Below are 274,337 nucleotides of genomic sequence, written 5' to 3' on the forward strand. Positions count from 1 at the left end.
TTTCCTCAAAATCAGCAAGAAAGGCAAATTGGCGCTGTCAGTATTTTTTTTCGTAGGGTAAGCATAGATTATATTCACAGCACGAATTTAGAGATTTCTCTTTATTTTATACTTAAAAGCTGCCTCAAATTCCTTACAATAACAAATTATAACTAAAACATCATATTTAGCTAAAATTCTGTGTCAAAACTGATAAAATTAAAAACTGATTAATCTCGGTTGACATTTTGTCGAGTGGGGAAGTCACTAGCACAGCATTGGTCGATGTCGAGCTCACTTCACTTCGCAAGTGATTAGGTGATGTTTACAGAATGCAAAATCAAGGTCGTTCTGAATCGAATGCGAAGTGAGAGTGAATAGCGAAGTGAAATGCGAGTTGTTGTTCGAATTTTATAGAATCGACGTGCAGGCAGGCCTTGGCCCTGTTGGGCCCCGCTGGGGTTGCTGACAGTATTCTACTTGTGTAGCCCTTTCATTTGATACCCATATTGAGGGGGCTGTGCCATTTTGTGCCGGCGGCCATATTGGATTTAATTAAAGGTGTATACAAAATTTCAGACCAATCGGTTGACAGGAAGAGGGTGAAATTTGAATTACTAAATTTGATCCAAGAATAAATAATAAAACAAACGGGGTGAGCTAAATAAAACCGTTTAAATATCTCGTAATGTTGAAACTGAGTGTAATTTTTAGGAAAGCTCTTTCATTATATCTAGCCGAATATAAGAAATGGCAATAAAAGTTGATAATGATCTGTAAAATCTGATTTTTTATGCAATAAATTGTGAAAAAGTGCCCATCCCTCCCCTACCTCCCCTAAAGTGTGAAATGACATTACGAATCGAAGTGAAATGCGAGTTGTTGATCGAGTTTTATAGAATCGCAGTACTGGGCTGAGGAGGTCAATGAGCAGTCCCTATATGTAAAACACTACGAATTAGCTGTACTGTATCCAGTTAGACCAAAAAATTTTATGTCCAAACAAATTAAGTATGTTTATATAGTTTTCATCTATTCAGCAATCCATTATCAGAACCACATTCGAACTTATTACCTACCATCATTTTTAAAATTGGTGTAAAGAATATGTTATAAGCAACAATCCCGTAGAATAGCTAACCATATCCGCTTATAGAATCCATAGTCGATACTAAAATAGAATTCTAGTAGTTTCGTAGTAAACTTAGACATACTTGATTTAATTTCTGGGTCGGGAGATAGGAGTTATTTTGAAATCGATGAGCTTGCTACTCTTGTAGGGAGTGTAACTTTAGAGGTATATAACTTTATTTAAGTTATACTCACTTTACTGTCTTGTACGTCTTGTCTTGTCTTGTAAACTGATATGTTTGTTTTATCACGTATTCATCACGTATTGCATTCGTTTTAGTGGGAAATATATTATACAAGAGTTTTGTTATAAATGTGTTAGAGTTTTTTGAGTATTATTGATTCGTGTTTTTTTGGTCATGTCATTAGTAATGTAGAGATTTTTATGCATGTATTAACTAAGTGGTATTAGCTTATTAATAACAAGGTATAATTTGAGCCATTTAGATTTCTTTTTTGCAGGACTTAACTAACAGAGTTCATGCAAAAACAACAAAATTGAAATGTAGATAGTTTCCACTTTTCTTACACAAATGTCAATATCCAAGCCAGGTATACTTCAAAGTTTATACCAAAATAACATGCAATGTTTATCCCTTTATCCGTCGATTTCTTAGACCCCCATCAATAAATAACTAAGCAGAAATCGGCCTCGCTTACTGAAGATAAACCCCACTATTTATAAGGAGCCCAGTGACCCAATCACTCACTCTTTTGCATAATACACGATGCTATTTTTAGGTGTCCCTAATAAAATCGGTTTTTTCGCTTGGATATTTAAGAGGAAAGGTAATGTCTGTCCGTCTGTCAGTTTGTGTTCCGACGCTTTCGGGTTTTGAGATCGGATATAGGTATTTTAGTGAGAATTCTAGATTTTTTGTTACACTTAGTTTAGGCTTCGTAAATTCTGAAAGTTGGACCTGAAGACAATGGATTGTCTTTCATGAAACACATTGCAAAATATGCTAGTTTCAGGCTTAGATAATTTTTGACAAAATACGTCACAGAAAAGATAAAATACAGTCAGACTTTTACTGTCTGAAACTCACCTATGTTCCTTCTGGAGTACTTTGTGTACTGACTAAATAGGCCTATCAAACTCTTTTCACTTTTCAATAACTCTAAGTACCTATTTATATTTTACCTTGCAGAGAAAATTGCACCTGATGTATCCACATTAACTTAAACATTTATTATTATTTCTAATTTACAAAATAATCTTCATAAACTGTTCTTTGACCTCTAAAGTTCACCTTAAATTGTAGCTCTTAGCTAGAGAACCGGCTCGATTATTTTCGATTAAATATTTTATGCCACGTCGCAAAAGTTCCTCAGAACAAATTTTCTGAATCACTGGACAAAATAATGCTTAAAGATCGGGTCCATAGATATGACATAAAAGTCCAAATTCGTAAGGTCGTGAGTTCATGTTATTGAATGGTTTTTCAATGTTAGGACCTCGTTTATTAGGACTAAAAGCGCTATTACACTAGCGGGGATCATCACCCGTACCTACACAAACCGCACGAAACGAGGGATACCGCGCGGAAAATCCGCTAGTCTAAAAGCGCTGTAAAGGAGAACAAATTAACTGTTAATCATAACACGTACCTCTCGGTAAATATACAAAAAAAAAAAAAAATAGATCACGACGAATTGAAAACCTCCGCCTTTTTGGGAAGTCAGTTAAAGTCACTTTTAAAGTTATCGGCACGAATCTTGAGCTCTGACCTTCACCTGCGCAGAAGTAATTTATTGGGTCCCTTTTGTGGTATAAAGTGAGGCGCGGGGGCGGGCTAAAGCGGTGATTGGCCCGCAGTGCATCGCGTCATAGCCGTCACTCGTGATTGGTTCTTTGCTTATAAATCACTTCTGCGCAGATGTAGGTCAGAGCTCAAGATTCTTGCCGATAACTATACATGTCAATTTATATTGAGAACATTGGTTCTGACACGACCGAAGGAGTCCAAATCAATCTCTTAATTGTCCAACCCAAGTTCGGTTTCTCTCAAACTTCCCTTGTAGCCTAGCGTGATTTATTTAATGCGTCTAAAAAGCTAAGAAACTATACATCTTTCTTCTATAAACGACTGGCCATTAAACTTAGTACTAAGGAGTTTTTGATGGGTTTGAAACCTTTTTTTTAGGTACTCTAATGTTAGGATATTTGTCAGTTTGTGATAACGGAGAACGCGGTAGTTGACGTAATCCACAGCTTTTAGAAATGAAGAAATAAAGCTTTTGATTTGATAACTTGGATGGTAATACTCTTTTTTGACGATTTCAATTGTTGTAAAATGTATGCAGCATAATTAAAATATGGCAATCTTAAGCCCAAATGTCAAAGTATCCTAATGATAAACATAGACATAATTGATAAATTGCTCAGTCTGCAGTCAGTTGTCAGTTGTATCTGAAATAAGGTTTACTGTAAACGATAAAGCTTCTCCACAATCTACTGTATTTATCGGTCGATGAACTCAAAGGCCAAACTTATCATCTTGTAAAATACTGATAAACAGTTTGTAAATATCAGATGACAAAACGAAACATCCAAATCCTACCCTTAAACATCTTTAACCACACTCAAATCAACAAAAATATATCCAATACTTATCTAATCCCTAACTCGAAAAACTCCAATTTTTATACCAGACATTCTATTAAGCATATCATGGCAATTTTCGGGAACATTGACACTGAGTGAAAATGTTACAAGCAACCTTCACTTAAACGCGATAAGGGTCGTCCATGGAGAACAAAATGACTAGCGGAGGTGCCATAACGGAAAATCTCCTAAGAAAGTAGCGCGCCAAATGCGGGTGTGCGGGGGACGAGGGACGTTACTGTTTTCACCCTTATACGCCTTCTTTGGCCCCGATAATTCTTTGTAACATCAAACAATGTTGAAAGATGTCTGAAGAACCCGAATGCCTCGTTAGTTCACTCGTAACTGATCGCTTTAGTCATGCCCACTGAACGAATTTGACCTAGAAGAAGGCGGCTGACCTACATGTATTATGGCATCTCCGGTCATCTTTCCTTACTCCATGGTGTCGTCTCACACGACATTATTAGGTATGATAAGAATAGAGGTTAGGCTGTTTAACGCGTCCCTTAAAAGTAATCGTGTTTGAGTTATATAATTTTTTTTTTTTCCCATGTGGGTAGGAGTGACAGTTAGACGTGTTTTTTGCTGCTTATATTTATTATTTATTTAAAATTAGAAATTCCAGTATTCTGATAATTACATGTATTGATTTGGCTCTTTAACTCACCTTTCATCACTTTTCTATTATAAACACTCCGTTTAACAACACTACAACTTCAATATGGACAACAAACTTGCACAGAGCATGGCTGACTTGGAGAAACTCTTTGGTTCCCGTATGCAAGACTATGAAGACAAGCTGCTGAAGATTGCTGCTGGCAGTGCTCCAAAGCACCCTGACTTGGCTTCACTTTCTCTTGAATTCATTGAATTTAAAAGTTTTGTGTGTCAATCTCTGACTCTCCTGAAAGCACAGATTGAGCTTGTTTCCCGTGCTCTTGACAAACACGAAACCGCCATGCGAAGGAAGATCCTGCTGTTCCATGGTATTCCGGAGAAGGCCAATGAAAAGCTCAACGAGACTGTTCTGGACATTGTTGTTAAGCGCATGAAGTTGGACGATGCCTGCCTGGACATGTTTGAGGTGTGCCATAGACTTGGAGCCTCGCAGGGTAAAACCAGGCCTGTGCTCGTGCGCTTTAAGGACATGGAGCATCGTCGAGTTCTTTGGGACAACAAAACTTCACTCAAAGGCTCGGGTATTACTATATCCGAGTTTCTGACTAAGACCCGTCATCAGGTTTTTGTTGCTGCTCGGAAACACTTCGGGATCAGTAGCTGCTGGTCTGCGGAGGGAAAGATCATCGTTCAAGCGGCAGATAAATCTCGTCGCAAGATCTCCAGTATGGGTGAGCTAGACGATCTCATTGCATTGTTTCCCGCTAGTGTTGGTGCAGTGACTGCTGGAGGTAGTGCGTTGCCTTCAGTGGCTAGCATTTCTCCAAAACCTGATGCAAAGAAGGCGAAGGTGCTGAGGAAGACGCGTCGCTAAATGTTGTTTTAATTATCACTTTCTACTTTCCGCTTTAACCTTTTAATTTTATAGCTCCTTTTTGTGTGTCATACTTTTTGTGCGTGTAACGTCGGTACTAAGTAGTTTCTTGTTTTCATTTAATGTCGGTAGCTAGTTTTTCTTTATTTTTTTTTTCTATATTGTGTTAATTTTGTTTCCATTGTATGACAACAATGACAAGTGGTTCTGTTTGACAATGACAGTTCCATTTGACATTATTTTATTGCTATTCTCGCTTAGCTTACCGACGTCTGTCCTTTTATTTGTGTTGCCACTTTTCTTTATTTATTTTTCTACTGTTATTCTCGTCTTGTTTGTTTTTTTTTTTTTCTATTATTATTTGTATATTCTTAGTCAATGTAGCGTGTATTGTACTGTTTGTTTAAGTCTCTTGCTTTTTGTGACTGTTGTGTGGTGAGTTAAAATAGCCGAGAGTTATTGATACTTTATTTTTTATTTTATTTTTTATTATTATTGTTTTTTTTTTTTTTTAATATTATCTTTATTGTATATCTATGGATGATTTCAGCTTGGATGATAGTTTTTTCTCTTGCTCTTCTACTTCCGACAGTTTTGTCAGTGTGGATAGCGACTCGTCTGCCCCTCTGACATTGGGTGATCAGATCTCCTCACTTCTAGCTCCTTATCCCAACAATTTCAACATAGCCCACATAAATGCTCAAAGTGTTCCTGGTCACTACTCCGACCTTCTGGCATCTATTGACAGTGCGCACCTCGATGCTTTGTTGATTTCCGAGTCTTTTTTAAAACCTTCACTTCTATCTACTCACTATGCCCTCCCTGGTTTCGTTCTGGTTCGAAATGACAGAACTGGAAGGGGAGGTGGGGGCGTCGCCATGTACTTGCGGGCCGATGTCCCGTTTAAGATCGTCAGTGCTTCGCCTTCATTGTACTCGGAATCAGCAGAGCATCTATTTCTTGAAATTCTCCTCAATCACACCAAGATACTTCTTGGAGTATTATATAGTCCTAATCTTAATGTAAATTACTTTGACATGTTAGACTCTCTGTTATATGATTATTGTCCCTTGTACGAGCATGTAGTTATCATGGGTGACTTTAACACTTGTTTGCTTAAGGATGACAGTCGAGCGTATAAACTTAAATCTCTCCTTTCTTCTTTCAATCTTAGTATTTTACCTCTCTCTGCTACTCACCACTTTCCCAATTGTACTCCTTCCTTGTTAGATCTTATGATTGTATCTAAGATCAGCAATGTTTCTTTTCACGGACAGCTTACTGCTTGTTTTTCCTACCACGATTTCATCTTTCTGTCTTACAGGATTCGTCCTCCTAAGCGAAAGCCACAGTACCTTTTCCTTCGGAATTACAAGGGCATTGACTTGGAGGCGTTGAAGCGTGATGCAGATCTCATTGACTGGTCCTGTATTTTTGAGAACGACAGCATCAACGATATGGTTAACTGCTTCAACGCTAAATTGCTAAATTTGTTCGACAGCCACGCCCCTATTCGTCGAGTTAAAGTAAGGAATATTCCGGCTCCTTGGCTCACGCCTGCTATCAAGGAATTGATGGCCAGTCGTGATAGGGCGAAGAGGAGGCTGAAGCGTAGTCCGTCTGAGCGCAACCTCACAGCGTACAAAACTTTACGTAACCGCTGCAGTCGAATGTGCAGAGATGCTAAGAGACGCTACTTCCACAATTCTCTTGATAACCGTAATCCTTCTGAGGTTTGGAAATTTTTAAAAACTATCGGTATCGGTAAAACTGCGGCTGCTCCCAGTGGTGACACTGACGTGTGTGCTCTTAACAATCACTTCTCCTCTCCTCCTGTTCGTTTGGGTGCGCACGTCAGGGCCAATACTCTGAGCAGGCTGGCTAGTGTGCCGTTGCCTGATTGCCCTCCTTTCGAATGGTGTGCTGTGACTTTAGATGATGTGAAAAAGTCTATTCTTTCGATTTCGTCTAATGCAGTTGGCAACGACGACATATGCTCAAGAATGATTTCCCTCACTCTTTCCTCTGTCCTTCCTGTTTTGACTCACATTTTTAATTTTTCATTGTCCTCCGGCTCCTTTCCCGATCTATGGAAAGCAGCTATTGTTCTTCCTTTGCCCAAAATTTCAAATCCTATAGCTTTGACAGATTTTAGACCCATCTCCATACTCCCATTCCTTTCTAAAGTTCTTGAGCATCTAGTTCACCGTCAACTGACTGCGTATATAGACAGAATGGATCTGCTAAGTCCGTTTCAATCTGGCTTTCGGCCTGGTCACAGTACATCAACGGCATTGTTGAAGGTCACTGATGACATTCGCCTCGCGATGGAGAACAAATCTCTCACTTTACTCATCCTTCTTGATTTTAGCAGTGCCTTTAACTCTGTTGACTTTGATATTCTACTTGGTATTCTTAAATCTATAAATATTTCCCCTTCCACCCTAAGTTGGTTTGATTCTTATTTAAAAGGCCGTTCACAATGTGTTCGCCTCGATAACTTGACCTCTAGCTGGTGCAATCTCACTGCGGGTGTACCTCAAGGTGGCGTTCTCTCTCCTCTCCTGTTTTCTATTTTCATTGACTCTGTCACAAAGGTCATTTCTTCCCACTTCCATCTCTATGCAGACGACTTGCAGCTCTACAGACATTTTCCTTGTGCAGATGCAGCAGCTGCTGTTACTGCCATGAATCATGACCTGGATGCGATTGGTGATTGGGCGCAGTCCTTTGGGCTGCAAATTAATCCCAGGAAGTCTCAGGCTATGATCATTGGCAGCAGATACATGCGTAGCAGGTTAGATGTTGCATCACTACCACCTCTAAGTTTGAATGGGGTTCAGATTGACTACGCTAATACAGCAAAAAACCTGGGTATTTCACTTGATATAAACTTATCGTGGACAGCTCAAGTCAATGAAGTTAGTCGTAAAGTTTACTGCACTTTCCATGCGCTGAAATGCCTTCAATACTTTTTGCCCTTGAAAACCAAAATATCTCTTGCTCAGACTCTCATCCAACCCATCATAGATTACGCCGATGCCTGTTATCTGGATGCCACTGAGGAGCTTTTAAATAAACTTGAGCGCTTGCAAAATCTTTGTATACGTTTTGTTTTCAATCTTAAAAAGTATGATCATGTCTCACACTTTCGCAAGGAACTCAAGTGGCTCCCAATTCGTCTTCGCAGGAACACTCGCATTTTGTGTCTTCTTTTTAATATCCTCTTTAATCCTAAATCTCCTTCGTACCTGCGGGAACGTTTCTCCTTTCTCCGCTCACCTGATGCGTCCTGCAGGACACATCTCAAATCCCTTCTTAAATTCCCTTCCCACTCCACTGACTTCTACTCCTACTCCTTCACCGTGCACGCTGTACGGCTGTGGAATAAGTTGCCGCCTGAGGTGAGGAGCTGCCAGACTGTTGCTGTGTTTAAACGCAAGTTGAAAGAACACTATCTTTCCTCTCTGTCATAGATGTATATAGTATTTATTTTATATTTATATATATATATATATGTATTTAAGTAGTTTATGTTAGTGATTATATATTGGTTATATCTTCTTTCTTTTTACACTGTCTATCTGTACCTATCTCTTCTATTTCTAACTCTCCCATAACGGGCCTGCTGGAAGAAATTTCATTAGAGATAAGCTGTGCCCTTGTACAATTTTTTCCTATTATTTATTATTGTTTGTGTTCTATGTGTACAAAAGTGTTAAATAAATAAATAATACACCCTTATTGCTAAATGTTCCACCTTCTTACCGGCTTCAGCTGAGTACCTGTGTTTTATAAGGAGCGACTGCCTATCTGACCTCAACCCTGTTACCCGATACTTCTTGGTTAGACTGGCGTCAAACTTTTTGTTAATACCTATGCCAATTATGGTACCTATCGGTTTTGGTTTAAACAACATACTCAGGTTATCAGGTATTGTGTTCATTTCACATGATATGAAACTTTCGTGTTGTTGTTTCATATGTTACTAAATTTCGTCCCGCATATACGGATCAAATCTATCGCCTCTATTCAGCAGTGTTAGAGTGAAAACGTAACAAACTTTGGAATGTATCATATCAAGAATAAGGATTAAGCCATCTATTTCGAAAGCATTTAATTTTAGAAAACTCCAACGTTCCGACCTACATAAAAAATGCGATCAAAGACTACTCACATAAAAACTAACACCTGTATCAAAAAATTACTTTTTAAAACACAAAAAGGCGTGACAAAATTTTCTTTAGTCTATTGCCATCAAGGAAAATATTGGAAAAATATTTACCGTAACTTTACCGTGTTAGAATGTTCCAGAATGAATCTCATTTACTCGCGAACGCTTGTCTCAAGTTATTCGATTCCTGTTGCGGTGGCAAAGTCAATTTTAAGACGGTGCCTTTTGATGATAGGCAGTATATTGAGTTATGGCGGCATTCGAGAGCGGAACTCACAACGGCAGTTGGGTTGAAAGAGTTGGGAATGGTAAGAGTTTTTTAAGGGATGCGTTATAATGAGTAAAAATTCGACAGTTTTTATCAACACTAAAGTTAAAAAAATTATGAGTTTGTTTGTTGGCTTAATCTTGGGAACTCTGATTTGATGAATTATGTATCTAACTTTATGTAAATAAAATTATGTATCTAACTTTGCTCTAAATGTTTCCTTTAATTACATTTCATTGTTAATTTTCTTTTATTGTAAAATTAATTGGTTCTTAAAATGTATTTTCTATCATTACTGTTTATTTTGTAACTATGTATGTTGCTGTGTCCTAACAGGGTCCATAAATGTACCGAAGCTTTAAGCCTTGTATACCACCTGTCACACACATTATGGAATGCAAATAAATGAATATGAATTCTTTCAGTGTAGGATAGCCCATATCGGCAACCACTAAAGTGGATTTTTTATTTGGGCAAGTGAAGTTCGCGTTAAGACGCACATGAAGTCACAATGCTAGTTTAATGACTGTCTCCTTTGAAAAATCAAGTAGTGGTCTGTTTATTGTAATAACAAAATCAGGCACATTCAATATCATCATCCTCCGAGCCTTTTTTCCAAACTATGTTGGGGTCGGCCTCCAGTCTAACCGGACGTAGCTGAGTACCAGTGCTTTACAAGGAGCGACTGCCCTATGACTGCCCTGACCTGCTCAACCCAGTTACCCACATTCAATAATTTAACTTAATATTTTTTTATATTATTATAATAATTGTATGTTTGACGATGTTTGGTAGTGTGTGATCCATCTTAGTGGCTTTTATTGCATCGTGTTTCTGCAAATTTTATATTGTTCGATGACAATATAACTTGATTTGATTCTCCGTAGTTTGTTATGACTTGTTTTTAAATACATTAGCAAGTTGATATCTAAAAGTACCGTACCGCATTAAATTTAAGCAAAACTAACCATTTCTTCTTCATAGAAATCGGACGTGATTGAGTCGTAATTTCATGCCAACCTACCTAGGTATACCTCTTCATGCAATGATATGATTGAAAGCTCGTGCATCAATCTATTGTATTATTTATAAAAGTTTTTGATTGAGGCTGATCGCACAATACTTAAACAGCGCTGGTGTCGCTCCCTTGCTGGGGGAAAAGTTGCCTATAAGCTATTCTGATGCTTAAGCTGTATTATTGCTAAATTTTATCAAAATTTGCGCGTGAATAAGTAACAAACATACACACACATGCTCACAAACTATCGCTTTTATAATATTAGTGTAATTAGTATGAAGTGATCATCATCCATCCATCATCGTCCTCCGAACCATTTTCCCAACAATTTTGGGGTCGGCTTCCAGTGATGTGACCTCATAAAAAAATAGATGCGAACGAAGTACTGTCAGTAGCTGGACTTTATTAAAAATCTAGTTTTTGTACTGCGACTCAAATTCAAATGTTGTAAACTGAGTTTAGCTTTAAACTTAGGTAGGCACTCTATTTATTTTCTCAGTGCAATCAGCCCTAAATATCTGTAGGTATATTTCAATCCATGACCTCGATAATATCTTCATAAATGCCGTCATGCTATCCAACTATTCTTCGCAATAACATTGGATCGAATGACCCGTGTTCACGCTTCACAAACCGCATTTTCTAATTAAATCAAGATTACTACCTTTTAATTTGTTACGAAAATATTTTACTTTGTGTTTAGCTGTTTTTATCGGTGGGACATTAAGGCTGTTAGTATGTTGGCGTTTAGAAAGCTTTTTTACTTCACGTTACAATTATAAGATTTTGTAAGAAAGAAGATTAAAGAGAGAGAAAGAAAATAGACGAAGATGAAGTATTATCGCGGCAAAAATTCCGCAAAAAGTTGTCAAATACCTGTGCAAAAAAGATTGACATCATAAAAACTGTTTGTTTTGTTAACCTTTAAAAACATCATATGTTTTTTGTATGTTATACTTTAAATCTAGTTTCACACTCCGTATTAGTAATCGAATATTAAAAATGACTAGGTATATGGACAGAAAGATTCGGAAGCCGACCTCAACATAGTCCGGAAAACGCTCGGAGGATGATGATGGACAGAATGATCCATTATTCGAAGGAAGCCCAATACTTCATAAACAACAAACCCCAAAATTTTACTGTCACACTGTATATCCAAACCTACCAACAGAGAAATTCAAACGCGTTATGTATTTACAAAGCACTCGGCGTACGCTAGCTCAGCGAACCTTTTGTTTCGACTCGAAAATGAATTGTTGCTTCGTAGTGGACACTCTCATTCACGGTGAACAATAACTGTCCGTTGAGAGCTCCGAGCGTGTCGTTTTCGACACGGTTTCGACACGGTACCGAATGTAGTGTAATCGTTACAGGTTATGATATAGGGATGAGTTTTAAAATTGGACTAGTGTTTAATAGACCGGGCACTAGAGGTATGTAAGTGAGTATGAAAAATATGAGTAAGTACCGAATTTCGTCAACGGATTTAAGTGAAGAAAAGGAAAAAATAATAATGTGGATCTTGCCGGTAAATTTTTCAAAATAGAAGAAACAATGTGAGGAAAAAAACGATGTTTTGTATTATGTAAGTTAGGGCATTCATACATTGGATTGGATCTTCTATAGAGATGCACTCACCTTCGTCTCGCATATTCCCATCAAATGTAGGTAGTTTATTTGAAAAACGCTGCCGCTTGGCGTAGTGTGTAAACGTCTTTTACTACGATGATATTATAGATTTTATATCTGATCATTGTAATGTGCGTACTACTATGCATCTATTTATTCACTGTTTAAGATGAAACCTGGATATTTGAAAAATATTCAAAACTAAAGGGAAGAATAGTCTTTTCTGACACTTTCTCCAACAGTTTTTCAGCGTTTCAGCCGCCACGTACAACAAAAGCCTGTCCCGTTTCACACGCGAACTTATCGGGCCGAAACAGCACGCGAACTTTCATAATCAATACCTTTGACTTTCACGTAATAAAGTAGCTACAACATAAGGTAGTAACACACTACCTTTACAAGGTTTTTTCTTTTTTTTAATACGTCAAAAATTATCAAATGACCCCTCCCGCTGTGGGTTAGCAGCGGTGAGGGAGTGTCAGACTCTTACTGACTAAAGACCGTCGTGTTCCGTCGTAGGCCTTTTATGTACCAGGGCCGCGGTAACTCTTTCAAACAATCCCGCTGCACCGGCAGCCCTTGGCCCTACTTGGCTGATTTACTATCGCTGTGGGTACAGTGGAAGTAGTCTTAGGTGAAATCGCTGGCGGAAGTTCTAAAATATAAATTGTTACTTGAGTTACTAAATAAAAAATATGTAGTGTATAAAGTATGTATTTATATCTACTCTTCACGGAAACCACGCGTCAACCGCATATCACCGTCAATGAAGGATTCCTTAAGTTGAAATAATTGATACTTTCACTTAAGGATGTCGTAAACAGTAGGTTTTACAACGACTTGACAAGTATGGTTACAAATGCTTCATTCGCTTTCAACCTTAGCGTGTGGTAGTGTGTGATCCGCCTAAATATAAACACAAGAAAACTAATTACTACCAAATAAGATGGTAATGAGGTTTTATTAGGTGGCACCTGAGTATAAAATTAATGAGTAATATTTGTTCTATCGTGAAGTAGAGATATAATTTTAATATGTTATAATTAGTTAAGTAATATAAAGGTTTCATACAGACAAGGTCTTTGAAATCTTTGACGATCTCTTATGTTTTGTAGAACAATTTTTTTACATATTTTTATTACCCTAGCTGTTCTTGGGTTTTCCACCCGAGTCTCAAGGGGCCTACTTCCCGCATCCAAATAAAAACTAAGCTTATAGCTTTCGTCACTAAATAAACATTTACAGCCTTACTTATGAACGTGAATTAAATAATAAGTAATAATTAAGGGCCGTTGAAGAAAATTCTTACTTATAAACGTTGCTTAGGCATGTCTTAACTAACTTTCAATCACTTAAGGCTTTAAGTAGTAATAAGTTAAAATGACGATTAGAGATTTTTAAAAGTAAGGCTATAACAGGTTTTTTCAAATCGGTGTCATATTTTCTGAGATTAGGGCATTCAGCAACTTTTTAGGTCTATAGCATTAGATTACTCGATCTTCAAGATATAGGACACATTATTAGCCCCTTAAAAATCCAACATCAAAATCACCCCTCATACAAATAAATTCCAAAATACGAACACAACAATAAGAGCAGATAATAACATAGCAACGGTTGTAACCAGATCATTAGAATTGAGTTCAATGAGCCATATTATACGATACCGAGTTAGATATAACTAGATATAACCAGATATAACCGCCCGTATTTAATTATTTACATATGTACTGGCTCTGTGAAATGGTGTGTATTACCCCGAATACGAGTAAATAGGGAATAGTTGGTGTTGGGACAGTTCGGGGAAATCAAGTATGAAGGTGAAGAATAAAATGTGTTGGAGTATTCTAGATTTTTTAATTAGCTCCCTTGCGGCGAAGGTCACCGTGATGAAAATAAAATTTGCAAAATCTTTTTTTTTTGAATAAAAACTGAATTGTCAAAAACCTACTTATTCGAAAATCCTCGGTTGGCCAACCTCCCAGCTACCTTTTGTCTGAAACTTCATCAACAGGATACTTCGTGGAATTAAACCTTAGAGATATATCTATGAGGTGACTCAAGTGTTTATTTGTTTGCCTAAACATTAATTTCAGGGGATATGAACCGATTTGATAGCCCATTTATCGAGTAAGGTGAGTGTGTAGACTGGATTTCACATAACACAACAAACAAATTAAGCCAGCTACATATACCTACATTGCTTTTATCAATCTTTCTCTTACCAATAACAAAACACAAAATCTTAAACACTCCTCGAAGGCATGAGAAATGAGAAAAGCTACACAATATCGTAGCCTATGACGCGGATTGCGAACAAAACACTTTAACATTCCACTAATGAGTTCGGATGAATGATGCCTGACAAACAAAAGACTGTGATAAAATACAAAATGGCGGACGCTCGCTGTTCGGTAGTTTTGTATTGTGGAATAGATGGTGATCGTGTCAACTGTGGGCATTGTCAATCAATATTTTGGTTACTTTTTTCGTAGTTTTCCCCTTTATTTAGTTTAGATGCTGAAGAATTTTTTGTTTTAGAGTCTTTGAGGCTACTTAACCCTAGAAGCCTAATCTATTTCGAACGTACACAAAGCCTTAACATACGTCTCAGAGGCGTACACATATAAAAGCCCCGATTTTAGGTAAATTATTTAATTATTATTTTTATTATTGAGCAGAAATTTTAATTTGGAATATAAACTAAAAATAAAACAACACTGTTATTAATTATAACTATAATTACAGTTATTTATTACAACAAAAAAACAATATGCATAAATTGGAACAAAAAAAATTAACTTCTTCAAAATCAGCTAAAAAATATATTTTTTTTTGAATACCAAATATTTTTTTTTACGCTAATACCTATTCTTAGAGCAAACATTACAACTAATCAGATTTGAGCTTTAACAGTTGACCAAATATGTCCATTCTGAGTACGATTACGAACACGATAAATCCGCTCCGAGTTGGTAGGTGGTAAAACACGGTCTGCACCAGATGATGGACCAGCTTCTGCAACAAGGGTAGGGTCGGTTTCTTCAGAGGCCCAGATTCTTGTAAAGACGAAACGTACTCAGATACTTCATTATTTTCGTCCTCGCTTTGAACGTTTTCGATAATCTGGTTATCCTCAACTTCGGAATCTGAATCTTCCTGAAAAGGATTGTCTTCCTCGTTCAAAATTGCAAAAATATCGTCTTCATCTAATACATTAGACCGTGACATATTTATACCTGAAACAACGCCGAAAAAAGATATAAAATATACGAAAAACAAGCAATAGTAAAATCACTCAATCTCAGTTAAAAGTTACACAAAGCCTAAATATACGTCTCACAGGCGTGCAACACTTCGATAAATCAAAAATGGCGGGACTTACCTCAACGATAGGGGCACCATCCTCTAGCTCCCGTCGGCCACGAAGATAACAGAAGAGCACCACGCGCTAGCTTCAACCGTTAGAAAAAAACAAACGATATTCGAATGCGTGTACGTCTCGTAGGCGTAGATTAGGCTTCTAGGGTTAAAAAGAAAATTTTATTTAAAGATTTGCCGTTTTCTCGCCGTTTCCCCCGCGTCTCGTGGGCATTACCGTACTGGGAAAAACACATAGTTTAGCCTTCCAATGTTTGTCCCGTAGCCGGATGGTGACAAAAACTATCCTAAAACCTTCTCTCGGGTCTAAGTTACCCCCCCCCCCCTCTAATTTTCAAGCCGTTTTCATGTTATGTCGTGACAACGGAAAGCGGGTTTCATATTTATAAGTATGACGGCGCCACCGTCGATGTGTCAACCGTCGATGTGTCAACCATCGATCTGTCAACCATCGATCTGTCAACCATCGATCTGTCAACGGTGGACTTTATAAAGCGGCGCGCGCGCACGACTCGGGTCATTCGTTCGCCGACCGTTGCCGAGTGCACACCTCCCACAAATTCGTGATAAATAATTGTAGTGACTGATACTGTGTTAATTGGAATAAACCAAGTGATTGTGTGAGAACCCCTTTGTTTTATTTAACGATGTCGGATCCTGACGCCGACATCAGAAGTGGGATACAATCCAAATGCCCACATCTGTTAAGGATTGCCCTGCATCGCCCACGTGTTCAAAAAGTGAAGATTCTAGTGGCAAAAGTTGATACGCCTGATGCAACACTGCTATCGCATTGAATCAAGCCAGGCAAGCATAAGCAAGAATCCTGGGTGGTGAATCTCGTACTGCAACATGATGTTGGTTGGTTGGTGAATGACCAGACTGATTTCGGGAGAACTCGCCACGTGAAGATAAATTGCCTACCCACTAAAAATAAAAAAATGGAAGTCGATAATTTAAAATGGAGTTTGTAGTAGAAGATTTATTAAGAATTTCAGCGAAGGTGCAATATGGTAACCACGGTTATGGTAATGGTATCGGTTTCCATTGTTACATGTCAAGCTATTTATTGAAGGTATGCTAGAAAATTAACCGAATTTGTCTTTTTTTTTTTCTTCATGTTTCAACAATGACGGTGATCATTGTGCAATATGGCGAGAAAATTACGACGTTGAATGGAGCATCCCAGCTGAATGCCAGGAGCCCAACGTGTCATTGTGAGGTCGGAGTGTTGGTGCTCGTGCATCTCCGTGGCTTCACGTCCGCGAAAGCTTTGCTATACTGCGCGCCATAGCGATGTGCGATCGTCACGCACGTTGAGTGGAAAACCCGGTGAGACCAATCCATTGTTCAATCCATAGTTTTATGTTGAGGTTATTTTTTACACGAGGTTATTAAACGTGGAACTGCCTCGTTGACTAGGGGTATTGGTAGATATGAACTGCGTCGTTGGTTTACTTGTGCGACTATTGTGCGCGGGGTCTCGGGTCGGGACGAGCTCGCTTTGCTGGTTTTGGAAATTTTCACAAGGCAGCCCGGAGCCTGGAAGATGCTGATTGACGCACCCTTCATTGATGTCGGTCCTCCTTGTGGTTTCACTCTGGTTGTGTTAGGCTGTCGCTATGAGATTGAAGGAATACGGTACATCTGTATCTGCGCAGGTGCCTGCGCACTATAATATGTGCGCGGCTGGCTGATCTCGTAATAAGGGCTAATTATACGACCGCCGTGGTCAACAATCAGCTGGCACACAATTATTGTCAGTGGTAGTTAACTAGTGGAATCACCGATGCTGAGAACTAGGTCCACGGGTTCCGATTAATATCTTTCAGTTACATAGAATAATTCAATATACGTCAGACTATAGATTTGTTGGCAAGGTGTTGTTACTTCTTACGCCTACTTAGTGATTTTTTTGTGTTATGCTGTACCTATGATGGGTATCGGGGTGACTTGAAAAAGACCCGTTGGCCTGTGCGATAGCAGCGTGGTGATCAGGAAGAGACTCGTGTAAATCTTTGTGAGTACAGTTAGTGTCATGTTACTGTGGTTCCTAGAAAACCAGGATGGGCTGATAAGTCGGCTAAGGGACACAAAGGTCGTGTAAAGCCTGTCGAGTGGAAGGCGTTCGTGTGAGTGACAATCGTAGTTGTAATTAACAATTTGAAAGTCGGACTAACTGTTGGATCTTTCTTTTATTTCATGCTTGGCAGCTGATGTGACCGGTTTCTTCGTTTGAAAGGTGTTGCTGTTCATGAAATCCGTAACTGGTGGTAGTGCAGCTCGTGATTGCGTAGGAAGGATGTGTCAGGGGAGTAGGTCTATTTGCGCTTGTAGAGAATGATTCGAACGTTGCGCGACGAGCTCATAGAAGTTCATAACAATCATCATCATACCGGTCTATGGCCGTGCCCTGTTGAACGTAGGTCTCTTCCAGTGAACGTCATCCATCCAGGACTTGGGCAGCCCGCATCTATCCACTACCTGTCTCTCTCTTCAGATCGTTGTTGTTGATGTTGATTGAGTAGCAAATAGTACCAGGTTCAGTGCAACGTACCGCATACCAATCTTATTTTATTTCTACGAGAACGATGTCTTCAGATCTAATCACTCTGCTTAGTCGTAGGTAGAAATTCGAGATACAGCAAACGGAATGATTTAGGAGGAAAATAGCTTTAACAAAACAGCGTTTTAATCTTGGAGTGACAGCAGTGAGATTCTTCTAGAAGAAGATTTTGTGCGTCTAATTTGAGCGGAAGGAACCGAAACTGAATTGTGTAGCAATTTCTAAGGCTTTTGCTTTCATTGTAATAGACGTAGATAATGATGAGTACGAATAATATGATAGGTATCTTCTATGGGGTTTCTTGCCGATTATTCTCCATGGGAACAACAGTATGGTCCCGTGCAACTAGTGTCGTGAAATTTTATAGGAAATCGCTAAAGTTCATTTGAAACCATCTTATAATGAATTCGAGTAGTAGTAAGAGCACTCGAAAAGTGCTGTAGTAACATACCAGCAGTGTGATTCCATAAGACTTCACTCTAAACTTCGCATCTGAATCCGCCGGGAGTCTCAAACTACACTAGCGCTACTCTTGCGAGCGTGTGAGTTGAACTAAATTAACCTCGAGATTTTGACAGATCAAGTATGAGATGATTGTTAGAACGTTTTGAACCGAATGCGAAGTGAGACTGAATAGCGAAGTGAAATGCGAGTTGTTGTCTGAATTTTATAGAATCGACGTACTGGTGCCCGTGTAAGCTTACTTGAAGTGGCTTGTATTCCAACTAAGGACTCAGGAGGCCGAGACGGCGGCTCACGATCATGGAAGGTATAAGGTGTCATCTGATAATGACGGTGACAGTAACGAATCTCAATAATGTTCTTTGACCTGTACTTATATGACACGACTTCAGAAATGATCATGATGTTCGACTGACATGATTTCAGAAAGTGATGATTGGTGGACTTAACGTAACTGACTTAACTGAACTGGCTCGCAGGGCCGTATTCCATGACACACACAAGTGTGACAAACCTTGGGGACTGCCCTGACACGTGACTGGTGTGACTGATTTTAGGAACTGGCTCTCTGGGTCAATGTTCCACGACGTGTGACATAATGAGTCATGTTAAGAGCTGGCCTTAACGGGTCGTAGGTTCTGGTGACTAACTGACTATTTTGTGTAGACTATGCGAGATTTTGTGAAAAAAAAGTAAGATAAAAAAAGAAAATAAAAAGGGGAAAAAAAGTAATAAAAAAAAAGGTTTAACAGTCTCCGGTTGTAAAACTGATGAGAAGGGTTTAACAGTCTCCGGTTGTAAAACTGATGAGAATGGTTTAACAGTCTCCGGTTGTAAAACTGATGAGAAGGGTTTAACAGTCTCCGGTTGTAAAACTGATGAGAAGGGTTTAACAGTCTCCGGTTGTAAAACTGATGAGAAGGGTTTAACAGTCTCCGGTTGTAAAACTGATGAGAAGGGTTTAACAGTCTCCGGTTGTAAAACTGATGAGAATGGTTTAACAGTCTCCGGTTGTAAAACTGATGAGAAGGGTTTAACAGTCTCCGGTTGTAAAACTGATGAGAAGGGTTTAACAGTCTCCGGTTGTAAAACTGATGAGAAGGGTTTAACAGTCTCCGGTTGTAAAACTGATGAGAAGGGTTTAACAGTCTCCGGTTGTAAAACTGATGAGAAGGGTTTAACAGTCTCTGGTTGTAAAAAAAAAAGGGCTTGCCGGACCAGCACATTTAAGTCTGTTGTGATTGACCTCACAACTTAAAGATTTGACTGACTTGATTTGATGTGACTGAGTATGTCAGGATGAGCGAACAGTTCGTTGTCTTGTTCTCAGATGCTTAGAAATCGCTCGAGGACGAGCGTATGTCAGCATGGCCGTGACGGCGCCACCGTCGATGTGTCAACCGTCGATGTGTCAACCATCGATCTGTCAACCATCGATCTGTCAACCATCGATCTGTCAACGGTGGACTTTATAAAGCGGCGCGCGCGCACGACTCGGGTCATTCGTTCGCCGACCGTTGCCGAGTGCACACCTCCCACAAATTCGTGATAAATAATTGTAGTGACTGATACTGTGTTAATTGGAATAAACCAAGTGATTGTGTGAGAACCCCTTTGTTTTATTTAACGATGTCGGATCCTGACGCCGACAAGTATATATACATAGATATGAAAAAATCCTGACACATGCACAAAACTTAAGAACGTTAACAGCACACGTAGAAAGTATGTGACAGATATACCCTACAGAACAGCCAGTGACGATACATAATATAAACATTAGGTAGTATTTAATCAGGAAGAAGCCTCTTTGCAAAAAGTCCACATTTCTAGTGGCAGTCCCGGAGTCCTACTCTGGGAAACGCTCTACTGTTCAGAATCACAACTTGGTATGTAACTCAAATTATTGACAGAATGACTACGAATAGTTCAAATGAATGAAAGTTGTTTTGGGTCAGCATTTTTTCATTCTAATAATTCAGAAGACATTATTGTATTTTTTTGCTATGTTAGGTGCCTATGGTGGTGTTTATTCTAAATATCAGTAATACTTAAGATTTCCCTAGACAAATTACAAACAGTTTCTCACAAATATTTTTAAGTTCATTCTCAGTGATAATAAAAAAAATACAGTACAAATATCTTTCACTTTAATTTAGATACCCTATCCTAACCGACAACAGCCCGTTTCATTTCATACCCGCGTTGTGGATTTAATTCATTGCTTGCAACAACTCGAGCATTATTTCTCTTGTTGCTTGCTTGTTGCTCACCGATCTCGTTGCTCGTTGCTTAAGCATTGAATTCTTATTGCGCAGTAGTAAAGTAATTGCTGAATATTTATTTAACGTCTTGAAGTACATAGAAATGTTTGGTGAAAGTATTATGTTCGTCGTTTAGATAATGCTTTGGATCTTGTAATAAAACTAGCCTTTTCTTGAAATACGTGGCGGGAATGTTAAGAGGAGCTATTATTTTTACAGCTGTTTTTCATGAGAGCTTTTAGTTTTAATGTTTGGTTTTGATATTGAGAGTGAAGATGATAGTGCTAAATATTATAAAAGAAATTTATTTGGCTAGTTTGTGCTTACTATTTTTTTACTCCATACCGTCAGTTGCCAAAGCTCCATTAAAGGTAGAGCTTCATTAAATCTATTGCTGACTCTTTTTATCTTGTTGACAGAGAAAGAGTCAGCAGTAGATTTAAAGAAGCTTTAACTTTAATGGAGCTTTGTGCAGCTGACGGTTTATAATATAAATTAAACTCACTTGTTTAAGTTGGTAAGTAGTGTTCAAAAATCTAACTTTTCGGCTGATGCTCTCTAATAGACCGGTTTTGAATTTCGCATACCTTTTTTTGAGGTAGGTATCCATTTTTCGCCGAACAGGCCGCTATGAAAAATGGATACCTACCTCAAAAAAAGTGTTTTAATAAAACATAGTGCGTTTCATACTTTTGTGTATTTATGGGGTTGAAATGAAAATGGAGTGGCTTTCAAATAATTCTGGTTTGCCGCTAGATGGGAACGTTCATCATTGAGAGAGAAAAGGCTCGAGGGTGAAGGACTTTTGGTGTTGGTCAAAATTGATGATATATTCTGACTGCCAAGGCCAGTCCTTGGCATGCATATAGTCCTGTATATTGCGTAATCTATTTCTTTACAGATCGACTCCATCCAAAGGTTGTCTAGAAGAGATCGCTTTTAGTGATAAGACCGCCTATTGTACTCGTCTACTACTTGTTTGTTATGTCCTTCTATGTTTGTTATTAGTGTACAATAAAGAATATTCTATCTATCTATCTATTTATCTATGTATCTATGGTGGTCATATAACCATCAGCGACGGTGACCTTAACAACCCTTAGAACATTGTACTAAAATAAGTTTTTCTTAGAAAGATTCGTTGTTCCATGCGGTTTCCATAATAACTATTTAAACAATTAATAAAACTTTGAACTCTCATACCGTAAAATGACTTACGTAGGTATTACGACATTTAACATAGGGGTTTTTCTACTGATGAATAAGAAACTTACTTTCTTGCCAAAATTTCAATATCTATTCCGCTTCACATCTCAAAACCCCTGGGACTGGTACAGCAATGTTCTATCAATCCTCAGTCATGTAGGAGTGTCAATATGTCTAGCGTTTCAACCTGAAAACGTTTGAAGGAGAACATTTCCCCAATGGATGTGATGTAGGAATAGTCCTTTATGTATCGTCAATGCGGCATTTGAACTCAATCCCAAAATCATTTATACAAACTTGGGTGCAAATTACTTTGAAAGTTTTTTTTTTTGTAAATAAAAGACCTTGATGTGCCCACAATTCACCAATTCCTAGCTTATTCTAAAGTCTATTTAATTTTCTGACGTGATTTTAAAGTAAAATTCCATATCATATCGTCTTTCGTCTAATCCATCCATCGCTTCTTTAGTCGCCCCTTCATCTATTCAAATACCATGTTTGGCCCCGAAAAAACTCATTTGCAAATTCAAAATGAGAATTCCACAAAATAAAAGCCCAAAACACACTGACATAAATGAAAACACGTTGGTACAATAAAAAGCCTTCTCATTTCACACAAAACTATATTTTTTAATTTACTCCACAGTCCTATTATACGGCGGTTTCTCTTTAAACGTAAAGAAACTAATTTCCTGAAAGCCAACGCCGGATATTATCTGTTTTTCTTTCATTTCGAGAACAGGTATAATACAAATGCATCACTGAATAAAAACTTATTGGAAATGAACTATAGCTTTTGTTTTTTTTTAATTCGATATTTAAATTAAATTATGGAAACTAGTCTAAAACGAGTTCCTATTACAAATTGCATTAACAATTATACTTAAAAAGGTTTGATTGAAATCACCATTAAATAAAAGGAATTTGAGGTTCATTTGTTTCATTTCATACGTGGTATTTCTTCCTTGAAAATAATTGAAGTTATGCAAACCAGAATTCAGTTAATTAAAACAATGAAATATGCGGAAAGCATATTCTATCAATCATTATTTAATTTAAACAGATATACATACAATATTTGGATTGAACAAAAAAACGAATAGTAAACAAAAAACAGGCGAAAAAATAAGGAAATGAAAGAAGCAATTTTTCCAACATAAAATATTCTTGGAACATGTTGCCTAGAAGCAACAAGCGTTATTAGATTGTTGGGCCCGAGCCAACAATTCGATGGCCGGGACGAAACACTTCGGCCAAGTGTGAACCTTAACATACAGACACTTGAAGTTGAAACATTGCAGAACTTTGGTTTGATTTTATTTAAGTTTCTACTCAATTGTTAAACAAAACGACTGGCTGAGTGATATTTTTTTTTTAATTAACTACTCAAGTAACTACGTTTCCAAAACCAATATTATTATCAAGCGGTCAAAAAGGAAGCTATATGATTTTAAACATAGCATAATATTTCTCAGGTCTCAGACATCAGTATAACAGTGTCGGTATTTCTCTATCGGTTTTATAATTTTGGTGTTAAAGCGCGAGAGACACACTGAGCTACTTTCGCATTTATAATATCAGTAAGACTTTATTGTAGTCTAGATACAGCCCAATCTTTGCTCTTAACTAACTTCCATCTTACCACCTCATATTTATTCAGTACTAACAAAAATGAATTTCTAAAACTTTCTGCAAGCCAATCTCAGCAAACAAACTAAGCGATTGTCATCGCCATCAGGGGCGAAAGTTATAAATTGAGCACGTAGAATATTTGCAACTTAATGGTGGTATTACCATAATCGATGTCCGGTTGCAAGGCGGCAACGGCTCCCCGTCTGTAGCTGTGCTAGTATAAGATTGGTGGTCTGTCTGTCTTAGTACAGGAGGGGATAAAACATACTTTTGAAGATGAAGAAACTTGAGTTTTTCTTAGGTATGAAAGTAGCTTAAACCTTGAATATGATAAGAAAGGGTGGTTGGGTGCATAAAACAGTTCTTCATCTGCTTAGCCTCTCCCAACTATGTTGAGTCGGTGTCCAGACAACCGCATACAATTACGAACCAGTGGTTTACAAGAACCCACTGCATATCTGGCCTTCTCAACCTGAGCAAGACTTGCTTAAACTGGTTGTGATCACTAGAAATTTTCCTATGTACTAGATGTACATATCTATATGATATAAATCATAATTATGAGATCTATATGTATGAAAGAGAAGAAGTAATAGCATTTATTCGAGAGGCCAAAGCTTAAATAAGGGGGTTATTCAACACCCTCGAAAGGTAAACAAAAAAACGTTTAAAAAGATCGATATTAAATCAGTCGAAAAAGACCCAAAAGACGACTAAAACCAGGAAATATGACTAGTGTAGTTATATGCTTGCAGAGTTTCGTGCGGTCGTGAAAACCGTTCACATGTTGATCACGCGATTATGTGCGGTTCCGTGGCTTTTACTACATTTTGATTTAATTGATGTTTTAGTATCCTGCGGTAATAACCCTTTAGTGTTCATTTAATGTTTGTATAGAGTTCGGTTGGTGAGGTTTCATTGGTGGCCTATTGCAATAACTTTATAAGTGTTGATATTTTATTATTTCATAAAGGTCGGAGTTTTATTTGGAGTTGATTTTTTATAAATAATTCATGGTTGAATGTTTAATCGCAACGGTACATATACCGGTACCTCTGTAGTAGGACAGGTAATGATTAGTAGAAACCTGCTAATTTATATTTTGAGTTAACAGTCGTTTTAAGACAACTGAAGTTCAAATTTTTGGTACACTTGGGGCTAAATAGCTAGTCTAACTTTTGTAGCTTTTTATCAATTGAGGCAGAACAATTTGATCACTGAGTCACAAAAACAAACTGGAAGAAAACAAACGAATGTCTGTGTCTTGGGATTCGTCAAAAATGTGTATGTTTGTGAAAGTGAAGATAATCGGAAGCCACGACCACGACTTTTCTTTCGTCAATCAACTAGTGTGACTGTAGGATATCAATCATTATGGAATCCCGTGAGATTTCTGGTTATGATTGATTGTAGAATCATAGTGACGTATTTATACTACGGACTATATGGGAGAAATATACTATCGCGTTTTGTGGAGTAAGTATAGGGGAAAAATTAAAAGTTCCTAGTTCAGAAATAAGTATACTTAGTTTAAAAAACACGCTTATCATATTGTCATCAGAACTCATAGCGTGTGCAAAATTTCATCCTACTCGAAGACCGGGAAGTGGGTCAAATTAAGATTCCAAGATTTTCTTACATTCGTAGTTAGTTACAAGTGAAGCTTATAATAAGCGTGTTAATAAAAAAGCCCGGTCGATAGATCAGTATTTTACTAAGCGCTTGTCATGATCAGTTTTTGGATGGGGATAATTTGGGGATATTTTTAACAGGGAATCCAACTTTTTTGTGGGATATCAAATGACCTCTATGCTGTGGGTGCAGCGTGAGGGAGTGTCAGACTCCTACTTACTAAAACCCACCATGTTCTTTCTGGAGCCCTTTGTGTACCAGGGCCACGGTAACTCTTTAGAACAACTGGGAGGTTACGAGGGAGGGACTCAAAGCTTAAATCATAAGAAGAAACAAATCAATAAATTGACAGACGTATTAAAAATAGTATTATGTCATTATGTTACTTACTATGAAGTGGTAATATGAAAAAAATAGAAGAGTTTAGCACTTCGCTCAACTGATATTAATGAACCACAATATCCCAAAACTAATTAGTACGGACATCAAATTAATACGTCAGAGTATAATTAAATTTTATGAGCCATTTAACTGAAAATTTAATAATATATGACAGGCTATTAGATATGAGGTTGTTTAATAAGTTATAATTGCTCAATAAATTATTTTATGCACGATTTTGAAAATGTTTTTGATTTATTTTTTAAAACATGTATGAATAGAATTTTTTTCTTTAGAAGTAGTAAGTAAACATTTGAAAATCTTTGACTGTCGTTGAGAGTAGTCAGAATCCAGAAAGTTGGGCGAATAACTGGCTTGAGGAGGTCAGTTTGATCAAAAGCTGACCCCAACATATTTTGAGAAAGCTTGGCAGTTGACGACTGCCCTAATTCTTGATTAAGGGCTCCCTTTTTTTTTTTGGCAGGGGGAAAATCCTCATGGACTTCCCTCCACCTGGCGTCAGTGGAGGGGGTGTGCCGGACTCTTACCGGCTAAAAACCCACCCAGTGCTGCCTTCTATTACCTATTGTCGAGGGCACGGGTATCGCCAAAGCATTCTTGGCCCGATCGAGACGTGTAGAGAAGACACCAGAGGTTGACGCCTCTGGTGTCTTCTCTACACGTCTCGATCTTTCTCGTGATCGCACCATAACCAAATACCTTAAACGGTTTATATTATATTTCAAAAGCAAAAAGACCCTTTCAAAGTCTAATCGGTGTCACAACCACGCAATGAATTTCTAATCACCCGCATTCTGCAGGCGGTATTATAATTGATATCGAAATGAAAAGCCTATACGAGCCTGCATAAATTATAAGGATGCCATGATGCTGAAGCGTCCACTTACAATAACAGAATGGGGACGACGATGCACTAATTGCAACGACGGCACATGATATCACGCCATCATATTGCGGGGATATACAACCGTATCTCAAACTCATTAGGTTTGAAATCCCGTGGCAAAACTGCAGCTGTAAGTTTGTTGACTTATATCGGGCAAAGTTATTGGAGAATGTTTTGCGTTTAAATAAGACTTTATGCTTGTGAGTTTAAGGTTTAGTTTGGTGTGTATGGTTGGTATAAGAAAATGGTAGTTGTATCGAACGAGCCTCGATTACCGTGGTGCAGTCTAGCTCCCGACATTAGTTGTATAAAAACAGCTGCTAATATTATAGGTGTGCTGCAAAAATGTTACTGCTTTTAATTTGGAATTGGCCATGCAGTAAAAAGTACATAAACTTATAATTTACACGAACAAAACTTTTCTTACATTTTGCGAAAATTACACTCAGGGCTCAACCAAAAAATATAAAATTTTCTCGAAAGATAAAAAGAAGATCGGTTTGGTCGTGTTTGGGCCCCTTTTAAAGTTCATGAATCGTTAAACAACATTTTCATATATTATATTGTAATTTTGAAGTACAATACTTATACTTGCATCTCATTAGCAAAGAGTCATGCTGAGTTGGACTCCCATTCTACCATATAAGTTTAATTAACTTTTCAACACAAGAAAGTGTATCTTGAACTATGGTGGCAAGTTCATAACTTAGTATAGAGCCACATGTTTCACAGTAAAGAAACAGAAGTCTGATTGGAAATGGGAAGTGCTCATAAAAGTACATACTAGCATTTGCTTGCGGTTCCACCTATCTTTTGGGAGCATTTCCGAAGACACCTGGATAAAGACTAGCCTTTCTATTAGGCAATATCATACACTATTCTAACACTGAAAGAGTATTCAAATAGGTACAGAATTTCCAAACAAACTTCAGATTTAAAATATTCCTTACCTAGAGTTTCTCGCCGGTTCTTCTCCATGAGACCACTGCTTGAAACCGTGCAACTAGTGTGACATTTCATAAAAGCCTGCAAAGGCGTATTTAAAAGAGGCTTTGACTTCGAATATTAGTATACCTTCATGATGGCACACATATTTTCGGTCTACCTTGACCTTAAAACCAAATAGTTCCAACTTACCCTACTACCCATTCATCTATATAACACAGTCACATGTTCATTTCACGAACAATACTGCGTGCCATATAATTTACTCCGCTCTGTTCACTGGCCACAATAGTATACGTTTGGGACCAAGGTGTCCCCTTATCGTAACAATTGCAAAACATACATCAGCTGTGACAATGTCGCATTGTTTGGGCGGTGCCATCTTAGAATCTGTGCTATGATGGGTTGGATTCATAGGTCCGTTGTTTCGGAGATATGGGGAATTTGTGTTATGCTGAATATTCAAAAAATTGAAGGGGCATTTTGAATGCTAGCTGCCGTTGCAGTTGGTAGTAAGCAGTCAAAACGTACCTATGAGGTCCTTATTTTTATCACATTTTTTTAAGACTATTATTAGAAAGTCCATTATGGGCGCCTACAGTTTAATTCCAAGGATTGTCCAAAACGATGATTGGCGCTCCTTGGAAGAATCCTACGAGATTTCTACGAGTATGCGACAAAAATGTTGAAGCATTTGCAATTTTACTTATTTGATTCTATTTCTAACAGTCCTCATACTCACTTTTACTGACCGACACAGCCTTATGGAATAAAGTACTCTGGTTGTAGCGAGAATTTTTTTCATAACATTTTTGACGCCCGCTTGCCCCCGTAATAGGGTCCCATTACGTTTCTTTCACTTTCCTGATGTCTTTCGTAATTGCACGCATCAAGACGTTGGTTTACCTTGAATGTACCGTATAAGTAATACGCAGTAAAAACCCTATTTACCTACTTATTCTGCAATAGGAATATCAGAGTATTGAAAAATTAAAATATAAGCTTAGGTACAATGTCAATCGGCGAAGATTGATTGACCAAGTGAAATCCTTTTAAATTTAAATTTTTTCTCTCCTTTCAGAATCAGAATCAGAAATATTTATTTGTCAAACATAGGTATTAAATGAGGATCTTATCATAAAAAAGTGCGCTATGTTTTGCCGTTTACCTTTTTAAAGTCGGTTTAAATAAGTAAATGAACTTCCAGTTGTACCGGTGATCTTATTCAATTAATTGTAAGTACTTACAGCACTATTCTGCAGCGCTTTATCGCTTAAATCACTGCAGCGGTATTTGCCCTGATATCGCGTAATTGAGCAAATTGGTCAGCGTGATTTGATGGTTAAGTGGCATTGACGCTAATTTAGCTGAACGGTAACATAGTACCTACAGGTTTACCACTGAACTATTCAGGAAGATCGATATCCTTATTAACAGAGTAAAAAAGCTTTACCTAAATTCTTTTCGAGTCTCAACGTTACACACCTTTAGAAGTTTTATTGATAGTAAGCTTTTTCTGCGTCTTCAATTCATCGTGATTATATTAAATTCCTTTAACGTAAACAGACCAAGAACCTATTGTTTTTCTTGAACATAGATGCATGATGGATGGTATGAGATAGCAACTCCTCAAACATGTCCCATATATCCCATTGCTTTTCCTGATGCTTTAACAAGTAGAATAAAATAATACCCAAACAAAGTTCAATTCATACCAATACAATACACTATCACAACTACAGTTGAGCCGTTTATACATGTGTGCGTTTTATAATCTTGTATGTATCTATGCATGTATCTGTATGTAGTGGTGTATGTATCTCACCTCAGTTAAGCTGGTCTTACGCGAAGCTTTGTCCAATAGCTATAGAGTGTGGCCCTAGGTTTAGGTAGATGGAACGTTCTAGAATTGTGTGGTCGGAAATTTTAAGCGTTTGTTTATTCTGTAGGATCTTTGTAGGATTCTAAAGCCCTGTGATATCCTAGAAGATTCGGTTTGAGTAACATAGGCCCCTATTTCACTGCCAGCTGACTTAATGGAAAGCAAATATTATTAACAGTGTAGAGACAATAAGTTAAGCATTACTCGTTCTGGCTGCATGTAGGTTGAAAATCTTTGGCAGTTGTTACGGATTGGCCGAGTTTTAATAATGCTGGCGACCGACTCAAATATAGTTTAGGAAATGATCGAGTAGGCAATTGATGAGTCTGACTACAATATATTCATTGAATTCAAACGTTCTAAGCACTAAACGCAAAGCTTTCGATTCTTTGAAAACTTTTTACGATGCGACAGTGAAAAAAATAAGTTCCCGACGAAAAGATACCTCCGGAATAAAACTGCAAAACAGTTTCAAAGAAGATTTAAGAATCCGTCGAGAAAAGAATAAAAGATTTTAGTTCTGAATGAAAAAATCTTTAAGCTGAAAAAAATACTTCACAATAGCTACAAGCATACTTATTTTGCCATCCCTAGTGAAGATATTAGGGACGGCAAAATAGGTCGTTAATATTTTCAAACTAGGTCAACGATAGACAAAAGAGTTTACTCTCTCTGTTTACTCATAACGAGGTGTTAAAATATAAATTAAATACATAGAATATTGCTTAACTGTGGCGTTGACAATACAATACCTCAGAACAAATTGAAGCAAGCCAGTCATTTATAATACCTTCTTCTTGTATTGTTCGAGTTGACAGCTATTACTGGTTAAGTTATAAGCGGATAGCGGGATTCTGTTATATTCGTACAAAGCTCCTTACAGAGAGACTGTAGGGTATATTTTTAGCAAACTACTCCATATTAATAAAGAAGTTTACTATTCAGTTAAGGTGTACCTTCAATAACATAGAAACAGTATTTACTTAGATGAAAACACATATTTAATGATATTTTTTTTTATCTCGTACGTAAAGGATGTTAAGCTTACTTTAACATGTTGCGATTATGTTTCGAATAGGAGGTCTGATAGGTAGTCGCTTGATACAAAACACTGATGTCTATTAGACAGGAAGCCGATCCAAACATATATGAAAAAAATGCTTTTCGTCTTGCTAAACACACACAATCATCAATCAGAAGGTAGATAAATTTTCCTTTTTTTTTCTTCTTCATTCGCTCTGTCAATGGTAAGGTGAAATGTTAATAAAATATATCTTTATGATATTAATTTTTTTATTTAAGTAACACGTCGCTCCTAACTTGTCCCACACACGTTACCGTCAACACTATTGTGGCAGCGTTATGACGCCTATCTCGGCCTGTTTTATATGGGCTTCTAAACGATCCACAGACTAACGATGTAGGTCTGTTCTCATTTTCCCGCAAACCTTTACAAAATATTTTCAACAAAATCTTAATGATTTTTACCTGGACAAATCTGGAATTTTATCTCAACAAAATTCTAATGATTTTTACCTGGACAAATCTGGAATTTTATTCGGAATTTATGTGTGCGTTTTTGAAAGTAGAAAACAGCGTTTATGCAGCGTCGAATTTGATTCAATTGTTTTGTACGCATTTCTATTCAGTTAGGTATTTAGTTTTTGTATTGTTTTGTGGAATGTCTGCTTTATTCGTGACTGGTTCCGTTGTTATATTTGAAAAGCTTTCACATTTTTTAGATGCAATACCTAAAATGTATGCGTGAAAAAATTTCGTTGTGGTATCGACTGCTAATTTCAATTGTTGACTAGAATCTTGATTATAACGGGTTGAAGTTTAGAGAAGACTCAACGTAGACTACTTTTTCATGGCATGGAAATTATAAATGAGGCGATAGAATTGAAAATGTCTAACGCTTACTAATGCTAAAGATATTAATAGCAATAGATTGCAGCTGTAAATCAGTATAATGCAATTCAATTGAAATATAAGCTAGTTGGAGGAGCTGGATGCGAGCAGCCGAAAATCGAGTCCAGCAGTGGACTGCGATAGGCTGATGATGATGATGATGATAAGCTAGTTAAGATGATAATCGTCAATCAAACTCTAACTATATTTAACAACTCACCAATGAGCATTTCATCCACCATTCGAACTGAAACTTAGACTCCATTTATTTTTGTCTTCAGTGGAAAAGTAGTCACGACAATACACCTCTAGAGACAAATTATACTAATTTAATTTGTTTTTTCTTTCATTTGTTTTCACTGATTACTTACTCAGTTGTTTTGTAATTGGATCGAGGCCAGTCATTATCTGATGAGCCTTGATTTCTTTTTTGGTATTTCTTAGGCTATTGTGCCGGTTTTTCAAGGACATATCTTTTTGAGTGTTAATTATTATTATTTTTGCTTGTTTTTTTGTTGATCTTTGCAATCTTTTTATAGGTACTTATGTACATTTTTATATAGGTTTACGCAGGTACATTATACAATTGTCCTACTGCCCTTATCCCAATTCTGATTGGTGATTTCAGACCTAATAGTCCAGGTTTCCTCAAGATGTTTTCCTTTACCTTTTTTCTAGACATTGCTGACCAAGATATAAGCTTAAAACTAACTTACTTAAAAGTAGAAAAGCTGCATTGGTACATGCCTGACCTGGAATTGAACCCACACCCTCATACCCGAGAGGTTGGTTCTTTAAACCACCTTCACTTTAAAATTTATCTAAACTTCATACTATACGGAACAAATTTTCCCAGGCTTCCCAAATACCAAATTCCTAATCCTATAGGGGATAGTCTGCAATTTCGATCACATCGATGCTCTGATGCTGAGAGTGCGTTGTACACGTTTAAAGCGATAAAAGGGGATTTTCGACTGAGCTGCCGACAATAGAGTTTCATTTTATTCGCCTACTTAACTTTTGTGTTGGAACTGTGTCTATGGATTAAGTTATTTGTTACTGCATTTTTGGGTTTAGGTTGTTGCTTTATTGTTGGGGTTGTAATTTGCAGTTTTTAGGGTTCCGTACCTCAAAAGGAAAAAACGGAACCCTTATAGGATCACTTTGTTGTCCGTCTGTCTGTCTGTCTGTCTGTCTGTCAAGACCCTTTATCTCAAGAACGCGTGAACGTATCAAGCTGAAATTCACATGAAATACTCAGGTCTATTGTCCCTTTAAGCTGTGAAAATATCAAACTTCTAAGCCAAGCCAATCAAAAGATACAGCCGATTATGTCGATATTTTCAACAAATTTTCGACACTCGCAAAGGAATCAAAACCTACAGGATACTTCCCGTAAACTCAGAGTCTTGAAATTTGACATGAAGCATTGTCATATAATGCAAATATAGGAAAAATTACGAAAATCTCATTTTTTTAGTTATATAATGTAAAAAAAAATATTTTAATAAAATGAAACTTACTACCTTATTTCTCACAAACGAACAAAGGTATCAAATTGGAATTTATTGGCTATGTGCAAAGCGAGTAGCGGCGGACAATAACGACCGCAGCGCACAACACGGCAGAAATTGGAAACAAATGCGGATGTTTCAAACCCGGTTTTTATCATTATATTCATTTTACAGTAAAACTATTGAATAAATTGCACTTAAATAATGTCAACAACACTATTTTAATCTTTGGTTTTATTTATATTCGCAAAGAAAATTATAATGTTTACATGGTTATTATTTGACAGCTTCCGCAAATGTTGTAAACGCTACGCGTCGCCACCGTCGCGCACATAGCCAATACCAAATACCTAGGTCTATTGTCCCTTTAGGCAGTGAAAAAATCAAACTTCTAAGTTAACGCAATCAAAAGATACAGTAGTTATACCGACACCTTAGACGAATTTCCGTCACACGCTAGGGAATCAAAACCTACAAGGTACTTCCCGTGAACTCAGAATCTTGAAATTCGGCAAGAAGCACCGTTATATAGTACAGATAAAGGAAAAATTGCGAAAATGATAAATTTGAAGTAACATAAAATATTAAAATATTATCAAATCAAATCAAATATTTTCCTCATTTCAATGGGGAATTTAAACGACCAAGTTTGACGGATTTGAGAAAACATTTCTTTGTAGTAATAGAGTATACTCGCCGTTTATTTCCATTGTCATCAGGTCAGGATCTGATGATGGAAATCCTGAGAAATCGAGGGCAACTATCAGAAATTGTAGGCATGCATAGGATTAACAGATGTATGTCTGGTGATACTATCAAACAGTGAAGGTTTAGAGCTTACCTGATGATGGAGACGTGAGAAAGTCGAGAGAACTCCTCAACGGTATGTTTTAGTAACGTCGTGTAAAGTTTTTATTTTTAACTTTTGTGAAAAGTTCTCGTCAATACGAATAAAATAAGCCCAAACACGTGGTAGTTGCAACATACCGTTCAGGAGTTCCCTCGACTCTCTGTAGTCTCCATTATCAAATCAGTTAAAAACCTTCACTGTTTACCAGTACCCTCAAAATTACACTCACATGTCTGGTTTTGACTCGATGCGTGCCTACAATATTCAAGAGTTGCCCTCGATTTCTCAGGGTTTCCAGATCCTCATCAGATCCTGGTCATCCGAATTGACATCCTCCTTCTTTATGAAAAGTCTTTAACAATAAAAACTAGCATTGCAACCTGTACAATCCTCTGAAACTGCTTGTCTTTTATATTTTTCAAACGATCCTGGACATTCGTCTCCATGGAATTTTGATAAAATATTTATATTCAAAGAAACGTCATACCATTCTCCACGATTTAAAACTACTTTGATTCATGTCCGCCAGTTTTTACAAAATGGGTCAGATATGCCCAATGACCTTAATTAGCTATTTTCAATCAGATTTCTGAATGATGACTACAAAATGTTGTATATAAATAACTTTAATAAAATAACTTTTACAAGGTACTGGCCTACTATTTTAGTTATATTATAAAATAAAAAATATTAACTATTTTGGTCTCACAAAATAATCATAACTATGATTGTTCTAAACTGAACGGTTGGAGCGAGACTCACTTTTTATCTATACAGGATTTGTACGGAACCCTCGGTGCGCGAGTCCGACTCGCACTTGGCCGGTTTATTTAATAGCTTATGTAAATCGTTGTGTGAATTCATGTTTAAAATTTTCAGTTGCTCTGGCATTGAACAAGATTGGGATTTTTTCAGTCTGTTTCCGAAAGTCACATACATAAAAAATTACATCATACAGGTTAACTTTTTTGCACATTTTTATTCTGTAAGATTATTTGATTTTAAAGTGGTTTAACTAAAGGCAATAAAATCAAAGATTCCCATGAAATTACTATTTTTATTCATTATAATTTTCATTTTTCGACATAAAATGAACAGACAGTATACAAAGCATATGTACAATTTTATATAGTAGTTATTGACACTGTTCTAAGGCAAAAACACTATTTATTATTATTATAATATTACGAAACATATGCCCATGATCATTTTAAATAGAACTTCATTATTATTTACATATTTTGACTAGAATATATCATTGGCTAAAAGTGATTTTTTTAAGTTTTTAAGAAGAGGACAATTTTAAATCATAACCATAAATTTTAAAAATAAAAATTATTTAATTTGAAAATTAGTAATAATAAAGTTTTTTTTAAATAAAATAAACAAGAATTTAAAAAAAAATTAAAAACAATAATAATTTACTGGCCTAAAATAAAACTTATTTTACGATCATAGGCAAAAATGAGGTAAATAATACTTTTTCTGACACGAGCAGTAAAAAAATGGATTATTGTTTTTTTTCTACAATTAAATACATTCGCTAGGATTATAATTATTATTGGGTCATGATTTTACACGTTTACAATTTTATTTATTTTATTTCTATAAATGCATTTGATAACGGATTGCTTGTACTGGCTATAATAATGCTATTTTTCTTTTTTTTATAATTATATCAACTAATTTATTTCACTTTTGTCTTTCATTTTATTTTGCAATAACTTATGAAATACTAAACGATGTAATAAATTACAGATTATTTAAAGCGACTATACATTCATAATAATACGGGTAACTGTAAAATAATCTATTTCAAAATGCTTCAGTTTCGATTGGTAGTTTTTGTTTGAAACTCTGATATGTATGTACAGTGAGTATTAAAAATTATCAGTCGAAAATAATCGGAACACTTACCTATGCAGGAGTAACAATTTTTACTATCTTACCTATGTTTACTATACTTATTATTATTATTATAAGACAAAAAAAACTTAAGCATTTTCTTTAAAAAAAAAGAAAAAAAAACTGCATTTAACCGCTTTATACCAGATTTTTTTACGGAATATTACGGTAACTTGGAAAACTAGTTAATACCTAAACGGTTTAGGCCCGCATTTGTGATATTTCTATACAAATATTATTTTAATTGACTATTTCAAACGCTAGAAAACTTTAGCTGGGCTCAAGGCTGAAAGCTTTGCAGCGTAATCATTAAGTATGTGACCATGAGTGAGTTTCATCATAAAATAAACTTATTATTTGACTCGCTAATTTTATTTCCCAGTGTCACTAAATTATTTTCCCAGATAATCCTATTTAATCATAATAATACAATTTATTAAAAATCTAACATTAACCTAAAATTACCAACTCATTGTCACACACAATACTATCGTGGTTTTTAATTTAAACTTATAATTATACAATTATTATTACTTTATAATATAAATCTACAAACATTTAATTTACCACAATGTCTTCGACATTACTTGAAGCGATCTCTATTTAACTATACTAACATATTATCGTCTTTAAATATAACATTAATTATTATTAATATGAAGAGACTTTAATTCACCTTTATATACACGATCTAACAATTTATTGTCAGTTCTGAACGATCAAAGAAATTCAATTAAAAATACACCTAACACTATTTACATATTAAAGATTTGCTTTTATAAAGCTGAAATCGCTATACATTAAATACAAGTATTCTACACGATTTCTTGTCTATACATTGAAAGCTTTCAACAAAGTCATTAATATTGGTATTGTCTTATCATGTTTTCAATGAAAATTGTGCGTAGAACATTATGTCATGAGACACTCGGTCGGCTGTCGTGTTTACGCATTACGATGACCGATATACATGGACTAGGTGATATGGAAGTCCCCCCGGAGGAGTCTCGTGAAAGTCTTCTTGAACTGCTGGTTAGCCAACGCGTAGCAAAACGGATTGATCGGACTGTTCGCATAGCACAGAAAGTACGAGAACATGTACAAATGCTTATTGATACACGGCGGGTCCGTACAGAAACCCTCCACTAAAGCCAATATGTGGTACGGAGTCCAACAAACAACGAACGCACCCAATATAAATGAAATAGTTCTAAAAGCTTTCCTAGCTCTGTTCTCTGATTTGGATTTCTGCCGGCCGATGCTCGGAAACAGGCCGTCCCGCTTTGAACGTTTAACTTTTAATTTTTTTCCTATGTTTTTTACGAACTCTTTCTTAGAGTCGCCGCGGCCTGACCCAGTTACAACAGTACTTGATACATCACTATTCTCGACCGCTGGACTTATTGCGGGATTTAGTTTCAATGGCGACGTTTTCGCCTCAGCCGGCTTGGGAGGCTGGGGCTCATTGTTATTGGAAGACGACGATACTAGAGTAATAACAGGCTTGGAGCGCTCCCCTGTACTTAAACTCACCTCGGTATTCACTTTAATTGGAGGTGGTGGGGAGAAATTCGTTTTCGGCTGTGTTACTTGAGCCTCGGCGGTCGCTCGTATTAAAGCTGCCTGCAATAAAGACTTGTTAGTTTCGTTACCTGAATTTAATGTTGGTGGTGATGATGGTTCAGTCGCAGTTGGGAATGTTACGGAAGAAGGAGGACTCTCGTATGTAGGTGACGGTACGTTGACGGAGCTCTCATCCATGTACCTCAAGTCAGCACCATCCATACCCACGAGCATATCGTACGACGTACCGTCACCTTTGACAAGCCTAACTGTCCTAGTGCGTGATGATTCTGAATGAGATGGCGGACTTTCGGAAACTGGAGGACTACATCTAAATTCAGATGGGGGTGGAATAATTCTTTGAGCAATTGTTGTTGATACCTCTCTTTGTTCGGACGGTGTTGTTATACCCGATGATAGGGGAGACATAAGGCTAGCGGTAGACAGTGGCACATTTGGTACAGGTATATTGTCAGTACTCTGGGATGTATCAGGGTTATCGGTGTCCAGCAAACTCTTCTCTGATATTTGTGATAATGATGTCTTTGGCTTATCAGTTTCATGCTTCAATACTGGTGACTGTTTTAAATCAGTTTTGATCATCATTCCGCCATTTAAACGCATATTATTTAACAGTTGTATAGCACCTGTTTGCATCACTAAGTTTGCTACTGACGGCCGTTTCTTAACATTTGTTTGTGTAGTGCTTTCTTCATCCGAGTCAAAAGCTGGACTGCTTGACCTTTCTGCTTCTACCTGATCCTCCTTCTTATCATCAGATTCTGCTGTAGTGGAAGTACCAGTAGCAGTAGCACTACTTTTGTGCGCTGAAGATTTTTGACTAGAATTCGAGTCACTTGACCCACCAAGATTTAGCAATGGAGCAGCTAGCGATCCTTTTGAAGTGGAATCTTTTCGCATAGACTCTGACACTTTCATTTGATCTTCACTGGAAATAGTCGCTTTTGACAAAGCTGCCATTCCGGCTGCCCGCCCAGCCATTCCCGTCATCACACCGGCACTCAAAGCAACCATCGACTGCATTTTCCTTTGTTTAGCTTCACTTTTCTTCTGCATATCATACGCTGTCTTAAAAATCCCAGCATAAAGTACAATCAAAACAAACAGCGTCGTCCAATAATAGCCTATTATTAAAGCTGTATTAAATATCGGGTCCTTCAGAAACTGTACGGCACATTCGCCCTCTTGTAAGTCTCGGTACCCGACAAAATGTTCCCATCCAAATATTGTCGTAAAGAATAGTAAAGCTGGTATGATCCATGTTACGGTTACCATCCATATGACTCTATTTTTCGTTCGCCAGGCTCTATACCTCGCCGCAATTTTCACGCTGCAGAATCTATCTACAGTTATTAGGAGGACTGTGTATTGTGAGACGAGACACACTGTGTAGTCGACTGACAGCCAAAGGTCACACAGAAGGGGCCCTAAATGCCAGTAGCCTTTCAAAACGTAGTCCGTGTAGAATGGAAGCGACAGAGTACCTGAAGACAAAGGAAAATCATTTTCTACTTAATACTTTCGTCATTTATCAGAACACACTAAAATGTCGAAGGTCAAGCATCTCAGGTTCGGAATTACCCCTTTTAGTCAGAATTAATTTACCAAAAGCTGAAAACAATGTTTCAGTTAGAAGTTTCTGAGCGTAAACAGAAAATAATAAATCAAATAAATGTTTCATTTAAATTAGTTTCAAAACGGACAGCGTTTCCTTATTATGAGTTAGTCTATTTTCGAGGCCGGTCTATTTAGCGGGTTTTCAAACTTTTCCTTTTAATTTGGTATCTCTGTTGCGGCTATATTTATTTCATTTCATGTTTGAATGTTTTAGTTTCAAAAAGTTTACCTGACTAAATGGTAAGAAGAATATTTATAGCTGCCGCACATTGTAAACTTTTCGGTCGGCCTATAGTTTGATCGGGCTCATAAATCAGTAATAATCAGTATGGAGATGAAAGATAGTGAGCATGTTACAACAATCAGGTACTCGGAAGGTATCGAACCGACAAAAATAAACTGTCAGTCAGAATCCGGTTTCTTAATCAGTTTGTATCCTCACAAAATAATTTTCCATTCTCCATTTTTATATTTTGAGCTACCAGCATCTTCTCCAAACAAATAACGACTTATTCCTATGTAAATACAATTCCAAATGCAAATTCAATACTAGAGAATTGCATTCAAAGCACCATAACTTCAAGATAAACTTGAAGCTCTTATGAATAACTGAAAAGTACTCGAAGAAGAAACTTGATATGCGGATCTAATTCTTTCCTTAAAACCCGCATACTGCAGACTAAATAGTCGGCCGACAGTTGGCAGATTATCTTCTACAGATAATCTTGATTCCAATGAAAGTTTTCTAGCTTGGTCTGATACCGGTTGGCGGTTAAATACTTGATCTTTGCAATGTGCGTAAAACCTTACCATACTGATTTATGAGCCCAAAGTATCGGCCGACTAAAAGTTAGCAGTCTGCGGATACTCTTATCCTGACTTTTATGAATAGGCGGATAATGCAGTCTTCTCAGACCTATAATATTGTAAGGCTTTGAGAAATAAGGTTGTAGTAAATGTGTCGCAGTAGTTAGCTTAATAATGGCTTTGCCACTTCAGGCATAATGGGTTAAAAAGCAATTTATAAGTAGCAAAATATAGTAGTACATAAAGCAAGTAGGAGGTAGTGTATTAAGGCATGTTTTTTTATATGTTTAGGTCATTAGACAAATAATTTATCGAATATTTTAAAGCAGCTTAGCACACTAATTCTGGATTACTCATTATTTAAGTATTAAATATTTTCACATTGACCAACATAATTTTTGTTACACATTTTTATATATTTTTCTTATTTTGCACATACATAAAAATTCAATGAGCTGTGGAGATTGCCTCTACACTAAAATAAAATATTATGTTTACAAAAAAATTATTACCCAACACTGGGTTAAGCTTGCGGTCGTGCATAATCACTCTGTTTTCAGTGTGTCAAAATGTCTGCAATAAAAAGAAGAATAATAAAAAATCTTACCAATCAACAGATCAGTGGCCGCCAGAGACGCGATGAAGTAGTTGCTAGGCTGTCGTATAGTCCTATCGACCAAGAAGGCTAGTAGCACCAGAACGTTGCCGCTGACAGTCAGTAGGATGACAAGCACGAGGCACGTGGCAAAGATGGCCGCCAACCATAGAGGGAATGGCGGGAGAACGGGTTGCTGTACAGAAAAAAGGTTGGATAAAACTTTGTAAAATATTTTTGGTTTATTTGATGATGTGTTAGGAATGTTTTGAAAATAGAATGATTAACCTTTTGTATGTCGCTAATTATAAAACAATAGAAGTGCTATTATGTCTCGCGTATATCTGCGTTCCGACCTACAACCGGTTAAAACCGCTTTTTCGCACTGGCGACTTTTTATGTTATGCTCGGTTATTCCGAGCAATATGGGCAGTGACCAAATGCGAAAATACTCTAGTCTGTCTTTCATGCTTTTATACTTAACCTACAGAATTGTTTTCATGTTTGGTACCTATGCAAATGGTTTAGAGCTTGAGAAAGGACATTTTTTACTCGATTACGAGAAAAGCTGCTAATCTAATAGAGCTACTTTCTATAAATGATTTTGACATTGACTTTATTCTCCCGGGACGCTGGTAAAACCGCGGAAAACAGTCAGCAGTAATACCGTAATAAACACATAAGAAGCTTGCAACTTCGTCTGCGTCTGAAATTGGATCCATACACCGGGATAAAAATCATCCACCTTGATCCATAGCCGTGTTACCCAAAATCCGTGTGTTGTGATTGAGTAACAAACATACAAACTATGACGTTTATAGTACTAGTTGAATGATGGATGGATTGTGTAAATATCTTGATATGTATGTGAAGGTGAATGACGACGGTAGATTGATGTATGTAAGAAAAAAATATATGTTGCATACGAGAATTATAGTAATTTTTTAAGAGACATCTAAAAAAGGAAGAAGTTCTCAGTTTTGCATGTCTGGGTGTATGTTTATTCTTAAGTACCTATGTCCGAGGTGACTGCTTCAATTTTTGAAAATTTCATGCTGGAAGTCGGCAGCAAAATAAACTTTAAAACATCGACTTTTTGAGCGAATGTTAAAGTTTTACTTTTCAGTGTTTTTAGAAGACGAATTTTTTTTGTAAAAAATATACATAATTACAGATTTAATTAAATGTGCTTATCAACGGATAGTATTACCATTTAATTTATTTAATTAGTATTGAGCTCCTTATTACAAACGACTACTTGTTCGTAGAATTTCATCTCGTCTTATTGTTTATAAATACTTGTAACTTTGCGTTTAGCAATGTCTGAGCTCATAATGATTTTAATCAATGTAGTTTTCTGAATAATATATTTGAAGTCGATGGCACGATGACGTTTGGAATTAAAATATGTATAAAATATTTTAAACATGGTAACTTTTTATGCTTTTTAAACTCTGTATATTCTTTCGATTCAAATACTGTATAATAAAGTATTGTTGTTCTCATATTTCAAAAGTTTTGAAAGAAAGAATACATAACCATCGCCTACGATACCTCGCAAAAAACTTACACACAGACAATCTACAAATAGACCATCTACACAACACACACAGTATTAACAACACAAAATACACACAACACACGCAAACATTCCTACGGCCGTGACACAATACCGATGTCGATAAAATACAATAATTAAGTGTCTGCACCGTTAAACACAGTCGCACCTCTATTACCCCTCCTATTTTAAAAGGGGTAAGCAGAAATAGAAGACCTCTCTTTCAAGGTTCTTTTTAACTCCGTTGGATTGTTGAATGATTATGCGGTTTTGTAACGCATGTATTCACATGTGATAATGTAATGTGGGAATTATAATATGTAGGTACTAATATTACAAGGCTGAATAGTTTGTTTGATTTAACAAGTAAATCTTACTCTAGTCTTTCAGTGTTATTTACCCCATTTCTTGTAGAGGGAGGCTACATTCCACTTTTTATCCGGGTGCGCGTACAAGTTTTCACGGGACACGAGCGAAGCATAAGCATAACACGGGTAAAATAAACATAGTGGTGATTTTTTCATGATAAACTTACGTCACATGGCTTACATAGATTCAAGGACACATAGCAATAATTGCACAAAAATTTAGCAAGGTCTCTATCAAATAGAACTATTGAATTCAAGTACATTGTTAAGACTTACGCACAGACAACGTTATTCATTACCCCAAAGCCACAAACAGACTTTATCGGCAAAACTTTCCCAAAAAAAAAGATCAACTAAAATCAGTAATCCGCCATCACAATCCAGAAAGTTCTATCCCATGGTACGAAAGTCCATTGTTTGTCCCATTCAATAAAACACAATAAAGAACCCCATTCATTAACAGTTCTTATCTAGAAGCGCCAATATTGGTGCAATTAAAGTTACTGAATAGGCCAGAAGATTGGTAGCAGCTAATCCTTCTTTATCTAAAGGAGGCAGCGATATGGAAGAGTCGTCAAACTTACTCGTATATCTTTGGTTACTTAGCAAAGTTTAAATTAATTTTGCGGAGAACAGATTTGGTAGTGGTGTTTTGATTGTGTTTGTAGCTAAATAGTATTAGAATCCCAACTAATATTATAAATGTGAAAGTAACTCTGTCTGTCTGTCTGTCTGTTACGCTTTCACGTCTAAACCACGGAGCTAATTTCAATAAAATTTGGTACAGAGATAGAGTTGACCTTGAGGAAGAACATAGGATAGTTTTCATCCCGGACTTTTGAAGAATTCTCTTGGAAACGCGATATAACCGAACTCTACGCGAAGCCGCGGGCGGAAACTAGTTAAGTTTAACTAGTTTCCGCCCGCGGCTTCGCCCGCGTATATAGTTATATATGCAGCGATTGATCATTGAAAAGCTATCCTTTAGCTTCAGCTATCCTACAGACCAAACAGTCGGCTAACAGTTGGCGATATAGTTGTTTTTTTTTTTTCAAGAAAATCGTGAGTTCAATATTAGTTTGCTAGCAAGAACGCGCAATAAAATCCACTAGTGTGAAGTTTTCTTGTAATTTACGTGCTATTAATGCACTTTAGTTGGGGTAAAAAGGTCATTCATAAATGAAATTCAGTCTTTCCTATTTAAAGGCCAAATCTCTCCAGAATCTGTGTAGGTTTAAAAAGCTAGGTCAAACTTTGATTCAGCAAACAAAATAATATCCCTACTACTAGCAAGGCATGCTAATAAAAAAATGTGCTTTAAAAATGTTCTGCGAAAGAATTTTGCAGCGGTGTTTCATTTAGGTCCATTAGAATAATTTCAGCAATTTCCAACCTTGTTACTTGCGTACTAAAGTGCAAATTACAAAGACACGGTGTTTCAGTCTACCTGCAATAGAGGCGTGATTGAATGCAGGCTAATTGATATTAAATTGTCACTCAGTTGTTTGAGTGTTCCGTATAACATCGTTTAAGTGTTTGCTATTGTTAAATTAGAGTTTTAGAGGTCAACGTTGAATGGAAATCGATTTGGTTATATTGATTGGTTGGTTCTTGGAGTGCATTTGAATACTTCTTAGAATTGAGCTTGGACGAATAAAGCGTTTGATAAAATTAGATTGAAATAAAAAACAATACTTATGATAATAAATGTGCGTGGGCTGAATAATTGTTTTGTCTTAGTTTATATTTAAAAATATTAGCCGTTTTCCCGCGGTGGGAACTATGCCAGTGTCGGAATAAAATTTAGCCTTTGTTATTTAAGAAGACTGGTGCTTTCTAAAAGTTAAAGAATTTCTCAAATCAATTCAGTGATTTCGGAGCCTTTAGGGTACTAACAAACAAACAAAAAAATGTTTCCTTTTTACTAATATTAGTATATGTCAACGCCATCAATATATTCTTAGCTTTTGGTAGAAACATAATTTTTTGACCTAATTTCGATACGGTACCCTAAAAATCTCAGGTAAGTGCTATACACATTTACTAGTCTGAAGTTGGTAACGAAACAACAAACTTCGATCATTAGTGGCTTGCACTAGTTTCATATCGCTAAAATACTTGTACAACCCACTTCGGTACCTGTAATATTCCTTCAGTTTTATAGAAGAACGGTTTATAATAATTATTATTAAAATAGCTTTATTAGAAACTAGCTTCTGCCCACGGTTTCACACGCGTCCCATAGCCGGATAGTGACAAAAACTATCCTATGTCCTTCTCCCGGATCTAAGCTACTTACACTGTAGTTGTCAGCTTAAACGGTTAAGCAATTTTTGAATTCTGACCTGAACCTAAAGATAAAGTCAGGCAAATCGCTCTAGAACGCAGTGTATAGAGGAATACGTTATCTATAATAATATATATAAAAATGAAACCCGCTTTCCGTTGTCTCGACATAACATGAAAACGGTTTGACCGATTTGGCTTAAAAAATTACCGATTTCTAGTTTATTTTTGAGGGACGAGGAGCACTGTCTCGAGGAGGTATTACGTAAAAATAACCTCTACATAGTATGTAAAATTAAATAGAATGAGATAATAAAGGTGAGAGGACTTAAAAAAATATTATGCACATAGAAATAAAATACGATGTACCCCAAATAAAAATAGCAGAAGATACTCACCAAACCACCATTAACAGTGAGAAGGTTTTCAAAGGTGTTGTTAAAGTAGTATATATCTGTGTAGTTCGTGCCGTTGGCTATCAGGTACTCTCCGTGGCACTCCTGATACCCCCCACTGGGGGTGAGGCAAGTCCTCTGTCTCATCTTCTGTAGTTTCCTGTGGACAAAGTTGGATTTAAGTACTTTTGCTGAAGAATTTGAGGGAATGTATCGGGAGACCTGTTACGTAGAGTCGGTTTGACCCATCGTAAGCTATTGATTAGCTTGTGCTATGGGTACCCACCCAGATTACCTAAACATGCTCATCACACAAATGTGGCCCGTACTGGGAATCGAACCCGGGATAATTAGTTCGGCAGTCCAGCATAATGAAAATTGCACCAGTATTAAATATATGGGAAAATCAGTCCTTTTACTAAATAAAATACCATAAAAATACACAATTATATTTCCAAAAGAACAAAATTCAATGAAACAGTGTTCAATCAATTCACGTGTTTTTGTAAAAAACTTTTCTGTCTCTACTGTTGAATGTTTTTATCAATCAGCGCGTAAACCAATTTCGCGAAAATGTGAATAAATAAACGTGAAAACTGTTTTTTGGTGAGCAATTGAATACACAATGGGAGGCTGGGAAGTTTCGTGTCTTATTGATATTCTACGAGGTAGATCCTTACAGAATTTTGAGGAAGCAATAGTCTATGTATATTAGACTAAACAAATGATTTTAAAAATGTATTTGCTTAAATGTAGGATAGAATATACAAGCCCTGTGATGATTTTCTCTAATAACTAATGACACTTCTCAAATCGAAACTCGTTACAAATCAGAACATAAAGAAAAAATAACAAAGGCCCCAGAACACGCCCTTGAGAGATCCCATAGCAAACATTTCCAAAAATAGAAGCAATGAAGTACTGCAATCAAGAAAACGCAATCTCCACAAATCGAGTAATATCGTCGCCCGGATAAATGTCTTACGTTCTATAAAATTGTAGACTCATCAGCTTTTGGCAACAAACCTCGGTAATAAAGCTGAGAAACCTCTTCAAAGGGTCTATAATTTACCCACAAGACATTGTTACCCTAGTCATTTTTATGCGCGTTAGGGTGCCCATAAAAATGTGGTTCTGAGGATAATAAAGATGTCTTTTTAAGGACTTGTGGAAGTGTGGCACATATATTGGTGGGTCACAGGAAAGGATCTAGTCATAATATGTGTATAAAAGTGGCAAGAAATATAGTAGATATTCTAGCTTTTCCCGGATCTACCGACATGCTGAGGGAAGTATTTCCTGCGCCAGCATAAAAAGTAGCCTATTTCGTTTCTTAGGTCATAGTATATCTGTATGCACATTCAAATCGGTTCAGTAGATAGACGGAATTACCTTCTTTATCATTTATAAATAATAAATATTAGATAGGATAACCCTTCTCATACTGAGATAAAATATTTCTGCCTGATGCTTAGTTCCAAAGAAGCAAAAAGCATTCCATTTGTCTACCACAAAATTCAAAGTCTCACAAACGTGCATATTATTTGCGCAAATCTTTTCAGTACCTAGTTCTTTTTCAGTTTTTCAGTAAAAGTCCATTAAGCTCTAGAGATTATACCGTGATTTCAAAACGAAAAACAAAAGTACTGTCTGTCTGGTTTTATCTATGAAGTAAAGAAATTCTTTATTTTTATTTTCATTAATTTCAACTTTCAGATGTTCCTAAATCAACTGGAAAAGTGCTCAAAAATAATTGCGTTGTGTTTCTTTTTCCTTTATTATTTTTCCGCGTTCCTGTTACTAAAATAAACTCGGGTTTTTTATCTGAATCTGTATAATTTTTGGGTCAAAAGCTGTCGACCTTCGTAAAGAGTTGCCTGAGGGTTTCTTTCACCTGCCTCGTGGATGGTTGCGTGATGCCCAGCACGTTGAGCGACAACGTGAACGATTAGAGTATTTTAAGTGCCGGTATTAGTAAACAAATCTGATTTTATTTGGATAAACATATGTATAATGAGCTGTTTTGTACAGCGAATTATTTGTTTTAGACGTTATGGAACGTGGTTTAACAAAAACAATTCATTATGTAATTTTACCTAATAACATCGATTAGGAGCGAAATAATTAGGGAGCTCAGATAGATTTAGAAATTCCTCAAACAAATCCAGTTATAATCCTCCTCACAGGAGTTTTTTTACAAAAGTATTTCTTCAATACATATATGGACATCATAATATATGAACACCACTATTTTGAGATCCTTTAATTATATGTGAAAGTGAATAAAAAGACATTTAGTACATAATAGAAACAAATCCAACTGAACTTATCCAACTGAACTTAAGACCATTGCACCAAACAATGTAACTTCCTAATTTACATGAATATAAAATGGTGACGTGTAAGAAGTATCTACTTCTTCAAGACCCACTATACTACTATTTAATTCATATTAAGCAGAATTTAGTGCAACACGCCCGCTGGAGGTCGTAAAATCAAGTATTCTGAGACTCTCTAACGGGCTATAGAAGGAATGCTTACTAGTTTTTATGGGAGTAAGCAAGTTTTATTTTTATGGCTAGTTGCTTCAATATTTATGTTAAGTAAATTATGTACCTTAAAAGTTTTCTTCTTCGCATATTTTGATATTATTTTTTGCTAAATAAATAAACGTAGTTATTAGAATCAGATAACAAATTGGAATTATTTTGTTCATAATCCTCCTGCCTCAACATTTTCCTTTCCCTATCCCAATACTTTTATTTGGGTCAGCGCAGCATGTTTTCTTCTTCTATACATTTTCATCTGCCGTCTTTAAATATTTGGTATAGGAATTTTTTTCTTTCAATACAATGCGAAGTTATCGTCAGGCACCAAAGAAATTGAACTATAGAAATTACAAGAGTATCTTAATAACATTCCTCATAGAATTTAATTTACATTCTTTTGTTTTCTTCGTAAAGAAATAAAATTGCTTATTACAGTGTACAATTTGGCACGTGTACTGCCAGCCGCGTGAAGATTGCATGAGCACGCTTCGATCAGAACCCGGGCCTTTCGGCTATCCTGAATGTTGCACGTGACTAAACAGAACACAATTGCTCTGTTGTTATCCAAATTGAAACTTTATTGTGTAGTCTTTAAATTACATTTTCGATTGATGGGTAGAGGTCGGTTTTTTATCGAGGATTGGTCGAGTATATTGTAATAAGCGTTTTTTTGCGAGATCTGAGTTAAAGATGGGTATCATAAAGATCGTGTAAGCAAAAATGTATTTATGAATTAATCTACTTATAAAGTAGGCTACAAATGAATGATCCCTATAAATCCAATACCACTCTATTAGAATCAATACATTCAGGAGTCACTCACACTTACGCCTAGGGGCACATGAAGCTACCTCATTTAAAGTCAGAAATCTTTGAACATCACAATAAAAGCCAATAACTGGAGATCCAAAACACACGGAAAATACATAGAATATTTGGGAACAAGGAACCTAGATTCTGTGGTTTGAATTCATCTTTTGGACCACCCGATATAGGTCACAAATCATCAAGACATATGTACATACCATTGCGTTATGAAACTGGTACCGATGGTATAAATAGGCGTGGACCGGTTCACATCGAGGCTGGTCTCCAATTCATCCTGGTTGAAGGCTGCCGAACTATAGTGCTATATTACTCGTTATTAGGGCCCAGATATACATACCATGGGACTGCGGGATTGTTCGAAAGAGTTACCGCGGCCCTGGTACATAAAAGACCTACAACGGAACACGACGGTTTTTAGTCAGTAAAAGTCTGACACTCCCTCACCGCTGCTAACCTATAGCGGGAGGGTTCATTTAATGATTTTTGCTACCAATAAAAAAAAAGATATACATACCATTGCGTTATGAAACTGGTACCGATGGTGTAAATAGGCGTGGACCGGTTCACATCGAGGCTGGTCTCCGTAGAATTCATCCTGGTTGAAGGCTGGTATTATTGTCTCTGTTGTGGATCCGCTACCGGACCTCAGCGCGTCTGCAACAAAACTGTACGTGAAATTTGAGATGATGAGGTGCTGTGAATTCATTTTTGTTAGAGTATTTTAGGATTATGGTTTTTCACATAAATATGTAGGTATTTAGTGTATAGTTAAAATGCTACAAAATGCCAAAAACTTATTACCTACTTAATTAAAATTACTTAAATGTGTAACGAGTCGTACATATCCTTAAAACGCGGCCTAATAATTTGCGAGACTGATTTTATTGTACGATTATTTTGTTTTCGAAAGTTCTCAGGTTCGTTTGACTAGGGAAAATTTATAAAAGAAGAACTTTATTTCCGACTACTGAATAATTATATTAATTTAACGTAAATATTTACGTTATCTTCTCTTTCAAAGATTACAAAACAAGTTCACCTATTCGCACCCTTGACATGCAAAATAAAGGCGCGAACACAACATAGTCTGCATGTATTGAAAAGCTATTATGTACCTCGCTCACTGTCGTTCTATACAAATCTCACCGTTTTAGATAAGGAAAGTGCCAAACGGGGAACGGTTGTCGTCCGGCCGCCGTGACGGCCCGGAACGGCGGCGTCGTCCATGCGATCACGGCTTTATTTCATCTGTGAAGGAAACGCTTGAGGTTGATCATTCGAGTGTAAATGTAGGTAGAAATGTTTGCGATATCTGGACGTTTTATTTTGAATTTTATGGGTGGATGCTCGGTATTTTGCTTGGGAGTATTACCTGCAAAAATGTTTGCAGTGAAATTTTTTTGTAGACGCTGAATTTTATGTAAGTTTACCATAGTTTTCCACTTGTCTATGCCGTCAAAAACAAAATATAAAAAGTACCTATATAACAAAACAGTTTTCCCTACATAAACAAAAACCAATATTTTACTTCTTTCATGTGGTAAATTGACTGGCCTAAAATATTCGCGTCATACGTTCTAAAAGTGGTAACTTGTATAAACATGTTTAACCTTCTTTTGTTATCGCTATTTGTATTGCGCGCCCTTCCTTGTGAAGTAAATAGGTATCGATATAGCGTCAATGTTTCGCAATGTAGGTATCGATTTAATGTTTGTTCGAATATGAATAATCGTGTTGTTTGTTGCATGGCTATATAACCGACTATTATGTACCTATACAATTATACAACAATACAGCACGTATCATACATATCAAGGACTAACTGTTCCCTGCGGCTAGGGCTGCTATCCGTCCGGGTTTCCCCGGATTTGTCCTCGTTTGGAGGCCGTCCGGGGGACGTCCGGGCGGGGTTTCAAGAAGTGTCCGGGGAAAACCCGGACATTTTTCTTACGAGCTGTATTACAATCGATACACAGACTGCAGCAGTCGAAGTGTCCCAAAACTCAAAAATTTTCGCGCTCGCTTCGCTCGCGGCTTCCTTTCTTGACACTATCTTTCTTTACGTTTAGCTACTTTAATATCCCAATATTCAAAAAATGTTGCGCTCGCTTCGCTGGCGGCTTCTTCACTTTGCGGGTTTTTTTTATTATACAAGTTTAGGTGCTTTAGTGACCAAAAACTCAAAAATTTTCGGCGACTTCACTTTACGGTTGTTTGTATTTTTCAACATTTTTTTGTCTAACCTATCAAAAAGGTAGCGCCGTTTTAAGTCCTATTACTAACAAGAAGCTAACTCCTAGTCTCCATATGAGCTTTCTTATTTATGACCTTCGAAATATTAAGTCATAATCTTGCAATACTAGGTACCTACTACTTGAGCTAGATATGGCCCTGACGTTCCATGTAAGGAAGCACCTCATTGAATTTAAGTATATAATAGTAGTAATAGTAATATTAAAAACTAGGTCTTGTTTTGTTAAAAAAAATCGGACTTGTCCGGGGTAAAAATGCGATTTACGCCTTTCCGGGTTTTTTTAATATTGGTCCGGGTTTGGCGAAATTCGAAATGGCAGCCCTACCTGCGGCTTACTCGCTTACTGTGAAAATTATTTTATAGAGTACCACTCGGAGATAGTGTTGCTCCCCAACACTGAAAGAATTTTTCTCTGTTTGCAAACAAAGAAAAAGCTTTGCTCTTCATTACCTATATTAGTAAAGAGTAAAGAATAGTTATCACTAGGTAGCAGTTTCACTAGCATCTCCAGCAGCGACATACTTTCATCATCTGGGTGGAAAGACGGACCAACAGGGTTACTTTGGCTTTGGTAATATTATATGGCTCGCGGAGTAGTTCACTCGCGACGCGGGTGGACCCGCAAGAATAGCTAGTCTACCACAATATCGGACGATTAAACAAAACATAATGTACCCCACGACCTACATAACAATATATCTAGCGATAGTTCTTGAGATAGTCTATTTCCATTCGAGTAGGCTACCCAGTGAACCAGACGGCAGCCTCAGATATTTATGTACGCATCGCTTCTAATATATTTACGTTAAGCTGTAGATAAGCCGTGTAAATCCGATACAGTTTGTACTTAGGTACTTGAATTATTGGTGGAATATTCTAGAATTATATTTCAATTGATTGAGCTCCTTATCTCTTAATCAGTCAGTTAAACTATTACCTGTTATTTATATATTACCTAACTACGTTTGAAACTATCTTGCTAAGGTTTTATTTTATACCTATATCAAAAAATCACCTTCACAAAGTTTAGCATGAAGTATGTGAAGCCGACAATCGGTCTCGACGCCATCGTCTTAATAGAATTTCAGGTCAACACTATAGCAGACATAAGAGACCATATTCCTGACAATTCTGTGCTAACAAATACAGCAAAGCCATCTTCAATACATACACACAAAATTTAATAGAACATTATCTCAAATCCGATGTAAAATTTACACACCGTTGTTACCTGACCTAAAAATACCGCCTAATAATGCTACACCCCATATATTGTTTTACCCTACGCAGTAAAATGTGTACCCGAGCGAAGCATGTCGAAATAAAAGGGTTCTGAAGGTCATCTGGTAGCTCTGCATTAACTATTATATGCGCCCCGATGGATTTTATGAGAATATTTTAGGTAATTGACCTTTATGGAGGTAAATATTTTGAAAATCTAGATCGTAAGCTGTGTTTTGTAAAACAGTTATGAGCAATAAATAATTGTGGCATTTTGGGAATGCCCTGATTTTACCTGAAACCTTTAGCTGTCGATACTATACACAGTATACATACATACATAGCTTTATTTCTTGTATGTAAAACAGATCGAGAAATCGATCCAGAACTGCATCTGGCTACAATTAGACACTAACCATAAGGTAACGGTTAAAAGGAAGATAAATATGAGGTAAATAAAAATCAATGATACCAGGAGCTGTACAAAGATAAACAGCGAATAGAGACTGCAATAAAAACGCCTGTAGTTATCACAAAAATGCAAAAGCGTAAAAGGCAACTAATTATTTACTTATTTGTAATACTTTGTTTTATATCAAGCTTACAGCTTTCTTTGTATACAAGAAATAAAAACAACGCAACAGAGTGATTAATAAAATTAAAAAGACTATAAAATCACATTGAATTTTATATTGCAAGTGAATAAAAAGCAAGAAGATACACAAGTACTAATTAACTGTAATAAAAATACAGCACAAGAATAAGGTGAAATAAAACAAAGTAAAAGCTAGAATACCTGACATGCCATTACAATAGAAAATCAAAGTATTCACAACTATCTACGCGAACAGGAGTCTAGATAGCGAAGAATAGTCTTATTCAACTGCTCGAGTGTCTGACAGCTTGGCCTCATTAGCAAATCCTTACTAATATTATAAACTAGCTTCCGAGAGCGACTTCACTTGCGTCACTGAACATGAAAAAAAAATACTTGTAACCTTCCTAAATAAATGGGCTATCTAACACTGAAAGATTTTTCAAATAGAACCAGAATCTCGCGTTAAAACGTGTTGAAGCAAAGCACATTTCCGATTTATACAATTTTGTATATATGTATTTGCGAAAGTAGCTATATGTCTGTCTGTCGCGCTTTCACGCCAAAAGTTATACACCGACATAATTGATGTTACCTACACAGAAAATCTTTAACATAAGAAAATACATAGCCTACTTTCTTTAGAATGTAGACAACCATACCCTCGAAACGCGAGTCTAACCGCGAGAAACATTAAGTTAAAACAAATCATTAAAACCCAGCTTCATTAAACTTAATGAAGCTACCTGAACGAAAAATCTGTGAAATGGCAATGATTCTGAAATATTAATTATCCCTTAGAGATTCTTTGATAAATTATTGACAATAGGAGAGGACAGTAGAGCTGTGAATTCCGTAAAACGGAATTTAATATTGAAGTCCCAATTACGGCCTCACAATTTTTGTTGGTGATTAATGGTTGAGAGTTTAGAGAAGTTGTGGTTTAGCCTTTGAATGTTTATAGCTTTGTTTGAAAATGTTGATGTTATTTATTGTCCAGTTGGTAAAAATATATAAAAAAGTACGGCTTTTTGGTATATTTCAAAATAATGGACCGCCACTTTTAATTATTTTTTTTAATTCGCCACCACTAAAACGTACGTGGAAAGGACCTCAAAGATAGTTAAAGAATACTGTCAGTCACAGTGTGCTATTTTACATCAGGATACACCTTAACGTAAGTAACAGCCACCTAACAAAATAAAATTAAAGACTATGTAAATCGAAATGCAAAAATCGCACCTCATTCCAAACTTTTCAATTCCAAATTCCATTCTTTCAATTGTATTCTCTCAGTCACGTTTGGCTTTCGTAGCACTTGCAAAATCAATTGCCTGAAATTGCATTTTGTAAACCTCTAAAGATTAGAGTAAGCGCACACTACAAACTTTTAGTCGACCGATCGTTGTTTTGGGCTCAGACATCAGTATGAAGATGAATGGAAGTACACACGTAATAACGATGCGGTATTTGTCCGGTATCAGATCGACTAAAAATATATGATTCAATTCAGGAATTTCTACAATAAGACAATTTTCCTATCACTGGGCCAACAGTCGGACGATTGTTTAGTTTGCAATATGCGCGTAAGCTTAATCTAATACCTAGAATGTTGTGGAATATAAGCCGATGTCAGTAAGTGCATCGTTTGGGATAACTTAGACATTTGCAAGCGTTCAGCGCAGTATCAATGTGGCTGACCTACATCGGCTAAAATTGATTTTAATATGACGATTTGGGTATGAAGATTCTTGGATAAACTCTGTATGTTCAATAAAAGTAGATATATTTATTTGTATGAAGGGATTTTGAGAGTAATGTATAATCCCTGAAATGAATCTGGTTTTTGTTTTGATAGATCCCCTGTTGCTTCAGTTTATTAACGTTCTAAAATAAGGAGATTCTTGATTCGGGTACTTTTACTTTTTATGCAATGCGACTGCGTTAATATGCGGATTTTCTTTTTTGGAAGAAAGATGTTCCAAAATTACGGGTCACTCATAGTTTTACATCATCTCACAAATTAAATTATTTCAAGTTACATCGTCTGTCATACAACCTATTCACCTTCGGTCGTCCAAATTCATACGTACAGCAGCTTACCAAAATTCTAATTCTCTCTGTATTTAGTATGCAGCAACACCTACTTATAATAAGATAACTATCATCATCACAACAGCAGCCTACGCCGTAAATAGGTCATATTAATTTCCCATACACCTAATTAATATAAGATTAATCCCGATACATATCGAGTGGATTTCGGCGCGGTTTTCATCATCGTTGCGAACGTGATCCAAGGAGGTCCGATTGCATTAATGTAGCATATGGCTGGTTAAAATATAGTTATTGTTTGAGTATTCGAATATAATTATCGAAATTATTTAATTAAAAGCACCATCATCATCTGCCTAGCCTTTTGCCAATAATGATGGGGCCGGCTTTCTATCTAAACAGATGCAGCTGAGTACCTACCAGACTGCCTATCTGACTTCCCTAACCCAATTACCCAGGCAAACCAATACCCCTAGGTAAGACTCGTTGTCAGACTTACTGGCTTCTGACTACCCGTAACGACCGACGAAGATGTTCAAATGACAGCCGCGATCTACCAATTTTTCGTACCTTCCGAAACACAGTCATCAAAAGTCATCGACTCATCATGACAGCTGGTCACCCATTCATGTACCGATCACGCGAAGTGTTGCTTAACCTTTAAATAATGGATCGATCAGTGCAGCTGTTAATTAGCCACGAGCCCCTCAATTTCAATTACTTATTAAAGGATGATGGGTAAAATTGGCCGGTATATTCAATAAAAACCATTCGCATATCAAATGATAGCTCATACCCTAAGCTTCATTTTTTGTTATGGGCACAACCTTGTAAACCACCGGAGAACGAAGATATGACACTTGATAGCATAGGACAGCCCATGGACTTGAACCACTTCATTTTGTATGGGGGGGCTGTTAAGTGCATTATATTATTGTCAATATCAGCCAGGACGTGTCACAGAAGGTGTCTGTGCCCATATTTTCCAAGTTTATTGAAAAAAAAAAAGATTATTTAGCAAGTAGTATTTACAACGTATGGTGTACGTATTTCGCCGTTCTGGTGAGTCTAACCGACATAACCAATGAAAATCAATTGCATATCAAATGATAGCTTATACCCTAAGCTTCATTTTTTGTTATGGGCACAACCTTGTAAACCACCGGAGAACGAAGATATGACACTTGATAGCATAGGACAGCCTAAGGACTTCAACCACTTCATTCTGTATGGGAGCGATGTTTAAGTGCATTATATTATTGTCCATATTAGTCAGAACATATCACACAAGGTGTCTGTGCCCATATTTTCCAAGCTTATAAAAAAAAAAATATTTAACAGGTAGTATTTACATCGTATGGTGTACGTATTCCGCCATTCCGGTGAGTCTAACCGGTATATCCAATAAAAACCATTCGCATATCAAATGATAGCTTATACCCTAAGCTTCATTTTTTGTTATGGGCACAACCTTGTAAACCACCGGAGAACGAAGATATGACACTTGATAGGATAGGATAGCCCATGGACTTGAACCATTTCATTTTGTATGGGGGGGCTGTTAAGTGCATTATTATTGTCAATAACTGTCAGAACAGGTCACAGAAGGTGTCTGTGCCCATATTTTCCGAGTTTATTTAAAAAAAAAATATTTAGCAGGTAGTATTTACAACGTATGGTTTACGTATTCCGCCGTTCCGGTGAGTCTAACCCTTATATCCAATAAAAACCATTTGCACATTAAATGATAGCTTATGTCATAAGCTTCATTTTTTATTATGGGCAAAATATTGTAAACCACCGGAGAACGAAGATATGACACTTGATAGGATAGGACAGCCCATGGACTTGAACCACTTCATTTTGTATGGGGGGGCTGTTAAGTGCATTATATTATTGTCAATATCAGCCAGGACGTGTCACAGAAGGTGCATGTGCCATATAAAAAAAAAACAGTTGGTGTAACTATTCCGCTGTTCCAGTGACTTTAACCGGCATAGCCAATAATATCCATTTGCACATGAAATGATAGCTTATACCCTAAACTTCAATTTTTGTTATGGGTGGAACATTGTTAACCACTGGGGAAAAAAGATATCAGTCCTGTAAGCCTACGACTGCCTAGTGAATTAAACTACTTTGGCACGTATGGTATATAAGGAAAACCTATCTTTTTATTATAAATAACGTAGCTTTTCCACCACTGAATGATTTTTCAAATCAGTTCAGTCAAGTTCAGAGCCCATTTAATGCAAATACTTGTCGTGAGTACTTGCACAGACATCATCTAATGGCCAGGATAATACATCTTGCTTTGAAATATAATCCTGTGGAATTAGAGATGTGCTGGCATCAATCTATCATCACCAATGAGGCCGCTGCCTCGAATTTTGCGGGCAGCGGGGCGGCAGCGGCGGCGGCGCGGGCGGTCCGTTTGACTGGAGCTCACCGCTCGTTGCCCGCTCCCCGCGCCGCTGTATTCGAGGGCCGGTCCATTTGATTATACGCGTTTGATCCTGCCGCTCCCGCGCCGCCGCCCCGCTGCCCGCAAAATTCGAGGCAGCGGCCTGACTGTCGACTGTCCTGGCTAACAAGCCTGATGTGCCATATGATGTGAAATCTGACAAACAACTTAAATAACTTTATTCTACTGATTAAACCGGACTTGACCACCCGTTTGGAAACTATTTGTGCATCACTACATAGTATAAGACTAAGTCGCTTTTTCAGTCCTTATATCCTTACGTCCCTATGAAAGCTTAACTCTTCCAAACTACGCAACAGATTTTGATGCAGTTTTTTAATATATTATTATATTCAAAGATAGAGTGATTGAAGAGGAAGGTTTGTATGTGTAATAACATTCGTTAAATAGTGAATAAATACTGTTTTCCCGTGCGAAGCTGGGGTGGGTCGCTACTTTTGTAATAATTCGACTACCCAGGGCCGACTATCCTGGTGCCGCAGAACGAGGATATATTATCTCCAACAATGGAAATAATATACGGTGGTAGAAGTAAAAGTTTTTATGTTATGTTTTGCTATTAAAACAATTATGCCTAGTTAAGACCGATTTTAATTGATAGTCTACCCTAGGCTTATTTAAATAAGTGATGAGTTGACGAAAATACATCATACAATGATTTTTCCTACTATGGATTTTATTTTAACAAAAAAAAAATGGTGCAAAAAGTATAAAACTTTTGTACCCGACTGTACTTATTTCCGGTAGATTCTTGACATGAACTGTTTTATTTCAGTAACTTTAGGGTTTAAGCAATAATCTAATATACATTAGAACTTTATTGGTTATCAGGCCAGGGTTCATACAAAATTGCCCATCATCCTTTGTATTTGTACTTAGGTACTTATATTATGCCTTAATAGAATATTATGAAGAGGGGAGCTCAATTTGTAAACGAAGCCAAGTTTGTAGAGGAAATTATATGTAAGATTCAGTCTGAGACAACGCAGTAATTAGTGTACAAACATTAATAACAACAAAAAGAAATACTCAGGTAAGTAAATCAAATATGAACGCGCGTAGAAATACAAATACAAAAAAAAACTGATACTAAAGATTTTTTACTTTTAACCAAATGGAAGGCAGCACTCACAAAAATTACATTAAGTACATTGATTTAAAAAAGAACCGCCGAAGTGAGTTGAAATGTTAAACCTTAATGTGAAATGTTAATTCGGAAACTTTACGAATTTTGGGCGAAGAATCATTTTAATTTAATTAAGTAATTACGGTTCTCGGTAGAATTTACCTGAAATACTAGAAGGTAGGAAATCTTTGGTTGATTTTATAAGACCCAAGGTCACCAACAACATAAACGTCATTTTCTCAAAACCACTTTATACTGTAACTTTCACGTATAAGTTACAAAATAAACAATAGTTTGTTACAAGAAAAACAGACGTTCTTGTTGTCGGTGAAATATGTCAACAAATGATGTTCTAATTATAAACTTGGTTGGCCATCATTAGCCTTATAATTTAGTTTTAGTTTTCAGCTTGTTGATTTAGTAACTGAAACAGATTTTTTTTATTTGTATACTAGCTTCCGCCCGCGGCTTCGCCCGCGTGGAATTCGGTTATATCGCGTTTTGGAAATACATTGTCGGATACATAGGATAGTTTTTATCCACTCAAGGTCAACTCAATCTCTGTACCAAATTTTCTTAAAATCAGTTCAATGAGTTAGTTAGACGTGAAAGCATATCAGACACAGACAGAGTTACTTTCGCATTTATAATATTAGTAGGGATATAGACCCTAAATAATAACTTAAAACACTTCCTTGTGCCTACATAATTATGTCTTTTTTATTCTGCTACTTAGTTACCTTTTGTTTTATAAAAGAAGTTCTTCCAACCTGTTATGAATAGAGACGATTTGGTATTGTTAAAAAGTTTTCTATTGTTTCACCTTTCTGCTGAAAAGGCTGCAGGATAATAAAAGATTAAGACTTAATTTGCTTAAAGATTTAACAATTAACTGATGATAATGGATAGAGGTGAAGTAAATTTAAAAAATCTGGTACATTTGATAAGAAATCGCGGCTTGATCTAGATAAATGAATGTGAGCTGAAATTAATTGGTTTTTGGATTTAAGTAGATATTTTTAAAGAAATTATGATTAATAATGATGATGGATGTTTCTCTAAATGCAGATAATACAACTGTAGATTAATTGGAAGGTACAGTAAAGTTCACTTGAAAATATGTAATGATAAAGTATGAATTTCTTTGTAAAACAGATGAGTATGATACGTTTTCATCACAAATTCAAAATCGTAGTTAGTACTATAGAAAGACGCGTATGAAATTACACACATACAACGAAATTTTGTTGCGTGTAAAAAAAAATTACTATTAATATCTATTATTTTTTAAAAATTATTATTTCTAACAACCGCTCCATCATCTTCAAGCCGTCTTCTTCTATTCTCGTTTGACCAACGTACGTCTCTAAAAGACTACAGAAACCTATGCAGAAGAGATCAATTCATAACGAAGAATGAACTGCAAAGTGCACCTTTTGATCAGACAGCGTGCTTTGTTACTAAAATTGGCTATTGTGCGCAAGACCGATGAGTCAGTTATACATAAATTAAAAATTCTCATTGGCTCATGCATGCATTTAAATAATAACGTGAGATCAGGAGTGAAATATTCAGCCTTTGTCATAGAAGCTGTTTTCATAAATATTTAGTCATAAAGAGTGTAGTGCATCACTTTGATGCTGAAAAACATAAGTTTGTGTGTTAAAAATATTTAACTACTGTGAAAATGTTTAACAAGCTTTTGCCAGCGGTTTTACCCGAGTCCCGTGACAACGAAAAGCGCTTATACATTTTTTTTTTCAAATCATCTTAATAAGCATTCAAAGAGACAGCAGCTGTAGGTTTCAATCAAGAAAGAAAATAAACCAAAGAATAACATATTCACCAAAAAAACAAACTGAACCAACCCCACAAAATTCAATACCAAACATTACCAGTTTATAGCATACCAAATAAAAAACGGATGGCTTACTGGAAAACAAAGATACGTAGGAGAGTCCAATTTATGTTTGACGTAAAACGCAAAACTTGTTGGTGACAGGTGCAGGCTTGTAATGAAACTGTATTGAGCACTGTACAGTCTGCCACGCAGATTTGAAAGTAACTGCTTTTGTGGTTTAAACTGAGTTACTGTGGGAAACAATGAGATAGTGGAATTTGAATTGGTCGTAGTATGGCTAAGTCCTTTGGTTTTGTACAAATGGATTATGAAAATGAATTCCAAGGTACGGCTAATTTTATTTTGAATCCTTTTATGAAATCAAGTTATGTTATATTCATGATTTTTTTTAACTAAATGTGCTCAAGATTTCTTGGGATTTGTCGTCAAATTGCAATATGATACGCCGAAAGCTACCTATTCTTATGCCATATATAATATATCTACGTATTATTATACAAGGTGTTGATTTGACTTGCCTTGTATATTATTATGTAGTTTTAACATGTACACTCAATCAATTCTAATTCGCCAAATGGCGTGTGTGATAGAATTGAACAGTCATTTGTTTCTTAGTATACGGTAGTATGTGATGATTGACATAACCATTTTTAAACCAACAAATTCCATTCTGCCTCCTAATCGACCTTCACCAAAGCCTTTTAAAAAACATCAAACTTCCATTCTGCTGTTCATCGATACAACGCAAAACACACATAAAATCTACAGGAAGATAGGGGTTGTCTATATTTAGCTCAAAACCATGACTGGGGTTCGCATACCCGTTTGAGCATGAAATCATATTTAACACACGTGGCAACACTGTCTAATTAATTCGTATTTCGAACTAAATCATTGACTTCGCTGGCAACACAGTGGAATTGGTTTTGGCGTTATTAATGGCGGTAATTTGAGATTGTCTATGTTTGCTGTTTTCATTTTGCTTTGGTTGAAATGTTTATGGAATTATTTTGTGTAGGTGTAAAAAATTTCACACATGTAGGTACCTACACTGAAATAATTTAAATTGGTAAAAATAAATTGGTAAACAAGTGAGAGAATATTTTTAATCTTATCTTTAATAATGCTGATTTTAACCTATTATATATCTGTCGTTTTGCTTTATAGCGATAGAACTTTGATATTAGACCCTTAAATATGGTATAAAAAGAGAATAATACTACTCAAATGCACATTAAGGCATTATTAGTTTTATTGCAAAACGCCCAACTAATTCTCCAACTATGCACCCATATAATCAAGAAACTACAAAAAGAAAATACACCACATACAATTGCTTACAAGAACAATTAGTTGAACGATCAGCAAGGAAAGCGATCCCAGTAATAAGATCCGAACACGAACGAAGCGTAAACAAACGTAGTAGATACATTTCTTTACTTCTTAAACAAAAGAATAACGTTTACACTAATTTCTTTAGAATTGAATTAGCAATAATGGCACAAACAAGCTATGCATTCGAATGTTATTTTAAAATCCTTGCTAATATTATATTAGTCTGTCTTCCGAGCCAAAACTACTGAACTGTTTTCAATTTTAGTAAACTGTAGTACATGAGTGATTAACTGGTTGTAATTCAAGAGACACCACTCTTTTTTTCAGCATCGGATGAGCATCAAGAAACCATATTGTAATCCAATACACACAGTCACATTTTGATACCAAAACCAAAAGTTAGTTAATGTTTTTTTTACCATTACAAAATACTAATATCAAAAAGCACAGGTACTTAGGTAAAATCACGAGAACATTCGTGCTTTTGTGCTTTCTTTTAAACCTGATGAAAAATTCGAGCCTTCGATCTTGCACTACCTTGAAAAGACTCTAAGAAATCTAGTCTATTACCGCAAATATAACCTCATTTATCTAGATTATGTTTCATTCAGTGAATCGAGTCCGTTAAGTTGCAACTTAGATGCTAACTTCAAGTTATCGGTGTTTCAGGATACGGTATTGACATCGAGATGGCTATATCCTATATTACCTATATTCTAATTTTAATAAACATTAGAGTTCTAGAGTGAAGACCACGCCTCGGCAAACGTATGTAGTGTGGGACGTCCTCAGGCACGATGGAGTGATGACTTGCGCAAGACGGCTGGCAGGAGCTGGATGCGAGAAGCCGAAAATCGATCTCAGTGGCGTGCACGTGGAGAGGCCTATGTCCAGCAGTGGACTGCGATAGGCTGATGATGATGATGATGAATGAACATTAAATTAATCTAATAGAGAACTTATTATCATAGTTTTTAAACAAAAGTGCAAGCTCCACTGAATACCAGAGCATTTAATCTGTTTGTGGAATGGCTCATAAAAATTTAAAACTACTGAAAAGCCACTTTAAAAATGTTTAAAATTCAGATTTCAGAAAGTGTTCGAGTTTGCATTATACAGCAGCTATGTGCATTTTTTTATTATTTTGCATAATTTTTGAGCAGATTGTCACCACATTTTTCTTTTTCAGAATCATGCTTATTTTGACTCTTTTTCTTTTAAGCTATTATTAGGAAAAGCTGAGTTGAAACTGTGTGTATCGGTCGATCGTAAAATTAAGCAACGCTTGACGCGGTCGATTCGTCGATGGGTCATGGACCATCTTGTCATGAAGAGTTCTTCCGTGTTACGGAAAGCACGCTAAACTGGTGGGTCCCGGCTGTCATTTGAACATCGCTTTCAATGGTTGCGGAGTAGTCAGAAGCCAATAAGTTTGACACCCAGTCTTAATAATGGGTATCAGGTTCCCCGGGTAGCTCGGTTGTGAAGGTCAGAAACAGATGATGATTTTTTAAGCTTAAACATTAAACATCCTTAAAACACCCAAAACACAAATCTCAATAAACTCATCCAATAAACACTCACCTGATTGGCTATTCATTCAATAGCTACGTAGCTACACCTCCCACGACTTGGGCCCAGTAACTTCTGCTATACGGCAGTTACAAGCTTAATGGAATAAGTTGGTAGTTAGCTTCACGTGCACGTAGGTCCGTGCGAATGTTGCTCGTGGTAATTATATTTTACAGCCCACTTGGAGAGAGAAACTGTATCTATGAATATGTAGGTGGATCTTTATTTATATAGAAGTTAGGATTGTAGAAGATCGGTTTTCTAATGAATGGTCGGTTTTTCGTTTACAGGCTCATGATTTTTTGTTGTTTTATCTTAATTTTCGTGATATATGAACCCTTTAATACTGGCTGCTATATAAACAAAGTATTTTTCCCTCGTTTTTCTTATAGACAAAAGTTTTAAAAATGCCTTCGTTGGCGAAACGAATAGCTAACTCTTTTCCTTATGGAACTTTAGTGACATTAAATTCTAAGTTCAGTGTAGCAGTGCTTTCAAGCTTTTAACTTTTAACTATGGCTGTCATTTAAATGTGTTTTATTGTGTACTGTTCTCTATGTGCTACTCATTATCTGCTTTGCCTTTTCTAACTACTTTTAGTTAGAGTCGGCTTCCAGTCTTTATCTGAGTATCATTATATTTATATGGAGCGACTGCCTATCTGACCTCCTCAAGCTAATCACTGGATTATGGAGTTTACTGTAGGTACCGGTCAACCCTTCACCCTATAGAAGACTGGTTGTCAGGTCTTCTGGCTTCTGAATACCCGTAACAACTGCCAACATTTTTATATAGGTATTACTATAAAGGATGTCCCTTATAAATCACAAAGTCCCAGTTAATAAGATACTTTTTATTCCATCAGAACTATTTAAAAAGCTTCTGAAACAAAATCGAGAAGGAAAATCTTCACCAAAGCATAAGTTCATTAATGTCGGAAATACTGATAATTATTTCAGGTTAGCAAGTTTCAGAACTGAAAAACTACTTGAAACTAAGTAGGGTACTTCAGAACTGAGCGCTAACTGTAACTATGAAGTTCAACTCTTGGTTTATTTTATTCAGTTAAGTTATTTTACAGTTATGTAGAGACATGAGTGGTGAAAATGTATGATATTACTTTTATTAATCGTTTTTTTTAAGATTAAGCTGTTGCAGAAGATAACTTACAATAATAGCAAAGTTTATATTTTAGTCCGTGACTTGTCGTCCATATCTCAATATAAAAATTGCCTACCTAATTGAGAAACCACCTACCTCCTTGTCAATTTTAATCTAAATCGGTTCAGCCATGTGAGCGTGAAAACGTGGCGAAAATTTTATTGATTTATTTATTGGGAAGCCAATGCAGAAGCGGTCATTTGTGGCGATGCTTGGTCTCAGTCCAAATACAGACATTGCCAATTTATAATGCCCAATTTAATTTTGGCAATTTTAAAAATAGGAATTGTTCTCTGAAATTGAAAAAGTACACTAAGATACACTGCAGACTAAAAAGTCGGCTGTCGGTTAACATTTTTTTTTCAAAGAAAGTCTTAATTCGAATTGAAGTTTTCAGGCTCTGTATCAAGAACTAAAGACCATTGTAATGTGACATTCATCCTCAATCTGATTTATGAGCCCAAACAAATTATCGGCCGATTCAAAGTTTTTAGTGTAACAGTACATTAGATTTTTTTTTTTGTAAAAAATCGTATTTAAAATATTCTTCTGATATTTTCAGGTTATAGGCTAATTGACACGACGATATGACAAGGCAAGAACAATCAAGGATGAAAAATTTGCGAGAGATGTGATGCAGTTGTTCCCTATTCCAAGTTACAGCTGTAACCAAAATCATAAGGCTTAGCAGAGTTTACTATAAAATATCGATAAAAAATACAAATACAATAGCGAAAGGCATTGATAAATAAGGGTTCGTGTAAACAGCTGAGCGTTCACTAAATCTGGAACATGTCCCACTATGTCATGTTCGGCCCTTCGGCTGGCAGTTTCACAAAATATTTTATGAGCTATCCTTTATAAACGCTCATATAGTGTCAATATTAATATTGTGATTTTGGTTGTTTCAGATTTTAGTCAGATATTTTGGTGGTGGTGACTGAAAAATATGTATGCGAGCAGTTGGTTTTACTTTTGAAAATTGTTAAAAAAAATCATAACATTTTATTCATAGAATATGCTGCAATAGTTTATTTACTTATTTAACAATTTATGTACACAAAATACATACATGAAGAATAAAAAGGTGGGAAAGAGTATTATACAAAGGTACATACATGTATTAATTTTCTCGATTCGAAAACAGCATAATTTTTAGTAATCTTCTATGTCGGGTCTTTTAAAGCATTTATGCCTACGAGGAGCTCTTAAGAAACAACAAGAATTTTCGTCTTCTAGTCTTCATTTTTGACTTAACCTAAAACCCGACCCACCATTTTGTCCACAGACTTGCAACAGCCAAGCGAGATAGACGCGGCACACGACCCATCTGCGAGTGACGTCACTATCAGACGAACTGCACGACAATCTGATGAGTACCACTGAACGGATAATATATTGTAGGAGAAATAAACTTTTGGATTTATTACTTTATATTAACTGTACACGTCTGTAAACTTTAACTAAAACAAACAATAACTACGCTTATCTCCTACTACGAACGAGAACCGACTGGTTTGATAAGCCTTGCCTTCTAGAACGTAACTGTCAAACCAGGCCGATACCAATGAGTATTCATGTTTATGCAAAAAGGTAGATATACAATATAAATCACAAAGGGTCCATTCATGTCTTAGCAGTACAGAAGGTAGATACATTATGGGGTGGAGGTTGGCTGAGAAATAATCAATTTAACTGTCATAACTCAAATTCATCATATTTAGCTTAACCTAAAACCCGATTCGCCAGACTTGCAACAGGCAAGCGAGATAGACGCGGCATTACGACCTATTTGCGCGTGACGTCAGTGTCGCTGACGGTACTATCAGACGAACTGCACGACAATTTGATGAGATATCACTGAACGGATATTACATCAAGTTGTGCTCGTGTGTACGTCCCTTTATTTACGGTGGACTACGTTGGGTGTGTATGGGTAATTTTGTTGCAATATTGAGTGGGGTTGTGGTTTACTCGAAAATAATATGTAATAAATGGTGACAAACCGTCTTACCACAAAAACGTTTAAACGTCAGTTTAGCACTTATCTAAAAAAATTACAAATTATGACGTTGAAATAAGGTCCATTTTGCAGCCACACTTTTTTTAGACAAGTGTTTGACACATGTTTAAGTTTTTGTAGTAAGATCAAAACCGTCTTACCACAAAAACTTTTAAACGTCAGTTTAAGACTTGTTTAAAAAATGACAGGTTATGACGTTGACATATGGTTCATTTTGCAGCCACAATCTTTTTAGACAAGTGTAAAACAGATGTTTAAGTTTTTGTAGTAAGGCCAAAAGTGTTTAAAGTTTGTTTTAATTTTGGTTTTCATTTTACAGGAAATCCACGAAATTGGTCATTCTATACCTTATCTACTTAATTCCTAGATTTCATAACCTCGATGGCTAAATGAAATAGTTAAATAAAATAATTAATAAAAAATTCTATTTGATAAGATAATAAGTGGTTTTTGAACTGACAAGTCTAAAAAAGTACATGCTCAATGAAAATTTGACTCTTTCACTAACTAGCTTTTTTTTTCAAAAATTAAAAAACTACGAAAACTGCTGTTTTGTTTTAAGTAATTATGAGAACCCCATTTCGTACTGCAAAGCCTACATACTGAAATTAAAAAGGCTAAGAGTCAATTACGTACTTTCAGTAATGAGACCAGAAACTCTTCACTACTTACGTACTCTTAAACCTCACTAGTCTGGCTCACATGTTTTAAGTTGGTGTACTTGAAAACTTAGGAAATTTTTATGTTCTTATTTTAATACTAGCTTCTGCCCGCGACTTCGTACGCGGATAAAGTCCCTTATGCCAGCGACTACGGGGTCAGCAAAATCAAAGATCTGAACCGTCTGATATTGAATTTTAAGGGCCCGTTGGCTTGAAAACAACGGAATACGCATAGCCATTAGAATACGTTCCATATATTATTTAATTTTTGTACTTCAACGGCAAAAGCACAGCAGACTAAACAAAACGCTGAGAACTGAACCGCAAAAGACGTGACCATAGGGATAAAAGTAGTGATTCTAATTAGTAAGCATTTAAGTTGTGTGTGGCAAAAATATTACACGTATTAATACGTTAAAAAACATTAAATGTTACTGAGATAACAAAGTCGTGATGACTTAGTGGAAGTCGTGGTGGTGTAGTGGGTAGAGAACCAATCTCTCAAGTATGAGCGTACGTCTTTGATTCCAGGTCTGGCAAGTACCTGCCAATGCAACTTTTCTAAGTTCGTATGTACTTTCTACGTATATTTTGGATACCAATGACCGTTATTTGGAGGGGATGCCTCTGGATGAAATAACGGTCATTGGTATCCTTAAACTGTAGGTTCCGGCTGTCATTGAACATTCTTGGCAGTCGTATTGGGTTGAGCGGGTAACTGGGTTGTGGAGCTCAGATAGGCAGTCGCTCCTTGTAAAACACTGGTACTCAGTTGCATCGTGACTGGAAGTCGACTCTAACATAATTGGGACAAAGGCTCTTGAGATAATAACGACAATAATAATGAGATATAAGCAACGCAGGATATCTGAGGCTGATGACGGGGAGTAGCGACCCCGGTGATACTGAGTTCTCCAGGGAGAGTATACTGTCCCCCATCTCCGGCCGGTCGGAGTGAACCATGACGGGGGTAGGTCTCACGCCTCTGGCTTGGCTTGGCCGTCTAGAGTGGAGTCGCTAGAGCAGGGTTAGTAGCCCTGCTCGGAGGATAGGTGGTAAGTGACCCACAGGGAGCGCGTAATCTGCGTTTAAAATCCGCCGAGGTATCCTCACACTTCAGCCGCTCATATCCCAAGTAGTTTTCATCAACAGTTAGCAATGGTATAGCACAGAACCGGGGATTGTCTTTTTTTTAACGACGTCCACCGGGGATTGTCCTCGGGTTCATTTCTATAGTGTATAAAGGAATAATCGTCGGTTTTGTTTCACCATTTCATTAAAGTTGTCTCAAAAGGGCTTCAGAGTGTTGGCTTCGGCCCCACGTTTGCCTCCCAAACTCGAACTCGAACTCTGTAGTCCCGAGGTCTGGAAGAGACATACAAAATAATAATGAGATATAACGCAACAAATTCGGAGAGTGGGGGCTCGTGACGCCACGTCTAGGTATGTAAAATTTGTACTAAGCAGTGACTTAACACAAAATTCAAGTTATATCTTCGTTATTATTTGTTTGTCGTGAGAAGGAGAAAAGAAAAAATACGTGTCGATTATTTTAGGATTATCTAAAAGACGGACTAATTACTTTTTTTGATTCACCATACCACCTATTTCATAACATTCATTTCTATACATTTCAAGTGTAGTATTGCTCTTGAAGTTCCACATCAGGTGTTCCAGATCTTCGATGTATATACGTCAATAGAGAGTGCTTATCAGGTTGAACCACTTTTGTTAAAACGTCATATCTTTATATGCTATTGTCTAGCTGGGTTCCTGGAGTTCCACATCAGGTGTTTTAGATCTTCAATTTGTATAAGTCAATAGAAAGTGCTTATCAAATTGAACAACTTTTGCTAAAACGTCATACCTGTATATGGTACAGAGAAGCTGGGCTCTTGGGGTTCCACATCACGTGTTCCAGATCTTAAAATTTATTATCTCAGCTGAAAATGCTCATCATATGAAACAATTTTTGCTATGGCACCATTTTTGTATCTCTTATAGTTTTGTTGGTCTGTTGGTGTTCTGCATCAGGTCTTCAAGTTTCGAAGATAAATTATAGCCTATATGATGACCATTCTTAATACTGATACAACACAGAAAAAATCATTGAAATCCGTTCAGTAGTTCCGAAGATTAGCGTGTACAAACAAACAGACATACAGACATACAGACAGAATTTTTTTTTTGGATTTGTGCTCCATTACTGTTTCTAAACCAAACCCATTTATTATTTTTTAAATATATTCAATGTACAGACACAGTTTTTTTACAGATTTATTATATGTATAGATATAGATGAAGTAAGTTTAAAATTTAAAAAATGAAAATAAAAGTTTTTTTTTTTTTTCAAAAAATGTGTATATCTTTTAGGTATGTAAAAATGCGTGTAAATAAAATTATTATTTCTGTTTTATTTTTTGCTATTTCTATGTTTAGTATATGTTAATTGAAAAAATACTACTTCAGAGTTTATCAGACATTTTTGTTTTGAGTGTTATAGATTACAATAACGATCTATTATGTTTTGATATTTAAATAACCGTGCTAAAACTCGCTGATGTTGTTAAATTCATCATCCATAGCTTTAATAAAACTGTAATTAGTCGAATAAACAAAACAATTTCAATTAAAATGTAATACAAAGCATTCTTTTTAAACGGCCAGCGAATTCGAAACGATGCTTTAAAAAAACAGTTGAAACTGCCGGTCACGTTTTAAAAATCGAACACCAGAAGAACGTGATTTATCGTCTAAGAGTACCCGCATACTGCAAACTTTTAGTCGGCCGATAGTTTGTTTGGAGTCATAAATAAGTATGACGATGAATGGTAGTACGCGCACATTACTAAGATCAAGTATTTAGCTGTATCAGACCGACTGAAAACATTGATTTTAATCAAGATTATCTTTGAATATATTGTTTGCCAACCATCGATTCAATTGTCGGCCGACTGTTTAGTTGCAGTGTGCGGCTACTCTAATACCGTTGAAACTACGTTCGGTACAACACTAGTGGCTAAAGTTGCCGCGTAAATAAACATTTTTTTAATCTATCTTTTTTATTGTAAGCGCATAAAAATCGTTCGTGCGTTCGGATATCTGGAAATGCTTTTAATGGTAAAATGGTCGTTGGGCAAAAAAAAAGTGTTGATTTTGTTTGGGTTTTATGCAAAACTAGCAGTTTTCGCTGTATATCAAAGGATGTTTAGAATTTTAACATTATTTATCCGACAACTGATTTTCAATGAGGATGATCTGCGTAGTAAATTAATCAAAAGTCTCTAATCAAATAATGCAGAGGTGAAATCAAAGCTTTCCCTTCAAAAAAATCTGTCAATCGTCAACAAAGATATCATGCCAATGATTATTTTGTAAAGTGATGACTAAAAACATCACCACGCAGTATATATGGTAAAAATTGAGTTTTAAAATTCCACACGAACACACAAACATACGTATATAATATACATACATTGCAAGTTAAATAAAAGCTTGCAAAAAGAGGTCCTTCCTCTGTTTGGTTTACCTTTAACACCACGCATACCAGATTTTGATACGGTTTTTTTTTTATTTTAGTTTTAGTGTTACCTCTTTTATTTTTATTTTTTATAAAGTTTTATTTTTGCTGTAAATAATAAAGTGATTCATTACCTTTTATATTTTATACTCGTTAACTTCTTGTTTAAATAATTATAATTAATTACTGAAATCAGCTGAAACAGGCTTATTTACATAAATTAGTGTAACAGGTTGCAGGCTCATTGTTTTGTATATTCTGATTGGTCATGTTTACTTCATTTGTTATGCATTTGCAATCAAACTAGCGTTTATAATGGAATCCATTTAAATGTAGCAATGCCTATTTTAATAGAAATTGTTAAAATATGAATTCACTCGAAATCTTCGTGGATCGATTCATTAAAATAGTTTTTTTAGAGCAAGACATGTTTAATTTCATATTATTAAGAAGTTACTTACTTTGCCGCAGTCTACTTAGAAGCCATTATTTTCTGAGATTGAAAAGCCTGTGTATGAAACTTTGTAGGTATACCAAAATATTTTTTTATTGCTTTAATCATAACACATAAGTAATTCATTAAGAGGGCTATCACAAATTTTCGAGTTTTATACGAGTTTTGATGCGTCATTATGCTTTGGATATAGTCACAAAAAAAAAACAAAAATAAGATTAAGAAAGTTTGATCATTTATCTTGGGGCTGTTTTCAATAAATATTTTAATTTGTCCACGTACATCAGTAAAATCTTTGTCTCTGCAAAGGATGTTTCATAAAATGTTGCTTTTGGGAATCTTTTGATGCTTCAGTACTACGAGGATATAGCAATTTAACCATTTATAAAAATGTTCAAGATACAACTATATCTTGTACTTGTGCTTGCTTACACCAATTTATTACAATTCATACAGTAATACACCAAAAATAATTCTATAAAACTGAGAGTTACTGACAATTTTCCGTACAAAACTATATTTTTTATCTATGAAAGTATAATCCAAATTCAAATAAAACATATTTAATAATTAAGGTGGTATTGTTATAAAGCTTGAAAAAAAAAATTGGTCTTTTTAAAAGTAAAACAATATTTTAAAATAATTTTTGTTTGCAATGCAAAAATCAATATAAATCTTGTGACGCGCGGTGTTCAACTTTAGTCAGCGCCAAGCGCTTATCGAGGGAGGACGTATCGCTCGCTGTTGCGCCGCGCAAACTCGCCGGAGCTCGAAAAATATAGCGCAACCTGCGCAACGAACTGGTTTTGATACTAGTGAGTTTTTATTTTATTTATTAGTTATAATGATCTAATTGAAATGTAATATACACAAGTATTAACCCATGATATTCTAATGCGAAAATGTTATAGATTGGGTTCTCTTTTTTTGATGTTGGTTATATAGAAATATGTACGTAAATGTCATCGTCGTTAGTTTCGCTGTTGCATAATAATATTATTGGATATCTTTGATTCTTGCAGGATAATGAAAGCATATTTAATTCAGATTATCAGACTCAATCGGATACCAGTACAAATAATATGGTAAGTATTTTTTGTCACTCGCAACAGACATATTTGTTTTAATAAACTATTTACATTCCTAGTTTTTATTGTTGCAGGAAAATGAAGATACAATACATGGAAGACGAATTATAGATTTTAGTTTTTTTATAAATCAATTACTTATACCTAATTGATAAACATGGTGAAAAGTTTGGTTGTCGATTAAATAATTTAGAAATTGTAAACGATTATTTGTTTATTGTAACTCAATCGAGCTATTCTAGGTTATAAAATTCATCGGTACAAATAATATTTCATAAACTATAAAACCAATAAACTATTTCGAAAATAAAAGTGGCAAAGTCTCAAGTTTGTTTGTGCCGCGTGGCGGTCCGCAGGTGTGCGTTGCGTATTTCACTAGACGCACACGCGCGCAAGTGCTGCCGGCTATCGTCTAATTTACCTAAACCTGAGCGATTCGATTTTGTAATAGCGCTCTTAATGAAATCTCCAAAGTTCAATACTGATAGTATTGCCAGGTACTTTGAACCCCAGATATCCAATGTAAAAAAAACATCACTATCATGAAAAGTCACCACTGAACACACATACACAAACACACACACAAACAAACAAGTAAGGATGCTATTCATCATGTGAGTGTAGACATATTCCCCATGTCGCGTAGACAGACTATCATCATCATCATCATCAGCCTATCGCAGTCCACTGCTGGACATAGGCCTCTCCAAGTGCACGCCACTGAGATCGATTTTCGGCTTCTCGCATCCAGCTCCTGCCAGCCGCCTGACAGACTATGTACCAGTTTAATTATATCTACATTTTGTTTGATAACTTTGTTCTGGTGTTATAATGGTAAAAAAGGTAAGAAAAACTATAATATGATTGTAACAGGTTTCTTCCAGTTTCTTATTACTTGGACTATGCAAAGTATTTTTTGATACTACGACAGTTGGCTAAAGTACTGATCGTAGAACAAAATTATTATACAAATTAGACTAAACTTCTGAAACTCAAAATTATCTGCTCATCATCAAAACATCACAACCTAGTTTGAGGAGCACCACAAAGGTCACGATCACCAAACAGGTTCACCAGTTTCCGATGAAACGCATACAGCCTCCATTGTTTCGAACATAATGACATAAAGCCTTTTCTTTGAGAACTTAAGCTTATTGAAGTGTCTTCAAACTCATATCCGGATTTTGTAGAGTATGTGTTAAGTCTACCTCTATTGTATGCGGGCGACTTCAAAGTAAGACGTGCTGAGTTCAGTTTGTAGAATATGAATACTGGATTTTGAATATTATATTTTGTTAGTTGTTAGTTTAGGTATGATATTGTGTACCTAGTAATTGTGTATTGGTTATCAGTCAGTTACTTTCTGAGAGTTGATATATCTTAGGTACCTATTTCCACAGGGCTCGCATTTTTAGAAAACTTTTACCAAAAAATGTGTCTTAATTGCCGGTGTGTATTTATTTAAGGGATATGGATTATAGTGGCAACATTTTAAATTATTTTTTAAAGTGCCTATGTATGTATATATTTATTGCACATGTATATTTTTTGACATAAACTGAAGAAACAAAGGGTATTTTTAGTCCATTTTTACCCAACTGCGCCTTGAGGTTGACTTTTATTTCAATTATTTAAAAATAGTCTCTCCATAGAAAAAAAACACAGAATCTTTGGCATTCCCAAACATCGTTCTAAAACAATACTACCATACTGATCGACCTTGACTCCCGCGATCAAACGTTCAAGGCGAGCCACAAAATGCAATTTATTTCATCAACAACTCCACAAAGAATGTTAAAGAGAATCATTTGTGAGGAAACCGATGTGGTCATCAATTGTACTAGAAGAAATATAGAACTGTGTATCACGAAGACGAGGGCTGATATTTAGGGATATGGAAAATTAGATAGCATCTAGGTCTTGAAAGCACTATGACCTGTGTCTGGATAAAAAAATACCATTCTCCAGCTCCAGAGTAGGTACTACATCTATACCATGGCTTTCATTTCAATCGGTTCAGCTATTTTTGCTTGGAAACTGAATGCTTCTTTATACTATTAGAAAGGTCGTAACTATGGACTTGCGCCACTAAAAAGCAGTATAAAAGTAATGTGACCTAACCATTCCTGATTACGTTCCGACTTACAGTTGATCTACTATAGGTTTGAACTTATTACGAATTACGAATTTTCCAACTGCAGGGTAAACACATAACTTAGAAAAACTATATTGATTCTTGCCTAATCTGGAATCAAACGCGCACACTCGTACCTGAGAGACTGATGCTTTTAACTACTAGGAAGACGACTGCCAAGACTGGCATTGATGAATACTAACTTTTTCCAGATGATTTACAACTGAACTTAACAGACAGTATATTGTAGGTACATAGATATCTCTAGCCGATAAAATATAGCGACACGAAGAAAACAAATGCATTCCAATGTCGCTTAGATATTCTGTCAACGTAACCCGAAAATGATGGAGCGGTTTTACACGAGAAAAAGAAAGCTTAGCTTTAAGTCCACTCGATGCCGTGATGAATATAAAAATGTTACTAAATAACAATACTATGTCATACTGTTTTTTTGAGGGGATAGGTAGCAGTGTGACTTATGTCGAATTTTTAAAAGATAATTAGGTCTAATTTAATACTAAACATTCAGCCTTACTTATATATTTTTTTTTAAGATTATTTTTTATGTATTTATAGTATGTTTAAGTTTTTATAGATATAGTATTGTATATATATATTGATTAGGTGATTTTTTATGTATTAGTTTATAAGTATTGTAATGTACTATATATGTTTATTTGTATTTTTATGGGCCCTAGTTGCCTGAAATAAAGGAATAAATAAATTAAAAAAAAATAAAACATATCTCCATAACGATTGCGGGCTTGATCAAACTATCGGCCGACTAAAAGTTTGCAGTCGGCGGTAAGTCAAAAAAATTATGATCTACAAATTGCAACCGACGTCCAGTCAGTAATTAATGTACTTTCTTATGTATAAGTGGTAGTATTTATTCAATTAGGTTTTAAAAAAGTTGTGCTCTTAGAACGGCTGCGTTCGACGATTCCTTTGTATGTTATTAATTAAAATGTACAATAAAAACTCATTTGTACTCGAAGGCAAAGACAAAGGCATGAATTTCAGCCTCTTTGTGAATACTTATAATAGTGCTATGCGTTTGTGTAGAATATTTTGATTTAAAAATATGTTTTTTTCAAATTCTGATTTGTTTTTTTGCTAAAGTTTTTGTTTTACAATTTATTCAGTTTTGAAATGAGTGGCAATAATTTGATATAGAATTGAAATGTAAGGTTAATTGAAGAGAAAATCTTAAGCATTAATTATGAGGTAATTTAGTAACTAAATACAAGCTACAAATAAAAATGTGTTTCTTTACGAGAAAATGTTTTTTTTGCGAGTAGGTAAATACTCGTTACATAATACTGTAGACAAAGTACTAAAGTAAAACAATGTACATAAAAACAGAATATCTTAAATCATAAGCGGCCAAAAACGACGTAACAAAGTTTCAAAAGTTTAGATATTATCATCTCGTTTGTTACGACAATTGTAGTTCTCACCGAGACTTTGTTCGTATACTTTCCCCCAAGAGACCAAAAACCCATTTGGTTGCTGCTTCAAGCAGCTCCGTGAAAGTTTAACTTAAAACTTCAGGGATATCCCTAATGACTCTTTTGTGGTTTCAGCAATCAAAACTTAAAAAATAAAAAATAATATTAACAGTTATTTTTCTTAATCGCAAGAAACTCCAATTAATAATTCAGAACACTCCATAGATTAAAAACAGAACTCATTTATCAATGGCCTGATCAAACAAATGTACTTTTAATATTTCAAAATTAGAACTTACCGATAAAAACTAACTCCAAGAACATTCATAATTGAACACTGGCCACTGCGTAAAAAAACAAAAACTCTATATCCATTTGAAAATGGAATGTGAAGTTTGAAATTATTCACTGTTGAAACTGACGAATAGAAAGTGGGTTAGTTGAGTGAGCGACGCGGAGTGATACGCGAGCGGAAAGGCTGAGGCGCGCAAGATAACTGGCTACGAAGCGTAGCGGTGCTACGGTGCTACGGTGCTACGACGCAACAGGCAACGTTGATTGTCCGTATAAACGACACGGTCGAGATTTTAATAGATACTTTGGACATTATAATGTATAGTTTAAATATTAATATTGGAACCTAGAATGACATTCAGTAAAACAACTTCATATTTTTTACGAACTGATTTCAATGGTACTGAGGTATTTTCATGTTTTGATTTTTAATAAATTATAATCATAACATTTTATACATTTTAATACAGTATGTTTTTAAAGTATATGTCAAACTTTAAATCCTGCACTAATTATTATTAGAATAAACGTAATCACATAAATACATTCCCTTCGTCATATTTATCTACCAAACTGAAATAAATAAAATTAAAAGTCTTTGATTCAAGTACCTTAAATTACATATATGTATGAATCTGACCTATTATTTACAACTACTATAGTACTATTTATGTGTATGTGTTTGTGTAGTTCTAATCTATTCAGAGTGTGAGACTTAATCCTAGCGTCGTATGGTGGATTTTGGGATTATAGAGTTTGTGAATTGATTAATATCGTATGGTCTGGTTGTGTAATGTTTTAGACGTTTTCCTATTTTGAATTATGTGAACTGTTGAATAAATGGGAGTTAAAATAATTGTGTTAAGAAAACCTTTATACTGAGTAACATTATAATCAAAAATGTGTGTTTGTTTCTCACATTTTTTATAGACGTAAGTAGTACGTTTAAGATGGTCTTAAGGACTCTTTACTTAGTTTTAGTTAGTTATTTCGGGACTTCAGTGAGAATGCAGGAAATAGTTCGTGATAAACACGATTAGCCTTCTACCGCGGTTTCACCTGTACCCCGTCGGAGATACATCTCACAGTGTATGAAGAAATCTGAAACATGAATATAATTTGAATTATTTAAATTGCAACTTAATTCAAAATTATAACGTCAAATATTCCTTCAAATATAAATTTATCTAACAAAATTATGGTCTTCATAAATATAACTGAACCCAATGGCCATAAAAAGTAATTATCTTACTCTGAATTTACATAATAGGTAATAGGAACCCCAATAATTTGTGATCGTACCTTCATAAAGAACAGTTATCGTGATCTTCACATTATGGAGTTAATTAATGACAGATGATAGATAAGTATAGCTTCGTGGTTACATAGGTGTAAGGAAATTAATCTGAAGTTCTGAATATTGGTAAGTATATAGAGTGTCTGCTTTTCAAAAGTTAGGCTTTTATACGTAGACGATTTCACTTATGCAAACGTTGGGTTAGGTCTAGATTTGTTAAACAAATCCTTACTAAAATTTTGTTCCAGTGTAATGCAAAAGTAACTCAGTACCTGTCTTGATATCAATAATACTGAGCCTATTGGCTACTGTTTATTACGGGAAGTAGCTCTTCCCTCGAAAAACAGGTAAAACAGCAGGTATGTCATATTAATCAATAACAACCTGAAAGTCTTCAAGCCAAGAGTGAATAGGATACTTCTAGGCGAGTATACTCCATCTTCGACCACATCGTCGCTTACCATCAAGTGAGAACAGTGGTGAAAAACGAGCCTGTTGAGTATTAAAAAATATTTTTATAATGATGATACTAGATTGTTTTATTTATTTTGAGGAGAGTTTCCTTACTATATAGGTACTACTATATTTGTACTATACAAAACAGATTGAACCCTGCAACAGCTACCTAGTATATTAATAGAACCGTGTACCTGCACTAAGCTCAGCTTGCTTCCTAGCTTCTTAATATTTGAGCACCGGTCTACCGAGCGTATTGAAGTCCAAATTCACCGACAACATAAACGCCCGTTTTTCATAAAACAACTGTTATTTTGATAATCATCACCTGAGCCTATTCCCAACTATGTTGGGGTCGGCTTCCAATGTAATTGGATGCAGCTGACTTCTAGTGTTTTACAAGCAGCGACTGCCTATCTGACCTCATCAACCCAGTTATCCGGGCAACCCAATACTAATAGGTAAGAATGGTTGTCAAACTTACTGGCTTCTGACTACCTGTATCGACTGCCAAAGGTGTTGAATGACAGTCGAATGTCTACTTTGATAAATGAACGTGAAGATTCATAGTAAACGGTTGTTTTAAGAAAACTGCCGTTTACGTTGCTAGTGAACTCGGACCTGAGTTGGTTACAACTTGAATGGCGGCGCGGTTCAATTCCAAAATGTCTTGGGAAGGTTACTTGTTAATGTTAGTTCCTAAGTTACGTCGTTTATTTTAATACGCAATAGGTTCAGGAATCATGTTGTAATGATATGGAAAGTAGAAATAGGGAAAATTATGTAAGTATATGGTTTTTGGATTCATATTGTTTTCGATTTGTAGCTCAATAAATTGACTGAACGAAATGCACTTCTGAAATGTAATCGAATCTCTTTCAGGTAATCGAGTAAAAATGATTGAGCCATGCAAAAAGCGAATGACGTTCTACTTTGAAATGTCAAAAAAACAAGAATCCAAAAAAAACTTTCAATTGGAGAGTCTGTGGTCACCAGTATTACGATGTGTGTAAATAGGTCTAGGATGATACATAATTTCATCCATATCGCTTCAGGTAAATACATATATTTATGACTTTAGGTAAATAATATTCAGGTAATACAATAACTGTTTGCAACATAATTTCTGCGAAATAAATAATATCATTTAACATTTCTGTTCAAATATACACAATGTGGTTGCAAATTGATATTACAGATATATTGTTATTACCAGTTTATTACGCATCAATATAATTCGTTGTTATATAGGTACAAGTTTTTAAACACAATTTCACCTGTATCCTAGACTATTCATTATCATTGACTATAATTATTCAAAGGTGAGCAAAAGGATCATCCACATAATTCTGTTAGTGCCTTTTTTTTTCGTCCCACTTCTGGGCACAGGCCTCCTCTCACACGGAGAAAAATGGAGCATTAATCCACATAATTATGATTGTACAATACAGATATAGTTTCTTTACAGTAATTACTACAGGATCTCATCTACAACTACTTACTAGAGCACTAGTATAAACAGATCATTCAAAAATTTATCTGCTTAAGTAAAACAGTAAAAAAATACCACAACATTACAACGTTAATATCGCAATACCGCCACAACGACACTTTACTTTCCACTGACATCAAAGCGAAATCGCCGCGCACTCGCTTTGAAATCTGCGCATAATATTACTATTATTTTTCTGACCCACATACACGGGAAATTTTCTTCAAGGACCATTGTGGAAGCCAACGATTTGAAATTAAAGGCAGCTTTCGACAGTGACCACTAAATATATTTGCCCATGGAGAATAAAATGATCAGTGGAGATGTCATAACGAAAAATCGACTAAGAAAGTCATCATCTTCCAAGCCTTTTCCTGACTATGTTGGGATCGGCTTCCGGTCTCATCGGATGCAGCTAAGTACCAGTGTTTTACGAGGAGCGACTGCGTTTCTGACCTCCTCAACCCAATTACCCAGGCAACAAATCAAAACCTCCTAAAAAAGAGTGTCGCCAAAATGCAGGTGTTTGGAGGACGAGGAAAGTTACTAGCCACGCCTTCTTTGAAACCCGCCCGTTTTCTATAAAATGAAGAGTAGTCGACAGATGCATCTGTCAAGGCCTCGTAACTAATTGTTTTAGTCACCGTATATATTTGACCTAGCGGGTGGCACCTGACCTACCTGTGTTTTGGCAACTCCGTTCATATTTCTTTCCTCCATGTATTTACCGCTAAATGTTTTGTTATTTAAACAATACTGTTGTGACAGATACAGAATGAGGTTTTAATTGTATGTAGTGGTGAATGCTTTCGTGTAGGTATGGCAGTCCAAGCTGATCTAATTAATTTATTGAAATTATCCTCTAAGATATAATTATAAGCAAAATAAATGGAATGACAACAGCGGTCCAGTCGTAGGCTTTAAAAAGGTCGCTTTCTAAGAGATAGCAAGTTCAAGACATAGTAAGTGTTGTGTACAGGATATATTATGCTACGGTAGGTACCTACCTTGTACCCATAGTGTCCAGAGTGCCACGAAAAACGCCTGACGAAGAAAAATGGCCATCGTATATCGTAAGAAAAATATCTGAAATAAAAAAAACTGCCTTGTGTAACTTTTTATGTACACTTGTCTCTTTTTGTGTAATAGTCTACTATATAGAGGCCTACTCACAGCAGTAGTTTTAAAATCCTATCCTTAGATTCTTGAATTAATGAATATGTACTTACATTAAAATTACCTGAATATAGGTAAGTGAACACTTGTACATTATTGTTACTATCGCTCTCTGAGTAGCAAAAAAATCCAATTGAATATGACAAAAATTGCATGGAAGCACAATTATTTTTGTATGAAGTCATTCGAGCCTATTGAATCAATATAATTGGGTTGGAAACGAATAAATTGGCATGCATTGGATTTTTATCAATTACTTCTCGATGTTGACTTTTCAGTGATTTTTTTTCTGCTATTGGAAGCACTAATGAAAAACTGATACTTAAGTGTGTTGATACTTTATTTTTAGCAGCAATGCCTTTAGAAATACTACATCCTTAACATTGCCGGTTGGTTATTCTTTTATGCAAGCTATATTATTGACAAGCTTTATCAAAACTCATCCAGTACTATCCAGTACTTTTCTTTTGCGAAAGAGTAAAAAACATACTTACCTATATGCATACATGCTTACAAACTTTAACATTTCATAATAGAATTATCTCTTTCACAGAGTACTATGAATTCCTTTGCATACCCAAGCATACGAGGCATTCCATATACAAAACAAGGGTACCACAAAATATCTCACAAAAACAAAAGACTCTCAAAACAGATGATGCTATTTCTCACCACACCTTAGACATTGAGTGAGCAATAAAAGCCAATAAAATAGAAGTGCTCATGGAGAATGTAATGACTAGCGGAGGTGCCAGAGCAAAAAATCGCCTAAGAAAGTAGCGCGACAAAATGCTGGTAAGCGGGGGACGAGGAACGTTACTGTTTTCGACCTTGCAGGTACGCTTTCTTTGGACCCGACCATTTTTTGTAATAGTTGAAATATGCCCCAAAGAATAAAAACGCCTCGTTTCACTCGTAACTGATCGTTTTGTCATTCCTTCCATACGAATTTGACCTAGAAGAATTCGCCTGACCTACCTGCATTATGGCATCTCCGCTATCTTTTCTTACTCCGTGGAAGTGGTACCTCCCTTGTTTCTAAGCGTGTCAAATCTTGCTGAGGTGTCGACCCTCGTCTCAGCAATGGTTGCAATACAAATAACATGAGGATCGTGCTTCGAATGCTAAATACATATAATCCTATGGGAAGTGCTCGTTAGGGACAGGAATTCAAAATGGTGGGCAATTTTCCAATTATGTAAGTTTCAACGGTTTAATGTTGTGATTTTACTCGAAAGTATATTGGAAAATACATTTTACGTATCGCGAAAGACATCAAGTTTCATTTGTCATTGTCATCATGTAGCGATGGATGGATTGTGTAAAAGTCGACGTGACTGGAAACTGCTAGGTATAAAGAATGTTACTTGTGAGATGAGGGCAGATATTGAAGGAGTGTATGGAAGAAGAAATGCGCTGACCACCAAATGAAATTGGGATACGTTCACCATTTGATTGGGTAGGTAACAGTTTATAAACTATTCTTTAATTTTGAAAATAGCTAAGTATCTTTCGTACTGCAGACTTAAGAGTCGGCCGACATTTGCCCTCATGGATGGTTGTTTTTTTTTAAAGAAAATTGTGAATTCAATCATACATAGTTTTTAGTCCGTCTGTTCGTTTTTATGTGCGTCCTAACATTCATTTTCATACTGATTTAAAAGCACGAACAAACTGTCGGCCAAATAAAAATTTGCAGTGTGCAGGTACTCTTAAAAGCGACAGTTTTTTTTCATGTAAGGTTTTTTTTTCTTTCTCAGGAATAAGGTAAAAATTATATGATGATGAATGTCCTTCTAGCCGATTATCGGCTACGGCGGCTGTTCTCATGTTAAGAGATTAGCCAACTGGTTAGGACATATTATAGTGCACAAGCATTTGCGCAGACACAGGTGCACTCCCTATTCCTTCACTCTCATAGCCCGATGGGACGGCAATTCGACACCACCGGAGAGAGATCAGGCGCAAACAATGGATATAATTGATACTTATAATAATGATTAATGAATCATAATAAACTGCACTAAGAGCCACGTTTACTTTGTAACTTATGTTTATAGACTGATACTAAATTACTTTGTACAACAGTCGGTAGAAACACACTTAAGATACATTATTTATCACACTATTGTTTTAAAACGTGCCACTTAGTAATGATTTTGTTAAACATACCTTCGGAGTTTTGCTCATTCTTACGAATAAGATGTAAGTCAATATACATGTGTATCTAGATAATTAAGTGGTCGAAAATGCATCTCTGGAAAGAAGCAAGTTAATACAAGAATTTGTGGTAAGTAATGTAAAGCCAGTAGATTTTTGGTTTTTAAAAAAAATCATATGGAAAGTCTCAAAAGCAGGGGTATTTGTCTTATAAGAAAGATCTTGAATTCATTCAAATAATCTACATGCGTGTTTGACATGACAACATGAATATTAAATAATTTAGGAAGGTCCTCTTTCCCAAAGAAAAAGTATTGTCTCATTTGCTTAGATTTATATGAGACCAGAGTTGATAACTACTAACGATCCTAGTAGCGACATCTACCAACGTATACTATGACTAAGCAGAGGTCAGTCTAAGCCTAAGTGACCTTTAGATGGAGCCACTAGTGTATTCACATCCTTCACATCTTACTATTGGGAAGACAGAAAACTACATATTCGTATTCTTCTAATGTAATAAGTGTTATTGAAGGAATATTATAATGTACCAGTATAATCAAACACTTAATATTCACCTACTTATAATAAAGAAATAAACCAACATTAATCAAAATCATTTAGATAAAGATAATCCTTATTATGCCGCCGATAATACATTCATAGATAGTTTTGTAATATTCTGCGGTATATTTTGTTATGAAAAATTCTGAATCTTGGGAAAATAGAAGATTTTGCTGATATTCGTGTATCTATCCAGATTAAAATCTAGATAATTATGTCTGACACCTGTTGTCATGGTTTTTACAAAATGGGAAATCTTTTAAATAATATTTTTAGGATGTTTCTATTTAATTTTCATAAAATAATATAAATTTACATACCTACCTGTATGTTTTTACGTTGAGAATGTCCATATATAAAATGAAATTGAACTGATCCATTAACATTAACAGTGTTATCCCATTTTTATGTTAAAAGTTAGTTAGTATTTTTAAAATAATTTTATTGATTTAAAAAAAACTCGTGCGTATGTCATAAAATTGCACAAATGAGTTTTGAAAAAATGTTTTTTTTTCTTAATAGCAGAAAAAAAAGGTTTTTATGATATTTTCATTATTTTTCAATAATAGAAGTCTTGACCACTAAATCTCTTACTTTAATTACATAAGTATCAAAATGTAGAAGCACCGCCATAGTATAAATTAGTATGAAAATATGTGACTTTACTAATCATGTAAGATAATAATTTTTATTAATTGATTGTTTTGATAAAGAGCCACGTTCCACAGTATATGTAGGCGATTTATTTAGTTTTACCTAAGTAGTGTACATGTAAATACATAGGTGAGTTTGCATTTTTTTTATTTATATATATGGTATGAGATAAGGTCCTTAATTTTATGACCTACGGAAGAATACTAGTTATTAGATTTTAGCGATTAAATTTACAGTTTCAGGTGTAAAGATTTTTCAAAAGCACAGGCCCTTAGAATATACATATAGAGGTCCATAAATGAACTAGTTAAAAAATTACACTATCTGTCTGTCTAAAAAGTGGTAAAGCTTATATTATATTGTGATTAGCCCTGTAACAGAGTCTTATTGCCGTTTTTAATGGTAATCGGTATATCCAATGCTTCGGTTTGCATAGTGTAATAAGAACAGAAAAAAACAGCAAACATTTTGGATTGGTATCACGAGCAAGTAATGTTGAGGAATGAGGATCATGTTGTAAGCATGAATGTGAATGGATAAAGTGGAAGGAGATGACCAAAGAAACGATGGATGCATTGTGTGAAATTCGATATGGCAAGAATAAATGTTATGTACCTACTTGTGAGATGACGGCGGATAGAGTTTGGAAGAACAAAACATGCTGCGCTGACCCCAAATAAAATTGGGATAAGCTCAGGAGGATGATGATGATGACCATTTGAATTGTAGCAATATTTTTAAAAGAAACACGGTCAACTTTTGCAGAGTTATAGGGAGTAATTTTATGGATTCCCACATTTCCCCGACCTTAATTTATGTTAGAGTGGTAAAAGGCAAATGATGACTAGCCATACAGTCAAATTACCTATTCCGCCATTTGCACTTACGTATTTGCATAAAACATCCATTATTTAGATACGTTATCAATAATTTTTATGAAGATAATAACGATAGTCCGCAGACAATTTTTGTAATCATTATCGTAAATTAGGATAACATGAATGAAGATAAACACTAAATATTCACGAGTTTGGGTGACGATGTATAATTTACATCAATATTGATATATATATATATATTAGGCTCAAGTTACCGACAGCTTAAACGTCAGTTTTCTTTAAACAATTGTTTATTTTCACAGTAAGTATTGTTTTAAGAAAAACGGACGTTACTGTTATCGGTGTACTTGTACTTTATTGGTATATCTGATGCTACTCATCATCATCCTCCGAGCCTTTTTCCCAACCTTGTTGGGGTCGGCTTCCAGTCTAACCGGATTCAGCTGAGTACCAGTGCTTTACAAGGAGCGACTGCCTATGTGACCTCCTCAACCACGTTACCCGGGCAACCCAATACCCCTGATGCTACTCATATCTTAATTTTAAAATACCTATTCTTGTAACTTTAGTCGATTGCTTGGCATCCCTATTATTACAGGGACATAATAATAACTTAAAATATTGCAAAACATAATACTGGTTTTCTCTTTGTAATCATCAAGTAAAAACCCTTTCACAAGCAGTATATAATAGTAAAATATTTCATAAAGTATTTCTTTATCCCTTGGAAAAACAGACTCTGGTACAAAGAGTTGTTTCCCTAAATTCGCACAGATGGCGTTATTCTCACTTTATCAGCAGTTTCCTTATCTTCAAGCATGATAACAGATCAAAAGCTAAGAAGAACGTTATCTGAACATTGATGTTATCGACTTTATGTTTATTTAGTTAACATAGATGCAGATACCTATACATTTGCGAATCGTCTCATTTTTTTCAAACCTTATGGTATGGTACTGGACATAATAATTTAAGGACTTAAGCTGCTGTAAAACTAAAAATAATAAGGTCACAGTCATTTTTACAGTTTTTAAAATGATGACGAGAATGATTTATAAAAGCGCGATGGATAAATATTTTCGCATAAATACATAGCTACTTTATTCCTAGTGGATAGATAGGCATTTACGTCTACGTGACAGCGAGAATTTCTGTGTCTAGCATCTTAAGCCATCACGGTTGTCATTTAATACTAAGCTGCTGTGACGAGCATCTATGTAGTCTAAATAATTATGTACCTTGTCGTTTTAATTGAATGACAGCAATTTTAACAATTTTAGCTACTAACTGGATTGACGCGATCAGATAGTCAGCCGTTTCTTGTTAAACAGTGCTAACCAAATTTTTTGCTAGTGCTTTTTAGATTGCAAGGCATGCATAATATGCGTTAACTTTGGGTAAATAAAGTGATCATAAAAAATAAAGATCCCGACGAATTGCGAATTTCGTCCTTTTTGGGAAGTCGGTTAAAAAGTCAACATGTAATAGGTGTATTTTGGGTATGAATGTTGATAAAAGATTACATACCTAGCTCGAAATATTTTACGTAGCTAATATATTTTGTTTGCGAAAATACTCGTGAAAAAAAACTCGTTACCTTGTGCCAAAAATAGGCACAGACAATGCCATACTTTCCCAGACGATCGTTATCATAAAGACTAATAAAAATTAATCTTTACCAATTTTCCTCAAATCATCAGGTTTTACAACTTTTAATTGGCTCGCATTTTCCCAAATTATTCAGGTATTTAGACTGAATTCCCAAATCGATTGTGTAACTGTATTGAGCGGCTTCAAGTGGATAGTTTGTATCTTATCGATGTATTTCGATATTCGATATCGATGTAGGTATGCGCCGTCTTGTAGCTTATCGCGATAATCTATGTCAAACTGTACAATGCTAGATTAGTGTACCTACGAAATATCGATATGGGATATTTTCTTAGAGTAAGATGTGGAATCAAACTTTATACTTCAGTATCGGTATTACTTCTGTATTTGAGTATTGTGTAGGTTTTACCTTCCCGACTAACTTTTTATTTTAGCATCAAAATACCAACAAAAAAAATTGGAGTTGCAATTTTGAAACGAACTTTGCTTATTACAACAATTTTAGTCGAATTGGAAGCATAAAAATATCTTTCAAATGTTGTATTCTTATTATTTTCGATATATTAAAAACAAAAGGGATAAATACATATTTTAATTTGGCTAGGCATGGTAGGAATATTCTAATTAATTCAAATTATTCCCATGATTATAGATTTAGATTGAGGTAATCACATTACAAGATAAACAATCTTTAATACGTAGGTACACAATTGATTACAAATTAAGCAGAATCAGCATTAATAGGTCAAGTTAAGCAGCGATTTTATGTAAAAATCATGTTTCCATCACTCTACTTTTCGATTTGACTTGCATTTTGATAAACTATTTAACGCTACTGATGTCTTATGCATCGTCGCGCAATTGATCTATGGAGAAGGCCATAGTTCAATCCAATTCTGATCCATCATGTGTCATCGTAAAAACGCAAGAGACTACAAACATGAGTTCTCACGTCCATTTTTCTATTAATTAAACGTTTAATTCTGATTATTATGATAGAAAATGTGTTATGTTTGTAAGATGAACACACACATAAACTCCATCTCTATACGAGATATACCACGGATAACCCCTAGTACATTACATGCAAGCAGTAGGTACGGTAGACTGCACATCAGTGGTAACTGTCATGCACCTTAACTCAATAGTAATAAGTACGATTTTTCTATAAAACTGTTACCACTGACCTGAAGTTGACTGTACCTACTAGTGGTTGCACAAAGAACAATATCTAAGTCCCTAAGAAAATTCTGCAAAAAGTATTTGAATTTGCCATGTTTGTAAAATAGTTTATATACAGGGGAATGAGTTTAGCCTATCCTCATACGAAGAAAACTCTTAGTAAAACCTACTACATATTAGAGGGTACACAAATTTCAAGTCACGTGACTGCTTCCACATTCACCAAGAGCTAACTACTTGAAGACATCATCAATGCAAATTCGGAGGTGCACTCTCTTGGGACGTGACTGTGTTACTAACAAACACTTTGAAATAATAATATATGCAGCTGGATTGAGCCGGTTTTGAGATAGGTGCAGTAGAATGGTTGAATTTCAGTTACGTATGTGGAAAGGCATATTTTATATTTGGGAGATTGTTATTGTTTTGGTGAATATGATGCTGGTATTCTTAAGAGTTGTAAGTAATATTAGATACCAATGGCTGATAAAAAAGGTGAAGGAAAACATCTTGAGGAAACCTGGACTATAAATCTGAAATCACCAACCCGCATTGAGCAAGCGTGGTGATTTTCGCTCAATCCTTCTCAGTGTGAGAGGAGGCCTGTGCCCAGCAGTGGGACGATAAAAAGGCTGTAACAGTAATAGTATTCTTAAGAGTTGTAGTATGCCTCTAAGTTTGTTTGTTATCTTTATGAAACAGTTTTGAGGTAGACAGCGATTTCCGGCTTGAATGATTCATTCTGGATTTTCCTACGTCTCTTTTATACAAACCATGATGACACCTACTAATATACATACATATTGTTGGTAAATTGTTGAGTCTTCAAACGACCTTTCATTCAATTTGCATTCCTTCTATTAAAAAGTCTAAGCAGTTATATATACTGGCTATTAGAATTTAAAATGAAAACATCATGTAGGTACTCAGCAGCATTTGGTTAGCCTGGACGCCGACCCCGACTCAGTTGGGAAAAGGCTAGAGAGATAGATGAAAGTTAATATTAAAGAGATCTTAGATACGTATTAATAGACAGTCTAACTTACATATTTATTAACAGTTTTTTCTCCTTTCCAGAAATGTATTTACTGGCACTACTCACCCTTATCGGGTCGGCTTTCGCCGGACCCCTCACAGCCCCAGTAGTGGACAACAGAAACTTAGCGGCCACCTACGTCTTACCTTCTGACACCGTCCCAACCTTCTACGACGTCCGCCTCTTCCTCAACCCTGACAATGAGGAGAACTTCAGAGGAATCGTCTCCATCCGTATCCTGCCTAAAACAACCACCAATCAAATTGTTCTTCATGCCATGGCTATGAATGTAAACGCCGATACCATTCGAGTTTACAGTGACAGGGTTCCAAATATCAATATATACGCTTCCTCCACATTGGCCACTGATGACACTCATTTATTGAGGATTAATTTAAACCAAACTATGACAATCCTCCAACCGCACACTATAGAGATTGAATACGTTGGCCATTACGCTGAAAATATGTTCGGTATTTACTTATCGAAATATGAAAACAACGGTCAAGAGCAGTAAGTATTTTTTGATGATTAATGCTTTTGGTTGAGGTTTAAGCATTTTTGTTTGTACTCATTAAAATAACTAAATGTGGTAATAGTTTTTATCAATACCATACTTTCGGCAGTTTTATATGCAGACTTAACTTATGGTTTGGACTCTTAGATCTGACGTATAATCTTTTATACCTACTATTTAATACGGCTAGACTCTTTTAGTTGTTGTTTACAATATTTTGCATCAATCAGTATAGGACTAGGTAATTTATGTCAATTATAATCTAGGTCACTTGTGCACTGAACAATAACAAACAAAGCAGTTTTTTCTTAATTTTGGAACCTGTAAAAACCCAAATAGAAGTCTACGTAAGATTTCATCAAAAATGAAGTGCACAAAGAAAATATAATAAAAGTTGTGTGCCACCTCTCATACATAATGCATTATTCACATTGTGCAGTCTCTGTTTCTAAATAACGCTGAGCTTTACAATATTTTAAGAAAACAAAATTGGGTTTTCAACTATGTATAAGTATCACGTATTTTCTGTGTTACAATTCTGTTAATAATACATTCTGCTAGTCCTATGTTTTATTTAGTTTGTGCAACTTGTTATTTCATAACTATATTTAACTTTTGGTTTCAAAATGTATTTTTTTTTTGTTCTTTTTTTAGGTAATTTTTTTGCCCCTTTAGTTTCATGCATCTTTTACTTAACCTCGTCGTCAAACATGTCTAAATAAAGTATATCTTCACTTGTTTCAAAAACATACACTAGCCTAAAAATATAGCATCATACTTTTGGTACAGAAATAAAACATTTTTGTATTTTACACTAGTTCATCAATTACCATTTTCCGCAAAGCAACAAAACTTTTAGCGTTAAACCATGCTTTGATTACTTCTATACCAGATAATGATAACTTACTAACTCACACATACAAAACCTCTAAATACCATATTTTAATGATATATGCAAGTACAATCGAAACCAAAAAACACCCCAAAACTCATTCAATTTTGATCCTTATACCAACACCCCTAAAGCACATATTTCCAGAAGATTCTAATCCCATTTCAAAATTACAGGAGACTGATCACATCACAACTGCAGCCTACGTTCGCTCGTCGCGCGTTCCCCTGCTATGATGAACCGGCTCTCAAGGCCGTCTTCAGAACTACCATATATGCCCCAGCATCTTATACCGTCGTCAGAAGTAACATGCCTTTGAGGACTGATCTGCTCAAGTAAGTTTGAATAGAATAGAATAGAATCGAATAATGACCACACTCAGATGGGATAAATTAAAAATAAGATCTAAAATGTTATAGTAAAAAGTTGATTTCAAAGTTTAGTTCAAAGATAAGCTATGAGCAGTGTGTCAATAGAACCGTCATGTGGGTTCCCACTTTTGAAAAAAATATAGAAGAATAAAAAATAATTTATTGATACAATACAAGACATACATCACATAGAATAAAAAGTACAAAAATAACAATAGGTCAAAAACATCCAGTTCAGTATTATGCCTTATTATTAGCTAGTGCCTGACGCTGGTTTTCACTGGACCTATGAGGAGCTGAGGTGATGATATTTCAATTTTTGTTACAGAGAAGACGTAGCCGGATACGTGAAGCACGAGTTCCAAGACACCCTCATCATGTCCACATATCTCATCGCGTACCTGGTCTCCAACTTCGTTGCCATCGAGAACAACGTGAACCCTCTCTACCGCGTCCCCTTCAGGGTCTACTCCAGACCTGGTACTCAGAATACTGCTGAGTTCGCCCTGACCTTTGGACAGCAGAACATGGCGGCTTTGGAGAGATACACTGAGTTCAACTATGAGTTCCCGAAGATGGATAAGGTGGCCGTACCTGATTTCGCTGCTGGTGCTATGGAGAATTGGGGTCTGGTTATCTACAGGTTTGTAGTTACTTACTTTGGAAGAATAAGTAGAGAATGCTGATAGATACAGCAAGCTTGACGATTCAAAAAGGGTTCTATAGTCCTGTTTGAAATAAAAAAGTCGTTTTAGAATATCGGATTCTCCCAAAGGCAACAACCGAAGGTGCAACTGAGTTTCAATACGAAACATCGTAGTTACAATTTTGCTGAAATAGGTATGAAATAAAAACTTATGAGTAGCGGGACCTATTGCGATAATAAGAGTTAACGGCAAAACTTCACGTAACAAAAATAAGGACAACATATGACTGAAACTAAATGAATTAACTTTGAAAGAATAGAAAAGCATTAGAATTTTTTATTTCATTAATTTTAAATGACATGCCATTCGAAAATTCTTCAGCAAAAGCTCTTAATATCAGGATATTAAAGATCTGATATTGCTTATTTATTGTTCTTATACTTTCATTACTTTGTACAAAATTAATAAGAATGAAAATTGATCTTTGCAAAAGCCCTATTTTGAACTTTATTGCACAGAAGATGTGGTGCATATTTCAATGGCGTGTAATTACAGAGATCCGTAAAAACGGCAATAAAATAAGTGTTAATGTACTTACGAAGCAGAGGAGAAAATATTTTATTATAGGCCATAAATACTACAGTTTATGGCATCTTATCGTCTGTCAATAGTCATCATAAAACGTCATAAGCGAGCAGTTGGTACAAGTATCGTGGACTTGAAAACTGACGCTTATCTCCAACAAATAAATTCAAGGATTTATTTTATTCGGTCATTATTTTATCTTTATGATATTTAGCTGTGTTTGATCAGCATAACCGTGTATAAAAAATCCATTTCTATAAATTAGAAGCTGCATTTTTGAAACCAGATAATTAGGAACATGAAAGTTTTATATTTGATCATGACGGGCAAACAAAAAACTCTTACGTGGAAATAACCCCCTGGAAAATTAACAAAATATTAACGTACTATAAGTGCATTGTGATCTGTTTCATTAAGCGCAAGATAAATATAAATTCTCTGAGCTAACAGCCATTTGAATATGTGCATCTCTTTACTGTAAAATTGACAAAAAAAATCCTAAGCTACACAAATTTCCTGGATTTTCCCAAACATTTCAAAGAAATCCTTTCTAATCTCACAACATTGTTGACATCAAGAGCAGTTAATGCTCCCAAAGTGCCACTAACTTGAGAAGGAACAGCAATAAACTTATTTATTCCATAAATACTGAGTAGAAATCCAGTTGAGTGTTTCATAAGCCGCTCGTAAAACCTATCTGCAAGTCAGGATAGGAAATATAGCTGTCTGTCTGTTTACTGTAGATCAATGTTTGCTTTTCATATTATGCTCCGACACTTTATAATCGCTCGGGTCTAAGTGAGAGATAGAGCCTAAAATTCTCACTTAATTTTAGGCACAGTATTAAAATAAAAAATAGAATTCACGGCACATTAATGACATCTCATCCAGATCTCGTCGAAAATTAACTGGTGGCGTCTCGCACATTTGTACTGACTTGTTGAAATTCCTAACCAAGTCATCGACGTATTAAGCATTGCGCGATTTTAGGAAATGGATCTTTTGGAGAAAATAAGCAATCTTAGAACATAGTTTCAAATTATGCGCGCCTGTGTCTAGAATCAAAATAACAGTACTGATAGTCGACCTCCTGCAGGAGATGGCACCATAACAAGAAGTAGGAACCTCCATGGACAAACTTTCTTCTTTACTGTTATGTGGTTAATAATAAGTTTCTTTGTTCTACAGAGAAGTAGCACTTCTAGTAACAGACGGAGTGACAACAACAGCAGTCAGACAGAATGTAGGCAGGATCATTTGCCACGAGAACGTTCACCAGTGGTTCGGTAACGAAGTGGGGCCCCTGTCCTGGACATACACGTGGCTCAACGAAGGTTTTGCTAACTTCTTCGAGAATTTTGCTACTGATTTGGTTAGTATACCTGATGTATTTATGTATTTTTTAAGTGAGATAAAGATATATAATTTAGTTATTGGTATAATTTAAAATTATCTTAATTGAGGTAATTTTTTAACATCTTAGTTAAACCATTAACTAGTAGTAGTTTTGTAAACACTTTTTTTAATTCAGTTCCCATAGACTACTATATTTTACAGCTACGCGTATGTGTATGAACTCCAAAAGACCTATTAAACATAAGGATGTAATCGTTTTTTAGAACTACCAAAGAATATTTTCTGTCAGAAAGTATCTACATATATAATATAATGTACGTTAATATAATGTACGTTCGTAAAAACATTTCTAACTTTGTTCAAATGTCTGATGTTCATAGCATAAATACTAGGAATAAACATAATCTCGCTGTACATGCTACTCGCCTCCACAGAGTAAGCAACTCGTTCATGGGTCAATGTATACGCTTTTACAATAAACTTCCCAAAGCGGTTCGTGACTTACCTATCAGGAAATTTAAAAATCATATAAAATCCAAACTCTTGAAAAAAGGATATTACAAAATATCTGATTATTTAAATGATAAAGAAGCTTGGGAATGAGCTGCTCGCTTAGTGAGTGATATCTTTTTAAATGCCTGTGTATTGTTACTTTTGACATTTAAATATTATTATCATCAGATAACTTTTATTAATGACATTCTTTTTATTGACATTTATATGTTATAATTGTATTTTTTTTTTTTTTTTTAATTTATTTTTTTAATTTATTATTATTATTGTGAATGTGAGTATCGTGTATGCGAGCAACATTATATATTCTTATAACATAAATACTGTCTGGCGGGTTTGAGTATTTTTAAATGGCCTACGCAAATGTTCTGCAGATCTGGTATCGTCGTGTGACAGGTCGTTGAGCTCCCTAAGATATGGTTGAGCTACACGACGACTGATGCATGCGTGCCGTCTGTTGGGACTGGTCAGCTCCAGCCTGATGTGGCTCTTTCCTCAAAAGGCCATTCCAGACCGCGTACATGGTGACACTCACACATAATTATTTCATTTATAACATGTTTGGACTTTAAAAGAGACTATGACCCTTGAGTTTGTTTCGGCGTTTCTTCTCAGGGATCAGTCAGTTAGGAAATGCCGGCCTCAGCGTTCTTAAAATGACGTGTAAAAGTGATGTAATGTCCAACTTGCAAAATAAACAATTTCATTTCATTTCATTTCATTTCATTTCATTTCATTTCATTTCATTTCATTTCATTTCATTTCATTTCATTTCATTTCATAATTTTATTTAACAATCTAACTTCGTCTTCTACAAAATCTTCTTGGAAGACCAGTGAAGTCATTCCCAATATTCCAGGTGAGACCAGAATGGCGTATGATGGACCAGTTTGTGCTGGCTCTGCAGAACGTGTTCCAATCTGATGCTGTTGCCAGCGTCAACCCCATGACGCATGAGGTGTACACGCCTTCCCAGATCCTCGGGACTTTCAACGCTGTTGCTTATCAGAAATGTGAGTAGTGTGGTCGAAGAATGGAACCTTAAATTAATATAGAGGCCTGTGTATGAATAGGACGTTGGCAAATGGATAAGGACCTTCTCATATTACAAAGGAATAAACAGTGAATTGTTTCCAATTGTTCCAATCAAACCTTTACCATTTTAACTTCTGACTTATTCTCAGTTTGAAATAGTTTGAAGTAGATTTTTCTGGAAAATGTATATTTTGTTTTACAATCGAAACTATTCATAGGTACTAAGGTAATAACTTTATCAGTCTTTGATCAAGTACCGACACGTTTGTATAATATACTCGTAGATGATAAATTACTAAGTCTCTCTAACGGCAGATTTCTATAATCGATCTATCCATTTACTTGTGATTAGAAATTTTTGACATAAGCTATTGAGCTAGTATCAAAATTTAATAGTGATAAATTATATCAAATTTCAACCTCCACTCGCAAGTTAATGGATTACAGAAACTCACCGTAAATAATCTGCTAAGATAAATAGTATTCCTTTTTCCTCAATACACCATGATGATGAATGGTCGATAGTTTCTTCGTTTTATAGTTTTTGTCGTACATACGATTCTCTTTTGTTTCATTGCGCATCTGTCAGCTATGTAGTTCCGTTTCTAGTTAGAACTCGTATTTTACGTGCGAGATAAATCATGCGTCTAATCTCGAGTGACGAAGAATTCACGTCAATTCGCATTGGAATCGATTAGGCCATAAAATCAGAGAGCAGGATCTCGATTTATTTCTTAGATATAGATATGGGTACATGGGTTTTTCAGTAATAAATTAAAATCTTAACGAATAGTTTTATCTCGCGAGGGATTTTTCTTATCGTTTTTTTTTTATTACGGAAGTCGGTAGGTACTTAACAAGATTGTGTAGGCATTTTGAAAAAAGAACAGCAAGAACTGTTTTGATCTGATATTCCCATTCATCATCATCTCCCGAGCCTTTTAGGTAAAAAAAATATTTAAAAGTTTACATGTATACCTCGTATCATTCAACTACCGCTGACTCTATGGCCCCAACACGATATATTTCGCGAAACACACTCGTTATCAGAATTGAGAAACTATGATACAGAACTTTATCATAACAATATCGAATGTGAGTTATCTGAACAACTGACATGTGAAACTCATTTTGAAACTGTTCGTTATAATGGTACAATAATCTTGTATTGTTTTATGGAATAGAAAATGTTTTAGGAATCTTTTTGTATTTTTTGTTGTGACGTCATGACGACTGTAGGATATTTTATTCTTATTAACTAAGGCCCATATTGTACTTGGTTAAACTCTATTTAAAATAGTCGCTTGGTAGAGTAAATAAAATACATATTCCTGTTATTAAATTGAGAGAAAGTATGCTTGATCTTTTGCCTTTAACTAAGTGACTTTTCAAAATCAGTATTATTTCATTCCTCTTTTGTGTCAAAAATCTTTACGAACCCTTAATTGACAAACTTGACACAGTTTCATTATATCTAGATTATTTACTGCAGATTGCAAATATGACAAATAATAATCCATATTCTATTATTTGATACCAAAAGAACAAATAATGAAAGAACATATGTATAAAGATTTTATATGTTTCATAGCGAGCTTTCAAAGCCTCATTGGTTTATCATCTTGCAGTTTTACATCTAAATATTGGCGTTCTTGATATTGGATACGTCAATATGATATGTAGAGAAATGAGATGCCAATACGACTCGATTAAGTTAAAATACATGGCTGCATAAATGGAAATAGTCTACTCAAATTCAGACTATTCAAAGATTTTTAAATGACATGTCTTATAAAGGTCTGGGTCGCTTGAGATACTACAGAAGCGCCTCAAAGGTTTTTAAATTACCTGTTTATACGAGTCTGGACCGCTTTAGAAGCTACAAGTGACGGTTCTTAACATGGGTCATGTGTTATTTTATTTACCTCTATATCAATAAAAATTGTGTGAATAAGTTATTTTGTTGTCCAACATGATTGCTGGCGCACTGCCTGAAGTTCACTTTGATTCACTTTGCAAACATAAAGGGTGTTGCGCACAATAGTTTCAGTTCTTAGGTGAAATAGAAACCTTAGCACTGCACTTCTGTGCCACATAGGAGTCACTATAGTGAAATTTCACCATAACATCACAAACCTTTACGTTTCTAACTAGGCATGATGATTTGGCTGTACCTAATGGGCATTTTTTCCCCACAGCTGGTTCCGTGATTCGCATGATGCAACACTTCCTCACTCCTGAAGTATTCAGACAAGGTCTTGTCATCTACATACGCAACAAGTAAGTTACTAAAGCAGACCAAATTCTAGGTATTGTGTAGACTATATAACAAACTGACTAATAATATAAAAAAAATACTAATGTGATTTAATAATATGGGACTGCCTTTCCTAATGGATAACTATTTACAATCACACAAAAAAATTGGGAACAAGCATGTTCCGCATTCTTAGGCTACCATCTCAACTCAACTCATTTTGCTAATAAATAGAATAATAGAGTAAAAATAAAACCAATACAGAAGAACTAAACTTAACATTCAATGCAGGAACTACTGAAAACACCTGACTCATTTCTAATGTCCTCTCAGCACCCGTGACGCAGCCTCACCTTTGAACCTCTACGCTGCTCTCCAGCAGGCTCTAGACCAGTCTTCCCATAGCATTGGCTTCCCAGTCAACACCATCATGCAGCGCTGGGTCAACCAGGGTGGCTTCCCAGTCCTGACGGTCACTAGGAGCGCACCCACTGCCCAGTCTATTGTTGTTGAACAGGTAAATATTTACTGTACATTGTTTACAATTTTAAAGTAACCTTTCTTTTAAAGCAAAATATGAACGGTTATAAGTTACAACATAAGGTAAATTGGACTTTATTTCTTCTGGCTACACTATACTTTGACTTTTCTCTCTCAAATTATGAATAGGTAGATACATATACAAAATCATACGTATCAAGTTTTGATTAAATATTTTTTCGATATTCAGTATTGAAACTGTGGTACCAGCTGTTTGAATAACCAGTTTGAATAACCTTCTAACTAAAAACATAATATGTACCTTGGATGTCTCTCTGCCAACTTTATTTTTTACGTTAGTTCTAGTAATAAGTCCCAGGTATGCAGCCCACGTAATAAAGCATAACTAACAATGAATCCAGAGCAGGTTGGATCTGTCTCAAGCTTATTACGCAGGCATTGTTTTATTCTACTTTATTATAGTAGTCTAGGTAGCCTATATTATTTCAAAACATACTTCTGTATATAAATATAAGTATTTGCAAAAAATAGAATGACTTTTTCAATACTTATTATACTTTTAATTACAAGTTCATCTGGTTGATAGTCATGTCTAAAATATGTTTCGTCAAGCCACCAAAAAATTAAATCGCAATTATATTGTTAATGGTAAAATGCAAAAAAAATGCGTTTGATAAGATTAAAATAAGTAAAGTTGGTTACGTCCGATTACAAATTCTTGATTAGTTTTCGTTGTCTACTGCAACCACGCAAGTAATTTTGATTTAGATCCACGACTACATGAAGACGAACCAACATAACAGAACAAAGTACCTATAGATATAGTCTTGGTTGAATCTAAAAAGCCTCTTTGTAACTTCTAGAGACAATGCATACCTAGTAATAAAACAATTTGTTCCCAGGAACGTTTCCTGACAGACAGAAGCCAGAGGCTCACAGACCGTTGGCACGTGCCTATCAACTGGGTCCTATCTACCAACCCTGACTTCAGTGACACCAGTCCCCAAGATTGGGTTCCTCCTACCTTCCCCGCGAGGTCTTTTGATATTCCTGGACTGTCGAACGCTGAGTGGTTCATCATTAATAAGCAGCAGACAGGTAAATGTGATATAATAATAAAATGTGTGTATGTTTAGTAGGTACTACTAGTAGTCTCTACCTTGACTTTTATTTACTTACCATTAGTTAGTGGAACAAAACTTTTATCGGAAAGTTTTAAGTTATGAGAAGAAATCAGAACTTAGGACTTGCCATTAGCTTCACATGGGACAACTGACAGTGTCCTAAATTTTTTATCACTTTTAGCAAAGTGTAAGGTAAAAAATTGCCAAGAATTAACCTTATTGGCGTTAGATAGACCTGAAGGACAATACTTGATTTTTTCCTAATTGGTTATTCTTTTTCAGGTTACTACAGAGTAAACTACGAGCCATCGAACTGGGCGGCATTAGCCAGAGTCCTCAACAGTTCCCACGAGACAATCCACGTGTTGAACCGTGCTCAGATCTTAGACGACTCCTTCAATCTAGCCAGGAATGGTCGCTTGGTAAGAAAAACATTTATTTATATTCGTAGTTAGCTGAAGGTTTGTCAGGCAATAACTTGATTGGAAAATAGCAAACCAACTCTCAAGACACACATTTAAAACGTCGTAAATCCCGTAGAGCTTGCTGGATATCTAAAGATGTCTTTTAGAAAAACGTTTAAGCACAACATTTTTAGGTAAGATGTTTTTACCTATAGAATCAAACCACAGACTTATTTCTGGCACTACTATTGAAAAAAAATGACCCAATTCCTACGACCCACTGCACAAAAGTTCTTTATAATATTGCATTCTCTTTTTTCATTTACTGCGAGCGCACAAAGGTATTTCAATTCGTGGCGATAATTGGAGTGGAATAAAACAGGATTGTGGCTTGCAATATTAACTGCTGGCTCCAACGGAATAGTAACAAGATTCTGTTTCAGCCGACTCGGTGCAACTTGTTCTATACAAATTGCACGAGGCTGAGAGCATTGGCCAAGTTTTTATGAAACTCCGTGTACATTGACGACTTTGTTCTTGTGGCCAAGAGGGTCTTACATATTCTGGACCCACTTCCCTGGGGGTGAAATATTAAGTCATATACGAAAACGCGACAGATTATGCTTTACACTTTGAATGGTAGAGTTTCAGATTTGTTCTAATTGGCTGTAGTATTTTAGAAACATTGTAGGCTTTTGTGTAGTTCGTATTTATGTCATAGTTAGTTTTATTGTGTTAGTGATTCTTATCCTGTTTTTATTTGTTTTGTATGCCTTCGGTGGGATAGATCTCAAGTAAGTAACTTCAAAGTAGATACAAAAGGTAAGAACGGGTTTTTTTGTCCAGTTTGCTTTTTATTATTTTAACAATATTTTTTTTTCAATGACCTAAGACGTAAAATATAAGGATACCAAAAGAAGTCTCAATGAATCGATGCATATTCCCAATAGTTGCAATGCAAATTCTATCAAGACGCACCGACACATTCAATCTACGTAGCTTTGAGGATCCCGAGTATATGTACTATATAAGTAAAGGTAGTACTTATAGGCAAACGAGAACATTTTGCTAATACATGTGAATGGAAGATCTTTTACTATTCCTTCTGAGAATATTAGATGGCATCGCAATGGGAGTACAGGCTTTTCAGGTTGTGTAAGCTTACGTAGGCCTTTGTCCTTTTAGAAGAGATAGTGTTGTAAGATTCATACTCACAGGTGTAGGGTCTGTAAGGAATTTGTAGTAGCTAATGAAAAAGTAAACCTCTTAATTTTTAACTGCCTCGACAAAAGGTTGCCATTAGGTTGCAATTGATGCCTTTAAGATTCGAAATTGAAATAAAATTTAAATAGCTCTTTTTGATGACGCGACGACGTGACATAGCAAAATCTCTTTCTCTCACAAACAACAAACTGTTTTCTTTATTAATAAAACTTAATTTCTTGACAGAACTACGAGTACCCCTTCACCATCTCTAGCTACCTGGTGAAGGAGAGTGACTACATACCGTGGGGAGCTGCCAACCCTGCCTTTACTTACCTCGACACCGTGCTCAGTTCTTCTCCTGCTTACGGCCTCTTCCAGGTAAATATACCTTTCTTCACGAATTTTAGCAACATTAACTTGTTTGAGACGTCACCTTTATCTCTGAAACAGTTAATATATTTTTATATGTAAACTTTATAATATATTGTTCAACAAATAATATTGTATTTATTCAGATTTATTTATGTTACTGAAAAATATCTTATGCGAGCTTAACCACCTTTAATGAAAGGTGTGAGTAAAATAGTCACATGAATCGTAAAATCTACTAACATAACATGAATTCTACCGGCTTATTTAATAAACCATTTCTTGTTTCAAATAGAGATATCTCCTGGACCTATCAGCTCCTCTTTACCAACAACTTGGCTTCGAGGCATCACAAGACGAAGAATTCGTGACTCCTTACCACAGGAATATTATTTTGGATCTGAACTGCCGTCATGGCAATCCTGCTTGCATTAGCACTGCCCAGACGCTGCTTGAAAGATTCAGAACTGACGAAAGTAAGTCTTCTTAAACGATTGATAAATGCATCTGTTTTTCTTCAATGTTGATGTTTGCATTGTGACATTTTTGGGTACTCTTTTGTGAATGATATTACCATGTTCTGATAGATTTACTTATAGGCCTTACGACTACCAAGTTACATTTATTTATAACTGTGTCTAAAAAGGCCTCAGAACCTTCTCTTGACCTTAAAATTCCCAAAAATCCAAGTTTCAATTTCTAAAATCTTTCATAGGCCAGCCCTTGAATGCTGACATCCAAACCCTGGTCTTCTGCTCCGGTCTTCGCGGAGGCAGTGTGGAGAACTTCAACTTCCTATGGGACAGATACTTGGCAACCTCTGACTCCAGTGAACAGTCTATCTTGCTGAACGCTCTTGGGTGCACTTCTAATGAAGAAAGACGTGCTTTGTAAGTTATTGTTTACTTCATTAAAAGTTCTTTGGGAAGTCATTGTTTAAAATACTTTATTCTTTCTGTTAAATAGATTCATTAAATATTTTTTTTTAATAAAACTGTTGAGAGATACTTATTGCAACAGAATTCCTATTTGTCTTAATTATGACAGGAAATAAGCTTGGAAGCCGAACAACCTAGCACGCTCGTAAAAGTCAATAACTTCTCCAATAAATATAATATTGGTGCTCATGTTAGATTAACAGTCTCAAATATAATTACTGTTTCTATCCACCAGCTACATGAACCAGGTGATCAGTGACGACTCTGCAGTGAGGGATCAAGATAGACACACCATCTTGGTGTCAGTCATCAATGCCAGCCCCAACAGTACTCAGGCAGCTTTCGAGTTCATTATTGAGAACTTCGCTGCCATCCAGCCTAGGTAAGAAATATTGGACACCAAAGTGTATTTACCATAGTACTTTGCATAGACAGTCGCTCCTTGCTCGACGCCAACATAGTTGGGAAAAGGCTCGGGAGATGATGATAAGCACTTTGTAATAGAATAATCAAATAAAGAAGTACAGTTTAGCGAGTAATTTTATTGTTATTTACAGAGTACAAGGCTTGACTGGAACCACCAACATCTTGAACGCTCTCTCCAGAAGACTGACGAGCCAGGCTGATTATGATCAGGTATGCACCATTTATTTATCATGACTAAAAAGAAAACAGTAATACTCATCGAAAGTATTTTTTATAATTTTGTAAGCCATAACTATCGCAACTTAGCGTACCTCTTTCCCACATAACATACTTCTTCTCTGTCCACAGGTCCTGGCATTCGAACAACGTTACCAGAACATCTTCACAGCCGGTGAGCTGGCTTCCATTGCCGGTATCAAGGAGAATATTGCCGCCTCCATAACTTGGAGCACCCAAAACGCACCTATCGTTGAAGCTTGGCTTAGGACGAACTATGGTGAAAGTGGCGCATCCGCGCTCGTTTCTGGTTTCCTAGTACTTATTTCTATCGTTGTGACGATATACAATCATTAAATTATCTTTTATATTAATTTTATCTTTTTTTTTGTTAAGTTTTAATTTTTCTTGATATTTTGACATTATTCACTTGACGCACAAGAGTTAAATATTAACTTATCGATGTTTAAAGTATAAAAAAATTTAGTATTGTAAAAACTGTAATGAAGGAATTAAAGAAGATTTTTCATTAATATGAAAATCGATATACATAAATAATAGCCAAGAGCTGAAACCTAGGGTGAATAAAACATGAGTGTAATATAGACAACCAAATACATATTTATGTAAGATATTTTTATACGAACTTATATTTTGTCACTTTTGTAAAACTGAAGGACAAGTTATTGAAATAAAATAAAAATAAACTTGTACTACGTATTTTCATTATCCCTTTCTATGTGCACAAGACCGGAGAATTAATGAAATACTAGTCGTTTTCCCGCGGTTTCACCCGCATCTATTGGGAACCGTTGCCCAGGATGCTTACCTACTAGGATAAAATGTAGCCCATGTTACCCGGGAAGAGTGTAGCTTTCTAACAGGGAAAGAATGTTTAAGTTAGTTCAGTAGTTTCGGAAGTACAAACAAATGAACTTTTTCTCTTTATTATATTAGTACAGATTATTCTAGTAAATCCGCTGTTTTAAGCTGGTATAAAAATGCATCATAGATTTTTCGGTTTTACCCAAACATTCAAGAACAACCGATGTGAGTCATCATATTATGTACGGATATTACCTAATACATATTTTGCGGTCCAGTTTAATCATTCAACTCGGCATTGCTCATGAGATATTATCTCATGTAGATTGTCAATATGATACAAGACGTTTGTACACGTAAAGTAAAGAGTAGAGTAGCTTTAGCGGAAAGAGTAGCTTTCTTTTTTAATTTTAATGCAAATAATGACCCTGTTCCGTTCCATTTTTAAATAGATAACTGTTACTGTTACAGCCTTTTTATCGTCCCACTGCTGGGCACAGGCCTCCTCTCACATGGAGAAGGATTGAGCATTAATCACCACGCTTGCTCAATGCGGGTTGATGATTTCAGACTATATGGTCCAGGTTTCCTCAAGATGTTTTCCTTCACCTTTTTATCAGCCATTGATGTCCAAGATATACTTAAAAATACATACAAACTTGTAAAAGTTGCATTGGTACTTGCCTGAACTGGAATCGAACCCACACCCTCATACTCGAGAGGTTGGTTCTTTACCCACTAGGCCACCACGACTGATAGATAACAACAGCGAGTATTTAGTTCAATATAGGTTTTCTCAGTCTTTAGTGAAAATCAGTCTTACCGAAAGGTAAAGTTATATTTAATTTCATATGTAAATATTCCCATATTAGGTTCCTTAGTTGACAAAGTCAGAGAGTTAAACTCCATTCTATGGTAAAAAAAAATGAAAATATAATGAAAGCCAACCCTAATAAAATTGGAATAAGGATAGGCAGATGCTATTTACCAACTTTACGTGTGATAAAAAAAGAAAGTTTCAAATACTGCAATGAAATTTTTTTATGGTGATATGAGTAGTTTATATTCATTGTCATTTTTATACTCAAACTTTAAGTCTACCAAATTATACATCAAACCTACAGATGGCAAAATGCTGTTGTCAGAAAGATATTTTATCTTATTTAAGATTAGGTGCACTATCTCGCAACGAACTGTTGAAATTATCTCAGAGTTTTCAATGCCCTTACAACGTATGAATCAATACTTCACGAAAAAACACCGTATCAAAAATCTGATCAGTTATCCGCAGATCATCGACGTATACGCATTTGCGTAAATTCGATGAACAATTACCATCTAAAGTGTCATCGAAATGGGTCTATTAAGATTCGTGTTTCTAATTACAATAGTGTCAGTTTCATGTAAACCTGTGGACTTTAAAAATGTGAGAATAGAAGAACCACCGCCTCTTGTGATAGCCACCGTAGAAGATACTGTGAAAGTGGTTAATTCAACTGGACTTGTCAAAGAAGATAATACAGTGGTTAATTCGACTGATCTATTGAGGAATGAAATGATTGCTGGGAGAAATAAGGTCCGCCCTGGCATGAATGCAAATGAATATCATATAACATTAACTCCAAATGTAAATGCGGGGACTTTTACTGGACTTGCAAGAATAAACGTCACTATAGTAGACCTCACTACAAGAGAAGATGCCATTAGGTTCTACGCTCCCGGCTTGACTATAAACTCTGTGCAATTTACAATATTTGGAGGTACCACTGTTCATAATGCTAATTTTGGTTGGGACGATGATGACATTTTGGAGATCGAAACCAATTTTGAGGAATCACAATATAACTTTATCATCGATTACTGGGGCAACCTGCAAGCCCCAGGCACAGGATTGTACGCAGGACAATATGGTGACAAGTAAGTTTTAATGATTAATTTAAGAGCGAGTTCTACCTAAAACGATACGGCGATTTTTTGTAGGGTTTTTCCAGATTTGTTTAAGTTATTTAATAATGAATTAAGTATTAACTATTCTTTCAAAATATTTAAAACACATAAAATTCCAGTTACTTAAATACATATATGCCTCTCAACCTCTGTTGCTTTCTCAAGGGAGATAATATATATAACATCCTAATTCGTATTGTCAAAAGTGATGGGATAATCAGAATTATCACGAGGATAAATATTTTATAGATTCCACTGTTTATCTTCGTCACATCATTTCATGATAAAGTCTGTCAGATTTAATGGATTCACTCCTATTTTGAGGTCTCTGCTTCGGACCTTAATATTTTTGAAAAATGCTCCAAACCCTTAACGTACTCTTATGATCATTGTCATACCTTTGACAAAGATTTATCTCAAAAAGCTGTCATGCTGCGCATTAACAGTGCTTAGTATCTCAGTATCTTAAATAAACGCGGCACCTATACGATAAATTGAAAACTCGAGCAGTGCTAAATTCCTTCTTAAACTTTATCTTGTTTGGACACTATCGGCGATCATCTCGTATCTCGAGAAGTTTCACGATTGTAACACGTGTCTTTCTCAACGTTCCATTTCTCTTGAGATTGTACAGTGATACGACGCATGGGAATGTAGATAGTGAAGTGACAGTAACTACACCCATCAACAATGGTTCGAAGTAGGATCAAGTGGAAGTGCGTCATAATATCATACATACTACTATTCAACGTGTTCACGAAATCTCTGCCCCTGGATTTGCAAATATTTTCGCTTCCTGCAACTGATCCCGTTTTAAGAACTTCGGTAGTTCCTAGTGTACATACAGCTGTAGAAGAGTTAGTTGAAACATTTAGTGAAGCAACAGTTCAAAGTAAAAATGTAACTAATCAGAGAGTGTCTGCGAATGAGAATAAAAAAGGCGTATCCAGACATGCCAGACCTGATCAAAGAACAAAACAATATGCTGTTGAAATAACAATTGATGGGAATGCCTTCAAGGGGCGTGTTGCACTTGTAGTGAACTTTAATTACTCGATCTATGATGATTCTATCGTCTTATATGCTGAAGATCTGATTATCGATACTGTAAAAGTAGGAATTCATGGCGCTGCGCAAGCCGTTGAAGTCGATTTCGTTCATGATAATGGTAAACTGGAATTTAAACCAAAGGATGAGGCTTCAAGCTTTGAAGTGATTATTGTTTATCGCGGAAAATTGATGACTGGTGCACGAGGACTTTTCAAGGGTCGTTACGATGAACAGTAATTATTTTTAATAAGTATTTTTTATTTTAATTTGCACGACCTAACTTTGTCATTATTAATATACTTGTGAAGCACTGATGATGTCTAGTACAGGAGCGTTTTGTGTTCAACTTAAATATTTTATACACTGTCATCATTTTATAGTCCGTCAGAAAAAACCTGATGACTCATTGTTACTTTGTTACTTTCGATTGTTGTCAGCCATTTTAGTTTGTTATCGCATTGATTTTCATAACTGTTCAGATCTGCCTTGATCAAGCTTCTTGTTTTACCTTTTCTGTTTAAAAAAAGTCTTTACCAAGAGATACTGACGATGAACGGTTTATTGATATTTATACAGTCGAGAAAAATTTTATCATTGTTATTCATACTAAACATGTTTTTTCTTATAGCACTTACGTGGGAATGAATTTGCATCCAACATATGCAAGGCATGTGTTCCCATGCGTGGATGAACCAGATGTACCTGCAGCAGCCACTTTCATGTTTAACAACATGCAATACAGCAACATACTGGCCAACTCTATGCTAATGGAAAACAGTCAGTAAGTACAAACACATAAGGCATATAATCGTGTACCACTTTTTTACATTGTTTTTATTTTGTCGTTCAAATAATAAATATTACATAACAAAGTGAAAAGTAGAATTGATATTATATAAAAAATAACTATGATACTCTTTATATCTGGAAAACATAGAAAACAAATAAATGAGCTGAACTGAATATGAAGAAACACTTCAAATATTTTTATCATGATGATGATTTACTTGCTTGAATCTTACTATCTATCTCAACAGCACATTTCATTTTACAGGAACGAATTCCGCACACTAACAGGACCGCTCCACGTTTGGGGTATGATAGCCCATGACTTCGTTAACATCAACATTCCGACTACCAACGTCATGCTGATCGGCAGACCAGGACTTTCCAACCAGGACAGTCAGGCTTCCATAGCCATCAACACTTATTTCAACAACTTGAATGAGTGGACTGGGAAGTCTTATCAAGAGATAATAGTGGATCAAGATGGGAGAATGAATATCATAGCGTTGCCAGATGTTTCTACAGATTGGAATTCTCTTTCTATTGTTGGTATTTGGTAAGTTTCCTTTATTCTTACGATCTTGTTTATATTTCACTACGTATGTGTAGGTTTTTATGTTTAGATTAGATTGACACTTGAACCCTGGACAATTTTGCAACCATTTATTGATATAACAGGCAGCTAACATGAAATATGACATAGCAATATTTAAATTTCTAATTTTTATCATACTATTATATATTTTCAGGGAACCCTACGTGTTCATGGAGGCAACTCATTCAATAAAGCAGAGGAAAACAGCACTAATCAAGATAGCTGAAGGAATGTGTAGCCAATACTTTGGTTACGTGATCTTCCCAGAGAACTGGAGGTTCCAATGGGTGGTGTCAGGCCTGTCTACGTATATGGCCTATGAGATGATGAGAATGGTAATCTACTGAATATATAACATTGTAGTTAAAATAGATGCATATTGCATATAGATAGTGATACAGGTGCATTCATCTTTGGAAAAAAATATCAGGCTTCAAAATATTTGTGAACTAGATAATGTAGAACTTTTTTTAACCTATCTTTTGATGCCAAAAGTCAAGTTTTCATTGTTTGTTTGTTTGCGTTGATATATGGTAAGCAATGTTTTATGGGACGCGGTTTTAAACCCAAAATACAGCTATTAAAATATTTATAATCCAATTAAAGTGAAGGTTTTTTACTATTAACCATAAGTTAGGAGTCAATTATTTTCAACAGTATTTTTTATATTCTTTAACAGTTCCAAGGAGACGTAAGCACAGACGTGAATCAAATAGACGTGAACGCTATATTCGTGACTGAAGTGATTCAAGAGGCGTTACTGCAAGATGCCTATTCATCGGCTGCAGTACTCCAACCTGGAGAAAATATAGATGACCAAGATGCTATCAGAGGTCACATTAATGGAGTCCTCAAATACAAAGCTCCAGCACTGATGAGAATGATGAGATTGGTCCTTGGAGATGAAGATACTGATTTCATTCAAATAGCTGCGAGTGCGTTACTTAACCGAGCGTAAGTAAGACTAGTACTCTTGTAAATAAGTTCCTGCACACCCGTTAAAACGCGCTACAAGCGATTTCAAAGTAGAAAAAACCTGCGTTTAGGATTAATGAGTACACCTTATCTTAATCAGGAAATTATGTGCATATCCTGAGACTACTATATTGTTGGAAGAGTATTATTACCTGTTATTTTTCTTTAAACTTTGATGTATGTAAGATCAGCGATGATATTTTTTCATGCCTAGAGCATCTTATTCATGAAATTTTAAACCCCCAGGCCTCTACAAGCAGTCAACTCGGTGAGCTTCATAAGCGCTCTGAACAGTGAGTTCCTCGGCAACAATAACGGGAATGTAGAAAATATAGAGGAATACTTAGAACCTTGGCTATTTAACAATGGATACCCTCTTATACGCGTCGATCTGCGACCAGGAATTGGTGTCTTCCTTTCTCAGGTACCACACACTTCAGTATATCTTACTATCTTTTTACTACATTCTGAGGGAACAACTTCATGCTCTCCTTTAAAGAGTATCTTTTATTCTAATGCCTCGCTGAATATTTTGTTTGGCCTGGTCAACAATGCCTCTGTTTCACCTTTGTCAACCAAATGACATGTTATGAGTCTGTTAAACCTAAAGTATATTGAATCCTAATGCTTCAAAAGCCACCACAATTCGGCTTGTATTTTCATACATCATATTTTATAGGAGCGGTTTGGTTTCGCCAATCAGCAACATATCAACTATAATATTCCAATCACGTACACCACCAGCCGGGAATTCAACTTTGATGCTTCTAGAACATACCCTGTAGAAATGATGGACAATAGTTTAAGTGTTCCCATGACACTGGATGAGGAAGACTTTGTACTCTTCAATATTCAAGGACAAGGTGAGTTTTGCTAGTCATTTGTCGTAGGTAGGTATTTAAATACTACACTTTGTTTACTAACTCTCTAATCATTAAATCGCTCCTCCCACCGAATAATATCGTAATGTGACATAACGATGCTTTTCGTTTTATTGCATATTCGTCATGTACATACTCTTTTACACCTTGTAAATTTTTTTCACATTTTTCCGATAAGTATATTACAAACTAGATTTTTTGTAATAACCATAGCATTATTATTCTGTTACAGATTTATTGTGCTTATTTACTTGAATAACATCACTAGTAGTGATTACGGGTAGCGCTGCAAATAAGATTTTCAATATGTTACAATAACGATATTATTCGAGTAAGAACAAACAGACAGCGTGCACAATAATAGTATACTACAATGGTATTCATTAAACAAAGACAACCATAATAATGTCCAGCAGTGGACTGCGATAGGCTGATATGATGATGAATAATATCGTAATGTTGTTTTGCGAAATAATGTTTTTCTAGCGTTTCCAGTAAAAATTATTTTCTTAAATAACTTCGTTCTAATAAAATAAACAGTAAATAAATTTGTTTAGAATGATTCTATAAATAAATAGCTTTTATTTGATATATAAATCATTCTATTAGGTTGCACATTTTTCCAATAATCTTAAAAAAGCACTGTTTTATTTTTCCTGTAAAATTTGAATTTATTGATAACGATATTATTCGGTGGGAGGAGCGAAATGTTCTTCCATGGTAATATTTTTCAACATCATTATTATCATTCTTGAAAATGTCTCTGAAACTCTTGCCAAAAATTTTTCTATACCTACTATTTAAAATATTGTTATACCATTACCTATAGGTAAGAACATCTATTATAAAATGTCAAATGAATGAGGTCGATAGTCGATTATATGCTTTGTTATGTCCGTCCAGGTTACTATCGCGTCAATTATGACGATGCACTTTGGGAAAGAATTATTGAGGCTCTAGAAGAACCGGAGATCAGGGATAGAATTCATCCACTCAACCGTGCTACGGTAAGTAATAGAATACCAATACAAGATATTATAAAACATTATTTACCTTACATGATTGTGCTAGCTTTAAATAATAATATGTTTGATATATCCCTAACAGTTTTATACTGTAGTCCTTCTAATTCGAAGTTGGCTTAACTACTTGTGCGTAACATCCAAATTTATATGAGCAAATTTGTATAACAAACACTTTCCTAACTATGCAAAGAAGTTCTCAATAATGTAAATAATAAAAATACTTTGTTTAACAGCTAGTAGACGATGCTCTCAATGTAGCGAGGAAGGGCATCCTGGACTATGAAATCGCGTTCCACGTTGTTCTAACCATGGAACATGAGACCGAGTATGCAGTATGGAAAGCTTTCGTCAGAAACATGGAGTTCTTGAGGAAGCGTCTAGTGGCTCTCGTTGATGATGATGAAGATTTAGATCCTGACATTTATTTGGTAAGATTTCTTATATGTATTGTAGTTTATCTTTAAGCGTGATTCCTGGACTACTAATTTTTGATATAAGATGAATTGGTCATACCAATGGGTATGTGAATTTACCACCTAGATAAAGTTATACTATTTGGTCCCCCTTTAAATGATAAACTATAGACCCAGAATAAAATGGCATATAAACTGGACTCGTTTAACAAAAACAGTCTTGGTCTCCTATCCGGCAGTGACCACTGTCTTATAAATCAGAAAATGTTTGGTAGCCAACGCTCAAATATTAATCCACAATATTTTCCTTCAGAGAATGGTCCGTCGAACCGTGGGTGGTGTAGAAAGAGAACTTTCATTTAATCCTGATGTAACTCTGACGGAGCCAGTAATGTCGTCACTCACTAGAGGCCTGGTAATGGACCATGCATGCAGAGCGAGGTACCAGCCTTGCATAGCTGCTGCTGTTGACTGGTTCTATGATCCGAACAACAATGATGTCGTGTAAGTACATAGTGTTTAACCGTAGTGTAAAATCGGCAGAATAGAACCGAGAAATGGTTTCAGTATGGTTTCAAAGCTGGAATGTTACGATCTGAGCTGAATGTTAGAGCAATCAATATACAGGTTCTAATTGTTAATGCCTAAACATAGACATTTAAGCGATATGGATAGAATTTGGTATCAGATAAGACCGAAGAAGTCTGAAATGACATTCTAGACTTCTTGAAATCTATGTCTTTTGATACAGGATCATTTTCTTCTTCCAGAAATCCGAACATTCCTCACGATATCAGACCTGCAGTATACTGTACTATGGTTAGGGAGGGAGGTGAAGAAGTCAGAGATGCTCTCTTTGATCGACTCGAGATTGAACCAACCCATTACGAGAGAGTCGTAATCTTGGAATCTCTGGGTTGCTCGCAAGACTCCGGCTTCATTCAAGGGTGCGTACGAGATGTTTGAAGTAATATCTTACATCGTAGAAACATTATAATTTGAACTTCAAGTACTATAAGTATTAAGGTTTTTCTTAGATAACCACAAAGGGAGATGGAGTAAGCAAAAGATTTAAAAAATGAACACAAATTAATGTTTTGGTTTTATATGCTTTAATATTCTTGCTGCAACTGTACCTACAATTTTTTTTTTTATAGAACTTGAAAGCATACAAAACCAACACTTATATTAATGTCCTCACAATCATATACAACATCTTCAAATAGATGAACAAACTCAACCCATCGTCTATGGCAGTCTTTTGATAAAGGCTTATTTCTTCCAGGTACCTGGCAGATACCGTAAACGCAAACAGTCCGTACCTTGCTGAGGAACGAGTCAAGATCTTCCGTGCTGTGGCAGAGAGCAGTCAAAGCAATGCCCTGTTGGCTTACCAACTCATTTCCACAAGGACCGCTGATGTTAGAAGAATGTAAGTCAATTTCATACTCTCTTCAAGATGTTTTTAGTTTGCATCTACTGCCTTGAAAAGGTCGTTGAGCTGTTAATCCTGACCGCGGATGTTATATTTGTTATTCTTATAAATGTTAAATCGTGTCGTTGAATAATTGTTGAAAGGATTTCTTAGCCCAGTTAGGTCTTAAAATGGTTAGTAAAAAGCATCCAGTGAGCAGACTGGTGAGACCTACTTAGGAACTGGTCGGTGATAATGCATTTATCTGCACTGCACTGTAATGAAGGTTTCTGTAATTTTCCTGCATATTTTTCTCAGGTATGGTGGTCCCGAAAAACTTGAAGAAGTGATATTCGCCCTCGCTGACAACGTCGTTGGAGAAGATTTTATTAGATTCGTGAGTATCAAATGTTTGGAGGATTTAATTCAGCCACACATGTTTTTATTTTTTTTAGATTTCGTACCACTACACAATAACTTATAACTGAAAATACTTTATTAAATGAATGTCATTTCCACAGTTCCGAGAATGGGTGAATTCAAACTCGAATCAGTTGGATGATTCTGAAGGAGCAGCTCTAAGGGCTTTCGAACAAGTATTGCAAAACGAGCAATGGGAAAACAACCAAATGATGGACGTATATGAATGGATCGATGAAAACCACGCCCCTACCCTAATGCTGTCCTTTACTGCACTCCTAGTGTCCGTAGTTGTAGCTTTTCTAAATAATTAATTAGTTTAAAAATATAATTTTAAGTCGATTTGAAAAATTACTAGGATTAAGTTGTAATTATTATTTAGATTCTAGAAAAAAAAACTCTACAATACAAGCTATAATAGGTTAAGAGCACAAATTAATCAAAGTTTAACATTTAATATATTTAGATAGATAGGTAGATAAGAATGCCTGTATGAATCGATTATTCGGAAACGTAAACTCGATAGTATCTCGATAGATATTATTCGTAGTTTTGGCTTTTTGTTCGAATACAAATCGATACAGATACACTAAAGCGTATTCGATAAATTATATCGATTATGTATTCGAATAAGCCACAATGATCACATCTTACTACATCTATTGTAATGAGAATGTTTGACAAATGTGTGAATTTTATTCAATAATTTATATTTTATTATCTTAATAAATATTTTATTTTAGGTAGACCAAAATTGCACAAAGTGAATTATTTTAAACTATTACTTTTAGAAAAAATGTAATCGACTAGAATATAGAATTTAAATTTTAAATTAATTTATTTAACCAGAATTATACAAAAATATTAATTTACTTAGAATTATTGGTGAGAATTATATATCTTTATTTGATAAGCTGTTGAAAGTAATTATTAAGTTTTTATCTAAGTTTTTTACTGCATTTTCACTCATATTTTTATAGTTAAGTAATTTCTATTTTATTATTTATCGAAAAAAAACTAAATTCGGTGCAAAGCGTCCTCTTGTATCAAATTTAGTGTTCGAAATTAATTATAATTAAATAAAACAACGTATATTAAACATATAAAACATTTAATCAATGTATTATTTAATTTATATTATAAATATAGTTAATAAATTAAATACTTAGTCTTAAGGCACATATAATTTTGTATTTATAATCTAAAACCTTATTATTGTAATATGTACATATTGCAAAATAGATATAGATAGATAATTAAATAAATCGGTTAAGAATCATAAAAATGTTTATTTATTATATCCTTATTAAATAAATTATTATGACTAGAATTAAAAATGTTATAATAAATAAACCTTCTCGGATATCCGACGTATCCAGAAATTATGAAGATATTATATATTTTTTTTAGATTTGACCAGTAACTCTGAAAACCTCCTTGCAAGGAAAATTTTAACTTTTTACACATTACTGTATTATGTAACTGTTTCCAAAAAATACTGTCTAAATTTTCTATAATTTAAAAAGGTAATTTTGAAAGAAAATAGGGAATGTCCTATGAATACATGTTGAGAAGATCATACTTAGCTAAATCATAAAACAACTATTGAATTAATGTTTCAACTTATGTTATAGAACTAAAATATATTATTTGGAAAAATAATTAAATCATACAATTTTAGCTGAAAAATAAGCGTTAAAAATAAAATAGAATATAGCTTTTCAGGCGGGAACAGTCTTAATATAAAAACAACATCTTAAATGAGACACGTATTAATTCAATTATTAATACAAATTATTTTTCCCAGCGCCAAATACAACATATTTAAGTTAATCAAGTTTCTTAACTAAAAATATTTTATCTCAAAGAAAGATAATTAATTATTATTGTTATGAGAAGCACCATTGAAGAATATTTTAGTGACAACGCTCCATCGGTTTGCTGCTCTTCTGTGACCTCTTCAGTACTTGTCTGTGGTATTAAAAAAAATAGGATAGATAGATACATAATAGATAGATTATTATTTATTACACCAAGAACATTAACAACTCTGGAAATCACAACACACAAAAAATTTACAATAGGCGGTTTTATCGCTGATTAGCGATTTCTTCCAGACAACCTTTGGATGGAGTTTATCTATAGAATATATTGAAAAGGGTCAGCTTGGAGAGAAGTACAGTCAACTTAATGTCAGTGGTACTAGTTTTATAGGAAAATCGTACTTATTACTATTGAGTTAAGGTGCATGACAGTTACCACTAATGTGCAGTTTACTGTACCTACTTCTAGACTATATAATACGAAAGACTAGACTAGACTATAAATAACACAGATACAAAAAATACATAGACAATTTTAAAATTTTAAAATAAAGATAAAAAAATAGCAATACAGCGATAGTCAATTAGCCAAGTAGTGATCCTTCACCTTTTTAAAATAAACTGCAAGTGACTGTGCTACTGGTAGTGCATTCCTTCTTCCCATTCCAGTGAAAGATTTGTGCTATAGTAACGTACAGTGCACTGGCATCTAAAGTATTAGGTTTTCTGATGACCTGACATAAATCAATATGAAGGTGAATGACAGTATGTGCATTACAAAGATCGTGTATTGAGCTGTACCTATCAGACCGACGCTACTAACTTTGATTGGAATCAAGATTTACTTTTTTTAAATTCCAACTATCGGAACAACTGTCGGCGGACTGTTTTGTTTGCTGTTTGCAGTCAAAAAACTTCTATCAAGACTCAAATAGATCATAGATGTTGTGTCTATGAGTGAAAGGTATAATTACCTGTTCAGTTGTAGAAGACATCACAATGGGTAACGGTCTCGGTTCTCCCATGGGAATCCTGCTGATAAACCTCAATCTCTCTCGACTGAAAGAAATTAAAAAGATTAAAATATCATCTCTATAGAAGACCAACCCAGTAACCCGAGCAATCCAATGCCCCTTGGTAAGACTGGTTGTCGAATATACTGGCTTTTGACTGCCCGTAACTATTTCTGCTTGTGCTTTACCCATGATTCTACTTTAAAAGTCTCACAAAAATCATCAAGAACTGAGAATTAAAAATTAAGTACATTTTCATACTAACTGGTAACTGGGTTGAGGAGGTCATATGGGCAGTCGCTTCTTGTAAAACACTGGTACTCCTGGTACACTGGACCCCAACATAGTTGGGATAAGGCGAGGCAGATGATGATGATGGATTCTTTTGCAAAATATACTTACATTTTCTTATCAGCTATCATCTTGTCATACTCTTCAATGGGGTTCAGTTCCCTCGAGTAGGTGTTGCTGAATGTCTCGTTGCCCAAAACAAAGAAGTATGACATACGACAGTCGGGGAACAAACTAGAAAACAAATAAATTATATTAAATGGGCAAATAGGGGAATTGAAACAGAGAATTGAGATGATGGGAATGGTGGAGAAAGAGATGACAAAAAAGACAATAGCTGAATTTAATGGAATGAATGTAAATTCAAATTAAAATATAATAGTTTAGCAGAAGAAGAAGGTAATAAGATGCTTTCATAGCTACTTGTAGTTTCATAGCAGTTTAAATACAATATACCAAAAAACCTGTCGTTATGGTGTATTTGTGGTATAAGCACATTTAAAACATACTAAAACAGCTACGACAAAGATTAAAATAGTCGCTATTATATCAGTAACCTATTTAATTTTGTAAAGTTCATGCTCAAGAGAACATCAGATTGATTTTTCATTTTCAAAAAATCATATTCTACGAAAATAGACCCTTCTTCTTATGTAACGATTTAAAGAAACGTACTTATGCTTCCCTCTCCTATCCTCGACGTAGATCCTCCTAACATGCGAGTGGCAGTGTTCGTAGTTGAGGGAACATGCCAGGTCTAGTACATTCTTGCGGAACAGCCGCGTGAGCCACTGGTTGTCCTTGCTCTTTATCAGCTGCGAGTACATCGGGATTACCTTCTTTCTCATGAAGCTCTGCAATTTTATTAATAGGAATTAGTTTAGTTGCTAAACTTTATGCGAATTTGCTTTGGGCAAGATTGCATTTTTGTGAAATGTTCGAAACATTTGTTTTTATCACAATGCGTCACAATGTGTACACCGTTGAAATATCTCCTCTAGGGTTAACAAATTATTAATCAATGTCTTTGCAGCACTTTTTTAATTCTTGTTACAAAATCAAATCAACGTTGCATAGCAAAATAAAAATAAGATTGATTTTTACTTCAACCGAATGTATTTTTTTTTTGTTTTTAACTGGCTTTAACCTACCCCTCGGTTTCTCAATACGACCATACAAACAATTTTTCAAGTAAACAAAGTATATTTATCCAGTATATTTTTTTGGCTTTCAATTCAGTACTCCGTACTTCAGCTATGTTAGAATATGCAAGTTCTTACCTCCCATTCCCAGTAGACTTGTTTGGACATGTTACAGTTAGCTCCTTCAGTGCTGAGCAGCTCGTACCCGGCGGCGGCGGCGGCCCACACGGCAGGACTGCGTTCCTTCTCCAAGTACTCTAATACATCCATCGCTAGATCCATATTCATGTCTCCAGCTACGTATAGAGCGAATACGTCGTTTACTATCTGCAAATTAAGTTTTAAATTGAAATTAAGATCATTGTTACTGTCATATTGTCTCAAGACTCCACTAATGCAGAGCAGGATTTATAAACAACGTATAGTATTTCGTTATTCAATCATTTATTCTCCACGTATTCAGTAGAATCTTAGAAGTGTAGGTTATTTAGAAAGTTCTCTCTTTAGTCTGGGCTTTACTGAAGACATGACTAGTCAAAATGTTTTTTTTTCATGGTTATTCTTATATTGAAATTTAATTTCCAGTCATCTATAATTTTATTTTCTGCTTGAATATCATAAATGTTTATGTCTTTACACTTACTTGAGCTCTATTTAGTTCGTCTATTATAGCATTATTCTCGATCAGAGACTTTGCTATTAGGGTCCAAGTGACTGCATCATAGTTGACCCGATAGTATCCTGAAAAAATAATATTGTGACGTTTCATAACAAATCATTAAGGCGCGCGGCTTTGTGTATTTTTGTGTGTATCTGTGAATCGTTCATTTTTAATGCCACAATTATAATTATTCATATTATCGTCCCAAATTATTAAAACTCATCATCTGCCTAGCCTTTTCCCAACTATGTTGGGGTCGGCTTCCAGTCTAACCGGATTCAGCTGAGTACCAATGTTTTACAAGGAGCGACTATCTGACCTCCTCAACCCAGTTACCTGGGCAACCCGATACCCCTTGGTAAGACTGGTTGTCAGACTTTCTGGCTTCTGACTACCCGTAACGACTACCAAAGATGTTTAAATGGCAGCCGGGACCTACAGTTTATCGTGCCATCCGAAACACGGAAGAACTCATTATGACAAGATGGTCACCCATCCACGGACCGACCGCGCCAAGCGTTGCTTAACCTTATGATCGATCGATCCGCGCGGCTTTGACTTAGCCACGAGCTCTCCCCCAAATTATTAAAACTATAGATAGATAGATAGATAGATAGATTATTCTTTATTGTACACCAAGAAAATTAACAACACAGGACATCACAACATACAAAAAACAGTACAATCGGCGGTCTTATCGCTAAATAGCGATTTCTTCCAGACAACCTTTGGATGGAGTTTATCTGTAAAACTATGAACAAATTATAAGAATAATCCAGAACAAACCATCAAAATCTTCTTTTCCAAATTCAAATAAGGATATGAATCAGAAGGTAGTGGATGTTAGTATGACGTCTGGCCGAGATAAATGGAAGAAAAATACATATTGCGCCGTCACTAAATGACTTAGGAACAGGGCAGCTTGTTTAGCTTGTTATTTCTCAGAAATACGCGATTATTTACTAGATACGTATACTTTACGAGAATCATAAAAACGCATTACCCAGTCAACATGCAGTATCGAGAATAAATCAGCATAGTTTCACGAGCGTGGGCTTACAGAAATAGATTCATTACTAAAGCCAAGGACTTGTCAAGTTCAACCTCTTTTATATCTAGTATTAACGACTGTAGTTCTATTAATGATTTGTGCGGTTTCAATGATAGTCTCTTGTTTGAAGATTTTATTGAGTTGTTAAACCCACAGAGTGCTGTTAAGATGATGATTTGGTTATTTATATTGTTCTAAACACTCAGTCAATTGGCATCGAATGTCAATAACTGAACTGCGACTACAGCTAGCCTATATAGACTAGATTATATAGTATAGAGTTCATCATTATCATCCTGCCCTTACCTCGTATATCCAATAAAAAACAAATTCAAAGGACCGCACTTTTAAGCAAAGTCAATTCTTGTAAAAGGGATTAACCATTATTTAAGAGGAATAAAATTACGATCCATAATCGAATTAAATGTATAAAATTCACACATCTTTATATTTCGTAGCGTTTTATCGATGTCCAAAAAATTAAAGTCTAGAAAAATATAATTTTGACGAACTCACCTGTACCCTGCCTATTGACGATAATCCATCCATCTTTTAAGTTTTCACTAAAGGTGTATGTCTGAGCTCCGATAGTGAACCGCGGCTTGTAGCAGTTGTAACAATCCTGATTGTTCTGCACCACGTACGATATTGGGATCAGGAAGTCGGTGACCTCACGGTTGTCGAGGGTGAAACTGAACTGCCTCTGTAACATAATATAGGAATGTAAATAGTTTTAAATTCATCAAGAATTTATATACAGAGGTTTACAAAATATATATATATATATATGCTTATGTAGATCTACGAAAATATGGATTGACTGCCTGAAAGAGGACTTCAATAAAAAGGGAGTGGAGTGGAGTCTGGTGGCTGACAGAATGGATGGAAGTGGAAAAATATTTAGCTGACTTGATAACTTGGGAACATAGCAGGAAGATGAAAATAAGAGAGAGAGCAAAAAGGAATACTGCTCATTGTTGTTAATACTATGTGTATTTCTGATATTGCTTCTGTAGAGTTATATAACATAAGATGTAATGATTATTTTCACAAAGTTTTATAAATAATACCACATGTCTGGAATGCAATGCACAACCACATTGCATGCTTGGTCGATAGGAATCTTTATAAATATACTACTGGAAAAAAAATCGACGCATTCTTGGCAAAAATCTAGTATCATTCCGAATCAAACTTTTAATAAGCGTTCTAAATCTGTCAGTAGTCTTGAAACTGTAGCATTTGCATACAGATTGCATGAGGAAATAATTTAGGAAGTTAATAGTTTTTTATAAGGTGTCATAAATCATAATAGGTATGCATAGATTTTTATGCATAGATTAGATTAGACCATTTGAGTATTGTATTAGCAGGATAAGCTACTGGCCTTTATTTGGGAAGGCGGTAATTACCACGTCCTCATTTTGTAAGATAACCAGTATCATTTTTTGTACACACTATAAAGTGATTCATCACATTATAGAAGTATTTAAGTGCATCCCAGATCACCTTCTTCAAATAACAAAATATAATTTAGTTTGTTATTATTTCACTTGATGAACTGATTGAGATGTTTGATATGGAGATGGATAGCATCTAAAGAGGATTACATTTCGGACGTCATTGGACCGAAGTCAAAGTCAAAAACGTTTATTAAAACAAGGCTAGCTGTTAGTACTTTTTCACGTAAACAATTACAAAAGGCCGGCACCCCCAAAACGCTTTCACCACTTCCTACTGTTGTGTAGTGGCTGGGAAGAATTAACGATGAAATACAAACTTTCTAGCAACAACAATCTGCCCAGCAACCAAAACAGAAACAAAGCGTCATCTAGCAAAAACATAAATGAAATATTTAACAAACCTGCTTTAACTGAACAGAATTAGGTGTCCGATCCCTCAGCACTTGCACATTAATGACAGGGTACCCTCGTCTTCTGAACCACGAGCCGAGGATCCGAGACGCGGTGGAACCATTGAAGAACTGGTGGAAGCACTCGATCGTATCGTGGTCTAAGGTAGCCGTGAAATCTTCGAGAGACACATATTTACCTCTCCTGGAAATGGTAAGAAAGGTAATAAGCTTATTGGAAATATTTTTGGTGAGTTTGAAGATATTTGAAGAGAAATTGGTAGGAAGGTAGCGTATTTATGCGGAATCTTAGGAATTATCGAGAGAAGTAATGTGACAACTTGCATCATTTGTTTTTTTTTGCCAGTTTAATAACATGATTACGTGAATACGTGTATGATAATTATGTGTTGAATTCACGCACTCACAATATCTGCAGAAGATTAAATGGAAAAGCTGACTTCACTCGTTTTCATTGTTAAGTTTCGTTGATTGTTGAGTGAATGCAAAATGCTATCTAATTATTTGTGTTATTCTACTCACCTGGACTTCATATAATTCATAATTGATTTGTGGAACTTCTCCGATTCTACCCAATTCTCCAACATCCACAGGATCGCTCCAGTCTTCATCATCACCAGATCCTTATACCTTGCTGGAATCTCTATCGCTAGAGATCGGTTGAAGGTCTCTAATGCTGGAGTACTTTTGTGCCAGTCTATAGCCATGGCCTTATGTTTCATTTGGAGACCATATACTGTTAAGGGACGCATTTCTGGTAGCGGGTTTCCATAGTTGTACTGAAAAGAGTATTTAAATAATTTGGAAAAAGCGATTGAAACTTTAATTTTACAAAATCACTCTCAAAATTACGGCAATGCCTAAATTCTGAGTTCATGTATTTTATGCGTTTCTTTAATAAGTAATTAGAGTAAAGCTGTCTAAAATTGGCTTTTCATATTTTGATTCAAAAATAAAATAAAATTCAAAACCATGCAACGGTTCTACTATAGAAAAGTCAAACATGAAATCAGTATTGATGTTTATATTGACTTGTGAAAACTATTTTCAAACAATATAACTGAGAGAGGAATCTGGCAAAACAAATAGAGATAGTGAATTATTGTTTGAATGAAAGGAACGTCATAATATTATTACTGAACTATAAGTATCCACGAAGGCCAGGGCTCTCGGCTATATTTTGAAAGAAATACTCAATTTCAAGGTGACCTATTAATCTACACTGAGATCTAAGAAACAAGAACACCAAATCAAAATTAATCTTGATATGTAACGCGCATCGCAGTACTAATTTATTATTCTATTGTTTTGAATAATTGCTTCCATGATCCGGTTTCAATATTAATTTAGCTTTTATCTAAAAGTTCAACCTTCAGTCTTAATCAGCAACAATACATATTTATTCATGCTCAACCTCTTAGAGTCCCTACAATTAGCAATTACTTTTCAGCTGCTACTGACCAAGAATATTGTTTTTATTAATCCTCACCTGTGTCAAGAAGTGATAGGCCAAATATGTAGCCATGCCTTCTTTAAACCATTCTTCCTTCCACCTTGTCCGCTCTATTTCTCCTGGGTTGCCCAACCATATCCTGCTGAGATGCTGAGCTAACTCGAAGGTCATGGCCTCCAACTGTTTGATGCTAGTGAACTGGGCGATATTTACTATCCTGTAGGCACTGGAATATTGGAATAGGTTTGTTAGAAACAGGAAGAAGATGTGTGATGCTGTAGGTGAATTCTCAGGGTGCGTCTACACGGTGCATGTAGCTGGAGCAAGTTAACATGCTCAAGTGACAATTGACAAGTGACAAGAGCACGCGGGTGTATATTTTGCTTTGGTACCTACATGCGCGACTCGCTAGACCCGCACGTTTTTAGAACGCATGTAACCTGCGCATGTGACTCAACATGCGTGAGCTACTTGCACCTACAAGGTGCAAGTAGCTCACGCATGTGGATGATGGTGATGCACCCTTAAAATTAAAGTACTTATCATGCCATCTCATTAGCAGATTAACCACGCAGATCGTACGCACGTAATAAACAAAACAACTATTGTTGGTACTAATGATGACACTTGAAACCGCGCGACAGGTTTTTTCTTTGGAACTGCTCGAAATACGTCACATGTAGAAAAACCGAGTGTACATGAGCGACCATATGTGTTAGTATAAAGGAGGCTTAATGTTTTACCTCAAAGTGAATGGCATAATTCAATTTTGTTTTCTTTTAGAAAATAATCATGTTGCCAAAAATACTACGACAATTGGCGTCTCACATCTTACGTCGTGTCTGAGTCATATTCCATCTATTTTTACATTGACAACGAGGTAAATATAATTTCTTATATAAAAAATAATGTGATTCACTTTCAGCCTCTTCAGAATCTAACGAAGTGTCACATTGGCGACACGGTAGTGAGAAAAAACATTTTTAATGTTCCCAAGGCAACTCATGATCTATTAAATAAAATTAATGGTAACGTAAATATTAATATTACTGCAAACATTGAATCGGCTATAACAGAGGTACAAAACAACTGGTACATTATTGAAACAGGTGATATAATCGCTCTTATTCATCAGCCGACCTTGGCAAAAACGCTCAGATCCTAACTTTAGAATATGGGTCAAGTTTTGCGACCGTCTTACAGGAAGAGAGATTTCTTTGAAATTGGTACGTCAGAGGTTTTTCTTCACGGTCTTGAATTTGTTTATATTGTCGGTCGATTTTATAAATATAGCGTCAATTTTTGGATCAGCATACAAGTGGTTGTTGATAAAATAATGGGTATTATCTGGTTCAAAATATCGGGTTTTTTTGTTTGATTTGATCTTGACCTTATTGCGAGGTTGATCTTGATTTACACTTGGAATATCATTACTGCGTTTAAAACCACCTATAATGAGTTCAAACGATCTGCTCGAACCAGTGCAAAATTAGTGTTTATTTTTCATGAAACGAAACGAATTGCAGAGCAACCAACAATCGCTGATCTAATGAGCCAACTGTATCTCTCATATATCGTTCTCAAGGTCAAATTACATAACACTTTAAAACAGACTTTCCGGGAACCATGTTGCTATTTCTGAACAAAAACATGCAGTTTTACATACAATTCTGAATCACTTACCCATTGGTTAGTAAATTCCAGCTGCCAATTTCATAACCACTGATTAAATCTGGGACAGTGATCAAATTGATGGGCCCTTGGACTAAGGCTCGATCATCCTTTGCGTATTCGTGGATTAGATCTATAATGGTGATGCCGAAGTTGTGAATGAATTTGTAATCATGTAGTTCGTCGATGGGAGCCCATAAGATGATGGTATCGTTCGTGTGTTTAGCTTGAAGTTGGGTGTTGGCGAAGACTGAATAGTGGAAGCCGACTTGGTGGAGACCGACTTGTGGTGATGCCATGTACTCTATTATTGTGTAGCCATCTTTGATGCTGGAAACAAATTAAGAAGTATTACAAATATGTATAATATTATATTCACTTTCTTTGTCGCTCTGGAGTTCTACAACATAGACGGAGCACATCAACCTACCTCAATGTGTCTTTTCGCAATAGATTTTAAAAACCTTTTGCACTTTAGAAGGTTAATGTTAGATTTTTTTAATTTCGACAGATTTGGGTGTTACAAATATTGGCACTTTAAATAATTATATCCGGTACCTAATTTCATGCAGATCATCCTATTGACCTTTAGTTAGTTTACTTTGGTTTTACTCTTTTTATCCTGGTAGGTTAAATACCTTGTTTACTAACTGTTTTGATAATATTTGATGACTGCATCTGTAATACTAGTGTTATGAACAATGCAGTGATGCAATTAAAACCGCATAATGAGTGAGTACCTACGTATAGGTTATGGGAATATTATTCCCAGAATAATAAACTCATTGATACATATCCTTGAAAGGGACGATCACGTCACTTTGGGACTTGTAAAATATAAATATCTGAGCGGTTCCTCTATATAAACATTATGAAATAACTTGTTTGTATTGAGTATATTAAACAAGCAATTATTGAAGACCTAACACTATTGTTTTTAACTAAAAACAAAAATCTCAATGTATTTACGGAATATGACAGACTGAATGCAGATATAAAGGAAGTCGATAATAATAAAGACATTCTTATCTTCTTGTCACTACAGAGGACTAAACGAAATTGAACAAAAACATATTACCATATAGACAAATTGGCTTTTAAACAAAAAAATATAACTCTGTGTATAAACAATGGCTAGTGTTTGAAATGTTTTGACGTCTTTTTAATTGACAACATGACTGATGTCATGTTTTTGCCTTTATAAACCGAAGTAAAATAATGATTGACCTTTGTAAAGCTAAACACGATATAATAATCCATTGTGACTAGCGATTCAATTAATCTCGAAAAAACCTGGACTATAAAGTCTGAAATCACTAACCCGCATTGAGCAAGCGTCGTGCTTAGCGCTCAATCTGTGCCCAGCAGTGGGACGATAAAAAGGCTGATGATGATGATTTTTAAGGTCCCATGACCCCGGGCTGCCGGATTGTTCGAAAGGGTTACCACGACCCTGGACCACGACCCTTTACCAGTAGCTACATAAAGGGCTTCAGAAGGAACATGATGGGTTTTATTCAGTATGAGTCGTCAGACTCACGCTGCTAACCCACAGCGGGAGGGGTCATTTGATGATGCTGTTTCATTCAAACAATCAGTCTGTCTATAAGGTTATTCTTCATATACCCTTTTTGCAAACTAATTCATCTTTAAGTAATACTAATAACAGCATTAAATTGCGTTTTTAGGCCCACGAGCCAAATATGTAAAAGATTGCTTCCAATTTACCTTAATGTATGGCTATAAATCACTTAGCGATTACCCAAACTATGATTGCTCATGAAAGTAATACGTTTTATTAGTACTCAATATAACATGATTTATATTATATTGGTTTAGTTACTTTCTTTTAGTACAGTGGGGATTTATCGAAGTACAATGCGACATTAACTCTGCCGATATATTCAAGAATGATGGACAAGCAGACACTACTTTACTAGGTATGTTTAATCAGATCACCATGATTAGCAAACGGTGTTATGCTTTATTTAAAAAATAATTTTAGTATTGATCAACGAAACAATAATTTAAGTAAAAGTAACTACCGAAGTAATGAATAGCCAAACTCCACAATATGTTTCAAATCATCTTGGCTTTTTAATTTTATTTACCTGAAAATCTATAAATTATATTTATCTTAAAAGTTCACAGTGCCATACAAAAAGGTCCGTAAAGTCAAACCTAAACAAATTCTTCAATAAAGTAGGGTTCTATCTAATAAGACCCGTATCAGTTAAATTGAGCGAACATAGTAAGAATTTGTAAAGGTCAGCATCCTCAAGAATGGAACATGATCCCGAATTATTTGGGGTAGCAGCTTAGAGATTGTTCGAATGGAGTATTTTTGTATTTTGTTAGACTGGGAGTATCTGGTATTGTTTAAATTCGCTAGTTTATTTATTACTTTATGTACCAAGAGACATACAAAACAACAGCATGAAATACACTCTTTTGCAAAAAAAACGGGCACCTATGCGAAATCTTAGTTTTCAGGACTTTACGTGTACTTCAAAGGGTTTTAATGATTTTAGTATGTTTCTAGCATCAAAAGAGTTAGCCGAGCATGCGTGAGAGTGTATTCTAAATTTGAATTTTTCACAATTGCTAAGAAATTGGTTAAACCTTGTTTTGGACTAATTGCTGGCAGAAAGTTCGTCGGTGTTTCGAAAAGTTTTTGAAGTAATTTTCAGAAAAATGATAATGCATTTTTAATTAATGATTAATGTACTTTTTTGTTAGATCAAAACATTTTTGAAAAACTATGCGTATTTGATAAAATTTTCACCTGCTCTAAAAGGGCTATATTGATGATTGATGGCAATGTTAAGAGTTTCGGTATTTTAGTGTAAAGCGTTCTATTGTTTAGATATTGTACCCACGTGTTTTAAAATATCGCTTTTTCATAAATAAACACTATTTAGGAGAGTATCAGTACTTTGAGCTGCGACAAAACCAATTTAAAGTAAGCAGTGCCAATCACAACTCGTCTCCTATCAGACTTTGACATTTTTAAAAGTCTTGAAATTTTACAAAATACAGAAAATTGCGCATAGACTGTGAGCACGAGGTCTTAAGGTCTCGTAATCACTGATTTTTAAACAACCTCGTCTCTTGGGAAACTCCGTAGACCTCTGAAGATCTATGAGTCTGAGCGTTCAAATAGCGTGTTTTCATCCCACGGATATTTTATTAAATAAACTTGCCTACACCGAGATTTTCTGGCATCTGCAGCACTTTCCTGCTTAAATCATAACAATAATTGGCTAACTGCTCATTTCTTAGGAAACATACGTTTGCCCAATAATTTTGAATTCTTGACTCCCTTTCAGCTAAATCGTTGGTTAGTAACCCGATACCTATGGAGTTATCGAGAGCTTCAACGAGGCAATAATTTGACTTTTTAGATAGCTTTAACCCTCCTCATTATTTTTCATGTGGTTAATTTTAACATTTATCACAAAATTTGGTATTTTTTAAATGTCAAAGTTCGATAGGAGACGGGTTGTGATCGGCACTGCTTACTTTAATTTTGTTTTGTCGCAGCCAAAGGTACTGATACTTTTCTAAATAGTGTTTATTTATGAAAAAGCCATATTTTAAAACACGTGGGTACAATATCTAAACAATAAAACGCTTTACACTAAAATACCGAAACTCTTAACATTGCCATCAATCATCAGTATAGCCCATTTAGAGCAGGTGAAAATTTTATCAAATACGCATAGTTTTTCAAAAATGTTTTGATCTAACAAAAAAGTAAATTAATCATTAATTAAAACTGCATTATCATTTTCCTGAAAATCACTTCAAAAACTTTTCAAAACACCGACGAACTTTCTGCCAGCAATTAGTCCAAAACAAGGTTTAACCAATTTCTTAGCAATTGTACAAAATTCAAATTTAGAATACACTCTCACGCATGCTCGGCTAACTCTTTTGATGCTAGAAACATACTACAATCATTAAAACCCTTTGAAATACACGTAAAGTCCTTAAAACTAAGAATTCGCATAGGTGCCCGTTTTTTTTGCAAAAGAGTTTATAAGCATCTTTTACTTAAAAATCGAATTTATTATTATATTTATTTTCTGATACAAAAGACGTTACTGCCAAGTTTCATCAAACCAAAATCGATCTCGTGCCAAAGAGTAGCAAACATACACACTTTCACGTTTACAATATTAGTTAAGCTTACTTCAATATGCTAGCCAAACAAGTCCATCAAAACAGATTTTCTTCGTCAAACGCAACATACATGACCGGTGACGGCGCGGGCGCACGTCTAGCTACAATAATTGACACAATTCTCAGAGGCAGCAGCCGGAGCGATGTTGAAGCCTTATACGGATCGACGACTCGTCACCCACGGTCTTACTGATAGCGGATTTAGATTGTAAATAAGACTATATTTTTCTTTATTGATGCTTCTATGCTAATATATATTTTAAGGAGATATATTTTTAGTTTGTTAAGATTCCGAAACTATTGATCCAATTTGAAAAATTATTTCACAATTCGGAAGCTACACTATCGTCGGGTGACCTATACCTATATTTTATGCAGGAAAAACTTCATATCGGAATCGCGTGAAACTGGACGATATGGCAATGGTATGATATGGCTATATATCAAGCTATTGGCTTAATAGTATAAAAAGATTAGATTTTTTTGTTGTAAAATAACTGCAAAAGGTTCATACGTTTAATTTATTTGAACAATGAGAAATTCCTTTCTATCAATAGCTATAATAAATATCACAAAGCCTATTGTGTCAAAAAATCCGAATTGTCCTTTGAAGAGTTGGAATTGGTTTTCATAGTTTGGAATTCATTTTAGAGAATTTGGAAGGAAAATATTGAGAAGTTTGTTGTCTTTACGCCACTTTTATAATTAATCCTCAAAGATATTTTTTTATTTGCCAAAGCCCGCTGTCAGTGGGACCTGTCTTTATAGGTTTAAAGCTCAATCACCCAACAAAAAGTGGAAACTTGAAAATATTTTCTATTTCCGATTAGACACCACCCAAGTTGGGAGTAAAGAGAAAGCAACATACCTTTTGGAAAACTAGATGATTATTCTTCAAGTATACGTTAATGTTTTTGTGGGAACTTGCTTTAATTTATACTAATATCTGTATTTATACAAATATAATAGAGAGGAAACTTTTTTCCACATGATGTCTAAATTTTCCAACTAGGTATCTAATTAAGTACAGTAATTAGTTATTTACCACACTGTCATCTTTATCTAATAAAATTAATAAGATCTGATACAGGTATTGCGTTGTATTTCAAATAAACTTTGAAAAAATATGCAAATAATGACCATCCAAAACACTAAATATTTTTCTCGTAATTCATAGCAATGCTGTTTTAAGTAAACGAAGATGACTGCTTTCTGTGTCATCATCGTTTCCCAAGCCTTTTCCCAACTATTTTGACAGCTTTCTGTGTATCAACTAATTAATAATCTCAAGAATTTGGTATACAAGTGTCAAATGTTGACATATTGAAATGTCTTGATATAGTCATGGATGTTTGTGGACATACAAGCGCCCAAATATGAAAGGTGTGTGAGCGACCTAAATAAATAATGATGCGCCATCTGGCGGTAAGGTCAAGGGTCTTTCCTATCGGGAAGTTATCATATTTTTATGGTGTAGGTACACATCATAGTGGACAGCTTTGTATAAATATATTTAGATTTGATTGACATTGTGAGATGTAGGCATTGATATAATACATAATAGTTTTATGAAATAAAGAAACTGAAATCTTATAAGAGCGCCAAACACCCTTTTTTACTCACTAATGAAACCTAAGGGAGGCCTTTGCCCAGCAGTGGGATAGTATAGGCTAATTAAAAAAAAAAATGAAACCTAGGTTGTAACATAGAGTCATTTTAAACAACGATCATCCCTTATACCAATTTTATTTATAGTAAGAGAACTCGCAAGCTATAGACTAAACAGTCGGTCGACAGCTGCCCGACAGGCAAAAAAAAAAGAAAATCCGGATTCAAATTAAAGTTTTTAGTCGGTCTGATACCGGCAAAAAATATGATCTTTGTAATTTTCGTACTACCGTACTATATATTCATATTCATAGTGATTTATGAGCCCCAACCTATCGGCCGACTAAAAGTTTGCAGTACGCGAGTACTCTTAACTCTTAGGTAAAACCTATATAAATCGTCCGTGCAAAAGTCATTGAAAAATATAACATCGATATTACAATAAACATGGTACTCACCTATGTGTCAGCAGTTCTTCAGCTATGACAATACTTGTGTTTGTGTACTGAAGGTCCTTCATGTCTTTCAGGATAAAAACTCGGAACTTGAAAACAGCCTCAAACTTAGGATTTTCGAAACACGGGAAGAAGTACTTCGCTTTGTTTGGAGAGAGTCTTGTTTGTAAGAGGTATCTGTAAAAGAAATTAAAATATATTAAGTAGGTATATTTACTCTTAATCTTACTAATACTATAAAAGCGACAGTTTCAATGTATGGATGTTTGATCATCTTCTACGCAAACACTTTTTGGTTTAAATCAAGATTTTATCACGTTTTTTTGTTGATGACAAAAAGTCATTATTTAAACATCCTTTTCTTCAATAAAATTGAGCGTTTGTGTATTATTAAATATCACGCTAATATTCTGAAATCAATTTATATTCATTCATAGTTTATTTTTTACGACTTGTCTGTGGATTCGCAATGTTTACCTTTGTGGGTGTAACGCGAGGTCTTAGTCTTATATCGAAACAGGAAAATTGTATTCTACACCCACAGACTTAGCTCTGGCCTAGCTTAAAAATCACCGAGTTCCTAGTTACGTGGAATTTAGATCAGAAGACTGGCCGCATTACCACGTCTATGACAATGCTGATTCTATGAGCAAAGAATAGGCCCGCCCTCTGGTCACATAAAGTTTTGACCAGTTTCTTTGTTATTTCCTAAATAGGACATATTATACATATGTGTATTTATGTTTTATCTCCTTGCCATATTTTTGTGAGCTATATTTCAAGATTTGAGACCAAAACCATTGTACTGCATGGTATCTACCAAAGAACCCTAATTGTATTTTCAAATGAGTTATAATTTTATATTAGTTACTAGCGACCCGCCCCGGCTTCGCACGGGATAACAATATTTCCCCACTATGTAATGTATGTTATTATACATATAAACCTCTCCTTTATACACTCGATCTATTAAAAAAACCGCATGAAAATCGGTTGCGTAATTTTAAAGATTTAAGCGTACAAAAGGACATATTTTTTTTTTATCCCTCGCTGCTTGTGGCTAGTCCGAGAGGAAGCTGTCCAAGTCTTCCCTCCAGCGTTTCCTTGGTCTCCCTCTCGGTCGCCTTCCATCCTCCGGGATCCACTTTGTGGTTATATTGGCCCACTTGTCCGGGTGCATTCGACAGATGTGACCCGCCCAATCCCACTTCAACTTCGCAGACTTATTGCCCACATCGAGTATGCCCGTCTTGGACTGGATAATGGTGTTGCGTATCCGGTCGCTTAGCCGTATGTTGAGCAGGCTACGCTCCATGCTTCTTTGGCATACTTTTAGCCTGGACTTCTGAGATTCGGTCAAAGACCAAGTCTGAGCGCCGTAGGTTAGGATGGGCAGAATACACATGTCGACTAGTTTTCGCTTCAGCGATAAAGGGAGCTCACCCTTCATAAGCGACTTCATGGACCAGTAGCTCTTCCAGGCGTTTTCGATCTGGTCGGTCGATTTCCTTGTCTTGCCTGTTTTCGAAGGACACTAACTGGCCCAAGTAGATGTATTCGTCGACATGTTGTATCTCTTGCCCATCTACCTCGACCCTACGTTTCGCGCTATTAGTCATTACTTTAGTCTTTGACCGGTTCATCACAAGCCCGACTTTGAGGCTGGCGGAGCTCAGCTCTTGGAGCATCTGTTGCACAAAAGGACATAGGGACAGAAAAAGCGACTTTGCTTTATACTATGTAGTGATTCATAATGTTTCTGTTATGTTCAACGAGAACTAAAACACTACATTACTTTGCTTAGTTTTTTTGTTGCAGTTTCTCAAGTGTGTAACAAATAAACGATCGAAGTAACTTGTCCAAGATATGTTCCAAGGCCACGTGTGTCCGGAAGTATTAGTGTGGGCTCGTTGTAGTGTTTACAAAAAATATGCCACTTCTAAAAATGACTAGGTACCTACTCTTTAAAAGGCCTAGTAAAAATACAAAATGTTGAAACATTTTTTTTCTTTAGTAATTTTTATTTGCTTAACATCATCATAATATTATTTTGATTAAATATACACACATCTAATGCAGTAAACAAATGTTACACTTTTTCTTGTTTACCATTATTTTAAAGCCTATAATGTAGCCATATATGTAGTTGCTACTGTACAATTTGCTACGCAATTGGCCCTTGAAAATGCTATAGCCTGATTAATTGTTCTTGTAATCTATAAGGTAAAATATTAACATAGATTTACATTTACACAATTTAATGAATAAGTCATTTGATTCATTTACATCGTTGGCTTTCATTATTTTATATTGTATTATCTTACTCAGCCTAGACAAATGTAATTCCTGTATGCTATAATTCACAACTCAATCGCTCTATATTTTAAGCCATGTTCAAGGCTGTCGACAAACATCTGGTTATTTCGGTAGTTGCCAAATCTTTTAATACGACCTGCAACACTGTACGTCCCATTTGGTATGACTAACGAACCGAGACGCAATGCAGACAATTTATTTAACTAATTAAGCGACAAAACTGTGTGTTTGTACAATGTATGTTTGTATGTGTGTGGTTTTAAGTGGAACACTTGGATTAATTGATTTGTTTATACAGGTCCATAGATTTGTATGTCTGTGTGACTAATGAAGTTAATACCTTTTTAATGTATTTCAGTTTTTCAATAAAGATATTCATAAAATGTTCGAAGCTTCAAAGAACCAGAGTTATGGATAAAAAATATGAGACAAAATAAAAACTCTTTCTAAGATAACGGAAACCTATAATTTTATATAAGTTAATTCCAACCACAGACAATTTTATTTTTTCTTTTTCAACAACTCAAAATATGACATACAATGTCTAATTTCTTGTTAACACAGGCAAGACACTTAAAAGCCGCGGATATCGATCATAAAATCTAAAACCATTGTAATTCACAAAATAGTCATAAAGGCACTCAATATTTATGGTTTTTGACCATATCTACAGCGGACTAGACCACACGTGGGAGAGAAGGCCACATCTTATATGGACCTCGACCTTATACCAACTTGGGTTTGTATAAAAACTAGTCATTTGTAAATAGATACGTGGTTTAGCATAGCTTATGTAAGAACGCCAATTTTGTATGAAGAATGGATTATCAGTTAATAATATGTAATTAGAGCCATGAAGGGCCAAAGTCGAGGTTAAGCTGCGGTAACCGCTGTCAGCTTTAAGATGGGCAAATGCTTTTAAACGTCATTTTGAATTATTTACTGTATTATAGTTCTCTGAGTACTTTATAATTTTAAAGATTTTAAGGCCTCATTGTTTCAAAGTTACTGAAAAAAATTAAACAATTTTAAAATCTCTATTATTTTTGTCAAAGAAATTCACTAAATCTGTTAGCCAATTTGAAATTAGCATTAACAATTTGGTTTATTGTTCTGAGCAATTTGAAGATAAACAGGACCTACCTTTCAGAGCATCACAAAAAAACTATCATTACTTATTTTAAAATTATAAAAATTTTGAAGGTATAAATCTTTAAAAGGACATCGTTTATCCGTACCTATCTACACATTTAACTGTCAAATTGAAGATGGCTATCATACATATACATGAATTTTATTTGGAGTTAATCAAAAACAATGATAACTCGGTGCAAAGGTAACAACAGTGCAGTCATACCGTTGACATAATTACTGAAGCATTAATTGAATGAACTGATTCAATGTATTGCAAGGTTGTGTGTAAAATTAGCAGCAACCAGTCTTACATCATCTGTTGTTAATGAATTTGTTTTTTGTTTTTTTTTTTCATGTCTAGAAACATGTGCAAACTGAACACTATTCAACGCTTGACGAATTTCATTTGTTCTAAGATTTGGTTGTTTTTTTGCGAATTCAGCAAATGATATAATATGACTAATTGTTTTGTTGTTCTATTAAAATTATTAAGTCTTTAATTATACAAGAAATTGACAGCATATTAAAACGAGTTGATGTATTTATTTATAATGCATTAAATAAGGCAATGCAAAAATATACGTAGGTATCCCTAACAGAAGTGTTGGAATGATAAATACTTTCTTAATTCTTCGTCATAATTCAAAGGCATAAAATAATTAGTAACGTGATATTTTTTGTATTGTTATACAAAAAAATAAAATATCATAACTAAAACATACCTACCAGGAAATAATTTAGTTATTGTTTAAGTTTTGAATGACTTATTGTTATCTCGTAAACACTATTTTGTTTCGCCATTGATCTAGCCATTGACAAAACAGCAAAAATATAATCATTATTTTAAATATAAACATTGGTCTAAGGGCTTCGCTTATAGAGATAATGTTTACTTATTTATGTTACACTGCCTTTTCATTCAATGTTGATCAAAGCATTCAATGAAGAAAAATAGTTTTGTGATTCCATATAAAAGAATTTTACTTCATAATAGGATATTTATAAATTTAAAGCATTTCTCAATACGAAGGGCCATTATCTCCAATCACAAGCATTGTTTTCAAGCCATTATTTGTCTAAGGTATATTTTTGCATTCGAATATAAAATAATAACATGCTACTACCGATTTATTAGAATGGAGAGAATGTTTGAAACGTCATTTCCCGAGCCTTTTCCCAACTATGTTAGGATCGGCTTCCAGTCTTACCAGAAGCAGCTGAGTATCAGTGTTTTACCATAAATAAGCGACTGCCTATGTGACCTCCTTAACCCAGTTACCCGGAGAACACAATATCCCTTAGTAAGACTGGTTGTCAGACCTACAGTCTTTTGACTACGCGTAATGACTGCCAAGGATGTTCAATGAATGATCGCTGAGATAGTTTAACATACTCTCAGTCTACTTAGAAAGTAAATACAAAGTTGCATTGGTACTTGCCTGACCTGGAATCGAACCCCTCATACCTGAGTGGGGGATGTTCAAAAAATGATATCGGGATAGTCTAACATACCCTCCGAAACACAGTCTACTTAGAAAGTACATACAAAGTTGCATTGGTACTTGTCTGACCTGGATTCAAACGCAAACACTCATACTTAAGAGATTGATTCTTTTATCCACTATTCCACTACGACTTCAATATAATTCGAAACATTCAATGATAATAATAGCGACGTAACAATAGAAATTCATAAACATCTGTATCGTTCAGATATTTGAAAAACGAATACACAAAAAGATGACATAAAACCAGCCAGTGTGCCAGAATTATTTTGCATAGCAACAAAAAATATGCGTTCCATATTTGATTAGCAGTAGCTTCATCGTATTAGCATAACACTAACGAGCGCTTCCAATATTTTATCCATCTTTTGATTTGATTACCAGAGATAGACTTATGAGGTAAGCCCGATACAAGAAATGTGAAATTCCTATCTCTAGCAGGATAAACCACAGATTGTAGATATAATATTAGGACTGGCTACTAATTTTATACGAGGGTCCTAACTAGCCATTATGCAGACAATAGAAAGGTCACAGGACTGCTTATGTAGTTCAAGCATCGATATACATATAGACTGCTCTGTTACATCCTTACCTATTATGCTTCGATGCCAAAATTATAGTCGGTCATAATACGGTAGTTTCCAACGAGTCAAATTCATTACTTTTATTTAACTGTCAAAAACTGTCACTTTCTTTGCAATATGTATGTAAGCGCAACTTATGACGTCACAGATTTTTCACATCGAACTGGATACTTATTTAGCTTATATTATCAATAAAAAAATTTAATCAATTATTCCATCAAAACGATAAATGGAAGTGACATTATTTTTAGATGCTTCACTAAATGAATATGACAACGTAATTTATTTTTGACCTAGTCATCCACCCAATTATATGAATGGGCTAATGCATTTTAAAACAGACAGGAGGAAAGGTTAAAGAAAAAATTAGGTTTAATTTAGGTTTTTTAGGGAAAGTTTAGGTAAACTTAGATCAATTACGAGAGTCTTTTTAGACGCCATCAAAAAAGGAGTTTTGTTGGAGGAAATAAGGTTCTCAATTCAGTTGCCTCTACTTGTGTACTAGAAGAAATGCATCTTCTAGTTACAACTTCGATTTAGGTTATTTATTACTTACTAGCCGTTTTCCCGCGGTTTCACTCGCGTCCCTTAAAAACGACTGCCCGTATCACGATAAAGTGTCAGGTTTATTATTTTATTTTAAGTATTGATTAGTCTACTTAAATCGAAAATTAGTTGAGGCAAAAGATTTAGGTACTCTTTTCATCACGTCATAATATTTTGGCCGTGTTCAAACCAAACTGACTCTCAGCCGCCGAATTTGAGCAGGCTTGAGGCTCACTTACTCAATGTCAGCGTGTAGCATACTGTCATAGGTAACGTAACAACGTATTGTCGGTTAGATGAGAACGAAAAAGTGAATATGTATGGAAACACAATAAACTGCGTATGCGTAACGTTCACTCAATTTCGGCGGCTAATAGTCAGTTTGGTTTGAACATAGCCTTTATTCGTATCAATACTGCTATAGATATACCAACCATACATTGTCTCGTTCAAGCCCATTTGTTCTAAATAAGTGCATAGGTGGGTGCACATTAGAAGTGGGATCATCTCAATAGTTTAACGAGCCAGGAATTGAACTGACGACCTCACGATCATTAGTCAATACTTTAACGTAAAATACTGCTATTGCAGTCTTGAAATGGATCTAGTTAAAGAGCAATCGGACATTAATCGGTGTTAGTAAATAGATTTCTACAGTTTTAAAGTACCTAGGTACTAAAAAGTTCCGAAAACTAATAACTTAAGGAGGGTTTTTATTACTTACCTTTATCAGAATTGGCAGTTTTAATATACTTACTTAGTATACTTACCTACATTTTATTATTTTCAGACGTTATATAAGATTATTTTTACTTTTTTAAATTAATGTAAATATTTTGTAAATATGTTTCTACTAATTAAATTCAGATTATATAGTTTTCAGAATACAAAAAAAATGTTTAATACTTACTTATATTCCTTAGATTGTTCGTCATAATATTTCACCAAAAAGATGCCCGAGTCATCTTCCTTCACAAACTTTCTGAACATTATTTTAATATTATAAAGCTGTCTGTTACCCTTGCTGTACATCTTCAAAGGTTCTTTCAAATAAATACGTAATTTACTTGTAAGGTCATTGTATTCAAATGGTCGAGGGCCATTTACGATATTATTTGGCCCATCGAAAACTTTAATGGACTCGCCTTGTATTTCCAAGTCTTTAGCGTCCAAATCAATGACGTTCACATTCGGCGCGTTTGCTATTACCGTAATTATTAATTCACAATCATAATAACTATGATCAGCGTAAATATAAGGGTAAATGCTTAGTTCATACTGCACTGGATACACTGTATAATTTAAACATTCTTCATCAACCACTATAACACTTTGTCCTTTTGTAAATGAGAACAAACATACAAAAATTAAAAACGCGCGAGACATTGCACTCATTTTTTTAATATAAAATGTTCAGGCAAAGGTCATAACTTTACGGCCTAATAACTCATTTGAAGTTTGTTTTTTTTTTATATTTAATTTATTGTATATTTCCGTAGTTCGATTTTTTAATTTCCCGCTAAATATAGCGTTCTAGACGTCTGCACGCGACGCGCGCGTAAATGCTTGTAGTGTCGTTCCTTTGCAAGATCGAAGCTTGGCGCCAGACAGGCTAAACCAGTATTACTTGAGCTACCGCCCGTCCCGCCTTCTTTAGTAAGACAGGTCTTCAAGGGGACTGCCCAAGGAATATTGGATTTGTAATATTTTTCTTAGTGCACATTATGAGGCATCTCCTAGTGTTAATTCCGTACGTTTCTTTCGAAATGTATTTTTGGCACATGATAACATTGTTTACTTTTGCGAATATGATATTAGCGTTTAATTTAAAAAGCGCCACTCTTATATATTTGTGTTAATCACTGTTTGAGTAATTTATAGTTTTGCTGAATTTAATTTCAAAATTATAGCTTATTTCCATTGAAGCTGCCGCGGATTGTTATTTCTGAAACATTGGAGTATGTGCGTCGATAGAAAACTTATGTTAAATATTTAAAATAATTATATCATAGTCTAGAAACTGAATTTATTTATCTCCTCAACTGTAAATCTATAATCTACATACATATAAAATCTTTCACTAATCTGGGGTCTCATTCGACTCTGCAACTTTCCCCAATACATTTAAAAGGTGTTTATAGTATTTCCCACAATCACTAGCCATTTTTATGAACTGGCAACACTATCAATAAATCAAGCTCCAATTTTCACAGCAACACATGACAATATAAATCAGAACTCGTATCCCCACACCCACGATGTCATTCCAGTATTACACCTCACAATGGACAACGGTACCGCAGACAATTGATGGAAACTGGACGCGTAGGCTGGCAGCACTTAGCAACTATTCTGTATTACCCACCCACGGGAGTTTGATGTTTATGCTATGATATGTGTTGTTGTACGTAAGTAAAATGCATAAAAACTTTATGCATTTTTTTTTAAAGAAAAAAATGTTTGGCCGGTTAGTTTTCATTTGCTGTGGCGTCGGCGTCTAAGTCTAGAAGTAGTATCCAAATGTAAAAAGTGTCACCAATGTTTATGTCACTTTTGGTAAAATTTACATAATCGTAAGGGCTTACCTCAGACGCTAAAAGCTCTTAATAAGTAAAAGAATCAACTGAAAACTAATATCTTAAAGCAGAATAGTTTATTTGTATGAAGACGATAATCACAGGAACTAGGTAGTAGACCTTTTTTTACACCTTTAAAAAGTCCATTTATCGAGGAAGAGACTACAGGCTACTTTTTATTCAGGTGCATGCCTACGGGATGCGGATGACACCACTTTTTAAATTAGTTGGTTTGTATTGGTTAAGGTCTGGTTCTCATTTACCTTAAACCTAACCTGTGTAATTTTGATTTTCCATACTTAAAAGTTTATATTTACTGTTTATCTTTTAAACGATAGCATTTCCTTTTCTTAGACGCCCATAGCTCTATGACTATATTTAGGCATTAAACTTACATAAGGAGGTCACGGTTTAAGATTTATTACTTTACATTCCCTGACCGCGTCTAAATCTGTCATGGATTAACTATACATATACGTATTAACAAGAAATAAATTCTGCTTCTAATGTGGCATCAACGATCTTGTTGAGGCGTTTTCGAAAATTAAAAAAGATTTAGGTACTTTTATAGACGTTTAATAAAATGAAAATAAAGAAATACGCTAGGTGTTGTCTTAATTGGGTGTATGAAGTGTTTAATTCTATGGAAATTATTTAAAGTTATTTTGAGGAGTTTGTGTTCTTAAAATAAATAGGTTTTAGGGGTATTTAAAAAAACACAATACGGAAAATAGATATATTTATAGTAAAATATGTACATTGTACAGATACTGTTTTAAATATACACGATTAATCTTTACTTACCTATAAGTACATGATAGTGGAGAAGAATCTCTTCTTTCTGCTTATAACTAAACTAATATTCTAATTTCTTATACGTTAAATACTGCTTTATAAAAAACTTATTACAATGTTTACAATAATTTTTCACATAGAAAGTAATTTACAATATGAAACGAAACAAAATACATAATTATAAAAAAAAAACTATTCTGAAATTAAAATAAGGTATTAAACAAAACATATAAATACATATAAATAAAACCGTTTCAAAATTCAAAAGGTTTCCAAATTGTTTTAAATTCGATAAAAATATTTTTTAAACAACTAACAAATATACAAACAATTATATTTTAAGAAAATAAATGAAAAATAATTAATATTCAGTAAACATCAGTACAGCTAATCCTAAAATAATCAAAATGGTTGACGGGACGGCCATATTGGAAAAGCTCTTGATGGAATTCAAGATGTCCGCTTTGTGGTTCTTGGCCCAAACAGTGGAAGACTTGGATTGTTCTAGAGTCTTCCTTGCAGCAGTTTTGGCACTTTCAGTACATTCGGTACAGGCTGACAGGAACGATTCGAACTGTGAAAAATAAATAGTACTTATTTAAAATTATCGGTAAAAAAGTATACAAACTTCTGGGACTAACTTCAATATTCTTAAATCTTATTATTTACGAAACACCCTTTTGCTTATCAACTTCTCATCCGGAATCAAAAGGATACCGGGATAGAATACAGCCTATGCTACTCCGGTAGATTGTAACTTTCCAACCAGTGAAATAATTTTTCAAACTGGTCCATTAGTTTTTAAGTTTATCCATTTCAAGCAAACAAAAGTACATTTTTTTCTCTTTATAATATTATTACAGATAAAGATGTTAACGTTGAGAATACTTATGTCACAAACCTTTATTTATGTCATTATCAATGATTGAAGTCAGGTCTATCATTATCAATCGTAAGCGAGACTAGATTATGACCGGTTTGTATACTCAAATAGGTACTAAATTGCATCTAGACTATAATTGTTATAAAACATTGTATTACGTAAGTCAGCAAGGTCAATCTAATTATCTCGTGTCAAAATAATTTAACGAAGTCTAATTGCTGTTGTAAAATTAAACCAATTTTTTGTACAAACTTAATTTAACATTAAGTATCTACGTAGATAAATGTTGATGCTTGATATTTTAAAAATGTTAAAGAGCAATAAGGAAAAATTTTCAAAATATTGTTGTAATCTCATATTTTATGATTGAATGACTATCTAAAATGTACAGTCTATTAGATACAACATTGGTACTCGTATATAAAATAAGATTTCAATATCATTAAAATATTTCTTCGTGTTTATAATAAATTGAAGGTCGAAGAAAATGATCTTCAGAAGTAGATTCTTATTACTTGGTTCAACAGTTTTCAAAAGTCTAAACGCAGCTCTAAACTAATAATATTGTATATTTTGCAATAGGCCTTGATGCCAGAAATAAATGGATAAATAATAAAAAAAAAAACTTATATCCCAGTTGAAATTCTTCTAATGATTCATGAAAACAGAAACATTGAAGCAGGTGATAAAAAAATCGCGGCATTGGTGACGTCACGGCTCCCGACTATCTCTTCCTGCTGGCAGGCTGCCAAGCTCAATGGGATAAAATATACTTTCACTCACAATCCATCCATCCAAACGATATCGTATTTGGGTCAGAACATTCATTTATAATGGGGAATCCATTACTATTGTAGATCATGTAACCAGCTGGAGACGACATTGCCGTGCTTTCTCCTTTGGCAAAGGTAGGCAGGTAGGTAGGTACGCAAGCGATTCTCACACTCAAAAAATGCCTATATATATGAATGCATTATACGTTATACTTGGGATATATATAGGTACTCTGTACTTGTCAATTATATTATGTAGAGTAGATGTATGTGTGATGATGTGTAGTATTATGTAGAGTAGGTGCATGAGTGAGCAATCACTATTTCTTGCATAGCATACAAAGTCTAAATAGCGGCTCCGGTTGGTGAAAAGATCTAAGATAACAATGAATGTTGCGACTGATATTCGAAGTATGGACTTTACAATATGAGAACGGATATGAAACGTTTTGCGTCCATTCGAAAGTTAATGCAAATGCATTTGGTGAAGCGATGGATGAATTTATATTTTCAGTGTAAAAACATCACGAAGGGGGATAAGGATTCCAAAGTTTTTCACCAAAAATATCGATGAATAAGCGTACTAGGGAAAAAAGTATGCGGGAATGGTTTGAAAGAATTACCGCAGCTCTACAAAGGGCTACAGATGGAAAATTTGATCAGGATTTCAGGAACTAGTTCTAAAAATGGATATATAAATATTTTTGCGACATCGTGAATTTAACATCTTTTTCTGTGTGTTTTTATTTTGTTACAACAACCCACTTCATCAAAACCTTTCCAAATTAATCGTAGGACAATGTGAAAACAAAGATCCAGGTATAGAGAGGTGGAACATTGCAAAATTGACATATCCCTGAACCAACATGGCGGCGTGAGGTAATGAGTGTACAAAACCCTCCACTGTAGTGTTTGATAAACACTCATTTGGGTCACCGAGCCCTCAATTAGGGCCAGCCAGACCGAAAGGTCAGTTGTGTTTGCATTTCAAAGCGATTAGGGGGTCGCGGAAAATTTTGGCTGTGTATTACTTGATTTCTCGTGAAAAACTGCGTTACTATTCATTACAATATCAGGTTTAATTTACCCCCGTGTCGGGGGAAAGCCAGCCTTATCCGCATCCATATTTAGGGACCTATCTTTATGCTAAATTGCATCTCAATCAGTTTAAACATTTTAGCACATACTAAAGACGTAGAATCTTGGCATGACTTTCCATCTAAAGACTTATTATGAAAAAATAATGCGGCTAAAAATCAATTAAATATAATAATAACAATCATTACTTTAAGCAATCGGTTATTTATTTACTACGTATTTGTGTAAAAAGTCCTATCAGGATGGTTAAACCTTAGTTAAGTGCCTACTCAAATTAAATAGCACTTGATGCGCTGCTTTCTAAAACGAACAAAGTTAAAACACTGAGCTACACTTTGCTATTATTTTTTCCGTAGGATCAGACCTTGGCCATATGGAATAGTTTCTGAAATAAATAATTGGAAAACCATTGAATTGTATTTACCTCGTCAAAATCATTTTCCGAGTGCAGGACTGAAGCCACGGTGCTTAAAACCGTATCCATTGGTTCGAATCTGTAAGGTTTATTAAAGAGTTAGGCATAATAAATGTTTAAAATAACAAAAATATGCCAAAACAATTAACAAAAATAAATTACTACCTATGTACTTCAATTGTCCCTACACTTTTGAAAATAGAACAATTATGATAGATATCTGTCAAAATGTGAAAAAAATCATTCACGCTTTATATTTATCTAACAGATACTTTGGTACTTTTTAATCATTATCATTTTAGCTCTATCCCAATTATTTTGGTCGATATCTGCCTCGTAAGTACTTAAAAAAAAAAAAAAACTAGATTTCTGAGTGTCAAATATAATTAAAAGCTATTCAGATTTAAAAAGAAATACTTACACAGAACTAAACTGCGTATAGTTGGACAGCAAAGTATTCATGACGATGTGGCGATTTTCGTAAGTCCTTAGAACACTGGTCAGCGGCACTGTGAGGTCCTGAGTCCTTATCGGAGTATTCTCCGATGTTACTGATAGAAGATATCTGAGAAATAAAATATTGGAAGATTAAATTATAGGAGTAAAAGAAACTTCCAGTTTTCTCAATCACTTACACATAATAAATATAATTCATAAACAACGTGAAGTGAACATTATTGCAAAGTCGTTGTTTTGGCTTAGGGTGTTTTCTATGTCTATCGAAACATTTTATGTATATTATTTAGTCACATAAAAACTATTCAACTCTGCATAGTTTGCGTGAAATAACTTTGCTCCTCTAAATTCAGCAGTCTATCGCTTTGCCATGCAAAATGCAGGAGTTTGAGCCGTATGCACAGGAAACTTATGTTTTAACATTCTGAATATCGCTTACGTCGTGTTGTCCAAAGCCACGTTCGGTGCAGCAATAAAATATTTATAAAAAATTTCATTTTGTACAAATATCCAAAAAATCTACTCATATACAATATATATAATCATCGGCACGATTCTTGAGCGCTGACCTTCACCTGCGCAGAAGTGATTTATTGGGTCCCTTTGGTGGTATGAAGTAAGGCGCGGGGGCGGGATAAAGCGGTGATTGGCCCCCAGCGCATCGCGTCATAGCCGTCACTCAGGATTGGTTCTTTGCTAATAAATCACATCTGCGCAGGTGAAGGTCAGCGCTCAAGAATCATTTCTGCGCAGGTGAAGGTCAGCGCTGATTATATTCCTTTAGACTATTGATAACGACAACCATACCTGGCTTTCATAGTATCACTAGAGGTGCACCCCAAAGCGTCTCCTATGACCCACACTTCATTCGCCACGTTTGCACTGAGCATGCGGTTCCATAAGAACTCGTAGTCTTCTGCATCTCCATGATGCAAGCCAGTGCAGTAGACCACAGGTCGGAGGCTCGGTGACACCCTGGAAGATGAATGGAATTTTAATTTGTGGTCGATTTTATGACCTCTAGAGAGGAAACTAGAAAAAAACTGGAGTCATAGTTATGATGCTCTGATTTTTATCAGGGGTTATTGAAATTAAATTACAACTAATGACTATAAATATCGGATTTGGACCACAACCGAATGAGCTTATTGAAGATCTTAGAACACTACGACGAAAGATACAAACTATTGTTAATCTTGATTTAAAACTAGGTATAGGAAAAACAACTCACTCAGTGCCATTTTGTCTTAAACCCTTGAATAAGGCCACGGAGTTCTCAACGCATCCACTATGGCCCAACTTGCAAGCAAACTCCAAAAGCTGCATGCGGTTCCTCAGATCTTCAAAACTGTCGGTACTCTTTGGTTCATAACCCAGTTTTGATATTCCAATGTCTAAATAACGTAGTATGTATTGCTGAAATTAGTACGCATAGTAGATTATTATTTGTTAAATCAATATTTTACATGTCTGCCTACTGCAACGATTTAAGATGCATCCGAAACATAGACGGTGAAAATCGAATTCTGTTTCTTTTAAAATTGGGGGCAATCAGATAGTTAAACAGCCAAAAGTCAACAAAAAAGACCCCCAAAATATTCGTTCGCACTATCAAATTGTATTGTATTAAAATAATTGAGTAAGAAAGCGATACTCATTTCATATCCAAGAGAACTGCGGAGGAATGCATTTAATCATTAAGATTACGGGATTGAAAAATAATTCTAACAGGCTGCGAATCTATCTCTTCTTCGATCTAATGACACTTAGAAATTTATAGTATATACCATAATTAAGTTTCTAAAAATAATTCTTACCTCCAGGTAAGGCAAAGTTTCACCATCGCCTTGGTAATAATGCCACAACTTGCTGAAGCCCCGCAGAGCAGCATACCATACGGAGTAATCCGACTCTAAAGAAAGAGAGCCTAAAGCACTGTCTAACGTTGAGAAGGATAATTCATCAGCATATACGAGGGCGAAGAGGTCGTTTATAATCTGAAAAAAAAAGAATAAATAATGATGATAAAGATGTCACATGCTTGCTCACATTACTGAGCGAGTACTATATTTTAGATGGTGTTAAAATTGACTTTCCAGACGCTTTGATTCCTACACTTTTTTCTACTCATTTTTCTACCAGAGGGAGCATTTATTTAAAAAAAGCGATGTTTCCTAAAACAAATAATATAACGTATTTATTAACGTAACGTAGGTATGTTTCTCATACTTTGTAAAATAACGTGTTTGTATGCCAGCTACCACTACTACCAAACTTCCCATGTAAGGCATGTCTTAGTGTATGTTGTACTTATGACAAAATGTAGTTGGTGGTATGTTTGTCTTTCTTTCGCTAGAGCTGATCCAGATTAAACCCCATACAATGAATATGGTAGTTCTACTGTGAAGTTTATTCAGCTTTTGGTAACATCAGGAACAGTGACGTCATTAAAATTGAAGTAAATACCTACCTTAGCGCGATTCAAATGATGGATGATCTTGCTGTCGTTGCTTTTCAGAGCTGATATTATAATTTGCCAGGAGTGATCATCGTAGTTGACCCTGTATAAGCCTGTTGAGAGATAGATAAAATCACAGTAATTTCGTACGTAACATTATTTAGAACGAGAGATTGATTCCATATATATCTTTTAGCAATCAGCCCTGCTGTCCTGCGATTCTATAAAATTCGATCAACAACTCGCATTTCACTTCGATTCGTAATGTCATTTCATACTTTAGGGGAGGTAGGGGAGGGATGGGCACTTTTTCACATTTATTGCATAAAAAATTCAGATTTTACAGATAATCAACTTTTATTGTCATTTCTTATGTTTGGCCAGATAAAATCAAAGAGCTATCCTAAAAATTACAATCAGTTTCAACATTACGAGATATTTAAACGGTTTCAATAAAACCGTCGACACGTCAAAATTTTGTTTAGTCTGACATGCTTTAGTTGGTACTTACGTAGTGTTTAAAGTTACTTTTTGCTTTTTATAGGGTTTATCGTTTATAACATTTTGTCATAATAATTGCGTACTTTTTTGGGTCGGGGGTTTTTTTAAATTTATAATTTCATTTTATTTCATGGTTTTTAAAGGAGCTCCTTAATTTTTCCTTCTTTTATGATGGGTTCGCTATATGCGATCTCAGCCAAAGGAAGCTGTTTAACAATCCTCATGACAAACTGGCTCTGGGAGAATTGCACAGATTGAGAAACAATAAAGATGGACCTTTGTTGATCCAGGGTTATATATCATTCTAGGGTTTCATCCGCCACATCCCATTTCCAGCATTAGGTTCTCGTCAATTAGAAACATGAAGAAAACTAGTCAAGACAAATTAAACGAGCCCAAACTCGATGGGTTTACTAAAAGGCAGTTCAGGGTTACGTCTCCTATCTTCGTGTCCTAACAGCAGACCAGCTCAGTGGTTCCAGAAGACATTAGTATTTCAAATTTTAGATCCCACATATGCTTGCAAGTAAACTGAGCGTGTAACATTCCTATCACACCTAACAAACGAGCTGATGACCTTGAAGACCTGAACCGATTTCCACCAAACATAGCTAAGAACACTCCCGAATGACATTCCTTTTAAACAAAAAAAACCGCATTACAATCGGATCATCCGTTTGGGAGCTACGATGCCACATACACACACACACACACAGACACGTCAAACTTATAACACCCCGTCGTTTTTGCGTCGGGGGTTAAAAAGAATGGTTTGCGACGGGAAATTCTTAAAGATTTATTATAACGAGCAATACAAGAGGTATCAATGGGTTAAAAAATAAAATTTACAGCTGATAAATATGGAGTCCCTAGATCAAGTTGGCAACGGTACCTGAAACAAGATTCTATAAAGGATTTTTAGCGCAGATTTATAACCTCACAAATTTTCACTGAAGAAGAAGAACAAAAATTTACAAATTATACATTACATGGTATGTCCAAGCCTCCCTACCATAGGGAGCATTGGACACTTTTGACTTAGTTTATAAAAAAAAAATCGGTAAAAAAAACTTAACTAAAACGGTTTTATCTTATGTGCACTGAAAACTAGAAAATAAAAAATAGTTACTTACCTGTCAACCTACGGTGGTCCCGGTCATATTAGACTAAAATAAAAACGTGGGGCCCATAAACTATTGCTGTAGTACCTCTTCTAGAGGTATAATGGGTGTGGATTGCATCGACTTACTATAATCGTAACTGGAGATTTTGACAATCAATCATTAATAATAGAAAATACACATACCTTTCATTAGTTTTCTTTTTATAACGATCCGAAACCGCAACAAAATATTTAAGTACTTTTACGAGTGTTTGTTCTTGACAACTCACAGAAATGACAGAAAGTCTATGGATGAACACCGTTACCAGTCGGTAACGTAAACTACCCAATAAAAAAAAACTATGATCAAATCAGAATAAAAGGACCCCCCTTTTATTCTGATTTCATCATGTCTTCCAACTGCCCATCTCTCCCCTACCTCCCCTATAGATAGACAGATTTTGGCAGATCTGTCAAAATCTCGACTTTAATTTTGTTCAACTTGTCAACACGCTCGATAGTGAAGCGCTAGTGTAGTTTGACAATGTCAATCACGAAACTTTAAGGTAGAATTCCGTGGGTCGCGATTGTCGCAGCCGCGCGCGACAAAAGTCAACCTATGAAAATGTATGGCACCGCTGCCGAGGGCCGCGACAGTCGCGCGCGGACGACGAATTTCGTGAGCCGCTCGCGGCCGTACGCTTCTCAACATGGTCTAGCGCTTAATAACATCTATAGAATTTTAGTAAAACCAGAATTAAATTGTTGACAATGCCGCGAGCAGCTCACGAAATTCGTCGGCCGCGCGCGACTGTCACGGGCCTCGGCAACGGTGCCATACATTTTCATAGGTTGACTATTGTCGCGTCCACGGAATTCCACCTTTAGATCGAAGTCGAAGTGAGAGTGATGTCGAAGTGAGTTGTGATATTTTATAGAATCGACATGCTGTTCACGCGAGAATGTGAACATGCCGACGCATCAGGGCAGTGACCGCGATGAACCCGAATCAACCTCAATTTTTTAGTTATTTGTCACAAAAGTATTGGTCTACATCAGCTGTTTCACACAAGTCTTTCAACAGATCAAGTTGTCAATTATACCATCAATCATTATAACATTTTTCTCTATAATTCAACAATGAGTTACAATGTTTAGGCTATTTTGTTACATGATTTTCGTATTTTCTATTAATTTTGGACCTCTCACCCGTTTCCTGCACGTTGAATATGACCCAGCTATGTTCGTTACTTATATTGGCTATTTGGAACACATGTGTTTTGTTCTCCATAATGAACACAGGCTTCGTGTCATTAAAATCTGGAGACATTTGTGTCGTATACGTTATAGGTATCTTGTAGATTTCAGTTGATGCAACGGACGAATTGAAGTAGTAACGTTTCTGAAACAAAAATCGATTCATAAGGCCATCGTCCAGTTAAATAAATCTGAATAAACATTAATAGTTGAGGTAACTCAAGAACCCCACCGAGGGGGTCCCCACGTTGTCGTCGTGGTGGGGCTTGCGTGCCTCAATGATCCTGAAGCTCTGCCGGTATAGATACTCATGCCGGAAAGGTTCAGGGGAGAGGCCAGACAAAGAGGGACCCAGGGAGGGGCCGCTCCTGACCAGTCGACGCTTGTGGACATGGCAAGGATGCGGCCATACCCGCGGAGGTGCAGGCGCACTAAAGCGGTGCTAGTTTGCGGTAAACCTTTTGGCGGGTTTGCTGAGCCGGGCTGGCTGGACAGCAGACGGAGGCATGCCTAATGCCGCCGCCGAGGGCTTGGCTTAATCGCCCGGCCCAGAGGAAGGACACCTCTTAGATAAAAAACCACCCAATCCCAAGTTTCGGGAGCGCGGCGAGGGGATGAATGGCCGTGGGGGACACGGTCGTTAGCGCTCCCCCCTGTTGGGGCCAGCCGCCCCCAACAGTATGTAGGCTTGCCCCGGTATGAGGCCACTGCCGGGGTCGACGGTTAGTTGCTCTCATAATCGTGGGAACTGTATGGAAACCTCAATTGAAAAAAATAAAAATAAAGACGATGAAAGGGAGTGGGACGAGGACTCGGACTCCGAGTCCGCGTCCAGCGATGGAGCAGCGGGAGACCTTAGGGTCCCCCAAAGTAAGAAGGACCACCGAGCCGATGCCTTCCTAAAGAGGAAGAAGGACGACTTGGGGTCTTCCTCCTGCGGCCGCGGGGCCCCGGCCAAAAAGGCCGACCGGAGGCCGGAGAAGGGGAGGGTCGCTGAGGCGCCCAAAGACAAGGGAGGAGCAGCTCAACAGAGCTCCTCCGAGGAGGACTCGGCGGCCGTCGGCTCTGACCAGGAGCGGAGGGCCAATTTCGCCAAGACGGTGGCGGCCGCGTTCAAGGGCGTGTCCCAAAAGCGTCTCGGGACCAGCAAGCGGAAGGCGATTGATTCGGCCTCGGCCACAATAATTGCGGCAGCCGAAGCAAGCTTCGGCCAGGCTCCAAAGAGCGATCTGGCCAAGCTGCAAGAGGAAGTGGCTCGCCTCACGGCCGCCCTGAACTCGCTCCTGGAGGAGAACAGGAGTCTACGGGCGGACCTGAGGAAGATAAGAGAGCAGGAGGCCGAACGCAGCGGGACCACTTCGCAGCGGCCGCAGCCCTCCCCGGTGGAGAGCCAGGTATTGGCCCTGGTCCGGCAGGAGATGGCGGCCTTCCAGGCCCGCTTCTCCGTCCTGGAGGGCAGGGTCCTACGGCCTCCCCTCGCGGCGCCGAAGCCCCCAGCGGCCCAAAGGGCCTCTTATGCGGCTGCGGCTGCAGCGGCACCCCCGCCCAGAAGGGGACCGCCGAACAAGCCACCTGTGGCGGCGCCGAGCGGGCCGCCCAGGAAGGCGGCTGCACAGCCAAAGCCCAAGGCCGCAACAACGGTCCAGGCGCAGAGGACCCCGGTGCCAACACCAGCACCGGTTCCGTCGTCGGCACCAGTGGCGAAACGCCCTCCGAAGCCGAATCCATCTGCGGCCCCTACCTCCCCTGCCACTCAGTCCGAGTGGCAGGTGGTGGGGGAAAACAAAAAGAGACGGAGGGCGGCCAAAGCGGCCAAAAAGAAGGCCCAAAAACAGCGGCGCAGACAGCGAGCCGCCGCGGCGCAGCTCCGCGCCCCCAAGACCGCGGCTGTAGTAGTCACACTACAGCCGGACGCGGTCAAAAGGGGCGTGTCGTACCGAGACGTGCTCGCCCAAGAAAAGGAGGCGGTGAACCTGCAGGAGCTAGGTATCACCTTCGGCCTCCGGCTCAGGGTGACCGCAACGGGCGCCCGAATGCTGGAGGTCCCAGGAGCGGCCAGTGGGCCCGCCGCAGACGCTCTAGCCGAGAGGCTCAGGGCGTCCATAAGTGCGGACGACGCCCGAGTCTCCAGGCCCCACAAGTGCGCGGATCTGCGCATCATGGGCCTGGACGACTCAGTTACTGCGGAGGAGGTGGTGGCCGCCGTCGCTAGGACGGGTGGGTGCTCTGCCGACGAAGTGAAGGCGGGCACCATACGTCCCGACTTCAGGGGCACGTGCACCATCACGGTGAGCTGCCCCGTGACGGCGGCCAAGAGCATCGTCGACGGCCGAAGATTGCAGGTCAAGCTGCTTGACCCCCGACCGCTGAGGTGCTTCCGATGCCACGTCGGGCATCATGTGGGTGTCCGTTGCACCTCGGAGGTCGACCGCAGCGCCCTCTGCTTCCGCTGCGGTCAGCCCGGTCACAAGGCCGTGGCTTGTAGTGCCGCGCCGCACTGCACTGCATGCGCGGCTGCTGGCAAGCCGGCCGAACACCGGGCGGGGAGCAAGTCCTGTGCCCCACCCGCCAAGACCAAGAGTAGGGGCAAGGGCCGGCCGTCCGTCACCGCCACCACCACCACCTCCGCAGTGGCCACCACCGCAGCTCCTGGGGCCGCCGCCGCCTCCAACGCTGCCGCCGCTGCCAACGTCGCCACTGCTGCTGTCGCAGCGCCCGTCTCGGCGTCTCAAGAGGAGGAAGACGTGATGGAGTGCTAGTCTGGCTCCATTACGCTTCCTCCAGGCGAACATCAACCACTGCGCCCGTGCCCAGGATCTGTTGCTCCAAAGCATGGCGCAGTGGTCGATCAACATCGCCGTGGTCGCTGAGCCGTACTTTGTCCTTCCCAGGGATGACTGGGTTAAGGACCTTAGCGGCTCAGTGACCATCATATCGTCGGCCGCCGCTGGTACTCCTTCCCTCGAAGGGGTGAAGAGTGGAAGGGGTTGCGTCGCAGCACGGTTCGGGGAGATAGTCGTCGTGGGGGTGTACTTCTCCCCGAGCCGAACTCTCGCCGAGTTCCACAACTCCCTCCTGGAGTTGTCCGTCGTCGTCGGAAGTTATTCCCTCCCCGTGATAGTGTTAGGGGACTTCAACGCCAAGAACTTGGCCTGGGGTTCCCGACGCACAGATGCACGGGGTAGGATGGTGGAGGACTGGGCGCTGGAAGCAGGCCTGGTCGTCTTCAATCGGGGTTCTGTCCCCACGTGTGTACGGATGCGGGGCGAGTCAGTGGTGGACATCTCGTTCGCCAGCCCCGCTCTGCTGCCGCGTGTCTTTGACTGGCGCGTGGAGGAGAGGGTGGAGACCTACTCCGATCACCGGTACATCCGGTTTGACGTCTCCGCCCAGAACCCTAGCGCGCCGGTCCTGCAGACCCCGAGTGGTCCACGTTGGGCGCTGAGGCACCTGGACCGGGAGCTTCTCCTGGAAGCCTCAGTCGTGCAGGCCTGGGTGTCATCACCGGACAGGCCCGCCGACATCAACGACGAGCCCCGCCAGGACGCGCCCGACGCCAGGTGTACTGGTGGTCTCGCGAGATCGCCGCCCTTCGAGAGGCGTGCGTCGCTGCGAGGCACCTGTACACCAGACACCGCAGGCTGCGCATCCGCCCTCCGGATGCAGAAGCCAGGGAAGCAGAGCTGTACGAGGGATACAGAGCTGCGAAGACCGCCCTCCAATTGGCCATCATCCAGGCCAAGGAGGTGGCCAATGCGGAGCTGCTGGGGTCTCTGGACAGGGACCCGTGGGGGCGCCCGTACAAAATGGTGCGGGGCAAGCTCCGCCCATGGGCCCCCCCGCTGACCCAGAGTCTTCGGCCTCAGCTGGTGGAGGAGGTGGTGAGCGCTCTGTTCCCTTCGCGCGGGGAACACTCTCCCCCGCCCATGTCTCTGCAACCCGCGGTGTCAACGACGGACCACACTTCCGACGACGACGCTGATGAAATCCCCGAGGTGACTGGGGTGGACCTGAGAGTGGCGGTGGCTAGGCTGAAAGCCAAAAACACCGCCCCAGGGCCTGACGGCCTGCCTGGCAAGGCCTGGGTCCTGGCCCTTGAGGCTCTCGGGCCTCGACTTAGGGGGCTTCTCAGCGCATGCTTGGAGAGGGGCCAGTTCCCACTTCGTTGGAAGACAGGGAAACTGGTCCTCATACGGAAGCCGGGGCGCCCTACGGACTCTCCGTCCGCATACCGGCCTATCGTGTTGCTCGACGAGGTGGGCAAGCTCTTTGAGCGAGTTGTCGCACACCGCCTCGTCGCGCACCTTGGGGGGATAGGGCCGGACCTTGCGGACCACCAGTTTGGTTTCCGCAAGGGGCGCTCAACGGTGGACGCCATCATGCGCGTGAGAGCTCTCACGACGGGGGATGCTGTGTCCCGGGGGGGGGTCGTCTTGGCGGTGTCTCTTGACATCGCCAACGCCTTCAACACCCTTCCCTGGAGTTGCATTAGGGAGGCACTCCGGTATCACCGGGTGCCGACCTACCTTCGTCGCGTGGTCGAGGCCTATCTGTCGGATAGGTCCATCATCTACCCTGGTCACAACGGGGAATGGAACCGGCGAGAAATGTCGTGCGGTGTTCCGCAGGGGTCGGTACTGGGGCCGCTCTTGTGGAACATCGGCTACGACTGGGTGCTGCGCGCCGACCTCCCTAGCGGCATCAGCGTGGTCTGCTACGCTGACGACACGCTGGTTCTGGCACAAGGGAGGTCGCACCAGGAGGCGGCCGACATAATGACGCGGGGTTGCGACAGTCATCGAGAGGATCCAGCTGCTGGGCCTGGAGGTGGCCTTGCACAAATCCGAGGCCATGTGCTTTCATGGGCTTCGGAACGCGCCACCTTCAGGCTCCCAGGTCACGGTGGGGGGGGGTTACCATCGGCGTCGAGAGGGCGATGAAGTACCTAGGACTCGTCCTCGACAGCCGGTGGAACTTCGTCGAACATTTCCGACGTTTGGGCCCCAAACTGGAGAAGACAGGTGCTGCCTTCAAGCGGCTCCTGCCCAACCTGGGAGGCCCAAACGCCCCCTGCCGTAAACTCTACGCGGGAGTCTTGCGGTCCATGGCCCTTTACGGGGCCCCGGTATGGGCACGTTCGGTACGGCCGCGGGCTGTACACTACCTGAACGTGCCCCAAAGGGTGATAGCCATTAGGCTAATCCGGGGGTACCGCACGATTTCCCGCGAAGCAGCTGGCCTACTTGCTGGACTGCCACCGTGGGATCTGGAGGCGAGGGTCTTCTTGCGCCTGTACGACTGGCGCGAGGAGGCTCAGCGCCGGGGAGAAACCCCGTTGCCGCGGCAAGTTGTCGCGAAGCGGGCGGAGCTCCGGCGCGATCTCATGGTGGCCTGGAGGGAGCGACTGTCGCAACCCAGTGCAGGGCACGCCACCATCGTGGCGGTAAGTCCCCTCTTTGAGGAGTGGCTCGGGAGGAGTCACGGCGCCCTCAAGTACCGCATGACGCAGGTCCTCACCGGACACGGTTGTTTCGGGAGGTACCTGCACCGCATCGGTCGTGAGGAGGCGCCCGGGTGTCACCATTGTGCGGACAGCCCCGAGGACACGGTGGACCACACAGTCCAGGTGTGCCCCGCATGGGAAGGGCACCGCCGGGTCCTCGTCGAGGCTTTGGGCGGCGGCGACCTCTCGCGTCCGGCCCTGGTTCAGGCCATGGTCCGGGGCGAGAGGGAATGGGATGCCGTCGCCTCCTTCTGCGAAGCGGTCATGCTCGAGAAGGAGGAGGCGGAACGCCAGAGAGTTCGCACCTCCCATCCCGGCCGCCGCGCTGGACCAGGTAGACACCATGGGCGCCGGGTGTCGCGAGATGACTCCCGGCCACCGTAGGCGTGGGTCTGTGGGCGGTGAGTTCGGGTGGCTCATCGTCCCTCTGTCTTTCTAGACGACAGACCCGTGTCGACGGCGCGCGTTGTTCCACGCGCTCCTCAAAGAGATGTCAGCAACCCCAGCGGGGCCCAGCAGGGCCAAGGCCTGCCGGGGCTGCGGGTTGTTCGAAAGAGATACCGCGGCCCTGGTACATAAAAGGCCTATGACGGAACACGACGATTTTAGTCAGTAAGAGTCTGACACTCCCTCACCGCTGCTAACCCACAGCGGGAGGGGTCATTTGATGATTTTACGTCGCTAAAAAAAAAAGGTAACTCAAGAAATGGCTTCTGGTCTACTAATTTTCCAAAGCCTTTCCTAACTTTTTCAATAATACCTGGTCCTTGGCTTTCCACAACTTACTAATACTAGCAAACGTTTTTAAATCAATATTTAAATATCTATTTAGAGTTTCGCCAAAATGATATTTTTGACAGAACTTTTGACCTTTTGACAGAACTTTTCTGATTGTTATAAAGACACGTTATGAAGAAATTTTTCCAATTCTGGAGCCATTCATGCACCCACACACTACCCAACAGATCAAATACTTACTTGACTCAAAGTAACAGTATCAGTCTCATAATCGATATCAACCTTCAGCACAGGATGACCAGCCTGTGTGATCCAAGAGCTCATGACGTCAGCAATATTAGCACCAGGGTAGGAAGACAGAGCGTTGTAAGCTGATACTCCTTCGTGCAAGCCTTGGTAAAGCTTCTCTGGGTAGCCAGAACTGAATGAACTGTGGAAAATAAAATTTGAATAAGAAGAAGCCTAGGTAACTCTAATACTGTTTTTAGTAATTTTATTAAAAGTGTAACCTGTGTAACCATGTAGTTTCATGTCCGCTCTTCTTTGTAGAAAGCTACTTTTGGAATGTGCAACTAGACTCAACCTTATTTATATTTTTTACATTTATTAGTTCTTGTAGAGGCTGAATTGAAATAAAGAATTTGACTTTGACTTAAAACTGAGGTTGATTTAGTTTTCATGCGTAATTCGTTGCCATTTTTACATCCATGTTTTTGACACTTAAATCCATATACATACATATATTTTAATTACAAAACTTACTTATTATTCAAGTAGAAATTCAATCCGTGTCTAAAAGCATTATCCTGAACTAAATGGTGCATCATTCTGATAACTGATCCCGCCTTCTGGTACGTGATGGTTCCAAAATGGCCACTAATTTCGGCGGGAGAATTGACATTGACGTTTGATATTGGCGGGGAAGACGCCATATTGTCGGCATCGTAAGCGCTGTATACTGATCCTGTCACCAGCATGTCCTCTGAACCTACTTCTGGATCCACCTAAAGAAAAGGGGAAGATAAAGTTAAAGGCAAGTTAGTAGACAGCTATAAAATAAAACTTTAAGTTTGGCTTCGTCAACTCATAAAGAGTTTCTATATAAGGCAAAGTTAAAATATAATAGCTTCCAATGACTCGATTTTGTTCGATTCATATGTAAATGAAAGATCATACGTGAGTGAAAGAATTGTTCATGGCTTAAAAGCTGTAAAACCTTAATTTCTTGAAAATGTAACCTGTATTGTACTGACCATGATTTGAGTAAAACTAGTAAGAATAGTAACAGGATCAATACTAACGAAGGCAGTGATGTAATCCTGGAAGTAGTTGGCAAATCCTTCGTTCAACCAAGTGTTGCTCCACCAGTGGCAGGTGACGAGGTTGCCGAACCACATGTGAGTGGTCTCATGGGCCACAATTTGAGCAACCCGGTATTTGAAGTAAGGAGTTGACACTTCAGGAACGTAGAGTAATAAGGCCTCTCTGTAATAAAAGATTAGATTCAATGATTAACATAGTAAAATTATTTGCCATTGCTATAATTATTATAATTTTGTAATATAGAAAAAAAAAAAAAAATTCTAAGAAATATTGTGTTATCTTAACGAAGGCATATAGAATGACTAGCAGTTAGTGACCGATACTTCAACACGTGATTTTGATTACACTAGTTTACAAAATCAAACTTTTTGCCTGTTGCCGTGGATTTAATGGCTGGTAACATTTACTTATGTTTAGTTTTTATTAATTACACCCGCAAAATTTTTTTTGTAGCTCGACTTTACTTGTTATTGACTTTCTCTTTTCTGAACCTTTTTCAGTCGCTAAAGTACGTATTTTATTGTAATTATACAAATATGTGAAGTTTTTACAACACGAGTAGTTCAAGGAGGCGTTGTTTGAACAATCCACAACCATGTTTGTTACTTACGTGGAGAATATGTGTTTGAGAAGAGAAGAAATGTCATCAGAGACGCTTAAAAATACTTATTTTTTATATTTTGGAATGTTGTTAGATAAAAATGAAAAATCTTGGGCTCCTGATTGTGTTTGTAAATCGTGCGTTGAATACTTAAGATTATGGAAAAGTGGTAAAAGAAGTACTTTTAAACTTAAAACACCAACTATTCGGAAAGAATCGAAAAATCATCTCGCCGACTCTTACTTTTGTAGCGTGAACATAAACAGCTTAAACACCAAAAATCGAGCTAAATGGCAAAACCGCAGTAGTACATGTGTTCAGCGTCCAGTGCAGCATTCACCTGAACTTTCAGAGAATAAAAATTATATTGAATTTTGAAAAATTATAATGAAAATTATGTTGAACTTGTCGAAGACCTGCTTTTACAATTAAGAGATATGGGATGCAATTTGAGCATAAACTCACTTCCCCTTCAGTCATCTGGACAGATTTCCGGAAAATTTAGGAGATATGAGCGAAGAGCAGGGAGAACGTATGTATCAAGATTAACGTGTCATGGAAGAACGTTATCAGGGTTTCTGGGATGTAAATATGATGTCTGACTATTGCTGGTCTCTGATAAGCCATTTCCCAAAGTCTACACATAAGAGAAGAGCTTTAAAGCCAAGTTTTTTGGAATTTAACAATTAATATAATTTTTAAACAAATATTCTTTAAGGTAAATACACGTTTTTAGGGTTCCGTAGCCAAAATGGCAAAAACGGAACCCTTATAGTTTCGTCATGTCCGTCTGTCCGTCTGTCCGTCTGTCACAGCCGATTTACTCGGAAACTATAAGTACTACAGTGATGAAATTTGATGGGAATATGTGTTGTATGAACCGCTACAAAAATATGACACTAAATAGTAAAAAAAAGAATTGGGGGTGGGGCCCCCCATACATGTAACTGAGGGATGAAATTTTTTTTTTCGATGTACATACCCGTGTGGGGTATCAATGGAAAGGTCTTTTAAAATGATATAAAGTTTTCTAAAAAACATTTTTCTTAAAGTGAACGGTTTTTGATATATCAGCTCTCAAAGTCGTAAAAAGTATGTCCCCCCCCCTCTATTTTTATAACTACGGGGTATAAAATTCTAAAAAAAAGGTGATGAGAGGTGATGAGAGGTGATGCATGCTAATTAACTCTTTCAACGATTTTTGGTTTGATCAAAGTATCTCTTATAGTTTTTGAGATAGGTTGATTTAACTGTAATTTACGGAACCCTTCGTGCACGAGTCCGACTCGCACTTGGCCGGTTTTTCTCTTTAAACCGCACTTAGCTGAATCTCAAAAACTAGAGCTGATAAAAAAAAAGACTAATAGTTTTAAATATGGTTAAATATGAGTAGTCAACAACAGCTTAAAAAATCCCGGCAACAAATGTACTGTAAACTAGTGTTATGATTACAAACAAGTTTCCCTAATATAAGAAATACTTTTTTATACTCATTAGTTTAATCACAAAAACTCAACAATGTTTCAAACTTCGCATGAATTTTCATCGGTATCGGTCACTAATTACCAGTCACCCTATATATTGTAGACGTACCTGTATTTAATAAGACCCCAGTTTTCCATAGCACCTGCTCTAAAATCTGGCAATGCTACATGGTCTAATCTCAAACGATTATTTGTGGAGTAGTAATTGATGCCAAAATACCCGCCCAAAGCATCTACCACTTTCTTTCCAAATTCAAAAGCGTATGTACTCTGATTCTTCGCTTCTGGTCGAGTGTAGACCCCAAATTCTTGGGTCCCGTTTAGACTGGATGCAGCAGCTTCAAATTCGGAGACTAAAAACGCTACCAGATATGTTGACATTCTTGGTGTAGGGTAGAAAATCTCTCTTATCAAGCCATTGCTCCTGGAAATATACAAGCAATTTTTTCTTCACCAGTTCTCATTCTTTGAACATTGTAGTTAATATTTTAAGCCAACTGCTACAAAGAGGAACCTTAGTCAATATAAAGATATCTAGGACATTCTCTATAATGGGCCAAATATTTGACCATCTATTTTCGAATTAAAGTCAGTCTTCAGAGACAAATGGTCTGAGTTACGTGTTTAAGAAAGTTTTATTTAAACCTGCCTTACTTTTTTGGAGTAAGACCAAAAGAGTCGTTCAGCTATTGAATTGTTCAATACTTACAAAGTCTCTCTCCTTTCCATTTCAGTATTAGATAATGATGGCTGGTAGTAAGCAGGTCTATCAATAGCGATTATGAACGTAGCCTTCAGCTCTGGTTCATCGAAACAAGGGAATACCTTCCTCGCGTGAGTTGGCTCCATTTGGGTAGCACCCAGCCATCTGAAATGTTAACAAATACATGATTGAAAGCAGTTCTTCAAATCATCATAGTTAATCACTAACAGTGTCTGCAGAGATTCTGATTTGTATGACTCTATTCTATTCTATTCTATTCTTAGTTATGCTGTTTCACCGAAGTCTTCGCAATATTAACGATGATAGAACTTTTTTTAATCAGTTTTTTTAGCATTGACCAGGAATATTTTGCTATTTACTTTCTTAGCTTTGTATCTATTTTTTGCGGTAACTGGATTATCAGTCTAAATATTGTTACCTGCGCGTCATTTCACAACTATTTTCCTATGTCTTTTGCGAAATAGTTTAGACAAATCAGCGATAAGCATATGTCTGACATAGCGATAATCTCAAGACGTTACCATGTAAAATAGTGAGATCATACTTAAAGTGTAACAATACTCGTAAGACAGATTTTTTATATTCCAGAAGAAAAAATGCCCAAGTTCACACAGTTTTCTTAAAGCAATTGTTTACTTCGCTTTCAGTTGCAAACCATTGTTTTACGAAAAACAGATGTTTATGTTTTTAGTGAAAATGGGCAAATTATGAAATCAGGCATTATTTTGCGGAAATCCTTGACATGAATTGTTAGTTAGCAAAAATGTATTTGGCGTACATTTTATTGCTCTGTCATTGTCACATTGTCATTCCGTTACAGTATTTTGTTAAATCATTATCTTCAGACGTATAAAGCCTGCTTATGTTTATCGACACTTTAGAACTATCTCTGCAGTAGACATGGTTTTTCTGATAAGAAAACTTAGTATTATCAAATGTTTGCTTTTCATGAATGAGGTAATATAACCGACATACTTCCTAACTATCGTATGTTACAAGTTGAGCTATGTTAAGATAAACAACTTAAATCTTAGTAGGTGCATTATATACTTTACTCATATTTGCCAAGGAGATAAAAAGTTGCCACAACCTTAGTCAGTATAAAGCTATCTAGCACTGAAAGTTTTTTTTTAAATCAATATAATTAGTTCCTTACAGCAAACAAAACTAACTCTTTATTTTTAAAATGTAATCTATTTACATTTTAAAAATAAAGAGTTAGTTTTGTTTGTTAGTTTGGTTTGTTTGTTGTTTTTCTACTTCCAAAGGGAAGATTTATTTATTTAAGGACAACCAACAAAGCATACACCAGAAAAGAACATGTTATAGTACTAACATAATTACATTTTGTAGTGTAGCCTTAATTAAAGGCTGCCACGGCATGCATTAAGCATAGGAGTAAGAAAAAAACAATAAAATCATATACCATGTTACTAGCTAAGATCATTGTGCTGACTTGTGCCATCCAAGAATTAATCACAGAAAGGAAAAACAAAACCTAAACATTTTCTAAGTTTCAAAGTCTTATATAAAAAAAAAAACAATAATAATAATACACCAATTTTACCGTTATGATAATGCCCTGTCCAGGGTAGACTTGAATTTATGTAAAGAGTAAGACATGTCGATATCTACGTTGGGTGAGCTTGACAGACGACTAAATTGTACCTGCATTCGATTTACAGTAGAAAAATGACCCAGATTGGTCTTAAAGTTCTTAGCGCTAAACAACCGATATCGAGACTTTCGAGCGATTTTGTAAGGCACGTTAATATTTATTTGATCCAGTAACCGTGGACAATCAATGTGAGTATTTATTATTTTATACAGGAACAGAGGAAGATGACTAATATTATTTTTTACTTTTGTCAAGATCTCTTTTGTTACACGGAGCAATAGTTTAACTTTTGCCGGCAAGCTGACATAATGGGGTGGTTAAATCAATGACCATTTAACGGCTACTAAACCAAGCAATAAACATTGGCTGTCATTATCTACAAACACGTATTTTCCTTTTTATATCCTTCAATGAACAATGATAATCCAGCCTTCAAAACAAACTCAATTATATCTTTACGATCTCAAGTATTAAACAATTACACTATCTGCACGAGTCAAGTACTTCCAAGAAAATTTTATTCAGTATATTTTTACTATAATTGGATTCACATGTGTAAATTGCAATCAATTTGTAATTCCCCAAAAAAGGCTTAAGATGTCTAACGGCGATAATATTTTATTTCAACATAAAAAAATTGATTATTCATCGTTACAATGAATCATCATTAAGAGCAGTAAGTAACTACAAAAAAAAATAAAAGCGAAGACAGGATGACAATTTCTAAATAGACTTCCTGTTTAAATAAAGCTTTGTTCACAAAAAGTTTTTAACTAAAACTTTTTATCCGGGTGCGGGAAGTAATTCAGTTGAGCCGACAAAAGACGCCACAGTGTAAAGAATTCAGAAGCAGTACTTACTTCGTAACACCATTCTCATAATAATGGTTCCTGTAAAATCCACTCAGATCCTTTCTAATCGGTCCTTTATACTTGATCTGCAAAACATAATCAACTCCCGGTTCCAAGCTGCTATCCAAATTGATGTAAGCAAACGTGTAGGTTGTATTAAATTCAAGGCCATTCGCAGCGGTAACTCCTATAGTCGCTCCTGTGTTGTAGATAACTACTACTACATTATCAGGAGTAATAGTCAAGTCTTCAGAATGCAGTTTTATCTGGTTTGTGATTTCTGCAGTTTTGAACAGTATGCTGACTGTACCATCAAACGTGAACTGGTTTGCATCACCCGTAGCAAAGTATGGTGTGATCAGTATCTGGTACTGGGATGGTACTATCGGGGTATTCAGTCTATAGTTTGTGTCAGTTGTGTTAACACTGCTTGATAGCAGGCATGTTAATGCTAAAACCAGCACCAGTTGATACATGTCTGCGAAAACAAAAAGGTATGTTGAAGGTTAAAATAACATTAAGTACTGATGAATGATGATGTTCTGCTAACCGATTATCGGACACGGCTGCTGCTCTCATATAAGGAGCCCAGCCAGCTGTGCAGGAAATATTATAGTGCACTCACTACTCCTTCACTCCCACAGCCCGATGTGACGACAATCCGACACGACCAGAATGTTATCTTTCTGGTAGGAAATGCGTTGCTGACTTTTTTGAATGGAGTACTCTTTTTCGTTGTTATTGGAATTCCGCGGTTAAGACAAATTTTAGTACATCACTTAGCTTCGTTAGCAGTTAGAAGACCTCAGAAGTATATAAACTAAATACAACTTGCCAATTTCTTTGAATCCAATGACCGATTTATGGTAAAAGAAGCATTATAAGAAAAGATAATCCATCATTTTTCAGTTACCTTGCTATTGGTTTAAAACCTAAGATGATAAATTACCTACAAATTATCTTAATTAAAATATGCCAAAAAATATAAATAGAATGAACTAACCTGCCATGTTCACTATTGTCAACTACCTTTCAAACTGTGTAAACCATGAGATATTTGTCAGTCGTTGCTCTTACGCTGATAAGCTGCATCTGAAGTGCGTTCTTATCATTTGTGATAGAACACTCGTCTTTTACCCTAGTCGTGTTTTGTGGGTTTGCTTTATAGGTAGGTTTATTTATTCATTTATTTATTTATTTCGGATTGCCAACAGGATGAACAGAATTAAATCATTTCATATAAATTAGGTCCAGTGTGCGCTCCCAGTTATAGGCGCCCACATCCTTTACAGGTTGTGTTAGATCGTATTCAAGTGAAGGGGTTTTCAAGGGCCCGAAAGACTCCGCTTAAAAAATCTTTATTGCTTACTTAAAAATACCTATTAAGGTCAGGACTGCTTCAGTCGAAAAAAATGGCAGTACACGAATTAAAAACTCTCATATGCTTTTTTATTTATTTTAGTTCTAAAACCTAGGTACATAGAGACCAAGAATGTGAAGGTAGTACATACGGACAAACATTTAGATTATCCCACACTCTGCAGAATATTAACTAGATCTACAAAACATCTTGACAAAAGATTACAAAGATATAAAAGATAAAGAACACGCTCGTATTTTGATATTATGTAGTCTTAGATACTTATCAGGAGTAGTTTATTGAAAAGCTAGCACAAATAGGTGAAGGTTTAAATTATCGCTATTTTTAGGCTTGCGCAATTGATTGCATGCTAGTCAACCACTCTTTGCGGTCCCACTAACTGGAGACTAAACAGTCGGCCGACAATTGACCAGATGGAAGGCAATTTTTTTTTAAAAGAAAGTCTTGTTTCCTATGAAAGTTGTCAGACCGTCTGATATCGGTTTAATACCTTGTGCTTGTAATGTGCGTACAAAAATTCTTATTTTCTATATTCTGTTCCGGATTGTCTCACAAGTGCGGCGTGGGATTTGCCATTATGCATGTCGCCAACGACTGTATAGATTTTATTATTGGATATGATTTGTGTAAAACCTAACGAGGCTGGCATAATGCAACAGCGTTAAAGCCTCATACAAATAAGAGATAAAAAACCGACCAAGTGCGAGTCCTAAAAAATCGTCTTCATACTAGTTTATGATATGTAAAAGTTTGCAGTATGCTAGGAGGCGGTAAACGAGTATCCACTCATACTTTTTCTATGTCAGTAATATTCACAGGCTATGAATACATTCTTCATTATGCTAACTATGATGCGTGTCAATGAAGCATTTAATTAGGAATAATAATCATCATTTCGAATTAGACTTTTTATAAGCATACTACAAAGGCTACAAAGAATTATTGACATAGTCAATGCCATCCAGAGATTTATTCAATTCGGATAATGACTAGGTCGGGTAATAACAAAACAAATCTTGTAATATTAGTTTGCTTATTATGAGTGAATTCAGAAAGTACTTGCTCTATCCTTGTGTTGGATAAAAAAAATGTTATGATCTATCTACAGTTTTACGACTTTTGACTGAGGAAGGCAGAAACAGTATTCATGACCGAAAGTTGAAGAAAGAGTGAAAAAGAAAGCGTTAAAGAGTAGGCCAAGTTTACTGACAACATAAACGTCAGTTTTCGTAAAACAACTACGTACAGGGAATTTTTATGTTCAAGTTTCAAAGTAAACGTTTTAGGCTGTTGGTGAACTTGGGCCCAATAGTGTAAGTGTGCGAGTAACTTTTTAAGTCAAAAGTTCAACTACAAAAATGACGAAAGTAGGCAATTGTCTTACCGTTTGAGCGACTTTTAGAAATGTTCAAGATGAATCTATATCACAACTTTATTATAAAAAAATATGGAATACTAGAAGCCTATAACAGGATCACAATAATGAATATCATCATCTTACCCAGTGATCAGGCGACGATCCATTGTCCTTCAGAAAACATAAGTCACGGAGCATAGATATTGACATCGAAATCAAACACAACAATACAAATAACTAATCATAACTTTAATATAAATCAGTGAAACTTAAATAATTATTTTATAACAACATTGCGAGTACTGTCCACGACAGCAGTACGGTGGTTGGTAGGAAGATTGTTGCTGAACTTGACTCATCTTGTTCACTTTCGCCTGACTCCGGCGCTGCTGTAGTTGATGATCCATCAGGTGTTGTTGATTCTTCGCCAGACCCTTCTGTTGTTGGTTCAGCTGTTGTAGTCGTAGTTGGTGCTTCTGTTGTAGTCGTAGTTGGCGCTTCTGTTGTAGTTGTAGTTGGCGCTTCTGTTGTAGTTGTAGTCGGCGCAGGTGTCGGGTCTACTTCTTCTCCTGAACCACCATCTTCTGGGGGATCTTCATCATTGGCTGCAGCTATAATGGTAGCAGCATTGTCTGAACCCCACTGCATGTTATTTCTAGCTGAGGTTATGGCGCTGATGCCCACAGCGAATTCGGGGACAGCGTTTTGGTTAGCCAACAGCCATTCTTCCATCTGTGGATAAAAATATTATGTTTAAACAAATCAGTCAAATTATAGTTATTGTTGTTGTTGTGAAGTTACTTTTTTTCAACGTTATAGGCCTTTATTATAAGAAAACAATGCACCACTTGAAAATTGTGCTGAATCTATACTTAATATTATAAAGAGGAACACTTTGTTTGTTTGTTTGTTTGGTTGTAATGGATAAACTCAAAAACTACTGGACCGATTTTAAATATTCTTTCACCATTAGACAGCTATATTATCTGCGAGTAACATAGGCTGTAATTTATTCCGGTGCGGGCAGTAGCTCCCACGGGACGCGGGTGAAACCGCGGGAAAACGGCTAGTCTAATATAAAATGTAATTTCTGTGAGATTGTAGGCAAATAATTCATGCTAAAAGCATAATAAAATTATTAACTTACATCCCTCAGACCAGCTTCGTCTAAATAGCTAGCGGTGGTTGTGAGAACGTTGTTGAACCACGCTGGAAGGACGACACTGAAAAGAAACAAACATTAAATTTATGTTATTGAATAGGTGATACACATTGGAAACTAATACTACTAGAAAGAAAGAGCTGCAGCGCTTTTTTGACAACTTCCGCGAAAGGTGACGTTTAAAACCACCCAACTTATTTTTGACGTTTGACGCTGCTCCAATATTATGTCAGTACCATGCTAAGAATTTAGAAAACCCGATTTGAAAATCCGCTATTGTGAAAGCACTGACACTACACAATCAGATTGAAATCAGATTGAACAAGTACGTGATAAGAGGTTGTGTGAAAAATATATTGAAGATCTGAACTTACGCTTTTCTGATAGCATCAACGTTGTCCTTGAGGAATTGCAGACCAGCCTTGGCGTTGTCACGATGACCCATGTAGAAGAACGAGAATGCATTAACTCGGTCCTGGGCTTTGACGACATCGTCATCCAAAATCATGTTCAAGTACCTTTAAAGAAAATATTTGTTTATAATACTATACTGAAGAAATAAAAACATTAACATTGTTGTTTCAAAAAGTTATACCGACGTTTGACACGTGCGTATATCTCACCGGGCACCTAACTAAAGGTCAATCTTCAGGTCCAATCTTGATATAAGTTTTTACAAAAATACCAATTTAAAAAATAAAACTACTGCTTAAAATAATGATTCAATAGCTTAAGTAATTCATGTTATTGTATTTCTTAGACTTTTAGCCACATTTCATGTTCAAAATTAGTTTTTAAATAGTCGTATCAACATTGTTTACCTTCAGTTAAGTGTACCCTACTCAAATGGAGTATAAGTTTTCTCCTGTTGCCATTTGAGTAGGATTTACTACATGAAGGACATTGTATTTCTTTAAGCCTTGAATTACCACATATGTATAACTACGTATTTGGTTCTGCATACTCGTGTTTTACAAATAAAATATCTTTATCTTTAAAATAGGTACCAATACCCAACCCATCGGGTTATGAGAGTGAAGGAATAGGGAGTGCACCTGTGTCTGCGCAAATGCTCGTGCACTATAATATGTCCCGCGCAGCTGGCTGATCTCCTTAAATGAGAACAGCCGCCGTGGCCGAAATCGGCCGTGGACGCCATTATTATAGGTACCGTTTAAACAAAGTCAGGTAACTTACGCCTGTCCAGCCGCAGTGTTGCTGGTGCATCCTAAGGATCTGAGCATGGCAACTTCGTCTCCCTGGTTGTTGGAGGCTTGGCGACGGTTGTAGAGGTACTGCCACTCATCGAGACCACCGGCACGGAGACCTTCGCAGAACACGTGGCGCCTCAGGTTAGGGTTGACACTGAAGAAAGAAATATCAATTACTAGCTGACCCAACAAACTTGATGAAAAAGGTTAAGAAACCTTTATTTAAAATTTTTAAAAACTTAAACTTTTATTTTAGCTAATAACTTTTTACAATAACTTAATAATAAATATATATACTTTATTTAAAATATATTGTAATCCATAGGTATCATCAATATTCTATATGGGTTTGGCCAATTTCCTCTAAAGTTTATTAAGCCATTACTTAGCTATATGAAACTCGTAGACAGCGTGGGGGTTTACTCATTGTAAATAGCTAACAGTCACGCGATACGTAATATGAAACGTAGTGAATATTTGGGCTTCCAAATGAGGTAAGAACTAATTGTATGTACGATGAACATTTGAAAATAATAAAAAGTCATAAAGGCAATATTTAGCAACAGTCAGTAAACAATTATGAATCTTATAATAACATGTTAAAGTTGAAATTCACTTACGCGACACTGTTATCCTTCAAAGCCACGAACTTTTGTACAGCATTGTCGACACAACCTTTGTGTCCAATGTTGCAAGCGAATGACAGTGTGAAGAATCTATTCAGTGTTCTCGTAAGAGGTTCATTTGCAACCACATCATATCCAAGATCAGTTATCACAGCATCTAAGAAGCCGTAAAGAATTTCCTGAAAGTTAACAAAAGGAATTATAATTTCAATTTTCGCAATCATGTATCACTCTGGTCTCTCGGTAATGAAAAAACTTGCAAAAATTTTGGTGAATCATATTATTTTACTTCTGCCGCAAGTAATTCCAACAAAATACTAGTATACCAGGCACAGAATAGGTTAAAGATATCGATAAATTATATCTTAAAAAATAACAACATTTGTCATACAGATAAAGAGGTAAAGACTTGTTGCGATGTGGAGATAACAGAGTACGAAAAACTAATAAATGTTGAAGACCAAAATATAAGCAAAACTGTTCTTAGGTAAGTAGCTACCAAAGCCTAACCAAAAATAAATTATACAGAAGTGTTCTTACGTCAAAAGCAGCCAAGGTCGTAGGGAGATGGAGGAAGCGGTTCCTCAGCCAGTTGAAACCAGTAATAGCTGGATACCACGAGTAGTAGCTGGTGTCCTTCTTCAAGAAGTCCAGAACTTTGAATCCGAGACGATACGTCATTTGTCCAGATCTCATCAGAGCGAAAACGTCGTCAACGATCTAGAATGATAAAAAGAAAATTGATTTATTAGATAAATAGAATAATAATATTTGTATACTTTCCACTGTATTTTCCTTATGTACAAACGCTAGAAGTTCAACCTACCCGAATCTATCAAATTTTACCAATCAAACCTTCCCATACTGTGATAAGGTTGAAAATCGGTTGAAGAAATTTAATAGATCTGTGCCTTTTTAGAACATGTGTTATATATGAAATGTAGTGGAAACATACCTGAGCTCTGTTCAAATGATGGATAGCCGTGTGGTCTCTGCTCAGGGCGGCTGCAAGCAACTCCCAGTTGCGAGTGTCATAGTTCACACGGTAGATACCTATAAAGAAGCAAAAGTTAAGTTCTGGGAGTCTTAATATAAGTATAATACCATAAGTAATAAAACCTATATTAGCAACAAGACATCAAATTAGAGGTATATGTCTGTACCAATACTTCTCTAAATCATAACTCACCTTTCTGTTGAACGTTGAAGATGACCCATTCATTTGCACCTACAGTCCTTTCAATGAAGTCAGTCTTTGCAGTCATCACTTTGCTAGGCAACAAGTTCTGCCAGTCAGGGTTGCTCTCAGTTGTGTAAGTAAGGGGCAGTGGCCAAACTTGGTCGGTAGGCGTGGCAGTGGCGCTGACTAAGAAACGTTTCTGTTGGAGAAGATACGAAAATAAATTACAATCTACGCTTTCTAATGTCGTAGTATTAAAAATAATTTGTTTGATGCGATTTATTCATACGCGAGCTGTGATCCCACTAGGTTATGCATTGTCCAATGACATCAAAAATATTTTTGCGATGGTTAAACGTGGCTTCATTTCGTGGATGTTTACCTGAGATAGCTCAATGCGACCATCTGCTGAATTGACAGAAACTTCAAGGACTGGATATCCTGGTTCCTCTACCCAGTATTTCATGAATGATGCAATATCGAAGGTGTTTGATGGTACACCATCTTGCTGAACTGCTGTAGCAAAAGCACTGTAGAGGTCTGCTGGGAAAGCGTGTTCGAACTTCCTGAGAAGGCAATATTATTGTATTAATTTAGGCATAATTTCTTAAATTCTGAACTATCGGCTTCTGTGTGAAGATTAACTGGGTATGTTAAAGTGTTTTTATTAAAAGGATCTATGAATTAAAAAAATGTGTTCTCTTGAATCGAATTCGTGAGTCTCTTCAATTTATTAAATGGAATACAGAAAATTATTATGTATGAAAAGAAAATTACCTGGCTTCCAAGAATATGTTCAAAGCCTTTTTGAAAGTATTTTCCGTAACGAAATGCTTCAACATGAGGAGCAAAGAAGCTCCCTTAGAGTAGCTGATACCACTGAAGTGTCCTGTGACTTCGGTTGGGCTGTTCACTGTGTGTTGAAGGGCCCTTGTGGAAAGCGTGGCGTCAGCAGAGAGAGCGCTTTGAACGTACATAATGTTGAACTGATCTTCTAATTCCATTGTTTTGTCTACCTGGGAGAGAACATCGATAAAACATTGTTACTAAAGTTACGCTACGTGTTCCACGGTCAAGAACTTACAAGTAATGTTAACCGTATTGATGTAGGAAGGATAGGCGACACTTACTCCATCCATGGCGAAATATTCGAAGTAGCTAGCGAAGCCCTCATTGATCCAGACGTTATCCCACCATCTGCAGGTGATGAGGTTACCGAACCACTTGTGAGCGAGCTCGTGAGCAGTAATAGTACCGATGTACATCTTGTCCAAAGCATTGGTCTCACCTTCTTGGTACAATAGACGCAGTTCCCTGTGAACATTGTTTGTTGTTAAGACATAGGATTGAATCAGTGCCTCGTTATTCCCAAAAGTTTTCAAAGCCAGAATAACTAAAACATTATCAAACATTTAACTTAGATAAAATCTTACCTGTATGTTACCAATCCCCAGTTTTCAGTGGCTCCTGAAGCCCAATAAGGAGAAGCTATTTGATCGTTCTTCATATTAGTGTTCTCGTCCATGCTGTAGTAGTCAATACCTAAATATTCGCCGAGCCAATTAGTCACTGGAGGTCCGACTTCTAGAGCGTATTGTCCTTGGCCGGCAGCGGTGGGTCGGGCTAAGATTCTGTAAGATCTCGCGTCGTTATTGTTGTTGGCGATGACGGTGAAGTCTTCACTGATGTGGAAGGTTACCAAGTAGGCCGACATCCGCGGGGTAGTATAGAAAACCTCCCTAATGCGGTTATTGACCCTGAAACATTAATTGTAGATTTTATTGATGATAAGAAATAAGGAGCTTTTTTTATGTCGGGATAGGATGGACACATATTTTCCATCAGGAGATACATGTTATTTAAAGTTTTTTTTTTTCGTTTTTTTTTTTGTAGTTTCTACCATTTTTAAATTAATTTACAACCCTAATGCTGTTATTGTTATTATCATCAATATCTTTTTTATTTGTCCGTTAAATTTTATCTGATATACGAAAAGTCCCGGATATGGTTTGTTTTGTGATAAGTAAGCAATTAACTGATGTCAAGCATTCTGCTACTAGAAAATATCATAAAATAAGTACAATATCTACATATTTTGTATTATTTCCTGTTTGTGTTGTTACTGTTGCATCATATCTTACACAAATAAAAATAATAAGGACCACGGGGATCAAGTGTTGTGTGATAAGTTCAGGCTACCACCACTACCTATTCTTCTTCTTTCGTGTCGATGACATGTCTCATAGTGAGACTACACGTTGCCAGCCCAATATGCCACCACAGCGAGGGCACGGCTGGATGCATTCATGCGGTCCTGCCGCGAGCAAGTTTCAGGGCACTACCTATTAGTAGTCAGGGTGGCTAAAATAGAAATTACTTACAAATCGCTTGATTTGATTCCCATATTGGAGAAGGACGGAGCAAAGGTTACTGGTCTGTTGATGATGATGTCGAAGGTAGACTTGAAACCAGGCTCATCGAAGCTGGGAAATGCTTGTCTTGAATTTGTTGGTTGCAAATGAGTAGCTGCGTACCAGCTGTAAAAGAAAAAAAATGAAGGTATTCAAAATTATTAGGATTTTGGAGCTCTTCAGAGTGTCCTACGACCATCAGTAGACAGCAAAAGGCAGGTATGATGATGATGATGATTTAAAAAATGACAGAGATGATGAATGAGCTGATAAAACTTCTCATGCCAATTATGACATAACATTTTATATCAATAGATTTGTAATGAAAATGATCTATGAATAATGTATAATTACATATCAGATAATTCGTTTAAAGATATGGGGCTAAGCCATGATATAGCATGCGGCTTAGTCATTATGGTTAGATGTAGATATTAGATGGCGCCGAATTTGCAATGTGACTAATCGACTTGCAAGGAGGATGAGAAAGAAAAGAAAAAAAAACATTTGTTGACACAACGCGTGACAAATACATAGACATAGAGGAAAAGTACATAAAAAGATATAAATTTACCAGATAGGTCCAGCAGTAACACGATAGTTTTTAACTAGACCTAAGAGGCGTTGAGTAAATAGAATTGGGAAGTATAAGGTAGTCAAAAATAATTGCAAAACTCACCGTGTATTACCGTTTGCGTCCTTATGGCTTCCTCTAAATACACCTCGGGATAATGGTGTCTCATTAATGTTACCGACATAATCGACAGTCAGCTTGTAAACTGCTCCATTTTCTAAAGTAGCCCCAGCAGGTAGGTTGACTTTCAAGAAATGGTAGGCACTTATGCGTTCGAATGGATTAGTGGCATGAAGAGGAACAGTGGTACCAGCTTCGGTGGTTAGAGCTACAGAATTTATTGCACGTACGTTCTCTTGAATGATGAGCGCGTTCAGGTCAGCTTTAAGTGTCTAAAAAAAGAAAGGTTCTGTTACATAATCCTCTTTTGAAAAGTTTGTGTTTGTGACTGGGACTTATTGCACTGTGTCGTTGCTTACATGATCTTGTTACTAAGTCACTCCATTTGATTATATCTGAATTATTTATGGTTCATATCTAGATGTTTTTATTGAATTTAGCGGTTCGCTCTGTGGACGTTAATAGATCAATTTCTATTTCGCCCTTCAAAGTCATATGGGTGTATTTAATGCATTCAATGGAATAACTATTTAAAGAATCAAGTATATTAGTAAACTCGCTTACCCTAAGCGTGATGGTAACAATACCATCAAAGGTGAACGCCTCCTTGGTATCTGTAGCAGTGAAGTAAGGGGTAACCTCCACAACATAATTTATGGGGTCCAGATCTTCGGGGAGCCGGTAGGAATCTGGGTCAGAAGTACTGAAGAACTCCGGTTCATCAAATTCCGGTGGAAGAGGGAAGTCAGCCGAGATGATGGCGGCCGACGCCAGGAGTATGATGGTGATGAATTGCATGGTGCTGAAATGGAAACAGTGATTAATCCCTATAGCCTAAGTTCACTTAAAATTCGGTTTCAATTTGGGAACGATAAATGTAATTTTTTAAACGACATCACACGATAAAATGATACTTTAAAGATAAATAATGAAAAAGAAAAGGAAAAAGTCGAAATAAATACCATGCATTCAAGATAAATATCAGTTACTCAGTCTTGTACTGTAGATATAAAACTGATAATACCTAACCATACAAGCCCATTAAAAAATATTTTTGTAGTTAAAATTCAAGATTAAATAAGCCTGCAGTCAACACCTACCTTCGTTTGGATAACACCACGCAAAATGAACAAGAACTCATTGGAAATATTAATTTGATATTTTTTATATTTAAATATTAGTTTTATCAGGATTATTGGTAGCGATATCTACCGCAAGGTTCGATAAAATATATATTGTGCAGATAAAAATTGGTAGGTCTATTGATAAACAATTAAATAGCAGGACAACTATAAATTAAGCCCTCACGGCATCATTCATTGAAATAATGATCGTTTTAGAAGATAAAAAATTTAAATACTTAAAGGACAAAATGTACACAATCAAGTTCTTTTAAATAGTCGTATGTGTCTACTGCTGTTGCCTGATTTTTATCTAATAATTACAACATCCCTTTTGCCGTTTGTGTTCCTATAGATTCCTTGTTGCAGTTTTCGCCACAATTTCCCAGGGGTCGGGAAGTCAAGTCACGAATCTTGACTTGTAATTTTTACTTGTATTTATTACACATTATCGGTAGGTGTCATAGTCCTCATAGCTTTCCATATTCCAATCAAATAACTTACACCACAATAATAGCCCAAGTTCTATTATTTTATAATTAGCAATAATTTAGCGCAGAACAGGGAATTGTCCTTCGGAATATGATCCATAGTGTATATTATCTATAGGATAATCGTTGGTTATGTTTTGAACGCCATCAGTCCTAGATACAATAGAAAAACTGTTTGTCTTAAACTTGGCGTTCAACGTAAAGAAAATAAAAATATATGATTTCAATGGTGTAATAGTAGAATCGACTTCCAGTGAAAATTGAATAGATATAGGGAAGTTATAGCATTGTAAATATGCCTATTCTTATTAAAAACTACAGAAGTCAGATCGTATAAGAGCCGAGTCTAAAGTAGTATTGTTATAGCTAACAAGGAAAAATCTCCAGGAAGGTATCGAACCATAGTATCATTTTAGTCCAGTTAGATTTACCTGATTTCGTTATTACTAATACACCAGACGTTAATTTTGATTCATCATCATCATCATCTCAGCCATAGGACGTCCACTGCTGAACATAGGCCTCCCCCTTCTCTACAGATACCTGTTGGAGGCGACCTGCATCCAGCGTCTTCCGGCGACCTTGATTGCTGACAAATTATTGATAAAAATGTCCGGGTTATGTGTTGACTGTATTAAGCACGTGTTGACTTCTACATCCTATCTGTTATCATATCTCTAGTCTCTACGTATTTAATACCTAATATATCAAAATATTTTGATGAAGGGGAAATCACACTACATCATATTATGACACTTGTGACATCATATCAGCCTATTGCTATCCAGTGCTGAACGCAAGCCTCCGGCAACGAGCGCCAATCATCTCGTTCTTAGACAGCAAGCATCATTGAACATCTTTGGCTGTGATTGAACAGCTTTGTCAGTCGTCACGTGTAGTCAGAAAATCAATCTTGCCAAGGGGTATTGGGTGGCCCGGTATCTGATCTCCTCAGATCAGATAGGCAGTCGCATCCTGCAAAACACTGGTACTTAGCTGCATCTGGGTGTACTCGAAGTCAACCTCGATGTAGTTAGGAAAAGGCTCGGGAGTTGATGGGTAGCAAGCATCAATGCCCATAATTGGGTATCTATGTTATCCGCACCGATACCGCTCCACCCGAATTCATACTTAAAATACGCTTTGTGGCCTACCTAGTGATCAAACTGTTAATGTTAATTGCATAGATTTGCATCTCTGATTTGAAAAGTAATGTACTTGCCTACTTTATTGTTGTTTTATGATTGATCATTATGTATTAAAATGTTAGCTATTTATGAAATATTGCCATTATCGTTTTTATTCAAAGCATACCGCTGAGTTCTTGGAAAAGTTTCATTAAGATTAGATGGTGGTTTAGATTTTACACATTTCATAAAGGTATTTATAATCCTTTAGAGTACACGGACACTTTCAATGTTTAGTCGACCGATAATAATTTGTTTAGGTTCGTAAATCAGTATAAAATGTAACGGTAATGGCATCAGATCGATCGAACGAACGGGAATCAAAATATACTTTTGAAAAACTGCCGTGTTTTGACAGATAAAGTGTTAATCAACGGGAAAAGTTTAGCCAGATAAGGTAAACAGCATTTTCCTGGTACCGAATTAAAGATCCGGATATAACCGGGCTACTAACTAGCGATGACGTAGTAATTGATAACAAAAAAGAACCGCAAACCTGCAATGTAACTGTATACGCCTAAAAATATCGATGACAGTAACTCAGACATGCATACATACCCACCCATACCTAAATGTGTTTCACAACGATGAGGCAATAGCACATAAAAAGAAAGACAAAATACTGGTTACTGGATACGAATATTTTGAAAAAGAGAAAAAACAAAACAATATTATTTTTTATGTTTTGTTTATATTCAGTCTCCACCCACGGCACTATAGCGTCTCGGATTTTTGGGAGGTGAATGTGGGGCCAAAGCCAACACGCTGAAGCCATTATAAGGCAAGTTTAATAGAGTAGTGGCACAAAACCGACGATTATCCCTATATACACTATAGAAATGTGCACAAGAATTAAATAATCCCAGGTTCCGAATCCAGGAAACGATTGCTAAGTATGGAATAAAACCTACTCGGGCTATTGTGGCGGTATGCCTAATGTACTAGGAATGGAGAAACTACGGAAACTACTATATTCGGTGATATTTATTTTATTTATTCAACAGTTTATGTAGACAGTTATACATGAATCAAGTACAAAGGTTATTGATTTTTATAGCGACAGAAATGCATCATCTGTAGATATTTTAAATGTGCATGTAAGGTAAGGTTCATGAGGTACCTACTCTCTGGTATTCCTGGTACAGCATAGTCTTAGTAAGAAGGTCCCGATTTACGATTCAATATATTGAACTCTTGACATGCTTTTTCAACATGGAAACATATCATCCTCCTCCGAGCCTTTTTTTCCAACTATGTTGGGGCCGGCTTCCAGTCAACATGGAAACCTGTAGCATGATTTTAAGTAATTTAACATATGACAATTACTGCACTTTCTGGCTTCTAGTTGAGTATTATCATTAAGTATTATCATTACTTACTTAAGTATTTTCGTGCGGCAATGATGAAATAAAACCAAAATTCCAAAAATAAAAAAGTATATTTCAACAACAATAAATACAACAGCGTTGCTTAAGCCTAAAACGTTCAAACAACGAACAACAAGACAGACATGGCGACGAGCATGGCTAGTGACGTCATCGGTACAGCCGCTGAGGCTTTCGCAGCTGCCAAAATGGAGTCCGCGTTAGCAGTGCCCCACGCCATATTGCTTCTGGCTGCTGGGATTGCATTGATTGCTGCAACGAACTCAGGTGCGAGAGGGTACGGGTGAGCTGTGCGAAGCCAGTGGTCATACTATAAAGAAAAAGAATATTTAAATTGCCTGTTTCAATTCTTAGGACTTAATTCGAATTGTAGTAGTAGGTACTTCGTCTAATTTCCGAAACGTTTTGCAAATGCATGATAATAGATTATTTTTTAATATACATATGTAGTTTATACAAGCCAATTGAGTAGTACTTTTTGACAGCCAAAGAAATTCTTCCAAAATAAAACATTATTTCTCCATTAGACAGTACTTCTTTCTGTAGTCTACTCAACTCTTATGCTATAACGGTATGTGAGAAAATTATTATTAGGTATATTCTTACCTCAACTAATCCAGGTTCATCCAGATATGAAGCGAGGTTAGTCAATGCACTCTGCACTGGTCTCGGAGGAGCATCGTGGACGTACCTAAATAAAATAATAATATAGAGAATAGATAAAGAAATAAAATATACTGCATATTTTATATTTGGTGAACCTTTGCTTCAGGACTTAAAGTTATCAAGGTTTTTTGTTTACGATAAAACCTACGAAGCTGAGCAGTCGTATTCTCAAGTAAATGAAATTTGAAAACAACACTGAGAGTCAGTTATGTCATCTTCCAAAAATATAGTTGAATTTAAATACTAACGCTGTTCTAATGGCATCCATATTTTCTTTGACAAACTGCAAGACAGTGTAGGCATTCTCTCGGTTTCCAAGCAGAGCATAGTTGAAAGAGTTCAGTTTGTCATGAGACCTCACTTCTTTGGTCAAAGTCAGCTCCAAGTATCTGAAACAGAAATACATAGTAACCCTGAAGTTCATGTACGTATTTATTTTTGGATGTCTCAATAATCACAAATATTTTGACTGATTCATTTTTAAAATAAAGGCTAGAATCACTATGGAAAAAAAAAATATTGTGGGAGTCAATTCAGTTTATGGTTTATTAGTTTTGTATTCTTTGTGATAAAGCCAACGTGGACGCTCTATTCATAAAAAAGAACATACCTGGTCAGCAATTTAGGGTCTCTAGAAGCTCCAAGTCCTCTCAACATTTCCAGTTGATCATTAGCGTAGTTGGACTCCCTGAATCGCTTGAGCAAGAAGTCGAAGTCGTTCTCATCACCCTCTCGCATGGCAGTGACGTAGACGTTACGACGAACTCGGGAATTGATCCTGAAATTATGAAGCAATTTTACAATCCCATGATGTATAAAGTCGACTTGCAAGTTCCTATGTATCAGATTCACCCTCTTCCGAAAATTGTCATAAATAACATCGAACTTGCATTGACCGTATGTAGGATAAATCCATTTCCAGAATTATCAAAAAACATGACACAAAAAACTCGTATAAAGTTTTTAGATTAGGCAAAGAAAATAATAAGCACCATGTTCGATTTAGTCAGTACATCATCAAACAAGTTCCTATGTATAATACTCACGGAACGCCATTATCTCTCAAGTTAACGAATCGGTCCCAAGATTCCTGATTACACCTAACATGGCCGAGCATACAGGCAAAGTGTAGGATGTTCTGTCTCGCCATCGTCACAGTGGGAGTCTCATTGGCAGCGGGCTCGAAGCCTAGAGTGGTGATTGCGTGCTCCATCAGACCTAAGATGTATGTCTGCAAACAAAAAGAGTTTTGGGATAAGAATAGGTGTAAAAAAAGTAAAAAAAAATAATAGGTCTGTTCAAGTATTTTGGCCTTATCCAACAGCTTTGGGACTCGATTCTACTTGCCTTTTGGTTTTCTACATATTTATTGCTTCTAGACTTCACCTATTAAGTCTTCTTACTATTTTATTTTTACGTATGGTATAATGAAAATAATTATAGAATTTTCGCATATGATCCTCTATCATGATGAAGATGATATTTTTTCTAAAAGATGGATGAAAGAAATAATACTTACGTCAAACTGAGCCTGTTTGTCAGGAATGTGCCTCAATCTGTTTCTGTACCAAGTGTAGCCAGAGATTGCTGGCTCCCAAACGTGGAAGTTGGTCTCATTGGCCAAGAACCTCAGGATATCGAAACCAAAGTTCAAGGTCATCCTCTGAGACCTCATGAGAGCAAACACGTCATCAACTACCTAAACAAAGAAATACATCTTCATGTAGTAATACCCTGGACTGAAGAATATGATATCAAAGTGTTAAAAAGAAGTATGCAAGGATCTGCATGAAAGACATACCTGAGCTCTATTCAAATAGTGAATTGTGTCTGGTTCATTAAGCAAAGCTTCGGCGATCAATCCCCAAGTCTTCTCATCGTAGTTTACTCTGTAGTGACCTGGAAGATATTAAAAAATATTAATCGGTTAAGTTTGTAGACATTAGAAAGGAAATCGAAAATACGTGTATATTAAAAAACAAAAATAAAAACACGTTGTTTCAAAAACAGGCGTATGCAAATTGGGCTGATCAATCATCACTTTTTGAACCTCAAACTTCCTATGTATTTTCTAATCACAAAATCAGATTCTACATACAGATTTATTGACCACATACCATGCTGTTTGTTATTGAATATGACCCACTCTTCAGCAGCGTTCTTCGTAATAGTGTCACTTGGTAGACTCATCATCTTTTCAGGCTTCAAATTGTCGAAGGTTCTGTTACTCTTTGATGAGTATGTGATCGGTATAGGATATACTGTTCCAGCGGAATTCGTTGATCCGCTTATGAAGAAGCGTTCCTGGAAATAATCGATAGTACAATGATTAATGTTTCATCTCAGGTTTTTAATATGTTTTTAACGCATGCCAGTTTCTGTTTCCAGGATCAGTATAGTTTTCTTCATAGTGGTTAATGAGTTTGGTCATATGAGTGAATTTTCATTATCATATCTATATCGATTATATTTTAACAAGTATCAAATTAAAGATTTAATAACTGACACTAACCTGGGTGAGCGTGATTATTCCTGTGGCATGGTTAACATTCACTTGTAAAATAGGGTATCCAGGCTCATTCACCCAGATTCTATAGTATTCCGTAAAACTGAAATTAGGGTAATCAGCCAGGCTTCCGTCTTCTTCAATCGCTTTAAGCATGGCATCTTGCAGGTCATACTGATCAGTCGCATTATAAGCGCTGAAAAATATCAAAAATAAATTTTATTTATCACTTTGCAATGTATGGCATCCTAAACGCAAGTATTTACTCTTCTGCCAAAAAGAAGATATGAGAATAACAACGCCTGCCTTATCATGCAAAAGTGATTGGAATAATTCAAGAATATTTCCAAAATCGGCAGATATTTTTTAGTTTTGCATTTCAGTTTCAATTGTAGCAGCACTTCTGTTATCAGAAATCGATTTAAAAACCAAACAAGCTACGCTCAAAACTTTGCACAATTTAAAACAATACTCACTTTGCCATCAAAAAGTATTTGCAAGATTTCTGGAAGGTATCCGGAGAAATAATGTTAGCAGTCTGTCTGAGGAAGGCAGCAGCTTTCGAGTAGCTGATGGTTCCAAAATGGCCAGTTACTTGTAGAGGAGTGTTAACTTCATGGTTCAATGGTACAGTTCCAGAGCCCGAGTCGAAAGACAAGGAATTCTGAAGGTAGCGGCTGTTGAAATGGTCGGGGAACTCGTATTCGGGGAACATCTGCAAAATACATTTTTCTTATTTGATGGAAGTTTCAAATAAGCGTAGACCTGACACACAGTAAGATAAAAGCCATTTATTTCAAGTAGTGTGTTTTTGCAGGGAAGAAGAAATTGTGGATTAAACTCCCCCAGCAAAAGTAATAGGATGCTGCAATTCGTAATCAAAAAATCAAGCAAACACATCAGTCATTCACATTGCGATGACGCGTGGTTTCTAATGCAGGTGTATAATCTTAAATATGTATATGATATCTTACCACATTGGTGGCAATATAACCGAAGTAGCTGGCATAGCCCTCATTGATCCAGGTGTTACTCCACCAGTAGCAAGTGATCAAGTTGCCGAACCACTTGTGTGCCAGTTCGTGAGACACAAGTGTAGCTGCGTAGTGTTCATTAGACATGATCGTCTCCGATTTGTTTATGATCATGTACAGCTCTCTGAAAGTTAATATAATAATACATTTAGAGTATACATATAAATATTAAAATATAAATGGTTTAAATTTTGTAAAATTGTTTAGTAAGAACAAAAAAACTGTAACCAACCTGTAACTGACCATTCCCCAGTTTTCAGTTCCAGCCGAAGCCCAGTCAGGAGATGAAATATGGTCATTCAGCAAATAAGGATGCAACGTCTCGTAAGGTATTTCGAAATAGTTGTTAAAGAACTCTGTCATCTTAACAGCAAGGTCCAAGGCGTGGTCTGCTAAACCAACTGTGTTGGATCTACCGATGATTCGGATAGCTGGTTTGAAGGAGGTATCTTCAGCAAGGACTTGGAATGTTTCGCTGACGAGGAAGGTGACGAGGTATGATGACATAACAGGAGTGGGAGCGAAGTCAGAACGGACACGACCATTGGCCAAACTGAAAAAGAATTTGAGAAAAATGAGAATCTAAAGACTTTAGATTCTTTTTTTTTTTTTTTTAGTCTAAAGACTTAAAAATAGATTCTCATTTTAATAGAACATTTGTATCACAAAAGACATACGTGGTGTTGGACAGAATAATGGTGTTGGAGAATGTGCCTACGTAAGCAGCAGGTCTAGTTAAATGCAGTTTGAAGACAGCTTTGAATAGAGGCTCATCCCAGCAAGGGAATGCTTGTCTGGCGTTGTATGGCTGGAAGTGAGTGGTGGCATAGATCCTGCAAATAACAACAAAATAAATTAGCGCATGGATTCAGTACACAAATAAAAATTACACAATGTTCCGATTATTCTGGAAAAATTTTATCTAACTCCACAGTAAAGACTTTCGCAAAGAATTGTTTAATAAGTATTGAACTAAAAATACGATTGGGTCCACAGGGAAAGTTAGCCTTCCTCAATAAATAGGGAATCTATGTAATATTGAAAAGATTTCGGTTCAAATTGATCCAGTAGTTCCTGAAATTGTGCGCACAACCTCTTTAGCTTCATACTGTCAACATAAATATCTCACCGTTCTTGACCATTAGCATCAGTATAATATCCTCTCCAGATTCCTCTCTTCATCGGACCTTCATTCATTGTATTAGTATATTCAATATTCAATGTATAATTGACATCAAGCTTCAAGGCTTCATCAAGCTTGATCTTCAAGAAATGGTATAATTCTACTGTTTCGAATTGAACAGATTTAGCTGTGCCAGGCCCGGTAGTGCCAACATGCTCAGCAATGGTAACTGATTCTACTTTGTCAACGTTTGCGTGAAGCACAATTTCTTTAACGTCTGCTTCCGTTGCCTGAAAGTTAAAATTGTAGGCAACATGAAATAACATTTATGCTTAATTATTCATTGAAAATGGTTGAAATTCTTAAAAGCTTATGTGTTCAATTGTTCTTTGTTACAGTTAGAAAATACCTTTCATCTTTAATTATTTCGAGATCTTTGATCTTTTCAATCGATTAAGTCAAGATCCAAGAATGTGATTAGCCTAATATCGATAATCTTAGACTTTACTAGTAAATCCTTTTAACGAATCGGAACTGATAAGACCCGAATTTTAGTACGACATTATTTAGGAAACATTATTCAGTCAGGTTTAGGTCAAAGACTGACTAAAGAAACGATGGATGGATTGTATGAAAGTTGAAATGCTTAGAAAAAATGTTTCTCGTGGGATGACAGCAAATAGAAGAGTATGGAAGAAGAAAAGGGCAGGAGGATGATGATGATACTTATTCAGGTTTTCCTCACATACCTTTATGACTATACTCTCTCGTCCCTCGAAACTGTAATCCTCTTTGTCTGTTGCCTCATCAAAGTAAAGATCAATATAAATATCGTATTCTAAAGGCACCACGGTCTTAGGCAATCTGTATGCACGTTCAGCATTTCTTGCAACAGGTACATCTGGGAGGGGAAAGTCTTCAAAATCCCTGTACCATGATACAGGGTGGTCGCCTTTAGCGACAGCCAAGAGCATGAAGCTCAAGGCTACGAGCAGTATTTTGGACATTTCTGGAAACAAGAAACAATTTCTATAATACGCAAATGATGATACAATGGTGATGTTCGGTATTATCATAGTCATCAATCTCGTACACAACAATTAAATTAAATGATTGATAGGATAAAAAATACGATTTAGAATTAATTTGCTCAAAGGAAAACATTCCGTGTTTCGGAAAGCACAATAAACTGTTGGTTCCGGCTGTTATTTGGACATCATTGGCAGTCGTTACGGGTAGGCAGAAGCCAGAAAACCCGACAACCAGTCTTACTGAGGGTATTGGGTTGTCCGGGTGACTCGGTTGAGGAGGTCAGATAGGCAGTCCCTCCTGATAATCAACTGCATCCGGTTAGACCGGAAGCTGACCCCAACGTAGTTAAGAAAAGGCAAGGCAGATGATAATATTAAAAAGTGTTAGTACGCCATTTTCTCTAAAAATAATTATGAAAGCAAATAACACCATAATGACGAAGTAGACTGTGCAAATAAACAATAAAAGAAATTCGCATCCCACAATGAAATGTAAGATTTTATCTATCTCATATGATAAATTCAGCAACGTGACTCGTTTCAAGGTTACAAAGTATTTTGGTAAAACAAAGAAGCATCTTTCAATAGACATGGTATTTTTATAAAACTATGGTGATATCTTTGTATAACAGACCACGTTGCAATCAATGGTATTATGATGGTATAGCAAAGAAAACAAAGAAATTATAAAAAATAAGCATACCTGAATGTCCTTTATACAGTGCCGATTATACTTCGACTGATAGCTTTGCCGAAAACAATCAAGTCAATAAAAAGGATAACGTAATCATTATTTGCTGATATAATTATTGAACACATCGATAAGTTATCACGTGTATTTCATATCGATGGTATAAACAATTTTGCTATAAAATAAAAACCTCTTTAATTCTTCTTGATAGTAATTTATTAGTTTTAAAATTGTATCCATTACACGGATATTCTGACTTTCTTTCTCTGCTTAGAGTAGAACTATTCGTTGTATCAGCCGAATGACGTCAACTGGACAAAGACCTCCCCCGAGGTTTGCCATTTCAACGTTTAGCCACCCGCATCCACTGTTTCCCGGCGACCCTGGCTAGATCGTCCATCCATGTATTGGAGGGTCCTTTCCACCTGGAAAACGCAGTCCTAGCCTGTCCACGCTGAGTTTTCAAGGTCGTGGTCGCCACTTGAGAACTTTTCTGCTCCATCGGCCATTTTATCGCCAGCTATGTGCCCTACAAATTGCTACTTCAGCTTTGCAATTCTTCGGGCTATGTCGGGGACTTTGGTTCTTCTGTAGATATCCTCATTTCTGATACGACTCCCACACTGACTCTGAGTGACTTTGAGCTTCCTTATGAGGTCCATATGGTCCTATGAAATTCACAAAAGCCAAAGTTACCATGATCTTAATTTTTTTGTGTTATATTTATATACCTAAGTCAATTTAATTCTCTCTTGATTATTTTATAGACCGACATTTTGATAAAGTGTTATCTGATATAATAGAGATTAACTAACGTTATAGTTCCAAACGCTGCTGTTTTTCCTTCTGCGAAAACTTTGGGATTTTCTTAATTACTATTTTCAGTGTGGGTGCAGCTTGTGATAATAGTAACATGGTTAAACTCCATTTTGCCTGTAGCCATCAGCCATGTATTTTAATCCTACCATGTATTTATTTTAACTTTATTTTTAGTATCTCTTCTCTAGGGTCCGAAAGCTTACAATTGTACTAGCCACTTTTTAACTACCGTAGGTACTTACAAAAACCATAATAATCATGAGTTTTTTTTTATTAGATAGCGCGATAATTATCTGTTTATTAGTTGGTGAAAACTTGCAAATCATAATTAAACTTAGATTTGAAAATATCAGCAAATGGCTTCAAGCAAGATGTTATCTATGAAAAAATCTTCTTTCAACTTTACATATGCCTATGATAATGAATATATACTATGAACTATATTATAAATAGTTCCTTTTAAGGATTCGGTTTTCAAACAGCCCTGAATTACAACTTAATAAAAAATAGGTTGTTTTTAGATTTTAGGTTTAAAATAATTCTCTCCTCGATCGTTCCCTCAATGCTGAGGATCGTGACTCCTTTTTATTTCGTCAACCAGTTGTCTCCATCGGTTACGTTCCGTTGCTTGGTGTAGTGCAGTGCTGACAGATATCTCCAGTTCCTCCGATATCTGGTCTGACCACCGTTTGGGACTTCTACCTCTAGGTCTTTTGCCTTCAATTTTTCCTGTTACCATCAGGCGTTCCAAGTTGTTAGTGTCTCTGCGAGCAACGTGGCCGAAATACCGTACTATTCGCTGCAAGCAGGTAGTGGATAAGCGTTTTGTCTTTTCTAGCTTTAGTTGTTGTAGAATGGATACATTTGTGCGGAAGGCTGTCCATGGTATCTGCAGCATACGGCGCCAACACCACATCTCAAAAGCGTCGATTCTCAGCCTGTCGGCAGCTTTAAAGTCCACGTTTCCGCACCATATAATGCGATGGAAAGACAAGAGTGCGGACCAGATGTATTTTGGTCCGATATCTGATGTTTCGGTCCTTCCAGACTTTGCTCAACTGGGTCATCGCTGTCTTTGCCATGCCAATTCGCCTACGTATTTCAGGTTCGCTACTTCCCTTATTTGTTATTAACGAGCCAAGGTATTGGAACTGGTTTACGGTCTCGTAGTCTTGTAGGATATCAGTGCGTTGAATAGTGTCAAATCGATCAACGATCATGAGCTTGGTCTTAGATTTGTTAATTGCAAGTCCCATTTCCAGACTGGCTGTTTCTAAACGACGCAGCAGCTCCGCCATTTCGTTTTCGGATGATGCGAAAAGGGTGGTATCGTCTGCATATCTCAGATTAGATATCTTGACTCCACCTATCTTTATGCCACCCTCCCAGTCTTCTAGCGTTTGACGCATAATGTGTTCTCCGTAAATATTAAAGAGTATAGGAGAGCTTATGCATCCCTGACGAACGCCCTTCTGGAATGTGAAACGGCTTGATGTTGTGTCTCCTACTGTTACAGTGCCATAACTCGACTCATAAAGGTTGCGAATCAGCATTACGAGGTGGGAGGGTACCCCCGCTTCGGTAAGTACTTTCCATAGTTTCTCCCACTTGACGCAGTCAAAGCTTTTGGTAGTCCACAAAACACATGAAAGTTGGGGTGTTATATTCGTAGCATTTTTCTATTATGAGCCTTAAGTTTAATATTTGTTCTCTCGTTCCCCTTTCTTTTACAAAACCCGCTTGTTCTTGGGGTATTTGCCAATCCAGGAAAGCTCTTAGTCTGGCATTGAGGATGTTAAGGAGAACTTTGCTGGCATGGGATATTAGTGCAATAGTTCTGTAATTACTACAGTTCCGCATCGATCCTTTTTTATGGAGAGGAAGAATTGCGGAGTGTACCCAGTCAGATGGCCAAAGTCCTGTATGCCATATTCTATTGCATATATTATGCAGGCATGTTATTCCATTTGAGCCCAGTCCTTTCAAGACTTCCGCTGTGATTCGATCCGGCCCTGGTGCTTTATTTCTTTTAAGTTTCCGGATCGCATCTTCAACTTCTGAGCGGAGAATGCTGGGCTCTTCATCTCCTATGATTTTATTTGATGAAGTGGATTTGGATGATTGGTCTTGGTAGAGTTCCTCGCAGTATTCTTTCCATCTTTCAGCTACTTTGGCAACTTCATGTATCGGATTCCCATTTTTGTCATCTATCACCCACGAGGAAGGTTTGACTTTGTGTGTTATTTGTTTGACCTTTCTGAAAAGATCAGCAGTTTGATACTTGTCCGCATGATGTTCGATTTCGGTACAGATGTTCTCCAAATACTGGTTCTTATCCCTTCTGCACTGTCTTTGAATTAACCTGGACATTTGAGAGTACTTCACTTCGAAATTTTCGGGTCTTTCGCCACTTTTGAGTTCTTTACGTAGCTTAATAATTAATCAAAACTTTATAAAAATAAAATAGTTGGATAGTTTTTATAAGGTTAATTATTATAAAAAAATTGTACTATATCTTGTGGAAACTGTGCCATTGGCTTCTCATTTTACCAAAAAATAAGTGAAACGCATATTTATTTACAAAAGAACATTTATTAGGTAAAAATAAATACTATAGGTACAACCGTTAACAATAAAACTGTCAAAAAATATTTTTGATTGTACAAACAAAAACGAAAAGATAAACTTAAATTAGAATAATGTGAAGTGTAACTCTACTTAAAATTAAACATCTTAGCGGAACATTTGTAGGAGCATGGCTGCTAAGATGAGGATTGAAGAGGCAAGGATGGTGCTGGAACCGCTTCTAGAGTTGAGGAAGTTGACAATTTCAACAGCTGCGCCGTTGCCCCAAGTGAGATTGTCTAAGGCGGCGGTGACGACGTTATTTCCAACGCCGACAGAGCCAACCAGCTCTAATTGGTTGGAGTACACCCAAGTTTGGAACTGCAAGAATAAAAAGCATTTAGTATTAAGCAAAACTAATGTTAGTGTAGAATGAAGTATTCTATGTCATCGCGAAGTTGTCTCCAAAAATAAGTATAATATCAAAGTCAGACTAAGTTTTAGATTAAGAAGAACTTGTGACTAATAATAATACTGTACTAACCTGAGTGATGGTCTGGTAGTCAGTCAAGAATGCCGCAATAGCGTTGAGGCAAATATTGAGACGGGCAACACCTCCGTACCTAGAATCGAAAACAATGATATTGTAGTCAACCAAATAGAAAGCAGAAAATTCAAACTCACGAATCAAGCGCTTAGTGGAGTCCACTCGTGACCAAAGGGCTGGCATATACTTCGGTCAACGAATCAGCCAGCCTTTTGGACACGATCTCCTCTGACAGCAATGCGAATGAATTTTTCGATACATAGTTTTACTGTTTGCTTTTTTATTTGTAAATAAATAGTTTAAAATATATGTAATGTAATGATATAAAAGTTAAATAAACTCAAAATATAACTTACGTTTCCCTGATAGCGGCAAAGTTATTATAGAGGAAGTTCAAAACGATGGGAAGGTTCTCAGGGTTGCCTTGCAGAGCGAAGGAGAACGCGTTGGTGCGGTCGTGGATACGAACTTTGTCGTTGTACATGGACTGTTGCAAGTAGCTGTAATTGAAGATAGAACAGATATACTACCAGTCAGTAGGTCACGTGTTTAAGCAGTGATATAAATAACAATTCTAAACCACTTGAAATTACAACAGCACTTAATAACGTAGTAAAACCGAAATTTGTTGTAAATGACAAACTTACTGCTCAAGAGAAGGCTGATGCTTGGTGCAAGCGAGGGCGCGGAGGATAACAACCATGTCAGCAGTGTTCTCGGAAGAATTGTACACGCTGTACAGGTAGTTGTAGTCAGTTTCGTTACCCTCACGAAGACCAACACAGTACACATAGCGACGGAGATTCACTGGTACCCTATGAACAAAGTTAAGAGTGAGAAACGGACTGTCTTCTAAGAAATAAGTTGGTGTAGTTAATAAAGTTGAAGGTGGTTTAAAAGCCTCAGTTTCTTTACAAAATTTAATATGTAGGTATCTTGTTCCAAACTACACGTGAACGAAGGCTACAAAAGCTAATTACTACTTACAAGTTAGATACGTTCGCACGGTGCTGCCTCCATTTGTCTAAACTGTCAGAAATGCAGCCACTGTGTCCAAGGTTGCAGGCGTAGTTCATGATCTGCATACGGTTGAGGATCGTGGAGGTGGAGTCGGTACTGTGCTCGTTATAGCCAAGGTGATTGATAACCGTGTTCATGAGCTCGAGGATGTATTCCTATAGAACAAAAAATGGACAGATTTAGACAATGACTACTTTGGCAAAAATTACAAGAGAGAACTTTCAAATGACCTTTCAACAAATTCTTATCAATGTTGTATCAATCACTTACAGAGAAAGCAGCATGAGCGGTAGGCAAGTGTTCAAGGCGACGAAGGATCCAGTCGATCTGGGTAAGAGCTCCATTCCATACATAGTAATCGGTCTCATCCCTCAAGAAGTCGAGGACATCAAAAGCGAGAGTCCTGTTGATGCTGTTGGAACGCACGAAGTACAAGATGTCGTTGACGATCTAAAAGATATAGAAAATGATTTGTTTGATAAGAAACATACATATAAGTGACGCCATCCAAGTTATTTTGTAAGACATAAATATAGCATACCTGAGCTCTGTTCAGCTTGTGAATGTTCTGTCTGTTGTTGCTCTTCAGGTATGAAGCAAGCAACTGCCAGTTGTTGGTGTCGTAGTTGACACGGTACAGACCTATGTACAGTAAAAAAAAATTAAGACTAAATATCCTCTCTAACAATAGTATTTTAATTCAGTGTTTAACATTCAAATTTTATAATGCTTAAGTAGATTAGTGACGTTCACAATATCATTTCAACAATCATTATTATTTGATGATAACGAACCAGATTGGGCAATGTTGAAAATGACGAAGTGGTCTCCAGATGCAGCGTTGATGGTGCCAATCTCATCGCTAAGGACGGTGCTAGGCCTGGTGCTGTTGAAGTTGAGGGAGCCATGTTGAGTCCAGGTGAGAGGAATGTGCCACGTCGTTGGGGCTACAGCGCCCGAGAGCACGTAACGTTGCTGAATAAAACATGTCAATTTTTAATTCATGCGTCTTTCAGAATTATTAAACCGTTTATTATTTAACCGTAGCACTTCTTATTGAGCATTGTTCTATATCTCTTACATCGTCGCCATCTTCTATTTATTTTACCAGTTTTTTTTTCGAATGCTAATTATATATATTGTAATAATACATATTTTACCAGTTTGGTTTGCTTAAAGTTCTTGGTCGTTTTGTGTTTGACAAAATAAAAAGGAGTCGAGTAACAAAGTTTAGTATTATAATGCATGCTGTACTGTTTATCAATAAATATAAAAGTATAAAAAATGATCGAGCGTATACATAACAAATATATAAGATTTTTAATGTATATGAAACTGTATAAGATATATCCGGGATATCCATTACTGTACCCCACCTTATTCTGCATCGGTACGGTGGGGTACTACAAATTGGAAGTCAGACGTGAAGTGGCTTTGGCGACTTATTTGTTAAAAGTTCTTAGAGGTGACATAAAAATTCGGGTCTACTCTCAGAGATAGGCTTTTGTGTAATAAATAAATAAACATTTTATGTTTAACAAACCTGGTTGACAGTGATGACACCTGTGTTGTTGTTACGGGCAACGTTGATGACGGGAGATCCAGGGTTCTGGACCCAGCTGTCGAATACTGCGCCAACGTCAACATTTTGGAAGTCACGTTGGAAAGTAAAATCTTCAGCGACTGCTTGCTTGAAAGCCGTGTACATATCAACGGGGAAACCGATGTCGTACTCGCTGAAATAAAGAAAATCGAAGATGTAAATACTTAAGTGTCTCATACGATCTGTTCAATAATATCGATCATATAATGTCACTAAACTTACTTGTTTCTCAAGTAGTATCTGAGAGCGTTTCTGAAGGTCCTCCATCCAACGAAATGTTCCATCATCTTAAGGACGGAAGCTCCCTTAGCGTAGCTGGTAACACTGAAGTGGGAGGTGATGGAGTCATTGTCCACGACGTCGGTGTGGTTCATGGGAGTGGCGTACTGGCTGGCGTCAGAGTTGAGAGCGCTGTGCACGTAGTCAACGACAAACTGGTCATCTAACTCTAGAGCGGGATCAGCCTGTACAAAATAGTTGTGTCATTGATAAAGTACTCTAGAAAATCATCAAAACAAAACTAGTCAAATAATTCTGAATTGCACTTACCCAGTGAGCGCCGAAGTATTCGAAGAAGCTGGCGAAAGACTCGTTAAGCCAAAGGTTGCTCCACCAGAAGCAAGTGACGAGGTTACCGAACCATTTGTGTCCCAATTCGTGAGCCATGATGGTAGCGATGAAAATCTTGTTGTTCAAGTTGGTGTTGTTTTCGTCGTATAAGAGGTAGGCTTCCCTAAAGAATTCAATATTAAATTATTGCTTTTCAGTTTCGTTTATTGCTAAGTAATAATTGACTCTAGCAGAAATAAGTCTTTAAAACAAACCTGTAGTTAACCATTCCCCAGTTCTCCATAGCACCGGAGGGGAAGTCAGGAAGAGCGATGTGGTCATTCTTCATCAAAGCACCTTGTCCCATCTCATGGTACTGGATGCCAAAGTAGTCATCGAGTTCGTTGGTGATCTTAAGACCGATTTCAGCAGCATATTGGTGCTGGTTCGTGGCACCTTGGCGGGAGATAATACTGAAGGGTTTGGCATCGGTGCTGGTGTATTCAGTGGAGACGAAGTCACTGACGTGGAAAGCGACCAGATAGGCGGAGATGATGGGCGTAGTGTAGAAATTTTCGCGAATACGGGAGGTACTAACGCTGTTGGAAAGAAACAAAGAATTTTAAAATAAATAAATATTCCCAAGATTTGACAAAATTCTGAAGAAAAACTTGCTGATTTAGTAGTCAAAATTAAAGTAATATCAAATATGTTACTTACTCTTGGGCGCTTCTAATAGCCATGTTGGAGTACGATGGAGACAGACTGGTGTCGCGAGTAATGGAGATAGTGTAGCGGGATTTGAATTGGGGCTCATCGAAGCAAGGGAAGGCCTTCCTGGCGTGGTAAGGCTGGAACTGGGTGGTGGCGTAGACCCTGCAAAATAAAATAATAATCTTAAATATTCTGAAAATAGTAAATGTGTTAAAAAACTAAATTACGAATTTGCATAAGTATAGCGGAGTATAAACTTATCGACATTAAAACAGAGAAAGCATATGCATGCTTACCGTTTATTGTTTAATACTAAATATTAAAAAGTAATTTTAATCCTGCCACAATACCTGTTATAATCGGAATATTCTATTTTTGTATGTTAATGGTCTTAGATAATACAGAAGAAAAGAACACGAATTAAACATCTTACCTCAATTCATTGTTCAGGTAATAGTAGCCTCTGTAAAAACCTCGGTCAAGAGGGTTAGCATTAATCTGGCCATTGTATCTGATGGCGATGGAGTAATTGCCAATGTTGATGGGCTGGTCCAAGTTGATGAGAAGGATCTCATAGTAATCATCAGTGGTGTAAGGACGGGGGAACTGGAGAGGAACTGGGCCGTTAGGTCCGACAACATTCACTCCAGTGATGGAAACCACCTTTTGGTGAAGAACAATTTGGCGTAAATTGTTCTCTCGTACCTGTGAAGGATAATCAACATTAGTCGATTCTGCTTTTGTCACATCAAAATTACTCTGCTTAAAATTAAGTATGCCTAATTATTTATCATTTATCGTCCTGAACGATACAAATCTTTTCAGCTGTTCTTTTTTTAATTCAATTCAGTTAACGCTTACGCCTTTTAATATTGGGAAATTCCAAACAGTAACAATTAAGTATCCATTATGTAGGTACTTAGAAAAAATAACGCAACACGGATTAAGATATAAAAGGCAAAAGTTTTGAAATAACTACAAAGTCACGAATAATTGTCTGTGTTCCGATATGATAATAACTTAATCAATAATTACTATGAAACCCATTTATCATCGGATAACGATAAAATCGATATGAAATTGTAAAAACTTGATAACGAAAATGCTTAGATCCGTAAAGGGAAATATTTTTTTTGGCGCTATAGGAATTATTAAAATGTTATCTTCATCGTGTACCGAGCAACATTTTAAAATATAAAAAAGTACATTTTTAGTTTTCAAATAATTGTGTTAAGTATTTTCCCTATATTAGGTGTTTTCTTCAAAATCTGTTGTAATGAACAAACACTCAACAGAAAAAAACTATGCAGAAAACCATTTTCGCATGCCGTTATGTAATTAAATTCAGGCAGTTAATTTGTGACTAAAGTTCTTTATCTGCCAAAAAGAGGGCAGCACTAAGCAATGTAAATGAGCTTCATCATCTGTTGAAACTGTTCATAACCATTATTCAAGAATTAATTATCAAAATCACATAGGACATTATTTGTCACGAGTTAGCATCACTTCTTCTTGTGTTGACATCGACACCGAGAAATCCTTACATCGCTCTAGTATCAAAGCATCATCAAATACCAGTGAAAAAAAGCAAAAAAAAAGCAGCTAGTCTTCTGGGCACGTTTCCGGTGGACAGTGATGCGGAGGAATACTTTGACGCCTGATCGATGTTCTTTTATATATATGTTTTATGTTTATATATCTTTTGTAAATAGTATTTCATTTTTAGTTTTGTATAAAGATAGAAGAAGAAGTTTAAGTTAGTAATAGTATAAATAAATAAATTACTCGCTTAAAAATAAAATGCCGTACTCACTTGAACATCAATCTGTACAAGTCCAGAGAAGTTCAGGTGGTTTAGGTAGACATCCAGATCCAGGTTGACATCAGTGGGATAGACCACATCACGCAAACGGTACGCCGGCTCGTCTAAGTTGGTGCTGTAGTCAGACCACTCCAAGTTGGACCTGAAGTCCTCTTGAGGAATGGCCGCTATGGATCCCAGGAGGATGCAGAATACGGTGGGAAGCAACATGTTGGTACCTGAGGAGAATTCACCAATTTAGAAGGGCAAGCGAAGAATGGAATTTTTACTTTCGTCGCCGCCGTTTTTACAACCACCTATTTCTTTTAGAGGTTCTGTGATTCGCAAGGCCTGCCACATTGTGGATCCTGATTCTCATTTGTACATATTGGATAGTATTTACACAAATACATGTTCTCAAAGTTCAAGGTCACATTCGAATAATTTTTGGAATGGCATTTTCGCGATTTTCATAGACATTTCGAATTCTGATAATCTTAGAATAAGTATTAAGATTTTTTACTATCTCAATCAGTATGATAATGAGTACTTTGGGCTTATCAAAAAATATATAAAAAATGCGCCTTACCCATAGCTTCCCTGGCCGGTACCAAATGAACAACTAGAGATCCATGGCCGAAATATTATATATTTATCATTAATCATTAACTTATCTTTACGTACCTAACATTTACATTTTCAATGGACTACTTTTAATCAAAATAATATTTGAAATCAATAGTTATCCGGTAATCAGAAGATAAAAATTTTTGTTCGATACGTATTTCAGATATGTAATGGCCTTTGAGGCGTACGCATGCTCTTGCTACTGTCTAGGAATGTATTAATGTGTTAATATCAGCATGTTGCAATTATTTAAAAATAGAGCCTTATACATTTATCAGCCTATGGCTGGCCTAAAACCGGGGTTCTCAATAATAGCGTCCAAGGCAAATTGCGGTCATGGTGGTAGTTTTCATATAAGGAAATCAGCCAGCTGTGCAGGACATATTACAGTGCACAAGCATTTGTTCATACACAAGTGCACACTCTAGTCCTTCACTCTCAAAGCCCAATGGGACAACAATCCGACACGACCGGAGAGAGATCAGGCTCAGGACATTAACGCTCTAACGCCCGGATGAATCAATCACCAACTTCCAGGCTGTTTGTAAAAGTTTCTAGAACCCACAAAGCAATTTCGCCCCGATCTGAGAATCGAACCCGAGACCTGATGCACAGTCATCACCCGTGCAACTACTAGGGCAGTTTAAAATTGTTTCTTTTCGAATTCTACTTAAATTATTCTTATTAAAAAAATGAGTTCCGAGTTATATACCAAAAAAAATCTTATTTTTATAGAGAGATATTTCCATTAAGACCTTATTTTGAAAAATAGAAAAATAGTCTCTGCACGAGTCCGAATAGTTGGTGCAGAGGGCAAAAGTAGCATATAACCTTCCAGGATAAATGGGAACACTGAATTTTTCAAATCCGACCAGTACTTCATGAGATTAGCGCGTTCAAGCAAACAAACCAACAACCAAATTCTTCAGCTTTACAATATTAGTACCGATAGTAACGAAAAAATCTATCAGGTATGTTATCATCACAAATAGTTGAAAAGTTATCGCTATCAATATCAGATGCACTAAAGACTGATAAATTAAGCATGTTAACATTATGACTAAGAATTCTATGACGTCCTTCGCAAGGATGTTATAATTTAATCGTCGAGATCGTACGTAAGATGGTGCGTCATAAGGTTAAGCAACCCATCCATGGTCCATGGATGGGTGAACATCTTATCATGATGAAATTCTATTGTATTTTGGGATGGATCGGTGACCTAGAGGTAAAGAACCAAACTCTCAAGTATGATTGTTCGATTCTAGGTCAGGCAAGTACCAATGCAACTTTTCTAAGTATATCTTGGACACTAATGACTGTGTTCGACAAACGTTAAACTGTAGGTTTCGACTGGCATTTATCATCCTTAGCAGTCGTTACGCGTAGTCAGAGCCAGTAAGTCTGACACCAGTCTTACCAAGGGGTATTGGGTTGCCTGGGTTGAGGAGGTCAGTCGCTTCTTGTAAAACACTGGTACTCAGTTGCATCCGCTTAGACTTCAAGCCGACCCCAACATACATATGAAGTTGAGAAAAAAGATGGGAAATGATGATGGGAAGGCAAGGTTAGGTGGTCCCTCTGTCATTTGAACTTGAACATCTTTAACAGTTGGTGCGAGTATGGCACAACTAAATAAAAATAAATGGATAAAAGACTAAAATATTTTTCCTTGTTAGTTCATCCTTTGACTCAATAGATGTCGTTACTTGTATCAAAACTGTTAATTAGCAACCATTAAAAATGTGACTCACGGTATATTAGTTCACAACTCATGTACATTAATTTGTATAATGGCCATTGAGTCCGCTTCGTCTTGTCCAAGATGAAAGTCGTGGTGATCTAGTGGGTAAAGGACCAACCTCTCAAGTATGAGGGTGCGGGTTCGATCCCAGGTCAGGCAAGTAGGTACCAATGCAACTTTTCTAAGTTTGTATGTACTTTCTAAGTATATCTTAAACACCATTGACTGTGTTTCGGACGGCACGTTAAACTGTGGGTCCCGGCTGTCATTGAACATCCTTGGCAGTCGTTACAGGTCGTCAGAAGCCAGTAAGTCTGATACCAGTCTAACCAAGTGGTATCGGGTTGCCCGGGTAACTGGGTTGAGGAAGTCAGATAGGCAGTCGCTTCTTGTAAAGCATTGGTACTCAGCTGAATCCGGTTAGACTGGAAGCCGACCCCAACATGGGAAAAAGGCTCGGAGGATGATGAGTCTGCTTCGTCTTATCACAAGTAAAACAGGATTCATCTTAATATAACACAGGTACAAGATTTTGTAACAAGAAGACTTCACGCCATGCTTATTATCCATTAACTATTGCTAGGATCGTGGAAAAGTCCAAACAAAACAAAGCATTAGCATTCATCAAAAACGGCCTAATAGGATTTTTTAATTCGACTGGAAATAGGTAACCGATATCTTTCGATATCTTTTCTATGTGCCTCGTAGAGCATGTTATGCGTCTGATGTCGGTCCTGCATCTGATCTGCATTGGTCTTGTCACCGATACCATCCTCTCGAACTACAAGAGAGAATGAATATAAATTGCAACTGCTGTGTCTACATTTTATTGTTGATAAACTGCTTAATTTCTTTCGAGACAGCCCTTATTACAATATTACATATTTTTTGAGAATTGTATGTACTTCTACTACTTTTACTTTGTCTGTACTTTTTGTATTATTTTTTAACTACTGCTGTTTTTGTAAAGTATCCGAAAACTAACAGTGGTAAGTTACTTTAACTAATCCATTGTTTTATTTATCTTTACAACGACACCTTTTACCGGAGTTCGTTGATTTCTAACCTATAAAAACTAGGTGCGTTTTATTGGTCTGGTATCTGTACTAACGTCATCATTGAAAAGCCTTATCTAAATCGTTTTGAAAACGATAGGATTATTGACAATAGGTTTAGCAGGAATCTTTAATAATTGCTAATCTATCATTTTTATGTTCATCGGCCTATTACATAGCGATTGATTGGCCCAGACCTCTTCATATACTCGTACATATTTTTAATTCAAGCTAGCGATTTCAGATTTCTTGTTCAGGTCTTAAATATCAGACGTATCGTCGATCATCATCATATTCATCATCTGCCTAGCCTTTTCCCAATATTTGGGGTCGGCTTCCAGTCTTAGCCATTGCAGCTGAGTACCATTATTACATTACAAGGTGCGACCGACCTCCTCAACCCAGTTACCCGGGCAACCCAATACCACAAGGTACGACTGGTTCAAATGACAAATCGTATAATTCGATCACTTTTAATGAATAAAATATGCACCTTCTTCTAAGAGAAAACTTTAGAGATTTCTGTGTGTCTTAAGTGCTGTATAGGTAAACATGGAACAACCAACCCAGAATTGCATTATTTCACCACTATTCTAAACAATTTCAGGTGACCCTGTACTGCTTACTGTCAGTCGTTCTTCCCAAACCATATCTAGTACAGAGGAGAACAAAATGTCATTATGAACAATCTCCTAAGAAAGTAGCTCGCCAAAATGCGAGTGTTCGGGGGACGAGGAACTTTACTTTCTCCTTATACGCCTTTGTAACCCGTCCATTTTTTTTTAAATCATCAATCTTTGACATTGTGTCTCAAGAAACCCGAAAGCCTTAGTTTGTATCGCCTATATTATTTTTCTTTCAAGAAGGCGCCTGACCTACCTGCCTTATGACATCTCCGCTCGTCTTTCCTAACTCCTTGTCTAGAACGAATACACACGAGAAATATTTAGAATAGCTTATAAGATTTGATGATAGCCGTAGTTACTGTAACAGCTTTTTATCGTACCACTGCTGTTCAGAGGCTTCCTCTCACACGGAGAAGGATTGACCGTTAATCACCACGCATGTTCAATGCGGGTTAGTGATTTCATACTATATAGTCTAGGTTTCCTCAAGATGTTTTCCTTCACCTTTTGACGTGACAACGTCTTATAAATCGATGGAGCCGGCTGCACGCACGAAAAAACATGACTCATGCGGCGTTACCTCGCTCTGAGGCGTTACCTCGCTCTGAGGCGTTCCGTTTAAGGCTTGAAGTGCAAGCGAGAGCACGCAGCGAGCGACAAAGAGGCACAATCGGCAGCTACTCACGTTGTCACGTTCAACTATCGTCAGTAAAACGACTTTACAGACAATGGTTTTTTTATCAGCCATTGGTATCCAAGATAAACTTAACCACCGTAGTATGTTTTTTTTAAATGTTAGTGTTATTATTTTCAGGATAGTATGTACATATTTATCAGACTTAGGAGAAGGCGATGAGGTAGGTTTTTTATAGAATACGGTATTTTTTTATGTGAAAAATTGAGTAAAGTGAATATTGTAATGCTTGAATATATTTTATTGCTCATATGATTTTGATAAAAATAGGATGCCATGCTCTCTTTACAGACATAAACCCTCCTATAATATTCTCATTGAAATAGTCTCGTCTACAAGATGATTTCAGTAAAAAAAAAAACAAACGACCTTAGAAAAAAATCAACCAATATATTTTAATATCAGTTTAATAAAAAAATATTAATATTATTGTCATAAATACAAGCTGTTGATTTGCATCCGTGCCATAGTCAAGGACGTAAATATGCTAATGATTCTCGACCCAAATCAACGAAAAAATGGGTAGGTAATTTTTTCATGTTTTTTTCTTATTTACGTATATCCGTCAGTGTAACCCAGCCGTACTTTAATTCGGCGCGTGTGTTACTAGCCTTACTACCGCGCTGCGCACTCACACAAACGCAAACGATACATGCACAAAGCATACGCAACGATCGTTCAATAAAAATCGTAGATCATCCAGCCTACCCAAATTCACCCAATCACAGTGCGAGTACTCCCACACACTCGCCTCGCCGCTCCCCGCGTGCCCTTGAAGCCGGAACAAACAAGCGCCGACGGCAAGCAGTGTGTTTGATGTCGCCGCCGCTGCTGCGTACGTGCGCTTTGAATTCCGCGACGTGTAGGTACAAAGTGCGAGATGACGGAAAACTACACGAACACGAGTTGGTGGCGATGGTCCGCCTGTATGCCATCAGTGACAACAGTGTACTAACAGCCATCCATCCTCCGAGCCTTTTCCCAATCATGTTGGGGTCGGCTTCCAGTCTAACCGGATTCAGCTGAGTACCAGTGCTTTACAAGAAGCGACTGCCTATCTGACCTCCTCAACCCAGTTACCCGGGCAACCCGATACCCCTTGGTTAGACTGGTGTCAGACTTACTGGCTTCTGACTACCCGTTACGACTGCCAAGGATGTGCAATGACAGCCGTACATACCTATGTTCCGGGAAATGTTTACCGACCGGGAACCCTCATCACGGAGGGTCATGCTGGTCATGTGACAGACTTATGTGCTAGGACCGTTAACTTAGTGCTTTCGACACATTAAAAACGAATGTGATAGTGTTATGTTAGCTGAAGGACAACCAGCTACTTCGTCGTGCTCGATTGTGCCAAGAGTGTGAAGGTGACAGCTTTGAACAGTACCTCCGGGTAACTAAACTAGGTAGGTAATTTATTTATTTGTACATTTTGTAAATACGTAGTCAGCTTAATCAATTTTATTAGTGTAAATAAGTTGATTTCTTAACCACGCCAATAATACCTACGAGCCGAAAGAATCACCTCGTGCCTACACTTAACTAACACATCTTTCACCAATTTAATCGAAAAGTAAAAACAAAATTACTACGAAATCTTTAATGTTAAAGCAAACCGAAAATGTTATCAATCAGCTGTTAACAGGTCAGTGAACTTTCCTTTAGCGCACCTAGTAGGTATTACGTCATTAATAAGATTTCCGTGTTCCAAGGTCCTAAGACCGTTAAGAAGGAAGCAAAATTTCTAATTATTAACCAATTTAATTCAAAAATAAAAACTAAATCACTGCGAAAACTTTATGCTGAAAGATAAAGCAAAACGAACATTTTATCAATCAGCTGTTAACATGTTAGTGAACTTTCTTTCGCGCACTAGTATTGCTTATTACTGTAGTTAATAAGATATCTGTGTTAAATTTATGCTCAAAAATTAGTAAGTAAAGTAAAACGAAGTTAATGACAATAATGAAGGTGATTTTCGAAACTTTAGGTAAAATGATTCTATCGCGTATCACTCGGTCTCGCTCGCTCGCGCGCTCGCGCTGTCATGTCGTAGATAAGACACTCACACATCGACACTCACGCACACACGTAGACATTAGTTTTCTCTGTCTACGCACACATAGCTGCCATCACGCACACACTGTGGCCGCGGGGGAATTCTGTTATGATTTGTGTTTAACCGTGGGCTAAATTCTGAAATACCATGAAATTACAACATCAAAAAAAGCAGCGCATATTAGCCTTTTCCCACCTACCGTAATTCAAATCGATTATTTACGTATTTAATTTTAACCTCCTTGACTATGGCACGGATGCAAATCAACAGCTTGTATAGTTACAAAATATATTACATTATGTTATGCTATTGTTAAAATACAGTAATATATTAAAATACAAATAAAATTTAAGCCATATTAACAACGAGAGTCACGATCATTGTGACGATGCTAAGAGTGGCGATGTTTGCTGAGCCAGGTACAGGTGTTGTTGTAGCTTCTGTAGTTGTGGTCGTAGGCGCTTCCGTAGTGGTCGTAGTTGTTGTCGTAGGCGCCTCTGTAGTAGTCGTAGTCGTAGGAGCTGCTGTAGTGGTCGTAGTAGTTGTCGTAGTCGTAGTCGTACTGGTAGTTGTAGGATCAGCGAAGTTCTCTTCAACATATCCAGTTTCAAAGTATACGTTGAATTCGGGAACCCTCTGTGTGTACCACTGAATGTTGGACCTAGACGTGGCGATGCCATTTGTGGCGCTAGTGTGAGCTGCAGTACCAATTACGTTCTGGTTTGCATCCAACCATGTTTGAACCTAGAAAAAAATAATAAAATATTATTTAGCCGCGTCTTGTACGTGTTAAATTGTAAGCCCTGACTGGAAGCCAAAACCCAGGAAATCTGTCAATCATCCAAGCAGCATCGAGGTGCCTGGGTGACTGGATTTATGAGGTCAGATAACCAGCCAGTCGATGTGAAACGTAGGTAACTTTCCCAACTATGTTAAGATAACCGACCTCAACATAGTACAAACGTAAAGCAGGCTCAACAACCTTAAGCAGGCAGCAGCTAAAAGATATTTATATAAAGATATATTTGAGACAATAAATGAATTAATTAAAATTGATTTATCTTCAAAACGACATTCGCAAAAATGTTACCTGAGTGATTTGGGCTTCATTCAATAGGCGCGCTGTGATTTCGTTCAAAATAGGACTGACGCTTCCCAGACTGTAACATAAAATAGTTGACACATTAGGTTTTACCTATAATCTAAATAAATCATTTCTAGCAAAACTTGATAGACTGGTTGACAGTAAATTGACTACAAAATACGTACGTGCTTATAGTCTGTTGCACATTAGCCTGCAGCCATGTGAACACTCTCATAGTGTTCACTTCATTACTGCGGACAGCCGCTGCGATAGCTGCGCTGTGGTCTTGAGGCCTGATGTCATCGCCACCAGACACGATGTCATTGAGGAATATGTTCAAGCTGGCCTGGTTAAGAGTGCAACCAGCGGCCGACAGCATGACCAACTTGTCGTTAGCAACGTCAGATTGTTTGTAACTAGTCCACAAGTGAGTGAAGTCAGATTGATCTCCGTAGCGCACTCCATTGCAATACACCCATGGACGCATGTTGGGTGGGACACTAAAACAAAAAGCAATGGATATAAAAAATTATGGCTATTATTTTTGTTTGATGATTAGTTTTGTGTGTTTATTATGGAAAATATTTTTTGTGATGTTAAAAAAAGTTTTGAATCAATTCTTCCAAAAACAATCAGAATATCGGAGGAGCTTGCTTTCTAGAAAAAAATTGCAAGATCCAAGGATGATTTGCAAATTCAGCCACACTTACACTCCACCGTTCTTCCAGGTAGCAAAGCTAGTTCTAGCAGCAGTGATGCACCCCTGGTGGCCGATGTCGCAAAGGAAAGTCATGACGTTCATGCGGAGAAGGTCGTCCATGAAATTGCTAACAGCTGGCTCGCTGAAGCCCAAACGATTAACGATGGCCGTGCTCAAATCCAAGATTTCATTCTAAAAAGATTTAAAACGAATTTAGCAAAAAAAAACATCAAATAATACTAAATACTTCTAATATCGTCAAGCATGCTAGTTATGTTTTAAGTATAAGACATGTTTACCCTCAGTTTCTGGTGAGCTGTAACATCATGAGCTAATCTTCGGAGGGCGAAGTTGAATCCAGTAATAGCTGCGCCCCAAGGAGCATATTGATCTTCAAATTTAAGGAAGGAGAGAATGTTCAAGGCTCTGCTGTAGGTCATAATGCCAGCTCGAGCTAACAACATAACGTCATCGACGATCTACGAAAAAAATAGATACATTTTACACAAAATAGAACATTTATTTTGTTCATTGTCGAATGTGCTAATTGAAGTAAATCAACTTACCTGAGCACGGTTATATTCGTGGATTGATAGCCTCACGTTACTCCTAAGAGCTTGAGTGATGAGACCCCAAGTGATTTGATCGTAGTTAACTCTATAGAAACCTGAAAATATTTAGATTCATAAAATGTAGTTCTTCAAACATATAATCAGAAGCTAACTTCCAACTAATATGTATATTATAACTTAATTCAATAGGAAAGGATACAAAATACATCAAAATCCATGTATACGATTGTTAAACTTAATTACCAGTTTGCTGCTTATTGAAAATAACCCATTCCCTGCCAGTGGTTCCTCTGTCGATGATAGTCAAAACACCACTGATGAATTGCGTAGGTTTCAGGTTGTCAAAGTCAATAGATCCTGCCCTAGTCCAAGTAATGGGGATGTCCCAAAGACTGTCGGTCGCTGTTGATACACCAGTATTGCGCTCAAATCGGGTCTAAAAGAAAGAATTCGCTAATTATCTTTAGAAGAGACGAACATTTTTAGATTTATAATACAGGTGTTGTCGACTCACTTGAATAATGGTCATACGTCCAGAGGAGTGGTCAATGGACACAGTCAACAATGGATGACCTGCTTTCTCTGACCAGCTTCTGAAGTAGCGATCGATGGTCATACCACCATAGTTGGCGAGAGCATTGTCTGCGGTTGCAGCAGCGTCTAAGGCAGTGAACAAGTGACGGGGCTCAGCGACACCGTAAGCACTGCAAATTTGCAAGAAAAAATACATGTATTTGAGTACTTTTTCGGGCATAATTTAATACATCATCATTTACACTACACGAATTTTGTGATAGAATTCATTACAAACTGTTAGGGTGCGTCCACATCTGGCGAATGCGCCGCGAATGCGCCGCGAATGCGCAGCACGCGAGCCGATCTCGAGCTGTCCGCGAGCTGCGCGCGTGCAGTGACTGCAATAGTTCGGTGCGCCTCTTTGGCGCAACTCACGCAAGGCTCGTATAGAGCGCGCGAGCGGCGCGCGATCTGCGCGCAATCAGTTCTCGCCCTTACAGTTCCGTATATTGGCTCAGTACTATCGAAGATGGCAGACCTCGCGCGCGACCTAAGCGCCGCACGCGAGCGGCGCGCGAGCCAAGCAGAAGCGGCGCACGAACAAAAATGCACGCGCGCAGCTCGCGATCGGCTCGCGTGCTGCGCATTCGCAGATGTGGACGCACCCTTGTAAAATAAGATAAAAAGAAGTATTTTGATAAGACCAAAAAGAGGAACCATTCTTACTTGTCTTTCAAGTAAGTCCTAAGGCCTTTCACAAAAGTGTTGTTGCCCAGTAAGTGTTGTGTCATTCTGATGATGCTGGCGCCTTTGGCATAAGTGATGGTGGAGAAGTGTGCGCTGACAGTAGTAGGGTCGTTCACATTGGGGTTGGTGAGGGCGTGAGCAGAGTCAAGGGAGTCAGACAACATCGACACGTGCAGCTGTTCCACTATGAAACGAGTTTCGAAGCCCATTTCAGGAGCGACCTGGTAAAAAGAGGCAAAAAGGATGGTTTAAAAATACTGGAAATACTATAAAACTGGTTGAAACCAAATGAAAAAGAGTTAGAGAGAAGAGAGAGAGAAATATAACGTAATTATTTTATTCATAAACTAATTCTTACCACGCCAGTCAAGTAGTACTGGTAGAATCGTGCAAAACCTTCGTTCAGCCAAAGGTTGTCCCACCAAGCGCATGTGACGAGGTTTCCAAACCACATGTGAGCGATTTCGTGAGAAATGATGTTGGCGATACGCTGTCTGTAGAAGTTGTTGGTATTCACGGGATCGAACAGAATCAAAGCCTCCCTGTAAACAATGAAATGGTTAAAATATTCCGCTGATGTATTTATCGAAGATACAACTTAGCAGTAACCAAATAAAGATAATAAGAATGTAAATGATTAAGAACTCACGACAAGGAAAAGATAATTTTACCTGTAAGTCAAAAGTCCCCAGTTCTCCATGGCACCAGCTGAGAAGTCAGGGATAGCAGCTTGCTTCATGTTCATGTTTTGAGCCATGCCATAGTAAGGTATTTCTGTATAGCGCTCCATGACTTCCAAAAGAGGCACTCCAATTTCCAAGGCGAAGTTTCCATGGACCCCAACATTGTCTCTAGCATAGATATGGAAAGGCCTCTGCTGGTTGTTGTTTGAAGCTACTTGACTATAGTGCGATACTATAAAAGCAATCAAGTACGTAGATGTTTCGGGAGTGGTGTGGAACGTCTCAGCAACTCTGCCGGTTGCGAGGCTGAAACATTTGCAAAAGAAGATATATGTTAGCTTTACTACTACAACATTTGTGATAACGGTTTAAACACTGTGACTGACTCCTCCAATCAAGAGTTCTACGCAACGCTAAATTATTCTGAAGCAAAAACTTTGCTATTGCAATATATTGTCGTACATCAATGAAGATCCTAGTTCGTTTACCAACTGAGAATAAACATATCACATGAAGAAAATAGGTACTATAACATACCAAGTAAACAACTCAATACAATGACGCATCACCGCCAGCGCACGCACACATACAAACAACGTGTCACCGAGTCTTCGACAGCAACGACAACAACGGCAGCGGCGACTATATAAAGGCCAGCCGAGGACTACCAGATTCATTCGCTAACTAGACGGATCCGAGTGCGATAGCCCCGCAGTCCACTCGTATTCAGTAAGCACCCTCTTATTCGATAGCCTAGCAGTCTTTAAGAGTGTGTCTAGGGAGACTAAGTTGCGATACCACGTGTCCTTCTTAACTCTCACTGTAGGATTGTAGTTACATTATTAAAGTGCAAAGTATAACTTTTGTAAACACTGTGAAGATACAATAAATCCACATAACTACAAAGGTGCCTTTAATTCTACAACCACAACTCCTATAGTACTTACTTAGTTGTGGTTCTAATGGGCATGTTGGAAAGGGTTGGGCTGAAGTCGGCTTCCCTGTTGATGGTAATATCGAAAGTAGCTTTGAATCCTGGTTCGTCGTAGCAGGGGAAGGCTTGGCGAGCGTGGCCAGGCTGGAATTGGGTCGTTGCCATCCATCTAAAAAAAATTAAACAGTTAAAATCTCGAACTTAACACATCTACTAAAAGTACATAGAAAAAAGAAGATAGGTTGATAGATGGGGAAATTGATCATCATCATCATCATCTCCCGAGACTTTCCCCAACTGTGTTGGGGTTGGCTTCTATGGGGAAATTGATCATATTGGTTGACAAAACCGAACTGAGAATCTCCTCTTTTTTGGAAAGTCGGTTACCCTTAATTGCTTAGATAATAATTAAATGAAAAGTGATTACCTATCACCCATATCAGTGATTCAGTCTATCATTTAGTCATTTAGACAAGAAAATAATATTTTTGTATCTCGAAAATTTTCCTTAACGATAAAACTATCAAGTGAGTCATCCTTACATCCATGTCATGGTGGCCTAGTAGGTAAAGAACCAACTTCTCAAGCACATATTAGGGCACGGGTTCGATTCCAGGTCAGGCAAGTACCAATGCAACTTTTTAAAGTTTATATGTACTTTCTAAGTATATCTTAGACACCAATGACTGTGATTCGGATGGCACGTTAAACTGTAGGTCCCGGCTATCAATGAACTTCCTTGACAGTCGTTAGGGTAGTCAGAAGCCAGTAAGTCTGACACCAGTCTAACCAAGGGCTATTGGGTTGCCCGGGAAACTGGGTTCAGGAGGTCAGATAGGCAGTCACTTGTTGTAAAGCACTGGTACTCAGCTGAATCCGGTTAGACTGGAAGCCGACCCCAACATAGTTGGGAAAAAGGCTCGGAGGATGATGATGATGTGTCATCCTTACTTACTATGACTACAGGTGAAAAAATTAGTTCACTTGTTTGATTCGATATAACTTAATCTTACAAAGAAAATTACCGAACCTTGAGGAATGAATGGGATTTTGGTAACGACTTATAGTACCCTCACACTGCAGACTAAACAGCCGACAGTTGACCCAATAACTGGCAAGCTGCGGGATTGTTCGAAAGAGATGCCGTGATTTTGGTGTATAAAGGGCTTAAGAAGGATAATCCACCTTATTATTGAACGTGGTTTTAAAAAAGTATCAGCTTTTGTACCACCTTTAAACGACCGTCCCGAAAAAAATCAGTGGACTAAAGCTATACTTCTTATAAAGCGGGTACTTCTTAAAAGCACGTTTTATAATATGGTGGTATGGGTTTTAGTCAGTAAAAGTCTGACACTTCACGCAACATAAAACAAATACTGGTATTTTTTTTTCTAAAGAAAATCTTGATTCCAACTAAAATTTTCAATCGGTCTGATACCGAATAAATACTTGAACTTTGTAGTGTGCGTAGTACCATTCTGGTCTCTGCACACAGCGGGCGCGGCGCGGCGGGACGGGACGGCGACGTGACATAATGTACTAGATCGTCGCGTCGCGTCGCGTCGAGCGGGACGGCTCTGTGTGGCGGCCTCCGTAATATCTAGTACATTACAACTGCTCAGTGTCGCGTCGCCGTCCCGTCCCGCCGCGCCGCGCCCGCTGTGTGCAGAGACCTTTAATCTTCACACTGTTTTATGAGACTAAACCACAAAATACATAGGTACAGAAGTCAATCTACATACAAAGCGCGTTCGAGTCACGCAGACATAGGTGTCTATGTGTGCGTGTTCACAGACGCGCTGTCTCAAAACAACTCAAAACAGTGCGAGCGCGGCTGCCGTTTTCTTGAGATACGCGCGGCACACACAAGGTAGATAAATGTGCACGCGTTGTGATATCTAACTGTAATTTGATTTTTAATTTTAATAACAAAAGAAAAAGTAATAACAAAAATGTCGTATTGTAACTGTTCAGTGGACGGTTGTTTTAATACAATAATAAACAGTGAACTGTCGTTTTTTAGCCTGCCGGTTGATTCAGAGGGGTAAGTACCTATAGTATGTAATGTACCTACTTATTTTCTTATATTTCGATGGTTCGTTTAATAAACGCAGTAGGTACAATTAGGTGGGCAGGTAAGCCCCGGCGGTCTCTGGCCCAATGCCGTAATAAGTTTTACTAGTGTCGACCCAGGCGAACCTGCCAACCTACCCTCAAAGATTATTACTAGGTAGTAGGAGTAAATAATTTTTGTGATCATGGCGAGAGTATGTTGTAAGGTAGACGAAATAAAACCGGTCAAGTGCGAGTCGGACTCGCATTCAAGGTTTCTGTAGGTAGAAGCAAGCTTAGATTAGGGACTGTACCAACCAATTACCTACATACAAAAAAAAATTGTTCGCAAGTAAAGAGGTACTTTGTTTTACATAGTGTTTTATGGTATATACGTCTGAATAACAAAATTATAAATTTGTTTCTGAAAAAGATCGGTATCTCGTTCAAACTAATTTCCGTTGAAAGTGTTTATTAACCTCTTGTACCTATGCCACATCAAATATTTTATTATTATTGGTTTATATTTCATTTTTCCTATTTTATTTTCAACAATAAATAAATAATTAGATACGAGTACCACTACCACGTTAGTTTTATGCGCATAAAAAAGTTGACAACCCTAGCGCGACCGCCGAGTTTAGGCATGAAAAGTGAAGTACATACATGAGATTGACTTCTGTACCTATGTATTTTGTGACTAAACCAACTATCGGCCGACTTAAAGTTTTGCAATGTGCGTTAAAGGGTAACAAGATAGAGAAGATAAAGCTATTAGATATCGAGATCAATTGTTTTTAGAAAATAAATGAAACATCCTTTTTTTAGGGTTCCGTACCTCAAAAGGAAAAAACGGAACCCTTATAGGATCACTTTGTTGTCCGTCTGTCTGTCTGTCTGTCTGTCTGTCTGTCTGTCTGTCTGTCTGTCTGTCTGTCTGTCTGTCTGTCAAGACCCTTTATCTTAAGAACGCGTGGACGTATCAAGCTGAAATTCACATGAAATACTCAGGTCTGTTGTCCCTTTAAGCTGTGAAAATATCAAACTTCTAAGCCAAGCCAATCCAAAGATACAGCCGATTATGTCGATATTTTCATCAAATTTTCGACACTCGCAAAGGAATCAAAACCTACAGGATACTTCCCGTAAACTCAGAGTCTTGAAATTTGGCGTGAAGCATTGTCATATAATGCAAATATAGGAAAAATTACGAAAATCTCATTTTTTTCGTAACATAATATAAAAAAAATATTTTAATAAAATGAAACTTACTACCTTATTTCTCACGAACGAATAAAGGTATCAAATTGAAATTTATACCAAATACTTAGGTCTATTGTCCCTTTAGGCAGTGAAAAAATCAAACTTCTAAGTTAACGCGATCAAAAGATACAGCAGTTATACCGACACCTTAGACGAATTTCCGTCACACGCTAGGGAATCAAAACCTACAAGGTACTTCCCGTGAACTCAGAGTCTTGAAATTTGGCATGAAGCATTGTCATATAATGCAAATATAGGAAAAATTACGAAAATCTCATTTTTTTAGTTACATAATATAAAAGAAAATATTTTAATAAAATGAAACTTACTACCTTATTTCTCACGAACGAATAAAGGTATCAAATTGAAATTTATACCAAATACTTAGGTCTATTGTCCCTTTAGGCAGTGACAAAAATCAAACTTCTAAGTTAACGCGATCAAAAGATTACGACACCTTAGACGAATTTCCGTCACACGCTAGGGAATCAAAACCTACAAGGTACTTCCCGTGAACTCAGAATCTTGAAATTCGGCAAGAAGCAACGTTATATAGTACAGATAAAGGAAAAATTGCGAAAATAATAAATTTGAAGTTACATAAAATATTAAAATATTATTTTTGCTTACATGACATAAAATATTTTTTTTATAATTATAAGCTTACTACCTACCCTTTTTCACATGGACGCGTAGAGATATTAGGGTCAATTCACACTGAAAGAGCAGCGGCCGGCAGCGGCCGGCAGCGGCCGTAATTGCAAGGGATTGAGCGTGAGCGCGGCGGGCCGCGCGGCGCCGCGCGGCGCCGCATCGCGCCGCGCTCTTACATTTTCCGTGCTCTTACGGCCGCTGCCGGCCGCTGCTCTTTCAGTGTGAATTGACCCTTAAAGTTGAAATTCATATCAAACACTTCTTAAATATAATTGCCTCTAAACTGTGAACAATTTTAAATCATTCAATGGTCATTGGGCACCTTAGTATGGAAACCATACCCACGGCGGATACGAAAGAAATATAGCGCAGTATAATGATAAAGGCTCTGATTTACTATGGCATTAGTCGCATCAATGTGAACCATGGGAATCTAGAGAAAATCAGGTGTAAACATCAAATATTTTACTCATTTCAATGGGGAATTTAAACGACCAAGTTTGACGGATTTGAGAAATCATTTCTTTGTAGTGAAAGAGTATACTCGCCGTTTATTTCCATTGTCATCAGGTCAGGATCTGATGATGGAAATCCTGAGAAATCGAGGGCAACTATCAGAAATTGTAGACATGCATAGGATTAAAACTTGATTTTCAGATGTATGTCTGATGATACTATCAAACAGCGAAGGTTTAGAGCTTACCTGATGATGGAGACGTGAGAAAGTCGAGAGAACTCCTCAACGGTATGTTTTAGTTACGTCGTGTTTGGGCTTATATTATTTGTATTGACGAGAACTTTTCACAAAAGTTAAAAATAAAAACAACTTCTAAAAACAACAAGAAAACTGTTTATATGCATCGGTCTAGATCTCGGTGATTATATAAATATAGATGCATCCTCTAGACACCGACTTCTAGACCGATGCACCTAACATCTTTTTAATTTAATTCTTGCTTTTGTTTTCTTGTTGCTTTTTTATATGTTTGAAGTTGGATTTGTTTGTAAAATGCTACAAAATAAAATAAAGCCGACTTTATAAAACAAAGAAAGGGACAGAATTACACTTTTTTCAAGGCTCTAGAAACGTAAAGCCAGCAGCCCCGAATCCTACTCTCTAGCAGTCGTTGTTACAATTCGACAGTTACAAGTCGTCAGGCAGTTTCGAAAAACACCTGAAACTGGGGCTCGTTAGGTGATTAATCCCTCAAAAATTTAAGATCCCAATAGTAGTGAATTCTCATCACCTAAACTAAAATAAGCTCCAACACAAGGTTACGTTATAAATTGTAAAGGAGGTCCCATAACTATATCTGATCTTTGCTATCGATCCCACAATGGCAGTCAAACCTATCTATGTGGAAAGTCTTCGCCAATACGAATAAAATCAGCCCAAACACGTGGTAGTTGCAACATACCGTTCAGGAATTCCCTCGACTCTCTGTAGTCTCCATAATCAAATCAGCTCCAAACCTTCACTGTTTACCAGTACCCTTAAAAAATACAGTCACATGTCTGGTTTTGACTCGATGCGTGCCTACAATATTCAAAAGTTGCCCTCGATTTCTCAGGATTTCCAGATCCTCATCAGATCCTGGTCATCCAAATTGGCATCTTCCTTCTTTATGAATAGTTAGTCTTTAACAATAAAAACTAGCATTGCAACCTGTACAATCCTCTGAAACTGCTTGTCTTTTATATTTTTCAAACGATCCTGGACATTCGTCTCCATGGAAATTTAATAAAATATTTATATTCAATGAAACGTCATACCATTCTCCACGCTTTAAAACTACTTTGATTCATGTCCGCCACTTTTTACAAAGCGGGTCGGATATGCCCAATGACCTTTAAGACATAATTAGTTATTTTCAATCAGATTTCTGAATGATGACTATAAAATGTTGTACATATAAATAACTTAAATAAAAGAACTTTTACAAGGTACTGGCCTACTATTTTAGTTATATTATAAAATAAAAAATATTAACTCTTTGACTCTCACGAAATTACGAGTACCATAACTATGATTGTTCTAAACTGAACGGTTGGCGCGAGACTCACTTTTTATCTATACAGGATTTGTACGGAACCCTCGGTGCGCGAGTCCGACTCGCACTTGGCCGGTTTTATTTTCGGTGACAATACTAGGTCCATTGAAGTGTTCATTATTGTATTTACCAACAGCTAATTTTACTGCTCAAAAACTACTCGTCCTGAAGAAGTCATTGTTTTAGTTATTTTAGCTTCGTTTATAAGATAAGAATAAAGTAAGAGAAGAGAAAGAGAGTTGGTAAGATTTCACCTCAAGACTGACACGAGGTTGTAATACATTATTACATAACGAAAACACTGAAACCTATTCAAAGCCAAATAAATATGTTGTATCTTATCAGTATCTAACTACAAACCCAATATGTTGCTAAGCCTTCACTAAAACACGATTATTGATGCTATAAACACATCAATGATAAACGGCTTATTTCGAAAAAAAACTTGCGTGCCTTATGGTAGGATATGGTCAATCGCATTTTTTATATAGCTATAAGATCTCCATGTACCCATGTTTGCAAAAAATTAATGATTTAGTATTTGAAATCAAAATTTAAAAAAAGGAAAGTATAATAATTACCTCTTTTCACGACTAGAGTCGTAATACCAACTCCTGTAAAAACCTCTCATGTTCGTTTGAAGGTTGCCTCTAAAGTTACTCGTGATTATATAATTCGTGTTTACACTCAAGACTGTTGCGGTCCTTATTCTTAGGAAACTGTAGACAGGATCGCAGACAAAAGTCTGTACGCTTGCAATAAGATTAACATTCGGGCTAGCTTCGGTAGCCACCATGACTGATTCGATGGTCAAGTCATTGCAATGGAGCACAATTTCGTTGACATTAGCCTGCGTGGCCGTAATGGTGATGCGTACTGAACCCTCAAAGGTGAAAGCTAAGGTGCCAGTGAAGTATGGTGTAAGGTTGACGGCGTAGTTGCTAGGCTTCGTAGTCGTGGGCAGGCGGTAAGCAGGGTCCCGCATCAGGTTTCTGTATTCAGCCCATTCGTCGTCTGTCACTTCAATAGGACCGAAGGAGAGGACGCTCTGCAGAAGAGCTGCCCCCAAAAGGAGGGTGTACCAGCGGTTCGCCTGAAAATTTTAAGCAGTTGAAATATTGCCAAAACGGTAGATTTGTCCCTTTTATTAAAAAATGGAAATGCGAAAATATCTCTGTCTATCCAGCTTTGTCAATCAGTTTAAATGCTTTCAGAGATAATAGAAAATCTAGGGTTGTTTTTGCGTTTTTAATGACAATCGTGTGCACAACCTTGCCCCCAGATATCTCTATTTCATCATAAATTCACAAAAATAAATTATTTGAAGAAAAGATAATGATATGAATCCTTTGATTACTATCAAAACCCCAAATAGAGAGTAGATATTAATCGCCGTCAAAAAGATTTAATCAACGGTTAAGTATTTTTCCTGTAATTCAATTAACATAGCATGTTTACCAGATACGATTATATCTCTTCAACTATAGATATTGATACTTGAATAATATTATTAAGCAGATAATTACGTAACAATGATTATAATTAGACATCGTTTTTTAAAGATTATTCCTATAAATTAAAATAATCTATCCTAACATAAAAAAAAAGTTTTTTTTTGTTTGTTTGTTTGTAACACTCCAAAAGTACTGAACCGATTTGAGAATTTATTTCACTGGTTTTTCTTAATCATGAAGGGCCTGGAGACTGTCCAGCCGAAAATATATAACGATTAATGATGAGATATTTATCCATAAATCATCCAATACTAATTTAGATAATATCTATTTCGAAAATATATTTATTTAAATTATATTTTGGGGATACCATTATTATTTGAAAACTAACTTTAGGCTTATAAATATAAAATCTATTAAATAAACAAAAATATTTTTAATTTGAAGCATAAAAATTTCATAAAACGCTTACCATTGTGACTCCACGCTGGTCAAAAACAAGAATAAGCAAGAACCCAAAAAATAACTAATTTATCTGTATCTAAATAAGCCCATATACCTATATATCTTATCCAAATTACATTTTAGTTAATCATCTGATTATCAATATCTATGAGATAGTGGTACTAGGTACACAGTTTTCAAGGAACAACAATAGTATAAGGGGAAATGAATGATCACTCATATTTTTCGAGAATTAAGATTACGATTTCATTAATAACTCATGTTCTCATATTTTTGACAAATACTTTTGAGACCTCAAAAAAAAAAGACTTCTTATCTATTACTTCAAAATGTTCTTAACATAGCTGCACACACCGACTTTGTTTTTAGAAGTCGGTTTTTTCGTTTGCTAAAAGTAGTTTTTTTTCTTTCATTTTTAGCTTTTTAGTATTTTATACCTATACTAATGGAAAGTTCTCATCAATACGAATATAATAAGCCCAAACACGAGGTAGTTAATACATACCGTTGCGGAGTTCCTCAAGTCTTTCTCTCATCTCCATCATCAGGTCAGCTTTAAACCTTAACTGTTTTGAAATGTTTTCACAGACACAGATACCTAACTGTTAAGCTTTGACCCTGTGCACCCTTACAACTTCGAATGTGGTCCTCGATATCTCAGGGATTTCACCATCAAATCTTGACCTGAAGATTTTGGGACCACCTTGAAAGTAAACCCTATCAAACAAAAAATTAAAAGGCGTTTTTGAGGCGATGAATTGAGAACTTCATCATTTGTGGAAAATTCACTCTGCTTACCTTCATAGCTGGAAAATCATCTAAGACCCCTCATGGGAATTCAATGTAACATAGTGTCAGACTCTGAGAAATGTTAACCTTGATCCTTCTAGAACCCTTGGTGTTCCAAAGCCATATTCTAGGTCTGTATCATCATTTTTTTGTGTTTCACTAGACATATGAATAGATTCGGAAATGCCAGGTGTAGGTTTCAGAATAAGTTCAATTATCCAGTAAAGTAGTTTCATCATCTGCCTAGCCTTTTCTCAACTATGTTAGGGTCGGCAAGGAGCGACTGACTATCTGACTTCCTCAACTCGATCAACGCAATGCCCCTTGGCAATACTGATTGCCTGGCGTTCTGGCTGCTGACGACCCGTAACGACTGCCAAAGATGTTCAAATCGCAGCCGGGACCTTACAGTTTATCGTACTTTCCGAAACACTCAAATCGAGTATTCAGTAAAAAAGTCTCTCAAAAAAAAAACTTTAAAAGTAGAAGTTTCCTAGATCTAACGTAGGTACTTTACAAATTTCTAACACAGAGTAAACCAACCAATCCAACTTGAAAGTTTTTTTTAACCGCCTTTGATAAAAAGTAGGAGGGTCAATTCGTCGGTATCTTTTTATTTCAAATACCTAGACCTACGTAAAAAAAATGGCTACAGGTACTCCGTTTGTGTGTTTTCAAGTCGTTATTTTGTATATTTTTACTAATTATAAATTTTTGTATTTGTAATTTTCTATTTTATATTTGTTTCTCTTACATGGAACTCAAACCTCAATAATTAAACGATTATTATAACGAATAGAAGTAGACAGGTACTACATATTATGAAACCGGCGAGCAGCCGTACGGTTTCAAAGAGTTGATCTGATATAGGATCAAATAAAAATCCGTCGAAAGAAACGCTATCTTACCTTCTTAATATTTTTGAACCTGACTGTATCATCGTGAATAATTATTAGTATGAAATTTTCCTTAATATCAGTAATGGTCTTATTGGCTCACGTATTATTTTTAGTTAATGAATCATACTTTACGTTAGTCAATATTTATCAGTTGCACTGTTCACGCGATGAGCTACATTCTTTAAATTGTCCTCGTCGAGGTCACTTCGCTTTTAACCAGTGTTGTTCGAAAACTCCCCTTTGTTATTAAAAATAATATTTACTTCACAAAGAAGATATTGTCATAAAGATATAAATTTCTTAGATTTGGTTTCATAAGCTACAAATTAAGTAAGCAAGTCCACTAAATGAATTAATTTATTTTTTGTTCTTCTTTTAATGACTGTGTTTCGGATGGCACGTTAAACTGCAGGTCCCGGCTGTCATTGAATATCCTTGGCAGTCGTTACGAGTAGTCAGGAGCCAGTAGGTCTAACACCAGTCTAACCAAGGGGTATTTGGTTGCCCGGGTAACTGAATTGAGGGGGTCAGATAGGGCAGTCGCTTCTTGCAAAGCACTGGTACCCAGCTACCTAACCGATTAGACTGAATAAGGCTCGGAGGATGGATTTTGTTCTTCTTTTCTATCTGTAAGTGATGAGTTACTTATCACATTCGCGAGCATATTCCAGAGTCTTAAGTCGATGGTGGATCGCCTCCCCTTCTAAGAGATAATGGAGTACCTACAAATATTTGACTTGAGAAAACTATCCTTAAACAAAAAAAAAGACTAGGAATGCTTTTTTTTTAACTTTTTACCTTATTGCGGCAGATTACTGCTTTTTTTCATTTATTGCCGGCTTAACTTCACTATCAGAATGAACGAGCAATTCAATGCTTGTGAATCATAACTGTCATTACTGCCTTTACAAAAGTATTTTCAAAATGATATCTAGAGATTTTATACCAATGCACTTTTAGAAAAAAAATAGCGAAAATGCAACACGAAATTATAATAATTAATTTAGAAAACCGTACAGCATTGCATTTGCAAGCGATAATGCAGCTCTTTATGATTGAAAAAGTAAAAAGGCCCATACACAAATGACCTACCTTTATTGAATTTGTACAGTAGCGGTATAAATGCTAAGAAGTATATAATGACGGTCTTCCAGGCTTAAATCGGTGTAAATCAAAATTCATTTATTCAAACTTGGCTGCAAAACAGCACTTTTCGAACGTCAGAAATTTACAAGAGACAGCCCCCAAAACGCTGGGAAGAAAAAGTGGCACAATAAACTCCCAAGAAACACATGTCTGTCTGTAGGTTAGAAGAACCGTATTGAAGAAGGAACCATAACACTACAGTCACCTTACAGTCACTACAGTCTTACTCGTGGTTTCACTCTCGTTGGGATAAAATATAGCCTATGTCCCTCAAGATTTTTTTCAAAACGGTGCAAAAGTCGTAGTTTTTAGGGTACAAACATCTAAACAAAAATGTTTCCTCTTTATTATATTAAGCACTGCCTGCGTTCTCCCACGTTCCAGGGACACTTCTTCCCGTTCCCGGACAAGATATAATCTGCGTTACTCGCAGATAGTCTAGCTTTCTAACAGTGAAAACTATTTTTCTAATCGATTCAGTAGTTTAGTAGCATAGCCTTTAGGGTGCAAACAAAACAATATATGTATTTAAAGAAAAAATTAAAAAAAAATACCTAATATTTACCTAGGTATAAGCATACAGTAGAAAAGTTTAGGTATTACCATTATGGATGCTCAGCCTAGATACATTTAATATTGTGTAATACACCTGCAACAGTATTTTAATTTTGATTTTTATCTTTAGAAAGTGGCGACAATTGCTAAACAGCTTAAAAAATAGGTATGTGAAGAGTATTATAGTCTTAATAATTGTACTGTTTTACTGAAGGAATTTTGTACAGCAACTGTTTTTTGATCAGCTGTACATTAGAATCATGGAAAACAAAATGACTAGCGGAGATGTCATATTGCAAAATTTCTAAGGAAGTAGCGTCGCCAAAATGCGGATGTTCGGGGGACGAGGAACGTTACTAGCTCCGCGCTTACACGCCTTCTTTAGAACCTGCCCATTATTTTCAAAATAAAATCGCCAATCTATCAAGACCAATCTTTGACATATTGGTTCTGATGTAACGAGGGACCCGAACGCATCGTTAGTTCTAGCAGTAACTATTGCCTGTATAGTAATCTGTGGTTCTAGTAACCGACCAACAGTATCGACTACTTGACCTACCTTCCTTATGGTATCTCTGCTATATTTCCTTCCTCTGTGGGATACCTTTACAATTACTTTATACTTGAGCTGTACAATATTTGGAAAACCACGCTTATAAGAATATTTAATCTCATCCTTAACCTTACCTAACCTTAATCTTGATATTTATACAAGTCTCTAATAAAAGTTTAAGCTCTAAATGTATAATGATTACACTTATATGCTGCTTGTGGTATAAGGAAGTTTTTTCCAAAAAAATATTCTCCGTATACAAGTATACCTATTATCTTTCGTCGAATTCGTAATAATTTCTTAGAAATGGTGGCATCGTACTCAATCTGGATTACGAAGACAATCATTCCTATCAGACTTTCTCTTGATAAACATAGTTAAATGAAAAGTCCATAGACCGCTGACGGTGACTGGGCCCACTTTTAAAATCTGGAGGTTCAATACCTGTCGAGAGGGTACAGGGGTGCGGAAGAATGCTCTGGCGATACCAGTGCCCTCGACAAAAGGTAACACCAAGTGGGCTTTATTTTAGTCACAGTCATTTTTTTTTTCAAACAAGCCTTTAAAAGCTCAGTAAACATATATTGACCCGGGTCTTAAACAGATATTGCAACTTGTGCTCCGCCTGGCTTGTCTGGGCGGAGGCACTCCCGTGACCACGGTCGCCGGGGAAGCCACATATGCAGAGAAAAAGAAAAAAACTATATTAATTTAACGCCAGGCATCACTGTCATGAATGTAATCCTGAATTTTATAATACGCCTTTTTAATCAAAATGGTTTTAACTACATTCTTAATCTTTTTATCAGTGAGATGAAGGATTCATTTAGGTAGCTTGTTATAAAAACGTACACAATTTCCTAAAAACGACTTATTTAATTTTGTTAGCCTTAACTTGGGAACGGTTAGAGTCCAAGTATACACACACGCGACTGCCTCGCGATGTGTCGAGTATTGTATGTACTTTACAGGTAATAATAAACACATAAACAAATAGGTTAAGAATTTGAACCTGGTTTGGAAAGATGTCCAAATGACCATGACCAGACAGAAACCGGGGCCACATCTAATTTCGGCAAACAGACTAGACAGTTCATCATCTTCCTAGCCTTTTCCCAACTATATCGGGGTCGGCTGCAAGTGTTTCACGCAACCCAATTACCTGAGCAACCCAATATCCTTTGGTAAGACTGGTTGTCCGACTTTCTGGCTAGAAGCCACTGCTAAAAATGTGTAAATGACAGCAGAAAATACAACAAATAGTATATTTGAATTCGTTAAGCGATGCTGATTATCTAAAAATAATATTTTTACCTAACATTTAATAGATTACCTATACCACTATCAGAATAATAAGGAAAAAAAATACTTAATTAAAATTAAGCTCGGGTTGGTAACATCGGGCTTTCCTATTTAAGAGTACTCTGCGTCAGAACAACATTTCTATATTTATTTCCTTACCCTGATCTCTCTTTGGTCGTGCCGTTTTGTCGTCCGATCGGAAATGATTAGATGATTGAGATTGTGGTGCACTTGTGTGTGCACAAGTACTCGTGCACTAAATAAACATGTCCTGTGCATCAGGCTGATCTCCTTCGAAATCGACCACTATCAGCCTAAAGGGCATAACTTTTTACGCCCTTCAGATGGTTGTATGGGAAGAGGTTCCAATGGGGACGTGAATGTCAAGTTCGGGAACTTAATCTACATATTTAAAAATTAATCCTTGGTCACGCCATCACGTGTGAAGGCTGGACCGATTAAGCTCAAAATTAGAGGGGAGGTACCTAAGATCCGGGAGAAGGACATAAGATAGTTTTTTGACGGCTACGGGGAGCATTATTGTCAGGACACAGGTGAAACCGTGGCCGAAAGCTAGTGTTAAATAAATATAACATTTATACATATCTATAGGTATTAAGGTAAAAAATAACGGTTACGCATACTTGTCCGATAAGTCGATTCTAATCGCTACAGTTAATTTCAGCGGGGAAGAACCCAATTTCATCAATTTTATCATAGAAGATTATTTTAGATTTGATTCATTTATGTCATATTACTGATTCACTACAGAATCACTGTGCAAACATTTCATTTAATGGACATTTGTTAAAGCTTTCATTGAACTTTCTGATAATGTAATCACAACTAAGAATGAAAATTATTTAGTGGTTAGCAAGAATTATTATTCGGTTTTGGCAATGCCTTCAAACCAGGACAACTGAACTCTTTAAAATCAATCGCTTCTTGAGCTGTCTTGGGAGTAGAGCTTATTCCCTCCCTAAGAAGGAGATGAAGCCCCTTTTAAAATATCAATTACTAGCTTTTGCCCGCGACTTCGTTCGCGTGGAATAGTGACTTTCGGCACATTGTTGGCGTGACCAATAGATATGTCCGGAATAAATTTTATTTTTATATTTTTTTGTAGTAAAAACTATCCTATGTCCTTGCTCAAGCTCCAACCTATGTCTGTACCAAATTTCACACAAATCGGTTCAGTAGTTTAAGCGTGAAGACAAGACAGACAGACAGACAGACAGAGTTACTTTCACATTTATAATATTAGTTAGGATGTCCTCTTATAAGGTGAAATTGGTAATTAAAATAGGAGACCAATTACGATGAAACTGTATGTTTAGACGTGTAATATACGAGATAGCTGTAAAAATATTAACAAGTTTTCTGTAAGTTGTTTAGCGAACATATGATAACATTATAAAATACTTTATCATGGTGAACATTAGCTATAGATTAAATGAATAAATCAACAATATTATCGTGAGTGTCAAAAATAATCAGATCACTCATAACTTTATCACAATTTTGATAATTAAATCGATACGATAGTTTATTATCATGAGTTCAAAAATCAACATTAACTAGGGAGTGGCGACTAAAACACAAAATTTCACAAATTAAAATACATGATATATTTTTTAGATAATATTTTATTCAATAATTTACAGAAGCCTATTTACAATTCATAAGAAAATGAGGCTATTTTACGTTTACTTATCTAAGTTAAATTCACAACCATTAAAATCCATTTCAGTAAAAACTTTTAGAAATTCAATTTTTACATCATATAGAATTTATCAAACATAGGGAAAGTCTGCATTTTACTGCAGACTATGTAATTGTCAATATGTGGTATACACTTGAACATAACCAATTCTCACTGCAACATTTTAACCTAGTGACGTGGTGTTTATAGCTGAAGAAGCTGTAATCACTTTGGATACAAAAGAACTTACGATCTAATTTAGGATTCCACAGAAATGTACCTAGTTGCTTATAAAATAAGGTGCAAAATGGCACCCAATGAAATGATGAAGAGTGACGCGAAGCTCGTCATTGCTCCGTCGGTCACTGGTACTGGCAAAGATGGAGTGGACGGTTCCGTGATAGGGGGCTGAGTAACTGTGGTTGGTGCAACCGTGGTAGTGGTAGTAGAAGTAGTGGACTGAATGACGTTATCTCCGTTAGTGAGATAGGCGGAGAGGGAATCCTCAACGGTGGCCACCCATAGGATGCTGTTGTAAGCGGCAACAGAGTCTCCGTAGATGTTATTGTAACTGGTACCAAGGACCTCGCGAGTGGTGGTAAGGTTCAGCCAAGTTTGGTACTGTGGAAGTAATGAGAAGAATTTATTGTAAATCTTTAAACTGTCATCCAACACGATTGTAAAGAAAATGTTAAAAACACACGAAGTTATACCAGTAAGAGTCTGTCTATAGAAGTGAAATTTTCAAACTACCCTTTATCGCAGTAAATTGATTCAAAACTCCATGAATGTGAAAAAGAAATGAAGAATACAAGTAAAATATGAGCAAATCTTACCGCGGTAACGTCTTCAACTGTCCTCAGCCTAGCCGCGATGTATGATAGAGGTGTTCTTGGAGACGAGAAGCTAGAAACAAAAACAAATGTTTCGTAATCCTTCAAATTCGTCAAAAGATGATTCACTAAAAAGGTGGTGGTGGCCTAGTGGGTAAAGGACCAACCTCTCAAGTATGAGGGTACGGGTTCAATCCCAGGTCAGGCAAGTACCAATGCAACTTTTCTAAGTATGTATGTACTTTCTAAGTATATCTTAGACACCATTGACTGTGTTTCGGATGGCACGTTAAACTGTAGGTCCCGGCTGTCATTGAACATCCTTGGCAGTCGTTACGGGTAGTCAGAAGCCAGTATTAAATCCGGGAGCAAGAACGATCTAGGCAACTTTAGACCGATTTCAATTCTGCCCGCGTTGAGCAAAATTTTTGAAAAGCTAATTTTAAATCAACTCCTCCGGCATTTTAATTCATACAATATTTTACATGCGGAACAATACGGTTTTACAAAGGGTCGCTCCACAACGGATGCCGGAGTTGCTCTACTGAAACATATATTCAGTGCGTGGGAGAAGTCACAGAATGCTATCGGGGTGTTCTGTGATCTTTCTAAAGCGTTCGACTGCGTCCAACATGAAACGCTTACCCAGAAGCTAAAGTACTATGGTATTAGAGACAGCGCACTTAGTGTTATTAGCTCATATTTAAGCGGTAGAATGCAATGTGTTGACGTTAATGGTGTCAAATCTTCCAATCTACCCGTTCGTTTGGGCGTACCGCAAGGGTCGATTTTAGGTCCATTTTTGTTTCTTGTATACATTAATGACTTGCCATATTATTTAAAATCATTGTGTGATGTAGTATTGTTTGCCGATGACACGTCTCTAATTTTTAAAGTTGATAGGAATAGAGTAGATTTTGATGACGTGAATTCTTGTCTTTCACTAGTAACGCAATGGTTTACAGCCAATAATTTAGTTTTGAATACGAAGAAAACAAAATGTATTAAATTTGCTTTGCCTAATGTAAAAAATCTCGGTCCCGGTGTAATTTTGAACAATGAGGAACTTGAAACGGTACATGCTACGACTTTTCTAGGGATAACAGTAGACTCCAAAATTCAATGGGGTGAGCATATAACTGGCATCACGGGTAAATTAAGCTCTGCTGCGTACGCTGTCAGGAAAGTAAGAGCTCTCACCGATGTAGCCACGGCGCGTCTAGTGTACTTTAGCTATTTTCACTGCATCATGTCCTACGGAATTCTTATGTGGGGCAATGCTGCCGATATCGAGAATGTTTTCGTACTACAGAAGCGCGCTGTCCGTGCTATATACAAACTTGGTGCTAGAGTCTCCCTTAGGGAAAGGTTTAAGGACATTGGTATTCTGACTGTGGCGTCTCAATACATTTATGCCAATATAATATACGTAAGGCAAAACCTAGATTCATATAGTAAAACAGCGACGTACATCATTTTAATACTAGAAATAAACATAAGTTAACCGCACCTAATTATCGTCTACATAAGGTGCACGGTTCATTTGTGGGGCTTTGTGTACGCATTTATAACAGGATTCCGGTTCATCTCTTGGAATTAACGGACAGTTCTTTTAAAAACAAAATCAAAGAAATTCTTGTTAAAAAGGCATATTATAATGTTAATGATTATTTCACAGATAAACGCAGATGGCAGCTCTGAAGTGGAACAAAAGTGCTTTATTTTTTGTATTTTTCGGTGTTTTAAATTAATAATTGATAAAATAGAATTGTATAATTGTAAAATAAATTAATAATAATTAAATTGTAATAGACAGCTGTGTTGCTGGGAAGTTTGTTCTTCACCACTTCTTCTTTCCAGCCATAACACTAGGAAGTGGTGAAAGGGGGGCGTTTTGGGGGTGCTGTCATTGTAAAATTTTGACGTTAAAAAGTGCTAATCGTATTAGCCTATTTTAATAAATGATTTTGACTTTGACTTTGACTTTGAGTAAGTCTGACACCAGTCTAACCAAGGGGTTTTGGGTTGCCCGGGTAACACTGGGTTGAGGAGGTCAGATAGGCAGTCGCTCCTTGTAAAGCACTGGTACTCAGCTAAATCCGGTTAGACTGGAACCCGACCCCAACATAGTTGGGAAAAAGGCTCGGAGTATGATGATGATTCACTAATTACATTCTAAATCTGTATTGTTCATCAACCAATCACCAGTGCTGATATGCCATTTGTTCTTCAAGCTCATTTTCGTCTTATTGATAAAAAAATATAACCAGTATCATTTAACTATAAAAAAATCGAATCATAAATACATACGCCTTCAAAACAGTCTCCAGGTTATTCTGGATGTAATTGAGAACAAAGAGTGTGTTTTCTTCATTGCCTGAAACAGCAGTGCTGAAAGCTGTGGTGTAGTCTTGCGGACGAATGATATTGTTGGGCGTGACAATATCGTTCAGCAATCTAAAAGAAATAATGAAAACAAGATAAGAATCAAAATTATTTGCAGTAGAATGTCCTACAAAATATTATCCTACTAAACAATAAATAATTAATAAGCCCGGTGAACTTAATAAGACAGTTCTGTCTTTCAATAACCAACCTTTTTCGAGCAGTAATAAGGTCTATTATACAGTCTGTGTTATCAAATTAGTCATCAATAATTTGCATGTCTAACATTATACTTGTATATTTGTATAATTTTTTTTAACGACGTCAAAAATCATCAAATGATCCCCTCCAGCTGTGGGTTAGCAGCGGTGAGGGAGTGTCAGACTCTTACTGACTAAAAACCGTATATATTTGTGTACTTACGTGGTCAAAGAGGCAGCATGACTTGTGCAGCCAAGGGTTTGAAGGATGAGGATCTTCTCAGTGTAGACATTGTGTCCCTTGAACCTATTGTACAAGTGGTTGAATTCGTCTGCTCCACCATCACGGAGGGCGTTGCAGTATACCCAGCTACGGCTGTCCACTGGTACTCTAGAGACATACAAAGAGAAACATGAGTTTCAATGCTTCTATATTCTTGTTCATCCAATATGTAATACAAAATTGCAATATCTTACGAGTACAAAGCAATCGGAGCATAGTAAAGATGCAGCTAATTGTAGTCTTAAATAACGACAATAACGAAATCAACCTTCGTAGATCTCCAAGGACGTATTAAGTACCTATCTAGATAATATCTTAAAGTATGTTGTACAGAAACTAATATAGGTGTGAGTGCAAAAAACAGATCCCATAGGTGATGGGTGCAACAGCCAGTTTACAATAATATAAATCGAGACTTGGCTAGGATACTGCCGTGTCCCCAGATATCAATAATAGATAGAAAACTATTCTAATTAATTTTTAAAAAGAGTGTCCATGAAGTTTCTTGCCGGAATTAGACCAACTCTTTGGAATGGTGCAACTAGCTTGACATAAAAGCTTTTATAAGCCTATTTGAAAAAAAAAACTATAAAATAAACGCTAGTCAAGTACTCTGGTCAAGTATTGTCATCAGAACTCAGAGCGTGTACAAAATTTCATCCTAATCGAAAACCGGGAAGTGGGTCAAAGTAAGATTCCAAGATTTTCTTACATACATTCTTACAAGTGAAGCGTGTTAAATGTAAAAAAAATACTTTGAATTTGCTGCACTTACTCGTGTTGATGAAGGCGAAGATTTTCGAAGATGACTCTGGCACCAGCGCGGCAAGCAGGTACGTTCAAGTTGCACATAACTGGTGCTAGCTGCCAGCGCAAGTATGATCGCATGAAGGGCTCTCCTTCAATAGGCATGTATGTCAGCTCGGACATTACCTTCGATGACCATTGGACGATCTTTGCCTGTTATAATATTTTCAATATTATTTCACTTGATAGAGTTTGGTTGTGTAAAAAGAGGGATCTAATTTGACGAACTTTTCATTTGTCTAATTCCACTGGAGAGCAAACACCTTATGTAAAAAACGTTTGAGTATCGATAGCCATTCCTTGATTAAATGGAGCGAAAATCATCGAATTTTTTATAAAATCTTTATGTATATACAATTCTTTATACTTACGTTAAGTTCTGCAAGCTGAGGTTTGCCAACTAATCTGTTTCTAAGCCAGTTGAAGCCAGTAATGGCAGCAACCCATGGGGCGTAATCAGTCTCATTTTCCAAGTAAGAGAGAATGTTCAATGCGCGTTCGTACGTCATGAGGCCGGAACGGGCGAATTGGAATACATCGTTGACGATCTGCAAATAATTCAATATGAAGAAACAGTCTAGAAACTACTAGAAGGAAGCTTGATATATCGGAGTAATGGGCATTTAGTAGTAAAATAACAATAACAAGCTAGGCGGCATCAAAGTTTGTTTTATACCATAGTGTCTTTTGAAAATACAAACCTTGAAATATTTTATTTATCATCTATGAATATAACATTAGTTATGACTACGTTAGTGTCCAATTCTTACCTGAGCACGGTTGTATTCATGAATCTTTTCCCTGTCAGCGCCTCTCAAGGCAAGTATGATCAAATCCCAGGTGTAATCATCATAGTTGACTCTGTAGAAACCTGTATAAAGAATGAGAATGCAGTTATAAAAGAGCACCATAAAATGAAATCTGTAATGAGAATAAGCGTCTCATTAGCACTCATCAACAGCAAAATAAATAATACAGGCAAAATATTAGAAATAGTTGACCCGATAGTTGGCTATCCGTTTATTTTGAAGATAATCAATCAATCTTTCTACACTGCCATTCATATTCATACTGATTTAAGAGCCTGATCTCATTACCGGCCAAGTTAAGGTATAAGTAGTCTGAGAGAGATCGTAATATTTATCACTTTTTGCAATTTTCAATGCTTACCAGTCTGTTGAATATTGAAAATGGTCCAGACATCACCAACGACTCCACGGTCGATGACGGTAACAGCCTTGGAGATAACATGAGACGGCTTCGTGTTGTCGAAGTCGGGATCGGCTCCGGTCGTGAAAGTGATGGGAACAATGTAGTTCCTGTTTTGGACCGAGTAGCCGGTGTCGATGTCGAAACGACGCTGAAAGAAATTGATAAAATTGAATTCATGTTTGAAATAACTGTCGACGAATGGGCTTGCTTTAATTTGTTTGTTATTTCCTTTATCTTTCATATATGAATGGTAGTCTGTTTATATAAAGTAAGATACAGACAGTAATATGTTCAACATATTAATTAGCTGTCTGTAGAGGCATGCATTAAAAAAAACTTTCTTAAGCAACGTATAGTTATTGGCACGAATCTTGAGCTCTGACCTTCACCTGCGCAGAAGCAATTTATTGGGTCCCTTTTGTGGTATGAAGTGAGGCGCGGGGGCGCAGTGCATCGCGTCATAGCCGTCACTTGGGATTGGTTCTTTGCTAATAAATCACTTCTGCGCAGATGTAGGTCAGAGCTCAAGATTCGTGCCGATCACTATAACTGTGCACAAAATGATGTTACAAAATTCCTCAACACGGAAACAAAAAGTAAGGGAAGTGCCAGAAGCTAATAATGTCAATGAAATAATTTACTTGAAACAGGCTAAGATAGGCAGTCGCTCCTTGTACTCAGCTGCTTAGACTGGAAGCTGACCCCAACTGAGTTGGGCAAAGGCTAGCCAGATGATGATGTTATTGAAAAAGACGTTGTACCTGGTAAATGGTCATGTGTCCGGTCTGGTGATTGATGTGCACATTAAGCACGGGGTGTCCTGGCTGTTCTGTCCAGCTTTCGTAATACTTCACGAAGTCGAAGTGATCTCCATAAGCGTCGAGGGCACCTGCATCATTACCGGCAGTCTCCAGAGCAGTGAACAAATCAATAGGCTGAACTGTTTTGAATTTCCTGCAAATAATTTTGTTATATAGACCAGAACACATTTTTGAACACACGTAAATGTATGTAGATGATTTGTTTGATGAGTATTTATACATAACTTCAATTACTGGTAAAACAAAACCAAGTCTTTGATGAAACGATGAAAATACATCTTTTTTGTATAACTCTAAAATATCAAAAAACTATGATCGACAAATAACATAGTGAAGAGATTTAATGCCCATACTCGTGAATCAGTAATCTGAGCTGTCTTTGAACATCTTTGGCAGTCATTACGGGTAACCAGAAGCCAGTAAGTCTGACAACCAGTCTTACCAAAGGGTTTTGGGTTGCCCGAGTAACTGGGTTGAGGAAGTCAGATAGGCAGTCGCCCCTTGTTAAGCACTGGTAAACAGCTGCATACGGTTAGATTGGAAGCCGACCCCAACATAGTTAAGAAAAGCAAATTGTTTGCTTTGCAGCAAATTGAGTACTCACTTATCGTCCAAGTATTTCCTAAGACCTGCCCTATGAACCTCAAAGCCGAGAAGATGCTCAGTCATTCTGATGACAGAAGCACCCTTGTTGTAGGTGATAGTGGAGAACATAGCGCTGACGGCGGCTGGGCTACCAACACCGGGGTTGGTGAGAGGATGGGCGTCAATTGACGAGTCACTGAGCAAAGATGCGTGCACCTGCTCGTTTATGAAACGAGTGGCGAGACCCATGTCTTCAACCTACAAAAAAAGACGTACATTTATAACTTGTATTATTACTTAGAGACTGAAGATTCAGATGCGGTCGTGTTTATCTTTAACTTGGCGTTTGCTTTATACATAATTGTGTATTATGCTTGCAATTTTTGCTGCATTTTTTTTGTCAGCCGATAGTTTGTTTGGAGTCATAAATAGGTATAAAGATAAATGGTAGTACGCATATTACAACGATCAGGTATTTAGATGGGATCAGACCAACTGAAAACTTTGATTTGAATCAAGATTTTCTGGTCAAGATCAACTGTCGGTCAATTGTATAGTCTGCAGTATGCGGTTACTGTTATACTGTATACTTTGTGTGTTTTTTTTTTCAGAAATCTCAAACAAAAAGTTTTATTTAGTTATTTATGTCTGTGGACTGCAACATTCCCATTTACATCTTTCATTACTTTGATGAGAATAATATTATCTTCAAACGTAAGTATGTTATGCATATATTTCTTACCCATGCAGTGAGGAAATACTGGTAATATCTGGCAAAACCTTCGTTCAGCCACAACACATCCCACCAGGCGTTGGTGACCAGGTTACCGAACCACATGTGCGCGATCTCATGGGAGAGAATATAAGCGATGATTTGCTTGAAGTTGCTGCTCGTGTGTTGTTCGTCATACAAAATGTAAGCTTCCCTGAAAAAGTTTTTAACCTGTTTATTTACTTTCTTTTCGTTATGTCATAAGATATTTGTTTTTCCTCTTCTATCTGACTATCCTTTGACTTTTATAATTATCATTCCTCCTTTATCATCTTATGGTATGGCAACTACACTTACCTGTAAGTCAGTAAGCCCCAGTTTTCCATAGCGCCTGCACCGAAGTCGGGAATAGCAGCTTGAGTCATTTTAAGGTTTTCGTCCTGTTTGTAAAAGTCAAAGTCCGTGTGGTCGCTCATTTCTGCTAGAAGATCTTGGCCAGCTCTTTGAGCATAGGCTGCTTGTCCATTGATAATTGCTCCAGGCCTTGCAATAACTTCATGCAAAACTCTATTGTCAGCATCGAGAGTTGCAAGAGAGTCGTATTCAGCAACAATTAAAGCCAGAAGGTAGGTAGACATTTCCGGGGTCGTGTGATACTCATCTTCTGCGTAACCACTAAAACAAACAAAAATGCGTTAGTAAAAAAGGACAAAGATCTTCTCTACTGATGAATAATAGCATGGCAATAACGCTAGAAGCTACTGTTATAATTTTTAAAATACTTACGGTGTGGTTGATGGTCTCGTGATCCGCTGCCTGGTACAGAACCAACTTCTGTAGTCTAAGGGGCGTCTGATCGTAACGTCAAACTTGGCCTTGTACCCTGGCTCGTCGTAGCAAGGGAGAGCGTAGCGAGCAGCTGTGGCTTGGAACTGAGTCGTTGCCATCCACCTGGAAATTACAACCATATTTACTTCTTCATGCAATTAACATTGATTATTACATAATAGTTTGAATTTTGAACTACTAAAGTTAAAAATATACAAATAGTATAATAAAGATATAATATATTATAAAGAGTATAATTACTTGATATTGTTATCTGAGGGCAAGTTCCTGTACCAACTTCTGTAGATACCGTACATGTCATCACGCATGTCGGCGTTGAATGCAATGGAAAGGGTATATTGCACGGGGACATTTTCATTATACAAGAGAACGCCATCATTAAGTGCGACCCTCAAGAAGTGGTATTGAGATTGAGGTGTAGGGGTGGTGGGGATCAATGTTCCTTCCGTTGCCGTTCCTTGCCTCAAGACCACAGAGGTGACCGTCAAGTGGTCGCAGTGGATGACAATTTCATTGACATTTGGCTGTGTAGCTTGAAGAGTGATATCGACGGTACCGCTGTAAGATTGTACGTTCTCACTAAGGTTGATAACCCATAATACTTTGTAGTGGGTAGGGAAGGTAGTGTTGGGCAGACGGTAGGGAGAAGCGGCGGCGTTGCTCAGTTCGATGTTCTTGAAGGCGTCGATATTCTCGAAGGCACCTCCTTCAAGACGCTCGTCTAAGAAGATGGTCCTGCTGACTGGAGGGATGGGCGAGTGCGCGATCACACATGCGCAAGCCAAGGATAAAACTAAGAGTTTTATCGCCGCCATCTGAAATATTCAGGAGAGAATTAGACAAACGGCGAATAAGAAACCTGATGCACGTTACTATTTTAACCACAGAAAAAGAAACAAATTCTTTGAGACTTTCTGTAAGTTATTTCAAACCTAATGTTATCTGGTACATATTTGGCATATTGGCTACGATTGGGCTTGAATAAATGAACTAATGAGTGAGTTGCATTTTACCAGTTTTAGACTATGGTGTAATAGATAACATAGGTACAAATCCTTTAATGTTAGTTATTGTATGCCGGCTATAGTGTCACCACTCTTGATAATACTTTTAATACATAGCCATCTTATCGTATTAACTGATACCGAATATTTTATATCATTTAAAATATTGTTATCTTGAGACCTTGAAAAGTCTTTATCTTACAATTAACTAAATTTTTGTGGAAGTAGGTTTGCACTGATACAATTTTAACATAAGCAGGCATCTAGATAACTCATAAAATTGAGTGATAAACATTATTTCAATAGAAATTCCAGACTTAAACAAGTTTTTTTTGTTTCTTATAGCCACGGACTTATATCTGTCATCAAACATGCAGTGCTTATTTGGATCTTCTGTTAAAGTGATATGATACACGACTTTTAACTTTTATAAATAACAAATAGTGTCGGTACATATCTTGGTACATACATACATTGCCTATTTCATATTTACATCCTTACGTAAAAATTTTGAAAAAAAGTTACTTTCTTGATTGACTCTTTTTGAGTATAATCATGTCCAAAAGGTTATGAGGTGATTTCGTTTCAAAATTCATGCCTAAATATGCAGCAATCCTCAAAGACAGTATTTGAACTTTGACTATTACTACTTCTGAAATCGTAGTTTTCATTATACATGAACTAAAACGTATTGAGCAAACATTTTCATCCTGTATTTTTCATTCAGACAAGTACATAGGTTGGTATAATTTGTTATCTTTCGCGTCTTTGAATTTACTTTGACTGCACTATTGACAGCATCTAGATCGCCATTGAACTACAGTGGTTAGAAAGAAGATCTTGTTAAGAAGATTTGTTAGAATATGTAAATTATGGTTCTATAGGTGCTTATAAAAAACCACTTACCTTGGTCACACCAACCACTGAAGCAGGCGCGAAACCCGCAACTGGATTACTGTAATCAAATTATTGAAATATACACATTAATACGTAATCAACGACGATAAATTATCAAGTTTTATCAAAAATATCATTTCGAAGTAATGATTTTTCAAAATTTATCGCTTTATCTTTTATAATAGTTGATTAGGGTTTTTCTAAGTCCGGTTATGTTAATGAAATTGGTACACGGAGTTTTGTTCTATTTCCCTATATTGTATCCTGGTCTAGTTTGTTAACCGGATCCAGTCTAACCCGATGCAGCTGAGTACCAGTGTTTTACAAGGAGAGACTACCTGTCTGACCTCCTCAACCCAGTTACCCCGGCAACCCAATACCCCTAGGCAAGACTGGTTGTCAAACTTACTACCCGTAACGACTGCCAAAGATGTTCAAATGACAGCCGGGACCTTAAGTTTATCGTGCCTTCGAAAACCGGTCATTGATGTGCTAAATATACTTAGAGAGTACGTACAAACATAGAAAAGTTGCATTGGTACTTGCCTGATCTCGAATTAAACCCACACTCATACTTGAGAAGTCGGTTCTTCACCCACAACGAAAGCTTGTTTCCGGACAACGGGAAGAATTTTCATATTATTACTGAACCCTTCAAACAATTGATACTTGATGAACCATTGGTGCGGTTATTGAAATCGCCACTGCTTATTCCACTTAGTCCCATTAGAGTCATTATGGATTATTATCATTTTATACTGGATTTTAGGCACTTGTGGGGTTTGCTGAAGACTGATCGAAGTGGTGAACTTTGGGGGAGGCCTTTGTCTAAATCTTCACATCGCACCTTCGGACATCTTTTTTTTTAACGACGTCCAAAATCATCAAATGACCCCTCCCGCTGTGGGTTAGCAGCGGTGAGGGAGTGTTAGATTCTTACTGACTAAAAACCGTCGTGTTCCGTCGTAGGCTTTTTGTGTACCAGGCCGCGGTAACAATCCCGCAGCCCCGGCAGACCCTGGCCCTGCTGGGCCCCGCTGTGGTTTCTGACATCTCCTTGAGGAATCTTCCGGCTGAAACTGTTCTATCTAAATTTAATTATTCCAAAGCTTTTTTGATGATTGATTAAAGCTTTATAGTCAATTACACATATACACACAGATAGACTTCGAAATAACTGGAGAAAATCAAACCCGAATTTAAGTCTTTTCTTTTCTCGCAGGTATGTTGTAATATATTACATCAATCTGTTTTACTGTTTCTACCTATTTGGCTCCAAACGGTAAACTTAAATCGACTGGCATAACTGTATAACCTTCTTATGAAAACAGTTTTTTTACAGTATAGTTTTTACAGTATCATGGAATTCCTAGAATTCCTTATTCTACATCGAGTATATTATTTTACTGTAAATATGAGTGAAATTTATACTTCTAACGCCATCTATTAACATCGTCTTGAATTAATGGATAATTCACAATCTAATCAGGTACTTAGTTCGGAACATCATTACAATGATACCACTAAACACATTTGTATGTTTGCAACTGAACAGATTAGGTACTTTAAATGTTTTTAGCATATTTTCTGAGTGTACCCATGGCCGACATTTAAATGTAGGTATCTGTCTGGTGCCAAAATTCCTTGGGCATAACTTGGGTCCCTGGAAAAACACGTTCTAATGGGTAAAGTGGAGGGGAAAAGACGAAGGGGCCGTGTTCCTGCAAGATGGTGTGACCAAACCCAATCTCATCTGCAACTCTGTCTGCACGAAGCTATACACACTGCTGCTGATAGGAGCACCTGGAGGAAATTACCCGGCCCAACCTCATTGCTGACAGAGACTAATGATGGTCGCGATCCCCAATCTATGGGGGAAAGACTTTGATGATGATGATGATGATCTGTCTGTCTGGCCTTTACTAACTACATATTGTTGGGTTGGCTTCTACTCTAGCCGCAGTAGCTAAGATCTAGTGTTGCCCATGAAGCGACTGCCTATCCAACTTCCTCATCTAAGTTACCCGGTTAACGTCACTCTTGGTAAGACTCCAGCTACCAAACAAAACCCAAATAGGACCCAAGGAACAAATACATTGAATCCCTTCAACCTTGGATACTACTGAATGGGTGGGGACGAGAATTTGAAAAATGAAATCAATGAAGTCAAACTTACAAAAGACAGCGCCCAAAACGCCCGCCTCCACCACTTCCTATGTGTTTTTGTTGGGAAGAAGTGATGGAACAAACTCCCCAGTAAAAGTTATATTGCTAGTATTCTTTGGGCCTAAAATATATTTGGCAGAAATTATTCAGCTAGGACGAAAGGTAAAATAAAACACCATCATTATAAACCACATATTTTATAAACTTTAATTTACGAAAGTTATTATTAGGAAATAGAGCTAAATAGTACAAAGTTTTAAGGTATTTATTTACATACAATTAACTATCTAAGATAAGTTAATAATATCTATTAATGTATATTTATTTTACTAATTAATTTAATTTAATGCAAAAAATCGACTATTTCACGAGAAATAAATACAAAAATAATGTCTATGAATTTAACGGACTGATATGGCTTTTAAACGGTCAGAGAAAAAAAATAGTGTCTTCAAAAAAAAAAAAATGTAAAAGGCAGTTATTATTTTACGCACACTTAACCGAAATTCAATCAAGAAGGAACACCTTCGGCCTTCTCTTTTTTTTTTGCATATTAAGATGTAAACATTGATTGCATTGAAATGTATTGAAAATACGTCACGGCCGGTAGACAACACCGATCGATGCTCGTTGTACTTAAAAATAAGTTCTCTGCATTTGGCATAAAGTTCAATTTATAAATTCGAAAATTAGGCCATTTTAGATGATGTGATTAGGCCGCCCACAGAAGTTTTCAGAAAATTACATACAAAAATGTTTGTAAAAAAAAAAAATCTACAAATATATTTTGTTCTTATAAGTACTTTATTATCTAAAACATTTTGTTAAGAAATTAATTTAATTCTTAGTACAGACGCCAGCACGTCAAGCTACTACAATTTTCCCTGTTAAAATTGAACCTTATACTTTGGAGATAAAGTTGAAAGTATATTTAAGGAAGTCAAATTGCAGAAGCTTGATCTGCTGCCTGTACCTACTATGTTTTGATAAGGTCTTGCTTATAAATCTTAGTGATAGGACTCATTATGTTCAAATAAATATCAGATCTTAAAAATGCTCAATTATATTACACTATGGTATAACCTTGGTACTAGAATTACATCTTGTCATGATCATCTCTCATCATGTTACGCAGATGACACTTATCTCTATTCCATTTTGTCCCTAATTTTTGGCCAACCTTATAACTTCAAAATAATATAATTACGTATAGGTATATTCCAGCCATGAAAATAATTTTGACTCTTCGAACAGTCACATAACATTACCGCCCTATAATTGACGGACTTGACAATGATCAAAATGAACACACTGCTACGCGTGTGCAAGGCATCAAATGACTGACTTCAGAGAGATAATTTTATTTCACAAGAACAGAAAGAAACCTTACAAAATCCCTTAAAAAATTAGGCCAAAGGAATTCATACTCATTGTATATTTGACCAGTAATATTACCATTTATAGGATTTGTGCATGATACTGCCTATTGACTATTTATTTCATTCTAGAATATTCTTAGTCTACTTTAACTGGCTGCCCTGTCTGCCGCCCTCAGCCAGTCGACAATAGTATGGTAGTTCCGATCTCTCCATTGCACGTTTGAGGATATCGTCTCCAAGACTTGCTGTACTGGTCTGCCTAAGTCGCTGCAGAATTCTGTGACAAATCTCTTCAACTGTGAAAGAAAGAACGGTTTGGTTATTATCATGCTTGACTTTTTAAGGGGTATGAAATGGGATATAGCTTAAAAATACCTAGATCATTAATAAAAAATACTAGTCACAATAATTTATTCAAACTTGGCTGCAAAACAGTACTTTTTGAACGACATTTTAAAAAGCTGACTCCCAATACTCCCACCCTTCACCACTTCCTATGTGTTTTTGCTTAACAAAAACGCTTAGGAATCTAGAATTGAATCAAAAGTCCTCTGATCTCTTAATTTGGGAGGTAGATCAGGGTGACTAAAACTACACGTGTAATATACATATGTCATCATTGGTGTTTATTTTATCTGCTCAAAAAGCAATCTCATAATGATTTGACATATTTTTGCTGTGCGTCATGACATCTGTCAATTAATTCAATGATATGATAAGGATTAGTCATACATAGAAATAATAAGTTTAAAAAAAATTTAGAAATATATAACTGCGGATATATGTATAACTGATCTATCCTCGTTCTATTTATCGTTGTTTGGCGATTGCAGATCGAGTTTTGAAATTAAATTCATAAAAATTATAAAATTTCAATTTCTAATCATGAAAATAACGGATAACAACGGATGTATTATAATCCCCAGTAAGAAGATAATCATCAAACTTTTCCTACGTGACTTTTTCTTTATTTTCCTTTTCCTTCAACGGTTCAGAAATTTAGGTCACCTCCTGCTTAAGATTAGATTAAAACAATACAATTACTGCAGAGGAAGTCATGCCATTCACAAATTAACACTTGGGTTTTTAGCATAACAAAAGGTTTTCGTCTGTGTAAGGACATTTTTAACCCCCGACGCAAAAACGACGGGGTGTTATAAGTTTGACGTGTCTGTGTGTGTGTGTGTGTGTGTGTGTGTGTGTGTGTGTGTGTATGTGGCATCGTAGCTCCCAAACGGATGATCCGATTGTAATGCGGTTTTTTTTGTTTAAAAGGTATGTCAGTCGGGAGTGTTCTTAGCTATGTTTGGTGGAAATCGGTTCAGGTCTTCAAGGTCATCAGCTCGTTTGCTAGATGTGATAGGAATGTTACACGCTCAGTTTACTTGCAAGTATATGTGGGATCTGAAATTTGAAACACTAATGTCTTTTGGAACCACTGAGCTGGTCTGCTGTTAGGGCACGAAGGTAGGAGACGTAACCCTGAACTGCCTTTTAGTAAACCCATCGAGTTTGGGCTCGTTGAATTTGTCTTGACGAGTTCTCTTCATGTTTCTGATTGACGAGAACCTGATGCTGGAAATGGGATGTGGCGGATGAAACCCTGGAATGCCGGAATGAAACGGATAAACCGATTTATATTTTTGCTTAAAATCTAGAATGTCCAAAGGTTAATCTTTATTGTTTCTCAATCTGTGCAATTCTCCAAGAGCCAGTTTGTGATGAGGATTGTTAAACAGCTTCCTTTGGCCGAGATCGCATATACCGACCCCATCTTAAGATAAAATAAATTAAATGAAAGAAGGAAAAATTAAGGAGCTCCTTTAAAAAGCATGAAATAAAATTAAATTATAAATTTAAAAAAACCCCCGACCCAAAAAAAGTACGCAATAATTATGACAAAAGGTTAAAAACGCTAAACGCTATAAAAAGCAAAAAATAACTTTTAACACTACGTAAACTAAATTTTGACGTGTCGGGGGACCGCTTTTTACCTTCATAAATACTTACATAAATCAAATGATACCTACCTAATTACAACATTCGTTTACACGTATTTAAAGTAATGAATTAGAGCGGTCCCCCGACACGACAAAATTTAGTTTACGTAGTGTTAAAAGTTATTTTTTGCTTTTTATAGCGTTTAGCGTTTTTAACCTTTTGTCATAATTATTGCGTACTTTTTTTGGGTCGGGGGTTTTTTTAAATTTATAATTTAATTTTATTTAAAGATGCTTTCTTACCTCATCATATTCATGCGCTTGATTCAATCTTCTGGTCACCAGCTTGACGATCAAATTGATAGTTGATAGGGATCCGACACTGGAAATAAAGAAAAAGCACATTAATCTATTTCTGTATGTAAAATAGGCTGACGATGATGATCACAAAACAATTTAAGCAGAATCAACCGTGAAGACAGTCAAGACTCAAAAGTAATGACTCATAATAATGGAAAAATGAAAAGTCAAAGAGAAAGCATAAGAGGGAAAGAATAAGGGAAAGTTTCAGTTTACAATGTGCGAAGTAACTATCTGAATAATACCGGCAAGAACGTAATATTAAAGGTACGTCACTTTAAATGAGTCACAACAAAGGATTCAAGATGAACCATCTGACAATTCCTTTACCACACAAGAGTCATTCATTGATCAAAAACAATGAATGCGGGTAAAACCGAAGATAACTGCTAGTCATAAAAAAATAGATCCTGATAATAGAGAGGATACATACATAATTATCTTTAGGTATTTAACATTCAAAAGGTGTATTAAGATTTATGACCATAATCAATAAATCGGTGACTCATTCTGATGATGACGGACGTGCAGGATTAAAAGAATCATGTTTTAAGTTTTGTTATGATAAAGATAAAGAACAGGATCTATTAACAGATAAAGAGTAATCCAACAAAACAATAAATCATATTTAAACTGTAAGGAAAGGAAACGGATGTTGTAATGAGTCTGGTGAGCATTTTAATGAGCTATAACTTTTTCCTGTGGTTTCGCCACCATTTGGACGATTTTTCACTCACTGTCGGATAAGCAGTATAGCAACCTATATGCCTTAAGTTTCCTGCCTCTTTACATGCTATCCGTTCAGCCGTTTCGAAAATGTCGAATAAAAATAAGGATTCACAGATATACCATTCATAAGGGTCGTATCCCTTTGCGACTGAATCTAACTAAATAGTTTGAACAAACCCACCACCTAAGCAAGGCAAAGCAGGAAAGTTTCTTGTTTATAGACTTGATGTCAAGTCAACCAGTTAGTACAATTCGGGAAAATGAATTTTGCGTTTTTGTAATTCGCTATTTCAAATCACACAAATAATATCGTTTTTACAAAAAAGCAACGCCTCTCGACAAAGCTGTCTAAAACATGGCTCAAAATGTGTTATTTGACATTTAAGTGACAGCAAAATGTAGTCTTTTTATAAACGCAGTACTTACAATGATCGTAGCCTCTGCCAGTTAGCCCTGATGTAGTTGAAGGCAATAGGCTGTCCTATTGCTGTGCCCGCGACTGCCGAGAATACGCGTACAATGTCCTGCTTTCTGATGCCGCTGTCATTGCGCAGTGACATTTCTAGATACCTGGAAGATCAGAAGATGTATTACTTGATATTCTGAAGAATTTCAGACTTTGATAACCTTAAATCACTCTTTTCTCTTCAATTGTATGGAATCCGTATAAACAATTTTAGTTATGTCTTGCTCCTGATCTCTCTCCGGTCGTGTCGAATTGCCGCTCTCCGGTCGTGTCGAATTGCCGTCTCATCGGGCTATGAGAGTGAAGGAATAGTGAGTGCCCTGTGTCTGCGCAAATGCTTGTGCTCTATAATATGTCCTGCGCAGTTGGCTAATCTCCTCACATGAGACACAGCCGCCGTTGCCGATAATCGGCTTGTAGGACATCATTACTTTTTTTATTGAAGGTTAACCCAACCCAAGGTCCCCCATTACAATCATTAAAGACATCATTCTCATATCTATAGACCTACCTATGCAACAAAGAAGGTGATCTAGTACATCCGAGCACTGACAGAAGACGATGCCGCTCCGAAGGCGCTGTTGCCACTCTGAACCTCTCCCACGCGAATGTCCACTCTCTGACGCCTCCTGCTCGCACTCCAACACAGTAGACTATGCCGCGAAGGTCTACGTGGATCCTGGAAGATATGAGGTTTTGTTACAATCAGCTATAAGCATTCTTTTCCAAGCAACTTTGTTGGCACTAAAAGGTGGTCACATTAGAATCCTATCCAGGATCGGGATATTTTTGTCATAGGCTTTAAAATTTAAAAAATGTATCAGAGTTTACTCGTCAAGTATGTAACAAGATAAAGGTGGGTTGCAGTAACTTCAACTATCACCAAACCATACCACAAATTGGCAATTTTATCAATCGGCGGCTATTATAGTACACGGCTGGTTATGGTTTGGTTATCATTACTGAAGCCTTATTTCCATACCATAAAGCCTATTCTACCCTATTCCTCAAACGAATTCTGAAAATCTTCTTCTAAAGTCTACTCACTCATTATGCGCATCAGGATTCGGCGAAAGCATCCAATTAGTATACATCCTGACGGCATTCTCCAAGCAGTCAGGGTGTTCGAAGTGACAGGCCGAAGCCAGTAGGTCCACTCGGTACTGTGATGTGATGACACTCTCGTTCGGAGACACCTTCCATCCAACTTCCTTGACTGCATCGTTTAGAAGTCGGAGGACGTAGTGCTGGAAATAAGGGCTATAGTTAGCTTGTTTTTGGACTTCTGAGAAAGCGTTGCATAGTTACTACTAGGGTTTTTTTAATTCGATTTATTTAATCAGAAGATAGTAATCGGTAAGTATTCGATTGTGGTAAACTCCCTTTTCAAATTTGGTAGTTTACGTATGATGATTATGTGATTACTTAACAAAAGAAATGTTTTTTCTGAAATACATGTTTTACACTTTTGCGGCTTTTGTACCTACGACAAAGCAACATTACTTGGGCAGGTCTAGTGTTACCTATATTTTTTAAGTACACAAATAAAAAATGCTCTTAATTGGTCACATCTTCTTGATCTTAAGACTGACATGATTCATTTCGATATTCCGCATTCAATGTCTGACTCATTATTATTTTTATTTTTTATCAGAACCGATTAAAAACTTATCCTGAAATTATTTAATTGCAAAGTCATGTATTTAGTTTTTACATTTATGACACTACTAGCGACATCTATTGAGCGATAAATTGAAACTAGAATTTAAGATTCCGGCTAAAGTCTTTGCAGAGGAATATAAAATGGTTTTGATTTTCAGAAAAATAGACTTATGAAGACAATCACATAAATAATCTTATATTTAAAAATGAATTGCTGTTCGTTAGTCTGACTAAAACTCGAGAATGCTGGATCGATTTGGCTTATTTTGGTTTTAAAATGTTCGTAGAGGTACAGAAAAAGTTAACGATACGAAGTTTGCTGGATCAGCTAGTAATTGATTATAATAAACGTTCTTACACCCAAACCTATTCATTGAACTTAAACAAAAAGTGAATGGAATCGTTTCTTTAAAAAAGGTTAGTAAATAGTTAGGTATAAATGTAAATTTAAATAAATAGGTACTAGGTGAGTTCATTAAGTACTTTTAGTACAACTTATACGATATTTTACTTTTTTATTAGAAACAAAACGTGAGTTAATGCTAAAGAATTTAGTTAGATATATTATCTGATTTTGTGTATTGATTAACAAACCAGGACACTTTATCGTTCGATAGTAATCAGTTTGACAGCAATTATCGGTACGATCACGCATTTTAATAATTCTTCAACTCATCCATCGCAAATGCTGATAGATACAAAAAATATCTATTCTATACTAATACATCCACATGATCTTCGCATGCTGTTACTGCATGTATCAATACATACAAACTGTAATGTAATACCATATTATTTTTTAAAAAGAGTAACCATGGAGTTTCTTGCCCGTTCTTCTCCATAGGAAGCTACTTTTGGAATGGGCAACTAGAATCAAACTTAGTTATAATTTTGACGTTCATAAGTGCTTGTAAAGGCCTAAACGAAATAAATGATTTGACTTTGAATATAATAAAAAAGAATCATTTTTTGTTTGTTTGGCGACCGAAACCATGGGCAGATATGAAAAATTATTTCACTGGAAAGCTATATTCTTCACGTGTAACATAGGCTATATTTTATCCCGCTAGGGCTATTGCCCTTTTCTGGATATATTGTTCCAACGAGACGCGGGTAAGACCGCGGGAAAATCCCTAGAGTGTAAGGCTGACATCCACCAGGGTTTCTCCGGATTTGTCCTAGTTTGGAGACCGCCCGGCCGTCCGGGTGCCGTTTCAAGAAGAGTCCGGGGAAAACCCGGACATTTTCATGTAAGGAAGCACGGCAGCACATGGCAATAGTAAATGGATTAAAAACTGGGTATTGTTCTGGTTTAGTTTTTTTTTCAGCTTCGTCCGGGAAAAACATGCGATTTACGCAAAATGTCCGGGTTTTTTTAATGTTTGTTCGGGTTTGGCGAAATTCGAGATGGCAGCCCTACTAGTGCGGCGGCAGCGGCCGTAAGAGCACGGACAATGTAAGAGCCCGCCGCGCTCGCGCTCAATCCCTTGCATTTACGGCCGCTGCCGGCCGCTGCCGGCCGCTGCTCTTTCAGTGGGGATTGACCCTAACAATAATTAATCTAGATAATAAACTGCACTTTGATTTGCTAAACCTACCTAGGTAAATTTCTCCATACCTACGCGATAATTTTGAAAAACAAAAAAATGCGATAATATTAACGATAAAATTGTAAATTCCATTTTTATCGCATCGGCGTTTAACTTTTGCATTGCATGGTAATAAGTAATAAAAAAAACAATAAAAGTAAAAAGAGTAAACAACATTTTAAATGTCTTAGCGTAAATACTTTTATTTACTATAATTCCTTATTATTTACTTCAAAATTAGATAAATTCAACGTGACTTAGTAACAAAAAATTTAAGCATTTTTATCTCTGAATTACATATGATTATTAGGTATGTGTTCTCCTTATCTATCTACAGTGATAATGATCTATGTAGGATCTAATACGTAAATTAGATTAAGTACGTATTAGCATTGTAAACAGGTAAATACCAAGGGCCAAACAAAATATGTACCTACATTGGTTATCGCTATCGTTCAGGAAATCATAGATTGACCTAGACCAAAACCTTCCTTTTATATAGTTAAGTAGGTAACTAAAACGCCTTCCTCATTTATAAAGATCTATCTACCTAGCCGGGGCTGCGGGATTGTTCGAAAGTGTTACCGCCCTGGTACTTAAAAGGCCTACGACGGAACACGGCGGTTTTTAGTCAGTAAGAGTCTGACACTCCCTCACCGCTGCTAACCCACGTGATATGCTAAGAGATCCAAAATATATAGGTACGGCGAGATACCGAATAACTTTGATGATTGTAGATAATTTATATGGGCAATATCCAAACGCTTGCAAATTTGCAGATAGTTAATGCTATTAAGTAATAACCCTGAATTTTCAAGTCATCCTTCTAATATTATAAACGGGAAAGTTTGTAAGAACGTATGTATTTTAAATATAATTCGGCATTTTTCCCCGAATGTACTGAAATGATTTTATAGAACCAGAAGTTCACCTAATACACGTCTTAAGCCGGGTATCCACTTAGATTCTCCGTGGTTCGCGAACGCGCCCGCTCCGCAAACCGAACATAATGGATACGTCGTGATCGCGGAGCGCGACTGGAGCACGATCGGAGCACGCCGGAGCGCTCTGGAATCGGTTGTACACTGTACACGTTCACGTTCGCGGAGCACACAGTGTTCGCAAACCACGACGAACCTAAGTGGATACCCGGCTTAAGCCTTCAATATTTCTGAATTATTATTATGCGTAGCCTCTTTAAATCCCTATGCGGGAAATAGTTACTCTCTAGTTTACCTACAGCATACGGATGAAACCGCCGGCGGAAGCTAGTATTGTAATAAATCCTACAAGATTATCTAGGTTATCTTAACAATGATATTATCTCCAATAATATTTCCCATAATCTTTATTGAACATGTAGGCATAGTTAACCAGTTTTTTCTTGTACCTATCACTCGGAATAATCTGATTTTGATAAAATTGTTCCGAGCCTAGCCTGATGACGTTAGTAGATTGTAACAAATTGTTCTGATGTTAAACTTTGGACCTCATGACCGCAGTAGAACTAAGGTGGATTATAATCTGGGGGAAACCAAAGATTAAAGTCTACTTTCGTCTTCCGTAAGTACGAAACGAACTCTGTAAATCTTATTAAGATATATCAAGACGACCAACACCTTAGTCTGCCCGTGACCATGGATGCTGTAAAGGATCCGAAACGTCGGGATTAAATAATATTAATATAACGCGATACAATCCGTAAAAGTAGTTTTATTTAAATGTCTAATATTCGCGTAAGTGTCAGAAATCAATATCTTATTAAGCCTTCAGCTGAAATATTACGTAGCCCATGACGACCATGATCACCATCATCACAATACATTCATAAATCGTAATAAATTTAATGATTGTATATTATAATCCATAGTTTAAAATGTAAATGAACACGGCATAAGAAGGGAATTCAAACATTTGAAACTACTAGCGACATCTATTGGCAAAATCAAAAAGGTGTAATTGATTTCTCAATTTTATTGCTGTATAATGTCTATTAATACTCAAGGAGAAATCACTAACTGTCTTCTTATTCACAGACTATTCTTCAGAAGTAAATTAAGAGGGAATAACACTCAATGACATTCTTGTTGGCGCAATGGTCACTATGACTGCCGGTCGCGGTTCCGGGTTCTATTTCCGGTACTGTCAACATTTGTGTGATGAGCATGTGTGTTGGCTGTGGTCTGGATTTTATATATTCGAGTACATGTATAGTTCATCAGTTGTGTTAGGCACAAGCTAATAAATGGTTTACCATGAGGCTAACCGACAGTGTGTGAAGTTGTCGCAATATTTAAATATTTATATCAAATTATGTCACTCACCCCATACTCCAAATAATGAGCACCTTTCGAGAGCATCGTGTCAATATACCCCAGCGCCGACAAGCCCGCTTTCCAAGGCACATAGCTCCTCTCATGTGCGAGGTAGCTGGTCACATCCAGAGCAGTTCTGTAGTCCAACCGACCGGTGAGTGCGAGGTTCATGGCATCATCTACCAGCTGAGCACGGTTGATGATGTGGATCTCTTGGAAACGGGTGGGATCTTTGAGGATTTTGATGAGAAGCTTCCAGTTCTGAAGGTCGTAGTTTACACGGTAGAATCCTGTAATGATAGATCGTTGGGGTTTATAATGATCGTTACATAGATTGGGAATTTTGTTACTTGTGTATCAATTCCTGTGGATGAAAACAAAATATCTGCAGTTTGAAATAACACTTTTATCATTTAAGATAGACATCTAAGTTCATCTTAGTTAAGAACGATATACATAGAACGTTCAAGCACTTTCATGCTACGTCAGTATTCATGTTGGTTTCTCAACCAATTTTAACTTTTTTTTATTGCAGACTGGATTCTAAGATTTGCACTTTTTTTCTTTTTTTAAATATATCTTTTAATATATTTTTTTATAGTTTTACAATTCAAAATACCTTTACCTGTTTGTTGAACATTTGCAATGAACCAGTCATCCGGCTTCATAGTAATATTGGTGACGGTCAGAGACTTCTCTCCCTTCAGCCATAGCTTGGGTTGGGTGGTTTCAAAGTCTTTCTCAGAAGCTGTCGTGTATGACACCGGTATCCACCATATTGGAGATTTTTGCGCTCCAAATGTGTCGTTGATTAATACGAACCGTTCCTGTAACAAAAGTATTTTTATTTCTCAAGATTTCTGGTTCATTTTTAACCTAGATTTACAGGAATAGGAAGCTACATAGAAAGATTATTGTGGCAAAACTTCCTTAGCGTTGGATTTTTTATTTGGTCCGCTAATGGTTTTAGCTGTTAGGTAATCTGTATCAACCATCATAGTAGTATTAGGTATATCCCTTTCTCTGCCATCTTATAACAAATACTATACTCCTCTATCCCTTAGCTTTTTGTAGATATTTTAAAATTCAGCTTAAACATACCTTCGCGAAAAATATGCATAGTTTCTTAACATCACAAGGTTCCATTAGTCTGCATAACGTTATGAAATATAACTTTATCTTTCAGACTACGTCTTGCAATATATCTAGCGTGACTGGCAGAATATTTGAGAGGTAATTAAGATATTTCCCTAATCATATTAGAACTATTAACGAATGCATTGTCACGCGCTCATAGGTATTAGTTGGGATAAGATAAAATACCTTGTAAATAATATGTGAAAACCGGTCACGTGAATTTTAACTACATTTTGATATCGCTAAGATGATAATAATAATTATTAGGTATTTTCCTGTAGACACACTTTCTACATTACAATAAAATGTAGCCCAATTTATTTTCCTTTTTAATGTGTCAAAATCCTATCCGACTCCAATCACAATTGGGATCGTAGGAGAAAACTAAAGATATAGTTTACTTTTGTGTTTTACGCAATTTATATTATTCAATGGCATTAGAAAATTATACAACATTTTAATTCTATGAAGAATTAATAAATCAAATCGAAGATTATTTCCTAATGACCCATACCGCGATAAAATAATATCAATGTCCCTAATCCGATAATTTTGTCTGAAAAATATCAGCGTTTACGATATCTCAATCATGAAAGCCGTTTATGAATATTGATTGATTATCATTTATCATTATTTTTGCGATAAATTGGAGTGCAATCGTAATTTAATTGTTTATTTTATAGCTATGTCGCGTGACTACGAATAATCGTAAAACGTGTATTTTTTTTAATTTGTTCATAGTAACGCCAGCTAGTGGTCGTTGAGTATAAAAAATTAAACTATCTTTTTAATGGTTACGGATTTTAACGCTTGGTGTCGCTAGTTATCCCCAATTGTATTGCAATTTGTAAAACGACCACATTATTGATTTCACTTTATACCATATCAGAACAGCTTTTAAAAGGACTGTCTCCATTTCCGAAAATAACAAACCTGTGTAAAATACAAAGTCCCATTCTCATAATTCCTCGTGACAATCAGGACTGGGAAGCCAGTCTGCAGGGTCCAAGAGTCCATGACTACTGCGACATCAGCGTCAAAGTCTCCAGTCTTCCTGGCTGCACTGGTGAGGGCACTCCAGAGGTCACGCTGTTCAGCATTGCCGTACATCTTGGAGTTCAGGTAGTTGGTCACGCCGGCGTTGAAGACGTCGCTTTTGAGGACGTGGTTCAGCATACGGAGTAGGGCTGATCCTGGAAGACAAGGTTTTTTTGTTTAATTTGCTTTTTAATTTGACAAATCAAAAATGTTTTAGGTTGTGTTATGTCTGCGTAATCCTCAGTGTTTAAGAAAGAATGATCACCGATTTTTGACAGATGTTGAAGATTCTCAGTGCTTAGAAATTGCAAATAAAACATGATCACAGATTTTTTATCGATGTTGAAGTATGGCTATCTAAAATGTGCGGAAGAAACTCCCTTTTACGCAATTATTTTTGTCTAAGTTTAAACAAATCGTCGTTTGGACACCTATACTTTATGTCCTAAAACATTATTTCTTTACCTTTTCCATACGAAATCTTATCGAATATAGCATCAGCTTCCTCAGAGGCGCTGACTTCAACAGACAGCTGATGCGAGGAGTTGAGGGCGTCTAGTTGGAACACGTTGTGTACTATGTCCAGAACACATAGCTCGGTTATATTCCATGATTTTTCGACCTAGAATCGAAGATTAAGTGGAGTGACTTAAGTATGCGTTACCAAAAAAATATAAGTTACAGGGCATTTTTTTTCATCTATTTTTTTAATCTAACTATTATCGTCCGAGTCTTGTTTGAATTCAATTCACAATCTTGTTTGTTTTATTAGAAGAGCATGTACCAAAATTTTATTTTTCATCTTAATAACACAAGTATAATTATACCCAAAAATACATAGAAACAGTCAACATTGAAGGATTATTTCTATAAAAAATATTATCGTTTGTGTTACAGTATGAAAGTACCGCAGAAATTCAGAATACTCACAGCATTAACAGCAACATATTCAACATAAGTAGCAAAGCCCTCATTGAGCCAGAGATCTCTCCACCAGATCGGAGTCACCAGATTGCCGAACCATTGATGAGCAATTTCGTGAGCTACTACAGTAGCCACGTGGACCCTATCGGTGCTGGCTGATACACCTTCTTCGTATAGCATTGAAATTTCCCTGTAATATTGAGATTAAGATTTGGAGTAATGTAAGATGATGGTGGTTTTTGCAGAAGGGAATGGATGATTGTAGCATGAAATTTTTCACATTTATTGATGAAGGGAAGACAGAGAGGCATTCTTGATTCTAAGATTATATTACAACGTAGACACATATACATCTGCATTTGAACACACGCTGTAATAAGAAAAAATATTTATTATTCATATGATTTATTTGCGTTCCACAAGTTTGTCAAGGTGTTACAATAGGCTTACATAACGCTACATACATTTGTGGACCCTGTTAGAGCACAGCAACATTAGGCATTTAATGCCAGTACATTACAATTTAATAAGGATTGTTAGAAATAAATTGAAAGCATTCAACAAGAAACCATAATGACACTACACCATGTAATTCAAAATGAAGTTCAATCCTAATCCATCAAGAAACTACAACAAAAATTACGCATCATTTGAGCAAAAATAGGAAACAAATTCGACCACTCAACAGGACCGTTTTGTCCCAATATCTGGGATCGAACAATATGTGTGAACGCCCAACCCTCACCCCAAATCAAAGGGATGATAGATAGTCGGTCCCCAGCCGATAATGAAGTGTTACGACTCATTCATCCATCAAGGCTCACCCCTGCGTCAGATTTAACGGAGCTGATTTTATTTACCGGTCGCTACGGTTTCATTACTTTTATGAGGATCTCGTCTGTGTTCATTTTTGTTTTTGGTATTAAATGTATCAATAGTATCTTGGGTTTATCTTGCTAAAGCTAGTTCATTTTTCAATAACCTGTCTTGCTTTTCTTTAACACAATTTAGAAGTAGAAAATACTGAGATCTTTTTACCGCCGTTCAGTAGTTTTGCCAATTAAAAATATCCTTCAGCAGACAAACTGCATAGTTGCACTACACTAAAACAGCTCCCATATCAATCCTTCAAACTCTTTGAACATCAGAAAAATAACAAAAATCCAATCAAAATCTTACCTAAAAGTGAGCAATCCCCAATTCTCCATAGCGCCATTCTTAAAATCCGGCAAAGCAATCATATCTATCTTCGGCAAGGGAAACTTTATCTTGTAATACTCTTCTAAATACTTCAGTATCTTTGGTCCAATTTCCAAAGCAAAAGCAGCTGATTGGACCGCTTCACTTCTAGCCCAGACCGAGAACTTATTGTTCGTCATATTCTTGAAGTCGGTTACCGTGAATGCTACTAAGTACGTAGACATTGGTAATGATTCTGCATAGTGGTCCCATGTGTAGTCCGGGAGTATTTCACTGTGAAAATGCCAATTAGACTCAGTTATTAGGATAATAAAGTAATATTCTAATGACTTTGTGCTCGTAAAAGCTTGCAGCTAATGAGATAAACAGCAGAGGTATTGTTAATTCTATTACGCGTTGCACAATCTAAGACGTTTAATGCAACGGATTATATTTCAAAGAGCACTGCAATAAAGATTTTCTTTTGAAAATATCTCAGCAGTGTTCAGTTACAGCTTCTTTCATCAGACTTAATAAAAATTCTGCAAGTACTCAAGTACTTAAGTTTCAAGAGTCTCATCTATCACTCCTTGAAGTCACTGAAGTTGAACATCAAGACTTACTGCGGACTCTGTCTAACGATGTTCATGTTAGAGAGAGATGTCATGTTGTTTGGTCGTGCGATGCTGATGGTGAACTTTGCTTTGAGAGCTGGTTCGTCCCAGCACGGGAACGCACGGCGGGCATCCATAGCCTGGAACTGGGTGACTGCTATCCATCTGGAAAATTAATTCGATTCCAATTACACACTGAGATTCGTGCTGTTAATGACGGCACGTAGATATCTGTACTTAGAAGTCAGTTACAAGCCGCTAATCATCTACCTATATTTATTTATTTATTCCCATTTTTTTCCGTTACCCTCTATCCTACTGTATTAAAAAATCGTCGGGTCTCCTTAGAGCATAAATAATCCCTATCGAAAAAGGGATAATACTACCATATCAATTTAGCTACGTACGTTTTTATACCATATCATAAACACCTGAATATATTTTTAAGAAGGTATACATAGAAAGAGAATATGAAGACTTTTTCCTAATTCACTGAAGTAGTTAGTTACAATGACATCTATTCAAATCACTAGTATCATCATTAATTTACCCACAAAAGCTTATCAAATACACCACATTAAACTCCAGCGGTACAAAATCTCCAATCAACCGTAAATACACCCAAAATTCAGATACAGTCACCAGACGAAATGTCCAATCAATTCCGCAACATAAAACCAATGGCCATGGCATTCAAATTTCGCTAACAATACTCGAGGAAAGCAATTAGAAGCTCCATTGTATGACGGAGAATATTAAAGAATTATTTTATAGCTTATAATCTGTCGTTCGTATTCAATGCGACGCGTTTATTCATGGGCCGAAGCAAGATGTGTCGAGTTACGTGACTCGCTCGCCTGTTATTTTGTAGTTATGATTTTAGAGCATATTTTTTATATGTGTATTCATAAAATAAAATAGTAGGGGAATTATTGGTGTACTTTTAAATCCTATAGAGTTACAGATCTTTTTTTCCAATAAATACCTACTAGTTATCGAAGTAATATGGTTTCCGAATAAAGTCTCTTCAACAATAGGTACATGTTTTATTGAACAATCTTCACAGGTTTTTACATAGGCAGACTGTGACCCTTACAATAAAATGTATTTAAGAGCATCCAGTGATTACATTTTATTTAAGAAGATTTTAGAAAATTATAGTGCTTATTCCATATTACTCAATAATGCCAGTGCCAGTTCATACATATTTATGCACGACAGTGTACTCAGATACTATTGAACTTGACAGTTTGTCCTAGATTGTAATAACTGGTTATTAAAACGAGACGTTACGAAGCATAATAGTATTTAACTTAATCATGGCACTTTAAAATGCTTGTTTCTTTTCTTGCAAACGTTTATAATAAGGATGATCAAGCAAATCTATATAAATAAAAATGAATTGTTGTTCGTTAGTCTGATCAAAACGCGAGAACGGCTGGGCCGATTGAGCTGATTTTGGTTTTTAAATGTTTGTCGTAGTCCAGGGTAGGTCTAAACAGTGAGCAAATAAGGAAAAGGCGGTACGAAGTTCGCCGGGTCAGCTAGTATTCAATACATTTCCACCTAACAGATACTTATTAGGGCGCGTCTAAACGTTTGCAATTTTCCAGTCATTTCAAAAATATTTTACGGATGCTGATGTCCGAGCAATCTATGGCGAAGGCATGTGTTGCTGTATGTTTGCTATTGCTTGCAATGTTGTCAGCCACTGTGTTGCAGCCACATAGGTACTGCACATAAAATGTAGCCCATCTAGATGCAAAGGGAACAACAGAAATTAAGGCTACAATTATTTTATTTTTTTTTCATTTGGGCCAAACGCTTTATAGTCTTTGTTTGATATCTAATAACGAAATATTCAGATACTTTCGCGAAAATAAGTTCGTTAATCCTATGCCAGTTTATTCAACTTGTTGCTACGCGAAACTTCCCCAAGTATTGCTCAACTAGGCCTAACTATATTACAAATTCCTTTCATGATCCAATCTACTGGAAGGGACATTAAATATAAATATAAAAAAGTATCCGTTGCCAGGCATTTTGCCAATTCCAATAAATATATATTACGTGGTTACCTTGTATCTCAATAATCATAATAATTTATATGCTTCGGACGTCCCACCTGTGTGCAAATGTGGAGCGAAAAATGTTAACATGAGTATTTCTACGAGTAAATTGTTTCATCTTTATCAATATTAAAAACTTGTTCGGAGATACAATATTATGTACTTTTATCATCATCTCATCACCCCCGAGCCTTTTCCCAACTAATTTCGTCAGGTCGGCTTCCAGTGTAACCCGATTTAGCTGAGTACCAGTGTTTTACTAGGAGCGACTGCCTATCTGACCACACATACCTACATCTACTTTTGGCTGCTGTACGAAAAAAAACAATTGATTCCCACTTACTTTTTAACTCCTTTCTCTTCATATGAACTTCTGTAGAATCCATGTAGGTTATCGTTCAACAATCCAGTATATCTGACGGACATAACATACTGTTTCCCAACCAATAAACTAGAACCCAATGTCAAAATATGAAAATTCCTAGGAACATCTTCCAAATGTCTAACAATGTATATCAAGTGATCGTCATCTATTTCATGGATCCTTATTTCATGTATCTTTAATTCAACACCATGGAACGTTAATTCTTTTGTTTCTTCAACAATAGTCAGATATATTGTGACTTCTCCATCAAAAGTGAAATTCCCTTCGAAGATATAAGGCGTTATGTTCAAGAAGTATCTTTCTGGCTTCACGTGTTTTGGTAGCCAGAGATTCGTGATGTTTGTCACTGAAGAATGTGTTGTTGTCTCTAGAGGTATGACTGATCTACTGCTTTCTGTTGTCAGTGGTAAGACTAAGAGCTTTGATTGGTCACAATGGCAGAGCTCGTACTTCGTAACGTTTGCCAATTGGTCGACTTTAGGGCATGCTGCGTAGTTGTAGACCAATAAAGAGGCTGTCACCAGGGCTAGCGCGAAAATCACAAGGATTATGAAGGCCAGGCATTTGGAGAGGTAGACCCCCCTCTTGGTCTTTGTGGAGTAGTCAGCGTTTGTACCGTCCATTATGTTTAGTGGCTCGTGGGCTTGGGTCATTACGTCACCGTTTACTCGACCTGGAAAAGAGAAGACTTCGTTATAAATTTATTTATTTGAGAAATTTATAGTTTTAGCTGTTCCCGCGGTTTGATGACCGTGCTAAGAGAACTAGTTCGCACACCTGGTCAAAAGTACCCTATGTGTTATAGACATTATTTATGTCAAGTTTTATTTAAAACCATTATGTAGTTTTGATTAAAAGAGTAACAAACATGCGTCAATCCACACATCCAAACTTTCGCATCTCTAAGCATCATATGATTTACGAAATGGAATAAACTTCAAAAGTCTTTATAACTAATTCCTGCAGCAATAACCAACTTAATAATATCTTTCATAACAGTATATAAAAAGCAAACTGCACAGAAACAAAGCCATGCTTCACAGAAGGAAAATGAAATCGAAACAAAATACTTTTTCGCAAAATACGAGTATAAATTGGCAACATTCGTACGGACAACCGCACGCAGCACCGACGTATGTTCGCGGCTAAAAGCAATTTCGTCGAAAACAAACTCATCAAAATGTCGGTCTGTTTGTTTCAAAACTAAACCGCTTGTTACAGAGTTTATTTGTGTATCTAGGCTTACTCTAGTAGGTGATTAGAGAATATAGCAAACGTTTTCAGAGTTAAATTGTTAATTTTGGAGGTTGCTTTTGTAATGAAGAGAGCAAACAATCAAACAAATCTTCTGCCTTTTGAAGTTGAGTCTGTAATTCTGTTATTGCTTTATCATTAAATTCTGTACTGTTTAGGATCAAGGATATTACTTAACTCGAAACTCATAATTTAATATTATTATCTCCTCCTCTTGCCCCAATTTTTATTTGGAGTCCCATAATGCCTTCTTCTTTGTATATAACTACTACTTCTTCTTCTCTGTTTGATGCTATCACATAACACACAATCCCCTATCAAACAAAATCAGTCTTTCACACAATCCATCCACTATTTCCTTGCAACTCAACATATGTATGTATGTATGGTGCTAGAGTAACCATTATTAACCAAGCTTTGAGTCGAACTATCAACATCAAGACATACTTTTATCATCCTCCGAGCCTTTTTCCCAGTGTCGGTTTCCCGGATTCAGCTGCGTACCAATGCTCTACAAGAAGCGACTGCCTATCTGACCTCCTCAACCCATTTACCAAGACATACTTTTATAAACCTAGATATTTATAACGAGAAGAACCTAGACCAATATTCTACAGGACCTAGATAATATTAGTTTATCGTTATCAATTGCTTGTCACATGGCAGACAGTTGACTATTGTCAAAGGTACGTACGCAATTTGCAACTACACAAGATTGCTATTGTAATGAAGTTGTACCAACGTGTGTTGATACAGACGGAGTCAGAATGAGATAATCCTTAGTGTACGTTCACGTATTTGTAAGCAAATAAAGATTTTGAGTCCTACCAAGGTATAAAGGGTTTGTCTCGACAGCTAATGGAAAGTTAATAACATAAAAATCTTTAAGTTTAGACATGCCACGAAACAATAAAAAATTATAAGAAGAATTTGTAAGTTAGATCAAGCAATCTGCCTTGATCAGCCAATAAAAAAGGCAAAGATTATTCTGAAGTCTTGTAAAATCGCATTGTTAATTACCAAGTTTCGATCTTACATTTTTCTAAGGTTACTTTTTAATTAGGTGCGTCTTTTTTGTAGTCCTTCGGTTTTATAAGGACCACCAACCTACCTTTTTTGTTGTAAAATCTGTGGGTGTATGTGAGGGAGTATCAGACACTAACTGACTAAAACCCACCATGTTCCTTCTGGAGCCCTTTATGTACCAGGGCCGCGGTAACTCTTTCGAACTATCCCGCAACACAAACCAACCTTAGCACATTATTACATTACTCAAGTACGTTATGCAAACAAGGTTGTTCAGCTAACATTAATTTAGAAGCTAATGTTCGTACATCTAATGGACCTAAAGGCGCGTACGCACGTACGAACACGAACATAGCGAACACAAACACCAGACCCGAACATTTGGTTCGTACGTATGGACGGCATATTCGAACACGAACGCAAACATAGTTCGAGTCGAGTTCGCGAACAACAGTCGTGAACACTATCTTAGTAGCCATTGTAAGTGGTCGATTGTGAAGTTATTAAAGCGCTTCGAACACCGTCCATACAGAACACACTACAAGGATCGCCGCGAACATGTTTGACGAACAGAGTGTTCGATGTTCGATAGTGGTACGCACGTGCGAACCAAGTTGTTGCATATATATGTAACGCAACAAATTTGTTCGTACGTGCGTACGCGGCTTAATGTTATTCCTAAACTAGTTCTAAATGGCAAAGGTTTGTTGCTCATTGTAAGCCAAGGGAGTGATTCTAACAAGATTTTAGTTAAGTTTAGAGTGTTAGTAAGTGCAGAATGTAATTTGCGTTACTTTTCTTGTGGCAGTTATTATCCATACTAATATATTATATAGAGGATTTTTTTACTTTGGTCACATTTTTACTGTTGGAAAGCTATGCTATCCCCGGGTGACATAGCTTTAGATCTAAGAAGGGTTATCTTATTCTAATTTTTAAGCTGTACTGTGATTACTGCTAAGTAAGTAGTGACAGGTTTCGTCAAAATCCGTTGAGCCGTTTGCCCGTGATGAAGTAACAAAGATACACACATACTTCCTCACAAACTTTCACCATTGTAATAATAGTGAGATTACTAAGCAGTTCTCATTACTTCTTCTCCATCTATTTACAATTAAAACTAGATTCAATAAAGAATATGCTTCACCCTATGTTACCAGTAAAATGTTGACACATCATAAATCATTTCAATGGTTTTTGAACCAGTTACGCTGGTGCTACTGGTTTTCATTCAGCGGTTATGAATAAAGATTAGGGTAATTTACTTAAATTATATTTTATGTTAAATGGTTCTTTGGTATAAGATTCCCAAGCAGGAGAAAGCATTATTATACGTAGTCCACGAGAAATAATAATAACTTTTATTAGAAAAATTGGAACTTAAAATTAATTCATACATTGAGCTTCTTAGCTACTAATACTTACTATAAAACTACAGGAGATTTGGTTATTTCTTGCTTCATATAAAAGTATAATCATTATTCTTCAATGTCAGTGATAAAAATTTTTTGAATTAGTTTTATTGAAATCGATATTCTTCCGAATCAAAATTCTTCAAATATTAATAGAAGATGTACACTTTAAAAAGCCCTTATGTCCTTAAAAAAATCTTCAATGAAAAAGATAACGAAAATGAATTCAATGAAAATGAAACGGTCGTAAAATAGAGAAGCGGCTCAATCGAGCGCCCTCATTCAGCGACACAATCAACATTGTTCGGGCTCTGATTGAAATCTGTACAAGTAATCAGTGCTCACTTATTGTGTGCTACAAGTTAGTAAAGACCAGCGACTCCAAAATAACTGAGTTTAATTTATTGTTTAGCATATGAATATCGTCCATAATCCATCCTAAGGTGGTCTGGAAGGGATCGCTTTTAGCGATAAGACCGCCCATTATTTCACCAAGTTTAACTAGATCTAAGACCAAAAATTTGAAATTGGTGTACCTAATAAAGTACATATCTGTATATCTATATAAGTAAATAATAAAAAAAAATTAAGCAAAGATTTACTTGTATCATCTTGATCTGGACAAGAGTCGCTTATCTTATTAAATATTTTAGTGTGCTTTTGGGATCTACTATGAGGAAGATAGTTACGTAGTATGATTCTGTAAAAGAGTTATTCCCAATTTGTCATTAGTACCGATTGGTCACCAACTATTTTTTCCATACACCAAATCCCAATTGGTCATTCGAGCAAAATAAATAATTTAATATTTAAATTTTGAGTTCCGATTAGTCACCCGCATAAAATTTCACGTATCAGAGTACCGTCAGAAATAAAAGTGTTAGAAGAAATTTTAAATGAAAAACTTCGATGTAGGTAAAGGTATAAATAAATATAATAAAATTTACATTAAAACACAGGTGAAGACAACATGGGCATTTTATAAACCCGAAAATGTGAGTCGATACTTTTTGTGCCGGTAACAAAAGTACCAGGGGCCCATAACTAGCAAAGAGATTGTATACATAAAAATGATGAATGATGGTGTAAATTGGTATGTTTATCTACAATTAGGAAAAAAACGTAAAATACTGACACTCTTGACTGCTATACTCCTGTAAGTTATGCGGTCCTAGTACACGGTGGGCAGTTCCATGGACACTCGTTGATTGGTATATTACTCATCTGATTTATGCGATCCTGGTATTTTGGTTTTGGCCGTGCGGTGTGTGACGCCGTTGAAATTGCGATTTTATTAATAGCGTCTTGCCATATTCGGAAAAAACATAACCAAAATAAATAAAAAAAAAACATATTACAATATTGTAAAGCTTATCTTGTTGACAGTACTTTTTACAAAATAAAGTACGGATGACCAATTGGGACTAAGCAAAATAAAATATTTTATTGAATGACCAACTGGGACACGTTTTTTATGGATGCCAAATCACTAAAATGACGAATCGGGCATAACTCCTGTAAAAAGTGCACAGCTCACATAAATATGTAGTTACAAACCGTTATGATGACCATTCCCGTTTTTATCGTTCTTATCACAGTAGAATGAATAAAATAATCCATTTACTAAAAACATTTTCCCCATTGTTATTTCTTACAACAGATTATTCCTTTTTTTTGTAATCGAAGATAAAACGCTCACCGCTTATAACTTGAACCGCCCTCCTAGGATAACCCTTCCAGCATCTCGTAGATGCAACTTAATACCGCCGTGATGAAACTAACAGACGGACGAACCAACGGGTTAAAGTTTAACTGAGAGTTTTAACTCAACTAGTTATAACTGACACAATATTTGTGTTAGTTAAAGCCAGTTGAGTAAGCTCGGGGTTGAAACAAGAGTTTTGAATAGTTTAGCTTCGTTAAAATAATTGAATTTTTAAATAGTACTTGAGTGAAAGAGAATAGATGGTGTGGTTTTGGAATTAAGTTGATTATGTAGAATATTACTTGAAATATCTTGTATGGTACCTAAAATATAAAATTGTAATTCGTGTCGTCCAATATAAGTACCAAGAAATTCAAAATCATATTCTTACACATATCCACCGTATGTAGTTAACTGTTACCCTTTCTCTCAAATATTACATGAAAACCGAATATTTTTTTACTTGTGAGATAATGGCAATTTTACTTGTATAATATTCTAATACATGTTATGATAAAAGAGGAAATATAATATACCAAAGAATATAGGAAGAATCCACCAATATCAATTTGTCAGTCATCTATCAAGTGAGACATATTGACGCTAATGGATAAAGAAAAGCTATATAAAGAGTATATTATAGAGTGTTCATAACAATGGTAAACAAAGGTAATTATACCTTTTTATCTTGACAATATAGTCATCTTTCATACAGGAATTAATTCAGGAATATATACTGTCTATCTAGTGTGAATTTGGCCTTAATTATAGGGAAACACGATGGATTCTTAAAGTCAATTTACTGTATGAACAACAATAATTGATGTCTTTGAAAGTTATAAGTACGTAAGTTCTTGTATTATTCAAACACAAACTGGATACCGTTTTCAGAGGAGACTTTCATTCATCAGAATTAAAGTAACAGCGTAGTAACACACCAATTCATAATATCAAAGACACTAAAACCAGTCACAACTTTATTAACATAACCAAGTTCAACCAATTAGCAAAACAATACACAATATTACATACTATGCCCCCAACATAAGCTTTCATTTCGTAACAACATTTCTCAAATCTGACCTGCAGACAAACGGCTTAACTTTAATTGGCTTGTGGACGAAAGCCTGTGTCATCTCTGTGATCTAATAAGAGTAGCCACACAGTGTAGACAAACCAGTTGGCCGACAACTCACCCGATGGTTGGCAATTTTTTTTTAAAGGGAATCTTGATTCATTTTGATCAATGTTTTCAGTCGGTCTGAGAATCAAATGCCCAATCGTTGCTCGTCGTTGCATGTGCTTACTAACATTCATCTTCATACTTATCGAATGCTTATGAAATGGTCGACTAAAACAGTATGCAGTGAGCAGATCCTCTAAGGGTTTTCTAGATTTCCTATCGTTTACATCAATCAATCTAGTGGCAATCCTAGCAAAGCTAGCTCGTTTGGACGCAAGAAGAGTAATAAATAGGAATAATGAACCATTTAACTCACGCGCATAGTTTATCACCTTTCTCAGACCTTAGACTGTGTGTATCAGATACGTCATTTTTAGTTAAATAAAAGCTTGACAAACAGATTTACGTGAAAAAATTCCTCCTTGTATCTAATAACCCAGTAAAATACTTATGAAAACTTTTAGAAATTACGCTAAATATGAAAGAACGAGGAGACAGGAGATGACCGAGGAAAATATGGATTGACTGCTTGAAAGAGGACATGCCTAAGACAGAGGTAGAGTACGATGTCTGACAGAGAGAAATAATGGAAGGAAAGAACATATTGTGCCAACTTCAAATAGCTTGGGAACAGGTCAGGAAGATGAAGAAGACTGCATATATTTTAAGACTACAAACCTATATGTATATTTAAGTAGGTAGGTATTGTTATATCTTTAACAAATGACAACATTTATAAACTGTAACACTTTTATTCTCACGCATCGCAATAACACGACTCAATAACAGTAACTTGAGAACCAGCATCGATTCATTTGAAAACATCGGTCACAAATCTATAGTAACAATGTATAGGTAGTAATCGTAACACTAACATAAGCGTGAGAATTGCCCAAATTAACTTAAATAAACTACCAAAGATAATTATGAAAAAACTAAGGCTGAAACTTAAAACCAAACTGACTGTCTGCCACCGAATATAAGTTACGTACGGTACGTTAGGCAGTTTATTATTTTTAACACATATTCACTTTTTCACAAAGTGTGGGCTAAGTATGAATGTGGATGGAGAGGAAGAGGAAGACCTACTAAAAGATGACATGAATAGGGAGGGAGTGAGTGTCAGTATAACAAGTGAAAGGGAAAAATGGAAGCGGAAGACATATTGCGCCGACCCCAAATAAAATTGGGAACACGGCAGGAGGAAGAAGAAGAAGACATATTCACTATTTCGTTCCCATCTAACCGACGATACATATAGAGGAACATAGATGCTAACATTCGGCGGCTGACAGTCACTTTGGTTTGAACGTAGCCTGACTATATTATTGCAAAAAAATATTAAGTCACTGCGGGAATATGTGTTTAACCTAAACAGTCAAGTACGTTTATTATAGTAAAACATTTTTCCTTGTACCAACTGGATATCGCTAGTGGCTACGAGCAAATCGTTTCAAAATCCGTTCTATTTTTCACATTTAATAACAATATTTTTACCTATATATCCATATGCATTATTTACACAAATGTATCAATAAAAGTATATTAACTCAAACATACCCTTGACAAGCCCTTGCACATGTTTTTAGACAATAGCCAAGGTGTGTTTATTCTTGAACTATAACCAAAATATATTTGGCTACCGATTGTCTCGCGGTTTCACCCGCGTCCCTTGGGAACTACAGCATGTATTGAGATAAAATATAGCCTATGTTACTCGGGAAGAGCGTAGCTTTCCAACGGTGAAAGAATTTTTCAAATTGGTACAATAGTTTCTGAGCCACGGACGAATGTTTTGCCTTTATTATAATAGTGGAGACATAGACACAGAAATAAAGTTAATTTAGATAGTCACATTTTTTTCTAACATAATGTTACCTTTTTGTAACATCACCGTAAAATTTAAAACCACTACACGACCACCTATTAAAAGCATAATTTATATGCACTTTGCTTGTACCAAGTAATCTCCCAGCACACACGGGCTTTGAAAACTTAATGAGCATATACCAGCAGTCGGCTTTGTGCAATCTGAAGCATGAATACTGCCTGAATTTACTGAAGAAACCAGCCTTTTGTGTCAAAGGACCGGACTGGGTGGCCCAGAAAACTTTAGCAGTATGTTTGTTTGCTTGGATAAGCTTGGAAGTAGCTTAAAACGAATTTTAAAAAGGCTTGCTTGAGTCTTGACAGGTATTTTGGAGCATGTGGCATAGTATGTTAGTAGGGAGATTCTTTTGTGGATTTAATTGCCCATTTTTGGGGATCAGTTTGACTGCTAAAATAATTATCTGATTGTAAAAACAGGCCTCTAAGAGAGCTATTGTTTAATAATTGCTTTCCAGGTAGAACGTTGAACAGATTTTCCCTGGAATTTGCAACTGTTCCGTCACCCTTAGAGAAATAATTTAACTCTAAAATGATGATGTACACTCTTGTTCAAAAACATCTCTCAGAGTATTCAACTAAAACAGCACCAATGTGCATTACCCAAACCAGTGCATCAGTTTCAAAGGCTACCTACAAAGACTCATACGTATTATTTCAATTTCCCACCTTCTATAGTTTACATAACAATATGTAATGTTTACATAGCAACAGTGTAACACAAAGATTCTTATATTTCTCAAGAATCGATATTCTTTTATATGTATTCTTCCTTTTTATGGCACGCGCTTGGAATTATTTCCGCTCCCGGGATATTAGACAAACGACGAACGTACATAGACAGTATTTTTAATTAAATTCTTTCACGGCTTTTTCTTTTTAAATTAAGGAAATGAGAAAAAGATTCGCTTTGGGTAAAAAAGTTAAGGTAATCGGAGATTTGCAAACACACACACGATTGGCAGTAAGTACCTATATATCAGATTCGCGCTATGCACACATACAAGGCTTTTTATCTCTCAATAAGAGATGCAAAGATGGGAAATTCATGGCTGCATAAGCAAATGCACGGCAAATGGCATGATGATTTTGTTATTATATTCATGCATATGCCTCAATCATCATCATAATAATTAATTAAAACCAAAAAAATATGTAAGTATACTGAAATATTTTTAGGAATTGAATTGTGGATTACTACAAGACTTCGAGGATAGCAGAGAAAACTCCGAAAGACTTGAAGATACATTTTCTCCGTAACCAAGGCCGTTTGAAGGACTTTTCATCATACCAAAGAATATTCCATTATTCCCACGTGACAATATTACAGGTGTTATATAAAATCCAAACATTTACTCTCAATAACGAGCATGGGATACTTAAATATTGATTCAGCGAACACCTTGTGTTTGTTCGTACAAGTAACACACTATAAACTGGTTGTGATTGGCATAATACGAAGATAAATATTACATAATATCTACATAATTAATTCTGTGTATGTCAGTTTAGTTTGTGGGGGTTTTAGTCGTGTCTTACAGAAAGTATTGCACCTCAAATAATCATTGTATGTAAGTGCACCTTTTCGGGTTCTGATCTATCTTCTCGACAATTTAAAAATACCAATGAACAGGGAACAGAGCTACTGAAAAAAAAATATATTTAGAAATATCACAATTATATTAAGTTCAGCCGAGTCTTATGAATTTGAGGATTATGATCATAAAAATTTGGCTTAATCTGGACGTTTTGGAGTTTTATTTCTTTTCAATTATACGAGCAGTATAAACATCTAATGGAGTACGATGAAAAGCTAGTTTTGCAAAATAATAGGCACTTATTAACTAGTAGGTACTTTACTATGCACACACCTTTACCCAGTTTACCTTCACCGAGAACCGAGATAGGTACGTACTATGGAAGGCTCTAGATTTACTTATTTCATTTTTATCGACCTCTTGTCGACAAGTTTATTAATACAACATACGACAACCTTTTTATTGCAAGTAGGATTTGTTGATGGTTGGGTCAATTTCACTAATAGTTATAATTTTTCCCCCTTTTTTATGTTACTAGAATAGTTTTTAATTGAAATGTAAATAAATATACCAATAGTTGATTACGTCATCAGTGTTTTAACCTTTTTACGTCGAACCTGGAATTATTATTAGCTTTTCATTGATAATAAACCTCAATTATCTTAAATCAACTGTTTGCTATGAATTTTCACGTTCAATTTTCCAAATAATCAGTTTATTTAAGTAAAACGGACTATTAACTTGGAAATCATTCATCTTTGGTTTAGTAATGATTCGTTTTGAAAACAAGAGTTTCAAACAATGTTTACTCAACCTTCGACTAAGGGAGGTTTTAATTTAATCAGTTGTTTCTTTCTCGGTTTCTCGGTCAAATCAAAAGCCATTTATTCAAATTAGGCTGCAAAACAGCACTTTTCGAACGTCAGAAATTTATAAAAGGCAGCCCCCAAAACGCCCGCCCTTCACCACTTCCTATGTGTTTTTGCTGGGAAGAAGAAGTGGCGCAACAAACTCCCCAGCAAAAACGTTAGCTTGTTAACGAAAATGGCCCTAAATCCGATACGTTAATAAAGCTTTTAAGTGGTATATTAGCGTCTTAGGTTATATGGTTATTTATTATCCTCTTAATTATATCGTGATGTCATAACCTTAGTCTAGACTGGATTGAGTTAAAGAAGTGATGTCATAGCTTATATTGCTATACAAAATCTTTGTTTCTAAGTATTTTGTTTCTGGACCTCTTTTTGTCGATATTGGTCTCGCATCCTATTAAGGTAAGAACAGCCCGTTTCTCCCGAGGAAACAGTAGCATCTCGATAATGACATAATTTTTCAATCAGTAGTTTTCAAGTCCTTAGAGTGAAACCTACGTACTCAACACGCTTCTATACGGCTCGGAAACATGGACCACTTACTCCAAGCAAGAACGTCGCCTTAACGCTTTCCATATGCGCTGCTTGCGCGCGATACTCGGTGTAACTTGGAAGGACAGGGTGACTGATAACCGCATAGACAAGTACTGCCACAATCATCTGACCAAGATGCTCTGTGGCCAATGAGAGGGTGAAACCAAGGAAACAATAACCTCCTCCTTTTTGGGAAGTCGGTTAAAAAACATCCCCCTTATAAGCGTAGATTAGACTAAAAGAATCTGTGGACACCAAGCGACTCGCCTTCTCGATTACCCCTTAAAAATATCTTAAAATACCAAACATCAATTTCTCGAGATCGTCCAGTTAAATCTCAATTGCTATAAAGGTGACTCCACAGGTTGCTATTGTCCGTACGTGGCCGCGAATGGTCACTAGACGTACATTTGAGATTCAATGAGTCTCGCGTCTGGCTGGACCAATTGTCGCGATTGCTGCTTTACATAAGCTCGGATGTTACGTCCGGTTTTGCGAGAAAAAGATGCTGGGAATCGAATTTGTTTTGGTTACTTTTGAGTGTCAAAAAGTAATGATTCTGTCACTGTTGATTGTCCATACATTTGTCCATTGTCCAGGCTGTAATTTTTTCGACTACGGGAAGGGTTTCCATGGAAGGCGGATGAAACTAGTGCAAATAGCTTCATCTAACCGCTTGCATGCCGCTAACTGTAGAACAATAGAAAATCAATTGTGTCTCGCGTCCGGTCTAATATCAATATTCCTCACACTTCACATTATTACATTATAAACAAAATCCCTAGGCGCGTCTGTCCGTCAATACACAATAAACTCATAGCCATATTAAATAGGATCACAGCTTTGTATTTACATATCTGTTTTACGCTAAGACAGTCTATCTCACAGATTTCATTAAGGTTCGACCTTTACGAAATGACTCATACCACCACGTTGGCTTCACACACACATACACAAATAACATTTAAAAGAAAAACATCCGACACATAAAAGCAATCGTGTTCAATTGATTGATTTATTTCACACATAACTACGAAACTTCCTTTTCGTAGATAATAAAATTTTACTGAGAAAATAACATTATTAGTACCTAGTTAGAATTTATTTCAACCTTGTCTATCTTTGCTGTTTAGTGAATAGTTGCCAACCTTTAAAGATACACACGTTCATCTTAAAATAAAGTTAACATACCAAACATTTTAAAGGGTCAATAAAATTGCTACTTCTTATCCAGATTCAGGAAGTTGTTTCCTTGGGACGCGGGGAGAACCAATGAAAACATCAGTACAAAAACTCAAAAGTCATATAATTTTTTTTATAATTTAGGCCTTTACAAGCACTTATCAACGTCAAAAATATAAACAAGTTACTAAATTCTGAAACACAACAATATAATGTTGCAAACCTTGTTACCAGTCACGTACTAATTATCCTTTAGTTGTTGGAGTAAGTAATTAGTGGTTATGCCCAAAGCTTCTGTTTTGAAATACTATTAGTTGGTTAAATTCCCACCGAGTTTGTACGAAATCTAGCTTATTTAGACGCTCTAAGGTAACAAGATAAATGCTGGATTCAGAAACCTTTTTTATAATGCCTACATTAAATCCTTCAATAGTCGAAAATAACCCTATTATTTTAGGTGGAGCCACTGCCTAACTAGCTACTGACAGTTACGTGGGAAACCCGAGATATTCCTTGATAAGATTGATTATCAGACTTTCTGCCTTCAGACTATCCATAACAACTTCCAAAGATGTTCAAACAACACCCAGGACCCACGGTATTATTTATATGCCTTCTGACATAGGAAGGCACTCGTCATGACAAGTTGGTCACCCATCCACGATCAACCACTTAACTTTATGATCGATCGACCCGTACGTTACTTTAGCCACAAGCTCTCAACACGAGTGGTACAGAAAATAACTCCTAAAACCATTTCCTCAAAAATATACCTTCCCTCGGGCTTAGAGGCCGGAAGATAGATAAAATTGGAGCGATCTCTTAATCCCAAAAGGTACAACATTGTACCACATATCCTCAGAAATGTCACAATAACATTGGTAGGTACATTTTTGCCGCAACCCTTATTGTGATATTCAAATAAGAGCTATTGATCCATAGAGATAACAAAGAAGAACGTTATTCTTTGCCCCAAGGGCACGCCTAGTGATGAGCCAAATGTTTTAAAAATCGATTTTGTTTTGTTATTGCGAACAATGGAATACAATATTTATTCGATTATAAGCGATATTAAAATTTACTGGAAATCGGTATGAATTTATTTGTTATTCCTTTATTTATTTTATGAAAGTTAAAGGATGGAAAAATATTCTGCAATCAATTGAAAAGCTCTCTTTTAAATTCAGTAAATATTTGAGTTCAATCAATTCTGTGAAATGCAAATTCACTACAGTTGCTGCGGTTTGATGTAATTACGACTCTGCTGTTGTGGTTATAACTGATTAATCGAATGCTCGAATGAATTATTCGATTATTCGAAACTCGCTCAACACTAGCGGGATAAAATCTAATCCTCACCTTGACACGGGATTTATCTGAGATAACTTCGTCGATATTCTGTTGTTCTTATAAAATGTTCGGGAGTAGATACAAACAATATAAGACCTTTTGATCCTGAAGATTAGAAGTAGGCGTACTAGTATAATGTGTGGTAAGATCGATGGTAATTCGACAAGGTCTTAAAACATAATGGGTAAGCTTATCCTCGTTTATGCCATCGTTAATATTGGAAATTCTATGTCAGTCTTATTTGGAATAATAATGGATAATCTGCGTTTTTTTTTATAATTCAAGCAAAAGTTTTCATATTTCATTTTTGGAAAATATACCCATTCGATTCATCCGTGAGCTACGGTACAACAAACAAACACAAGTATGGTGGTCAAAACTAAAACATACCTCTTTTGCGTCTGTGGTTAAAATAGACTTCCAAGCTAGAATTTATGCAATCAACAAAACCCTCAAGTTTATATATTCATTCAACCCTACAAAACCCACCCTAGAGTTCAATCACAAAACGGACTATAAGCGTACCAATTTTCTACTCACTAAAATAAGCAGATAAACTTGTACCATAAAACACTGGCTATGCATTAGCTATCGATAAGATAAGCCCTAAATAAAGCTAATATATTATTGCATAAGGGTGTTGCCCCATCCCCTTGCATCCCTTTTCATCCCCTTTTCATCCACATGCATCCCCTTTCTATTGTTTGTTACCCAAACGTGATTGTAACAAAGGGTACTTCTTTGGGACACGAAAAGACCGTTGCATGCGAGGGTTAGATTGAAACGTACGCGTCTGACATTCTGTATTACTCGATAATACGGTAGACATATTGGCGTGTTATAAATTATTATTTTTTAAACGTTTATTTTGGAATTATTGTATTGGTATACTGCGTTTTATTGATGGATTGAAATTCGAATACATTTGTTTTGTTTGTTATTGAAATGTTAAAGCTGTTATATTGTATTAAGTTTTGAAATAATGAGGCGAAGTTAGAAAGTCATTAATAAAATGACTTTATTGCGATTTTGACTGACTGTTTATTGTTATGTAATTTAATTTTGAATATAGCACAAAGGATCTATTTAAATTAATTAACAATCCATAGAAGTACTGTATTAACCTAGTTATGTTAAAAGCGCACGAAAGCTCGCATTAATTGTATATAATAATTATTGTCATGAAAAGATAATCCCATGGCGTACATATACAACTAAAAACAATTATAAAATGGCATCAAAAAACTCCTCATCGCTGCCCACCGGGAGTGTACCCAAGAGGCTGGCAGCATTGCCACGTTGTATAAATAAGTTTATTTTTACGTCTATGTACATATAATTCCTAAATAAAGAAATGTATCCCATAGCGTAGTTACAAGTCCAAATCTAACAATGAATAGATTCTGAATAGTAAATATAGTTAGAAATTAATAATTACAAACACTATTATTAAACGATTTAGATTCAAAATGTTAACCAACTCGACAGGTGTCTACTCCATCACCCTCAGTACATTTACCTATTTAACCCTTCCCTGCTCACTACGCGAAACTTTGGCAATAAAATACCCAGCTGCTCACTATATTATTGCTGAGCCAATTCCGCGACTGGAGTGAAATATGTCAAAAATATTAGGCTATAAAAGTAGATAAATTAAATAAAAGATAGTCGCAGAAATAACGAAATAACTGGTCTGATTTATTTTTGTGAGAACTAGAACATATAGAGAAAATGAGCTGTATGTGAGGTACTAAGTGACTTTAATGGAGTGCAAGTTCACTGGCATGTGAACATATATTAAAGACGAGCCGTTTTCCATGGTTTCATACGCGTCACGAGGATCTACTGTCAGTACCGGGATAAAATATAGCCTACCAAATCAGTTCAATAGTGGCCTTTGGGTACAAACAAACAAACCAAAAAATTATTCCTCTTTATTATGTTAGTTTAGTTTTGATTATAGTGGAGATTATTCTCTAAGCTTATGTCATGTAGTTACGTGTAAGCCGGTAGCAGAAACTAGTCCAATTTATCGGTTCAGTGGATAGGTTACCTATGATTAATGTCATAACCAGTTCCTGCGAATTTCGGAAAGCTTGCTAAATAGTGGGTCTTTGACAGTATTCACTGGTAATCAAAAGCCAGAATATTACCAAAGGATATCGACTGGCCCAGGTAACTGAATCGAGGAGTTCAGATAGGACGTTACTTCGTGTAAAACCTACCTCTGGTTAGACTAGAAGCCCATTTCATCATAATTAAGCTGAGAAAAAGCTATGAAGATGTAAGATTTTTTTCACCAAAATTCTTAAAGTGCTAAAGTAAGCCGTGGAGAACTGTTACCAAGGCTTACAACTTAGCTAAAACGTGAAATTTTACAACCGCAGACAAATAACTTGCAAACTAACTTTAGCACAAACTGTCAAACTTCTCGACAGAGGGAATGCCGCACTTATCGACTTTGTTATCGCTTTGTTCCTTTCGTGTTTATAATAAATCTTTGAGTACTTATATTATTAAAGGGTAGGCTGAGGAAAGTCTCTGACACGTGTAAGTTTCTTCAATATGCGGGTGATACTACGGAAATAGACTAGTGAAATATTTAGGAAATATTCTGCCTAAGCTTTTTCAATAGATTTTTTTGACCAAAAAACTTATTTTCTATCGTCTTCTTAAAACCACACTATAGAGGTAATATCATAAAACTGAAGAGCTTGTTTGTTTGCTTGTTCTGGACCGATTTGATAAATTATTTCAGTGTGACGTAGCTTCAACTGACAAACTCACTTATAAAGAAGGCTATAGGTATATAGGCTACTTTTCATCTCGCTCTGGCTATGAAATTGCTAGCAGAACCATCTGTATGTATGTATAGGTAGGTATATGATAAAATCTTTTCTAACCTAGTATAGGCACGAAAATAATGGCCATCAATATTCCTTGATGTGAGTTCCGAAAAGTTTCGGGTTTGACCCTCATCGAATTTGCCGACAAAGACAGACAACGGATAAAGATTTCTCCTGTCGACAAGGAAATTCCATTTCACTATTTCCCTCCTACAATTTAATATCGTGGATACTTGACGAAAATTCTCTGAGTGCAATTTTGAAGTCTTATACTTTTGCAAATATTAAAGTACTTGTTTTTCGTCGTTTTTTTCGCATTTTTGAGGATCCTTCTTCGTGCATATAAAAGTTATTTGTGTACAATGTACATGTAGGCAATAAACTTGCTATTTACGTGATTTCACCTACATTCTGAGAGAATTACATGATGTTTCTATCTGTAAATCAATTTTCGGTTCAGTAGATCCAGAAATTACCCCTAACAAACCCAGAATTTCACAAATTATATCCTTCCCTTCTCAACTATGTTGAGTTCAGTAACCAGATGCAGCTGAGTATCAGTGTTTTACCAGGAGCGAAGCCTATCTAACCTTCTCAAACCAGTTCCCTGGGCAACCCAAAAGCCTTTGGTAAGAGAGGTTGTCAGACTTTCTATCTTGTGACGTATGCCAAAGACGTTCAAATGACACCCAGAATTTAATAAACGTCGCTATCCCAGTTAGAAATTTAATTCAGATATATTCAGGCTCTTGTGTGTCAAACTTGTTATAACCCATTTATAAGCCAGAACGTTTCATAAAAATACAGTTTTTATTCAAACTCAAAGTAAACAAACGCAGGTGCAACTGTGAGCAAATTGCTAGTAATCAAATTAAAACTGAAATGTTCCAATGTAGCGAACAAACTACGAACTGTCCAAACTTTGTTGTCGATGACTAATTTACTTGTGTAGCTGTAGCTTGGGGGATGGGGGTTTTATTTTGAATATTGCCGTGGATCAAAAGGGTTTCTTTGTGCGGAAATGTATATTCTAAACCTGTTGTACCTAAGCATTTTTGGAATTAAGTATAATGTTACGTTAAGTTACAGCCTTCTTCAACAGCCAATCGTCCCACTGCTGGGCACAGGCCTCCTCTCACACGGAGAAGGATTGAGTATTCATCAAGTTAAGTTTAAGTCAATTGAGTATTATGTAATAACTTCAAAAAATATACATTAGTCGAAAATGGGCGTAGGCGACGAACGAAATGAGAAACTACTTTTTTTCAGTTACCTACTCTTGTTTTGATTACAGAGGTACTTAATGATGTTATTAATGTTGACAGTATGTATTTGATAGTAACCAAAATTCTGTTTAGTTAGACTATTCTACCAAGTCAAAGTTTTTCACAGTTTTCTTAAAAACAGCTGATTTTACAACTAGCATAATAACAATAGCTATTACAAACGCATAAACATAAAACAAAAGAGATACGTTTTCCTTATGCGAAATCCCGTATTTCTTTTATAACTCGCAAAACCGTAGATATGTATAGATTTATGCTGATCAAGGAAACTACAGCTTATCTGACGAAAAGTGGAAACTGGTGTACTTATAATGGATCCTTTTTGTTCTAAACACAGTATATAGAGGAGCCAATGGTTAATATTTAATAACTGATGCCTGATATTGTCTATAGAAATTAAATACATATTTTGTACACTGATAAAATATGTATATTTAGCTAGCTTTAAATAAGCTTTATTACTGCCAAGTTTAGTCAAAATCTGTTGAGACGTTAAAGAGTAATTGAGGAACAAACATCCAGATATGGGTATATTACATCGAAACCCACAAACATATAGTTAGAGGTACATACTTTCCTTATTATATGCCTACATTTGTTAAGATTTGCCCTTGTATTGCGCAGAATCTTTTTAAAGGATAATTTGTTTATTAAGATTGAGATTATTCTGGCACAAACAAATTGTACAGGTCATTCTAGTTAAGAATGGAGTCATCGTTGTAGTACTTATTTTTAAAACAGAAAAGACCCGTATGGAAAGTTGTAGATTGTATAATACGTGATTACCTAAAGGACATAAGTTGTACCTAAACTACTAAGCAATCTAAGAATCGTATTTTTATAAAATATAAGCCGATTCCCCTCAGTGTCACCCAGGTCCCGTGGGAACTACTGCACGTACCGGCATCCAGTGTTACTAAGAGTGAAGCTTTCCAACAGAGAGAAAACATTTCAATTTGGATCAGTAGGATTTAGGGAGTAGTTACAGAGCCTTCACAAAACACACAAATAAAACCTGTTTCCTCGTATATTATTTTATTAGTTTAGATTTTGTTGTTTAATAAGACGTTGTCTCTGTTGAGGAGATTTTTAAAAATGATGAAAAAAAAAAGTATTTCTGCTCAATCCTTCTCCGTGTGAGAGGAGGCTTGTGCCCAGCAGTGGGACAGTAAAAAGGCTATAACAGTAATAGGTATCTATGGGTACACTATGCCACAGATATTTTTATTCTGTTATGACATAAGACATATTAGACATTGTTAGTAAATACAGTTTGCCGTTTGAAGTCCTATATTTACCGCGGTTTTCTTTTGTTTCTGAACAACCATTGCTTTGTTTAAACTATAAAAAATAGCATAAATCAGTGTTAATGTTACAACCGCGAAACGTACGTGAAAATACACAATGTCTGAAGATGTTGGATTTTTGAACAATTGTACTGAAAAATTGTAATAACACAAATATTTTTTTTGAAAAAACATATTGAAAGAACGAAGATATCTATACTTAAAATAGAAATATCAAAAATAAAAATGAAAACAAAACAGCCTTATAAACATATGTAGGATTGCTCAGCAATATGTACTAAATAATAATTCAAATATTTTTGGAATAGCATACTAAAATAACCTGTAGTTTCTTTTTCATAATCAAATTTATACACTCAAAATAGATACATCAAAGATAAAAATCGAAACACAACAGCCTTATACCAAAAGAAATGATGAATTAATTGACCACTATTTTTATCTGTAAAATCAACCCTACACATACAAAGACATCCGAAACCCGTCCAAACAAACCCTCAGAATATTCCACTCACCATTTCAGCTCGATTTGTTTACACTATCGACCATCTCGCGACAAAACAATTGTTATAAAAAAAATAATATACCTATCTGTGACGTATAATCCATTGTGTTGATTTTAATTGGTTCTATGTCCGTCCATAGCGACGTTTCGTAAGGCGGGAAGGTTTTTTGTAGAACAACACGCGTGGTATCGCGGCGGTGGTCGAATCGAGACTGCGGGTCCGCCCAGATTCAACGCGGGATGGGGCTACGGGCAGATATTTGCCCTTATGCGTAGGGTGACCATGGTGTGGGATTAATTGGGGTGTTTGGCCGTCGGTTTTAATAAACGTTATAACTAAATCTTGTTTTTTTTACCATATTCTTTTTTTAGGTCTGGATTAAAATGCTTTTTTTTAGTCAGTTTAACAGAACGTTTATATCTGGGGAGGGTACTGTTTAAACATTAAAGTTGCAAGTTTTTGAAGAATATGGTATAAAATGTCTTTTTTTACAGTTGTAGCTTGTTTCTGGGCATCGGGATTTTATTTATTCCTTTTCCCATTTAACAAAGTACATAATTGTCCCACTCTGATACTGCAGCCGAATTAATCATTAATTCAATAACAATGATGCTGTGAAAATCTTGCCTTTGTATTTATGTTTAATTTTGCCTTTTATGTTTAATTTTGCCTTTGTATTAAGCAATTGTTTACTAAATTCGTTGATTTGATACTTTAAAAATAAGACAACAATACTTCTTCTTCCAGACTTCTTGTCCCAGTGACGTTTATTTAATTTTAAGAAACCAAATACAATTTATTTATTTTTTATCCATCATTAAAAATTAACTATCCTTGATAATTTATTAAATATTTTTCTTTGTATTAAAATAACTATCCTAGATTATTTCCTCTCTATGAAAGGCCTAGTACCCTGCAGTGGATAATAAAAATACTGATAATGAATATTACCGTTAACACATATTTTAATTATGACTTACTTATTACCAAAAGGTCCCGAAAACCGTCCAGGAAAATCCAAAAGTCACAGATTCCCTACTTATAATGGAATCAACCGGCAGTTTTGCGTTCCCTCAAATTGAAGCTGTTTCCCGCGGGCTTTCATCATCATTCGAACCTCCTTGCTCATTAGAAGCCTTTACAATAGGCCTATAAATGATTTTCAGTTGTTCAATCAACTGGTTTACACGTAATTTTGGATGGAAAACAAATTGATATGAATACTTCTGTCTCATTATGGATGTAGATATATTGTCATAAATAAGTCCCTTACTTATATTGTTACCATGGTGGTAAATACATTTCCATCACAGATTCGGCACATGGCGTGATTTCCAAGTATAGATACCATAGCCCACACTACATGAGAATACGGAAATCAAATTACCTATAGGTTTTCTGTAAAAGGAAGAATTCCAGGAAACGAAAAATTACTGGAAATCAAATCCTTACTAGCTGTCTTGACAAAAATTACTCATTCAACATTTAGGACTTTAGACCAGGCCTAAATGTTGTAAAATTTTCTTTTTTTTATAGCGAGATTTTTTATAGAGACATTTACCCTCCGTTTATTGAAACATCTAATCAATATTCCAACTTTCAAAAAAAATCATAAAACAGCTAAAATTAGACAAAAATATCAGCATGCTATATTTATTAGGTAAAAACGAACTAATTAACACGTTTGAAGTGGCACACAGTTCGCCAATTACACCGAACACCTACGCGGTACGATTAATTAACGGCAATCAAGGTTCTATAATTGACAATCATAGCTTGCTATTAATAGAGGCACAACCTAATTAAGATCTGGAATCTAGTGCTACTTGGTTATTGGAACTGATTTTACTTATATCGAAACTAATTCAGTTGGCATCCTGTATAAATAATTTGAGAATCGAACTATTTTAACCCCGTAAACTCTCATCGTCCTCCGAGCCTTTTCCCAATCATGTTGGGGTCGGCTTCCAGTCTAACCGGATTCAGCTGAGTACCAGTGTTTTACAAGAAGCGACTGCCTATCTGACCTTAACCCCGTAAACTCTAAACAGTAATAATTTTCCCTTCCATTTTTGAAATAAAAAAAAAATAAACATGTCTCGTTTTAATTGCTATTCTATTTTTAAGTTCATCTTTCTGCAGTTATCAGTTTTCGCATGTCAGAGACAATTTTCTCACCTTCTTCTTAGTTATTTCTCAAGCTCTATTTTTGACTAAAGCAAAGCGTTTTAGTAATTTGGTAAATATTTATTATGATTTTCCGATGTAAGTTTAGCGATCAATTATGTTTTCAAATCTAGACTCTAATATTTACATTAAATGTTGTTGTTATATTTTTAAATTTTAGCCTTTTCAAAAGATAGCAGCTAACAAACGTTCCTTAAGGTGAACCTCAGGAAGAAGGAAATAAAAACCTGTGAGCTGAGACTATAGCTCGAAAATAAAATGAGCCGAAACTCCGCTAGTCTGAAAGCGCTGTTACTTTGAAAGGGGTATATCATTTAAATTAGGGTTCTAAATAAGGATTATCCTTAAGATAGCATGGGGTACCTACCTACATACATCTAAAAAGATGCAGTAAGTCCACTATTTTTAGTCTCAAATCCTAAGGATCAGCAATCTAGAACACAGGACTGACGGGTTTACCGTATACGTGCCTTTCGAGGTACGAAGGGGATCGAGCTAGGTACTGTTGACGAAACAATCACCTAGGGATAGACTGACCAGGGGTTTACTTGTCTTATCTGTCGATCAAGGGTTAAACCTGCATATAAACATGCCCCAGCTTTAATATTATATATGTAGATTTAGATAGACTCTGAACACATACATAGGTAAGTTAATAATTGGCCAGTAAAAATAACTTCATTCGGAGTTTGTGCAATGAACCGAAGAAAAGTTTATTTTATTCATTAGAAACGTGGTCATATACGATCAAATTTTTAATTAGCTGAACTTTTAATAATGTAACTTATTCAATCGACTCGTTGGATAACCACATTAAACAAAGTTCCAAACATTAATTAACAAAGTTTATTATCGAGATTGTCGTTTTTATAACAGTCCCATCTATTGGAGAAAGTCAGAACTTCGTAAATAGTTACTTACAGGCTATTCAAAGTGGTTCCGTCTTAACTCACACTATGGCGCGGACTTAATATTTCAAGACATCTTTACGACTCCGTTTCTTCTGGGTAAGCAGAAATTATAGCTAATTTGCCTCCTTGGTCACTATGCTACTTGTAGTGTATCTTTCTAAATTAATACGTTTGAAGAGTTTTTATTTGGTACAACTGATATTCATCACATCCTTCAGGGCATTAATTTTCTCACGTTACTCATAACTGCTGAAACTATACCAGACTCCATCTTACCTTAAAATCTTAATAAACTGCTATCACTATTTAATGCACCCCTTTCTAGTCCACTATAATCAGTTTAAAGTGCCAGTAAAGGCGGTTAAACTAATTATAAAACATAACAGCCGCTGGCACCAATGACCTGACCCATATTCGATACACGACACCAACGTAACTTGACCTACCATACCCCTCCCTGGTCTTCACACTAAGGGATTATGAAGAGAGAATTCCCTTCATAGTAGAGGTCAAGTTAGGTTGGTTCGTTGCATGACGTCTGTCGTACGTCGGTCTATTCCCGACAAGACCGTTGATACGATCCTTGTTTTGATTTTGTATTTATTTTTGGAGTTTTATTGGTTCATGGTTAAGGTGTAATGTTCAAATGATAAGATGGCTTTGGGTTTCTATGTCGTGTTGTGGTTACGGGTGAGCTTTCCTGTAATTTCAGCACTGCATGTATCTTATATGGACCTCTAGAAATGTTAAATCAGTAAATCCAAGAATATATTTCTATAAGCTCTTAAATAAATATATAACTATTTTAATTCAAAGAAATGAATGATGATTGAATACCTTTTTCAGGAATCAGACATTTTATTGATGAAAATCTCATGTAAATCCGGAAATTAATGAATACCAAAATTTGGGAAATAAATAATTATTTTAATGAGTTTACCGTTAAGTATGTAATACTGTTTTCAATAGCTATTATCCAAAGAAACTTCACTGATTACATTTATAACAATTACAGCATGCATTTCTACAATTGCAACAGTTAATGCAATAAAACGCTTATCTATGAATGTGAAGCATTATAACCGATAACATACATATGTATATGACTCATTCAGGATATACTTGCTGTAATCTTTAAGAAAAGTTGCAGAACAAAACATTTCATGTTCCTCGATTCCAAAAAAAAAACCTAAAAAAAACAGTCAATAAGTACTCTTCATTTGCGACTTGGCCGATATCCCAAACAAACTACGTCCTGGACCAAGATAAAAATAGTCTATGTTAATCTGCTTCAATAAATGGATTATCTAACAATTTTTCAGATGTACGATTTTTAGGCATATTTAAGTAAACAAAAAGAAACAAAGTTTATCATAATATTTGAATAGATTTTAAATATTATATACTGCAAAAATACGAATAAAAAAATCACGACTTATAGGTACTCTGGTACAGAGAGGAACAAACCATTTGTCACGCAGGTTGAAAGGTTGTGACCGATGACCGCTGAAGACTATCTACCTGCTCTAAAGATATCATTGTTGAGCTTTAAATACATTTTATTGAGGGTAACGTTATCTATAGGTAGGAACTTTCGTTGTTTTCATTTACATACTTAGATGTTATCAACATCAAGCTTGTTTTGTGTTTTAGAAGGCACGTTAAATTGGTTGGTCCCGGCTGACATTCTAACATCTTTGGCAGTCACTACGAAATACTAAAATCTGACAGATTTTCTGGGTTTTGACTAGGTTGGGGAAAAAAGACAGGCAGTCGCTCCCCTCTGGTCTCTGACCCTGGTACGGAGCTGCATCTACATAGTTGAGACTCGAATCCAACCCCAACATATTATGTACATAGTTTTGGAAAATTCTAGGCAGATTAACCTTCACATCTCATTGGATCAACTTGTAAATAATAAATACTTACGTCGAAATACGTTTGTCGTTTCAGGTCATTTCAGGGGTATCCCCGCCCTTCGTCATGGCATCGAGCGTTCACCTTGACTTTCAGATTGCGATACGCGATTAAGGCACGACTCATTAGCATATCGATAAAATAATCGAGAACTGTTTGGGGCGAATAATTTACTCGGAATTTATTGCAGCACTAAAATTAAGGGGATTGTGGCTTTAAGGGATCTAAATAAAAGTTTGTCGCGCTATAGGCTAATGTTTAGGGATTTGATTCATACAATCAAAGAACTACCCGTTCCGTAGTTGTTGATAAAGCTTTTGGGCACATACATATGTATAATTTGGTGGTCTGCGCCCAAAAGTTTAAGACGCTGATGGTGTAAAATCCAAAAATGTAATAAGTAATTAGTAAACCGTAGATTCTTGTAGACGATATTAGGCAAGAAACTACACAGGTTTTTTAGAAGAAACTGAGGGCCATGGTTGGTTGCTTTTATACTTATTTATAAGGACCTGCATAGATAAGTATGTAGGTATTACTGTAAGTAACAAAGCAGGTCTGATGCATGTTAATCTTATTGATATTGAATCCCTTTGCGATTTGCATATAAGTCACCTATTGTTCATAATCTTTATTCGTAATGTACATCCTAGGTACCTTCTTAACGTGTTCTTCTGACATCTTTATGCGACTTTAAATGAAGCTATAAACTAATTTAATTTATTAAAAGTAGGCTGAAATTCAGAACTTTTTAACCAAATTCCCAAAAAGGAGGAGGTTCTCAATTCGTCGGGATCTTTTTTTATGTATGTTTACCGATTACTCGAAGACCCCTAGACCG

General features: G+C 36.6%; 11 protein-coding genes across 13 annotated transcripts; 2 read left to right on the forward strand and 9 right to left on the reverse strand.

Annotated features, from left to right (window-relative positions):
- Positions 1–35,258: 35,258 nt before the first annotated feature.
- LOC110380854 (muscarinic acetylcholine receptor M2) lies at positions 35,259–75,822 on the reverse strand. Of its 2 annotated transcripts, XM_021340984.3 has the most exons (7): positions 75,630–75,822; positions 49,477–49,578; positions 48,845–48,984; positions 44,957–45,113; positions 40,359–40,542; positions 37,688–38,811; positions 35,259–37,366 (listed from the first exon to the last, which is right to left on the reverse strand). In XM_021340984.3, the coding sequence occupies exons 3-7, from the start codon at positions 48,922–48,924 to the stop codon at positions 36,719–36,721; spliced, it is 2,193 nt and encodes a 730-aa protein (XP_021196659.3). In that variant the 5' UTR covers positions 48,925–48,984; positions 49,477–49,578; positions 75,630–75,822; the 3' UTR covers positions 35,259–36,718. The 2 variants fall into 2 exon arrangements, with proteins under 2 accessions (XP_021196659.3, XP_021196658.3); XM_021340983.3 differs by having other exon boundaries at positions 35,259–38,811.
- A 7,622-nt stretch (positions 75,823–83,444) lies between these two features.
- LOC110378026 (aminopeptidase N) lies at positions 83,445–102,161 on the forward strand. Its single transcript, XM_064037356.1, has 16 exons — positions 83,445–83,552; positions 88,133–88,604; positions 89,677–89,835; positions 90,200–90,514; positions 92,292–92,475; positions 93,832–93,985; positions 96,206–96,287; positions 96,598–96,781; positions 97,668–97,863; positions 98,172–98,311; positions 99,743–99,877; positions 100,164–100,344; positions 100,584–100,758; positions 101,042–101,188; positions 101,364–101,442; positions 101,581–102,161. Exons 2-16 carry the CDS (start codon positions 88,135–88,137, stop codon positions 101,803–101,805), a joined length of 2,826 nt encoding a protein of 941 aa, XP_063893426.1. The 5' UTR covers positions 83,445–83,552; positions 88,133–88,134; the 3' UTR covers positions 101,806–102,161.
- A 1,334-nt stretch (positions 102,162–103,495) lies between these two features.
- LOC110378030 (membrane alanyl aminopeptidase) lies at positions 103,496–112,713 on the forward strand. Of its 2 annotated transcripts, none has more exons than XM_049838574.2 (14): positions 103,496–104,190; positions 105,899–106,051; positions 106,325–106,612; positions 106,806–106,986; positions 107,331–107,605; positions 107,873–108,050; positions 108,306–108,489; positions 109,411–109,514; positions 109,766–109,960; positions 110,259–110,449; positions 110,716–110,892; positions 111,231–111,377; positions 111,678–111,756; positions 111,881–112,713. In XM_049838574.2, exons 1-14 carry the CDS (start codon positions 103,628–103,630, stop codon positions 112,091–112,093), a joined length of 2,928 nt encoding a protein of 975 aa, XP_049694531.2. In that variant the 5' UTR covers positions 103,496–103,627; the 3' UTR covers positions 112,094–112,713. The 2 variants fall into 2 exon arrangements, with proteins under 2 accessions (XP_049694531.2, XP_049694530.2); XM_049838573.2 differs by lacking the exon at positions 103,496–104,190 and adding an exon at positions 104,800–105,503.
- Positions 112,714–113,400: 687 nt separating this feature from the next.
- LOC110378023 (aminopeptidase N) lies at positions 113,401–136,639 on the reverse strand. The gene is made up of 13 exons (XM_021337103.3): positions 136,004–136,639; positions 129,009–129,182; positions 122,770–123,087; positions 121,123–121,312; positions 120,156–120,412; positions 119,625–119,817; positions 118,277–118,463; positions 116,692–116,789; positions 116,187–116,375; positions 115,582–115,760; positions 115,018–115,140; positions 114,577–114,661; positions 113,401–113,750 (listed from the first exon to the last, which is right to left on the reverse strand). The coding sequence occupies exons 1-13, from the start codon at positions 136,486–136,488 to the stop codon at positions 113,637–113,639; spliced, it is 2,592 nt and encodes an 863-aa protein (XP_021192778.2). The 5' UTR covers positions 136,489–136,639; the 3' UTR covers positions 113,401–113,636.
- A 1,752-nt stretch (positions 136,640–138,391) lies between these two features.
- LOC110378028 (membrane alanyl aminopeptidase) lies at positions 138,392–161,406 on the reverse strand. Its single transcript, XM_064037329.1, has 15 exons — positions 161,253–161,406; positions 160,259–160,727; positions 157,766–157,924; positions 157,166–157,480; positions 154,950–155,133; positions 154,411–154,652; positions 153,889–154,078; positions 147,360–147,552; positions 144,560–144,660; positions 143,907–144,086; positions 143,321–143,505; positions 142,897–143,064; positions 142,055–142,198; positions 141,643–141,712; positions 138,392–139,038 (listed from the first exon to the last, which is right to left on the reverse strand). The coding sequence occupies exons 1-15, from the start codon at positions 161,257–161,259 to the stop codon at positions 138,826–138,828; spliced, it is 2,820 nt and encodes a 939-aa protein (XP_063893399.1). The 5' UTR covers positions 161,260–161,406; the 3' UTR covers positions 138,392–138,825.
- A 1,809-nt stretch (positions 161,407–163,215) lies between these two features.
- LOC110378012 (membrane alanyl aminopeptidase) lies at positions 163,216–171,526 on the reverse strand. Its single transcript, XM_021337080.3, has 16 exons — positions 171,372–171,526; positions 170,836–171,073; positions 170,257–170,543; positions 169,548–169,703; positions 168,600–168,923; positions 168,297–168,480; positions 167,944–168,182; positions 167,549–167,732; positions 167,176–167,365; positions 166,942–167,039; positions 166,527–166,706; positions 165,981–166,165; positions 165,347–165,514; positions 164,524–164,667; positions 164,135–164,210; positions 163,216–163,719 (listed from the first exon to the last, which is right to left on the reverse strand). Exons 1-16 carry the CDS (start codon positions 171,410–171,412, stop codon positions 163,270–163,272), a joined length of 3,144 nt encoding a protein of 1,047 aa, XP_021192755.3. The 5' UTR covers positions 171,413–171,526; the 3' UTR covers positions 163,216–163,269.
- A 2,963-nt stretch (positions 171,527–174,489) lies between these two features.
- On the reverse strand, positions 174,490–181,676 carry LOC110378015 (membrane alanyl aminopeptidase). The gene is made up of 16 exons (XM_021337084.3): positions 181,519–181,676; positions 180,534–180,793; positions 179,791–180,074; positions 179,339–179,494; positions 178,894–179,214; positions 178,602–178,785; positions 178,104–178,342; positions 177,634–177,823; positions 177,239–177,425; positions 176,923–177,020; positions 176,641–176,820; positions 176,168–176,352; positions 175,732–175,899; positions 175,370–175,510; positions 175,062–175,146; positions 174,490–174,765 (listed from the first exon to the last, which is right to left on the reverse strand). Exons 2-16 carry the CDS (start codon positions 180,789–180,791, stop codon positions 174,556–174,558), a joined length of 2,886 nt encoding a protein of 961 aa, XP_021192759.3. The 5' UTR covers positions 180,792–180,793; positions 181,519–181,676; the 3' UTR covers positions 174,490–174,555.
- A 3,221-nt stretch (positions 181,677–184,897) lies between these two features.
- Positions 184,898–191,863, reverse strand: LOC110378014 (membrane alanyl aminopeptidase). Its single transcript, XM_021337082.3, has 16 exons — positions 191,714–191,863; positions 191,137–191,363; positions 189,757–190,028; positions 189,330–189,485; positions 188,885–189,208; positions 188,610–188,793; positions 188,283–188,524; positions 188,001–188,193; positions 187,252–187,432; positions 186,999–187,099; positions 186,728–186,907; positions 186,425–186,612; positions 186,085–186,252; positions 185,794–185,937; positions 185,435–185,513; positions 184,898–185,271 (listed from the first exon to the last, which is right to left on the reverse strand). The coding sequence occupies exons 1-16, from the start codon at positions 191,715–191,717 to the stop codon at positions 185,059–185,061; spliced, it is 2,856 nt and encodes a 951-aa protein (XP_021192757.3). The 5' UTR covers positions 191,718–191,863; the 3' UTR covers positions 184,898–185,058.
- Positions 191,864–198,257: 6,394 nt separating this feature from the next.
- On the reverse strand, positions 198,258–211,269 carry LOC110378013 (membrane alanyl aminopeptidase). Its single transcript, XM_021337081.3, has 14 exons — positions 211,115–211,269; positions 209,770–210,281; positions 203,182–203,337; positions 202,223–202,540; positions 201,910–202,093; positions 201,531–201,772; positions 200,803–200,992; positions 200,532–200,724; positions 200,283–200,383; positions 200,016–200,195; positions 199,727–199,908; positions 199,202–199,516; positions 199,023–199,092; positions 198,258–198,676 (listed from the first exon to the last, which is right to left on the reverse strand). Exons 1-14 carry the CDS (start codon positions 211,115–211,117, stop codon positions 198,281–198,283), a joined length of 3,042 nt encoding a protein of 1,013 aa, XP_021192756.3. The 5' UTR covers positions 211,118–211,269; the 3' UTR covers positions 198,258–198,280.
- A 6,710-nt stretch (positions 211,270–217,979) lies between these two features.
- On the reverse strand, positions 217,980–228,797 carry LOC110378006 (membrane alanyl aminopeptidase). The gene is made up of 15 exons (XM_064037328.1): positions 228,651–228,797; positions 226,981–227,555; positions 226,678–226,842; positions 226,249–226,566; positions 225,922–226,105; positions 225,199–225,437; positions 224,535–224,727; positions 223,732–223,921; positions 223,332–223,432; positions 222,933–223,109; positions 222,530–222,714; positions 221,695–221,862; positions 221,197–221,343; positions 218,890–218,959; positions 217,980–218,674 (listed from the first exon to the last, which is right to left on the reverse strand). The coding sequence occupies exons 2-15, from the start codon at positions 227,553–227,555 to the stop codon at positions 218,342–218,344; spliced, it is 3,045 nt and encodes a 1,014-aa protein (XP_063893398.1). The 5' UTR covers positions 228,651–228,797; the 3' UTR covers positions 217,980–218,341.
- A 2,567-nt stretch (positions 228,798–231,364) lies between these two features.
- On the reverse strand, positions 231,365–268,729 carry LOC110378007 (aminopeptidase N). Its single transcript, XM_021337075.3, has 14 exons — positions 268,563–268,729; positions 248,552–249,266; positions 246,149–246,304; positions 245,526–245,819; positions 244,353–244,536; positions 243,888–244,044; positions 243,318–243,577; positions 241,873–242,074; positions 241,257–241,537; positions 236,729–236,928; positions 236,193–236,360; positions 235,642–235,785; positions 234,430–234,508; positions 231,365–232,482 (listed from the first exon to the last, which is right to left on the reverse strand). The coding sequence occupies exons 1-14, from the start codon at positions 268,582–268,584 to the stop codon at positions 232,333–232,335; spliced, it is 3,012 nt and encodes a 1,003-aa protein (XP_021192750.3). The 5' UTR covers positions 268,585–268,729; the 3' UTR covers positions 231,365–232,332.
- Positions 268,730–274,337: the final 5,608 nt, after the last annotated feature.

This window comes from Helicoverpa armigera, chromosome 12, assembly GCF_030705265.1.
Source record: "Helicoverpa armigera isolate CAAS_96S chromosome 12, ASM3070526v1, whole genome shotgun sequence".
Lineage (NCBI taxonomy): Eukaryota > Metazoa > Arthropoda > Insecta > Lepidoptera > Noctuidae > Helicoverpa > Helicoverpa armigera.

What these genes read in the sequence shown, in the direction of transcription:
- LOC110380854 (XM_021340983.3), bottom strand. Translation starts at nt 48,924, where the DNA reads ATGAATTCTACGGAGACCAGCCTCGATGTGAACCGGTCCACGCCTATT. An exon ending in ACCAGTTTCATAACGCAATG is followed by an intron (nt 45,114 to 48,844) that starts GTATGTATATCT and finishes CTTTGTCCACAG; the next exon opens with GAAACTACAGAAGATGAGAC. An exon ending in TCACTGTTAATGGTGGTTTG is followed by an intron (nt 40,543 to 44,956) that starts GTGAGTATCTTC and finishes TTTTCTGTACAG; the next exon opens with CAACCCGTTCTCCCGCCATT.
- LOC110378026 (XM_064037356.1), top strand. Translation starts at nt 88,135, where the DNA reads ATGTATTTACTGGCACTACTCACCCTTATCGGGTCGGCTTTCGCCGGA. An exon ending in TGGGGTCTGGTTATCTACAG is followed by an intron (nt 90,515 to 92,291) that starts GTTTGTAGTTAC and finishes TTTGTTCTACAG; the next exon opens with AGAAGTAGCACTTCTAGTAA. An exon ending in TTCGCTGCCATCCAGCCTAG is followed by an intron (nt 101,189 to 101,363) that starts GTAAGAAATATT and finishes TGTTATTTACAG; the next exon opens with AGTACAAGGCTTGACTGGAA.
- LOC110378030 (XM_049838573.2), top strand. Translation starts at nt 104,911, where the DNA reads ATGGTTCGAAGTAGGATCAAGTGGAAGTGCGTCATAATATCATACATA. An exon ending in AAGGGTCGTTACGATGAACA is followed by an intron (nt 105,504 to 105,898) that starts GTAATTATTTTT and finishes TTTTTCTTATAG; the next exon opens with CACTTACGTGGGAATGAATT. An exon ending in ACCGCTGATGTTAGAAGAAT is followed by an intron (nt 111,378 to 111,677) that starts GTAAGTCAATTT and finishes TATTTTTCTCAG; the next exon opens with GTATGGTGGTCCCGAAAAAC.
- LOC110378023 (XM_021337103.3), bottom strand. Translation starts at nt 136,488, where the DNA reads ATGAGTGCAATGTCTCGCGCGTTTTTAATTTTTGTATGTTTGTTCTCA. An exon ending in ATGAATTATATGAAGTCCAG is followed by an intron (nt 119,818 to 120,155) that starts GTGAGTAGAATA and finishes TACCATTTCCAG; the next exon opens with GAGAGGTAAATATGTGTCTC. An exon ending in ATGATAGCTGATAAGAAAAT is followed by an intron (nt 114,662 to 115,017) that starts GTAAGTATATTT and finishes AATTTCTTTCAG; the next exon opens with TCGAGAGAGATTGAGGTTTA.
- LOC110378028 (XM_064037329.1), bottom strand. An exon ending in TATGAGAATGGTGTTACGAA is followed by an intron (nt 157,925 to 160,258) that starts GTAAGTACTGCT and finishes TTAACATTTCAG; the next exon opens with ATGGCTGGGTGCTACCCAAA. An exon ending in TGGGGTCTTATTAAATACAG is followed by an intron (nt 155,134 to 157,165) that starts GTACGTCTACAA and finishes CTTTTATTACAG; the next exon opens with AGAGGCCTTATTACTCTACG.
- LOC110378012 (XM_021337080.3), bottom strand. Translation starts at nt 171,412, where the DNA reads ATGAGTTCTTGTTCATTTTGCGTGGTGTTATCCAAACGAAG. An exon ending in ATCATTTGAACAGAGCTCAG is followed by an intron (nt 166,707 to 166,941) that starts GTATGTTTCCAC and finishes TTATCATTCTAG; the next exon opens with ATCGTTGACGACGTTTTCGC. An exon ending in AACACTGCGGCTGGACAGGC is followed by an intron (nt 164,668 to 165,346) that starts GTAAGTTACCTG and finishes TTTTCTTTAAAG; the next exon opens with GTACTTGAACATGATTTTGG.
- LOC110378015 (XM_021337084.3), bottom strand. Translation starts at nt 180,791, where the DNA reads ATGTCCAAAATACTGCTCGTAGCCTTGAGCTTCATGCTCTTGGCTGTC. An exon ending in GAGAGAGTATAGTCATAAAG is followed by an intron (nt 180,075 to 180,533) that starts GTATGTGAGGAA and finishes TTTAACTTTCAG; the next exon opens with GCAACGGAAGCAGACGTTAA. An exon ending in TTGAGAGATAATGGCGTTCC is followed by an intron (nt 175,900 to 176,167) that starts GTGAGTATTATA and finishes TCATAATTTCAG; the next exon opens with GATCAATTCCCGAGTTCGTC.
- LOC110378014 (XM_021337082.3), bottom strand. An exon ending in TTTGCCGCTATCAGGGAAAC is followed by an intron (nt 185,514 to 185,793) that starts GTAAGTTATATT and finishes TTTCGATTCTAG; the next exon opens with GTACGGAGGTGTTGCCCGTC. An exon ending in ACTACCAGACCATCACTCAG is followed by an intron (nt 185,272 to 185,434) that starts GTTAGTACAGTA and finishes TTATTCTTGCAG; the next exon opens with TTCCAAACTTGGGTGTACTC.
- LOC110378013 (XM_021337081.3), bottom strand. An exon ending in TGGGGACTTTTGACTTACAG is followed by an intron (nt 202,094 to 202,222) that starts GTAAAATTATCT and finishes CATTGTTTACAG; the next exon opens with GGAGGCTTTGATTCTGTTCG. An exon ending in GTGCAACAGACTATAAGCAC is followed by an intron (nt 199,093 to 199,201) that starts GTACGTATTTTG and finishes TTTATGTTACAG; the next exon opens with TCTGGGAAGCGTCAGTCCTA.
- LOC110378006 (XM_064037328.1), bottom strand. Translation starts at nt 227,555, where the DNA reads ATGGCGGCGATAAAACTCTTAGTTTTATCCTTGGCTTGCGCATGTGTG. An exon ending in TGGGGCTTACTGACTTACAG is followed by an intron (nt 226,106 to 226,248) that starts GTAAGTGTAGTT and finishes AAACTTTTTCAG; the next exon opens with GGAAGCTTACATTTTGTATG. An exon ending in TTTCAATATTCAACAGACTG is followed by an intron (nt 223,433 to 223,731) that starts GTAAGCATTGAA and finishes TTCTTTATACAG; the next exon opens with GTTTCTACAGAGTCAACTAT.
- LOC110378007 (XM_021337075.3), bottom strand. Translation starts at nt 268,584, where the DNA reads ATGGATTATACGTCACAGATAG. An exon ending in GGATTATACGTCACAGATAG is followed by an intron (nt 249,267 to 268,562) that starts GTATATTATTTT and finishes TCTCTTTTCCAG; the next exon opens with GTCGAGTAAACGGTGACGTA. An exon ending in TAAGATTTCGTATGGAAAAG is followed by an intron (nt 243,578 to 243,887) that starts GTAAAGAAATAA and finishes CTTGTCTTCCAG; the next exon opens with GATCAGCCCTACTCCGTATG.